Raw genomic sequence first — 239,310 nt, 5'->3', positions numbered from 1 at the left:
TTTTCTCTAGGCTGCCCCTGCCCCATAGTGGCTCCCAGTGCCCTGGCTCCCACTCACAAGGTTGTTGTAGATTATTTCCCCTCCCTCCTTGCATTCACAAGTGAGTTTAACCCTGGTGAATGGCATTACACCCGGCTCTCGCAGCTTCTGAGCTTTCCCAACAGTTACATGGGTTTGCCTTCTTGCTTTCAGCTTTTACTCCTTCCCAAAATTTTATAATTAGAAAATTCAGATAATTTATAAGGATATTTAACAATTTTGTGTGCACACACCCCCAAATCCTGTGGAAATTTGCTGGATTTTTCTCCCACTTGTTTATTAAATTCCATTAGTCCCATCGCATAACTGAGAGTGCAACCCTTAACCTATCTTCACGTCATAGAACAGGGGAACTTTATTTAAGGTCGAGGCTTTCCTAAGCAAGAAACTGAACAATGTCATTGCTCCTGACCATACGCTGCATTCCCTACAGTCTGATAAAATTGAGTTAGACTTGATCAAACATATCTGCCACTTATGCATGAGAGTCATCCTTAGATGACCTTAGATTAAGCAAAGGGTTAATCCCACAGTAAATAGAAATGAAACTTCTAGTGGAAAAGTGCAGTAGTTGGTGAGCGAAAAGGACACAGGCACTCCCGGAAAACTGGTAAGGGTGAGAATAAGAGGTCACAGTTCCTCCTCTTACGTCCTCGGACCATTCCCTCCTTTCTGGTTGGAGTTGAATGTTGGTGTGTGTAGGGAATGGAAACAAGAGTGGTACGGTGCTGCTCGGCCTCCCTTTTGGCTGAAGCTTCCCGTTTCATGTGAAGGGACTTCCACCTTTGTCCATAACTCTCCTGCTAAAATAAGCCTGGGAGACCCATTCAAGCCTTACCAAGATTCAGCAATCAGATTTAATGATGGCTGGATCAATCTCTTGAGGACCTTCCAAAGCAAGGACAGGCCTCAGGTCCCTGTGGATACCATCCCCTGTTGCAGCAGAGAGCTCCTGGTGCCTTCTGGAGGATGCTCCATCCAATTACCTCGGCTCGGCACTGGCAGCTCCTGAGCCAGGTCCTCCTCCTTCCCAGTGCCCACACACTGCCCGAGGACCATGATTTCCAGCTGCGAGGTAGGAATCCCACTGCTCCCAGCACCAGCCGTATCTCCAGCAGAGCCTGGAGGCCAGTGCTGGCTCCTTGCCAGACACCTGGGAGTCTGCACTGATGCTGGAGAGGAGGTGTAGCGCAGTCCCCAAATAAAATGTCATTAAGCAAGTGGGCAGCTGCATTTGATGTTTCTGAACAGTCTTGGGGCATAAACAGCAAGAGGAATGTATGAGAGCAATCCCGGCTGGGAGGGAGAAGGTCTCGGGTGAGGTCTGGTTCTCAGAGAAAAGCCTAAAAACTCTTCTGGGGGCTGAGGGGGCAGAAAGAAAAAGAGAAATGCCTTTGGCCACTTAATAAAAGAAAAAATAACCACAACTTTAAAAAATAAGAGTTAAAAATAAAATAGAAGAGAACTATAAGCGAAGGATTAAAGAACATTTCTCTCCTTCATGTTTCCCCTCCCCACCACAAAAAAAATTGTTGTGGTCGAGTTTTTTATATTTCAGAATTTCAAATAAAGTTGACTTTTAAATCTTCCCCCGACATCTGGTTTGTAATTAAAGGAGCAGTAAATAGGAGGGAGACAGAAGCTGCCTCAGAAGCCTGTCCTCGATACATGAATCGCCAGCAATATAGCTAGATGAGCGTTACCGCCCCCAGGCTCTAGCATTTACACAAACAAAATCCAGGCTGGTTTTGGTGGCAGCACAAGCCATTTTGTCTTCCCCCTAGAAGGAGGCTGCCAATTATCTTGCTGTGGTTGGGGATTTGATGCTGGTGACAGACATTGAAGGAAATATCTGCATTATGAGGATATGGATTGTCTAATATAACTGACCTTGGTGGTACCTTAATTGTGTTTTGTTTTACCTGAGGGCAATCTGCCTCAAGGGGAAAACAATGCTGACAGCTGCTGTGTTTTCTTCATTGCTCAAATATTAACAAAAAGCTTTCCGTAAGAGAAGGTAGGAAACACTGTTCTGTGAACGTACTCAGTCTAGAGGGATTTGAAGGAATTTTAAGACTCTACAAAAACATTCAGCCTTCCTCTTTTTTGTAAATGAAGTGATGCTGTTGGTGTTGCCATGCTGCCATCACAAAGCTGATATTGGGAGGACAGTGACGCCGTGGCTCCTGTCCCTACTCTGGAAGTGAGCAGCAGTGTAATGGCCAAATGAGCGTTCCTGCGTATTGGCTCTTCCCCACCTCTGTCTACCTTAGCCCGTCGTGGGGACACCAGGTCCTCTCCAGGGAGCAGCCCGACATTCCCAAACTCATACAAGTCATCCAGGACCTCAGTGGGACCATTATGACTTTCGTTATTTCATTACAGATTTCAGCTGGATTTCAGCTCAAACCCCACAGGCTGAAGCCATTTGCCATGACAAATTTGCCTGTAATGGAGTTATTTATTGATCTCACCATGTCATAAATAGGAAGCTTTGGCTTCCTTCAGCATGAGATACTCAGCAGTTTGTTTCCTACAAACATCATTATATGTTGTAATTCACTGAAAAAGATACTCCTTGTACAGAAAGGTCATGGTTATTAATTATATGAATAGCAATAGTGGCTTTCAGCGAGGCTGAGTCCCAGCTGCATTGCGTGCAGATGTACATGCAGATAGGTGGACAGCTCTGCATGAGAAGAGAGCAACAACTGAAGAGACAAGAGGAGGCAGCAGGAAGACGGGAGAAATGAAGCTTCTGTGTGGTGCCTATGCTGCACGCGGGGCTGGGAAGCTCCATGTCTGCCTCCAGTAAAGTCCAGGCATGACAGAGAAACCTGCGGTTTGCTTTATTTCCCAAAAGGGCTCAATCCAGGAGGCTTCTGGAGAGCAGAGAGCGGGACCAGATGAATCACAGCCACAAATACTTTGTTATGGCCACACTTCATCCTGCTCTTGTGCTGGTGCTGGAGCATGTCCAATCCTGCAGGGGTGTGGTGCAGGGAGCTGAGCCTTCAGGAAAATATTTACCTTTTTCTTCTCCCCCTGCCCCGTCCCAAATATTTTCATACCCCTGTGCCAAGGCCAGCTTCCTCCATAAAATACCTCTGGCTCAAAGGGGCAACAGGTGATTCCTCAGGGCTGTTGCCCAAGACCTTTTTCACATCCCCACTCTGTGGTGCGCTGTCTACTTCTCCCTCCATTTTCTTCAGGTCACACAGAATTCCCAGTTCCCTCTCCTGCCCGAGCTGCAAGTAGCTCCTGCCAGAAGGATGTATGTCACTGCAGCTTCGCTTGCCTATGCAAAGGAATGACAGGAATTATTAAGGAATGAGGTGTAGGTACATCCTGGCCACTGCAAAGCAGATGGCAGCATAGGAGCCATCATTGCCAGGAACAGCTGCAAAGGGGCAGATGGAGCACAAGGGACAGTGATAAGGAAAAACAGTGGCAGGGAATGGGAGAAATAGAGCAAACCAACACAGAAAGGTGGCTACAAACAGCTAGGCAGAGCAGCGCCCTAAAGAAGCAAGCAGGAAAACTGCATTACAAGGAGACAAAACACATCTGAGCTGGGTGCCTGCATCGCACAAAAACACCAAGGAAGGTGACAGCTCCCGAAAGAAAATGGTGATTCATCTCTGTGCAGGGAATATGGAGGAGAAGGGCAAAGGGAAGGCAGCCCTGAGCCAGAGACCTGCTGCTCTTTTCCAAAAGTGCACCTCCAGCTTCTGAGGTCAGTCATCCTGCTCATCCCCAAATGAGACCTGGTGAACACCTATCGTACACCAAGCTTTGGAGGGGCGAGGCTGCAACACTGGCTCTTGGCAAGGGCATCAGCCTGGAGACTCTGCCCATATTTGGTGGGTCAACACCCATGGGCAGCCTGGAGGAGTAACAACAAACTGCTCTGCTGGCTGACGAGGCTGGAAAAGGGAAAATGTGGCAACCAAAGCTCCTCTTCAGCTGCACTCTCCTCCCTGGGAACCAGCACCCGCCGCAGAGGTCAAGGGCAGTGGCGGCTGGAGGGTCTTCAGCAGAGCCCGAGGGGAAGAGCAACAGCAAGCCAAAACTATTACCTGTTGCAGACCAAAAAATCAAGCATGAATCCCATTGTTTTGAAAATATTTTTTCCAGTTAGGACTTAGCTCTGTTTACTCCAAAGTCAGACAAAACACAGGGGACTCAAAGCTAGCATCAAGCTCTGAGTACTGCAAACACAAGTGATCCCTAGGAGTTGCTGTACAGGATTCTCCAGATACATCTGTTTTGCTTCTTTCATGACATTTGATTAAAGTCTCCCTATCCTGACTATTAATTTAAGTGCTTGGAGGCGAGGCCCAAAGTTCACTTCCCCTCCCAAGTTCACCAGCTCTATCCTCCTCCTCCTCCTCCTCCAAATATGTTTTGCTATAAATTACTGGCACTGTTTCTGTTGATAGTCAACATAATCAAACATTTGTAAGCATGCTGTCTCTTCAATCTGTTCAGTTGATGCACTTTACCTGATCTTTCATTAAAGTAATCAAAACACTTGCTGTGCCGCGTCTAATGAATGTTGCATGTATGATTAAGTACTTTCATTCATATTGCAAGTTTGATTTAATGTAATCTGCCTTTCAGACAGCCATTAGCCTAGCTCCTGCGTGAATTCGATTAATTGGCTGAATTCTTCCAGATGTCCATTAAGTATTACAGGAATTTCTATGTAAAAACAGCAGGGACTGTCTAGCGGAGAAGCAAACAATGATATGTTATATTGCTGCCATGACTTACAAAAAGCTGGATTCATTTTCATTAATAAAACATCTGTACTCCTGCACAGCTATGCATCAAGATGCATTTATTTTATATGGTTATTTCTCTTATGACTATAAATAGACAGTTAAACAGAAGCACGGTATGTTCAGTTGGAAGATACACAAGCAGAACTGTATCAGAAATGAAAACAGCAATAAAGAATAGCAGAGTTAGGACTTAAAATAAGCATTGGGCATTGTAGCAAACAAGGCAGTGACTCCTATGGCTGTGTGGTATTTCTTAGCATAAAGGCATTTTTCTTTAGACTGTTACAAATCTGTAAAATGGTTGGCTCCTGGGTTGAAATGTCCTGTGCTTGGTTTATGTTTACAAGGCTCATGGCACCTTTAAGTAGGAGCAAAAATGCAGTTCAGCATTTTTAAATGGTACAGGTTAAAGAGAAAAATTACTATTACAGTGAACAAGTCTGATAAAGTTTCTCTTAATTCTCAAAATGGGGATTTTCTTTTTTCTTTTTTTTTAATACAATTGCACTTCAGAAAGAAGTCACTTTTTCCAAAAAAAAAGCAAAGCCCCCAGAAGCCAGTTTGGGTTTCAGTGCTGTGCCATGCAGGGGATGATAATAGTTCAGGGGACAGGGAGGAGGACTCCACACGCAGATGTAGCTCCCTTAACTTTCCCTGACCTTTCTAGATCCGAAAGCACCTTTCAAAGGACCATGTGAGATCTCAGGGCCCCCTTGCCCCTTTCATCCCTTCTTGCCCCACCTCAAATACCCTTCTCATCCCTGGGGAATGAGCACAGGGCCAGGAACCCCAGTGGGCAGACTGGAGAAGCCTGGCAGGAGTTTGACGCTGACCCTGCAGCCCTGAACTCAGCACAACTTCATTTTCCCAAACATGTTGCACATCTCCTCAAAGCCAGCAAGCTGTAGGGCTGTACCTGACACGAGGTCTACAGCACTGGGCTCTGCTGAGTCAGAGGCTGAGGAAGGCAGCAGAGCCGCTGTACTTTAGCAGCATTGCAGCTCTTCCCAGCGATGCTCGGGCAGGGAGCTCCAGCTCCCCGGGGCACTGCTCACCCAGGGGAACAGCCAAATCAGGATCTTCCCTCCCTTCCCCGGCTCAGTCTTTCCCTACTGCTGCTCAGCCTTAAAAATGTGTTTGGTCCTTGAAGTACCACTCCCATGCTGGGGAAGTTATTGCTGCTTTCCACCACATCAGGATTTTAGTGACCCCTGACCAAATTAGCAGGAGCTGGTACAAGCCAGTTCATTTTCAAAGGCTGTTTTGATAGATGCTCGACTTACAGGAGACATCTAAAAGAGTATTGTTCAGCAAAACTGGGGCTGTACAACAAAAGGAATTGGGATTTGCTAAACTGTAACTCCTGTTTTCTTCCAACAGCTCACATGGTCACAACACTAGCTAACACTTTGCTTGTTTATTTACATGTTCTCTTTTGGTTTCACTTCTTTCTCTATTTCTTGCTTTTGTTGCTGTGTTCTCTATTATCCCTCTGTAGCAAACATACCCATAAAAATCCAGTATTATTATATTATATTATCAATATTATCTGTATTCTGCTATGAAAAACACTTTAAAACAAATTTTGTACCATAGTTGTGCCGCAAGACCTTGCTCCAGTACCCATGTAACCTCACCAGCACCAGCCCTCCAGTACCATGTTTCCTCAGCACACCGCAGCTGCCTCAGCAGCGGCATCAGGAGAAACACTTCACCCCTATGAAACGTATCAGAAATCTGACTCTCAACACAACAAAAACAGTTCCTAGATTTTTGCACAGAAGAAAATGGTATAAATAACATATATAGGTGACCAATCTATGAATGAAATGCAGCAAAGCAAACCAAGCCTTTGTTAGTTACCCGTGCTGTATGTTTTTCACTGGAAAAGTCACATCTTCTTTTGAAGCCCGAGAGACTGAAAAATTAAATCAGGGGGCTTTGTTATTGATGTTTTTCTAATACAAATGTTTTGAAATCCCTGCCTTTCATGTGTCTCTTACAAATAAGCAGAAATGTGTGATGAATCATCTTCGCTTTTAATTCCTTTAATAGATTCTTATCTCACCCACTAACGTCTAAACAATTTTTGTTTCTGTAACAATCCCTTCCTCAGTGGTAAATATTGCTCTCAGACAACATCTTTTTTGGAGGTTCATTATGTTCATTCTGTGGCTGAGACTCATTATACTCAGTTATTTATTTAAAAGAACAAAATGACAGCAAATGCCTGCATTTATCATGTCTCTCTTTACACATTTATAAAATATATTTCAGCGAGAAGGCCCAGCCGCTCTCACAGTTTTGAGAAAACCAGCTGGCCTTCCTTCCTAGCCATCACTCCCCGAGAAAGGAATACTTAAAGGCGATGGTAGAGTATAACCTCACTTGCTAAATGAGACTCCGCTGACACTAATGGGAGATTTGGCAAAGACAGGAAAATAATGTATTAACTATTTGAATTTTTTCAATTATAAAATAAAAAACTTTGGGAATGATTATGAAGAAAGAAGCAAATGAAAATGCCACTATAAGGCATGGTGAAACGATATATGTGGAACCAGCCCCAGAAATACTTTGGATACCTAAGGACAGGTTTCAATCTTCCTGACTACCAAAGTGTCACCCTGAAGAGCTTGCCAAAAAAGGTTCACAATTTTTCCGCAGGAAAAAATCCTCGGCCCTTTATACTGATATTTCACTAATCCAGCATTCATGGAGTGGCTTCTGTTCATGTTATTCCCAACTCCTAAACCAAACCCCAAGTCCTACAGTAGCACCCACTTCTGTTATCACCCAACTACATCAGGCCCTCAGAAGAGAGGTGCTAGCTGGCCCACAGTCATAGCAAAAGGCTATTGAGATAGATACCTATATAGATTATAGTCAGCATAATTATAAAAACAGAGAGAGGCTCGGCCTCAGGGAGCTGTAAAATACATTTTTAACTAGACCATCGGTATAATAGAGACAAGATGAAAAACAAGAGAGGAGGGCAAAGGTTCGGCTGTGTGGCCGTTCTGGGAACTGACTGAAAAACAAGAACAAAGCTATTCAGAGCAGGTCATTAAAGAAAAAAAAAATCTAAACCAAGTCTAAAAGATAGGAAATAGAAATATGACACGGTAGTTTACAAAGCAGAGGTCAAAAAGACATCGGTAATTAATGATGAAAAGATAAAGAACCAAGCACTTAATTTCAAAAAAATAGTCGGGGAAGGCATAATGGTACTGTGAGTAGGAAAAAAGATTTTGCAGAAGTAAATGAAAATGAATAAGATCTCAATAGGGGGAAAATGGATAATTGAAAAAGTAGAAGAACTGTAAATTGCTGTAGAAATTCACCTGGAACATAAATCAGTTATTTAGGACTGAGGGTGAAATACAGTTTTGAATAGATCCATTTTTTCAAAGGGACCTCCAGGTGCACACCACCAATTTTGCTGTGATATTGTTCCACATCCAGTTTTTGTGCATGGAAAATACAGGTGAAAATGTCTACTCTGTTTGGAAGTTTAAAGACTACTTTCTGAAATGCAGACCAATGCATTTTACTTCTGTTTCATCAAGAGCTGCCTACTGGAAGGAAAGGAGTAGGAAGCACAAGCCCATAAAAAAAGAGAATAGCAGATGCTTTGAAACAGCAGATCCAACCCCATTAGTATCTTCCCACGTTTTCTATTTTGTTTTCTGAGCTTCAGCTTCAGATAAACAAAACTAGATAATGCAGACTGCAAAACAGCAGTGGACAGCCAAGACCCGTATAGCCTGTTATTCTCTGGAGTTGTAATGAAAGGAGTATACCTCAAGGGGAAAAAAAAAAAAAAAAAAAAGATGGGGTGAAGGTATGGTTTTCCCACAGTTGCTGGTGCAGGAGATTGTCCCACCACCTCCACTAGAAAAAGATGAGGAAGAGTGAATAATTTATATTACAGAATTGTTTCAGTTTATTTCCTTTTACTTTTCTCCAAGAACTGTATGACAAGACTCCTTTACAAAAACCCACAGTTGTGTTAAGTGTCATCTTAAGCAGGTCATATTTTTCAGAACAATCAAACCTAACCTGCCCCTCTCTTGGTTGAGTGTCCTGATGCTGGTATGCAGATCCCCGGTATGCAGGATGGCAGAGCCCTGCACAGAGGCACACAGGGCAGTGGAAAATTTATCTGCTCTTCAGAAGAAGCTGCCACACCGGAGGTTTGATGTATTATGTAGTAATGCACAAGCCCTTCCATCAGACAGTGACTGCTCCAGCCCTATCAGAAGGATTAATAACCACATCACCCCGGTACTGCAGAGCCAGCTCAGACACTGTAATTCCCAGGGGCTGGACCGCAACACTGAACTTTTACATGAAGAAGTAATCTGAGGTGCTGTGGACTGTAAAATATAGCAAGGCTCTTCTGGGAGAAGACTGGTGACAGATCCACCTGGTACAACTGTGGGTCTTGGCCAGTGAAGGAGGACATGCATGGTAACTGCTCTGTGTAAAGGTGACCTGGTTTAGCAGAAAAGACATAGTGCCGTCTCTCAAATACTGTTTTTCAGTAGCACATCTGTGTGTGGATCCAGGAAAAGAAGGAGAGCCCATGATATTCTGTGCTTCAACCTGGCAAAACTAAGAGTATATGTCCTGCCATCTCCAGAAACCAAGCAAAAGAAATCCTAACAGCTGTAGGTGTTGAGTGAATGCATAAAGCCCTTAAACACCTTAAGTCACCCCGGGTGCATCCCCCTCTGGACGCTGAGCCATAATCCCCAAGCAACCAGCACTCACAAGAGGCTTAATCCCTTTCAAAAATGGGATGAGCTGGGAGCTGTATCCTTTCAGGATTTACATAAAGCCCAGTGCACATGTCTTTCAGGAGGATGAGAGCTGCTTAGTATGTCCTGAATTCACATTTTTACAGCCATTTGGTTTATATCCATGTCTCTCTCCCCAGTGGGAAAACCTGAGTTATCAACACTGCCCTCAGCCCACCAGCACGCTGGGTTATGGGCTTCACAGCCGGCTCAGCTCAGCAGAAAGCACTTCTGGACCCCATGTCCTGAGTGCGACCCCTTCCCTGACACACACCACATCTCCTCATGGCCACCTCCCTGTGACCCCACCAAACACACATGGATTTTGTGTCCTCTAAAGGTACCGCAGCAGGAACGTGTAAGAGGATGCTCGAGTTGGAGGCAGTTGTGTGGGGAAGGACAACGGCTAACTGGTATCTCTTGTGAAAAGCAAGCCAAAGGATACTGGTGTGAGCCAGGGACACAATCTTATTTAACCTTGCCTTGTCCATTATTGGTCTTTTAATGTGCAATTCTTCTGTCGCACCCTTACCTTAAGGGTAATCTCCACTGCAGAACTCCACAGCTGTGTTCCACTGCTACAGAGCTACAATAAGCCATATTTCAATGGTGTCAGTATGGAAACTGCATCCACTGGAATGAAGTTTGCTTTCAAACAAAACTGTTTTCTGGTGAAGTTCTTCGTTCCTTTGAAAGGGAGAAGCAAGCCTGACATCAGCTTTCCTCACTTTAATTACTGTAAGTGTTTTCTTCATGCCAGCAATCTCCCATGGATGCAACAATCAATTCTCTGGACAAGGAGAGGCGAACAACTAACACATCTGAACTGAAAAGAGAAGAGAGGTATCAAATAGAGAAAAAACCCTACAATGAAAATTAGCCCAACATTTGCTTGTCAGTTGATATCCTTGCATCTTCCTTCTCCCATCAACTGTGTTTCCTTGTTCTTTTCTTACAAGCCCAACAGCTGCTTCATCTGCAAACTGGCAGATTCACAGAGCTCCCTTGGCTCTTCTTCAGCAGCACAAGGCACTTGCCTCTAGCTGCAAAGACTTTCTTTTATTTTGCCAGGGACACATTCCAGCATTATTAACTGGGGGTTTTCAATAAAAGTTTTAACCTTGCAACACTTTTCCAAATCTACACATCAACATGTACATTATAATCCTATTCCTTACATCACAGCACACAAAAACCCATAAGAATTGCAGATGTTAAAGAGCAGCTTGTTCTCTTTCCCTTCCTGCTCCAGTTACCGTTAAAGCAATTAGCTCTACTTCTGTGAAGGATGCTGAAAATACAAATTTGGCACTTGCATGTTATATACCTGATGCTACAATGATCAAAGTTCCCTAGGTCTGTCACCAGAGGCATTGCATAAAACCGATTCAATCAGCAGAGGAAGAGTGCAGGTGCACCCTTAGCAGCTAGACCTTACTGATTTTATGCAAACCTGGTAAATGGGGTAGAGTCAAAATCAACATTATTGTAATCTTAGAGAAAAACACAAAATGTCCTCATCTCACTTAACTGCTGCCTTGGTTGAACCACTGTCTGTGCTTGAGGATGTGCCTATGCTAGAAAAGCGGTATTTATTTTTCATCCCTTGTCCAGTTACACGCTACACCATGGAGTCCTGCAAATGCCTGGAATACTGAAACCATGCACAGGCCAAGTACCTGCTGCTGGACAACACTTCAGAATAGGCAAGACCTGAGAAAGTCAAAAGGCCCAGCATCTCCAAGCCCTTCTCCTAATCAGAGGGGGTAGAGATTCAGCCAGTCAGAGAACAAATACCTTCCAACCCCATTCCACCTTCAGCCTCACCACTGGGAGTCAATGGGCCCAAGGGGGTGTCCTCCAAGTGCTTTACCTCAGCAGCTCAAATACATGCCTAGTTCTTTGCTCAGGGACTTTGGTGCACGTAGAATTGAGGGAAAATCCTCCACGGATGTTTTTGTGGAGGAAAACGGGGCAAAGCATTAGCTTGATCAAGGTAATCAGAGTGAGAGCCAGAGACAGACCAGAGGTTTTATTCAGCACCAGACCTGCACAGCACCCTTGGTGTCACAGGCTGCAGCCTGTGCATGGTGCCCAAGGGGCATTGCTGGCCTCCATCCCAACCCCCTGGCTCTTAAGGACGAGTCACCCATGGAGCAGAGAAGGAGATAAAAAGGGAAAAATTGAGTGCTCATGTCTCAGCTTCAGGAGAGTTGGGGGTGTGTTTAGACTCCTCAGAAATACTGTGGCTAAAACACGCTTAGAGTGGACACAAGCTAGGGCACAGCCAGCAGGACACATACAGAGATATACAGAGCTCAGGACAGAAACACAGCCAGTAAATGAAAACAAAAGATGAGTGTACAATGAGTCTGTTTATCATTTCAAAATACTGTCATAGAAAAAGAAACACAAAAGAAGACAGATACTGTTTGTCTCCATCATCCCCCCCCTCCCCCTTAAAAAAAAAAAAAAAAGGGGGGGGGGGGGAAATTCTGTCTGGTCAATCAGTATCTTTCAGATTTATATGTTTTTGGAGGGGGGGGTCAGCAAACCAAAACACAAACATATACAAATTTTCATTTGGTTTGCAATACAGTTTTATGTCCCATAATACTTTCTATCAACCTTAAAGTCAAAATATTGCCAATAACAGAAGAGCTGGTGGGATCACTAGGAAGAATTTTGCGACAAGTGACTTCCTGCTAATAGCCCCTTACACACAATGTTGTGGAAGAGAAAGAGGTGAAAAACCACTGCTATAAGCACTATGGCCATTTAATCCTTAACATGGGAATGTATTTCTGCTCTTTTTCCCTCCCTAGATTCATTTTATGTTCCCATCAGAAGGTTAATTGTGTTAACAGGAGTTACGGCCACAGGGGAAAGATGTGATTGAATGCTGAGTGCAGTTTCAGCTGATAACCTCCGAGTGAGTGAAAGGGCACAAAAAGGGGTTGATCTCCTCTAAAGGGGTTGTCAGTCATTCAGGAAAAAATGCAGCTGTGGGAGAAACACCCTTATCTCCCAGGACACAAAGAAGAGAAGCTATCAAAATAATCTTGAAGCTACACTCATCCCGGACTCCTTCTCCTGTGTCTGTGGCTCTGACAGCAGAGTTAAATGCAAATGACTGGCTTGCTTTGTGCGCATGAACAAACAGACCCTGACTTGATGCACATTCTTGAAGACCAATTAGGTTGCATGAAAATGTGTAATTAACAACAATAGACCCCAAATAATTATACCTCTAAAAAGCTGGCATGAAATCTTGACATCTTTTAGCTTGACAGCACAAATCCTGTTTGCTGAATTGGGGACACGGTTGCATGCCAAGGTTTTAGGCAAGACCGGTCGTGAAATCTTTCCCATATATTTCAACTTAATCAAAAATGCCTATAGAGGCTCTGCATGAAAAACAAGGACTTCCCTCTCCATTGATCATTTTGGCCCATGTCTGAACTCGTCCTGCAAAATTACATAGGATTTATGGTAAGTAGCTTGAAGAAGAAGGGTTGGGCTTTTTTAAGATTAAATATTTCCATAAACTGCAGTTGATGAGAGTGGGTATTTGTGGAAAGGTCTGCACCCACAGAGACAGGACAAAGGGCTAAGGTATATTTCAGTGCTAGAATACGAGCAATGAAGTTTGTATCTGGTTTGTCCAAAGATGTACTGCAAACTCCAGAAACAGAAAGCCTTCTCCCTTGCAGTCCAGGACTACCTCAGAAATGTCTTGGGAGCACTCCAGAAATGGTGTTGTTACCCGTTGCATCACAGTTATCCTTCTCTACCTTGTCAGTGGAAGGGATGCTACAAGTCTAGAAACTGGCAGACCCTTCATGTTCAGACTCTGGTTCTGCTGCCTTTACAATGAAGATCCTTTTCTTACATGCAGAGCTAAAAATACATATGCTCATCCAGTTACAGCCATAATATAACAATGCAGTCTTGCAAGAGAAAAACAAGTAGATGGAAAAACGAATGTTCAGACTTCTGATTTAAAACTCACAAATATAAACCTGGCTATCTTTTTCCCCAAAGTTTCTAAGTGCAAAAAAGTTCTGTAATATTAACATCAACAGTACAACTTGAACAAAACAACTAAAATGCTTATTGACTTGGTAGCAGGGAAAGCCAGTTTGAAATATTTGATCCTAACACCAGCTAAGCAAGTGTGTGTAAAGTGTAAAGCCTGCACTTGTTGATTTCTGAGATAAAAATCAATAAAACTGTCCATAACCTATAACTCTTTGGTTTACCTCTCCATAGAGATCAAAAGAGAGTAATTAGATTTCTGCCTGACTAGCAGGGGTAGAAAACTGTTTCATTTTGGATCAAAACCTTCCCAGTGGATTACACCTTCTATCCACTGCCTATCAACACTTAACAATTGCTTCTGTATTTGACTTTGACAGAACTACCAGAATGTTACTATCTAATTTTCAGTGTAGTTGATAGAGGGTTTTGAAGCTTTATTCTAGTGTCAGATTTTAAAATTAATTCTTCCCACTTCGTATTTTACATTTTTACTCTGCCTGGTGTTTTGTAACAGCCATCCTTGCTAATACAATAAATAATTAAAAAACAAAACGACAATACCCATCCGACCTCTAATTTACAACAAGCAAAAAAACCTTAATCTATTATTGATGATCCAGCCTTGGATTCAGATATCACTCTAAACAAGCAGTTGGATTGTCTTTGTATTTCATATTCAAATGAGGTTGATGCTGTTGCATATATTTTCATCTGATGACATTTTAATATCACCAGATGCTATTGCCTGCCTAGGAGATAACTGCTTCAAATACAGCCTCCTTCCCCCTCTAAACACAGTGATATTAAGGGACATGCAGAAAGCAGGTCATGTTTTAAAATAACAGTTTTATAACACTCACTACTATCGCTGTATTCTCACATTTTAACAGCCCCAGAGTCTTTCTGTAATAATGGCTTTTTAAAGAGAAATGTCACTCTGCATTTTGATCTTCCTTAACTCAGCGGCTTTTTGAACAGGCTGAGAGCATGAAATATCAAATAACAAATAGCTCTCGCAACAACTTCACATGCTAGATAAAGATTAATCTATTGGAAAACATGTGACAGCTTAAGTTCAAGTTCCATGTAATGAGCTGTGTTGATGGACAGATGCAATAAATTCACGTCCTGATGCAGAGGACTTTGTCAGATGAAGTCCAGATCACAGACAGCCACCCGCAGCCTCCCAGCACCTCCTGGTCTACTCAGAGCGAGCATTTGGGGGCATTTTGCTTATTTACTTGCTTACAGGATTAAAAAACCTTCCCATACTCACAGCTCTGAGCATTTTAAAAATAAAAACTAACCTCATTTTAAAAAAAGAACTAGAACTTGCAGTATTTGAACCTGGCCACAATGTATATTTGTGCAAAAGTATTACGTAAGATTTGAGCTTACCCTAAGTGTATGCATTTAGACTGAAACTCCCTGTGAAGTGGAACATATTTTCACTGCATCTTGGACAGGACAGAACACCCCAACCCCTAAAAAGGAAGGTATGACTATTGGTTATTGTTTTGGCTACCTGTGGCTCCCCTGTCCTCAAACAAAACATCTGCATACAGACAGATGTGTGCTGTCTTGGAGGGCTTTATCTCTGTGGCACTATGTCCCGACACCAAGAAAACCTTCAAATGGTGGCAGAAGGCTGGAGTTAGGAGTGTATGTTCTGCCCCTCTTCTCCCAGTGACCACTACAGAGAAATCTATGAAAATGTCTATGTAAACAGGCTGTTTATGTACAGTCCACACAGGCTACAGAACTCCTCTCTCCTCTACAAAGGGAACTGAGGAGGGTGGTGGGAGGCAAGCAGATAGTCCAGGGTACCCTGCAATTTTCCAAGGCTTATGACCCTGGTCCTGGGCATGCCCCAAGACTTTCCAGTTTTGGATGATGAAATATTCCCTTGCTTGATCACAGGAGTCCAGAAGAGCAAGTGTCCAATTAGAGTTCATCAAATGAGACCACAAGGCAGAGAGCCCTAAGGTTCAGACCAGGAATTTACATTGCATGACAGCCTGGCATTATGCTGCAGGAGCTCATGTTCAGAAGCAAGATGGACATTTTCCTCTCTCTGAAAGACACACAAGCTAGAGCACAGAGACATGCCAACGTGGATGTACTACTACACTTCAGCTCATTCACATGGCCCCAGCTCAGGCAGGGGTTTTGGCACTGCACTCCCATGTGGGATTAATAGAGCCAGGACAGCTCCAGCATCTCTACTTAGGGAGCTTTTTCCACGGGGACAGTTTGGATGCATCCACTCTGCCATGCCTGAAATGGGGACAAATGTCAGTGCTCACCCCCAAAGGCAGAAAAAGGGCTATGCTCTGTGCTTGGTGATAACTGTGCTCAGCGTGCCCATAAGTAACATTGCCAAGCAGCAGGGAAATGCTCTATGTTTGTAAATTCATATACAAGATGGTACTATTTGCCCCACTTCCCCACTTGCTTTGTCCCTGCCCAGACTCACATCTGCTCTCCAAATCCCGACAGCATTTTCACTGCAGAGCCCAGTCACCGCAATGGGTGCTGTACATGCTGAAGCGTTGGTTCATACCCCTGAGCAGTGGATTCTGGTGGCTTTGAACAGGGATGTGATTGTTTGCAAAATGTGCAGTAAATACTGTAAACTTAAACACACACTATTGTGAGCCGTTGTTTTAACCTCAGGACTATCAACTCCTTTCCCTACACTCTTATCTGTTTTAAATCAGATTCAATTCTGTCTGTGGTTTTATTCTTCCTCTAGTGAAACATCTCTTTATCCAAAGTTTATCCTTCATCAGTGTCCATTAAATCCTGCTCACATGCATTAGAACTGAAGAGTTACATAGGTAGAAACAACTTTATGCTCAGGTCCACAGCACAATTTCCAAGTGGCAAAGCTGCTTTAAGATAGTCTGACCCTTCTTCGATGCAATTTACTGGTTCCACCCATTGGATCGATAAAACTACATGCAGAAATGCACCCTAAATTTCACCAGTAAAAAACTGACATAGGTCCTCAAAAAAAAAAAAAAATTTTGGAGAGTTACTGCATTGCCTTAAATAGATGTATTGTCAGAACAGCTTAGGTGGTTAAGCAGAATGAGGAACCCTTCAGCTACATTCACCACTCAAGAAATCATTACACAAAACAAACCTGCATTTTGCTGAGATGTAAATGTGCCAGAGAGATCCATTCCTTAACTGCACCCAAAAAACAAGCCTTCTGACCTTTTGGAGGACATCAAATAGACATTTGGGGGATAGGGGAAAAGGCAAAGCACTTGTCCTCATGCCTAGTTTTAAGCAGCAGATTACATGCTTTGCTGAACTGGGACTGGTGACTTAATTGTGAAATTATTTGTATTTTGTCCTATGGGAGGGATGATCATTTTATTAGGTAAGCTTAGCACCTAAGGAGGACAGTTAAATTATAAGTGGCACCGTCTTAACACAAAGCCATTGTTCACCTGACATCTCGGGAAAGGCGTTTGGGCACTTCATGTTCCCTCCATTGATTCCGATTTTCCCAGTGAGAGGACTATTCTGGTCTCCACTGCTGCTCCCCGTTCCTCCCCTGCCTCGTTCTTCTTTCTGCTCTGGGAATAAGGAAGCTTTCTGTCTTCATTAAAGTCACACCAGTCAAGAAGTACTCCCTTGACATGTAACAGGCTGAAACATAGCAGACTTTGAGGAGTTAGCAATGGCACCTTGTTCAATGGCGCACCTTGCTCTCTGGTCTCCCTTTGGACAGTGGGTGATTGCGTGATAGATACATACAGTTCCTATTCTGTGGGCACCAGGGATTGTACGGCTGTCTGCCTCAGCCTCACAGGCATAGGAATTGCACACAAGCTCTTTCCGGGCAGGCAGTGTTCTTAGACCTTTCTCTATAGATGTGAATTAGAAGATTAGCATCTTTTCTCTCCCCTTCTTTGCTATTAAATAGTCACACAAAAACTGAGCTGACAAATTGCTCTCTCTATGGTGTGGGACAAAGACAGACAATAGATCAACATCATTTACTATACTCAAATCCTATTAATCACAGATTAATGAGAGCATGTCTAGGGGGGGAGAAATTACCAGAATGTGGGCATATTGGCTTGTTACTCATGTAACATCTGCTGTTGCTTTACCTTTAGTGTCATGTCATCTTTTATCACATTGAAATAATGTTTGCTCCAGAAACATAATTAAGATAATGGGTCTTTCCTTTAACAATTACGGAGGTACAGTAGGATTATATTTCTTAGCCATTTGGTTTTTAAAAAATCTCTCTTAACTGCTTTCTGAATGTTTCTATTAGTCATTATGTGATTAACCAGGATGTATTTATAGGCATTAATAGAAACTTGTTGTTATCTTTATTATTATTAATTATCATTTTGTTCATTACTTCTCTGACAAATTACATGTTCAGAAGTAAAACTAGAGTTTAGCTTTAAGTTTTTAAATTTAAAGAATTCTTTCTCTTTTGGGAGTAATTATTACTAATTTTTCATCAATTCACATTACAAGAGTATCAGAGCATGATGTTTGTTTTGATAAACATGCAATTTTCTAACTGTCTCCTTAAAATTATTCTATAGCTCAACTGTTTATCAATTTGTTCCCCCATTTTCTTTTCTGACATTGCCATTGGTAAGGAATATTGTTCAGGTCAGCAGCCTAACATGTATATTCTTGGTACATTTAACTGTCTACCCTGGCTCAAAGCTCTTTTATAATTAATTCTTCTGTTTGCCTTTAAGACCTGAAATTTAAAGTTCTGGGCTTAAGTAATAAGTATTCTTCACGAGGCCTCCTAATGCCGTTATCCTCAATATGGGGGAAGCTGCTCCACGGATAAATAGCAAAGCAATTACAGCTGTGATAAACTGACAGATAAAGAGGGACTGCAGTCTACACGGGGGACGATGTGTTTTAAAAAATTACCCGGCCCTTGTTCTTCACGTCCCGAGTACTCACTGGTCGCTGCTGGAAGCGGCAGTGATCAGGGCGGGGCCCGGGTCGGGATTACGCGGTCATTACGCGGCGTTTCAGCACCGCGGGGCGGGACAGCTCCACCGGGCGCGGCCCGGGATTAGCCCCGGACCCGGACCCGCCCCCCGCGCTCGCCCCGCGCTCGCCCCGCGGTGCTGCCGCCTCCCCGCGCAGCCCGGTGGCGGGCAGCACAGCCCTCGCCTGAGCACCCAGCGTCTCCTGGAGAGGCGAGGACAGGTCGCAGCTCGGCACACAGAAGGTGGCCAACGGGCAATGTTAAGGCCCTTAATTTCCAGCCTTCCTTAGGACTTGGGCGCTCCGGCTCAGCATTGCCATAAATGCCTCTGCTCACTCGGGATCTGGAGACCTGCACCCTCTGCTTAAAGTAGGCATGGTAGTGACGTGTTTGGAAAACCAGAGAAAGAATTGTATGTTTCTGTAATGTATTACACCATGTTTTACACCCTCATACAACAGTTCAGCACATTCACCCAAGACACAGGAAAACAGACTCAATGCTTTTATCTGTCTGAGGAGAGCCCACCCTTCCCCTTTCTAAGAAAGTGTCACTCACCATCCGATGACAAAGTTAGCTGTATTGGGGCACTCTCCACTCCTTCTGTAGAAATTGGGTCACTGTTCTTGAATTATTTAAATACTTATGGATAAGGAGGGGAGAGGGAGATCAACTTTGTTGCTTGGTGGCTAAGACAACCAGAGGAAAATCTAGCCATCTGTTCCAGTCCCTGCTTCAAGAATGGCTCATACTTCTTCATCCCACAGTTGTCCTATATAGTACCTTATAGCAGGGCTGCCTACAGGAATATTTTGCCCAGACCATGAGGAATCTAGCACAAAATCCTCTATTTCTTACCCATCTCTGAGGGAGCAAGTTCAGCACAGCAGCCTGGTTCCACCTGAGACGATGGCACACAGAGACAGAGATGATTCAGTGCATCTTCTTCATCGAGATTAGTGGATCTCAGTAAATTGGGAAGTCCTACTTTTTAGCCCTTGGCTTGGGTAGTTAACTGGAAGCATGTACAGACAGATCTGAATCCTCCCAAACAGAGGATCCGCTGCTATCTCTCTCACCTACATCCCGCATGACTGACCTACCAGACATAAGACCAGTGATAAGGCTGCCAGCGCTCTTTGTATCTGGGAAAAGGGAAGAAAAAAAAAAAAAGAAAGTGAGTCCACTTGTGTTAAATGTGAAATCTGGCTTGAGGATTTCAGTACCCTCTGAGTACCTGGGGGCAGAGTCACCCTCCAGTGGGGAGAGTCCTGCTGAGGCCACAGGCTCTGATAGGGGAAAGCTTAGACATACAGCTGTTCTGCCCTGACAAGACCAAGGTCCTTCAAGGTATGGCCAGAAAGAAATCTTCAGGTATGTGGGACTTCAATGTCCACAACAGAGCCACCTTCAAAGCAGGGAGACTTCGGCTAGCAGCTGAGCAAAGTGGTCTAGAGGATTAGATTTGGATTTAGGCACCTCCTTTCTGCATAAATTCTGCATCCTTTTGTGGCTTTGGTCAGTAAAATGGGGATATATAGCCTTTCCAAGTGACTGTGAGGATAAAAGTATTCATGGTTTTGAGGTAATGGTGCTAAAATTCTGGTAATGGGGAGCTGGAGAGAGCTGAGGGCTGCTTACTCACACTGTGCTTCCTTTCTCAATAACTAATAGCATGTCTAGGCTTTGATGTTGATGGGTAGGCAGAAGAGTGGTCTTGATTAAAAGCATTAATTTACCTCTCTCAGATAACAGATTCATATACACAGGTCTAAATCAGGAGTAACTCCATCAAAATAAACATCCCTTGGGTAAAACAGGTGTAAAAGAGAAGAGAACCAGACTCTGCATCTAGCAGATATATGACAAGGTAAATGGGCGAACACAGGAAAGTGAATTATTGTTATTATATGTGCACGTTACATTCAGTACCATTAAAATCTAATGCTACAAAGAAAATACCTTTCAAGCTTGCAAAGTATAAGCAATAGGTGTTGTCAAGAACTCCTCAGAACCTGTGACTCTTTCCTCTGCATATGTTGCCTTCATTGCAGCATTGATGTAAGTCAGGAGTACCTTCATGGGCGGAAAACTGGCAGGATAAAAAAAATCCGGTCTGTTCACTCTAAAGAAATTAACTGAGACCCATTGACTCAAGAAAACCTTTAGAAAATTTGAATTACATCTTAAATGAACATTTAATTTCATAATTTGTCACCTTAGATAATAATGTTAAGAGATCTACGCTGGTACAAACCGTTGCGTTAATTACAGTAAAACCCATCAAATTAAATTCAGTTTCTGGAATCAATAGCATTTCTCCAAGTACCATCCCTAATGACGGCCATACCTTTCATTTGGAGTTTTATTAATGCATATGTTATATCTGTCACCTTCTTCAGTTGTGAGCAAACTCACTATATGTTAATTCACACCTGATAACAATCATTTTTCTTGTACTTACCTTCTAAACCTGATGATAGGATGTGTCAACACCTATAAGGTTTTTTGTTTTGTTTGGGGACTTTGTGCAAGTTTTGTTCTTTTTATTTTAAATTTGCTGCTAAATGACAGTTTCCAGTGATTTTAATTATAAGAACGGACAATAAAAATGAAGAGTAAAAAACTTCACTCTCTTTGCTGCAGTCTCCACTGTAACTTCTACACACGTTGGGAAGTAACAGAATCTGAGCAGATAATCTTTTAGAAGTTTTTATTTTAGAAATTTCTCTTCTCACTTCAAGGGAAAGCTCTCTCATGCTTCCTACACAGATAAACAATGCCAATAGTTATTTACACACACTTCCCCCCTCCTAATAACCTGCTTACTTTTTTAGACCCAATATTTCAGAAAATTCCCCATCGCACCAGCCTTCCTGTTTATCACATGTTTTCATGCTGCATCTCACCGTCAAAGCATCACCTCCTCCTACAGACACTCTCATGACAAACTGCCAGGACATGCAAAAGATTGCTGTGAGTGCATAACACCTCATGCTAATTTTCAGCATGTTTGATCTCTGCAGTCTTGCCTCCTTCTACCCACCACATCATCAATGAACTTTTCCAAAGCAACATAATCTTAATTACATTTTAACTTCATCACAGAGGGAAGCAATATCTTCATTAACTGTTGGGAGGCAATTTTCAGGTCGAGTTGCAGGTGTGATTTTTCATGGTGACTGTTTTTTTCAGGCAAGGCACAACTAAGGCAACATATTAGAAAAATACACTCTTTTCCTTAGCTCTCAGTTGTCCTTTAACAGATTATGAAACTGGTTAGGTATTTGTTGTTTGGGGTTTTTTTTATAAAAAAGCACCTTTCATGTGACAGTAACCAACTCTAGGAAGATAAGGTCAAGATGTCCCTCCTCATGTCACCAAATCTTAGCCACTTAAAAAATAGGTGTGTAATCTAAATCAGTTGGTTAAACACCTTCCATGCTCAGTGGAGAGACAGACACCTTCAGGGGCAACTCACCATAGCCTAAACCAGACCTTCTAGACAGTGTTTTTGGTCTCTCTGTGGCCCAGCAGGGACCACATGCAACTCAGTCTAGGCATGACAAGCCCACCTTTAATCTCCGTATTTTGTTCCATTTCATGGGTGTCCCAAAGGAAACTCCACTTAGTTTTACTGCAGACCAAAAAGCCTGTACAGGCATGAGTGACATTTGGTGTTCGTAACCCACCCCTGAACCCTAACCTCACCCCAAAGACCAGCAGTGCCACCGGTGAAGGACGACTGACTGCCTAAGAAGAGAGGGAGATGGGGAACGCTGACAAACATGACCCTGAAAGATAACCAAAAAATGTTACATTGGAGGTGGGAAGGCAGCTATTAAGGTAAGCGGAAGTGTTACCAGACTCAATCAAGGAACTGAAAATATTATGAGAGATGACAGGAACAAAGAACCTTTGTTGGCTTGTGAAAATTTGGAGGTTAAGGGACCAGAATCCAATCTACTACCATCGCTACCCATTGCTGCTTAACTTTGCAGCATTAGACACCACAAATAGTGCTCATCTGCCAGAAGACAGACTGTCTTTGTATCAGTTGCTGTCTGCTCAGATTTATCAGGCTGGCAACATGACAAGCTACCTGTATATGCATATCTGATCACAATGGAAGAATGATTATAGCAAAACATCCAATTTTGCAAGAATGTCCTTTACATGTACTTGCATGTAAAGCATTAGACAACATTCTGGCTACCAGTACTGTTGTCATCAAAACGCTTACTCTCATGTTATTTTTATATTGAAGTACCTAAATGACTGCATGGACACTGCTATAAACAAGATACATCCTTCAAAATATGTACCTATATATACTGTGATATAATCCTGTTTCCTGTGAAAAAGAAATTTAGAATTGTGCCCTGAAGTAGAAATTTTGCTAGATAATAAGTGGACCTGTCAGCCACACACAGCTTTATCTGACCTGAGGTGTGGTGAGGACAAACACTTCTACAACTAAGCACCAGGTGCCCTCAGTTAGCACCCAGAAACGAGGAGCCGTCTATGCCCTTCTGTTGAAAAATGTGGTTTCACCCAAGACATCCAGCATCGCACTGACAGGCTCTCAGGGACAGGGTCTCAAGCACTCAGCAGCCATCCACTGGTGTTCACCAGCTGCTCCTCTCTCTGCCCACGAGCTACTGCAGGCAGGAGGAAGAGGCAAGACTCTGCAGGCTGCCCTCTCCTTCACCCTCTGCTCCTCATTCGACTCTAGTCACCTTCCACTCTGTGATCTGAACAAGGGAGGGATCCTATGTTAAAAATAATTACTGTGTAGAGCAAGTATACCTCCCAGTACAGACAGGGGGGCAGCAGAATGCAAAATTTCAACAAGTTACAATCCTAAGATTACAAGGTTCCTTATTTTGACATTTTCTTCCCTCTAAGTACTTAACCTTGCAACCTTAATGCTGTTATTCTCATTTTCATTACTTTATTATCTGGTTCATTTTTTGCTTTCTGATACAACTAGAAGCATTGCCAAAGACTCATTCACAAAAAACTGGGGATTTTGTAACACTCTACCAAGAAGGCAGCCCAGAAAGGCCTGTGTAGCTTTATAGATATAAATATATTTTGTATTTTTAAAAAAAATATCCTGTTTGCTTGCTGAAAGCCCATCTAGCCTAGTATTTTGTCTCCTACAATGGCCAAAAGCAGATGCTTGGGGAAAAGTATAGGAACGGGAAGGCATAAAGTGATATTTCCTCTGAATATCCTCTCAACAGCCAGCAATCTTTGGCTCAGGCAATTCCTGAGTGGTGTCTTTGTATTTAATATATTTAATAGATTGGCTTTTCCATCCATTCACTTTTGACCTCTTGGAAACATTCAGCATCCTCAGGAGACTGTGAAAGATGGTGAAGGAATGGGAGTGCTTACCTGGGGAGAGGTGTGTCCAGGGCTTCTGGCCATGCTCCAGCAAGAGCTTGTCTTTCCCATGAAATAGCCACTGGATAGCCATGAGCAGGGACTGGAGCTGATACCACCTCTTCTGCATGAATGTTTTCCCAGTTGCTCTTTTTTCCACAACAAAAGGCATTTTGAAGAGTCTACATGAAGCAGCACCATGCCAAAGGCAAGGCATGTGAGACCCACTGTCCTGGGTGCTCCCAAGACACAGCAGGAGGAAGGGATGCCACACAGGTCCCCAGTGTGTCAACCACAGACCTGGTGAAAAAATGAGAGCAGAGGTTGTTTCCAGAGAAAGCACCAGCTGCCCCTGGTGTACCAAGCCCACTCCAGCAAGGCCCTGCAGGGTAATGGGTTCAGGATCCTGGAGAACCTTGGCACTGCATGGGGGCTGAAGCATTGGACTCTTGGCAGCTGAAGTCCTTTGCCACATGAAAGCGTGGCATTCATAGACCTCAGGCTGGGGTCAGACAGCCGCTGAGAGGCAGTTCTCATTGTCACAGCTTTGAACTGAAGCATCTGAGTTCTGCCCAAGTCCTGTGATTGCATCCCTCCTAGAGCTGGATGCACGTCATTGCTCTGCTGTTCCTGATGCTGGTGCTTTGCCTAAGTAAAAGCTAATGAAGAACCTTTAAAGCTGTTCCTACGAGACTTAATATAATAACAATATTTTAAAGATATAACATTAATGAACACAAATTAATCAATATAATTTAACTATTAACAGTACTACTTCAACTCACCAACAACATTTTATAGTACCCACAATAGCTTTTTAAGTGCAATAATCAGAATCACCTGCTTCCCCTGCCAGATATCAAGGAACAATACAATGTTTCCTTTTCTCCTCAGGAGACCCACATAATCTTTTCACATCTGCCCAAATCAATGAAGTATGCCACATGCTCTCCCCAAGTCTGAGGTGTTTCTGAAGGGGAAGAAGAAAACCAGATATGAAGAAGGATGCTCTACGCTTAGGGAGCTTTACTAGGGAGAGCTTTTGGCAATCCTTGCAAAATGACTTTTTCATGATGGCACATAGGCATGAAAATCAAAAAGAGGATTTGCACCCACAGTGGAGCTTGTGGGTTTGAGAGCTGGAGCTGCACTAAGACACTGATGAGCAGAGTGCAGCCACTCAATGTTTTCTAGCAGCTACTGCTGAAGGGACTGAGAGAGAGGGAGATGGCAGGAAAGTACGTGGAGGAAGTGAGGACAAGGGCAGTACTGGAGAATCTAAGTGACATTGCCAGCATGAGGGTCCCAAGATGGTCAAATGTGGATCAGCAATAGGTGGCATTCCCTCAACCTCTGCTCTGCCCACAGTCTTGCTTGTCTCAGAAGAGACTGTGAAGTCAGACTGAGTAAGGGCAGGGAGGTTTACTCTGAGACACGGTGACACAATGGCACAAGGCAATGATTTAATGCAAACAGACCTACAGGCTGGGGTCTGCAGGTCCAGCAGTCTTTGAGCGCAGTCCTCCCGAGTCTTTGAGCTGGTTAATGGTGTACAGTACGGGTTACAAACACCTGCATCGGGCTTTTTACCATTCACAGTCAATAGGCAGAGAGGAGCAGGCATGTAATGATGCTTGCCCAGAGTAACTCCAAATTTCTCAGGAAGGTGGGGCATAGGGCACCCCGTCCTTGGGCAGGGGACCCTGCAAGCAAGGCTCTCCCACCTCTGGGCTCAAGCCAGCGTGCTCTGTACTGCACTGAGCTCTTGCCATTAAGGATCTCTGCAATCCACTCGTTAATGGCATTTACATCGGATCTAAGAGGAGCTGGAGGATTTAGCTACTCGCTTCCAAGGGCCTTGAGATGTGGGATGTTTTTCAAAGGGTGTGAAAATCCCATGACCCTGAATACCTCTGGAAAGCTTGAAGGCCCTGCAAGTAGCTGTGGAGGAGCTTATTAGAAGGTTTATGTAGTGGCTAGAGAACATCTTTGGTTGTTATTTGTGAAGAGTTTCTTGCCCGAACAAGGTATTTTACCTCAGTTCTGATATGTTTAATGCTTTTTTCCCTAGAGATTTAAAGTATGATTATTTCACCAACTCTCCCCAGTTTCTGCCTGTTGCCTGTAACACTAGATAACAGCAAATCAGTGAAAGAGTCACACAGCCTGGCATGGACTTCCTCAAAGATGCATCAGGTGACTGGGAACAACCATGATGCTTCAGCATCCTAACTCACCCAAATACAGATTCCTGGAAACAGGCTTTTCAGCTGTGCCATGAATGCAGTGCCAAATGCCGGCAGACTTGGGCTGTGCCAAGCAGTGCCGTTATCGAACCAGAACACAGTGACGAACGATGACTTCACGTGTCCGAGGAGAGATCAAGCGTACTTCATAAAGACATACCTTGGGAGCCTAACGAAGGAAACACGACTGTATTTTTGCTGTAAAGTCACTGCTGTTTGCCCGGAGGCACGCTGCCATCTCCGCGGAATGGCCACGGAAGGCAGGACGAGTTTTGCGAGCTCGGTAACGGAGCCATCAGGCCCGGGCGCCACTAGAGGGAAACCCAGCACCACCCTCGGCCGCTCGCCCCGGGCTGCCGGGAGCGGGAAGGGCCGAGCGGCGGGAGCCGCCGGCGGGCACCGGCGGGCAGCCGCGCTCCGAGCGCCGGGGCTGCGGCCGCGGGGCCACCCGCACCCTGCCCCGCACCCTGCCCCTGCCCCCCGGCACTGCGCGGGCAGCGGGACCGGGGGTGCCGCACCGAACGTGCGATAGGAGCAAACAGGAAAGGGCGAGGGGGAAGTCATGTTAAAGTAGAAGGAGAAGAAAAATAAGTGTTATTTAAAATTAAAATTAGGCCTAATAAACTGAGGAGCGACTGCGGGGGGGGGGGGGGGGGGATGCTAAAGCTTCTGAGGGTACACGGGAGCTCCTCTCAGACCAGTGGGCACAGCTATTAATTTTAACTTAATTGTTAGCCAGAAACAGCTTCCTCCGGGTTCTCTTCATTTTACCAGTACGGAAATCTCCTCTGCCGGCACGAAAACCTTCACCCATTTAGCTCCCAGAAAGACACTCCTGTTCCAAACAGCTACTGAACTGTTTGCTACCAACAAGATAGCTATCAAAGGACAGAGCAATGACCCAAAAGTTCACGAGAATTATCATTATCATCATCATCATTGTAACATACTACACTTAGCTTCCAAAATAAACGTATTTCCTCCCCTGGATTTTGTCTTTAAAGAAAACAATGCCTGGTTCTTTACAATATCCATAAATGATCTAGTAAAGGGAGTGAAGAGCAAAGCAGCAAAGGCTGCAGCTGATGCAGAATCATTCACAAAACATTGAACTACAGCTGAGAAGGGCAGAAATATTTCATAATGTGATGTAGCAGAGCAATGAGAAGTCAGATTTTGCATTAAATTCCACATCAACAAATGCAGTACACAGCACCTGAGAGAAAAGATCTGTTTATACATGTTGCAGTCTTACTAGGTTTTTACTAGGAAACAAATTTCACTGCCACAGTGGATACCTGAGATCAGGGCTCCATGGTGGGCAAAACAGCAGAAATAATTATCAGACTTAATAGGAATAAATAGGGGGGGAAAGCAGAAAACATCATTTTACCTTTCTATAAATCCTTCTTAAATACAGTTTGCACCCTGTATCAAAGAGATATATAGGTTCTGTAAGAGGTGACTAGGTATGAAAAGGCTCCCATATGAGGAAAAACTAATCAGGTTAAAAGCAGGACTAGCTGAAGCTTGGAAACGAGAGGGTGGTAACAGCTCAGTAACATCACAGGTGGCTGAAAAAGGTGAAGAACAAGTCTCAGTCCCTGTTTCACATAACAGAAGTATTCCTTTTTCTCAATTAAAATACCACCTAGTAGTTTTAAAACAAACACCAGATAGTTTTGGTAGAGCTTTCTTTTCAGTGCATGTATAATTAAATCTCATTGTCACAGGATATTGTGGAGACCAAAGATGCAGAGAAGACCACCAAGGGATTAGATAAATTCACTGCAGCTAAATCCACAAGTAGCTGCTAAACACAGGTGCATGGGAAGCTCCTAAAGCTCTGAAAGCTGGATGCACAGCTTTCAGATATTTATCTGCTTATATTTTTTCATCCCTAGGTGTCTTCAGTTGGCCAGGTTCAGAGAGCAAGTGCTAGACTACATGACCTGGCACGGCGTAGCCAAGTGGGAAAGCTGGATAACAGCAAGGCTGTGATTTTCTGAAGTTCACATGAAACTTAAGTTGGAGCTCAGAACTGACTTCACACCTACAAAGCATCATATCAGGGATACAGCAACAAGTAATGGCAGGGGCAGTTTTCCTGCACGACTGTGTGCCAGAGTTTCACTTGCTGATCTGGAAATGAATCAGGCAGTAAAAGCGATTAGCAGTGGAAAGACACTAGACAGCCGTAATTATCTAAATGCCTTCCTATTAACCATGTGAGAAACTAAATCCTCACAATCACATTCGTTAGTAAATGCTAACGACAAACTAACTACATGAAGTTTCATTTGATTAGGTAGAAGAATTCTACTCCAATATGATTATGTTACACAGAATGACCTAAAAAAAATAAACCCAGCCTGCCTCAGAGAGCAAATGAATGCTAATACTAGCAGACAGGCAGAGAAGCCCTGTCCTTGTGGTACAAGGGCTGCTCCTGCTGCCCCCATGTGCTACCAACAGCATGACCAGGCTCTCTCAGCTGATGGCAAATGTTCCCAGCTCTCTGGGGCATCTCCTGCCCCCGATGCCGGACCTGCTGCTGATGCTGAGTGCAAGCAGGACCGAGCTGGTCCCGCTGCAGCACATCATGGTGATTCACTGCATATTAGCCCCATTTAGAAACCCCTGCAATGTCATAGCGAGAACAGATAGCGGGCAGCAGGAGAAATTCACCGTGTCTGTGTTGTTTTTCACCTGAGGGGAACAATGTGGTTCAATGGATGGGGCATCAACATGAGAGGCATGAGCCAGCCTGACTGCCCCTGACCTCACAGGCGCCGGGTTTTCGCCATCCCTGGCACCCCGTGTTGTGAAAGTGCGTCACTGGTCCCTACGCCGGACGCACTCACTCCTTCCTGCGTTTGCAGAGCACGAGGGGAGCTAACATAACGATTTCTACAGAGATGTGAAAATATCATGGCAGACGTCAGTTTTCAGGGCAGGCTGCCTTCTTAGTACCTTTGCTGATTCCTTTCTTGAAATACTGATAAAAAACAAGCTTTCCTGAATTCATCTCTTCTGAGCACCCACAGACACTAACTAAGAAGAGCAGGTCTGTTGGCAGCAAGGATGGAGGAGCTCACGGAGCCTTTGCAGGAAGACTGAGGGTAATTCCAGCACCAAGTTGAATCCCACTGGATCTATAATGTCCATCATTTCTAAATAACCAGGTACTGCAGTGGCAAGCATGATGCCAATGTCCAGACACAACAAAACAATGTCCATACATAATAAAATGGACCATGTATCACAGTCCATCCAGAGCACTTCAGAGAAGACCTGTGTGCCTCCAGAGACTAGGTACCACAGTGATGAGGACATGAGGAGAGAGTAAAAGCCTGCATCAGAGGGTCCGTTTCCAACATGAGTCACAGAGTGTGATTTGTTCTTGGCTGAGACCATAATTGTCATTTTTAAGCATGAGTTCCCTCCATACCCCTTTATTCTCAGGCAGATGACATGGATTTCCAGTGCTTGAGTGATTTTGCCCAGTCATCCAGTTTAGGAGATTCAGACCCCCATGAGACCCTTCAGGCAAGGAGATAGAAAGGAGAAGGCAGCCTCTCCTGAGAGGCCATACCACATTTCTGTGCAGGCACAAGTTCCTTCAAAGCCCATGAAAGCTGCTGCCTGCCCAGTCAAAAGACCCGTAGACATCATCTCACCGCTCTTCTTCTGCTCCTCAGCCTGACTGATGGACACTGCTTGTGCTGTTGGCAGCCCAGGGACAACACATGCACAGAGGCCACAGGGCAAGCAGGTGCCCAAGCACCCAGCTGCTCCACAGCCCCATCCTGTCACAACACTGCAGGTGAATTCTTTATACATAATCAAATAAAACAGAAGGTTATTAGATTTGAATTAGCATTCACTAACACAATTGATTGTGTGGATTTAGTCATCTAAATGGTCAATGCTAGGACATTTGGATAATTATTACTGTTTAGTGATATTTCTTCAGCTAATTGTTTTCATTGAATGACTCACTTTTTGATGATACAGCTGAAACTAGTGTGCAGCTGGGCTCACAAGGACAGGCTTTTATCTGCCCAATCAACCTCCCAGAAGCTCCATCCTTCCTGTAAGACAAGCACATTCAGGTCCCTATGGATGGTCCTTAGGAAGGGAACCTTTTGGGAACTGTTCCTGCCTCTGCCAGTGCATGCTTGATCATATGTGGGATGATTTCTTACAGCAGCTCACTCCAACAGGGTTAAAAAAACCTGAGCTAAAATAAGCTGAAGTGGGGTTTTACCAAACTCTGCTTGAGTGGGTGCCACCTGTGAGGGCAGCAGTGCAACAGCCCACGTAAATGAGATATTTCCTCCTCCACCCTCTTAAGCACACCCCACCCTTGGCTGCTCATTATGCTGCCCTCCTGCCCCCTCCTCCACAGAGGGGCTCAGCCCCACTCCCTCAAACCCAGGCTGAGCCCCAGCCCTGCAACAGTGCCCACCTACATGGGAGGGCTCGTGTAGTGGTCAAGCTTTGGGCATCTCCCCACCAGTGTCCCTCACCACATTGAGAGGGACACAGGTAAGGTTCTGCCTGCACAGCACCGTGCCAATGTAGAGAGCTCAGAACTGATGTTCAAGTTTTCCCACCTGGAGCTGTCTGGAAAAGCCCAAATGAGCAGACTGCTGCTCCGGCAACAAGAGTGTACCCACTCCTGCTTCCTTGTGATCCACAGCTTTCTCCTGGTACGAGGTCTCCCCAGATCTCAGTTGTGCTCCCAAAATCAGTAGCATCAAAGCAATGTTTATCAGAGACCTCTAGATGAGGCAGCTGAGGGAAGGTACTAAAGGATCCCAGGTCTGCAGGGGCAAAGAACTGCCAGCTGGTGAGGATACAGGAGGTAGCTGTTATGGCCATAGTGGGATGCTGGGCTTTGGGAGGCAGGGGATGCAGCCAAGAAAAGGGCTCATGTCTGTGGATGCAGGCAGAAGAAGAATTAAATAGTGTGACTGTCTAACGCTTGTTTTGAAGAGGGACTGATATGGCTTCTCTGCAGTGCCCTGGAGGAAATCATCCCACCCTGGCGAAAACATCCCCTCTCATCCCACTTCCCTCGTTGGCTTTCCCACAAATGTGTTTCAGAGCCTCCATGAATCTTCCTGTCTCAAGCATAAAACCAAACCCGTGGCCCTAAGTCTGTGTTGCCAGAGGTCAGGGTTTTCCCAAGCAAGTTCTATTTCTCCCTGCTCCGAAATGTGGTCTGGGAACAACTCGAGGATTACCTTTTCCCCATTTGTCCAGGGTTCCCGGACATCTAGGGAGGACCAGCACCGTGTGCCCTCGGGGCTATGCCGTGTGCAGGCCCTCCAGACGTCATCATGGCGCACGCACAGGACAGGGAGTTCACAGAAGAACTGAATTTACTGCCTGTGCACTAACCATCTGTCCAAGAAAGGCAGGAGCTTATCCCAGAGAGATATTTCTGTCTGGGAAACACCACAGCCATAAGTTAGTAAACAACGCCCACGAAATCTGAAGACATCAGAGCCCTAAAAGGCATACGCTAAATGGGAAATCATCCCAGGAACGGATGCAGCCTTGGAAAGAGATAAATTTAAACTCTGTCCAGGCTGGAAAATCTGCGTGCCGTCTCCATCTGCTCCTTCTTCCTCTCAATGCAGCTCCAGTAATGAATCACTGGCTCCGTCACCCTTTGAAAGATGCATTGTTGCTTCCAGTTCCCCTCTACTACTTGCAGCCTGGGTACCGCAGGACGGGCCACCCTCCCTCTGACTGCTGGCCCACGCCACAGGGCGGCACGGCTCCTCCCCTGGCTCCCACAAGTGGTGGTGGCCCCAAACTTGCTGCCAGCCATCACCTGCCCCAGGAGAGGTCATGCTCGGAGTAAGCAGTTGGCTGAAAAAAAATAAATGGGAATATGAGAGAATGAGAGCTGTGTGAGGCAATGAGGATTTTATTAATAATCTGGTCTGGAGAATCTGCATCTAGGCAATACCCGGAGCATGCAGAACATGGGATATTTGGAGTTCAGAAGAATATGCATTTAACACCCCTGAGCCTGCCTTTAGCCTCTCTCAGTCTGTAAATCAGAGCTCACCTAACACCCCTATAAATGCAGCCTAACTCTTTGCTGTCCCTTGGAGCTCTTCTCCTAGCTTGCTCTCCTGCAGAGAATAACTGAGCTACCCCAGGCACTGCAGCGCCACTCTCATCAACAGTCACTTGAATAGGTCGAGGAAGGATGGGCTGGACCAGAACATGGCACCAGAAGCACATCCAGCCCTGGGCACAGCCAATGTTCCAGCTCTGAGCACAGCTCATAGCCACTCCAGAAAAAAATGAGGTTAAAACATTGGGAACTTCCCAAGCAGAACCCCAGAGCACCATGATAGGCATTCTGCACTGAGATACTTAAAGCCAAGCCCCCCTTAGCACTACCTCAGCAGCAGCTGCTGCTGGCACCCGTTGCCAGCCTCAAGCAATCTGTGGGTGGCAGGCTGGGGTTACCCCTCCCAGAGCCATTCAGTCTGCTGGGCTTCGGGGCTCCGGAGGACTTTCACCAGGAGAAGGAGCAGAGAGCCTGCCCTCCTCCAAAGAGGGTGTGCACAGGAAGAACAAACGGGCCCTCGGGTGGCAGTCCCAGGGCTTTTTGAGGAAGCACCCAGCCCAAAGTTCACCTTCTGTTGGTTGGGGTTTTTTTCTCTCAGGGTTACGCTCTTAGTATTGTCTAGTATTTCCTGCTTCCTCCCCTGGCAGCTCCCCTGGTAGCTGAGACACGCAGCCACAGCACTCAGTGCATTAGCCCCTGTGTTTGCCACATCCGTCCCCAGGGAAATCCCTGGGCACACACGCAGTTCAGCTTCTAATTAAGGCTTGCCGTGTGCCTGTCTGCTGCGGCCGGCGACTGCTGCTCACAGAGAAGCAATGCGCTGGCTTTTTATGTTTATCCAGAGTGATTTGCGCCCACCAGCTTTAGGCACAGGGGTTGCATGGGAGCACGAGGAGGCTCAGAGCAAACTATTTGCGGAAACAAACAGCTCTCACTGCCCACGCGCAGCCTCCCGCTTGGACAGCACAGTGTAACTCAGATCAGGGCTTTAGTTTTCTCAAAATGTCATCTAGTTCCACAGGGGAATTTGTATCCAGGTCCAGTTTTGACCTTCTAGATCAGTAATCCAAGCAGAAAGGAGAGCAACTCCCTCCTTGGCAGGCCCCATTGGCTGCCCACACTCACCCTCTGCCAGGCAGAGCTCCCTCTCCCGAATGCTCACCGGATCGCCTTTCTGCACAGTCCCACCGTGCTGCTCTCTCCCCCTTTGCAAGATTCCTACTTACTGGGAAGAACTAGAGCCTGTAACATTACCAAATGTCACAGCAGCCTGCAGGGGGAAAGTCCCTTTTTAATTATTAGCAAGCTCCTGGTTCATATTTTTCCTGTCAGGTGCTTCCACTCTTATCTGCAATCACAGAGGGGGCTGTACTGGTGGGGAGCAGTGTTATTCATATTGCTGAAGGGAAAGTTGTACAAGCTCAAGCAACCTGCTTCTCTTCTCTTCCCCCAGCCCAAGTCTCTTCTTTCCTACATGAAACACATGTGGAAGCAAGCTTTGCTGCATCAGGCAGCGAGCATCAGCTTAAAGTTTTGCAAGCAACATGCTCTAACAAAACTTCCATGTGAAAAATGAGAATGACACCAGAGAAAACTTGTCTTCCCAGTGGTAGCTGATTTCTAGTGACTTGACCTATATTTACCCTTAAGGCATAACAATAAAAGCACTTTAAGTTGATATAGTACATCTCATCCCTAAGGATCCCCAGAAATGCAACCAACTGATATATAAACAGCCCACAGTTAATACAGAGAAATGCAGATCTTCCCAAGGATGCAATACATCAGTTTAAGAGATGCCAAAAATAAGCTGCAGTCTAAAAATAAAAACAGAGACTAGTGTAGCCAGCCAGTAATCTAGATCCATTAGACTCTGGCCAGGACACCCTAGTTAACTCCATTTCTGTATATGTGGAACACGGGTAGGATTTTAAATGCCCTAATTTGGACCTTGGCTTTACGTGCCAAAAATTAACCCCCTCACTGAATAGTGTATCAGCTCAAATAAGGTGGAGAAATGCTTCCTAGTGCATCCACCACACTGCTTTTTGGAGAATCTGACTGTCCCATAATAGCCTCCAGTGAAAAAGTTTGAGGAGGTACAGATACAGACTACATTGCACATGTAACACCATCATCCCTCATCCCGGCTACCAAAAATGGACTTTGCTTAACTTTCCTTCTTCTCATTTGGCCATTTAAAAAAAATATATCTTTCAAATTAGTAACAGTCATATTATTATTAGAAAGCAGGAGGGAAATATGTTTTTCTTGTTTACCACTGGACTAATAGTTTGGAGCTGCCTGGTTCTTATCTCTACAGCAGCTGTAAATGGGAGCCTGAGATATGCAGATTTTAATTGCAACTTGTTATGAGAATGACAATGTTAAATGTTCCCTGGTTTCCATCGCACTAGCAAAGTCTGTAGACTTTTGGAGCAATAAACCGGAGTCCTGTTCCAAAGGGGTATCTGCACATGACTGTACACATGCAGACAGCAGGTTTACTTCGCTGATCTGCTTTGCTTTTGGTTTTAACAGCCTGGGCCAAGATCCTGCTGGATGCTGTGAACTACATTTCCTGGTACGTTTACTGCGAGCCACGCATAGTCCTCGAGATTAAGTGGGAGGAAACAGTTAATAGGTATCTGCAGCAGCAATCACAAAAGGATGAAGTTGAGGGACCAACTCTGGTAAATCAACAGCACCACAGCGACAGCACTAGACGGTTCTCATGATTAGTGTGGCAATCAGGAAATTACAGTTTAATGTGTTTGCTGGAGGCAGCAGCACGAGAATCTTCCATATACTTTAAAAACTGATTAAAACCCTACTGCCCCTTTTCAGTATTCAGGCACGCAAAGCTGCTTCTCGGAGCCCTGCCAGCTGCTTTCTGCAAGGTAGTATGAAAACAAACATCTCATCCCTGCAGCCCCACAGCTCTGCCAATTGAGTACTTGGTGCACCCGGAGTGGAGGAGGCTTTTGCAAAATCTAGCCCTTAGGTATCAGGTGTAAAATCACCTCTTGTGGTTACAGATTTTTACACTGTTAAACTGACTTTTAGTTAGTCCCTTGGTCTTGAAGTGCCCACTGGACCAGGCAGCAGAGACTGCTAACATAATCCCAAATAAAAAAATGCAGAGAGCATTAATCTCCTCTCAAGCTGATGAGCATAAAACCCACTCCTGTGAAATTAATGCAGACATAGCAGAGGTATTAAACCAGAATACACAAGAAGACAAAGAGGGTTCAGTTTGGCACAGATGACTGAAGCGTTCATAAAGTTTTTCTCCTGTTTCAGCAGGGCTAACTCCTGTCCCTGGATAGGTCCAGCTGCTCCATCCCCTGGGGGCACGCCTGACCCTCCCAAAACTGCAACACCTGGGTGAGAGGCCTGGTAAGAAATCAAAGTTGTGATAAGCTCCACCCAATAGCCAAAAATCATATATCCAAAAGCTGAGTTTGTTTCTTTCTATTCTTCTCTTGTGGACCATGTAGAAAATCATATAGAAGAACTGCTAGAATGTGTTAATTTTCAAAAAAAAAGGACAGTACCTCAGTAGCACAAAAGCAGCATCAATGACCTCCACCCCCACCACTTTAAAACCTTTGCTTTGTACTATCTTCTACACGCCATCCCTTTAAGCAAATACTGTACAATGACCTTGCTGGCTCCGAGGAGCTACAGAGAAGACAGCAGCTTTATTAGTTTTAATGTTAATGAGGCTTCTGCTTGCCCCTGAATCTGCAGCTGGGTGCTACTTTACATGTGGATCAGGGTTTAGGGTTGAATCCCTTCTCAATCCGTGCTTTTGGCTGCTTAATACCCAGGGGTGCTGCCCCATGTCTGGGGCCCCCTGCGAGGCCCGGGGCCAGCTGCAGAGCAGCTGTAGGGCAGCAGCATCTCCCTGGGGCAGGAAGTGGGCTGGCCTCGGCGTGACTTTCCATCCAGAAAACATTTTCCATCTCCTTTCCACCACCTACAACTGGCTGCAGTACCGCCAAGTTAAAATGCACAGAAAAAAAAAAGCATTTCGTGTGCCTCCGAAAAGAGGTTTCTGCTGGCAAATGCTTGCTAAAAATAGCCCCACGTTTGCCAGTGAGAACAGCTGGAGGGCACTTGCAGAAGGAAGCAAAGAACTCGCTTTGCTGAACTCAGTTTCCAGCCATCACAGCAAAGACGGGAAGTTTTAAAGTTTAATTTCTGCGTGGTTCTAGCAAAACCCCAACCGGAGGCAGCGTGGTCCTGGCTGGGCTTGATTCCCCTGCTAGTCAGAGCAGGCTCTTGCTTTCCAACTCCCCTCCTCCCTTCTTTGCAAGGAAGCAGATAGGAGGAGATTCATTTGTTAAATAAATTTCCCCTGCCAATTTACATTAAAAAGGGGAAACTGTTTCAAGAATCTTGCAAAACTTATAACCCTTAACCTATGGAAAGAGTTGTATGGCTTTTTTCTAAACCTGCCCAAAAGCACCACTGGGTTGTCCCAGGCCAAGTGACAAATAACAGAAAAAAAGTCCAGGAATGGCACAGCTGGGCTGAAAATCAGGAACATCTGCTCACAGAGAGTCAGGCATTCACCCTCTTCTCTGGCTCCCCCTTTCATCACTGGATTTTCTCATAAGTTCTTGTTCAAAGGGATGTCATCCCATGGGAAAACAACAAAAGGAAAAATGCACAGACACTGTTACTCAGCAAGGCCAGCAATAGTTGCAAGAGCAGAAAAATTCTTCATGGGAATCCCCCACATCTGAGAAGTAGAAGCAAAAATTCACCAGGGAAAAATTCAGCGCTGTCAGCCCTGCAGATCATGCCTTTTATCCATGTGGGAGCCTGCATTTATCCAGTTCTCATTACCCGTGGATGGCATGACAGCAGTAAAAAGGAGCAGAGAAGAATCATTAGGCATGGCCAGAGAAAGTAAGAATAATGGCAGAAGATGTAATTTCTTCTTTAAAAGGTTTGTTCCGTTACAGATATGTAACTTTTGAAAGAGGCCTGTTTAGTCCTGGACCAGAACTGGATGTACAGGAGTGGCGCAGAATTCTTCTGTTCATTCCTGATCCTGCTGCACTGAAACAGAGTGAAAACTTCCACAGCAGAGATGCAAAATCCTCTAAATGCTGAGGCAGCACCTGCACACCTGCAGGTTCTGGGACACTGTAACACCAGTCATGTGCACAACTACCTGAATCTCTCCAAAAAGTGATACCCCTCCCTGCCAAGCAACAGCAGGGCAGACCTGCAGTTGCCACCTCAGCATTGCTCTGGGTGATGTCTGGTTCCCTGAACTTTTCGTGTGACCTCGCTACCCTAGGCTGGCTACAAAGCCTGGGAGTCCCTCTCACCAGCCCTCAAAGGGGTCCTCACAGGGTCAGGGGTCTGCCGCTCTGCCGCTGTCTTGCCACACTGCACCTCGTGGGTGATGGAGCTTCTCTGTGTATGATCACCACCGCTTCGTACACCTACAGACTGGCCTTCTGGCCCAGACATCCCACAGCCCCTCTTACCAAACAGCGAGCTGGTGAAAAGTCGGGGGGGGGGGGGGGGGGGGGGGGGGGGGCTGCAGGGTGCCACCAAGACCAGCAGCGCCCTTTAGGTGCGGGTGGTCCCCACCACGCAAGGGAAGCCCAGCACAAAGAACCCCGTGGTGTGTAAGGGGACGCTGCAGCCTGCAAGGGGACCCCCACGGCTGTGGGCACACCCGCTGCCCCGTCGGGGAAGGGGCACCGGGAGCCCCACGACCGTGCAGAGCAGGGAAAGCCCCCCGGGAAAGCCGGCAAGGGGCAGCCGCCCGGGGCGCAGCAGGGAAGTACCGACGGGGACGCCGGGGAGGCGAGTACTTCCCCCCCTCGACGTGGAAAAACGCCAAGTCCCCTCCTGGGCCGGCCCCTTCCCACCCCTCGGAGGGGCGTTGGAGGGGAGGGAAGGGGCCGGCCCGAGCCGATCCGCCCTCCCTGCCAGCGCCGCCGGCGCCGAGCAGGACCAGACCCGTCTGTCGGGCTTTGAGTGGCTGGAAATTCCCGTCCTCGGCGGCTCCTCCCCCGCAGAAATCCCCTCGCCGGGGTGTATATGCGAAGCGCCGCCGCCGCCGCCGCTCACTCGCAGCGAGCCGAAGCTCCGCCGCCATGATCAGCGCCCGCTGCCCCGTCGAGCCGCCGGTAATGGAGGGCTACGAGCAACCGAAGAAAGAGCGTCAAGGCGGGTTCCCGCTCGACGATCGGCACGACAGCGGCCTGGACTCCATGAAGGAGGAGGAGTACCGGCAGCTGGTGAAGGAGCTGGAGGACATACGCCTGCAGCCCCGCGAGCCGCCCGCCTGGGCGCAGCAGCTGACGGAGGACGGGGACACGTAAGTGGGGGTCGAAAAAGGGAGCGTTGGGGGGGGAGGACGGGACGGACAGACGGACACGGCGGGACCGTGGCGCGGTGAGGACGGGACAGGATGTGCTGCCGGCGGGGAGGCGCCGGGCTGGGCCGCGCCGCGGCGGGGAGGGAGGGCGGGAAGCGCGGGGGGGAGGACGGAAAGTCCCTGGAGGGGCGCCAGGGAGAGGCGGCTCCGCGGCCGGCGGAAAGCCCCGGCCGCCGAAAGCCCCGGCTTGCGACACCGCCCGTGACCCTGCCCCGAGCCCGCCTGGCCCCGCTGCCCCGCGGGGTCGGGGGTGGGGTGGCTGACGTGGGATTTGGGGGTTTGAACGCGGGTCGGTTAAAAGATTTATTTGTCTTGAGTCTTTATGTAATTATTTATTCGTTTTCCTGCAGTTTTCTCCACTTGGCGATTATTCACGAGGAAAAAGCCCTGAGCCTGGAGGTGATCCGGCAGGCGGCCGGGGACCGCGCTTTCCTGAACTTCCAGAACAACCTCAGCCAGGTACTTTCACCTCTGCAGCCCCCAATCCGGATCAGCCTTTGCCACCCCCACAAAAGCCCTCAGGGGAATTCCTCCCCAAAAAGTCCTTTTTTAATCTTTTTTCCTTTTTAATTGATGGAATTAACTAAATCAAAGCCTACATTCAGGAAAGTCCCCAGCTGGCTCCAGCCAGTGTTAGTACGCTTCCTCTCCCCGGAGAGTGACATTTAATGCCTGCATTTTTCAAATATGATGCAATGGGTTGCATCCCTCTTTATTGGGATGTTAATGATACCCTTCATATGGATTGACTGTTTGGTATCCAGAGAGCCCTAAGTTCATCACTTCCAGACGAAAGGGCAACTATACAATATGTTGGGAAGCATAAAGAACTGAGTTAATGGGGTGTGTTTTTAATTGGGGTCACAAATCACCGAGCAGTCAAGGGGTCTGTTTGTCCAGATGTTGCTGCCAAGTTTGCGGTGTAGCTTACAGGTCTGCATTTTCTGTTTTGCCTGCAGACTCCTCTTCACTTGGCAGCGATCACTGATCAGCCTGAAATTGCCGAGCACCTTCTGAAGGCTGGATGCGACCTGGAAATCAGGGACTTCCGAGGAAACACCCCCCTGCACATTGCCTGCCATCAGGGCTCGCTCAGGACCGTCAGCGTCCTTACGCAGTACTGCCAGCAGCACCACCTCCTCGCTGTCCTGCAAGCCACCAACTACAATGGTACGAGCACGCTACTGTACATCGATGTCTGTGTGATGTACAGAGAGTAGGGTTGATGTCCTTTAGAGCTCAGAGATCTCTGGAGAGGTGGAGAAGGAGCGTTATACCCATTTGAGAGTTGAGCCCAAAGCACACAGCAGTGTCTGACTTCTTTAAAATGTCACTGTCTTGTAGGCCTCCTCACTGTTGATTATTGGCTCTCGTGGCTTTGAATTTTGCATTTTTAATGAGTAATTTTGTAGTGCTCCTTTTTTTTTTTTTTGTTACAATAAGTTGCACTGGAGTAAAGCCTCCAAGAAATCTTTCCAAAATCCAACCCTGTTATTTGTACTTACTGGAAGCTGGAAAGCTCTTCTGGAAAACACTCTTTTGCTGTGGATGAATTGCAAACTTAGACATCATCCTGTCCTATCATCTTGACTTTAACTGAATGATAGGGCATTAGGTTAGACTTACTCAAATTTTGCCTTAATTTTTGTTTTGCAGGACATACATGTCTCCATTTGGCATCTATTCAAGGATACCTGGCTATTGTCGAATACTTGCTGTCCTTGGGAGCAGATGTAAATGCTCAGGTATGTAGTGTATACCATGAATTTAACTGATCAGGGCTGTGTAGTCATAAGAATCAACAGGTCTGGCACCAGCTCTGGCTCTCCTAACATGCCAAACATTGTGTTACTTTCACACAGGAGCCGTGCAACGGCAGAACGGCACTACATTTGGCTGTCGACCTGCAGAATTCAGACCTGGTGTCGCTTCTGGTGAAACATGGGGCGGATGTGAACAAAGTGACCTACCAGGGCTATTCCCCTTATCAGCTCACATGGGGAAGAGACAACTCCAGCATACAGGAACAGCTGAAGCTGCTGACCACAGCCGACCTGCAGATGTTGCCAGAAAGTGAGGACGAGGAGAGCAGTGAATCGGAGGCTGAATTCACGGAGGATGAAGTAAGTAGCTATTTTCACCTTTTCAGGAGAAGGGGAAAGTTCCGCCCTTCGTAGGGGTTTTTTTGTTGGTACTGCTCTGATGACATATTCCAGTGACCTCTCACCTATATAACTGACAGGTATACATAGCCCATAAAGTAAGGTTATGCGATCAACCATCAGCAAGACGGCAGTTGGGGCAAGCATATCTATAGAATAAGAATAAAACGTAAGAAATAACATGAGGGAACAGAGGTTAACTTCATGCAACGTGGTTGTTCCTGACACGTACAGAACCTCCTGAGATAAATTTCAAGTTAATGGGTGGTTTTCTCCTCCCCAGCATTTGTTTTTGTAACATTCTCAGTGCTTTTAAATGGCAAATGTAACCATTTTAGTGTAGAAATTTTATACGCTACCAAAGTCAGGGCATGCAGAATTTGGCAGTTATCCCAGAGTGGATATGATACTCTCAGTAAGAGTTTTGTATTAACAGCCTTTTGTTTTTTCTTGCAGCTTATGTATGATGACTGCCTTATTGGAGGACGACAGCTGGCATTTTAAAGCAGAGCTTTCTGTGAAAAGTGACTGTGTACATATGTTTAAAAAAAGGACTGACTTTCTTCATTTAAAAAGAAAGTCGCAATTTGGAGGGAAAAAAACAGGAGGGAAATACTACACTGCCCATCAAGGAGCATGTAATTGTAACAGGACGGTTCCAGGTTCTGGCCTGTTTAAATGCAGGAGAGGGATGTGTAACACCAGTAGAGATCTGTGATCATGCACATTACCTGATAAAGAGCCACATAGCCACTCTTCTCAACTCTACAGAGGTAACAGACTGCACATCCAACCTGCTGGTTACAGAGAGCTATCTTGTGGCATTAAGTACCATGAGGAACACGTGTCCTTTCGTGGCAAGCCAGGCTCATATCAACACCCCATCTTCTCGGAGACTGTGTGTTAATTTGTGTTGCGCTGGTGGTGTTCCCTGGCCTTACTGACCAACCTCAGCTGCTCTTGGTGCGGCATCCCAGGCAGAGGAGTCAAACCAAGGGACTGGTGACCTCCTGGCTGCCAGGAGAAAGTAGCAATAATGTTGACTGTGGGCATTGGAAACAGTGTGTTTCACACCGTGTGTGTCATAATTGCTACACTTTTTAGCAATTGTATATTGTGTAAATACTGTACATTTTTTGTTTATAATTATTTTGGTACATGTGAGATATGTATTTATTAAAAAAGTCAGATTACTGTATCTGGTCTGTGAAATGGTTCATTGCCCACCTCGTCGTCTGGAGATAAGTGGGAATCCACCTGGTTTGCTTTTTAAGAAACATTTAACACCTAGTAGACGAATGGGGTCACAGGCTCAGGGGTTTTAGGTGGTTCACCTCGGCAGCAGTAGGACATCTAAGCAGCTCACAGCTCTCAGCCCTTCTGCTGCAGCTAATTTTGGAAGCAGACGTAGGTGTAATTTCCTGCGCCCGTTGCGGCAGGCAGGCCAGGGGGGCTGGGATTCCCCCTCTGTCACCCAAGCACCAGGCTGCCCGGCTGCTAGAGAGGGGGTTTTGAGATCGTCTAGCAGCACCCACCCATCCGCCCTCATGGCACCTTTTGTTCCAGCTCTGATACCCAGCAGCTCTTGCCGGGACTTGCCAGGGGAGGCTGGAGGTTTGCAGAGCAGCCCCGTGCCTGCTCACCCTCTCATTTATCACTCAGCCCAGATCCGGTTTGAACTTGGACACCTTCGGATTTTCCAAAGGGGATTTCCGCGGGAAGAAGGAGCACATGCCCGGGAACACAGGCTGCTGCCTTCTACCCCTGAAATTCAGGCGTGGGGCCTCCCCTGCTCCCCTCTGCAGGAGCTACAGCTCTCATTGTCTAATTCACAGTGGTGGAGGATGTGGCTTTAACTTGCTTCAGTTACTCCTGTGTGTTTCTCTCCAGCATTCAGGCAGAATCACTTTGCTCAAATTCTCACCTGCACCTGATTATCTGTTGGCAGTGTGTCGCAGTGCAGGACTAATTTTAGCCCATTGTGTGACCACATAAAGGATGGGTTGAGTGAAGGGTGACCATGTCCTGTTCCAGCTGTGCCATAACCCCGTGGATGGGGACGGAGTGCAGCAGAGCTTCTGATGCAGGACCAAGCTCTGCCAAGAGTGTTGGCCAGGGGACTTCTGTGCTTGCTGGTGCCCAGCCGGGCCCAGGCCACCGCAGAAGGCCATGGTTCCAGATTGCACAGGGACACCCATTCCCTTTTCAGCCCTGCTCTTCCCCAGGGGTTCCTGATACATGACCTGCTCTAAGGAGGGCTCTCTGGTATGAGGAAGAGCACCACAGCTGGCTGGGTGCTTCCTAATTTGCATGGGAGCCAAAGGCCGTTGTGGAAAGGATTATTATAAAATTGTCATCCTGAGTCATTTTTATATCCCTTCCACTCTCATTGCATGAGCACAGCTCAGGTGTATGCACTGAAACTTCCTTCTGGCAGAGAGGGCTGTGCCTGCATTGCAAACCTGCAAAGTTTTCCAGGTATGGGGCTGGGTGAGAATCTGCCAAACCCTTCTTCTTCTTGGGGACTCACCCTGCACTCTTGAACAACTGCTAAATCTGAGCTGGGGATGGGGACTGGGGGGGTTTGTCCACCTGCTGTTACACGTTTTTTGCCAGCAAAGAATCCCAAGTGACTTTCAGCCTTTCTTGACTAAACACGATGTCGCCACGGTTGAAAATAGAAAAGGCAGTGTTCCTCTCATTAGCCACGCTCAGGTTCCTCCTTGCAAAATAGGAGCTGGAAATGCTGTCAAGGCCCTGCAGAGTCATTCACCAGCTATAGATATCAGTGTTCTGGAAGTGCTCTGGTACACGGCTGGACCTGGTATGCAAATATTTAAATAGATACCATCTGAATGCAAATACTTTTTATTCGAAGGCCAGAGGGAGGGAGGAAAGTGCAGTTATCAGCAATACCAGATTGGTCAAGTAGTTTCAGAGGCAGTGGTACATTCTCTGCTGTCCATTGTAACATTCAAACAGTACCTTGGGAAGGTGCTGCTATAATCTTGCAAGAATTCTATAATGACTTAATAAATTAAGCAAATGCTTTACTGTACAAGGAAGTTTTGCAGCTAAACAAATCATTGCCCAGGTACCGCAGGCTGGTTATGCTACTGTTTGCCTCTGCCAGCCATGTGAAAGTAACCAAGTATCGTATGCAGAGGAACCACAGGTAAAGCAAGTAGGACGGAGATTAATGTGAGAATATGTGTTTGCTAGCAAAATAGGTTGGGGCATGTTGTGTATTTGTGCATTGCTAACGTGGGGCTATTCAGTGCAGAACTTTGCCTGTTCACTTGATGATATAACAAGATTGTCCACAGTAGGTCACCCCCCGCACCCCAGTTTCAAACACGTGCCCTTAACTGCTGCATGTCCAACCTGTCTCTGGCTTCTTCACGCCTATGCCTTTAGAAAGATCTTCTGAGAGTGGTTTTAGTGATAACCTGCCTTCATGCTACCTTCCTGACACTCTGGCAGATATGTTACATGCTTCCATTTGTAGGACTTGGAGCAAGAACTCCCTACACAACTGTTTTGCCAGCATCACTTTTTCCTTATTCAGTCACCACAGCTGCTATTAGCAGAGCATGCTAGCTTGCTGTTGCTTGTCCTCCTGCCAGTGCTTCCCTGTGCTGGCCCAGGGTTCAAAATTCTCTCCCAGCACCTTCGCCACCTGCCCTGGCTGGCTCAGCGAGCTTCAAGGGCAGCCATGCTGCTGCAGATCAAGGTCCTGTGAAGTTCAGTTTCAGTTTCCTGACTCTGACCCTCTCTCCATTAGCCTTCTTCCTCTCCTCAGCTCCTGCCACGTCTCTGTCCTCTGCTCTTACTGCTCTCAGCACCCATATCCACCTCTGCCTGCTGTTTTCACCCTTCCAGGGTGAGCACCTTTCTGCAGGTTTTCCCTCTCCCTTCTCCTGCAACACCAGCTCACCATGAACTTAATCATCCATCATGCTATTGCACAGCATGAGGCTGCATTTTTGTTTCCAGCCGTTCCCTGCTGCTCATTCTTGTAAATGTCATTGATAATCCCACAGGGATATTCCCCATACTTCCTTATATTGCACACAAAGAGTTGAACTCCCCATTTCCTTCCACACCTGCCTCTTCCTCCTCACACTCCAGCACCCTGCAGATCCCCCTTGCCCCACCCACCACCCAGGGGCCACCTTCAGTCCCTGCTCTCCTGCCTTTCAGCTCACTCAGCATCAGCCCTGGATTTCTCAAGAACCTTATGGTGGTGACAGATAAAATGCAGGCTGCCAGGGCGGCAATGGCACAGAACAGACCCCCACGGCCTGATTTTTACCCAGTAAATTTGGAACCCTTCTCTTCCATTCACTGCAGCTTTGGGAAGTGTTAAAAGCAAGGGCAAAAGGCAACCCTGCACCTAGGGACATGCACAGGGAGGCTGCGCCCTCCCACTGGCTCCAGTGCCAGCCTGACCTTTACAGTCGTGAGCAAAAACCTTTCACCATGCTCTGCTGCTCTCAGGTGATGGTGCAGCGTGCTCCTCTCACGCAGCTTGGGCTGTGTGGGCTGTTTGATGCATAGGTGTGGGTGTCTCAGCTCCATCAGCAGGGAAAGGTGACATGAGCAGCCCCAGGAGCTGCCTGCCCACCTGCCTGCTAATGGGCTTGGACATCATGAGGGGCCACAGTCCTAACTTGGAGGCCTTAATTCTTGCTGTCCTCATCATTCTTCAGTCTTTTAATGTGTGAAGGGGCTCCCTATTGACTGCTTAGCATTTTACACACCAAGAAGGACTATAGGGCCACACAGGGGCCAATGGACAGTGTTTACCAAGCATGTACCCTGCATCCAGCTTGTGGACACATCTAACCTGCCTGCCCCAGCAGGACTTGATGCACCAGAAGGCAGTGAGGCCACCAGGTCCCTTAATCTATCCTCAAAAGTGGCAGCCCCACTGCTGCTGGTTTTGCTACACAGCTTCAGTTCAGATTTGTATGAGCATGGTGGTTGAGTGAGGAAAGGAAAAGGTGGAACCAGCAACAAAACCTGAGGAAAGACACCATGGAGGAGGACAAGTATAATTTGTGACCTATTTTAATGGAAAATCTTCAATGGTGGTGAACTCTGGGCCAGGGAGGGGCCCAGCACAGATAATTTTTCTGCAGAAACTGAGATGTGGAAATAATTAAGCATCTGGTTGTTCCTAAAAGAAAGAATTGCAGAATGGAGTGCAGGGATGGCAGGGACAAAAGCCCTGGACAAAAGCCCACTCCCACTTCAGGGGGGTGGAGAATGGGATTTTCCAGCATTGCCATGCTTCCAGCAGCAGCATTTTGCTGGAGAGCGAGAGCTACACAGGACCCTGGGGGACGAGGGAGCAGGAAAGTCCTGTCCCCTCACACCAGCCAGGACAGCACCAGCAAGCACATGTCACAGGTCTGGCACCTCTCACCTCCCCATCAGACAGCTCTCTGAAGGGTTAAAATCAGGGCCAAAAGGCTCCCTTTAACCACTGACACATTTATCAGGCCATAATGTAAGAAGACAAGTCCAGAGGGGTTGAAACAGAAACTCCCCCCAACACCTAGGAGGTTTGACTGCCCTCCCTCCCCTTGCTCCAATGCTCAGATTTTCCCAGGACCATCTCCTTGTCCAGTTTTCCAAACAGGACTTTCCAGTCCCTGTCAGAAGAGAGCTGGGGTTTTCCCCACTCACTCTTTTCTGCAGTTTTACCTCTTCACAGCAGCCATGAGCCATGGCACCAGGCTCCATTGCCTCTCCAGCAGCGGGGGTACAGCCTCCTGCCTGCCCACCGCCAGCCCTGGGGGCTTCCCTCCTCCAAAGGAACAAGCCTGCACCCCTTAAATTTAAATCCTTTTCTCATTCCCAGTTTTAGCTAATTCAGATTCATTTTCCTGCACATCTTTCAAGGGAAACTCTTCATCCCTCCAGCTGAAAGAAAAAAAGAGCAAATGTGTGCAAAGTGCTGCAAGAAAGAGCCTTAAAACACAAATATTTTTAACACACTTGCACTCCATGAAGGGCGCACAGCTGCAATTACAGTGCAACACTTAGCTCAGTTAATTATTACCCCTGGATTTCAGTAGCTCGGAGGAGGGAGTTTCCCAAGGCTCTACAGAAGATCTCTGTGAGCGCTGCTGCTCCGCTTCAGCAACTCTCCTTGTTTGCTCCAGGGAGTGCCCAGGCGTTGAGTGAGACGCAGCCCCCGGGGAGGAGCACTGGCCGGTGTTAAAGGAGAGCCCATGGTGTTCACTCATGCAGAGTGGAAGGACGCACATGGTATTTTGCCGCTCTGTCTGGGAAAAGGACGTGCCATGTCTCAGTCAAAGCTCTGTGTGCATGCTGAGCCGAGAAGGACTGAGAGTCGGTAAGGATGGCTGCCTGGCCTGTGCAGCACGCAGAATGAAACCACCCTCTTCTTTTGTTTTTTTCTAATAGGATGGGTTTACATTCTGGCATGTGTCAAGGCTGATGCTTCTGGTTTTCATCTAAAAACTTAGACCTGACTTCTAGCAGCAGCTTCTCTGAGACGTTTTGTCCCAGCAAAGAAAACAAACAAGCCGTCCTCCAAGCTGCATGGAGGCTCCTTATCCTGGGCTGTGCGGAGGGCGGCTTGGGGAAAACCCTCTGGAGGAGGGGGATTCACACCACCCACTCACCCCTAAGCACACCTGACCTCCACCTCCTCTCAAACATCCCATGAAATTTCCTGAGATGTACTAAAACATCCAACATCGTCTGTCCATCCATCTGCCCCAGACCTCTCCATGCTCCCATCCTTGCAACCCTGACCCCCAGCAGCAGCCAGCAGAAATGCATGGTGCCAAGATGCTGGACTACCCCACGGCAGCGAGGGAAAGCTCGCAAACTGCCATGTCTCCTGCCTTGACAATCACTGTCACAAGACAGAGCTCAAACATGTGGAAACTGAAATAACTAGGCAGCAGTGTGGGAGGCTGGCAGGCTTTGCCTGCGGTCAGCTGGGTTTAAACAGGCAATCAAACAGCACGAAGGCATGTTCAGCAACTGTGAAATGGCAAGAAGGCAGAGGGGAAATTGTCAGCAGTGCCACTGGGGTGACTAGGTGAGACACCACCGGCAGCAGACACAGGTCCAGCAGGTCCCCCAGGTCCACTGCCGAGGTGGTCTCATCCCCTTCACAGCCCAGGTAGGACTTTTCACACAAAAATGCTTAGGCTTTCCCCATGATATCCTCCCCTCTGGCTCTGTCCCAGGGGAAGGGAGGTGAGCAGGTCCAGGAAAGGCTGGGACTTTTGGCTGGGATTGCCTTCTGCCCCTGGGTGATGGCATGCAAATCCAGTTTCCCTTCCCCATGCAGCTGACTCCTAAGGTGATCTGATCACCCACTTCCCTCTGTGAGCCGCTCTCTATCTGAGGGACTTGCAGAGTAAGGAAATGATAACTCTTCGTTTCCTTTTTCAGAGAAGTCCGGGCAAAGTGGGAAAAGGAAACGGCGCAGGTTACTTGGAAGTTGGCGTTCCTTCCATGAACAGTTTCAGGCGCATGGTGGCATGACCAAACCTTCCCAGGCATGGTGCTCTGGGAAGCCTCTTCCTTAAAACAGCTGTGCTGAGAGGCAGAAGACAAGAGAAATGAGCTGCATCCATGCACTGCACAAAATTAGAGAAGAGCGTCTCAGTAGAGCACATTGCAGCTCCGTGCCACAAGAATGACCACAGACATTTCTCACAAAAGACTGTGCAGAAGTGCGTGCAGAAGGTGTGAGCCTAGCATTCTGGGAATGAGTGCTAATATCTCTAAATTTTCTGATTTGAGTTTAAGAACAAGTGGAATAATTCAAAATGTTCTGGTTTTCAAAGGAAATGTATTGCTCTGCTTTGTTTCAGCTAGAAACAATGTATCATTTAAAAAAATTGGTATGATTAAAATTGTATTGAGAACTTTCTAACTGAAACAGATTACTTCTGTAGACTCAGGAAACAAGAATTTATTTCATTTTTTCTTACTCATTGGAAACTTCAGGTGTTTGCTTTCTCACTCACCTGAAAAATTTTTCTCCTAAGCTTTTGCAGTTGCAACATAGCAGAATTTCCTCTCCCACTCTTTTCCTTAGTCATGTGAACTGGGTATACCTCCGATCTGGGGCTTACTGTGTTGTCTCTGAAAAGCCAACCCCCAAATTTGCATCCAATTGCCATCAATATAATAGCTATTAAACTCCTCGTGCTTGCACAGGGGCAAGTCTTCAGTTAGCCTTACAGCTAGCAGCCTTCTATCAGGTCTGCTTGGCTGCCTCTCACTGTCACAGCACTCACCCCCCTCACACGTGTACCTCCTATTCCCTCTACCCATTGACTCCATCTTTTGGCTGCTCTAAATATACCAAGAAGAAAACTCAGTTCATGGGAGGTGATATTTTCAAAATTGATTCTGAGGGCACTCTTGTGCTGAAAGTTTTGGGGCTGTAAATCCATCTGTGGCAAGTGTACAGCTTCTGGTAGGTAAACTGATGCTGATTCTGACACCAACCAGTGTTGTGCTGTTGGACATTCTGCCCATGAGTTAGACCGTGTCTGGAGACTGATTCAGCCCAAGGTGTGAAGCCAACGCATATGACCCAGGGAGTGTTAGGTATTTCCCACGCAGATGCTTTCATTCAGCAATAACACAAACGCAGCTCAGTGTGTCCTCTTCCTGGAGGCAAGTCCCTTGCATTGTAAGCATATTCGTCATTAAATGCCACCTCACATGGCTTCTCAACATCACCATAAGGAAAATGTTATCTCTGCAGCCTTTCCGCTTCACTGAGTTTACAGCTGGGCCCTTGAACGGTGTCGATAGAAACTGCGTATTTCTTGTAAGCACAGGATAAAGACAGCTCCATGTAGCCCTATCAATCATTTTACTTAATGGCACATGAAATATCATCTTCATCTCCAATCCTCAGAGCATCTGAGTCCTGTCTCTGAGGATAGCAAAGAAATCACTTGGGAGTTGCCTCCCTTCAGGCAGTGGCAAGCCTCCTGCCTGAGCTGGGGTGCTCAGGCGAATGCTGCATTGGTGCAAATCCTGCTGCTGTGCAGGGTGCTGACACAGCACAAGTGATCCTGTCCCTCGGTGTCCCTTCCCCCACGTCTACCCGCTGGCACTGCAAGGAGACCAAGAGCTTTTGCCCCAGGCTGGCCCAGCGCAGAGGTGAATGATACAGCACTGCCAGGCCCCATCGCAAAGGGGGCTTTTAAGGGTGAACTAAAAGGCAAGTGTACCCTAATGATAGGGCAGAATTTTTTATCATGTTTCATCATCACTTAGCCCAAAGAGCAGTGCTGTGACACATGCAAAGTGGATGCTGTTTGCTCTTGGTGGCAGCTCGGTCCCCATCTGGGGCTGGCCATCGGGCACAAGTGCTCCTGACATCAGAGCCCGTGGTTGGAGCAGGAGGTGTCCCTGTCCCTGCCGCACTCCCGCGCCTGGCACCTCAAGCCCTATCCTTCTAGCTGTCAGGGACCTGTTAGCAAACCACAGGAGGAAGTCAAAGATAAGATGTGTGAGATCAGTGAAGCATGCAGAGCCCGGTCCTGCTTAACCTCAGTGTGTGGAAATCCAGAGTTCAGGGCATAACTCACCAGCAGTGGATGTAAACAGTCATGATAATCAGAAGAAAGCAAGCTTCAAAATGGAGAGCAAGTACTGCAAATGTCACCCTTTAAAGGGTTAAAGCAGAGAGGCGCCATGTGCTTTCAACCTCCACTGAAGCAACAGGAGCCCACCACCTCTGAACTGAGCCTCCAGGAGCTTGTCAGAAAGGAAAGTGCAAGCTGGCGCAGAGTGACTGAGCTGCTTTGCATGGGATTTCATTTTACCTTTTTTTATGAAGCAGTGGTGAGAAAAAGCAGCAGTGATGGTAAATGCAAATATCTGCAAGACATTAAGGCCTCGGCAGGGAACCTGCTCAGCTCTTTGGTCCCTGAGCACAGGGATAAGGGAGCTGCGTGATTGTGACTTATGATTGACATGGATCTTGCTGCAATGACTGACTTCTCTCCTGGCTGGGAAGTAAGTCCCTTTATCCCATCAACATCAGTTGGGGGTTTTTTTGGCTCCTACTCAGACATGATTGAACTATGTACTGAAGATCTGCTCTTAAAAGTGAGAGCTCGACACGCACAGCTGCCTTTGGCATTACAAGAAATGTAGAAGAAAGAGGAAATGATTTGAACTGTATGCATGTGGCATGAGCTGCAACAAACTGCAGATAGGATGATTCTTCTCATGTATTGTGGCAGCTACATCAGTGTCTCTCTCCCTCTCACTGCTGGCAGCTAAATTATTTCTTGCACAGCTGTAGTCATACACCTAATGAACTTGCTCCTGCATAAACGCAGAGCATCTCCCTTTTGCGGACTGGGAACCTGTTGGGCCCTGTCCCTGCACAGCACCTCACAGATCTCATGTGCAATGTCAGCTACACTGCTGGCACGGTTTCAAGAGTCCCCAGGAGGGTCCTTCATGAGAGCTGTGTGCTTCCAACATCTGCCAACTGGGGCTGCAGATGTCCCAGGAGAAAACCTCCCTGCGAGAAGCCAGAACAGAACAGGCTGATCAATACCAAAGGAATGAGGGAGAGGGAAGGAGATGTTTTTGCTAGCAAACAGCCAGCAATTTAAATTAGGAATTGCGATAACAGCAGTGAGTCTGACTGAATGTGGTATTAGCCTCTCAAAATATTTGTAGTATAAATGCTGCAAGTCCCCAGTGGGGAAAACTGAGGTACAGAATGTTGGTGTCTTATGCTGCAGCTCAGCCTGTTCCTTAAAAGCACCTAGGACAGTGAGAAAGTAAAACATCACCTCTCCTTAAAAGCACCTTCTGGTAACAGCAGTGGCACAGGCTGACAAAGGCTGGGACTGGCTCCATCTCTGGTGCTCACTGTGTGTGTCACGGTCAAAGCCACTGCCACCCTGTGCAGCTCTGCTGCTCCTCGCCTGGGCAGGCTACACGCGCACCTTAGGGCACTGCAAACCAGCAGACGCAAAATGCTGCTGTAGGACATGGAGTCACAGCCCGAACCGGGCTTGTGGCCCAGAGCATCTCTGACAGGGCTTTGGGCTGTAAGCTCCCCAGGGCAGGGACTGATTTTAAATAGGTGTTTGAGGAGCTCCCTGGAGAGTATATGCTACCAGTCCCCTCCTCTGTGCAACCACAAGGAATATGAACTGGTAAAACCAGCACCTACAGTGTTAAAGCAGTTGGTGCTTCCAGCTGCAAACGTACCCACTTTGATGTCTGCTGGGACAGCCAAGATTTGGGCTGTCGCCTGTGCACCAGGCCTCCCTCGGGTGCTTTAGGCTCTACTAAATTAGCAGATTTCCGTCAGCAGTGTGCAGTAAGGTATGGTAAAAGCTGGGGTGCTCGCCAAGCTGCTTTCCATCATTTACCAGCAGTCCTGGCTGACCAGGGAGGTCCCGTCAGATTGAAAATGTGACACCCATATATAAGAAGGGTTGGAAGGATGATCCGGGAAATTACAGGCCTGTCAGCTTGACTTCGGTGCCCGGGAAGCTGATGGAGCAGCTCATCCTGAGTACCATCTTACAACACGTGCGGGACAGCCAGATGATCAGGCCCAGTCAGCATGGGTTTATGAAAGGCAGGTCCTGCTTGACAAACCTGATCTTCTACGACAGGGCGACCCGCTTATTGGATGGGGGAAAGGCTGTGGATGTTGTCTACCTTGACTTCAGTAAGGCCTTTGACATTGTTTCCCACAGCATTCTCCTGGTGAAACTGGATGCTCGTGGCTTGGATGGGCACACGCTTTGCTGGGTAAAAAAATGGCTGGATGGCCGGGCCCAAAGAGTTGTGGTGAACGGAATTAAATCCAGTTGGCGGCCGGTCATGAGTGGTGTCCCCCAGGGCTCGGTTTTGGGGCCACTTCAGTTTAACATCTTTATTGACGATCTAGACAAGGGGATCGAGTGCACCCTCAGTAAGTTTGCGGATGACACCAAGTTGGGTGGGAGCGTTGATCGGCTCAAGGGTAGGGAGGCTCTGCAGAGAGATCTGGACAGGCTGGAGCGATGGGCCAAGGCCACCTGTAGGAGTTTCAATAAGGCCAAATGCCGGGTGCTGCACTTTGGCCACAACAACCCCCAGCAGCGCTACAGGCTGGGGGAGGAGTGGCTGGAGAGCTGCCAGTCAGAGAGGGACCTGGGGGTGTTGATTGACAGCCGGCTGAACATGAGCCAGCAGTGTGCCCAGGTGGCCAAGAAGGCCAATGGCATCCTGGCTTGTATCAGAAATAGCGTGGCCAGCAGGGACAGGGAAGTGATCTTACCCCTGTACTCGGCACTGGTGAGGCCGCACCTCAATTACTGTGTTCAGTTTTGGGCCCCTCACTACAAAAAGGACACTGAATTACTCGAGCGTGTCCAAAGAAGGGCAACGAAGCTGGTGAAGGGTCTGGAGCACATGTCGTACGAGGAGTGGCTGAGGGAACTGGGGTTGTTTAGTCTGGAGAAGAGGAGGCTGAGGGGAGACCTCATCGCCCTCTACAACTACCTGAAAGGAGGTTGCAGAGAGCTGGGGATGAGTCTCTTTAACCAAGTAACAAGCGATAGGACAAGAGGGAATGGCCTCAAATTGCGCCAGGGAAGGTTTAGACTGGATATTAGGAAGCATTTCTTTACAGAACGGGTTGTTAGGTGTTGGAATGGGCTGCCCAGGGCAGTGGTGGAGTCCCCATCCCTGGAGGTGTTGAAGAGTCGGGTCGACATAGCGCTGAGGGAAATGGTGTAGTTGGGATCTGTTAATGGTGGGTTGATGGTTGGACTAGATGATCTTCAAGGTCTTTTCCAACCTAGACCATTCTGTGATTCTGTGATTCTGTAAAAGGCTGTGGACTCCAGTAACCAGAGCTACGTGGAAATTCAGGAGGATTTCTTGCTGGGTGGGGGCTCTGCAGTGCCAGAGGGTTTCACCTTTGCTCAACCCTGCTGGCAGAGGCACTCTATGCAAATGCCATTCTCTAAGCTTTCACACACGGGACTTTCAAAAGGTTTGTGCTCTTCAGAAAAAAATTTATAGGATCAGATTTTCCTATGGCCCCTCAAGTCATTTTATTAATCACCGGGACCATTCTCAAACATCTTTCAACACTGAGAAATTCCACTTAATCACAGCCTGCACTGCTACCACCTTCTCAGCATCAGATGGAGAAAGAAATGATGCAGCAGGGACCTTAGTCACACTAACACTGCTTCAAGGCTGAGCTGGGGAATGGGACATGAATCATCTTTGCCTTTTCTTTATTTTAAGGGAAATAGAGAAGACAACTGCTGCTCTGAGAGTAAAATGCATAAAGCAGTGACAGGTCTTCCTGTTTCCTTCCCATCTCGGGTCCCTGCTGCGTGCTCCTTCCCTGCACTTAGCTGTATCTACTGAAAAAGCCCATCTCTCTTTCAGGCTACTCCTTGGAGATTTGTTTAACACATCTCAGCAAATGCAGAGCCACACAGAGCTGTTTTCTAGGACTGGCTGGCAGAATGAATTGCAGGATGTTTTCCAAACAAGCCGGTTCCTGCTTACAGAGGATTCTTCTGTGTGTACAGATGCATCAGGGCAGTGGGATGTGGTGCTGGGAGATAAAAGACCAGTTCCTTGGAAAGGCGTAAGTGTGGCAATGATAGGCATTGCATTGCCTCTCTTTTACAAGCCTGCCTGCTTGCTGGAGTCCACTGAGCATGTCCAGTGCCCAGGACACGGAGCAAGGAGATCCCTATGCCAGCAAAGGGGAATGCCAGGGCCAGAGGTGCACCTCCAGCCTCAGGCTGGCTAGCATGGCAAGGAGGAGGAGGTGAATCAGGATCAGAGGTCATGGCAGAGCTGTGCTGTGAAAAGTGCTCTCTGTGGCCTCTGCAGCCTCTCCTTTCATCCCCCTTATCCGAGGCAGACAGAAAGAAGCGCACCTTGGATAGCATGGGGCTCTGCAGACTGTCCCTTTCCTGTAGCGGGGTAAGTGAGAGAGGCTTGCTCACTCACCTGTAATACCGGGTAGCAGAAACCCTCTCTGCATAGAAGGAGAGAGCAGAGGGAAACAGCTGGAATATTTTACCTCTCTCTTCTTCTGGAAAATGCATAACCACAACTCCCCATGGGTGCAGCCTCTCAGGAGAGGAATAGATATCTTGCTAGAAGAATCCAGCATTTTTTATCTAGACATGCTTTGAGAAAGGCTTAGGCAACACTCGGCTAAAGAGCCTGGAGCTGAACTCCACGCTATCACTCCCTCCACAGCTTCAGCCTGTTCCTGCCCAACTAAACGCTAAGATCTTCTGGGGCAGGCAGCCCAGCGTTTCAGCCGTGGCTCCCTGCCAAAGCAACCAGGAGCTGAAGCCCTTGCCTCTGCAGCCAGGCACGCTGCAGGGCCTGCCTCTGCAAGCTGGCCAAAAGGGCTGGGTCCGACCGGGAGGCTTGGGCTCTGTGGCAAGGAAAAGCATGCAACTCAGTGCAAGCAAGCTGGGTCATGATTTGCTGCAAAAAACCCTCAGTGCATTGCTAGGGAGAAATCCCAGCAAGCTGCTTGGGTAGGCAGGGGTTGCCCTATTTCTGTTTGGGGTTTCCTGGCCTGAAATAAAGGTGCCTGTACTGAGAGAAGCTGCGTGCGTGCGGTAAGCTCAGCAGGTTGCGCGTGTGGGATCTCTGGCACACGAGCGACAGTCTACGCAGTACAGCCAGGGCACTTCAGCTGCACTTGTGCAATCGAGACTCCAGGATTTCCAAATACTCAGATGACTGGTCACAGCTGCTGTTTTGCTGGGGTTGCTTGATGTCAGCCAGCCAAAGTCCTCAGCTTCAGCACAGACAAAATTTCCAAGCGTGAAAAGTGAGCATGTCCAGGGAGGCTGCAGATAATCGCTTGCCAAGGATGGAGCTGTGCACTGCCCCATTGGCCCCTTCCACTTGCCCACGCACACGTGCCGGCAGACTGTTAGCATTCCTGGCTGCTCTGAGCCCTGGTCTGAACAGAAACTTGCCACTAATTCAGCAGCCAGGCCTGTGCATGGAGTAGTTTGTAATTAATTTTGGTACAGCTTGCTTTTCTGTTGCCACGAGTCTGCAGCCATCCAAACTCAAATGACATGTAAAGCAGGGAATCCCCCCGCCCCCAAACCTTTCTATCACCCTAATAAAGTCACCTCCCTGAACTGCGGGCCATCAAGCTAGTTCCAGCTCTTGGCAGGATGCCTGCAGAGACACATTTCAGCCACGTAGTAATGCCAGTGCTTGAAGACAGGCACCTACCCAGGCTCCTGAGCTACCTACAAGGAGACACAGATTCCAGGGTTTGCTTTGCTGTTTCGATCCCAATGCTCTCCCTCTTTCTCCCAGTACACTACCACCCTGGAGCTGCCAGCCGTGGTCAGTCCTGGCTTCTGACAGCCGGCGCTCTGGTCACACAAGCTCCTGTTGCAAAGTAGGTTTCTCAGCTCACTGAACTCTTGTGTTTTGTTTGATTAGATTTAGAAGTTTGAAGGGGATAAACAAGTCTGTTCCTAGAAGCCTTGACGCAGGAGCTGGCAACCTCTATGGGCCACCGGAGACAACTCTGCAGGAAGGTGGTGTCAGAAGTTACATGAGCAGGGAAGCCCCCAGCAGGCAATTTTGCAATAACATCCTCAGCATCCAGAACGTCATGACAGCTTCCAAGGTCGCTCCTCTTTGTTGGCCCCAGCACATCTCTCTGGCAGGCACACTGCAGTAGCTGCACGCGCTTGCTGAGTACTTGCGCAACGTGAGAATCAAAGCTGTGCTTGGGGCAATCTGAGCTCATGTTTTCTTATACTTATACTGCAAAACAGAGGCCTCATCCCCAGAGTTGAGCAAACCCATAATTTATGCTGGGGATGATCAGCCTTGGGCGCACACAGAGCCACTGAGGGTGCTGCTCATGTTGCTTGCCGCACTGCAATTTATTTGCTAGCCAGGCTATTTCAAGCTGTGTCAGAGACACTGGGTTACATGAAGAAAACAGCTCGTTGAGCAACAGGCTGAGTTTGACACTTAATAAGGCCACCACAGTCACCAACCCAGAGGTCTTTCCAGTCTGGTGTGTTGTCTTCAGCCATGACCAATGCTGGAAACACTGGGGTATAACCTCACCATCACTTGGGCTCCTAGGCAACTAGTAGTGCAGACCTGTGCAGGAGGATGTTTCTGCCCATGTCGGTGACTATCCTAACCACCTAGCAGCAGAAGAATTAAGAGCAGTATAAATCCAATCCCAGCTGGAGCTGGTGCTGCAAGGCCCATGGAAGTGTAATCTGAAGGGCCACAGAAATACAGCAGCTATTACATCCCAGCTTCAGGAAAAACTACTTGTTCTCCAGCAGCATAGAGGAACTTAGCACTTGGGCATGGATCCCAGAATAGATTTAAGACCCTAAATCAGGATGCTGGTAGGCTGTGAAGGCCTGTATACAAACCCACCATCTGGAAAGCCTGTGCTCAGCAGCTGCCTACGTCCTGCAATGTGTACGACTCACTAGTGGCTTCTCTTTGCTTGCCTTGGAAGTTCCTGATTAGCCAGGGGTCTGCATGGGTGCATGCCTCACCTGAGGACCCTTCAATGGGCATCGCAGGCACCTTCCTGGGAGGAAGGACTGCTAGATCTTCCTCCTGGCTGAGCAATCTCACACTCTTGCACATTCTGCTCCTGACACTACATCACTGCCCTGAATCCTTGGCGTTAGGGAATGAGATGAGACAGTGTGTCCCCTCTTCTTGCACTCTCTCCTGCCCATGGGCTGGGGCTTATCTTCTATGGAGATATGTCTGGCTGCACTTAAGCTGAGGGGAAAGAAACCCATTTCTCCAGTGGGTGCCCTAGATGGAAGTTTATTATGCTCACCTGGGAGACTGTTATGCATATTTCAGGAGGAAAAGAGAAAGGCTGTGAAAGGGCAGCAGTGTTCACACCAGACCCTAGGAAACAGCCAGCCCCAGCTGAGTCAAGAGTCTGGGTGTTAAGAGAGGCAGATCTTCAGGTAGAACTCAGTGTTTCCAGCTGACTAGCAGCTCTGTTTAACACAGGGATGGTTTGTTGGTTTTGGCCCCTCATGGAGTAGTGCAACACTAGGACAGGGTTCAGCCCCAATTTTGCTGGTGGAAGAGCTGATGACCCTGGTCTGCCTGGCCACCACAGCGCCTGCATCATGGCTGACAGAGAGGATTGCATGAGCTTTCCCTTAGTTCAGTTCAGACAGAACCAGCCAGGGTGCCTTAGATGAGTTTGAATTAACCTATTTAGTTTTGCCCAAAGCAAACACAGGGAACTGCACTTTAATTACTCCACCAGCCATCTGAGGGGGAGCAACCTCCAGTGGGAAGGGTAGGTGAGAGCAGGGAGACTGAAAATCTCTTCCAGAGCTGGGTCCAGAGCAAGAAAAGTCTTTGTGGCCCAATGCATGCTGGAAACTCCTCCTAGAAATCCACCAAATTACCAGGGGGGGCAGCAGCAGCATCCCTTCCTAGCAGCAGACAAAAAGGCTTTCACTGAGCCCAGAGGAATGGAGAGGTGAAGCTTGTGCACTTTCTGTATAAAAAGGCAGAGAAGGCCCTGAAGGCTTATCGTGGGAATGAGCAGGAGAAGCTGGTAGGACTGCCTGCAAACACGTGGGAGCACAGAACAGGTTGGAGGTAGGAAAGGGTCCCCCTCAAGGGAGCAGCCAAGGCCGGGAGGACACCAGGGAAATGAATGTTGGACATGCTGGGAGATGGGGCTGCCATGAGAAACTGCCAGGCAAAATGGCAACTTGCATGACTAAGTGTCTGCCCTATTGAAATAGAGAAAATAGAGAAAATTAGGAGAAGAGTCTGCTGGCTCTTAGTTCTTCACCATGGTGCCTGGCAGCATCAACCTCCAGCCCCCACAGCCCCCCAGGCCACTGTGCATCAGGCAGGAGAGGAGATGAGCAGCACAGCTGTCCTGGTACACACATGTTGCATCTGCGCACGTATGAGGGCTCACCTTGAAAACAGGCCTGGCACCAGGAAGATGGGTGCCAAGCTCCAAGGCTGGCTGTCAGCCAGGGGAGCTGGAGCCCTTCTCAGCTGGCAAGGAGGCTGGGGAGAATGAGGTGGGGCACTGGAAATTATGCCAGGTGCTCCATGGAAACACAGTTAAACCCGCTGCTCTCACCTTGGGAAATTCCAGGTTCCTTACACAAATGAAATGTTCCTTTTGCAAACTTGTTTTGGTGGGGTTCCTGCCTACACCCAGGCTATATAAACAAAACCAGTGCTGAAAGTAAAAGTATCCGTACTGTGCTACATGCAGGACTCCCTTCGCTTCTTGCATTAATCATGGTGTGACAGCCACCCTCCACCACCTCAGTAACATGCTCCGTTAAATCTGAACGCTTTGAACATCTGCGATGTGAGCAGCACGTGCCATCACATGCGCAGGTCCTCTGAGAGATGGCTGACATTTCCCAAATCACCTGCTGACAGATAGATGTCTTGGTGACTCAGCTCTCATGATCTGCTGACACTCATCAAGGATAGTTTCGCCACTTCCATTCTAATTAGCTAAGCCAGCAAGGCATGTGTTTGAGCTGATCTTCCTTCTCTGCTTCATGGATGCTTTATGTCATAGCTGAGCTGTCAGTGCCCTTCTTTCTTCCATTTCCTTAGAAGGTAGAGAGCTACAGGGTGGATTTGCCTTGAAGTCACTGTAGCCAGTAATGTGGTACACTGAGCACAGGCACTGCAGAAGAGCTGTGAAAGGAAAGATCCAAACCCCTAAGTGGGAGAGGATCCCACTTTGGAGGAGCAAAAAGTAGATACTAGTGTGGAATTGCCTTGAGGCAGCCAGACTAAACCCTGGTTTGGATGGTAACTATATGACGTTACCCCACATCTGTAAGAACCAAGGAAAACTCAGTGAGGGCCAGGGTTGGGGGCAGAAACACAGAAACTTGCAGAAACTTTGAGCAATGGGGGAAGGCGATTGTCAAGCAACTGAAGCAGATTAGGGCAGAGAGATACAGATGAAGACATTGCCTGAAATCGCTATCCTCAAAGTAAAATTACCCTCGGATCAAGCTAATGCAATTTCTAGCTGGATGTACTGGATTTCAGTGCAAAGGGGCGTGCCACTCAGATGCCTTTTTTTTAGTGTTTTTTTCTCAGAAAGCAGAGTGTTTCCTGTGGTAACTTGCAAAGACGAACTCCTGTTCTTGGGTTTGGAAGGAAGACACTTTTCCGTGCACCCCAGGGAGAGTCCCTGACGAGACATGCTGGGGAGAAGGCAGGGCTCTCTGGTGGGCTCAGGAGCAGCCAGGAGGATTGTCTTTCTGTCCTCACACTCTTCTTCCTTTAGGGGTGCCTGGCTGCTGCAGGAGCTGGGGGAGAGGCTGCTGTTGTGGCTCCTGTGGAAGGTTGCGGCAGTGGAGCTGTGCCAGCGCTGGTGCCGAGCCACCCATTTGGCCTCACTGTGGTTTTCCGGGGAATCACCCAGACCAAAGCAAACACGGCGCACACCTGATGGGTCTTACTAAAGCATTTCTCACTTCTCTAACATAGGCAGGCAGTGTCCTCCGCCACTCTCAGGTCCAAGTCAGGATCAAGCCACCCCCCGGCCGGGGTGGCGATGCTGCCGTGGCTCACCATGCCAAGGTGTCCCCAGGCAGGTGGCGGGAAAATCCTGGACAGCACAATAGGGCACATAATGTGTCTTATGCCATTTTCTGGTTAATACCAATTTCCCTAGGGTTCTTCTCACCTACTTTCATAGTGATTCAAGTGGAAAACACTGTCAGGGCCTGACTTCCACTGAGTGTACAGACTCAGAGAGCCACACACTGATCAGAAGGTCAGTGACAATCAGTTGTATTTCCTGTCCTAGTCCTATTTAACCCCCCTGTAGCACTCTGCTGCTCTGAAGCACTGCAGGAGTGTAACTTTTGGTCCACCAGCATGGGTCCCCTAATCCAAGCATCACCTGGGGTCTCTCCCACTCCTGCTGATCATTTGCCCAGAGGAGGAAATGCTTGGGGATGTTTCCAGCAAGCCTGCAGGACTGGGGTGGAAAACACACACATCTAAAAGTCAGATTGGTTAATTAGGAAAAAAGGATGAAAACCATGCCCCCAGGAACTGCGGGACGGACATGCTGCGGCCCTTATGTAAAAAAAAAAGGCACATTCCTCCCATATTTTCGGCCAGTTTTGCCTTGCAGCTGAACACAGCAAGAGACCTACATGGTGACAGCACATCTCCCTGGGCACATTTTCCCTCCCTTTTTTCCACGTTTTTTCGTTTGTCTTTTTTTTCTTTTTTTTTCTTCTGCTTGGTTGTATGTGGCAACAGCTGCTTTAGGAGGAAAGCATTGCTCTGGCCTCAGCATCCACTGGTTCAGCTTACTCAGCTTCTCCTCAGGGGGATTTCTAGAGGAAGGTAATCGGCACTGTGGCTAAACCAGCTTCCCTTCAGCTGCCAGTAAATAACCCCCGACCTCCAGAAGAGGAGCAAATGAACTTCACCCGGGTGAATTATTTCACAGAGTCCATGGTAATGCCTGGTCCCTATCCCACTGATAGCAGGGGCAGGAGAATCAAGGTTTGCAGTCCAATGTGTTCATAGCCCCTAATTCTCCAGACGCTGGAGCTCATCAGGCTTGAGGGATTTGAAGGGATTTTCCTCTTTGTGAAAAACATATTTCTACTAAAGTTAAAAACTCTGTTAGTGCTGGTTGTACGGAACCTCTTCTCCATTTGAATATGGAGCCTGTTTTCCCTTGCTCCTTAACTGTTTAAGATCAGGAACATTTTGGCCAAAAAAAGTTAGAAAGTGGCTTTTAAAAGCTGCCTCTGCCTGGAGGCATTGTCTATTCTGACAAAACAGTTGCAGATAAAAGGAGGATCCCTCCCTCATTCTCATTCCAGAAGGGTCTCCCGGGGAGGTGAGTCTGCAGAGACTGTCATGAATGGAGCAGCACCCAGTCCTCACTCTGGCTCTCTCCTTTCCTTGCTCAGAGGACACCGTGTCGTTGTGTAATGACAAAGCCACTGTGTTTTGGGAAGAAGAAAAGAGGAAGGAAACTGTGCAAGACAGGGGTTTCCCAGACAGCAACACTGTCTTATACAGGGTACTTTGGAATGGAGGGGAAGTCTGGGAACAGGGAAACCAGGAGGGGGTAGTGGCACCTTTACTTCTCCTTGCTGAGCCAGTAATTCAGATCCCAGTTGAAGCTGTGGCAGTTTCCCCATCTCAGGCAGCCCACAGCAATCACCTGGCAGGCCCACGCAAACCAGGTGGGTAAGCTGCAAGATGCACACGAAGCACACAAACGACCTCCTGCCTCATTTACTTGTGGACCTGCTGACACTACAAAAGACTGCTGGCAGGGCTAGGACAGTTGCATGACCCCAGGGAAGGCAGGGCTGACCCACAAGCTCCATCCAGGCCCTGCCAGCCTGCAGCTGCTCCCCAGTAGCAAACATCGTGCCCACCAGTCCTTCCCAGCATCTCCTGCCCCACCATGCTGCAGGGCAGCTGGGATCGTGGAGTCCCCTCCCATCCCAGGTCCCTGCGGGGGGGGTGAAAGCGTGTCATGCTCCATGGCACGGAGGGAAGTGCAGGGTGGGGTGCGTACGTGCACGGGCACAGATAAGCTGCACTGTCCCCACACAGCCTGCAACACCTTGCCGCTCACACCCTCTGACTCTTAATTTGTCTTTTAGTTTGGTCCTAGCAGGCCTTTTTACAAAGCTTGTTGAAGAGGCCAACCCCCAAATTTAAACACTCATCTGAGATGCAGGAACTAACCCAGCAGGGAATTTTGCTGTGAAGCCATTATCTGCATTGTAGTATTTCAAGCACAATTAGGCTTGACCTACAGCCCATGGGTGGAAAGATGTTACTGCCCATCTGACCACAAGAGATAAAGGCATAGACCAGACTGCTCTAGTCTTAGCAGATGAAAACCCATTATTCACTGTTTGTAAAAAAAAAAAAAAAAAAAAAAAAGAAAAGAAAAGAAAAAAAAGAAAAAAGAAAAACCACACTGCCCCAGCTGCAAAGGCCATGATACCTCTCTGCACTGAGCAGATACCATTTGGCTCAGCTGCAGGAAATTCAAAGGCACTAGCAAAGAAAATCTTCAGAGGGGGGAAGGACTCTGAAGAGGCTGTGCACATTCACATAGATTTCTACTTTATTTACAGGACCTGCAATCAAGTTTGGTCCTGGGCTTGCAGAATATTTGGACGTGCTGCGGTGCAATTACTGAGCGTGGGAATTCCCTCCAGGGTGGAGCCCTGTGCTGTAGGTGTGGTACCAACAAAAACAAGCACAGGTTTTCACTGCTTCTTTCAGGGTGGGCCTCAGAGCGGCTGGGTGTGGGGAAAATTGCATTGAAATTTTTCTGCTGTTTACAGTTTAGTAGAAGAGTAATTAACTGCTAAGTGTATGGAAGTTGGAGGGGACAGGACTAGGACAAGCACCAGTTTGACAAATTTCAAACTTTCCTTATCCTGGTATTGTATAACTTACTTCCTGCAGAAATTGTTGGTTTTGTCTCCAAAAAAAACCCACTGATCTCTCAGATAAAAAAGTATGTCTGGGACCTGGGCATAAGGGTTTTAAAGACACCTGAAAACAAGAGCAGTTCATAGAAGTTGGTTGGTTTGCATGAGACTTCTCTCTAAACATGTTAAAAATGGTTGAAATAATCATAACTTATCATGAAGAAGAGGAAAGAAAGAAGGGTGGCAATATTTCCCACTGTTAGCAGTGGCAGAGGGCTCCTCCAAAGCCACCCGAGGTGTAACGCTGTGGCTGTATGGGAGCTAGCTAACCACCCGGCCCTGCAGAACTGCCTGCAGCAGGGTTAGCAGGCAGCTCAAAGCCTGGTGGGGACGCATCCACCCTGTTGCTATCATTGGCGAGACTGCACCACACGAGGATATTTTTAATCAAAATTTTAAAGCACAGATCCAGCTGAAACAAGCCAAGCAAGTTCTGCCGCAACTATGTTTAATCGCTGTTCTGAATCCTCTCCCAGAGCCTGTGGCACAAGGCTCACAGGAGCACGGTGGTGCTTGGGCTGGCTTCCTCTCTAGTTCAGCTATCCTCACATGACCCTGCTTACTGAGGACAACACTGTTTTCTTTCCCAGCTCTAAAAATCAACAGCTGTGCAAAACCAAGTGCCCAGATTTTGTTCACATTTATTGCAAATACTCAAGTTGTGTTAAATATGTATCTTTCACCATAGCCATACTTTAAGATTTTTGCTTTATTTTATTTATTTATTTTCAACAGACCTTCCAAAGGCAAATCAGAGCAGAACATTATGGGAGAGCAGGCAACAACTTATTAGCCAGCACAGCTAACCTGTCTCAGCAGCTCCACAGTATTTGGCCAGACTAGAGGGAGGGAGCACCAGCCCTTCCTTCCTTCACCAGCAGGAAAGGTTCCAGGCAGTAACCACAGGTCTTAAATCCAGCCCTTTCAACCATCCGTTTCGCACAAACTGAAAGATGCACATGCATAAAGAGTTTCACGCTCTTTGTATGGCTATGAATAAGTAGGTACATGCAGAGTGGACTGAAGTACCATCTGGAGGACTGTACTTCTACCGCTGGAGAGTGCCATGAGCTAGCAAAGTGCCTGAAGTTGGCAAAGAGCAATTGTTTATTCTCCTAGGTAACTATCCATCTCAAAATGGTTTAAAATACCAACACTATATAACCATGGCAACCCACAGTATGTGGCACAACCAAGTCAAGGGGTGTGCTTTTTGCACTCTGGCAGGTGATAAAACATCCTGTGCTAAACTGGGTCCTACCCTCCCTTTCCACATGATCTTGTCCTCTCCCTTTTACAAACACTGGAGTTCATGCAACCGTGTGGTGAGCCAGTGAGCTGAGCCCGATAAAAGTTAATCCTGCAGTGAAGAAGGAACAAGTACTGGCCCAGGTGGACTCCCTGAACTGGGTCAGCTTGCACTCACATGAATGCCATTGCTGGCACAAGGGATGGTGTGGGACCACACTGTGGGAGTGTCAGCTCTGTGCAGCTGTGGGGGATTTAATATGTTAAGGGTCAAATCATGTGTTACTGGTAAATGATTAAGAGGCAAGTCAGCATTGGCCTGTCAGCCCTGCACAGCTGTGGGAGATTCAATATTTAAGAGGCAAATGGACATTGGCTGGTGGAGCTTTTGTGCATGTTTGGAGAAGTGTTAGTCAGTCCTGCACTGGCTTGGAGAAGCGTCAGCTCTGCTCTGCACAGGCCCGGAGAAGCAGCAAGGTTTTGAGGAGAAACAGGCCTTGGAAGAGAGATAAGAAACTGCCAGGCAGTGCTAAGGTGGATGGAACTGTTTGTGGGAGAGAGGGTTGATGACTGTCTAGTTGGTGATTTGCTTATCGTGAAGTAGGAGCTAAGGTAGCGAGAGCATAAGTATGTACCATTGTAATAATAAAGGATCTTTCCTTCTGCACTTCAATGGAGAGTCCGTGCCTCGGGTGCCACACCACACAGCGACTGAAGGCAGCTGTTTCCGACTTGGGTCTGGTAAAGACACTGTGGACCCACGCCCTTGCCTGTTCACCCCAAGAGCCAAATGTCATGAACCTGAGCCTGGCAGCTGAAACAAGCCCCTTTGCCACTCTGCTCTTGCAGCACACCTTGGCCTTGCCAGCCCTTCTGAAACCACACTCCTGGCAGAGCTGGATTGCAGTAGGTGTCTATCCACGCAAAGCACAAGTGTTCAGGTATTGTGATGGTATGTGTTCTGATTTGCTATCACAGTGGGAAAGCATCACATACTTGTTATTATCTGCATTTGAAATAAGAGTTGTAACATCATTTTGCAAATATGTGCTTCATCAACAGAAGTTTCTCGGTCATCCTCCTGCTGAATGCATTGCACGTGCTTTCATATGTCGATAGGTCTAGAGAGCAGAAAAATCTATTTCATCTTCTTTTTCTCTATTAATAATTAAATCCTCCTCTTAAAATTGAAGGGGAAGGACCTTTGCTATTTCATTCCTGTAATATAGACCACTTGTAATGCTACTTATCACTAATTCTTTTTGTTATCTTCCTTTTCTGGACAACCTTAGGCCCTTTTTCAGACCATCAAAACCCTCACCTGGATGCCAGAACATTTACAACATCTGGGTTTGTTTTTTTTTTTTCTCATCGCAGACTTATTTTGCAGCCCATCTCTGTAACTCTTGCCCTTGAATTTATGGATCATTATTGCACTTTAGGCAGCTGTCCCCCATTGAACTACCTACACAAGAGCTCAGGTCTGTTTCCTGCGTTGGAGTGAGAAAGATGTAGGTGTCAGTGCAAAGTACTCAAAGTAGGAAAAAAAAAGTTAAAAAAATTACTTCCTGGTGGGTACTGTTGTCACCCAAGGGATATAACTATTTTTGTACTTACAAAGCTGATTTTATACACTATTTTATACTTTATTTACTTGGTTTGTTACTAGGTAAGAGAGGTTAGTAATGGAAACTTCTTCTGGAGTTAAGAACAGGGAATAATATCATCACCTAATCTTCTAATAAGTATTCAACAAACATATCATGTGCACAGACACCCACGAGGCAGAGCATCTGGGAGCTACAGGCTGAGAAATCCACTGGAGACTGAGGGTTCAGGCAATTTGCCACTACCTAGCAGCAAGTCAGGCAGCCTTCCCGGTCACCACTGAAAATCCTACTTCCTCTCCCATCCCTTGTGCTAACAGCCTCAACAGCAACCCTCCAACCTCCTTACAGGCACATCCTGTTACCTTCAGGGGCAGTGAGTAACTACGCTAACCTGGTAGCCTATTTTCAAGGTTCACCACATCCTTAGGTGAGAAATGTTTTTTTCTGTCAGCCAGGCATTTCCAAATACTGTTAACTGAAACTAGGCTAACATTTAATGCAAATAAATTTCTTCACAACACCCTAAAGGTATGCACAACTACAAGTGGTTTAAGGGACAGTGATGGAAACGAGAACAAAAGAAATGCTCCCCATCCCACTTGTGCTAAAACCCAATCCAAGGCAGCTGTCCCCTTTGTCAGCCAACTTGCTGCAGGTTTTCTTGACACCCTGTTGGAAGTTCTACCTTCCTAAGCGCCCTAAAGCTGCACTGCCCAGAGAGATCCCCTTGCCTGGCCAGCCATGCCAGCCTCCAGTTAGCCTTCTTTCTGGAATCTTCGACAGATTCAAAGCACTGATATCCCCCTCTTCCTGAGGAAAATATTTGCTTTCAAGGGAGGATTTTGATGGCCACTCCTACCAGATGCACCACTAGTTTAACCAGACCCTGCTTATGGGTCCTGTCCTGCACTGCCCCCTGTGCTGGTACTACTATTGCAGGACCAGGATCAAGGTTAAACCAGTGTCCAAAGTGAGTTAATACTACTACTTTGGATTGATTTTTGAAATTTTTTATTTTTTAAAATATAGATTTGTTTCCAAATCAGGTTCTCCGGGTAGCCCTGGAAATTGCTGTGCTACAGAATGGGTATAGGTGCCAAGGAACCGAGGAGGAGCTGCTGTAACAGCACTGTCCCCAAAGAAACCTTCTGCTGCTCAAATGAAGGCTTGTGTCACCTGCTGACAGAGGCAAATACCACTTGGGTGGACCAGGTGTCATCATATAGGTTTAAGACAAAGAGTAGTCAAGGGGATAATGAGCTAGGGATGCTCATGTTCCTTTGGCGATACAGGCTGTGGTTTCCACAGTGGCTTAAACCAGAGGCAGTGCAATGCCATTTCCCTCATCCCTCCTTTATGCCAGCACTACAGCCAATTTGATCCTACAGTTTAATCCTATTTTTGAGCCAATTCAAGTCACTAATCCAACAAAGAACTGAACCAAACAAAATAATGTTTTCCAGCAGTTTAATAAACAGAACAGCTCATCACAAATGTAAAGGGCTGAAGGAAGACGGTGGACATAGCTGGGATCAAAAGAGGGAGGAGAGCGAATGTACCTGCAAACATCACAGCAATATCAGATGTCACTGAAAGGCATCCCTATTCCTGATCATGCAATCCCAGTCCATGCACATTCATGCCATGTTTCTCCATCCACATCTGTCTCTCTAACCCGAGAGAGGGTTACTTTCTAGTTTAAGGAATCGCATAAAGGATGAAATACTTTATATTCACAACTTTCTATGCCCGCGGGTGTCAGAAGAGGCAGTTTTCTGGGAGAGAAACAGATATAGTCTGCTGGCAAAAAATTACAGCTTGGCTTGTGCATTCTAATGAGCATTGCATACTATGCTGCTAAAGCCTTAGCTAGGAAACTTTATTCCAGAGGTTTGTGGTTCAATGTATATATCGGCTAAGCCACAATGACTTGCCCAGCAAGGCCATGTAGTGCATCTGCAGCGCCAGGAAGCTCAGCTACAGCTGACAGGTTCCAAAAAGGACCAGGAGAAAAATATTAACCCAAAAAGCAGAAGCACACACTTCTTCCTAGATGACTCAATTCTGCCAAATGCAGTTAGCTGGATTTTGACTTAATGATACACTGAGTCTATTCATTCAGCAGGTTTAGTCAAGTACATTACAGTTCCCATATTTAACACTGCAGCACAGAATTTTCATAGATGGTGGTGACATACTAAGACTACTACTACAGAAAAGATTACTATGCTAAGAAAACATTGGTGAATAGCAACAAATACTGCTAATAACTGAGGTTTTTGACAGTCATTTAAGAAATGCAAGTTTATGTCTACAGACATAGCACAAAGGACAGGAGAAAGTGTTTCCTTTGGTTTTTTAAAATGTGAGAATCATGCTAAACAAAATCCAGACACTATTTTAAGCAGCTTTGAATAAGCACGTGATGATCCTTGTTTGAGTTTGGGCACGAGAGGTTTAAGTTCACTGTTCCAATGGATCCTGAATGACAGGATGTCTTGCATTGTTTCCAAATAGTTTGGGTTACAGCAAAACAAGAGAACAGAACAAATTGTTACTAGCAAGAACTGGCTGGAACAAGCTATGACAATTTAAGAACTTCCCCTCTGCAAAAAAAAAAAAAAAAAAAAAATCAACCATTACAAAATGAAAAGCAATGCCCCTACCGTTATTACCCTGGTAGTATAGGGTTTTTTCTAGAAGAAAACATGAATATTGTCATGGATACACTTCACAAAACTTGATCTCGTGAGCCAAAAAGACTGCTGTTTTGCAGAACTCAAAATAGCAGGCTTTCCTTCTGTGTCAGGAAAAAAAAAAAGGAAAGTTAATTTACTTTTTTTTTTCCTTCAGATGCCAGCAAGCTACAGATCAAGTTCTTTCATGTTACTTCCAACAATGTGTGCTGAATCAACCTATTTCTTATTTGGTACACCTGGACATTGGCTTAGTGAGAAACAGGACAGAGAAGGTAGAGTGCAGCATATTACTTCCTGTCATTAAAATGACTGTAATGTATCTACCTGTACTCACTCCACCTGAACTCACCATCTACCTCTCTGTGCTTAGACTGCCATCATTAGAGGCTTTACAGTGAAAAGGTGTGGTCTAACATTGTGCATTACAGGTTGATTCAGTACTACATGTTGCACTTAAGAAGTATCTGAAATCCTAGAGAGGTTCATTACTGCCTGCCTTAACGTCTTTTCTTTCCAGGATGAATACACAGACAGCTCCTGCTGACCCACAGACGATATATGTTAAGATTCCCTATTAAGTGATTTGTGTCTATAATACATGCCGTTACTGCTTCTGGGGTCCCCTTAGATGGGGGGCCCTGCTCATAAGAAATCCAGATGCTTTTCACAGTCCAGTAAATACTGGTTTACCTAAGCTGACTGCATGTAATTGGATTTGCATCCTTACACTCTACACCACAAATAAAGAGCACTAGGAATGTCACATGGACACAGTTACAAGGCTGTGCAGAGCCAGTCTGAGTTTAGTACAGGTAATATTGGTCTCTGTCTAGTATGCAAGTAAGACTTCATCCTATTCCTGCTTAATTACCCACGCATTCACGCTGTAACTGCATCTACCAGTCTTCAGCACTGGCACAACAAACCACAAATATATGGAGCCCATCTGGTATCACTCTTGATAAGCTCTACCCAAACCAGAAGTGTTAGGATCATATCATGCATACTCTAGTTTCTCGGCAAGGGCCAGGTTTGGAACAGCAGGTGATACCAGGTACAGCTCAACACCAGATATGGCTGGTACAGTTTGGTTGCAGGTGCTGTCTGCTCCAGGGTGGGAGGAATGTGATCACGTGTAATACATGGGATTTTCCCATTAGCTCAGGTATCTCCATCTGCATAGCTGCCTTAAACAAAAAGCTTTGACTGAAAAATTCCCATTGTTAGTATGAAAAGAGAACCATGAATTTTCACTACAGGACAAAATACTAGCAAAAATGGCATTTCAGTTGCCGCAATTTTGACTTTGCTTATAAAAGATACAACGTTCCCAGTTAATATATCGTAGACAATTTATTTCACCATCTCTGAACACAAGATGGGATGTTCTGCATTGCAAAAGTGTAAGGTATGAACACACACCCACTGCGCTCAGAACCACCACCTCAGTTATACAATCACATACAAGCTCGAAAATTTAGAATTAAAGGTGTTGAAGGGAGTTTTAATACTAAATACTATGCAAATGTGCTCTACTCATATGGCTCCCGGATTGTCATCTTTGTTTTTTTCAAGAAGTCATTAGTCAAGTTTTATATACATAATTAAAGCTGTTCAAGAACAAAATATCACTGGATTATATTTTATAACAGAGTAAATGATGACTTAAGACTACCCAAATTCCAGGTTGTTCTACAACTGGAGTATTAGGAAAAAAGGTCTTAGGACGTTTCAGAAACTCAGCTGTCACTTGGAACTTCACAGACCTTTCCAAATGCACCATTAGTATTTGTTCTGTCAATTGCTGCACAAAACCACACAGAATTCTCAGATAACCAACCCAAAACCAGTAGCAAGGGTTGCTTCATTTTATCATCCATACATTACGTGACATGAGGGAAGCTGAAATTTGCAGGCACTAATGGAAATTCAGGAAGCCTTGTAAAGTCAACAATGCACAGTACATTTGAATCTCCCCAACTCAGTTATCACATAAGGTTAGCATTATCTTTTATTAAAACCATCAAACACAGAATTGCATCTCCTTTACTACAATGAACTTGAAAAATGCACATTGAAGGGGCTTTAACTGTAAAGCAAAAAAAAAAAAATTAAGCAATCCCAGTTTCTGATGACTTATGAGGCCTTCTCCAAAGGTCTCAAAAAAAAAAATCAAAGATAATTTTGGAGTAATTAAAGCCAATATAGGAATAGCACAACAGAGGAATGAAGGTAAGGAGCTAAGTTGTATTAGCTTGGCATTCTTCCAAGACAATTCTCATGTCTATCCCACAGCTAAAATGCCTGGTAATCTTCCCTTTCTCCTCAGTGTCTCTGCCCTCACAACATCATCTCCCTTTTGGCTGCTGAGGCTGAAACCCCTTTAATTGCAGCAAAACAAGAATGCATTTTCCTTTACCTTGACTCAAGTTTTTGCAGTCTTCCTTCTCCTAACTCAGAACCTTTGAAGGAACAAGAGGAATTGCTTCCCAGAGACACTCTTATTGATGGACTTTGTCTGTGGGCCCCATCCAGCCCCAACATTGTTTCTGGCACTGCCCAAAGCCTCAAAACCAGGTAGGTGACAAAGAGCCAAAATCCCAAAGTACACTGCATATAGAATCTGTTCTCCTAAATAAATGTTAGCTTCAAAGCGGTTTAATTATAGCAGAAGTCTGTTAAATTCACTACGTGCACCCCAAATAAATCAGTCTAAAGGAATGCACTGGGAATGGCAGCTCAAGTTTTTTCCTTCAACTTTTGTCCTATATCCTCATACAAACCTGAGCTAATATTAAGATCTTATTTTCTTCTTAACTTCCCCACAGTAACAGTACAGTTAAGCCAGTAACGTTATAAGCCTTTCAACATCAGGGCAAGAGAATGCATGTAAACGTACAAGTTATCTCAAGATACACACACCACAATCTGATATAAAACTCTACACTAGGAGCCAAATAGCTTAGATGAAAAATACAATGCAGAGTATAAAATTTCTCTTAAAATACAACTAAAAGGCAAGCAATCATGACAAACATTCAAAGTCATCAAGCATTTCAGTGAAAATTTTATAGAACTGAGAGTTTAAAAAATTACATTAAAAGGAGACACCGAATATTTCAAAAACCTCTGTTTTATTTGTACAGAGTAAAATACATCATATAGTGAACATTGTTTTCCATCCATAATCGAAAGCCATTAAAGTGTTTTCTTTTCACCAAATATCCTAGGCAGAAGCACAGACAATGGAAACGGGAATGCTAATTAGTCTCTCTCTGCCAGAGCTACAAGGTGCACATCAATCTCTGCTTCTGTAAGGATCCTGAAAGAACAAAAAGAAATCTTAAATAGCTTAAATGATTCTTCCCCTTAAGCTCCAATATTACAACCTAATATCTACACAAGTAAGTTTTATACAATGCATCTTTCAGCCCTTTAAAGTGCTGCGGCCTGGGCCATAGGCTGACATTCCAATTCTTTTTAAAAAACAAAGGAAGAATCAAAGGCACTAGAGAGCAAAGTAGTAACAAATGGTAGAAAAAGAACAGGTAATTCCTCATGAGTAACGTATTTGCAAGCTGGGACCTGGTGAGAAGAATGGGTACGGTAATTAGTATGATTACTCCAAGGGGGACACAGGTTTTCATAGCCTTCTCCCTTTGCTTGTTATCCATCCTTTCTGAAAAGGACGTAAGATTGGTAAATGAAGTTTGGCAGAAAGCTAGCACTTGACCCTTAAGCAGCAGTAAAAAGGGGTAACACAGCTCCTGCGTGCTTTCTAAAAATGCTGTGTCGTTCTGTTGTCCTAAACACACACCACCAAACACAAAACCACCCATCATCACCATCTCAACTTTAAACACATCAGAAAGCACTCAAAAGACTGTACCTATAGGACCTAAAGGTTTGAAGCCTCTCTCCAATCGCCACCTACCAAGTAGCTAAAGCAGCAGAGGACTTTTCTTCCCCACTTAGCTGTTCCTCTCTTTTTTTTTTTTTTAAATTAAAAGAAAGCAATGAAAGACTAAGAAATAACTGAACTCCTCCGCAGCAAGCCAGACTTACCTCAATTTTAGGTAAAACACACCTAAAGAGTCCTTTTGCATTAAGAAAAAAGCCCCAAAACTTATTCTCCCACATTCCACGCATACTTCTGCAGCTATACATTGTGTTGTGAGGCAGCTGTCAAGTACACTGTATTTGATGGGAGGTACAGAACCAGGAAGATTTCCAAGTGCTGTCTCGATTGACCAAGTAACCTTGCTGCACACAGTGCGGCTGTGCTTGGAGTCAGGCAGTAATGGGGGAGGGAGGAAATTGCAGGTGTCTTGCTTTTGTGCTAGGCGGGAATGCAATGTACTCAGAAAGTAAAAGTTCAGCCAGTTCCCAAATCACTGCAGTGATTTTAAAATCCAGGATATTTTATTCTTGTAAAATTTAAATAGAATATTTTAAACCATACAAATTCATAATCTATTATCTATATACCAGAGATGTTAAAAAATGCTACAATTACAAGATGAGCGACAGTCATTTAAAGATCCCATTTAGAAAAAAAATAAAACAAAGGGACTTGCAGAATTTTCCCTAATATAAAACAGACTGTACTGCATTAGTTGTCATGACTATGATTTGGAAATGGACTCCAGATACTAGTACAAAGAAAAATTTTTATTCTTTTAAGCATGAAAAATCATCTAGACCAGATGTAACTACATTTTAATCATCACATAAAGCAGTACCCTTTTAAGAAACAAAAGACAACACTTTTCTCTACTGGATCCCTTAACCATGTCAAATCTTTTAAAACTGTGTTATTATTTATTTAAACAATGTCTTTTACTCCTACACATTTTGAATAGTTACAAGAAAGAAAACAACAACTCCAAAACTTTAGCTTCTGACATATATGTATTTTTCTCAATTTACTGTTACAGAAAAAGTTAAAACTAATTGCACATAACCAGAAAACCACATATCAACACCAATCACTTACCTGAATTTAGGATTTTCCACTGTAACTACACCAACTTCTATTTCTGAAGGTTTGAAATCAATGGATAGTACAGTAGACAGGCATGTTATTGCTGTCTGAAAGCAATAAAAAAAAGAAAAAAACCTATCATTAAACAGAAAGCACTAAGGCTTTTTTTAAAATAGACATAGCATTAATGACTACTCTTCCTTCTAGTTTTAAGTTATTTCCTTCCACCTTAAAACCTCAGCCGAAAAGTTTTAAATAGTTTTTCCTTGTTACAGAGTACAGTTCCTCTCTGGTGTTCTCCCTAAAAAGCCCTATCTACAAAAAAACAAGGGACATGTCATTTTCGTAGCAAAAATAAAAGCCACAACAAAACCAAAACCTTTTATCATGCAAAGATTAAAACCCCAGGTCCCAAGGACAGAAGATGTTTCATTAGCGGCAAACAAGACAGACATCATTATAGTCCAAGATTACTCAAAGCACATGTCACTTGCTTCCCATTTTGGCTTTTCTTTTGGTAATTAAAATTATGTTGGCTGTTTTTAAAAGCTGCATTTCATCATGGCTTTATTTTTTTTCCACCCTGATCATCACCTGTTTTAAAAGGTGTTCTTTCCAATCTCACTCATACTTAACCCTGCAGTATGGTCACAATAATGCTAAAGATGTATTCCTAAAATGATGACTAGCATAAAAAGAAGTTCCATACAACAGCTATGTAGTTAAATGCTTATCAAATCAGCTATTCTGACATGCTGGTATTTAATTCTGATCAGTAATGTGTTAGGAAGCGTAGAACACCAGACAAGGCTTTTTCTAAAGTTTATTTTCAATATGTTGATAATACATTAATTCTGCAACAATTCCATAAAACTATATAGATATCTTATCAGAAGACTAACAAGTTGAAAAAAAACCCCAAACTACAAAATTCTTATCCTTGGAGCATTACCTCTAATGCACCGCATACTGTGTGTCCCTGTGCAAAGAACATTACAAAAATGTGATTCTTGGTTTTGCTTGACAGACTTGCTTCTCCCCGTCACTGTTGACTTTTAGAGTATCTGATCTACATTCAGAATCTCAGCATTTTTACAAAGACAACAAAAAGGTCTAGAAACACATCCAGGATTTGACTGGCAGATTAATTACCGTAGAAGTTTTATGAATTAAAAACAGGAATATGAAGACTGTTTCATCTACCTCCAACTGCTCAAGTAATAGACATGCACAGTATAATCAAGCAGAAAAATATTTAGCCAGAATAAAAAAGGATCTCGGAGGTAATTTCAAATACATTCAATTTCAGTATGCTTATGTTTATTTAACCCTCTCAGGACCATCTCTTTAAAGAAATCACATATTAAGGAAATCAGCATTTATTAAGGTATACATATAGAACTTACCAGCTTATGCTTAAGAACTTTCTGTTTAAATGGTACTTTTCACAGTAATGTGAACTTCAGAAGTAATTTAGCTGAAGGTCTTAATCTGCATAGCACTCACAGGGATCTTAATACTATACTCTGTTTAATCTTACAGGGGAGTCAGTTGCTTAGTTTATTATTCCTCATTTCAACTGCTGATCTTGTGATGCAGGAAACATTAATGTTATGAGAGAAGAACAAGGCCTGGGAGGAGAAACAGGTGGGCCATGGAAGAGGACTGTTAAACAGATCTCTACTGTGTAAGTGAAAAAGTAAGGATGATTTATAAAATAAGTTCATTGACCTATTTTATAAGTAGGATATGTTTTTATAATGGGCCTTGAACAACAGTTTTCACAACAGGCATAACAACCGGTGTTATATTTACTAAATTGACAGACAAGCACCACCCTGTCCTGTTTGAAATGCTTTCTAACATGAGGATTGTTTTAAGTGCCACTAAAAGAAAATAGTACTGGTACCCCCAGAATCAAGCACTGTAGTAACCAACCACCAGCTACAGTGGGAGTGCTACAATTACAGATTCTGCTTCAGTTAACGTAAAGGAGAAAAAGCAGATCAGATGACTATTTAAGCATTTGCAAAATACTTTCAAAAGATTTTTCTGGTTGGAATAGCTATACTTGCTCTAGCAGCAATACAGAACTATAAGAAAACAGGAAATACTTAACTCCGTTCCTCTGTACCACAAGCCTACATACAGTACATTCATTAAAAATACTTTAACAAATCTTTATTTCCTTCTGCTGGCCTACCTCTACTGTTTGTTCGTATGTCCAATCGAATTTCTTCTTTACTTTCTTTTCAAGAAAACTGGTTGACTCTGTCTGTTTAACTCCTGCAGCTGTGGCCTTGAATCCACAATAGTAACCTGCTGGATCACACTTGTATACCTGAGGGCCATGTTCTTCATCAATACCAATCAAAATCATACCTTGAAGAGAAAATTTGTTAATTTCTTTCTCTCCCCAACTTTAGCAATTTCATTCAACTGAAGAACAGATACTCCTCTCCTGTGAAAAACATGCATGCACAGCAGTACATTTTTGGGAACCAGTCCAATACCTAGAGCTGTGATTTCCTCTTTCTCTTTAGTTTGCCATTTCTCACCAGCACCTCGTTACCAGGTGTGCAACACGGTTTATGGCAAGCTATATTTTGGTCATTCCCAAAGAAGGCTACTCATTAAACATAGAAATATTTTTGCCATGCTTAGTGTGCAGAGAACCACAAAATCAGGAAATACAAAAGTTTAATCCCAATATAAAGTTAACCCCGCCACAGTACACATCTTGTGTATTATATGACATTTTAAAACAATAGTTCTATTAACACATGCTTTTTACCAGAAAGCAACTTTACAAATATGTTGAAACTAATGGAAATATTAGAAGATCAACTTTAGATTTCTCAACTGTAATCCTGAAAAGCACTGCATTACATCTCTTTTCTCTAAAGGAAAAAAAAAATATTAAAAAAAAAATCTGAAACGAAACGTGGAGATATCAGAACCACTTGACTAAGTGCTTTCAAGTTGGATAGACTTCATGTAACACAAACTGCTCACATCACTGAAATGCATCTGTGTTCACCTTCGCTCCCAGATTTACAGTCATATAGTCTCAATATGCATATTAAAACTTGAAAGTAATACTTGAAAAACACCAAAACCACCAAAACAGAACAAGGTCAGGGTTTTAAATTATTTTTCCTTTACACTTGTGTAACTTTTGACTAGTAGTTACAGCTGATAAGCTTCTGAGCAGCTATTACTACAACAGAAAAAAAAATTTCCCATCACCTTTTCAAGAAAGGTTAAGGCAAGTTAAGAAAAAAAAATTTTATTCATGTATTTAAAAACCCCTCACTTTCCAGTAGCATCAAGGCATGAGAAATGCCAAGGGAAGAAAGAAACAATCATTCCTGAACATTACAAGCACAGGGAAATTGCCCCATTATGGAAACTGTGGTGCAACCCTGAATGTTACTTCTTTAGTGAGAAGTGCCAGTGCCTACTATGATTACGAGAAGTGATTCACCAATTCTGAAACTATTCTTCTTAAAAGAAAAAAAAAACCCAACAAACTAAACAACAAGCAAACAAAAAGAAACCCAGACAGAATGCTTAATGAAAAAGTAATTGAGAAAACATTGTCTTTTATCTCAGTTCCCAGACAGCCTAACAGTACGGTTATAATTTACTCACAGACAAACATAAGAGAAAAAACAAGTCAGAACCAACCTCAGAACACAGAAAACCAGGAATATCTACAAAAAAAAACTTTACAAACATCTTTTTTTATTTAAGCTGCATTTGCTATTATAAAACAAGACTGGTGCAGAAATGTTTGCAAGTGAAATATTTTGAAGCACCTCTCTATATTATATGTATCTCACGGTTAAGAGCAAAAATTACACAGATTTTTGTCCTATACATACTACTTCGATAAAAAAGCCACCAAATCTGCACAAGCATAACTGCACTCTCCAGATGTCTGTTTTAACAGTGATATTTACCCAGACATTGGTAAAAAGAGCATCTCCCATTCACAGACATCACTGTGCAGTACAAACAGACTAGGACCCAAAAACTAAAGTGAAATCACACATTTTAAAGAGGCTAGATCATTTACTCCAATTCACATGCTGAGTCAGTGGAAAAATTGTGTCTCCAATTCAAGACTTCCAACACTGCTCTCTCATTTGGCTGTTCATCCCTCTCACTCCTTCGGTTACATCCATATCTCAAACAATTTGAAAATGGGTCAGAATTTCTTATACTTGAAGTTGCAAGCAACAAGACACAGAAAAGATTAATTTCATACACTATACTTACAGCAACCAAGAGGTCTCATTTCAGCATTTTGTGTATAGACCTGAGAAATATCTGCAATCCTTTTACACAGCATATCCACAGGGATGTCATAGCCATACTTGTACTTCCAGTTAGCAGCCTCATAGCGGGCTCTCTGCACCTGGGATCTGCTGTCAGCTAGACAGAAAGAAAACAGCTTGAACTGAACATGTACCTTGTTTATTCCTAGCATTGCTTGAGAATGCATATTCCAAGCTCAACTTTAAGTTGCCTTTAAATATACACACCAGAACTAGACAAGTTCTCCAAAACCAGACTGAGTGGAACAAATCTCCTAGTGCACTTATTTGTTTTATGTGATGCAAAGGTGGCAAACTACATAAAAAAAATCTGTCACACTTCAGATACTTAAAAAAAGATGGTGAATTACATACCTGTCATTCCTGTCATCACACAGCCAATATTTTCAGTAATTCTAAATAAATGAGTCACTGTGTTGGAATCCAGTAACTTGTCCTAAAGAGGAAATAGAAATAATCTAATAGAAAACACTGTGCTTCAAGTACAAAAAAAGACAGACTCTGGATGCTCTGGTATCTACAGAAGAGCCCCAAAGTATCAGCTAACAGCTAAAAATTGTCTTTCCACTTTCTCTCCACTATTTACTGCTATAGGCATGCAAAGGAAGAAATAGGAATAGGGAAGGTAAAAACCACAGTATCTGCGAAAGGATGACAGCTAGAGCATGACCAACATCAAAGTCCTTTTCCCCCGAAGAAACTTTTAGAACACACATACAAAAACTTGCACTCTTATTGCATGCTGCCCTTCAAATGCAAGGGGCTTCCCCCTTTGTCGACAATACATCACCACTGTGCCAAAACACTCATGAAAATCTGTTCTGCATGCTATTGGTATAACATTTTCTGAGTAGGAATTGAAGAAATCAAGAAACCGATTACAGACAACTCAGCCAAGCCAGAGTACTGTATGTATGATAAACTACAGCAGCACCAACTTCATATTTTAGCTTTATCCCTTCAATAACTTCCAAGAAAACCAATATTACAGTACTTGGTGAGGAAGTGTACCACTGAGCACTAAACAGAGCTAGAACTTCTAATAAGCAAAATGGTAATAAAACATTCAGTTCACACAGCAATAATGTCAATGCTAATAAATACAATATCAGTGTCGCAGAGTCTCAGCCCCAACTTTTTCTAATGTACTTCTAGTCTTCCCCCTCAAAAACAGACTTACAGGTACTTTCTTCTGTGTTACAATTACTGCAGAATCTTTCCCACGAACAGCTACAGATGTAAGTCCACCTTGGTTTATGGCCTTAAAAGCATATTCTAGAAAAAAATATGTAAATGATAATAAAAAACAGTGTTAGAGATATTAGAACAATTAACTCTGACACACCTCCCTCCCAACACAGAAACCTCACAAAGTTCTGACCTTTATAATACTTTAACACTTTGTGTCTTTACGGTCTTTAGTACAATGCACACAAGAACTTTCTGATGGGAATTAAAGTCATTGACTCCCTTCACAAAACCACTACCATTGCTTCCTTCAAATATTTCTAATACTTTGCCTTTTTGTTCAGTTAGAATGCTTAGCAGCAACAGAATTTGTTTTAAAACAAAAAGGCTGTTTCCACTTGACCAAAACGGTCCAACCTTCACCTACAGTAACTGTAAATTCTTACAGAAGATTTTGTAACATGCAGCAGATGAGTATTTCAAGCATTATTACCATTGCAAGGATGAATTTTCTTTTGAAGATTTTAACTGATACAGATGAAAACTGAAATAATGGACCAGGCACAGAAGATTGGTTTTAACCTTACTATCACATTTTCTGACTTTACATTCAAATACTGCAATGATTTTGTTCACTTTTTAAAAGGAAACCTATGCACATGCCAACTAAGCAGCATTATTCAGATAAATAGAATGGATTAAGATTTACTTGATATGATCCATGAAATAAATATCCCTTGATTGATGGTTTCAAAAGCCTCAGGAACAACAACTTTAAAAATTGTTTATCTGGCAATATACGATAAACATTCAGAGCATCCTAATATCTGGTTAGGAGAGGCAAGTTTCAGGCAGTAGCTAAATGTAGATGAATTTTTTGTTAGCTGTGTGAATGAAACTGGAATTTAGGACATGTCTAACAGCACAGCAAATTGCTAAAACTACCTTCTAAAATAACAGCAGCAAGAAACTCAGCTGTTTCAAAAGCTGCGTTCAGATCTATGGAAGACTGCACAACAGGAGAGGAATACTCTGAAATTAAAAATAACAGGATCTTGACGTTCAATCTGCTGCGTCAGTGTTGGGGAAGGGCCGATTGCCATGTATTTATGGCACTGCATTTATTACTCTCAGGCATCAGAGCATTTACTGGTTACCCAAACCATAAAGAATGTTCCCCCTTTCTCTCCACTAGATGCACAACTCCACTCACCTCTTCACTTGCCTTCCCAGAGATGGTAAGTGCTAGCCTGCAGCAAAGCACAGAACCCAGCGAGACATGAGTTAGCACCACCAGCAAACTGGTTACGTTTGAAGCCCCAGGCCAGAGCTCTGCAACACTTGTTTATTTATGTGTACAAATATCTGAAGGGAGGGTGCAAAGGGGACAGAGCCCAGCTCTTTTCAGTGGTGCCCAGTGACAGGACCAGATGCAATGGGCACAAACTGAAACCCAAGGGGGTCCGTCTGAACATCAGGAAACACTTTTTTACTGTGAGGGTGACTGAGTGCTGGCACAGGTTGCCCAGAGAGGTTGTAAAGGCTCCCTCATTGGAGATATTCAAGAGCTGTCTGGATGTGGTCCTGGGCAACTGGCTGTTGGTGACCCTGCTTGAGCAGGGGGATGGACCTTCAGAGGTCCCTGCCAACATCAACCCTTCTGTGGTTGTGTGACACTTAGGTGGGATCAGGAATAGGTGCCCTCAAACTGGTTTTACTCACAAGTACTAACAACCAGGCTTGCTGAACTGCAGTCCCTTCTCACGCTGTTCCTATTACCATCTGCATTGCTTAGTTTTCAGAGACAAGCCAAAAAGTGAAGTGGCTCTTACAGTGTAACAAATCCAAATTGCTAGTGGTGTTTTACATCTGTTTTCTGCTATGTAAGTATTCAGTAGCAGTGCACATGTTCTTTCTGAAAACAGCAGTCCCCTGAATACATCACAAGTCAGAAATTTGACCATAATAATTTTCTTCATCTCCCAAAATTCCACTTAGGAAAAACATCATCTTTCAAGACGAACTAACAGGTGGCAAGACAACACTAATGCTCTGAGGGTTTTTAACCACAGCAATGAGAAATATATATGAAATAACTGTTGCTTTTCTAATATGAGATCACTTCAAAGGCTCATGAGCTTTCTGAGCTTTGGAAGCAGAAGAAAGATCTAAGGCAAAGTACAGGCATTTCAGTCCAATATTTCTACGCTGGAAATCTCTGTTCAGGTACTGCCAAATTCCAGAAAAACCTCATTTTAAGGCAGCCTTAAAGCAACACGTGTTCATGCCCATCCTTGACAACACCTTGTCAATCTGAATACAACAAAGGGACAAGGATGTACAGGATTCAAGAGAATGAAAGACAGAAAAAAGCTACATTTGGATATTTGACTGCAAGCAAACATGAGCTTTCTGCCCATGCTGTGACTAGATGCTGGCCAACAGAGACACTAGTGTGGCATCATGCCTGAGTTATCAGCCTGGCTACAGGTAGAGTGAGCTCATACTTGCTTGAAGTTAACAATGCACACCTACATATTTTTCTTCCCATAGCACATAAGTACTTAAAATATCTTTAAGACAGCTTCAGGCTGTGTGCAGAGGCTCTCAAATACACATGCAGATACTTGCTTCTAAGACACCGGTAAAAGATATGGAGGTACTGCACATTTTTCATATATTAATCTAATGGCTGAATATACCCAGGAGGTAGAAAACCAAGGCTCGGTTTCCTCTTTAGTATAGGACGCAGAAACCATTCCCAACAAGTAGTTCAGCAACAGAGAAACAGCCAGAAAGGCAATGCAGACCAACCAGCCTGTTTTAAAGGCAATGGAAGATCAGAGCCCATGAGTCTTCCATCACAGTGCCACTGACATCCTGTGTGAGGAAGTGCTGTCCCTACCATCCATATGCATACGGTTCACTATGCAAGTTGCATACAAGCCTTACACACTCCAGGTATGTAAGTATCTGGTACAGGTAACTTTATACCTGCGTATAGACACCCCCACACAGGCACTTTCCTAGCTGCTCCTTGGAGAAAGGACTGCTCGAGACTGGGTCACCTGCCCATGAAGCCTATTCCAAATAGCCTTCTTTCTGAAAAAAACTCAAGGACAGTCACAAAAGAAACTACTGGCTACCACAGACAACTCATGCAGTCTGGTCCCAGCAACCTCCTGTCCTGGAGGACAGCTGGATGTATGGATATGCTGTGCAATGCACATGCAGTGAAGCCACTGCAGCTGGGAAAGAGCCACTAATCTCCACAGGAAGATGGCATCAGGATGATGCTGCCAAAACAATTAATCTGACCGGTGTGAGGGCCCTCCAGGAGCACTCTCGCAGAGCTGTCCCGTCAGACTGTGAGTTGACTATGCTGTTACTGAGTATTCTGCAGAAGGAGCACCGTGATGCTCTTCTGCGGAATCTGGTGCACTGTGAAAATATGAATAAAAGATTCAGTGGCCTACAGAAGACAGTGAAGCTAGGTCACAGCTTAACTGCAGAATGTTCAAAGAAGCCTGCAAATAAAAGATGGTTGCTGCCATCTCACAGGCCATGATGTACAGAACACATGGCATTCAGGTGTAAAAGAGAGAGTGTGGGCTACCTCCAAAAACTGGCTTTGTTACTCTGGCATGCAGGGTTTGAGAGTTCAAGTCCCATTTCAAACAGCTATTGTAGTTCTGAGATTCAAAACCACAATGCTCATAAGTTTGGCAAGATAAACTGCGAGAAATACTTTAGAAGGAATAAACTGAATAGCTGTCAGTTTGATCTCCAAGCATCTGAAATCAAAAACCGTGAAATCACAAGAGGTCCCTCCCCATGGCAGGGAGCACTCGAGGGGGCCTACCCTGGCTCTAAGTTTTCCTTCTCTCATGCGCGGATCCCTTTCCCGGGTCCCCGCGCCGGCACGGCCGGGACCGCAGCTGCTCCAGGCTCCCACCAGGCTTCTCCCCGCACACGGCGGGACCAGGCAGGGCAGGAACCGAGACTCCCCAGCCACGAAAGGCACCACGTTTCCCCCCCTCCCCAAAGGCAGCCAGGCTCGGCGGAGCTTTTCCGAGCCGGCTACAGCTCCGCTCGGCGGGAAGCGGCGGCGGCATGGGCAGGCCGGGCCCGTGACGGGGCAATTCAGCGGCAGCATCCCCAGGGCCGGACACCCACCGACTTGGTAGAGGCGGCCCTCGGGCGAGAAGATGGTGATGTGGCGGTCGAAGCCGGCGCTGGAGCCTCGGGACATGGCGGGTACGGGGAGGAGCGGGCGGGCGGCCGAGGGGCTCGCAGCACGCAGGGGCCCACCGCCACCGCAGACAAGGCGCCCGCCGGAGCACTTCCGGGTTACGCGCTCCGCGCAGGCGCCGACACACACTGCGCTCGCGCACCGTCACGCTCCACCTCCGCCACTGCGCATGCCCGAGCACCGCCCCCCCCGCCCCCTCTGCCGAGCATGCGCACTGGGGCGGCTGAGGGCCCGCGGCCGCCGCGCAGCTGTCAGCCGTCATGTCGCGACATGTCCCCTGCATCGTGAGCAAAGTGCGGACCATTGCAAGCACGGCAGCTGTAACGCGTTTAACCTTCGGCTGCGCGGAGGAAAGGCGGGTGGAGGCCGAGGGGCCGCGCCCGCGGGGCGGGGGTTAGGAGGCTGCGAACTGTGGGGCCCATCAAGTGGTTTCTGATTCATGGAAAAACTCAGACATGTTCGGCAGGCATGCGAGAATAGGCACGGAAATACCAGAAAAGCGGAGAAAAGTATCCCCATGAGCTGTACAGACAGCCGAGAAAACGAACCCCCTCTTAATTTTCTAAACAAAATATTTCCACCTGTTCTCTTCAGTGAGTATAATTTTAAAGCAAAGAAATACACTAACCTCAAAAAAGATGTTTAAAATACTCATAATTGTTGCCACAGCTGCATTACAAGGTGATCTTTAAAAGACTTTTTATCAGTGTCCAGTACAAAGGGAAATTCCCCAAATTTAAACTCATGAACACATGCTCTTTTGCCTTTCAGCATCTTGGATTTCCCCTACTTTGTTACTTTGTGGGAAGGCTTTTTTTTTAAAGTCGGTCATTAAGAGTTGAAAAAGCTATGTTTTGGTATCCACAACTCTATTTTAAAAGATTATGCTTAGATGATCTTACTCTTTGTTGAAGTAGCAGATTACAGGTGCATTTTGTGTATGCCGTACATTAAAAGTCTGCTTTCTTGCATTTTTCAATAGTTTTCCTTGCTTATATTAACACTACGGGAGAATAAAATGCCTCGCTCTGTATTACAAGACACACAGTTTGTCCCTTCATTAGGGAAGCACTTTGTGGGCAGACACGACACGTTTAAAGCTGTGATGCAAGCACCGGCACACACAGAACAGGACAGCGTAAGAACATCTCTGCTGTGTCAGACATAGAGTCTGTCTAGCCTGATGCCCTGTCTCCAGCTGTGGCCACAAGTGGATGCCCAAGGAAAAATGCTAAGACTACAGAGAACCTTTAATGATACACTCCCTGAATCCTCTCCCAGTCTCCAACCATCTGGTGGGACTTCCCAAGGCAGAGATAGTGTCTGGTTATTTAATAACCCTTGCTGGATTTCTCTTTCATGAACTTGCCAGTCTCCCCTTGAACTCACGTGAACTTCTTGCATCCATGACATGCCATGACATATGCTCAGCATAACAACGCGTTGTGTGGTTTTATCTGAAACCTCACCTTTCATCTGAGCCTTCTGTCTGCCAGCGCTGTTTGATGCCACTTTTGTACTGGAAGACACCGCAAGCAATCGATTCCTGTGCATCCCCTCCACAATACTCAGACAGAACCGAGCCTCTGGAGACTGTGTACAGCTGTATGAACAGGTAGTATGCAAGTCTGTAGGTTGATCACTAATGTTTCCACTTTGGTTCCAGAGAGACAAGGTCATTAATTCCCTATAAGGATCTACAGTCAAGTGTATTAGCAACAAACATAGGGGAAAAAGAAGTCACAACAATTCTGACACTAATGTTGGGATATCTTCCTGTTGTAAATTCCAGATTCTGTTTCATCTTCCCCTGAATACACTAAGAATGTGTATTTAGAAAGTGTTACTATTTAGAAGGTATTACAGTATCTCTGTAAGAACAGTTTTGAGATGAAACGCAAGTGATTGATTAGGGACATGTCCTCAGTCAAAAGGAAGTAGAGGATGCATTTATTCCAGTTGGATGTTGATATTATGCATGTCTGTTAATGACCAGAGTGAGGTAAAATACAATCTTCAATGGATGAACATGTCTGGCAATGAAGTGGATAACCTGAAGGTGCAGTTTCTGGTCAGCTGAAGCGGACCTAAGGCAGAGCTGCAGGGACCCACCTTCTGCAGCCTGATGTTTCCTCCCCCTCCCATACAGGTACCAGTACTCGTGCGGTACTGCTAGTTCCACACAACGATGTCAATTTTGACCTAGCGAAAATGAATTTTTTAAGGGGTTTGCATTCAGCTGACCCAGCTCTGAATTGCTTAGGACTGCACGTCCCCCAGAGCTAGACCCAAACTAGGACTGTAACAGCACTGATTCACATAAGCTTATGCTGTTGCAGAACTTCATACAGAGGGTAAATAACCCTCATACAGAGCAACAGTTGCTAACTAAGCAGTCGTGCAAAGGAGAAGACACTTACTTTAACAAAGCAGTATTTGCACTTTCAAGGAGATGTGGCAGTTCTCTGACTTACAGAACTGTGAAAACAATCTTCTGACAAATTAGAAGTAAATCAGTTTGAGGAGTGAGAGACGTAGAGCCCATCTCTCTGCTTTCCCTGGTGGACTCCAGAAAGACAGGTGACGTATAGGAGCTGGCATGTTCTGTCAGAAAAGGGGTCTGTGATGAACGCTACCAACATGATGAATTTAAAACCAAGATTCTAGGTTACCTTAAGAGCTACCCAGCTCCTCTACACTTTCTGCACAGTACAGGACATGACTGTATGCAGATCACACCTGCTGGTTTACAAACTGATATCACCAGGAGTAGAACAAGTGTCAGGATTGCTCTCTGACATGAAAAAAATAGCAGGTAACATGCCTGAATGCTAAGAGTCCTGAGGGAGCTTGTCATGGGACACTGCAGCAGCTCAGAACTACAAGTACTATACAAAAAGATCTGCATGGTTCAGCTCAAACAGAGGACTTTTCAGTGAACAAGACAAATGTGACAAAACCATGATATTTCATCTGATATTAATGTGGCATTTCTATGTTTTTGGGGGAGAAAGGTTTGTATTAAAGTGGTAACTGCAATAAATGAACACGCTTACCATACACACACAAATAATAACTTAGAACACTTTTCCTGTAATATATACTATTTTACTTGCTTTATAACTTGAGATAGGTTTTATAGAAATCTCTGTACAAAATTCATTCTTTCCTATTATTGCCTGTAAGAATTTCTTGTTATCACCAATTTTTGTTTAAAAAAATCCATGCGTTTTCATACGCAAACTATTCCAATGACATGAAAACCTGTCAGAAGCAGCAAATTTAAGAGTGTGAAAGAGCCACACAATATCCCACTGTCTGTTTCCTTATTCTTCCAAACAAAATCTTAATGTATGTTGCTGTAACAAATATCTTACATTCTATGTGATCAAATGAATTCTAATTAGTGTGAAAACGTATTAGGGCTCTGAGTGTCTGGCAAACAGTAAACATACCATTTGGCCCCATTACCACCATTTATTGATGGTAGACATTGCAACACTGTTGCAAGGTCAGCCCCACAAATTTTGAAGGTACTTTGCAAGTCCTGCTTCATTTTTTTGAAGTACAGAGTTCATGAATTTCAGTGCAGATGAAATGCTTGACCAGAAAAAAAAGATAAAAAACCTCACAACCTGAAATTCCAAGAGCAAAACCAAGTTTTAATTCAAATCACATTGAGAGGCTACAGAAATCGCCTGTAAAGATGGAAATAATGGACCTAATTTGTCCCTGCTGGACCATCATTGATGTTAACAGATTTACTGCAGGAATGACTTTGACAAAATGTAGTCACTGAATTTTCTTTAGTTACAGGCCTCACACATTAATCTCATAATTGTACTGCTGAGTTCTTCTAGTCAGCAAAAGTGATTTAAAAGAAAGAAAAAAGCAGCTTCAGCTCGTGCAATTACATTCTTCATCGCTTCTGCTGAATGCAGAGCCATTTTCTTGGTACTCGATATGAATATTTTTCGTCCAAAGTGTCTTTATAAGGGATATGCCATGTATCACCTGTAGTCTGTACCACACAGTCATAACAGAGAGCAGGCTGTTGGATGAAGACAGATAAAAACATTTTTTTAGACTTTACACAATATATTACTAAAATACCAGTTATAAGTAGTTATAACTTCCAACATTTACCTTAGAAATCTCCATAGATTCATCTCTCTAACAACTCTCATTTATTTCTGTACACCAAACAAATTCTAAATTTTAGTACTGCTGGAAGAACTAAAACATCTTTTAGTATTTTGTGGTCTAGGAGTCATTATAAATGGTTAAAATTCTGCCTTCAAGCTCCACCAGATAATGATTCGAACATAATGCATCCAATTTCTAGAAATAGCAAAATCATTGTTTTTCTGTTCAATTAAATGAAATCACATGGGAATTAACTCAGGATGTGGAGTTTGTAGGCTTGAACTGATTGGATTTAATGACATTAATGACATCTCGTGTTTGTTCTCTCAGTGTACCTCTTTACAGAACTGACTTGCTCTGCACTGAGGAGGATGTTAGAAAAGGGTTTATCACTAACACTTTCAAGAGCATCTAGTTGAACAAATATAATAAACTATTTTTCTGGTCTATTATGTTACAGGTGTACTAACTCAACATATATAACACAAATACAAAAGAAACATTACTGGTTGGCAACTATGGTTCTCAGAACATACTATCACTCTGTATGTATAGTCCCCGAAGTCTACTTTCCCAAGACAGCTTCCAGAATAACCTAGAAGACAGCTATGACTGGGAATGTCAGTTATCCAAATCACTTGTATGGAAACTAAGATGTGAAAATTAGTAGCCCTTTTGTACAAAAGAAAGAAACAAGATGTAGCTAAAGCTGTGTTACTCAGATAACCCTACATTCAGTATTTGGTTCCATAAAAAGAAACTCCTATATGGCAACACTGAATGAAAGGCTGTCGTTCTTATAAGCCTGTATCTCTATGGTCTGTTTGTAACGATGAATATTATTTTACAATTTTAACCAGAGCAGCAAGAAAATTAATCTGCATAGGTGCAGTATTCCTTTCAGTAGGCAGTAACAATGCAGATAACAAAAAACTGCATGATATGGAATGTCATGTGATGAATTTTTGCCTATAAAAATCTTAAAACAGCTGCACTCCTGTTAATGTACTGTTCAAGGCTCACAAAAATACATGTCTCCTAGACAATAACAGCACAGTATTCTACTATAAGATGATACTATGCTTGGAAGACTGTAACTCCTGCAGCTGACTATAAACCTGACTGTTCTGGGCTTCCCTTCATGAAACTTTATACATGTGTTAGGCTAATATTACAGTGAATACTGAAATACCTGTATTTTCCTGCTTTTTAAAATAAAGATGAAAGAAATTCTCTTGTACAATTAGAAGCATGGTATTTTATAATAGTGCTACAGAGGAGAATAAGATATTTCAAAGTTTAAAATAAATGAAGAAATACTGGCACTTATGTTTTACATCAATGGAAAGGTTTGTATAAACAAGCATGCATACATTTACATTTTAAACATTTAGGCAGCATTCCTTGTCTTTTTGACAGTTTTCACATTTGTGGCATGCTTTGTGAATACAAGGAATTTTCAGTAAGCATGGGAGTTTTGAGCCCATTGGTACAAATCCATTTCTTAGACTCCAACAAGAATTTTTTGCTTCCACAGTTTGAAATTGCATATATTTAATGAATGTGCTCTGTGTGCTTTCTGACTGCAGCAGAAAACTTACCAAAAAACGTATATGCTTTCCTTCCACAGAAGAGGCAAACGCTATTTGGTGTCCACGCTGCCACTTACGGAACAGATGACGCGTCAGACTGTCAGAAAGACAAGCCTTGTGATCCCGGAGGAAGTCTCTAGTAACAAACTTGCAATGCTTGCCTGATTGAAGAGTGGCATATAATAAGAAGGCATCATCTTCAGATCTTAACAAAACAAATGGAAAAGACAGACGTCATTCACAAGGCAGTAAGGGGTTGCAGGAAATGAATCAAATGCTGATCTGAGATTTATTCATCAGCAATACTGAAAACTCCCATCACTACTCTAGTTCCCTGGTAAAATAAAGAACTTCTACTTACCCCTGGGCACCAAAAGTTCGAGTGCAATAAAAATTAACTGCATGCTACAAAGAGCATTTTTCCCTCCTGTCACAATCTGGCAATACAGTATAATCTTTTGCCACATAACTTAACAGCGCTATGTGGAACAGAACTGCTAAAACTCATAAGGGCACCTCCAAAACTTTGTAGGAATACGAACAATCATCACAACTGATAATAAAATGTAATGTAGGCAATAGCACAAATCTGTGAATCTTTGTCTTTACATGGGTAAATATACCTCCAAAAGTACTATGATTATTTGGAACATATATTCAACATTAGATCCTATTAAACTGAAGCAATTTTAGGGAAAAGTCTCTAAAAATACATTTACAGTGGGCACAAGATACGCTATACCTGGAGAAGCTGAGCAGAACTTTGCTTGAAACCACTTTTTGATTGCTGTGGATTACTGTAATAGTAAGTGACAGGACATGAGATTAGTGAGGATTTCCAGCCTGCAGTAACAGAGTGCCCTTTGTTGGTGCTCAGATAGCAGGAAAGAAAGCAATGAGATTCAACAGCAAAGAGAACAAGAGCTGGACTGGAAAGGGGATGAAGAACAGATCTGAAACAAGGAGCCAGACAGAAGAGACTTGGACTGGCTGTTGGGACAAGGAACTTGGTCAGAAGTTCTGGGAACTGGGATCACAGAAGAAACAGCAGACACAGGCGAAGGACCAACAGTGCCCAACTCAGATGGAGACTAGGTGGAGCTGGAATTGAAGGAAAACTGAGACTCACTATATGAGGAAAGTAGGGCAAGGAGAGGGGACACTGAGGTGGAGGCAAGTTCCTAGTTTAGAGACAAGGACAGGCTTGTCTGGGCCAGAGCAAGGGGGTTGTGCTTCTTAAATGAGAGAGGCAGAGGGTCTATTTCCACTCACAGAAATACTCTCCTCTGGGAGCAGCTGTACACCAACACTATCAGGTATTCTGTAAGTTCAGGCCACTGTGGTCTTGGCAGTGGTTTTAACAGTTATAAATCCTAATAAATCATACAGATGTCAACATGATTCTAAGTGATGAAATTCTTCAAATGCAACTTCTAATATGTATTGTTTTTTGAAGCAAGTATAGCAAGGGATATGTTTCTCTTTCACACACACAGAGCTGGAGATACTAGTAATGGTACTAGAAGCTACAGCTGTTTATACTGATTTAAAATGCATGTAAATCAGGTGTTGATCTCCATTACATGTACAATTTTCTTAAACTTACATATTTTCAGCAAAGAAGAAATCTGCCTTATTCTGTATCTCCTTCATAATCTCTCTTTTCCAATTTGAAGAGTCAGTCAGCATGTGTTTGCGGCCCAGCACAAGCAACCGGGCATTCTCTTTTGCCAGGCAGTTGACAGCATCAAATAGCTGCAGAAAACAAAGCAAAACCAAATATTTTCTTAGCTGTAAAAACAGACTGAGGAAAACACACATCTGTATCTCAACTAGTGGGACTTCTAGCATACCCTCATTTTCCACAGTTCTTAACCACAATATGAATTAAGTAGATAGCTAATTTAACTCCCTAATGACAAAGAAAAAAAACCGGAAACAATTAATTGTAGGAAGCTGATCTCAAACATAGAGAAAATACTATTGCTATTATAAACTTTTCCCAGCTCTTGCAGCTTGAATGACATGAATGAACTCAGGAGGAGTTGTATGGAGATCTCAGAAAGTCAGAGTCAGCTGAGAGAATTGAATCACATTGGGATTTAAGTAATATCTACTTTTGGAAATGATTCAGCACCGAAGCCTTTGTTGGTATTAGAGAAGGACCGAGCCCTGAACCATACAGCTTTTCCAGCTCCACCTATTGTCGAAATTAGAGAACTACAAGCGATCTGGGCTGCTCTGTGGGGAAGAAGAAAGCATCAGTAAAAGGAAATTGTGACCTCAGGATTAAGGGTTTATGAAAGCCACATCCAGACTAGCCTCCCACTTATGAACCAATATCCTGAAGTGGCAAATTCACTGCTGCGCCAGCTTCTCTTCAGAGGGACTTTTCACCAGCATCTTAGGGCTGTGCCTGTTCAGCAATAAATGCTTCTCCCCACTTCACCCGGACAGACAGAGCTCATGGAGGGCAAAGGTTCTGGCTTTCAGCATCCAGATTATTGCTGTGGACTGCTCACAAAACAATGCATTTCAATTCTGCCCAGAAAGAGAGAACTCCTTCTTGAGACTGAAGCATCATGTTTGAAGGCTGAGGACAGTATGCTCAACCACCAGGGAAAGGTGTTCCCTAATTTTTACCTGCATTTGCTGCCACTATTTGTCAATATACAATCTCCCGATTTTTCTCTAATCCTTCTTCCTGCTTTTCTAACTACCTCCCTCTTCCCTGTTCTCTCTTCTCCCTGCAATACCTCCAGCTGTCTTTCTCCTACTCCTGCTCTTTCCGCTTCTTTCTTCCTATTTTTTACCCTTATCATTAACTGATATGATTATCTTTTGTTTCAGGGGCTAGAAAGAATTGTTCTTCTAACTCTTGGGTACAATTTCACCATGCATTTAGTTTGATCTACCTGCAAATAGCAGTGGAAAGAGGTGGTCCTGCTCAATCCTCTCTTGAGCTGCACATTCCCACTACTTCTGTTGCGTCAGATCTAACAATGTCAGAACTACCCACGAGCTCACTGATCCAACAAAATGAATTTTTTTTGCAGGGTTCAGTTTGCAGCCACACAACTGATAGACCTGAGTCAAACGCGATGACTGATGGGAACACATCGCTGGAGGTGGTGAGGACAGGGAGTGTGGGACTGCCCCTCTCGGCAAAGGACCTGCAGGTGGATCAAACTAAGTATGCCATGAATCTGGATCTGAGGAACTGAGAGAGGAGGCCAGAAGATTTTCTACATTAATTTTAACTGTTGACCTATAAGCTGCTGTTACCAGCACTGACTCTGAGGGATTGAAGGCTCTGCCTTCATAGAGACATAGGGTCTTGGTGCTAACACAAAGCACAAGAGCCTAACAGTACCTATTGGAACTGACTTCCTGCTGCCAGGAGATCACACTGGACATCGGCTTTGCATGCATACAATCTACTTTTCCCTGGTTAAAACAAACAGGACATAATGCGAGGAGGAAAAGGCCAAATGCAGTAATTCCTGCCTATAAAATGGCAGATAAAAATAAAAACGGCATGCCCTGAATCTTTGGAGATACATTTCAGAATTCTTACTGGACACAGAATTGGAAGATACAAACAAAAGCCACCATTTTCATGTTACTGGAAGGCTTTCAAAGTAACCATGTTATGTAATAATGTATCTTCTCGTCTATGCCACATAATTTATTTGATTATTAAATTATGAGGTTCTTAAAATTTCTTTTTGGAATGTCTTATCTGGGCAGTAAAAACTGGCTCATCAATTTTACTTGTTTACAGTCACCTTTATCTTCTGGTTCTCATGCATTGGCCCAGTCCTGCAAATAGTTGGATACAAATACCAAAGGAGAATTAAGTTTGTTAAGCTGAGTTCATTAAACTTAATAAAAGTTAGGAATGTACCTACTGCATCCACACACATTTTCATGGAGAGAAGTCAACAGTGAAGAAGTATCAACCATGAGTAACTTAAGCAACTCCTTACAAATTCCAAATGAAAATACTTTCTCTTCTTGCCTAATGTTTTGCTACATTAAGGGAAGGTTAGCAGGAAGTCATGTGAAAAAAAGTTAAAACATTTTTCAAAGAACACTTCAGAAACTGATTCTACAAGGTCTAAAATAAAAAACTAGACAGCAACAGCATCCTGATGGTACGACAGAAGAAGCAAGTCCTAAAAGCAGGCTATGAGTCAAAAAGAGTGTCAGGAACATAGCTGCACTAGTGGTATTGCAAGTTAATGAAGAATTGCCAGTATTTGAACTGCTGGAGTTTACCCCAATAAAAGAAAGAAACACCTTTTAATTACATTTATGGTTCAACACAAAGGCAGCTGGATTTCCAGACACAGATTGGTCAACTGGGGCTATTCCCAAGTTTATAGAAAACTTGACTGGCTTGGATCCAGCTCCCTTAAGTCTTTCTTTCTGAAGGTTATAACTATTGGCACTTTGTACCTGTTAGTCATATGGACTTTCCTCTCCTACACGTTATTAGCATATGAGGTTCTCTAGTATGAAGTGCTTCTGGGAAAAAATTGAGAGGTGGTATAAATTAGCTACAGTTTTGCAATGGAAAAACTCAAAACAGGCTTAAATTGTAATAAAATTAATGGGAATCACCATTAAAAAATATAGAAACTCTTGCTTGCGTAACAGCACACTGTTCCTCCCTACTTACCACAGAGATTAACCTTTACTTACACAACTAAAATGCCGAAGATAGAAATTATTTTTGCTTTCACAAGATAAAGATAGTTTTGTTCTGCACACTCCTTTGCCTGATGCAACTTTACTAAAGGATTTCACCTCATTTTAGGCTTGGGTGCTTAACAGGGGTGGTCTACAGGGAGTCACAGAAGTTACATGGGGGGTTTCCTAAGTGTGTCTACTCCCACGCCTGGCTGCTTCTCAAGAAGGGAAGATGTGAGACACACGGTAACACTTGTTTTAGTCATAGAGGAAACTGAACATAACACTGTTAACAAAAAAACAGCAGTAGTGATCTCTCACTTAAAAAGACATGAGTGTTTTATTAATTTAGTACTTCCAAAAGTTATCTAAAAATTATCTGCCACCACACAATGCAAATATGCTATATGCAATAAGATCTATGTAGATGCACCCTTTGAATGTTCCCACATTATTTGGGCAGCAAACATCAGATGGTCAGTTGGATAATCTGTTCAAAAGGCAATCTGTATAAAACATTAAAAAATATACAACACACATTCCCTATGCTGTTCATTTTCTGAGGAGTACAAAATTAGTGAAAGAATGACCTTTTATGAGTATTAGTATCTTTCAAATTTGGACAGCAGAGTGTATAAAAACACATTTTCTCTGAAAACAAGAATTATAAGATGCCATTTTGTACAGAAGGGAAAATAAGCATGGTTACATGGACTGCTTCAATTCATATGTCAAGAAGTGGCTGAGGCAGAATAGCAACAAGGTGTGAATCGCTGCTGTTCAGCACAAATTACTGGCCACACAAGGCACTAGAAGTACTACTGGATTATATAGGTAACTACCATTACATTCAGTCTTATCTTCCTCTTGACAGGGCACATCAGGATCCATGTTTCTTTCTGAACTGCACAGACATTTTAATCAACTGTTTGTGAAGATCACTAGATCCTTCTCCAAGAAACTCATGCTCATTAGCACCTGCTGAGTATGTTCTGCTTGCAATCCTTTTCATCATTTATCAGTTACATTTAAATTATTCCTCTGCTGTCCTAGTCTTTTTTTAATTAGATCTTTCTCAAGCTTCTCCCAAACCTTAACATTTTACTTACAATGTAAACAATTCTGTGTTCACAGCACTTCAGCAAACGATTCTGATGGAGCCAGGATGCAGCCACAAAGAAGTATAAAACCATGCATAGATCAACAGAAGAGTCAAGGCCAGCTGTTCACAAATGTACCAAGTATCTCCCAGTGTGGTTCTTCTAAGCACACTGCTAATAATTTTTCTATTTTTAAACGATTAAAAATAATCCATAATTAAATATATGTATGTATCCAGTGTGCGTGTTCTAACTCTGATTTCTGCACCCTAATCTGTGAATCAGTGAAAAACTAGCACACTTTTACAATACTTTGGCTGAATGTATACATTTATCTTTCCTTGGGACAGTCCCTGAGATACGAGCTGCTTCCCCACACGTAAATGAGTTCTTTTTTGTTTCTGCAGCAATGCCATTTTATGGAATTTCCCCTCCACCACCAAGGTCCTGCCCTCATATCACAATGCACCTTTTTTCTTTTTTTTCTGTGGTGCTGATATAATCTACTTGTTGGGCCATGTTGTCAACCAGATCATGGCAAAATCACAACCGTGCTCACACACCAGGGCAGGAACTTCTGGATCAGAGGAGCTGGAGTGAAAAGAGGTGGGGAGGCAGAGCAGTAGGACAGAGAATGCATACTCCACATGATCATGTTGATGTTGAACTTCATATCATGTAAAAAGCCTGAGCTTTGCAAATAGTAAATAAAGAAACTGAAAATGCTGTAACTGGTAGTTTTACATTTTAAAAATCAGCAAGTTATACCTTAAAAGAACCACTTCTCAGGTAAGAATAAACATTAACAGTTTCCCATCAGAAGGCAACTTTTCTGTACAAATTCCTGGAAGTAGTTTTGCAGTGACCCACATGCACAATTCTGCATAATTCAATGGGGATCAAACATAGCAGTTAAGCTGGGAGAGCAGGGAATCCTTGTCACACTCCAAGATTAATCCTCATTCTTTAAATTTCAAAACAGCCTTACAAAGTGAATGCATAATTACGTCTCCGTTTTACACAAGTGCATGATGAAGCACAAGAAAGACAGATTAATTACTCTACCTCATACAAGGAACTATGAGCAGAGCAGGATACAGATTTCCTAAGGCTTCACTGCCAGTCACCTGTTCTGATCACTAGATCATGCTGTGCCACGTGTCCTAGTTCCAAAGGTTAGCTTGCTGTAGGACAGCCTTTCTCCTTGGACACTGCTGGTGGTTTCCCATTTGTCATATGGGAAAACCCAAAACACTGCTGCTGGGAGGCACACCATTCAGTGATTCAGCAAAAAGTGGCTCACCTGCATACAAATATAGCATGAAGAAGTAATCACCTCCAAAAAAGTTTAAATTGGATTTGTTATTAATAAATCATGTTTGCCATTTTATAAACATTTGGTCTCACTAACTGCCATTTAAAAGCCAAACACACCTACAATCAGATTATCTGGTAATAACAGCAACAAACTGCTCTATTATTATTTTCACCTTTTTGTTAGTGCTACCTATTGGTTAGTATTGCCTCCCACCCAACACTGTCGCTGCGAAACTGCAGCGGAAACCCCAAGGCTGACCACAGGCATACATATACCACAGTATACTGTCAGGTGGGGCTGAGCATGAGCATTCTCTCCAAAGGTTAGCAAGGAATCAACTCCCACCATCATCATGCTTATTTGACTTACAGTTTCATCGCTTTTAGTTCCCTTTTTATGTATTGTAGACGAAGCTCAAAAAACCTGTGTGCTTTAGTACCACACACAGGAGAGGGAGACTAATGAGACGATGGGAAGCTGGAGTTTTTTCCCATGGCACGGCCAGTTACCCAGGGAAGGCAAGGGTGCCGCTTACAAGAAAGGCTGAATTTTCTCACTGAGTGTGGTAATCTCACCAAAGCAGATTCAATTCCATTTTCACAGCACCAAACACAACGGAAGCTGCTTCTTACATTCTCTACATTATTACTGATGACAGTGTAAATTAGTCCAAAGTCCTCTTTACTCAAATGCAGGGACAGCATACACATTTCTTGATCCCCTACAGATTATCTGCCCCTGACTAGCAAGGGGGTAGTTATTTAGAAGGGAAAACAGTAAGGGATGAGTAAGTAATAGTCACTACGCTTAATCAGCCTAGTTTACTTTATGCTCTTGAGACGGCCAACAGCTAACTCTTGGGAATTATCCCTTAGGACATTGGGGATCTCTGCAATACTGCAGAAACAATATTGTTGGGAATATTTGTATCCCGTGTTACAGTAGGACTATTTTGATTGATGCAACACACACATCATCATGCAAAACTCTACTAGTGACAGCACTTCGCACATCAATGACAGCAATCACACAACGTTTAACAGGTTTTAACCTGTCTACATTGACTCCACACCTAGAATTGACTTACTCTCTCTTGACGCATTCACTAGAGATGGCTTAACTCCCTATAACAATTCATTAAAATTTGCAGTTCATTTTTAGATGCCAGCTTTTGCTCTTGACTTCACAGTCAGCTCTATTAATCAAAGGCAGATTATTGATTGTGCAGGAAAACTAAACCACAGAAGCAAAGACACCCAAGTTGATTTAATATAGATTGAGGATGGTATGGTAGCTTCAGTTTGCTCAGATGAGGTGATGCCTAAACATAGCTCTGCTGCTTGCAGACTAAGTTTGTATTCAGAGGCATCTTGAGGATGCTTTTGCAGCCAGGTCCAAACTGACCGCATACTAAGACACCTGGTGCCCCTGCACAGTCCAGTGTTCCCACTGACTGGAGGACTTGGCTCAAGTGCAGCCCTGGAAGATTGTAGACATACTACTTCCAGGTCAAAAATAACCACAAGGATACTCCATGGACTGTGTCCAAGCTAATGAGCCCTCTTGAATCCTGGGTAGTAAAGCAGAGTAACCATAAACAGATTCAGGTCAGGTACAGAAGCAATAGCATAATTCATATTTTCCTGTACTCATGGTACCCTGGCTATTACGCCAGTAATGGAAAAATCTTTAATTACAACTCTAGATTTCAACTGAAGGTGCAACCTGCTCAAGATAATTCCTGAAAACAGTTCTGAATGTAGAAGTAATATGTTTATAAATAGGCTCTGACATTATATTCTGTTATCTTATAAACTGTAGGTAAAATTTCCAATTTCAAACAAGCTTGAAGAGCCACCCCTGTTTTTAATGCTCCTGACCAGCTCAGAAAACAGTAGAATATAAACCAAACCTGTGTAAATTAACTGTAGGTTTGGAAAGACTGTTATGAATTTCTCCTATGCAGATAGGGATCCTACCCTTCCCAGTAGAGAGGCATGTAAGAAAAAAAGATTTTGAAATAGACATTTACTAAAATATAATCTAATTATAGCCATATCCTGCTCTGTCTTATTCCCAAAAGGCATGACAAGTAGTCATTTGATGGATAATGAAGCAGTATATTCCCAGGAGAATTAATAGAATCAAGGAGGGATGTGTGTGGAGACCGAAAAAATACATACACAACTTAAAACACAGAATTTAATATTGAGTCTATGATGTGAAGGACAGGGAGGCAGGAGCAGGATCATCAGGTGCAGGAGACACAACCTTTTGGAGTCTGGCTTTTCAGAATGGATAATCACTTTTAAAAGAGCTCAGTCACTTTGTCAGACCTTATACCTGACAACCTTTTAGTGTGACCATTCTTGCTCACACTTTCTGAATGTCATTCCTTTTGAATGGTAATATTTTCATCATCATGATCTTTAGATGAACAAAGGTCAACCGTGAATAAAAGAAAGAAAAATGGGCAGTGACAATAGTTAGCATAACATGTTATTAAATGAACTCTGAAAATGATGGCTACAGAAGAGATGGGTAGCTGGGGAATTGCTTAATTTTATAGTGTAGATTGCAAAAGAGAAAAACATTTTTTCTGACTCTTACAACAATTCAAGAAGTAAGTGTACAAACAAACATTCTTGAGTTGCATAACAGCATTTTTAGAAGTTGGATTTCGTTAGTCACTGCAGTGCCAGTCAAGTTTCTCTATCCAAAAGTTTTGTTGACCAGCTACAATACCATTTTCTTTCCCAATCACTTAGAAAAAATGCAATGTTGGTTTAAACATGCAAGTAGACCCTTTGATGTTGGCTCAGCAATTACAAAGTAGGCATAAAGATGCAAGAGAAAGGATGACTCTGAAATCCAAAGTAGCATTTTGATAAGGCAGCAACTGGGAAATGTTCAATTCCCAATAAACTATAGCCCAGTCCCAGCAGCTGTAAGCTTTGTGTTTTAATTGTGGACTGGCAGTAAAATGTTTCCTTTCATGAATTTGTATTTTCTGAATGTCCTCCTTTCCTGAGTCATGCAAAAGGGCAAAGATATTTCTCTTTTTCTGATCTTCTCTGAGATATTCTTTCTACATAGCTGATACCAGTGTATACTTTTACCTTTCCTCTTACTCATCTTGCTTTCTTGCAACAAAGAATAAATATCAAGATCTTGACAATACATATGGGGCATCTTACATGGAATTTTTTATAATTCAGACCTCTCCACAGCAGCTACTGTTTTGTACCAAAACCTGGAGATTTGCAAAGTATTAAAAAAGAGTTATCAGTATCAACCATCCACACCAGGGAGATAAGCTATGTGATTATGTCTATCTGTGATTATACAAGAGTAGGAAAATAAGCACGTAAAAGCTGAAAGGACGTGAAGTGTTACCTATGCTTTTCCACATATCAGTACTACCCTTTGTTCTCACATCCTTGAATTCTTTCTGCCTGCACTGCTGTTTCTTCAACAGTATTTTTACTGATCACTACACGTTACTTCACTGCACGAAGTACTACATACACATCATCTTTATTTTCCTGAGGAAGCAATTTACATACAAATGAAAAGAAATGAGGTTTTACTTATTTTTGTATAGGCTTCAGAAGTGAAACTTTACCTGTCAGAGTCACTGACTGTAAATGGAATAATTGCTCCAGCTCAAGTGACAGCTTCAGGGGTCTGCCATCTTTCACTGTAAATCCAGTCTTTGCCATTATGTTGGTACTCTTGCATTTCTACTATTATTATTCTACTACAGCTATGTAGCAGTTGTATACAACAACTTAAGGCCATAAGAGAGTTTCTCTTATAATTTATCATTTTAGAAAGAATATAAAAAGCTAGCTATTAGAAAGGAACATTTGTAAACTAAATGCAGCTGTACCAGTCTTAGATTTTCACAGTGTGGGTCAGAAGTCATATTTAAGTACTGAAAATCCAAAATGTGAGCAGGAACTCCGGGTAGTGGTGGCAGCGGTGTTGATGGGGTGTTATGAAAATGAAAGCACAAGCTTGACTGATCCTTTCCATAGATAGGAAATAACTTGGTGCAGGACTGAAATCGGCTTTGTAAGACTGAAACTGACAGTTTAAAAAATACCAATACTTTAGCTCTCACCACTGTCCTTTGCAGATGTCTGCACAGCGTCACTGACCTAGTATGATGTTAAGTGTTTTCCCCCTCTCCAATCTGTGGTTCAAAAAGTCCCAGACGGTACTTTTATTCTTTGAGGAAAGGTGCCGCAGCAGCTAGGGAGATCACTGTTATAGGAGGCACAGGCATGATGCTGTTCAAGGCACATTAAACCTATGCTTCTGCAGCGGCATCCTATGTTTTAATAAACTTGATAGTTCCACAAAAACTTTAAATACAGACTATTTCTATGCTCACATGTCAACAGGCTTATTGTTCAGGTAGAATGACACAATAACCAAGGAAACTCATCAGTAAATTGATTGCTTGCAGTCAAAAAAAAGAATTAGACTACAACATGCAGCAAACATTTATAACACAATTTTCACATTGCTTCTCTTCTTTTTCACATTAGTATTATTTTACAGTTGCCTGCTACAGATTACTATTCAGAGATGACGAGGTTGCCTTCAAAAACAATTGTTCCAATAAGAACAATTTTGCAGTTCTTAACACGAATAAATATATTAACAAACACTACTCGAGTGAGTGGTGATTTCTCTTTGAGGGTTAGAAATTAAAAATTTGTCTACTATGAAAGAGAACATATAAAATGTTCTTCAACAGGACAAAAGTCAGCAGAAGCAAACTAAAGCACAAAGGTCTGAGGTGGAGGAGCAGCTGTGTGGTCAGAGTCAGGCCTGCCTACCCTGCACAAAGGCTTTCACCAAGGAGGGACCAAGGAAGGAATCTGTTTAATACTTGTAAGAGCATAACTGGTATTTACCAGGCTGGAGAGAACTTAGGGAACTTTCATATAGAGCAGCACACCTTGCACTGCCAGTCCCATGAGGCAGCGATTCAACCATCTCATTTGAATCAAGGCTGCACACCCTGGAAAGTAACATACTGTTCCTGCAAAACCAGCAAAAATCTGATGCAGTATATCACAAGTGAATGTTAGTGATGGGTCAGCAGTATTTTTCCTAACACAGTCATTAACTTTGAATACACATCACTGCAGACTCATGCCATTTTACTACTAGTAACACTGCAAGCAATATCTATGCCTGGAGATCCTAGACAGTGAAGGTCTGAAAGCTCCCCACAATGGCTACAAGCCACAAGGTCTAATTTCCTTCAATGCTTTTAATATAAGTTTATTAATAACCGTCTGCAATACTCAATAGTTGGACATTGGGCAGGCCACTGTTTTATCTAAAGTATTTTTCTTTAACTCAGGAGATAAGATAGAGCAATTTGACAACAGATAATATTGTCAGCTCCCACAAATTAATTACGGATGATATTTGGCATTTGTCTAAAAGCTCCACCTCCTGGGAACAACTGGTTATATGAAAATCTTTGTGTACTCTTTTTTGCCCCTGTAGTCAAGAGAAACAAACTTGAGAAGATGAAAGTATGAGCACCAGAATGGCTTGGACAACAGAAGCCAGATAAGAACAACCTACTCCCTATTTCATAAAAGGATCTATCCTTTTTAAGCAAATTTTGGATTGGGGACTCAGCATTACAGTTTCCAGGTATCAGTATATGACTATACCAGCCAGCACATTTAAGGAATTCTGTTGCATCTTTCCTTCCTTTGTCCATTTCCATGGAAAAGATGCAGAAACCCACCTAACAATCCCTGGAGCACCCAGGACCAAACTGCAGTGCTCAGGTGCAAAAGTGCGCTACGGTTTCAGATGTATTTTGTTTACCAAATTTATCAGACAGCTAAGGGTTAAAACTCTGTGTCATATTACCGATTATGTTAGCTAGTCTGGCAGAGTGAATGGGCTTGTGGAAATGAGACTGAGTGGGATAAGAAAAAAGAAATCCCTAACCTATAGCATTTATATTTCTGAAAGCCCATTTGGGGATGCCCATTCAATGGAAAATTAGAGCTTTACACTCTGCAAGACATGAAAGTATGAAGATACATATCAACGAGAAGTGAAAACATGAGAAGCCTCTAATTCTTTTATTTAAACCACTTCCTTTAACTATTGAGACTTTACAGTACAGTGCAATGTTTTACAGGGGTATCATGTAAATTACTTCAGATGCTGAAAGCAGCATAGCAACATTAACTTTAGACAAGCCCGAGATAACTACTCCTAGTAAGGAGCAGGCTAAATCACCATCATTAAAAGTGACTGGTTCTGCTCTATGACTACCTGCTTGCAACCTTCTTACTGCTACTTCATTTTATTTACTCAAATGTGTGTCAACTTAGGGCTGTGGTAGAAGAGAATTCCGATCAATCAATCAATCAATCAATCAGGTAGTAGTATAGGTAGTATTCAAGGAATACCTGTCTTCCACTGTGCTTTCCTCAAACTTGCACTGAATGTAGAAGCTCAAATTCCAATGAACCACAACTCTAACAAGCACCCACATCATACTGCTACTTTTTTCTTTTTCAGTGTATAGTGTAAGCCAAGTTTACCCAAATATCACATGATTAGGAAATAAACAAGGAGAGAAGGCATCAGCAAGGTTCACCTTCCCACACTGGCAGTCAGGAAGAACTCCACAGAACAAGTGGAACTGAACTGGCTTTTAATTTCCCTTAGAGGGCTTATGGCACACAATGTACACAGCTTGCTCACAGCTTGCTCACGTAGCCATGTCACCACGACTCCTTAAAAGCTCAAGAAGATTCAAAATATCAGAGGCAGAAGAAATATTACTGCCAATTCGCTGTTTCCTTTTTGGCAATTATAGAAGTGAGCAGGTAAATGGATGAATGCTGGACAATGATGTCAGACATAAGCATCGCTAGTTATTTCCTTGTATATGTAAAAGGTAAGTTAGTATCGTCAATATGACAGAAGCACAGGTCCAGTTTCAAGAGTCACTACAGGAAACATTGCGCAAGAATAGGACAACGCAGCAGCTGGAAACGGTAGAAATTATTTGGAAAAATTAGACTGAAGTATGAGTTAACACTTCATAAAATTGGTTGAAAAATAGAGTATATTATGTTTACATAATTTTGACAACCTCTTTAGCTTCTGACTCACCAGACTCATTAGAACTTCAGCACATGTTTCCAGCTAGAACTGTGAAAAGAACTATTCGGATCTTTAAAGAACTGACTGGTGAATCAGGAAGAAACAGCATCATAACCTGATATCTCTGGGTATAAAGGAAAAACCAGGAGATACTTGTAAAGATTAGTATGAAATATGTAAATGATTTGAAATAGAGAATTTCCCAAGAAGAGGAAGGTTTCCTAACAATGAGACAGGACAGTAAATACAATGCCAGAGATTAAGCATTCAAAGTGATTTAAAATATAATTTTTGCGATCATATTTAGGAAATAATATGTAAATAATGGACAATATGAATGTTTACTTGATGGAGATGCACATAGAAAAAATAACTAACGCAAACGATGCTTTATAAGGTTATTTCTTTATCTAATATTTTTCAGTGACTAATTTTTCAGATCTTGAGGCAGGCATCTTTCTTGGAGGATGGGCAGTGAAGATTTCTATTGTATAACAGTTAGCACCATGGCTACTAATATGTAAATACATATAAACAGTTCTAAATTTTCAGTTCATTCTCTATCATTCAGAAAAATACAAGCCAGAACACCTAAAAAGTGGTAAAATCATGTAAGCAACAGGGGATATCAGGTTAAAAAGCAAATAAGTAAAAGTGTTTAGAGAGTTTCTGCAAGGACCAAGGAAAGTTCTCCTGCTTTACACATGGAGATAGGGGTGATCTTATACACAAGACTGACCTCTGCAGCAGTAAGCCACTGACATGATGCGCCTATGAGGTGACCCAGCAGGTACAAGGCTCATTTTCAGGAGATCCTGCAACTCAGGACCTCCTCTGCAGTTTATTTCAGCTTAGGTCTCATTGCTATGACTTTTCTCCTAGAAGCAGTTCCAAAAATCACCATATTTCCCGGAGTTCATTCTATACAATAGAGGAAGAGCCCATGTAGATTAGCATTGGCTATGCTAGAAATCAGCCTGTGGAGTTTTTTTTTCCTGAAAATTTGAAGAACAGCAGCAGCAAAGGTAGCCATAGCTTTCTTATTATGTTCTTGGTACTGGTATTCTTATTACATCACTGCTGTTCCTCACATGATACCAAGCAACAAAATCATTTACAAGTCCCAGCATGTATGAAAACAGCTTCATTATGTTTCGTATGGATAGTCAGGTCTGATTATAACCATTAATAGACATGCTTGCAAGGCTTCTGGACATTTCACATTTTGTACTATTCCAGACCATGTTTCGATCGCATTGGTGGTAAGGAGTTAGACAGATGATGCCAAATCACTGTTCCCTGCTCCTGCTATCTCTGTTGCTATGCTGTAATTTAACCATAGCAGAGGCACACCATACATCATCCATGGTTGACTTCAATGTGGCTTGCTGCAGTGGCACACACAAACTCCCAAGCCTTTCTGAGGTACAATTTTCAATTTTATTTAAAATCTTATATTCATCCCATCTCTTACACTTAAATAAAGGGAAAAAAGCTTATTAGGAATTTTCTTTCTATGACAAATAAGGATGTATTTTAAAAAATAGTGAAAAATCCACAGGAAAATTTGGCTTGTTATATTAACTACAGGTAACTTGCAAGATCAGGATACTTCAGACTGAGTTGCTCACAGTCAAACACGAGATCAACCATTTCACAATAAAATGCTGATCTCCTGAGTCCAATCTGAGGGGCTTACTCCAATTTGAGGCCCAATAGTAGCCCTGATTGTCATCATACACACCCAGATAGAACAAAGACCGTATCATGAAAGGAACATAGTTAAAAATTAAAAAGAAACAAAAATCTGCATGATACCTATCTTGCACAGTTACGTGCAAATTTTTATTCCAGATAATTTATAAAAAGAATATATGCTAGTTATTTGAGAAGGTCTGTAAAATGGCAAGTTACCTGGCAAGTGCAAATAGAGACTATTCACCATTTCTCAGCACAAGCAGAGGCCATCATACAAAATTAACAGACAGCAGGTTTAAAACAAACAAAAGCACATACGTTATCATATCCTATATAATTTTGGGACTCATTGCCACTGGATATTTTGAAAACCAAAGACAAAAATAAGCTGTGAAGATAATTAAATAAATGTATCAAAGAAAACTCCATCAATGGCAATTAAACTTGCTAGTCAGGATGCAACTTCTTCATGCAGAAGTTCCTAAATCAGTAACAAAATCTGGGAGATTACAGCAACTGGAATCATCCCTCCAAATTTGTCTTGTTCTTGTACTCCTCATCCACTTCTGACTACTGTGTTGATTAGACAGGTTAGATACTTTGGTTTGAAACAACACAAATGCTCTGATCTTTTTAATAGCAAAGAGGATAAAAAATTTTATAATTTCTAGAAATTGATTCCACTTATGGCATGGTCCTCCTAGCAGCCTACAGAGATGTGACACGTATTTGAATGAGATCTCCTCTTTATATTAGCATATGTAAACATATTAGTTTAATCTAATTTGATGTAATTTAGATTCACACCACAGATAAAGGCATAAGTCTGAATTGGTGTGGGGACTATTTTATTTTGACTTTTTTTTTGCCCTGCCTCCTTCCCCCTCCCTTGTTTGGAGGAAGTGAACAAACATACCCTTAAATAAAATAAGTAAAAGATAGAATAGGGATGGCCTCTTGCCTGTCACCTCTGCATCTGATGTACAAAATCAATACTGGAAAAAGGTGAGGTTTTCATAGTAAGTGTTTGATGCAAGAGGGCACCTGTAATGGGCAATGGTATTTTGGATAAGAATTAAGAGTCCTTACATTTTTTCAGAAGTTTAGTCTGAAATAGTTATTCTTGTGAATTGGTTTTAAACAAGCATGCTGCCACTGTGATCGTGTTCCCAGCATGGAATTTTAATTCTGGTGAAACTGGTCTCCTAGATTCAAATAGGAGTTCCTACTTACGTGTTCCAGACAACATGAAACAATCAGTTTATGAACAGATTTAGATTAAAAGCTGTGGACAACTGTACTTGACTTCCCACGAGTCTAAGATTTAAAAAAAAAATATTATAATTTTCATTTTAAATTTCTCTGTAGGTTATAATAATTTTATAACCTCAATTTACATATATTTAACTACCTATACATAAATGTCTCTTCCACTCTTGCTCTACAAGCAGACTGCAACTAGAGAAAAAACAACAAACACAGCTTAATGGATTGTTGGATCATTAATCAGCATGTCAATATACTGAAATCCCTGGGAATAACCTACTGTTGCAAAAATACAGGCTTTCATAACTTCATAAATAAATCCAAATGCAGTTTAAGCTTTTGTTTCATTGTATCTTTTCTCCTTAAGTTAACACAGCTTCCAAATATGTTTTCTTTCCTACTTCTACTAAAAATAGCATATCAGATGTGAAAGCCAAATGTGAAGCAAAAATTGATTGTTTTTCAAAATACATAAATAAATCCAGATGTACATGAATGAATGCAATTGTTCTGAGAATTTTATCTACATTACCTTTAAGATGACAATAAAACCCAGCATTTCTCAGGCTCAAATAAAATATTTATTCTTACACAGAATTGGCCTATAGTAACCCAACCTTCACATTTTCTGGCCTGCTTTCCATATCTTAATAGCAACATAGTCACTCACTATTGTGGAGAATTTCCATACAAGAATCACTTCTAAAGAAGCAGTTCAGTTCCCTAAAGACTGGGTTTGGAGGCCCAGTACACCTCTTATTGCCACACTGATAACTATTGCATGATTAGGTGAATCAGTCAGACTGCCCAAAGAAAACTCATCTTGTGGTTTCTAAGGGAGAAGTGAAAACAGCAGATTGAAATCCATCCAGTTCAGAAGGTACCGTCATTTGAATTTCACCTAGATTCTAGAAGGACTTCGCTACAACCTACAACAAACAACCTGTTGCTACAGTTACGAGTTCACTGGGAATTAATTATCAAGGCACATTCATTCTGCTCTGCTGAATTTCAAGTTTATATTCCTAGTGATTAAAAGAATTCTTGTTACAAAAGATATGATGCAATCCCCCTCATAAAAAAGGAGTGCATGTACTTACGTTAACTTTTGATTTGCTATCGCCAAATACAAAGGTAGAAATTATAAATATCAGACAGAAGCCAATAGAGATCATTAATTTAATCACATGGTTTTTATTCTGTTTTATAGCCAGCAACAGAGGTTGGAAATAGAAAAGGGAGGCAACACCTGGAAGTATCTGACTTTGGGAGAAACCAACAGGGAGAAGTTGTCAAAACGCCTGATAGCCAGATCTTTTTAACCTGCTCAGTGTCTGCTGCTCTAGTCTCCTCATCAGGAAACACAAAATCAGATTGGAAACCTCCGAAAGGAAAAACAGCTACTTAGAGTTGACTGTTGAGGCATTTAGTCAGGGAATCCTGCCAGCTTCTCCCCACCCCATTTCACAACATTGGGAAGTTAAAAATTTTGAGAAAGTTTCCCTGTATTCACAGGTAGCCAGTCTGTGTTTCCTTTCTTAAGAAGTCCTATCTACCTCCTACTCTCCCTGCACAGTGCTGCAGAAGCAGCAAAGGATTTTGGAGCATACCCCTATGGGAAGATGCAAACTTGGTGGCTCAAGGCATGTAGTCAACATCTGCCTTTCCTCCGTAGAAGCATACATGCTGACCACTTGCAGGAGTACTTCTGGAACCTCTGACACACTCATGTCTAATACACCTTCACTTACTGTGTATTGGTATACAAAGTTGAATACATTAAATGCCCTTTTATTTCTCTTTTAACCACAAATGGAAACTGTCAGGTTTCAGAAGAACTGCGAGGAGAGAGGAAGACTTGCAGGCCAGGCCCTTCCCCTAGGTTTCACAGGCAAACAAGTCTAGTCTCCTTCACCTCTCCTGAGAAGCTTAACAGCCTTGCACTTCTGGATCTGGTAACCAAAATTTTTGAGCTCAATCTATTTTAGGATGGCTCCAATGTAGGAGGGGAGGGGAAAGATTTCAGCATATCAGTATCAATCTCGTATGTGGCTTCAGAGTAGAACTTAACTCAGTCCATCTGCTGAGATATTCAAGAAACCCCAGATATTAACTGATGAGAGATGAATGCTGAATGTTCCAGTCACACATCTCTAACACTAAAAACAGGTGAAGTTTCAAGGGTACCCCTCAGTGCTTGAGCTCCTTTCTCTTCTAAGATCATGTTACACAGAGGCTGAAGGTGATTTTCAGTGAAAACACCAAAAATCTTCATCTTTATGATTTGTGCAATATTTAAAGGAAATGGAAGTACAGGTCTAAAGAATGAAACGCATGTTGCAAAGACAGAAATCTCTCCAATCTTGAGCAACAGGGCATTATTTCATTATCAAGAAAATGCAAACTTGGGCTGCCATTAGAAGACAGAAAAAAAAAAAGATGGAAAAGGCTGGGAGCAAATGAACAAACACATGTCTGACTGCTTTGTTGAGTGGTAAGACAAGAGTTGGTGGGAGGAAGAATTGATGAACTGTCACAGTATGACAAATAAGACCTCTGTTGGATCTATTGATTCTGAACAGAGAATGACTCATGGATCTACTTAATTCTTGCTACATTTACAGACAGTAAAGTACTTGAACAAATCACAGATGCTGCCAAATGAGTCAAAGAAGAAAAAAAATTCTTTTCCATGCATGACTTTTATTGGGTCAAATTTATTAATAACTGCTTGTTTTGCAGGACAGCTCATATAGTAGAGCTCATATTTCGTATCAAATATCACTCTCACTAATTCTGCAGTTGATCTCTCATATGCATGTTGCACAGTTAAGACAGACTTGAAGACAGAAAAATTACATGAAAACCTGAGCATATTAGTACGTGTACTTGTCAACTATATATGCATGCACAGGTGTTAATTTCTTTGTGTGTTTCATGGCCTCAAGATAATTTTTGGTAAGCGGGACTCAGAAGAGAAAGTTTTACTTACTATTTTCCCCAAATACTATAAGCTCCAATATTTTTCCCCCCCTTTTTTCATAATAGAGGATTTATAGGCATAAGAGAAGAGATTTCAAAGCAACAAAATTATGCTTCAAAATTGATTTCAGTTTCTAACCCAAGAGAACGATGGGTGCCCTGTTTTGTTTTTTGGGTTTTTTTCCCCCCCTCTTTTTTAACTTTAACCTCATTTGAAGAGTTATTATTTTTGTCTTGATATTTGTCCCTATATTTGGAAAATGAGCCTTGAAAATGTGAATAAAGTGCGTAAGAGTGAAGTGAATAAAATTCTGAGCTGAATTTACAAAGCATAAGTCATCAAGGATCTTCAATTCTGTGGCCACAGTTGGGCTTTTTTCAAAAATTTAACAAGACCATTCACCATTTTCCTGTAGACTAGTATCCTACACCCTGGTTTTCTTTCCTATCCTGATGAAACTCCCAGTTTTCTCTTGAAGGCTGCAAGCTCTCTCTACTCACTGTTTGCCATACTGCTAAAGCAAGCATGGAGTCCAGGAATAACTACTACAGAACCACTAGAATAACTAAAATGATAATATTAGTTTTAAACTTTGAATTTCCTTGATAAATATTATTTTTAAAATATTTAACATATGGAAAACTAAAATGCAATAATCTGTTCACACATGATTACTATGCTACTTGCGACCACACAATTCATTTAGTCAAAGAGCCCTTCTCCAATTCAGAGCAGCCTCCACTGAGCAAGTCTGCTGCTTTTCCCCTGGAAGAAACAAGAAATAGCTGCAAGGCATGTCTTGTTCTCTCCACCTGTCACAGAGCACCCCCAACTACAGCAGTCACAGCCTGGCTTTTTGTGGCAGCCTGTGAGGTGCAGGAGGGCAGATCTGGTGGCTTTGCTGGCAGGAGCTGACTGCTGCTGCAGGCGGGAGGTGTGGTAGTGATGGCATGCCAGCCGTTGCCACCAGACTGGGATGGGAGGGGAACAGCAAGGATCTGGCTTCGTCAGCTGTTTTACAGGCCTACTGCAATTTACATGGGAATTATATGAACTTATGTAGTCCATTTATAGAAATGCTGATTAAGTTCAGGGCAACCACTTTGAACTATCCGCCAAGAACTAAAACTACTCCTTTGTGCATTGTCAGCCTGAAGGAACTCAATCTGGAACTATTTTACCAATCTTTTAGATGTCTAAGTTTAATACAGAGATTAGAGAGGGTAAAGTTAGGGCAGAGCTGACCCCAACTGCCAAACTGTTTGAAGAAGGGAATTGTGAGTTAGCTTTGATCCAACACACATTTGAAATACATATTCACTTATGTCTAACAACAGCTGGGTACAGCTGAAAAAGGAGCTGGCTGCATACCTCATTTACCATATACCAATCTCAATGTAAATTAGAAATAGCTAAGTACTCTTTGAATTGTGCTTTCTGACCGGGCTCCCTCACCCGCCTCTTGCCCCCAACCCCAGACCTTCACGGTCTAGGGGTAGCTGGAGCACAGCTCAGCATAGTCCCATAGCTCATCATAGTTCCTTCATTCCCCTCCCGCAAGCAAAGCAAGATGCTCCAGAGCCTAGATATCCTGCTTGCACTTGGATTCCCCCTCACTTCCAAGGAATATTTCTACAGAAATTTGTGATAAACAGGAAAAAATACATTTAAGATTTATGTAACAGTTTGTGTTTAATAAGAGAACTGGACAATTAGCATGTGGAAATTCCCTCTCTTGACCTTTACAAGGTGAAAGGTGGGGGCACTATGGAGTTACAGCAGCAGAGGACAGGGAGTACCAAATGTCATTGTGCTGGCTAAGGATTTATGTAATTAGATACATCTGGAGGAAAGGATTAACTCAACATCATGATACAGTCTTAATCAACTTTGCTTAGTTGAACTGCAAGGATATCTCTGTTTATAAACTACCATGCTTGCAGTACAAAGAGTGACTGACCCATCAAGGCAAATATGCATCAGGTACAGTCTTAAACAGCAGCAGAATGTAAAAAAACCTGGAAAAAGACAAGACTGAATGATTTTAGACTTTATGGGAGTTTGTTTCTGTTGTCTGGATTATATAGCAAAAGTAATCTCCATTCTACAACATCTTTTAATTAGGAGTCAACTTTAGTGTCTATTTTAAAATGTTGCAGTAAGGAGGCAAAGGGTTGAAAAGAGGTGCTGGCTAATTGTCCAGTGTTGCTGCTTTACAGTCACTGTGCGTGCAGTGCCTTCAAATCAGATGATATCACTATTCCCTAGCCCTCAAAAATCTTTGTTCCCACCCTCACGCTACCTCCTCTTTTTGTCAGTAATTGATGCAGCCACATGGTGATTTGTACCAGGAAACAGATCTAGTATAAAATCAACCTGGGAAAAAAGGGATTGTAATTACAAACCGACAGTGTCGTATACTAGAGAAACAGCCACAGAATATTCCTGTAAATCTGCCAAGTCAATAATATTCATGATGATCTGCTAAGTGCTGGCTGTGAGGACTGAATTTGCCTGGGGCTACTGGAAGTCACATATCTAGTTTTCCAGAATGTCAGAACACTTTGGGAATTAAACGAGTCAAAATCATTCCTTCAACTTCTGCTTTTTTTTCCTTCTTTTCTCATCCCTCAAGGTACTCGTGTCTTGTCCACACAACCTTTCCCAAGATGCCTAAGAAATGCCTAAATGGAATTACAAATGTTAGGATGTTTGAAAAAGAAAGGAATATTTTATTAATGTTTTCTTATTTTAATCATATGACTAAGAGTTAGTTAGAGCTGGTCTTCAGAAAAACAGTTACAGTTCTTAAAGCTAAATCACAAAGTGGAACAGTATTTTTTGCTAAATTTAAATAAAGACCAGAATGCATTTAAATTACCATATTATTGTCACATAAATCTTAGGCCTTCTGCTGTGTTTAACAATGCCCTTTATTTTTGCTATTCTCTCTAAATCACGTAAGGGACATGGTCCAAAAAACCTAACAATTTGCACACAGTAACGCTTACAGTGTTACAAATGGAGAGCAACAATCTCATTTTCTCTTCCAACGATGGCTGCATACTAACTATACATGGGAACAGAACAGTTTATAAAACAATATCCTGACTGGGTCTAACAGCTGCAGTAATGAACCCTTGAAAAGTTCTGACTCCCACCTGGAGACTTAAAATAATTTAGCTTTTTGACAAGTAAAACATGGGTTGGGTAGCTTTTAACACAGCTCCTTGGAAATACTGCTCCTTTATTATCTCTCAAGCCGAACAGAAGAGGTCACTAAAGAGTCACAGCATGCCCCTCTTCTTCAAAATGGGCCAGTCATGATGTCCTGGAGAGTCAGCTTGACCTCAGAGGCCTTCACTCTTAGCTTTTTCCATCCTTCGTGATCTGTCTCTAACTCCTCTTGCATTTATTTCTGCTCTCCATCCTCTCAGTTCTGCACTATGTTTCCCCATGTACACTGAGGAGTTTAACAAGACAGGCCATGAATGCCCCAGACCTGCCACTCCATATTTTCCATTCAGCTGCCTCTGGCATGAGGATAGCAGCCTCCAAAAGAGTATGTTTTGTGGCAGAGTCAGCCCCCAAAGGACAGACTACAGCGTTCAGAGAGGTCAGCATTTGCGGATGGGGGACTACTTGGCAGCAACACCAGTAACCAGGAAAGCAACGCATGCAGAGATTCCTGTGGCCTTCCTTTTCCTCATTTGGAAGAAAAGTTTGGAGACAGAAGAAAGGATTGCTCTGCTTCGCGGGTTTGGGTTTTTTTCTTTCTTTCTGTTTTTAGCAGTCTTGAAAAAGAGAGTGAGAAAACAAGAATACATGCTTCTTGTCATAAGTATCCAAAATAAGAACAAAGACACAGTCCTTTCCTGGCATGTTACAACACAGGAGTTCACAGTCACAAAGAAATAAAACAGGATTCGCTAGCATCTAGCACAATCTCACATTTAAACAATGTTTCCAGTTGGAAAAAACTGTAAGCTCAATAGTTAATACTGTAATGAAAACATCTATCATAAAAACATCTATGTGTATGAAAACATCTATCATAAAAAATAAAAGTATCTCAAAGAATAGAGAGGCTCAATACAGAAAAAAGTCTTTAGTAGTTCATGTGTCTAGAAGAGTATTTCTTTTGGGTAGTGAAGGAGCTATTTTGTTGTTTAGAGTGCAAATATACACTTCCCATGCCAAAAAAGGTACTACCCAGCCAGTGAATATCTACAGGTATAAGGCAGGAGTAATGGGCATGTCCATCCCATCTCATGTAATGACTCCATACTCTCAAAAACAGGATCCAGATAACAGGACCAGCAGAAGACTGGCTGGCAGAAGCTCCAATGATTAACATTTTTTTGTGTATGACAAAATGCAGTAATAATTAACAGCAACATAGCTCGTAGAACAAGTAAATTTTAGCTAAGAGAATTTTCTTCTGGAGGTAAGATGGGGTGAGCCCAAGTTACTGTTCTCTTGTGCAGAAGGAAAGGCAGATCTTCCTAAAAATCATCTTAATCTGTAAATACCTCGGATTCAAGAGAGATCTGACCTGTATATATATGGAACAATCTAAATGGAAAGTTGATGCCTCCATACAGTCCCTCTGGAGCTCCCTGGCATCATGGATCCTGAAGACCTTCCAATACAGCAGAAGCTAAAGAGAAACTCAAAGGCAGCTTATGCTGCTCAGCGTGCTAATACCTCCTAGTAAGATATCTGATCAAAAATCAGCAGTAATTACCCATCAAAAACAGGCTGGCTCTTTGCTCCATTGCCTCCAGCTTTTACAGACCATTCAGGATCCTGTTCAGAGTTCTCACAGTGGAACAGGCATGCACTGAGGAAGGACATTAGTTTCTCTTCCACCTCTTTGGCAGTACAGATCTGTCTTTCTAGATCTTGAAACATTGTGCCACTACATGGTGCCTGGGATTCTTCTCAGAAAATCAACACTTCCTCCCTGATCCCATCCAAACAACTTGTAAACTTCCTTTTCTATTTTCATAGTAAGGAAAGTACCCTCCTCGTGAGCCACTATCTCATGAAACTTCACTGCTGTTCTCAAACACCTTTCAGCAAGTTTATCTAACCTCCCTAGCTCAGCTGCTTTTATCTACAATATATGAAAGCATATCCTGCTTCTTAAGAATAGTTTTAAACTAGTTCTTAGAACAAAAATGTATTTCTTGTAATTACTAGAAGTAAAATACTTCCTTTATTATCAAGCACATTTATAACTTAGTTTTAATTTCAAGAGCATGAAAATTTAAATTCTGGCTTTGGAATACATGTGAGCAGCTACTTCGTTACTCCTAATTTAAAGTAAATATTTGATTGACAAAAAACAACCTTAAGCCATTTCTTAGTGAAATGCTAAAAGGGAGTACCAAGAATTCTCAAAAATAGGTATTGGTAAAAAAGCAGGATTACTCTTCTACAAACCACCAAGTGGACAGAACTGAAGCCAGTTTGAGCTGTCCCTGTAAGAACAGGACTCAACTGCTTAAAGCAATAGGAAGTGAAATAAAGGTTAAACTTGTACAGGGTGAGGTTTGAACTAAGTAAGAGGTTATTTTAAGAAGAACTCTTACCAGTGTAACTATATTAGACTAAATTTTCTATATGGTAGATTTACTCTGTTCCCCCAAACCCCTATTACTATGAAAACATACACACTCACACAGTGTATGTCCTAACAATGTTATTATCAATACCTTAGCTACAACTCTGAGCATTGCATACCTGAGGAAATCTAGGTATGATTTTTTAATGACTAATACACGCAAATATGTAAGAACCATCTTCCCACTGATCATTTTTAATTTGTGAAATCTAGATAACTCTTTTGAACTTCACTGTAGCATGTGCTACAAAAATGTTTGATCAGTTTCTCAAGAGGATAAGTAATAATGAGGCACTCATTGTTTTTACAATCAGCATACACAAAACTCTTAATGAATATTTAACCAGCACTTACATTTTCACAATGCATCCTTCTGGGTTTTATGTGGGAAACATTGAGTCCATCAATAACAATATCAAATGGAAGTCGGTTTTCCATAAATGTTTGAAAGGCTTGAAATTCCTGAAATAAACAAACAAACAAATACAGGGGAATAATCTGTTGAGTTTAACAGAAAGAGATTTCATTCACTTTTTATTAAAAAAAGAAACAAAGCCTAAATCTCTCACTTTTCCTTTGTTGGCTACACTTCACATTTCACTTGCATATTTGCCAAAACAACCACACCAAAAAAAAAAGAAAAACCCAAAAATCTTAACAAGACCAAAGTGTTACAGTGGATACTTCCAGTATAATTTTAAACTATATTAGAACTGAAAACCCAAACTTTACAGTCACCCAGATTTTCAAAATTATAATCCAAACTGTACACTTTTATAAAGATACATGCTACAGTCATTGTTATGCAACAGCTGCAAAACAAGCTGCAAAACAAGGCACTGTGACACTATTACCAACTCACAACATTTCCAAGTGTAAAATAAGCACCATACTTAGTTTCTCTGTAAGAATTCTGAAATCTCTGAATGCCAATCAATATTTAAGTAAACATTCATTTATGAACACAGCACTCCAATCGTGAGAAATACACAGCTTTAAGGCTAGTGAAACAATGAACTTTCCTACTATGTCAGAAACATAATGCAGTGATTGAGCAAACCAACAGCATCCATTCAGTTTTTCCAAAGGAAGGAAAACCGCAATTGCTTTAGGCTTGAGACCCCATAGGAAGAGAACAAAATACAAAGCTTTAATAAAATCTTCAGGAATTTCTCCCTTGATTTTTGAGGAAAGATCTAGTGTTTTTAGCAGACACTTGCATAAGATTTCTACTTCCTGATTCTGACTGGTTTTAACAAGCACAGGAACCCTAAGCCATCCTGGTGGGCAGTGACCTGGCTTCACAAATGACCTTTCTAGTAACAAGTAAGACTTATTTATCAGTAACAGAGGTTTCACAGCCCACATCTATAAATGAACTTTCACAGGAACTCAAAACAATTGCAAATTTCATGCCTTCTGTTCAAAATTCAAGAAGCACTTTTCTAATCTTGCCTTCTCCCATGTAGCCATATGACAACATACAAGTCTAAATAAAAACCATCCCCTCAGCATCCAAACAAAAACCTATACAGCATATACAATTCTTCCTTGAGGAAAGGAATGAAAGAAAGAATTTATTTATCCAGAAAATACATTGCTGTCAGGCAGTAACAAATGATCACAAACTTCAAATGTAGTCGGAATGCTTATGACAAATTATTCTAGGAAAAGGGTTACTTGTATTAAGAGTACAAACCAACCAAGTGAGATAAGGATGCCTGTTAAAATTTCAGGCATAATTTCCAAGTGAGCAGAGGTGTACTGATCAAAAGCACACTGATGAGAACACAGACAACACAGGGCTCAGTCTAGCACCACCAGAATCAATTGCCTTTTATGTGATCTTTCATTTCTCCATGGTTTAAATAAATGTTATTATTGAGAAAGTATAAAAAGCTGGGCAAGAAAACAATCACCTCAAACAAAAATTGTTGGCATTTGTGTCCCTCTGCCCCCCAGCTCCAATCTCAATGTATTTTACACAGATGAATAAATACTCTCATTGCCATCCGACATGGACACCAAGACACAGAAAGGAAGTCACTAGCAAAGGTGGTGGCAGGGAGGGGGAAGGGAAACAAATGCAACACCAAACAAGCTTATGCCATCCAGTAGACTTCCCCATGGTTCAAAATCAGATGAGTCATCACTGTAATACTGGATGGCTCTCTGAAATGTGGGAAAGATAAAAAGAAGGAAAACACATACAGACTGAATGAAGGTAAAATAGAAGAGCTTTGAGACAAAGACGAGTGAAAATGGAAAAGACAAAAGAAAGTGGAAGCAGATGAAAAAACACATGGTAAACACCCCAACAAAGTGTTATTTTCCTACTGCCAACAACTGCCAATATTATTTGCAGTAACATGGTTACAGTCAAGTAGACATTTTTATAAAGTATAGTGTACACGTAATCTTGTCTTTAAGGGCTCAGTTCAATACAAACCAAATGCTTTGTGGAAAATTTTAAAGTGGTAATTTATTTCAAGTGACAATAGTTATAGAGCAGATCCTGAAGGGGTGGGTTTTCCCTGATGGGCAGAGTGCTTTGTTAAGGGAACACTACATTATGAGTTGGGGGAGCAGCAGAGGAGTTTGGTGGGCCAGCACTCCCCTCTGCCTGCTCTGTGCTTGTCTCTGTCTCCTCTCCCAGCAGGGCTGATGGAGCAGGTGCTGCCAGGAAGGTCCTGCTGAGAGGCACCGGGATAGGCTCAGCACCTCTCAGAAGCAGCTCCTGGCTCTCTGGGAGCTGGGGAGATGCTGCAGCCTTTTCAGTGTCATTCCCTTAGTCACCCCACCCTTCCCTGCCATCTCCTCCTGTCCACGTCTTCTACTGCGTTCTCAACAGATGCCTGACTGTGCCCCTGTAGCCTCCCAGATCTGCTCAATTGTTTTGCCTTACTACCAGTAAACTGCAATATAGGGAAAGTTTGCTGGCTCAGGAGACTCTTATCCACACAGGGAGATGAGGAGTTAATGCCAGAATAAGCGCAGAAGACAAATGGCCAAGTTTAATTTATGTCACCAAATACAGAAGACCAGTGAAAAGGCTTAGACAGACTAAAAATCCCTAAGGATCGGTTCATTTTCTCCTCACCATCCATATTTCCCCAGCAACATACAAGAGTGGTCCTTTCCTTTTCCAGAAAAAAAATACATAAAGAAAAACAGAAAAATTCCAGGTTTCCCTGAGACAGTTTTTGAGTTGCCGTATTTCCCATTCTCTCCAGATAAGGGAAGGAAAAGGGCAAAGCCTGTGAATAAGCAGCAGGCTAAGTCATCCAGATGCAGCATGAAGCGTTATTCAAACATACACAGACTTACACCGTAAGAGTATATTGGGTCTGGCTGAGATGGAGTTAATTTTCCCCATAGCAGCCCATAGTGCTGTGCTGTGTATTGGTAGCTAGAAAGGTGTCGATAAAAAAAAAAACAGTGTTTTGGCTACTGTTGAGCAGCGCTTGCACAGCATCAAGGCTGTGTCTCCAACATCCCCCTTCACTGGTAGGCTGGGGGTGGGCGAGATCTTGGAAGTGGACATAGCCAGGCCAGCTGACACAAACTGACCAAAGGGATATTCCATACCATAAAACATCAGCTCAGCAATAAAAGCTAAGAGCGGGGGAGAGGGGGGGGGCATTTGTTATTATGACGTTTGTCTTCTGGAGCAACCGCTTTGCGTACTGAAGCCCTACTTCCTGGAAGCGGCTGCACATCGCCTGCTGATGGGAAGTAGAGAATAAATCTTTTGTTTTCCTTTGCTTTTGCACATGGCCTTTGCTTTTGCTTTATTAAACTGCCTTTATCTTGACCCATGAGGTTTTTCTGTCTTATTTTCTCCTTCCCCACCGGTTCTGCTGAGGGGGAGTGATAGAGCAGCTTGGTGGGCACCTGGCATCTGGCCAAGGCCAAGCCACCACGAAGAGAGAAAGCATACAATTTGAATGATGCTGATCTTTCAGAGATTGGGATTTGTCTGGATTTTACACAGATCTTACAGTCACAGTAATAAAGAGATGATTCACCCACAATTCTCTAAAGATATTTCCCTCACTAGCCAACTGTAAGAAGAAATTGAAGATCATCTTTATAAGCAATAAATGCACAGCTGCAGCTAGGGTACAGCTGATCAAGAGAAGCCAAACACAGTAATCATCAATGAAGTACAACAATGACATGAAGGTTGCTTTAGGCAAAAAGAAGCGAGCTATTCAGATAGGCTCCCCTTCCAAATGGAGAATGCAACGCGTAATCTACATACACTCCTGCACATGCTGCAGGAACGTCTACATGGAAATGTCCTGCTGAACATGACAAGGGGCACTTCTGACAAATCCCTTCAACATGTCAACTAGTAGCAAAACATATCTCTCTCTCTCTCTCCCCTGCCCACCTCCCCCCCCAGGTAAGAGCACCAAAACAAACACAGCAAACCTTATACTGATTTCTAACTTGTTCTGACCGGATTCATCTCACAAAGTTTCCAAGGGAAAGTCCATTCTCCCAGCCTTGGAAATGCTACTCAAACTAATTTCAACAGAGTAGGCAACTGAAGGGACAAAACTTCAAAAATACATTCAGCACTGCTTATTGACATGATCCTCTTAATGCTCGGGAGCCACAGAAAAGTGTTGCAATACAGCAAGGCTGTTACCTCACTGCAAGACTTCCCACAGCAGCCCGTTCATCACGTGAATGTATCTCCCTGCAGCAGGAACACGCGCAAGGCAGCAGGATGCTCATGGGAAGCTCCAGTGATATCCTGTTTCACACCACGTACAATAGAAGAGGGAATTTTAAAAAATCCACCTGATTTCACTCGTTTCCTAGCTGGGAAAATAGGGAAATGCCAACTCTGCAACTGTTTGAAATGATTCACTGCACCTTCTACTATGAAAACTTACCTTTGCAAATGGACACCAAGCTGACTAAATCAATTTGGAACATAGCAAACCAATGATGGAATTTATCTTGAGGGAAGAATGAAAGATATTTAAGATAATTTTTTGTTTAACCACTAGTATGTGGGTGGCTCAAATCCATTCATATCTCAGCAAAAGCACAAACTTGCATTTTTTTTGGTACTCCACACCAGCTGGATGACTCATGCACTATTTCACCATCATTTTATACTGGTATGAACTGGTGCTGCCACAGAAAGAGGTGTTTCTACCTTTTCCCTTCCCTCAGCCATTCACTCCTAGCCTTGCCCCCTCCTCTATGTGTATAAACACATTTCTTGGCACAAGGAGAAAGACTGAAAGACTGAAGTGGATGAAGAACTGAGCCACCATGAACTAAGCCAGTTAACAGTCTTTAGCCCGCACCAGTCCCCCTGTTCCGGTCAGAGCACAGAGGTTTGTCCTGACATGAAAATTCAGCTAGGATATGGAATAGGAATGAGACTGGTAGCAAGTGAGACTACTGAGATCACCTTTTCCCATAGGTAGCACTGACTATGCTAACTTACTGGATTGTGAAACTACAACATTTAATGAGATTTCTCTCTCACCTGGGGTGTTGCAGCAAAACAAGAGATAAAGGTTGGTTTTAAAAAACAGAAGTACAGCAATTACTGTTTGAAAAAGAAAGAAAGAAAGAAATTTGGCTTTGCTATCGTAAACATTAATTTAAAAAATAATTTTAAAAAAAGCATGACCTCAGACTTCAGAGGTCTGGCTTACACAGTCAATAGTATTTGAAATAGCAGTAGTAATAAATCTCAAAATAGGACTTTTTTGTAAGAGTATTAATACTATTTCAACTTCTGTAAATACATTTATAAACAGAAATATATGTTTTTCTTCCAATACCAGTGCACACACAGACTACAAGCCTCAAAAGCACAACAAAAATGAGGGGAGGAATTAATTATTAGTATTTACAGATTCACTATGTTAAATATGATAACATAGAAATAAACATCGTAACTGAAGACAAAACAAATAAAACATAGCTAAACAAGAATGCCCTTTGATAAGATCAATGAGAGTAATTCAATTCACTATTTTGAAATAATTTTAATGTCTATAACAGATCCAAGGGTATGACAGGTTTCAGATCACAGAAAGGTTAGATCACTGGAGCGTTTTTCTCCTCAAGTCTAAATATGAAATAAGTTGGTGACTAGAAATAAAATGGTATGCTCAAATTCTTCAACAATCCAAAATGTCTACTGATCTAAATGCCAAAATCCGAAGTAATATAACATACAAAGGAGACAGATGAGCAAATCCACAGAGGACTTTTGAATACAAGAAAGGTTATTATGTTCATGCCAACACATGGAATTTGAAATAAAAGAAAAAAAAAAGGAAAAAAACCTCCACTACTAAAATCACTGCAGGAAAGGCTGCAGTGCTGTCACTTCTTCTAAACAATAAATTTTATGCTCACTCATCAGGAATGACAGAGAGATACTAAAGTCAAATTAAAAAGTATAAACCTACAGTATTCAACATACACTGTTTCCAGAAGCATTCACAATAATTTAAGCTTTGTACAACAGAAAAAGCAGCGCTTCCTCTCTCCATATGAAATGGCAGCACACTCATGAGCAAGGAAAGGGCAAATTCTAATTAACAGAATATTATACTGCACTTAATTATTATGTAACTCTACCCTAAGCATCAAACAGGGTGTTTTTCAATACTGTAAGAGCAGCTTTTAGAGAAGTGAAAACATTCACTTTTTAACAGTTTCATAAAATACAAAGTGATGGGGGTTGCTTTGTTTTCAGCAATGTTTCTTGGTATCAGAAGAAAGACAAAGGAATGAGCATGAGAGTGTGAGAAATAAAATTCAGCTGTCAAACTGAAATCCAGCCAATTTTTTTAAAGGCGCCTTGTTGGAGCACCCTTACATCTGTTTGTTGCTATGCCTGAAGGGTTTAAACATTTCCCGCAGTTTCAAGGCTTGGAAATCCCCTTCAAACCCTTATGAGCAGGAAGGCTTTTCTCAGTATTGTGTATGGTATCACTACATACTCTGGATTGCACACAGTTTGTTTGCTCACTGTTATATGCTTCTACAGTTAACAAATAATCCAGGAGTCACGAACTCCTGTGGCTGTAGCCTTCAGAGATACCATCACAAACAGGAAGGTACTCACAGGCACACTGACAAGATGTACTCTGGGTTGCCTGTTTGTAGTCCAATGTCAACAGCAGGCAGCATTGTCGCGGGACTTGTTCCTGCCTGCCTATGTCAGACAGCAGAGGGTCAGTCACAAGGCTAATGCAAAACTTGGACCTCAACAATCCAGGCAGTCTGAAACGTCCTTCCTGAGCACACTTAACATGGAGGGAGGAACAGCAAGTTTGTGTTCCTGTCCTCAGTGGAAAAACGCCCTCATTTTTACAAGGCTGCCATCATAAGTACAAGAGTATGGAAATGAACCATACCAAGCTTTCCTTTAAAACAAACAAAACCTTGCAAAGGCAGAAATATTTTGAATTACAGTGCTTTCAAAATTAAAAACACTATATTGGAACCTTTTCATCTCATGGCAAAGCACCTCACAGAATGCTAAACCAGGAAAAGATTGACTTCAACACTTAAATACAATGTAATGAGCATTATAGAAAGACAGAGAAATAACATAAAAGCAATGCATCATGAACTTCATAGAAAAGACAGCATCCCAAGTAAGTGAGGCAGGCCAGCACTTAATTACAGTCAGTCCATAATATCCATGTGGAAAAATGCCACATGAATATCAGCCAGCCAGATGTACCTGCATGCTGCTTTCTCTGCTATGCTGGTACAAATGTCTGAAGCAAATCTGAACAAGGAACTGATCTAGCTGAAAAAACACCCAGAAAAAACCAAAACATTATTTTGTCATCTAGGTCTGTGCCCTGCTTACCATGGGGCACTGCTCATTTGTTTCCTGCCACGCTTGCAGGGGCCAAAGGAGGCAGGAACGAACAGCTGGCAGGGTAGTAAGGCTAGTTAAAAAAAATCACACTGCCACCAAATGCTTATGCTAACTAATATTTGCTACCTCAAGAGAAAAGGCAAATGTTCTGGGGAACTGAACGGCACCACATGTTCTACCCTTATTTTAATATTTCTAGATACAATGCAGAGAATTATAAACCTATGCACCCAGCATCTGTACACTGTAATATGGTTGAACCAAACACTAAAAATTGTGCAAACCCTCTGCAATAATATGATCTGGTAGAGTTCAATTTGCAAGAGTGTCTCTAAAAATTCCTTCCTGGTGTCAATGAAAAAGTAGGTAAAATAGAACCAGGTGGCATTAATAAGATTTTCAAAAAACTTGACACAAGACTGCGTAACAAGCTACTAAAACAATGAACTAGTTATATCATTTAAAAAAAGGCAGAAAAGAAAAAACAAAGGATCATGCTAAAAAATTAGCAGCAGAACTTAGCAATATTCAGAAACAGCAAACACTTTAAAAAAGGATGGTAGTATATGCAGTCTGCATTATGTAAATATGTCTCAAGATCCTTCTTAGTGGAATGTATGAGCTGCAAGTAAAGGACTGTGTGTCCAAGAGGTTCCTGATAAAATAATCTCCTTAAAAATCAGCTACTCAGGTAATTCAGATTAGTTTAAATCTTTAGTTAAAAGTTGTTCTGACTTCATGTTTATGGTCCTGTCTGCTTCTGTGATTCGCTAACAAACAGGAAAAAAATTACTTTATCAAGGTATGCCATTCCTAAACCTTGGTGAAATTCTTCAATTTCTTCTAATTCTCTCTATTTCTTCTTAAACATTCTAGCTAATGTAAGGAAGATACAGATCTGAGAAAAATCACTGCATCAGCAAACCATGTTTGTATTTTGCTTAACAAGATCTTCAGATGATATACAGTGGAAATAAGTTAAGGTTAGCAACTGTATTTTAACCAAGCAACTGGGGCTCAAAAAACCAAAAGATTAGAACCAGATTTTTCATACTTGATTGCGCTAACTAAAATATAAACAATGTATCATGTTAGGAGAATTTCCAAATACAGAGGTGACAAATTAGTTAAAAAAGACTGTGGAGAACAATGAAACAGGTTTAGACAGTGGACTGGAAGAAAAGAACATTCTTGTGTTGCAGGGTGGCCTAATTTTGCTGCATAACCATTTGACGGCAAAGGAGGCCAAGTGACCTGAACAAAATCCCAACTCATTCCTTGCTATATGAATTGAGAAAGGAGGACTGTGGACCACCCCAGAAGATATGACCCACCCCCAAGAAAGATTCTCTAGCACTGAAGTAATTGAGGGAAAGAAGTATGTGTTGAATTTATAATGTTTTCATCTAGATCTATTTCTTGCTGCTAAGGAAGCAGCTAAGTCTTTTATCCTCCTGCCAAATGACTCTCTGTGCTTCTGTTTGCTTCCATTATCAGGAGCCTCTGGGGTAAGGGAAGATGCAATAGAAACCTTAGAAAAATTCGAACTGCCTTTGTCTCTTACCACCCATTTCCCAATCAGTCTCCCCTCTTCCCCTCCTTTCCTTCCTCCCAGAAGTTCCCTCCCCTCCAGCAGATCATACCACAAGAGTGTAACATTTCACTCAGCCCCACTCAGAAAAGCTCTCCTCTATCCTTGTGGATATTATAAGATTTAGCAGCAAACCTGGCTCTCAAGGCAATGCAGGATTCTACCCTACTGAATACTAACCCTATCCTGACTGAGTCCAGCAGCCCATATTTAGCAGAGATCTGGGAAAAAAAAAAAAAAAAAAAGAAGCAGTTTAACCCCTTCTGCAAATGTTGTCTCATCTTTGTAGGTTTCCCTAGACCTATGACTGCACATCTTCATGATCCAGGATTCTTCAGGCTTGATATCAGTCTATTTAATTGCAATGCTAACCCTAGCCTTATCTACAAGCTAATGACCATATCCTTCCCATAACTAAAAATCAGCCACAAGGCAACAATGGACTTAGTCATCAGTCTGCTATTCTGCAAAACCTGTAGACTTAAACTGTCAGCACTGGCCATCCTATAACCAAACAACAGCTATAAGCAAGTTTTTTGATCAGTGCTGTTGCAGACTAGATAACACATTTGTCCTTACTGATGCCACCTCTAATTCAATGCTCTGGCCTAACCACAGCCATATTAAGCAAGTGCTTCAAGTATTTTAATGGTTCAAGTATTTTAACTCCCAAATATCAACTCTTACCCTATCCATAGCCCAACACCAACACGTACCCAAAAGGCTACCATTAAGCCCTTCATCTCCACCAGCGTTAGCTCTCACTCAATCCTAATGAACTTGTAAGACTCCAACCATAACTCAAGTTCTCCAGCACCTGCTGTCCAAAACACTAATCCCCAAACACCACCTTTCAGGACTTTCTAGATTCAGCAATAACAGGTTCTTCCATTCTTGCCATCCTGAAACCCCAGCCTACTTACAAAATTAGTCATAACTTGGTCATCTAAGCCAGCCTCAGCATTCATCCTACTCTTGGGCCTCCTAGAGGAGAGGAAGGAAGAAAGGAAGGAAGGAAGGAAGGGGGGGAGGAGGAAGCAAAGCAAAAAAGAAGAAAAAAAAACCAAGCTCAGAAATCTTTAACATCTTGAAGCCTAGGGTTAGCCCTAATCCTAACCCTAATTACAGCTCAGCACCCCTACATCCCTCTCCAGAACTAACAGATAGCTTTCAAACCATGCTGGCAGCAGCATGGTTCTTGCAGAAACTAGCTCTGAATCCAAGTGCTGTCATTTTAAATTGAAACCTAGAAAAGTAACCCACCCTGCCACAGAACTGACAAGAGGACTTCCAGTGATTCCCACCTGAGAAGAGACTACAGGAACTGTTCCTGCCCAAAACAGCCCCCATCCTAGTGCAAGGGGCTTTGCAGCATTCGGCAACACACCAAATTTTTGCGCTCCTACTGTAGGGCACAAACTTATCTGGGAATCTGATCCCTTTGCTGCAACATGGCACATATCTGGGAGGGAAGGGGGCACATGAACCCACAGGAAAAATTCCACCCAGCCTTCTCCTTCCTTCCACATTCCCTCCCCTCAGAAATGTCTTTGCTCCCTGGCAGTGACAGGGAGGAGCTAACATATATGGGAATAGAGGTAGAGGAGGTAAACAGCACACACAGCCTGGGCCGTGGCACACACTGTGCACACAGTATCAGCTGTTTGCTGGGAAGGGGTTTTCTCTTCTTCAGCCCCTCATCTTCTCAGGAGACGCAACAGGGCTAACTGAATTAACTAACCTTCCCTTGCTCCCTGAGCTCAGGCAAAGAAGCCATAACATCCAGGTGCAAGATGGACAGCCATAATCACCTAGGCATCTCAGGGCAGCTAAGGGTATCTCACCTTGGAAAGAGCTCAAGTGCTGGCAATTTAGCTGACTTTGACCACAAGTTGAGAATCAATAAAGCAGGTAGAAGATGAGATCACACTGGAAGTTGGGAGTGAAGGCTCTGCCAGACAGGCTTAGAACAGGACTGACATATACCATACAGGGCTTTGGGGTAAATCATGGAGTTGGGAAACATGCACATGTGGAAGGAGAGCCAAAGCATTATAGAAAAGAAAAGGCATCAATCTAAAAGTTGAAGCTTTATTTTCAAGGCACTTTGCAAACAGGGCAACCTCATTCAGTTGCAGAAATAACACTGAGATGAATGGGTCACTTCCTCTTTCCCCTCCAGTCTCTTATATTCTAGAAGAATATGTAAACCTCCTTTACACACTTAGCCCAGATCTAGCATGGGGACTTTACATACCCACAAACCCATCTCTTTTTGCCTTCTTGACAGCACATACATCTCCCATGTGCTTCCTTCCCCCTTTCAGGTTTTCCAGGGGTATGAAGTAGCCATGAAGGGAATGAAATTACTGCATTTGCGTATTTGAGAGAAACACCTGGGAGCAGCTGCAACATGAAAGTCATCACAGTGAAAGCTGATTCTGCCTCTCAGTATACCAATTATATCATCTCAGGCTCAGTGGCATAGGTTCCAATTAAATGCAGCCAGAGTAAACAGGCATCCGGCTGAAAACATCATATAGACATTGGTACAAAAGGTGACAGTCTTGTTACAATTCTTTTCTTTCTAAGGCAGCCTGCAAGGTTGCAGCTCGCTATATTAGATCATCATATGACATCCTAATAGACCTTTCAGTAGTTGTGCATAAAGATCTGGATCAATGTATATTTTTGATGTGTAACAGGTATTTCCTTATCACGGACAGTTTTATAGTTCATGCAAGCCATCTTCTCAACATATTTCTAAATAGCGTTCACTACCAATCTGATGTACAAACTTGTTTGATTTTCTTTCCTAAAACTAATTACAAAAAAGATTTTTTTTTTTAAATCACAGTGCAACAGACTACTTTTGTGGGATCCTCAACAAACCAAGTATTTGCTCCTAATTTTCTACTCTGATCGTTGCAAAAGTAAGACAAAAGACTGTTCCTCAGGGGAAAAAAAAAAGATTCCAAATGCATTACACATTTGATTTGAAACATTGTTGGAAAAAAAATGTTCAGAACTCAAAACAACTTCAATTGCAAGAAACACAGATGCACTAAAGAAAACTAGTTAGGAGAAAAGAAGGAATAGAAAGCTAAAATGTTTTCTATTTGAATTGCGGCTACTACAAAAAAGTGACTGACTGGAAAATGGAAACCACCCTCTCAGATGTACTTGCTTACATCCTATTCTCAGCCTCTTCACCTAGTTTCCCCTCTGGAAAACCCTGGCTGCAGGAGAAGTCACACAGTCTGGCATACCTAAAATAAGCAGCATATTTTCATCACCACACGTCTGCTTTCACAGCACAAAGGCAACTAAAAAGTCCCAAGTGTATTTCTGGAAACCTCTGACACATCACAACACTGTTTTGCCTCTACCCCCACATCCATGCTCAAAATTCACGGAGGGAGCAGACTTTAAGCTGTACAGCCAACACACCGAGTTGATCTCCATTCAGCCCCCCGGGGACCGCCTGCCAAAAGGGAACTGGAACAAGGTCAACTTGAAACTAGCAAGTGGGTGGCCCCAGAGTGGTAAATGACGGAATTTCAGCTATCACATGAGCTAACAAAACCTACTGACATCAAAACTTAAAACAGTGTATTCATTCTTTGTTTCATTAGATTGCATTCATTTGATCAATCAGGTTCTCAAACTGAGAAACAACATTTCCACTACTGCTCAGCTTGGGCATGAATGTCTTGTTACCCAGAACTCCCTTCCTAAATTTCCCTGCCTTCAACTGGTACTGCTAATCTAGCCCTGTGTACTTGACAAATTTGAAATTTTCAAGCCGTCACTCACCACAGGGAACAGAAATGAAACTTCACAGACTAGACAGTTTTAAGGAATTAAAAGTTTTGTTCTTGTTGCTTTCTTTAATAAATGAAACTTAACCATAATTTTCACAAAGGCTTTTAGAGAGCAGATAAAGTTAGTTGTACAGTGTGCAATAAAACACATCCTTTTGTTAATCTTACAATATTATAGAACACCACTACCCAATAAATACTTAAAATTATTGCTACGTTTTTAAGAATAATTTTACTCCCCTGTACAATTCACAGCTAGATCAGCTAAAAGTCCTGAATTGAGGAGAAAATCTGTGCGGAAATTAGATGTCTGAACGATAGGCTCCATGTACTACAAGCACTCCAACACTAACTGTCTCAAGTTTCTGTAACTATTACACATGCGCAAGGTCTGTGTCTGCAGAAAGCCTGAAGAATTAAACCTGGTGTCCTCTTCCATAACTTCAGAACTGGTGCAGAACTGAGGTGCCAGCTGCAGCAAAATAACATGATACTCATAAAGGTAAAGCAAACCAACCCAGAGATGTGGTGTGGGCTCCATCTAGTGACGCGCAGCTCCGGTCCCTATGGCTGTTGCTCAACCACTGATCTCCACAAAATGGGTAAGAAACAGAACTGCAATATATTACAGTGTCTGGCAATTATACCCTCTCATATGTTTACAATGACTTTTGAAAAAGCTTGATACTCCTGATGTATACTATAATTATAAACATGAAAGTGTATCTTTAAAATTGAGACGTAGTTGGTTGGTAGGTGGGTTGTGAAAGCTGACTCGGTTCTTTATTGTTTCTGGCAAACAGCTGCTTGACCGAAAAATCAAATACTCAGCACATAAATGTAAGCTTCAGATATGATACTGAACTTAAGAAACACTAGGATGTCTACTTTGCAAGCACAAAATACTAGATGTCTTATTTTGTTCTAGTTACTGAGTTTTATTCCATATTTAAAATTTATCTTTTAAAGGATTAAAAAATTTCCATACTCTTACATTTTTTAATGAAAAAAAAATTACATTTTAATTATTTCAATATCCACTAACAGCTGACTGAAAATATTTAGATCCATTTTATAAACACAACTGGAAAAGATACATAGGATACTTCAGTATCTAATGGCCTATTAATGTTTAAAGCAAAGAAAAAAAGATTTGTGGTATTCTCAAAGTACCTGAACATTTATTGTATTATTACCCTCCTAGACAATGAACCTGACAGCATGCAAGACCTACCTGTGGGCTTGTCTTTCTAAAAGGGTCAGTTCCATGTATCACGTCCCTTATTATTTTTTCTCTGAGATTATTATACTCCTCTTCGGTGAGGTCACTATCCTCCAACTGATGGTTGCAAACTGGGCACTGTCCACTGTAATAATAGCAAAACAAGAAAACAAAAGGATAAAGTCTTTTAAGTAAGAAATATCTAAAATTTTAGTATCTTATTGAGTGTTTGTGTATAAGCACAATTCTTTACAAGAACTCCAACGCAGTACAATCATCAGAAAATTAGTTGTACTCTTTCCGGGATGCATCCAAAACCTACTAAAGTCACTAGAAATATTTTTATGTGATTTAGTGGGATCAGGATCAAAGCTTTAACTCTAGAGACATTTGAGGATTTAGGACTATAACTCTGCCTGAGAGCAGGGGAAAAAAAAAAGAGTAGTATTTAAATATTCAGCAGCATTTACTTAGGCCCTGAGAGATCAGAGTTCAGTTCTCAACATTTCCACAAATTTCCCCATCTCTGATACTACACAGGAAGGTCACCATGGATACATACAGCCCAGATCTCAATGTGGGAAGGTGATGCAGTTGCAGCGGCCTGGCCAGAACATACCAAGTTGAAGCTAGCAGGCAGGCCACAGGGCCTTGGTCTAGCTATAAATCCATTCCAAAGTGTTACAAGAAAATGCACCAGTGAAATGCTCCACTACTGTGCTACTGACCGCTCCTACAAAAAAGCTAAGCGATCTGTGCCTGGTTTATCAAGGTTTAGAATAACCAAACCTGCCACAGGTATAGGAATAACTCTGCCTAAAAGATAAAAAAAAAAAAAAGGAAGAAAGAAAAGGTAACACAAATCTACTGTATGGTTGGAAAACTAAATAATGAGCAAGACTGCCTTCTTTGTGCCACTTGTCTTTTGCTATCAGACTTCCCCTTATTTCTAGGCTAAGACTGTTTGGTCGGATCTCTCCAAGGTGGTCAAAGTGAACACACTGAGAGCAATGTGACTAAAACAGAAAGACTGTTTGCTTTGAAAGCCCTCAGCAATATTAAGTCACACTGCCACTGCATGTCTGTATGATGCCCAGTTCCACCAGAAATTTTCCAATATCAGCCTGACTGCACCCAAACAGAAAGCAGCTTTACATTCCTATGTCCTGGCAACTAATCACTACTTGTTTCTTTATTGCTAAGAAACTTTTGTTCCTGCTCTGTAGCACAGTTTAAATATCATCTCATGGATCTAGGAGTGTGGACTGTTGCAAATGAAAGAGCTCTGCAGCTACAGTCAACCAATGCCATCATTTAGTGTTCATTTCCCAGAGCCAGAAACACCACTCCATCATGCACAGCTGTGTCAGTGATTGCATGACTGCACAGAATCACAGACAACATCCTTGTCTCTAAATTGGAAAGACATGGGTTTGATGGATGGGCCACTTGGTGAATAAGGAATTGGCTGGATGGTCACACTCAAAGAGTTGCAGTCAACGGCTCAATGTCCGACTGGAGAGCAGTGACAAGTGGCGTTCCTCAGGGGCCGGTGTTGGGACCGGCACTGTTTAACATCTTTGTTGGAGACACAGACAGTGGGACTGAGTGCACCCTCTGCAAGTTTGCCGATGACACCAAGCTGTGTGGTGTGGTCGACACGCTGGAGGAAGGGATGTGACATCCAGAGGGACCTGGACAGGCTGGACGGGTGGGCCCGTGCAAACCTCGTGAAGTTCAACAAGGCCAAGTGCAAGGTCCTGCACATGGGTCGGGGCAATCCCAAGCACAAATACAGGCTGAGTGATGAGTGGACTGAGATCAGCCCAGCGGAGAAGGACTTGCAGGTATTAGTGGATGGAAAACTGACTATGAGCCAGTAGTGTGCGCTCACAGCCCAGAAAGCCAACCGTGTCCTGGGCTGCATCAAGAGAAGTGTGGCCAGCAGGTCGAGGGAGGGGATTCTCCCCCTCTACTCCACTCTCGTGAGACTCCACCTGGAGTACTGTGTCCAACTCTGGGGTCTCCAACATAAGAAGGACATGGACCTCCTTGAACAGGTCCAGAGGAGCCCACGAAGATGATCAGGGGGCTGGAGCACCTCCCCTATGGGGACAGGTTGAGAGTTGGGATTGTTCAGCCTGGAGAAGCGAAGGCTCCGGGGAGACCTTATAGCAGCCTTCCAGTACTTAAAGGGGGCCTACAGGAAAGATGGGGAGGGACTCTTCATTAGGGAGTGTAGGGATAGGATGAGGGGTAATGGTTTTAAACTGAAAGAGGGTAGATTTAGATTAGATAGAGGAAGAAATTCTCTACTGTGACAGGTTGCCCAGAGAAGCTGTGGCTGCCCCCTCCCTGGAAGTGTTCAAGGCCAGGTTGGACGGGGCTTTGAGCACCCTGGTCTAGTGGAAGGTGTCCCTGGCCAAGGCAGGGGGGTTGGAACTAGATGATCTTTAAGGTCCCTTCCAACCCAAACCATTCTATCATTCTATGATTCTATGCAGCCCTGGGACAGTTTCCCTTATCATTCACATCATCCACTTCTCAATACTCTTAAGTTTCCCTGTTGCAGGGCTAGCAGCTGTGATAACTATTCCATTTCTCCAAATCCCAAATCATACATTGGTTTGTCTCCAACACACACAAGAACTCTCCACTGATCTGTCCATGTGTGTTCTTAATACCATAAGACCAAAGAGATTGAAAATCCATCGTAAAAGAAAAGATTACAGAATAGAACCGTAGGTGATGTGAAAAAACGGATCTCATACTCTTTAGTTTCCTTAATAAGAATGCTAGCATGTCATAGCAGATCCTGAAAAATTTTCCAGAACAGCACAATGAGGCAGTGCTACAGAGAACACGCAGATCCATGCCAGCCAAAAGGCACAACTTTTTGTCTAACCAACCTAGTGCTGCAAAAACTCCCCAGCACTGGGAAAGGCCATCAAAACAAACCACAACCATGAGAACCATGTTAACTGCTACGAGTTGGTTTTTGTTCCTACAGCCTGCTAGCACAGCACACACATAATTCCAAGATGCAAAACAAGACAGGCCTAACTTCCATGGCCACCTCTGGATTGTTGTATGATTCCCCAGAACTCTCTCTTGAGAGAAAGAACAAACATATTTTTTAATATCTAGCCTCTTCTGCTGTTTCATGTCCCACAGCCAAAACCTCTGGCCTAACACATAGTCTGAAGGAAAACAAACTCGAACTGTCATCACTTCCATGTCCCATTTGTTCATTATTTTCTTTCCTAGTTGTCTCTCCTGTTAGCCCCTATAAACTAAACACATAATCAACACAATGCACAACTCTGTACACAGGTCAAAACTATATGTCATGCTTCGCTACCATGAACCTCTGGGTCCACCAAAAAACCAGCATGTAAGGTGGGGTAACAGTGGAAGACTGAGACAAAACAACCTGCATCTCTGTGCTTGAACTGTGAACTACATTAACCTTTTTAAGTTTTGCAGATAAACTTTTTAAAGACAAACCAATGAGCTACAAATATACATAGACTTCATGGGTACACTTCTTGACTTGCATCTCTGATTGTGGGTTAAACCCAGAAATTTTTCTGAGATTAACTCTTAAATAACTACGTGAAAAATGAAAAAGAAACAGTCAGATAGGACCTTAACATACACTAAGGAAATTCACAGTCAGTCACATCTGTTCTCAAGCACTTCTGCCAAGAATATTAGACATGAGATCCAGCTTGCATCTTTGTCACCAGACTGGACACTCCAGCCATGGTACCAAGAAAATAAGCAGAATTTAGTAGCTTCTCTAACAGGCAATAAAATGACAATCTGAATGGGTCTTTAGTTCCTTCTGGCTGATGAACAATGACTTTTTTTGCCGCTTGCTCCCACTTAAGCTTCTCTTATATGCAGGATATGTTGTTGATGTTTCCCATTTTTCCTTTCTATCATGCTCTGTTCAGAAGCCTATGTTCACACAGCTGGGCATAGTTTGAACTTAAGGAGTAACCATTCTTCTCTAAATCCATCCAAATATCTTATTTTCACAAGCATAATCTCAGAACTGAACCGTAGGATTTGAGCTTTAAGTGTTAAAATGGAATGAGTTATTCTCCCCTGGCTGTCTCCACAGAGATATCCTCAAGATGTCAAAGCTAAATCCTTGTAATTTCATAAAACCACGGCAATCAGAAATGTTAAATTCTCCCAACAACTGATGTCTAATATACATTAATGCACATACCATAAATCAAGACTGCATTAACTGCAATGCTGACAGTGCATTTACTTCATCAAAAAAAGTTACGCATGGAATTCCAACAATGGACATTCATGGCTGCATTGCAAACAATATGCTCTGGTTGCTCAACCCACTGTGGCCACTGCAGGCTTAGCCTACATATTAATATAAGCAACAAGACTGGCTGCTTGCATAGCTAAAAAGTTACCATTAAATACATCTAATTGCATTAAGGAACTCCATGGTTTGGCCACAGAGAAGAAAGGCATAATGAACTGTTCCGAGGCTATTTCAAAATCATTAAGCCTAAAGTTTAAGGACCTGTCCCGTAGTTAACTTGGATCCTTCTGCAACTACCGCTTTCAGGTTACTTGAAAAAAACAAACCTCCCCATACCCCAACAAAGCAATCCACCCCTGCCATCTATCAACAACCAAAGCTCCTGAAGCCAGTTTCTTCTTCTGAATTCTCAATGTGGATTCCCAAGGGGAGTAGAGGCAAAACAGGCACAAGAAACATTCAGCATCTTGCAAGACTGGACCCTTAGTCTAACTGCTGCTTTTTCGCAACCATACCTTTAAAATCACCTTGCAATTTTTGTAACTTCTCATCAATAATTTTACGATTTCATGCCAAGAAATTCCCAAACCTTTCACCTCTGTAGGATATATAGATGTTCTTACAGCTAACTGACCATTTAACTACTTTTTTAACATAGATTTGGAGTATCATGGCACCTATGTATCAAGCATGAAGTCAGACACGAGACCATAATTTGAAAGCAGGCTCAAAAGACTTGAGCTGCAGCTTTCTATAGCTGACCTTGGAAATCCAAAGCTTTTGTAATTTTCAAAGAAAGATGGTCAGCAAACTTCCAAGGTTTGTTTGCAGGGGGTTCAAACTTCTGACTATCACAGTTCAAAGAAACTAGGAGCTTAGTGCTAGAGGAAAAGAAAATATCCTCGGTATGACCATCTTAGATATAACTGCCAGCATTTAATCAAAATCAGAATAACCTATGAATAAGCCTATTAAATTGTCAAATGCAGTTTAGGAAAAGATAGTTCTTCTGGATTTTTTTAACTCAAGACTCATGTTTTAAGACATAAGTTAGGCTGTCTGCAGAGATGAGTCGAGTAACAATCACCATATGAGGTTCAGAGATACCTTAACGGCTTTGTCCTTTATGATTATGACCAAAAAAAAAAAACCCACAAAAAACCCCCAACAAAAGTGTTTTTTCTTTCTTAAATCCTAAGGACCTTTTCTGTCAGCAGCCACTTAATTTAAACACAACTCTTATATTCTTTTTATTTTCTTGAAACCATTTTAATTTTATTCAAATACTTATCTAAGTAGGCTGCCTCAAACTTGTTTATTTCAAAATAAAGTGTTCACACAGTTATCACAAAATAACTGCCATTCAGCACCTTGTCACCACTTTGTTCAGATTCTTAATCTGTGATAAAATGTGAGGTGATCTAAGTTAGTTTAGCTCTCAAAAGTCTGTAACAGAGTTTACAGACAGTAAGATAACAAGATACCTCTTAAGCAAGACAATCAACTTTAGAATTTTAAAACTAAAGGCTGAAAAAGGTTGTCTAGAATTTGGTGAATTACCATAATACAGTATAGTAAGTAACACACACACACTCATACATAATAATAATAATCCATTTTACAGTGAACAATCCCTACTCTTAGGACAGTGAGTTACACTGTTCTTTCATGGGCTTCAGAAGCAGCAGACTCTACACATGCTTTTACTTCGGAGTATACAACACCGTGTATTTTTATAAACCTCCAAAAAAACCCATAATCCATTGGAGACATTCTTACAATTAATACATTTATAGTTGCCAAATTGCTACAAAACCACATAACTAGGTTTCAAATAGAGTAACATTTAAAATAGGAATTTACAGACATTAAGAAAACCGTGCTGTAACAGAAACACATATCCAAATTATCCCCGTGAAAACCTAACATAAGAATCATTTTGTCTTCACTGAAAATTAGGTCAGGAGGCAGAACCCTTCCATCTGTACAAATTAACTGCAGTGTGTGAACAGTATGTTTTCAAGAAGGTATCCATTTACACACCAAAGCTGCTCTGTTAAATATCATATTAAACAATGGTATTATAAAGCCAACCAAAAATGTAAGTCTTTAATCCCTAAACAGTAAACAAATAAGCCAGCCAGTAAAATGGCAGCTTTTATTTTTCTCTGCTTTTTTCCGTCATGGCTCTGCTTAGCGTAACTCCTTTCCAAATGTGTATGTTGGGTCTTGTTTAATGCAAAAGAATGAGTTGGAAACTGGAGTTTGGGAAATCATAGGTATGCAACAAAGGTTCATACTCTCAAGGATTCTTACATAAGCAAAGTGATTTTTTTATATTTATGAAAGAAGAGTTCAGATAGAATAATCAAGACAACACCTCACTTTTAAATAAAATATTGCATTTACCTGTCTTTAATGTTGGTCAGGTGTCCTCTCCAGTTCCCTCCTGGTATACTAATATGTAGAGGGAAGGATAAATAAAAACATTAGATTCTTATTTAACAATACCTGAATTGTAGATAATCAATAATTCTATTTTGGTCAACATTTAGAAATAAAAGACCAATCAATCACCTACGCTGCAAAGAAATCATACAAAGATTAATATATAATTTAGCAATGCCTGAAAATATTATATAAAGAACCATCATTTAACAACATGCAGAGAACTAACACCATCAACCTCCCCAGTTAATGTTGTCCCCGAACATTAAGAACCATACAAATAACCAGGCTGCACTGGCAATTTTTAAGTTGTTGTCCTACACGTTCATAAAGCACCTCAGAAACCAGATGGGAAAGCTGGAATCAAGATGCAGATGTCATCCTGAGAGATTAAGAAAGACATGTTCATACCACAATGCTGCACTGAGACTTTCTGACTCCACATCATTATCATCACCACTACTATGACAGCCACAATCATGCTGGTGTAAATATTTCTTTTTGCCCACAAGATCCAAAACAGAATAGGTTACAGAATAGGAGTACAGACTAGGAATACCCATGCCGACATGCAATTGAAGACACCTCTCCTTTTGTCCCTGTGTTTATTATCATAGGCTACACAATCACACGTGCCACAGGCTTTGGAACAATCATCCTGCTCCTGCCCTCCTTTCCCATTTCTCATGATGATACATAGCAGTTCCTTAGTTTTCTTACAAAGACAACAGGCAACAGAAAATACTGTGATTCTTTGTTGCACACTCATATCTCTGTACTGGCTCCGGCTTTACTCACATTACTCTAAGTTAGTGCTGGTCTGCTCTTCAGAAAAATCATTTTTTAAAACTAACACCTATTCAGTTACACTCACAGAGCTCGCTTCCGTGCTTAGTGTACCATGGGTTTAATTTGTCAGCAAAAGTTACCTCCTAATCTGCACCATTTTTGCAAGACTAACAGTGCTAGAAGTTATCAGATTCTATTTCTTTCTGGGAACTGCACGTAAACTGCTTATTTATTTTCAACCACCAGCACATACAAGTTCAGCACTAGCAATAAGGACAGGTAAAACTGAGCATTTTGTACAGGTTCACAAAGTCAGATGGGATAACTGATCACCTAGTTTCATCCCTCTACTATGGACTTTGTTTCTTCATGTTTGAAACACTACCTTCTTTAGCGAAACGCCCAGCATTGAACTTAAAACAGGAGTCTACCACAACCTTTCATAAATTGTTCTAACAGTCAAACACAGTATTAAAGATACAAACAGGAGTTTGTCTAGCTTCAGCTTGCAGCACAGGTTTGCCACTATACACAGGCACTATATAGCTCTTCAACGTACTCACTACCCTGCAGTCTCCTTGCCAAGGACTTTTCATTACACTGAGTTTTCTGCACGTGCTGCACACACCTACAGGTAAATCCTTCTCTACTCACTGGGAAAATAGCACTCCCTCACAGATTTTCACCCACTAAACCAGTTCATCTCGACTGAACCCTACTCTATCTGCTCCCCAGCTGTTCCCAGGAAAGAAAATAGCTAGGGGACAGCAGTATAAACTGTTCTAATAATGGTAGTGCATTCCTACAGCCGTATTTTCCATCCAGGAAGACTAATTTGTAAAATGGCTTTTTTAAACCAAAGCAAACAGTTTAAAAAAAGTCATAGATGGATTCACATACAACAGCATCACAAATAGGCAGTGGGCTCAGATGAACTACACTGTGCATGCGCAGCATACCTAGTTGTAATTTGTGGACTCTGACCATCACTACTCATGAAAACAAACTGTGTGGCCTGCAAAATACAGTGCTAAAGCAAAGAGCCTCCTATTAAGACTATTCCTTTCCTATTATTCCATACAAAGTCAACACTTAATCTTCATTTAAACTATGTTAAATTTGCTCCCTCTTTCCTTTAAAGAGAGAAACTATCTAATTTTCAAATAACTTACTACTTCTACACTCTGATAGATTACAGGAAAAACCCTCCTACCTGTCAATATTCCTTATGTACCAACCCCAGAAAGAGATGAAGTTGGATATTTTGGACAGCTGTGACCCATCACAACTTCCCACTTTCTGTAGCAAGGAATATTTAACTGGTAAAATCTTTCAAGAAAAGATTTTTTTTCTTACTGAAATCAGTAAGAATTTTACACTTTTACACTATTTTGGAGAAAAAATACAATGTATCTCTTCACAACACCGTATCTCTCATGGAGAAGCAACAACCAGAATGAGATGTTGAGGGATCTTATTAGACTTGATCTATGGAATAATCTGAATCCCATCCTCATGAACTGGAGCTTGCTATTGAAACATTATTTACCTTTCAAACCATAGCTTTATACTCCACATAAATGTTTTGTGAGGGTATATTTGGTTCTCTCTCAAATGTAAGAGCATACCAAACAGCTCTTTTTGTAATTCAGCACCTTTCATACCCCTGCTGAAGTCAAAAAAGGCCTGCAGGACATCCAAGGTTGGGACCAAATCCTTAGCCAACATTTCATGGTAAAGTTCAAATGCAAGGTTCATTTCTTGGTGACGGCTGGCTGCTTTGATACAGGATTCATAGTTTGTCCGTGAGGGAATCATAATCTTTTTTACTTCTTCCAAAAGAGTCAAGGCCATTCTCCATTGATCTGAATTACTCAGTCCCCTGATAAGAAGGTTGTAAGCCCCACTTTCTATAAGCTTAAATCTTCTTTTCATTATATCATACACATCACGAATTTCTGAAGTCTGCCCCTGCTGGACACACAATGCCAGGTATTTGACCAACAAAGTATATGCAACGTCACCATCACTCTTTGCCACGTAGGTCAGCAAGGACTTAGCCACATCAATGGGGCTGTTGCACCTGACCATACTGTTAAACATCACTGTTTCGAATATTTTAGGTGATTGAAAGCTCTCCTTCAGCCTGTTCCATTCCTCAGCCTGCAGAGGCTTTTCTGGAGGCTGTACTTTAGTAAAATTCTGCCTTGACATAACTTGACTCATTAACCGTTTCTTTGGAGCTCCAACAGAGGATGAAAAGTGGAGTTTTCCTTCAGATATTTCTTTAGACTCCTCATCCCAACCTTTTTCTTCTTCATAATCAATTTCAGACCTTTTCTTGCTAGGAAAGACATCAGTTCCTTTCGGATCCACTGGTAATGCAGTGCTGGAAGACGTCACAAAGCTGAAATAGCTAACCTTTTCTCTACTAGGGATGCTGAAAGAGACAGCAAACAGTTGTTGGCATCTGGAAACAGGCCAGAACATACGACATTTCCACAGCAAAGCCTGAAAACCCTGTTGACTAGTTTGAGAAAAGAGTGCCATCATAAGAAGAAATTATCTCACTATTAGCTCACTGTATCTAACAAAACTATAAAATGGAAAATGCAGTTTGCATGGGGACATTTATTATAAAATCCCAAGGGCTGTCAAGCTGTGTAGGCTGTCAAGCTGTGTAAGCTATTTCAAAATGCTTGTTCTGTGAGTCCTTTCCACCTCTTATGAAAAGAAAAAAACGTAAAATCTTTTTTCACAAAAATCAGTCTCTTAAGACCGTGAGGACATCCATACAAAATGAGGGGTATCCTTCTTTCTAGAGAAGATGCTTTGCAGGTTTGCAGCTTGGCATTTCTGTTTGTCGGTTACAGTAAAGATGAGTACTGAATATGTTGTACACAGACAGGCAACTCTGAGGCAGCTAGGCAAAAAGCGCAGTTTTTTTTTCTTCCTGCCTTCATCCCAGTTGAGTCAAGTTTCCTAAAAATAAAAATAACACCACAACATCACGACCTGCTCCATGCTTTCTTGTCATATCTACATTCGCATGCTAGCAAACACAAAGTTCAAGGCACCTCGACAATTTCAGGTCAGGCATCCCAACCCTGATCCCTCAGGCAGTCCCAGCACGGGATTCCAGCGCTGGTTCCCTCGTACCTTTCAACCTGCGACAAACTTCCGTTTAACTTATTTCCCCAACCGTAAACCGTGGTAACGCTGCTGCCAAAGAGGCGGAGCAACACCACTGGCAGTTAATCACGGTGAAATCCCACGTAAATGCTAAGTTATATACGTAAATACCGGGAGGATCGCGGGCAGGCAGCCGGCGCGGCTCACCAGGCCGCCACAGGGCCTCACGTCCCTCCCTCGCTTGGTGCGCTGTGGGCCCGGCTCGGCCGCGTCCCCGGGCACTACAACTCCCAGCGTGCACAGCGGCCGGCCCGCAGCAGCGCGCTGCCTGCCGGGAAAGCCCCCTCTCCCCTCTCTCGCCTGCCAGCGCGTAACGAAACGCGGTCCCGGCGCGGGTTGTGCCCCCATCCTCCCGGGGTGGGCCTACCTCGCTCGGTGCGCGGCGGCCACGGGCACCTCCGAGGAGCGAGGCGCCGGCAGGGAGGCGCGTACAGCAGAGGGGAGCACGCGGCGGCCGGGGCGCTCGCCTCCCGCTGACCCGGAAGCACCGTCGGGCCCGCGCCTGGGCTCGGAGCCAATCGCGTCTCACTGGGCGCGCCCTGTTAGGGCGGATGGGGCCGCTCCGCCATATTGGTTGCGGGCACGGCGCCCCCGGTGTCGAACTCGTCGGACAGGGTATCGCGCATGCGCCTGGGGCCGGCCGGCCGGAGCGCGGCGGCGGTCACGTGGCGCCGGGTGGCTGCCGCGGGGGCCATGGACTGGAAGCGGAGCCTGCGGGGCCGCCTGGCCGCCCGCCGCGCCCGTGAGTGCCCCGGGGACGGGCGGCAGCACTTCTCGCCGCGGGGTGACGGCCGCCGTGGAGCGCTGGAGCCGCTCCCGGCGGGCCTGGCCCGGCCGGGGGGCGGGCGGGCGGGCGGGGAAGGTGCCCCTGTGGGTGAGCGCGGCCGCCGGTGCCCGCAGTGACACGGGGTGCGGGGTCAGGCCTGGCGGCGTGGTGGGGCCACCGTTGGCGTGTCCCCTGTTACTTTAGTTCCCCGCGTGCAGGCTGCCGCGGGAGCCAGGCGGGTCTCGGGCTCGTTTTGCGGAGAAACAAACGCCTTTATTTTAGGAGTTAGTGACGGCAGGGGCGGGGCTGAGGAGCAGTGAGGGGCCGCCTGGGCAGTGGTGGTGGAAAGGCTGGTTTTCTGTGGTACGTACCCCTGTGACAGCTTGGCTGGTAACTGTTCATAAGTGACCCTACAGAGAACTTGTGCATACGTAAAATGATATCCCTAATGGTACAGAGTGAAAGGTGATTTTATGTTGCTACTTGCAGTAAGTAGTATCTTAAACAGTACTACCACTGTAAAACAAAAATGTTGCTGCTTTGCCAGTCACCTGTTACAGTCGAGAATCAGGTGTGTCCAGTTACTGAAAGAGGTGCTTTGTAGATACTCAAGTAGAATATATATGTGACAAGTTCCATATATCTCTTTTTAAAGCTTGTGCTCCATTCATTTCCACCTAATGTTTGTGTTACTAAACAGCGTAGCTGTATAAGCCTTAGCATTAACTCCTTTTTCTCAAGCTCTTTGTTTCGTTAAAACTGTTTGGAGTACAACATGAAAATTCTTTTCTGTGTTAATCAGCCAAAAAGAGCGAACAAGAGCTAAAAGATGAAGAAATGGAATTGTTCACAAAATATTACATGGAATGGAAAGGAGGAAGAAAAAGTGGCAATACATCGTATACAAACATACCACGATTTTATTACAGGGTAAGTGAGGTATCCAGATAAACTTCACCAAGAGGCTATTCTGTTTTATAAAGAAAGTTGCGGTTATTCAAAGGGACACTTCAGTTTCAGAAGCTTAAGTAGATTGAAATCAGAATGATATGGATTGCTAAGCATAATTTTTTGTTCTGTACAGTTGTGGATTTCAGCAGTTTCAAATAATTACTAAGCATCTCATCAGAGGCCGTGAAATGGTTTGCTAATCAGGCAGTAGGCTTGGCTGTTTACTAAAGACAGGAAGTCCTCTTGTCATTCAGAGAAACTTCCTGTTTTAACTAAATTCTGATATACCAGCATTATAAGTCCGTATCTTCCTGTTTCTGTTTAGACATGATGGGATGCTGCTTCATGAAATGGTGGGTTATTGGTCTTGCAGACTAAAGATAAGTCTGTTGCTTGCAACATCCAGCAGAAATGCTTGGTCTGGCAATTTATGTGTGAGATTAATCAGATTGGGATGGGGGAAATACGGAATATTGCTGGCACTTGTTAACTTGACCGCTCAGCTGCTGTCTAACCTCACATGGTCCCATATTGCTTAGGATCATGAATTTCTTCCAATTAAGTTCTTAAGTACCTATGTTTCATCCAATGAATACATACGCAACCATCCAAGTTCGGATAGTGCTGTACAGTTTTGCATGTAAACATGGGCAAAACTTCCATGGTGAGTGTTCTTCCATCTGTTTTGTTGCCCAAAACAAGTCTAGCAGACATCCACACTTTTGAGAGTCAGGCCTACCACAAAATGGAAAATGGTGCTCTCTCCTGCATAAAAACACAGTAGTAAATGTCTTTTATGTGTGAGCTCTCTGATCTTGCAGCTGTGAGAAAGTGCTTACTGGATGGGTTATCAGGTACAAGGTAGGTCTCTGTTTCTCATGTTAAAGATGTCCTGCTTTAAATAAATATTTCAATATTAAAATAGTTTGAGACAGTATGCAAGTGATATTCCTGTAGAAGAAGCAGGTACCATACAGCATTCTGGTAGGTAGGTTGTTATTTTCTGTCAAATAGTTTCATCAGAGTGTGTGAGTCAGGGCTACCTAAGAGTACCTGCTAGATGTGTAGTTTTTGAATGGTGCCACTGTACAGAAAATTAAAACACCTCAATGTCCCTAGCTGCCAGCTGAAGATGAAATCTTGCTTCAGAAATTAAGAGAAGAATCTAGAGCAGTTTTTCTGCAAAGAAAAAGTAGAGAGCTGTTGGATAATGAAGAACTGCAGGTAAGAAAATGTTTTCTGTATGTCTCATAATGACTTCTGACAAGACTTCCTCTTTCTGCAAAGTTTGATTATCTCTTATTTGTCCACAGAATCCTGTGGTAAGGTGCTTTGTATCTGGGCACATTGGCTGGTTGTGAAGTACTAGCTAAAGCTGAAGTGCTGCGTAATCTTGGGCTGGTAATGTCAGCGTAAAGCTTCCTCTTTATGATATATATGAGGACTAAATCAATGGCTTCTGGTTTTCCAGCACATTCCAACAATTTCTCTAGTGGGCCCAGAAGAAGAAATAAGTTCTGTTTACATATCACTGAGAGAGACTCCAAAGATGGTTGAGTTTACTGCAGTCATAGACTAAAGGGATGTGACCCTAAAAATCCTAGTGAGCGAGAGAGAGTGTGTGTGTGTGTGTGTGTGTGTGTGTTTGCTTGTTTAACACCAGTTCAGAGCAGTGGAAATACCCGTTGCTTGCTTTTCTGGCTGAACTGACGATATGTGCTGATTAACTGAGATAACTTTGCAACAAAACCACATTTTAGCTGCATTTCTTAGATGCTCTGTCTTAAGCACATTGCCATCTCCAGAGAGATACCTTCTTAACCAAATGTAAATGCCTTTTAAGAATCTGTGGTTTCTACTGGACAAACATCAGACATCACCAATGGTTGGGGAAGAAGCAATGATCAACTATGAGAACTTCTTGAAAGTTGGTGAAAAAGCTGGATCTAAATGCAAGTAAGGCTTTCTTATCTTGTATATGCTTACTTTGGCTAAACCAAAGTGCTGCTGTAACTTTCAGTTGCTAAAATAGATGGAAACAGTTTAATGGTGAGATAAAAATCATGTCCATGTCGTTATTGATGAACTAGTTGCTTTGCATCCTTGCAAAGGTGTATTGCCCTACATCTCTGAGGGAACTTTTGATAGAGATGTCTGCAAGAGGGATACTGCATCCTTTTGAAGAAGAAGTTCTTACCAGCATGAGCATTTTTATGATGTTAGTGTCTAGTTAAACAGCCCATTTTGTATTTGAAGAGGAAATCGTGTCTCCAATGATATTGCCCAACCCTCCCTAATATGTTCTGATGGAAAATTTCCTACCAGATGTTCTGTGTACAGCATACGGTGAATATTCCTTCTTTATGCTCCTGTTGGAGACTGCTGTTGTGCACATAGCTTTGTGGTTGAGTTTTGGGCAGAAGCAGATTAGTTGTCAGTACTGGCAGTTTGTTTTATGTGCATATTGTTATAGAACATTGGAATATATTGTACTAAATATACTACCAAATATATTGACCTAAATAGAAATTAAACTGAATGAAAGCTCTCAAAACTCCCACATCACTGAAGATTGTCTCATGAGCAGCAAAGGCAGCTGGAGTTTGCCATTGCTACTTGGTAGGATCCCACCTGATGGGTGTAGTGTAGCAAATTAATGTCTCTGAATACACAGAACACATTCTGTATTGTTAAAACAGTATTTTAAAGTGTAAGTTTGGGATACTGTAACTGGATCTGTGAATGCAGTGTAATCAGATGCATGGAAGTAGCTTTGTGTTTATGTTTTACAGGCAGTTCTTCACAGCCAAGATCTTTGCTAAATTGCTCCATAATGATCCTTATGGGAGGATATCTATCATGCAGTTTTTCAATTATGTCATGCGAAAAGGTTAGTTGATGCTTCTTCTGTGTTAATGACAAGTTGTTTTATTTTCAAGGCTACTTTAAGCTTTATTAATTACTTGCTGTTCTCTTCAACAGCAGTAGAGATCTAGCCCTTGATCGATAATGCTGTTTTCCTGGAGGCTTGGGATTTTTTTCCAGTTACTAGGAGATGGGAGTTCACCCTGCCTCTGAAATCCACCTCTCTGCTCAGCCAGAGATATCCTTCATCTGTTTGTTATGTATTTTGTTGTTCTGATATCCTTTACTGAGGCAGTACTATGAAGAGCAAAACAGTAAAGATACGTGGCGAGTGTTGATTCTAATCACTGATCAGACTGTCCGGCACATAGCTTTGTTTGCTGTTTTTCCTTCTACAGAGCGGTGTTATTTAAGTGTGATTGTCAAATATGTCAGTATGTTCTTGTGCTTGTCACTATAGCCTTTACCATATTTTCAGCTATTTTTTACTATAAATAACGACTTGGGCTGAAAAATGCAATTTTATTTTTTTAAAAAACTGTATTAGACCTTGTTTAAAAAGATGAGGCTGGCTAGCAGGAAGGAGGGTGTCCTGGTTTAACCAGGATAGGGTTAAGTTTCCCCAGCAGTGGGGGGGAGCTCTAGCCGGGTTATTCAGATACCATGCGGATGTCACATCCTGGCAGGTCACATTTTTTCCTGGCGCAGGAGCGCGGTGCACTCGTGGTTTTGTACATCGTGCTTCAAACTGCTGTATTTGGTAGCTATTTTGCTCTGTTCATTGCTATCACTATTACTGTTATTGTTATTGCTGTTGTTTGTTGTGTTGCTATTGCACTGTTGTATTAAACCTTTCCTTATTTCAGTCTTGGGGCTTTGTATTTCACTCCCTTTGTGGGGGAGGGGCAGCGGCCGCGTGGTCTCAGACCCCAGCAGAGGCTAAACCACAACAACTTTGGCGCCCAACGTGGGGCTGGAGAAGACTGAAATAAGGACAAAAGGAGAAGTGTGTTAGAGCAATCTGTTAGGTGTAATTTTTCTGTTTTACTTGTATTGTTTGATAAGAAATGTTTGCAATGCTGGGCAATTTGCTTGCGTGGTGGGGCTGGATTAATCCTCATGTCCACTCTGTGCTCCTAGTACTGGCATTTATTGTCGGTGGAAGATGTGTCAAGGGCTTTATTTTGCTATACTGGTTACTGTCTGCTTATAATGGGCTCGTTTCGCTGCTTGTGGGGGTGCACCGCTACCTGTTTGCTGCCTGGTCTTTTGTTTGGGGTCTCACCCCCTCTATGGGTGAGCCAGGGGAAGAGATTCTCTCGGTTTTTGAGAGTTTTAGCTATCCCTGGAGCCTCCTGGCCACTGTGTTCGTGGCACAATGCTTTCTAAATGTCTGCCAGATCTTGTTTTGGGCCATGCGGTACTTCTCCAACAATAGCACCACCCGGAAACCTGCCCCGGGGGCAGATAGTTATAAATGGCTAGGTATGTGGGAGAAGATGGGCAAGTACCTGAGTGAGTGGTCACCCCCAACGTTCTGGGATTTTACTCCCGAACAAGTGCAGAGTCCTGATAAACTGGTGGAGTGTTTGAAAAAGGTGTGCTGCCAATCTGACAAACCCCGGGAGATGCAGCTCGCTGCGATGTGCTGGGGGCTTGCCCATGCTTACCGCATCGCCCTTAACACTGATCACTGCCCTCAAGGGGGCGAAAGAGCTGCAGGGTCTGAAAGTGAGCCTGCTGGTACAGCAGCTGGGCCAGGGGGACAGGCAGCGCCAGTACCGGTCGCCTCCACCAGCACAGCAGCTGAGCCGGAGGGACAAGCAGTGCCAGTATCAGTTGCCCCGATACGGAAAACCAAATATACCAAAAAATCCCCTCGCAGTGCACAGGGTGATAATGAACCAGGCCCATCACGAGAGCAGGAGGAAGAGCCGGAGGTAATCATCCGATCTCTATCCCTCAGTGAGTTGCGAGATATGCGGAAGGATTACAGCCGCAGTCCAGGCGAGCAAATTTGCACCTGGTTGCTCCAGTGCTGGGATACTGGAGCTGCTGGTTTGGAATTGGAGGGGAGAGAGGCCAAGCAGGTTGGACATTTAGCCAAGCAGGCTGGTATTGACAAGGCAATAGGGAAACAGGCTCAAACCCTCAGCCTTTGGAGGCGACTCCTGCTCGCTGTGAGGGAGAGGTACCCCTACAAGGATGATTCTCTATGTCGGTTAGGCAAGTGGACCGACATGGAGAAAGGCATCCAAAACCTCAGGGAAATGGCTGTGTTTGATATGATCTATGGTGATCTGAATGATGAGCAGTCACCAATGGATCCAGATCTGGTCCCTTGCACACAGCTGATGTGGCGGAAGTTCCTGCAAAGTGGACCAGAGGGACATTCCAAAGCATTAGCAGCAGCATCCTGGTGGCGAGACAATCAGACAGTGGATGAAGTGACTATGCAGCTCCGGCACTATGAGGGAAGTCTCCCTTCCTCCCAACATGCCTGGGTTTCAGCCGTAGAGGAACTGTCTCAGAGGCTCCAAAAAATGGAACAGGACATGTCCTATGTTTCACCTGCACGGGCCGATGTCTCAGCCATTAGAAGCAGGCGTTTCCCCACCCAAGAGAAGGGCGGTAGAAGGTACACACCACGGGGCACCCTGTGGTTCTTCCTCCGCAACAATGGGGAGAACATGAGAAGGTGGCATGGGCAGCCCACTTCCGCCCTAGCTGCACGAGTACAGCAACTGAAAGGGAAGACCACCATGAAAGGGGAGTCTTCCAAGAGAGATGCAGCTCCAGTGTCTAGTCAGAAACCCCCCAGACAGAATAGAATGGCCAACAGTATGCTTGACCCTCTTGAGGGGACCAGGAAGTCATTCCTGCAGGAGTCACTCTTAGATCAAGTGAGTGATGGTGAGCAGGATTAGAGGGGCCCTGCCTCCAGCCAGGTGGAGGAAAGGGATAATCGGATTTACTGGAAGGTGTGGATCCGATGGCCTGGCACATCAGAACCACAAGAATATAAGGCCTTGGTAGACACTGGCGCACAGTGCACTCTGATGTCATCAAGCCACAGTGGGGTTGAATCCATCTGCATCTCCGGAGTGACAGGGGGGTCCCAACAGCTGACCCTATTAGAAGCTGAAGTAAGCTTAACTGGGAAGGACTGGCATAAGCACCCCATTGTGACTGGCCCAGATGCCCCGTGCATCCTAGGTATAGATTACCTCAGGAGAGGGTACTTTAAAGACCCAAAAGGGTACCGGTGGGCCTTTGGTATAGCTGCCCTGGAGGAGGTTGAGCAATTGTCCACTTTACCCGGCCTCTCAGAGGACCCCTCGGTGGTGGGGTCGCTTAAGGTCGAAGAGCAGCGAGTGCCAATTGCTACCAAGACGGTGCACCGGCGGCAGTACCGTACTAACCGAGATTCTCTAGTCACCATCCATCAGCTGATCCGTCGACTAGAAAGCCAGGAGGTGATCAGCAAGACTCACTCACCTTTCAACAGCCCTATATGGCCAGTGAGAAAACCTAATGGCGAATGGAGACTGACCGTGGACTACCGTGGCCTGAATGAAGTTACGCCAGCAATGAGTGCTGCAGTGCCAGACATGCTAGAGCTCCAGTATGAGCTGGAGTCGAAGGCAGCCAAGTGGTACGCCACGATTGACATCGCTAACGCGTTTTTCTCCATTCCAATAGCACCAGAGTGCAGGCCACAGTTTGCGTTCACTTGGAGGGGTATCCAGTACACCTGGAATCGATTGCCCCAGGGGTGGAAACACAGCTCCACCATTTGCCATAGACTGGTCCATACTGCACTGGAGAAAGGTGGGGCTCCAGAACACCTGCAGTTCATTGATGATATCATTGTATGGGGGGACACAGCTGAGGAAGTCTTTGAGAAAGGAAAGAAGGTAATTGAAATCCTTCTGAAGGCTGGTTTTGCCATCAAGCGACAGAAGGTTAAGGGGCCTGGAAGGGAGATTCAGTTCCTAGGAATAAAATGGCAAGATGGGCGTCGCCACATCCCAATGGAGGTGATAAACAAGATAACAGCCATGGCCCCACCAACCACCAAAAAAGAGACTCAGTCTTTCCTGGGCGCTGTGGGGTTCTGGAGGATGCACATACCAAACTACAGCCTGATTGTGAGCCCTCTCTACCACGTAACCCGCAAGAAGAACGATTTTAAATGGGGCCCAGAGCAACAACAAGCCTTTGAACAAATTAAGCAGGAGATTACCCAGGCAGTGGCTCTCGGGCCAGTCCGGACAGGGCAGGAGATTAAGAACGTGCTCTACACCGCAGCCGGGGAGAATGGCCCTTCCTGGAGCCTTTGGCAGAGAGCAGATGGGGAATCCCGAGGCCGACCTCTAGGCTTTTGGAGCCGGGGATACAAAGGCTCTGAAGCTAACTATACCCTGACTGAGAAGGAGATACTGGCAGCGTATGAAGGAATTCGAGCTGCCTCAGAAGTGGTCGGCACTGAGACACAGCTCCTCCTGGCACCTCGACTGCCGGTGCTGGGATGGATGTTCAAAGGAAAGGCTCCCTCCACACATCATGCAACAGATGCCACGTGGAGTAAATGGGTTGAGTTGATAACACAACGGGCTCGAATAGGGAACCGCGACCCCCCAGGATTAGTGGAAATGATCATGAACTGGCCAGAGAGCAAAGATGCTGGGATGTCACCAGAACAAGAGGTGAAACGTGCTGAGGAGGCCCCACCATATAACGAGCTGCCAGAGGAAGAAAAGCAATATGCCCTGTTCACTGATGGGTCTTGTCACATTGTGGGAAAACATCGACGATGGAAGGCTGCAGTGTGGCATCCCACACGAGAAACCAATGAAGCTGTTGAGGGACAAGGTGAATCGAGCCAGTTCGCAGAGGTGAAAGCCATCCAATTGGCTTTGGAGATTGCTGAGCGAGAAAAGTGGCCGAGGCTCTATATCTACACTGACTCGTGGGTGATGGCAAGTGCCCTGTGGATGTGGTTGCAGCAATGGAAACAGAACAACTGGCAACGCAAGGGCAGACCTATCTGGGCCGCTGAAGTATGGCAGGACATTGCAGCCCGGGTGGAGAACCTCGTTGTGAAGGTGCGCCATGTGGACGTCCATATACCCAAGAGTCGAGCCACTGATGAACATCAGCATAACCAGCAGGCAGACCAAGCTGCTAAGATCGAGGTGGCTCAGGTGGACTTGGACTGGCAGCGTAAAGGTGAACTGTTCATAGCCCGGTGAGCCCATGAGACCTCGGGCCACCAAGGCAGAGATGCAACATATAGGTGGGCTCGAGATCGAGGGGTGGACCTCACCATTGACACCATCGCAGAGATCATCCATGGATGTGAGATATGTGCTGCAATCAAACAAGCCAAACGGGTGAAGCCCCAGCAGAATGAAGATCGATGGATGAAATATAAATATGGAGAGGCCTGGCAGATCGACTACATCACACTGCCACAGACCCGCCGAGGCAAGCGCCACGTGCTCACAATGGTGGAAGCAACCACTGGGTGGCTCGAAACTTATCCAGTGTCCCACGCCACCGCCCGAAATACCATCCTGGGCCTTGAAGAGCGAGTCCTGTGGCGACACGGCACCCCAGAGAGGATTGAGTCGGACAACGGGACTCACTTCCGAAATAACCTCATAGATGCCTGGGCAGAAGAACACGGCATCGAGTGGGTCTACCACATCCCCTACCACGCACCAGCCTCTGGGAAGATCGAGCGCTACAATGGGCTGTTAAAAACTACATTGAGAGCAATGGGGGGTGGAACCTTCAAACACTGGGACACACATCTGACAAAGGCCACTTGGTTAGTCAACACAAGAGGATCTGCCAATCGAGCTGGCCCGGCTCAGTCAAAACTTCCACGTGTTGTGGACGGGGATGGAGTCCCTGTGGTGCGCATGAGGGACCTGCTGGGAAAAATGGTCTGGGTTAGTCCTGCGCCGGGCAAAGGCAAACCCATCCACGGGATTGTTTTTGCTCAAGGACCTGGGTGCACCTGGTGGGTGATGCAGAAGGATGGAGAGGTCCGATGCGTGCCACAAGGGGACTTGATTGTGGGTGAAAACACACCGTGAGTTATACTGTGCTTTTGTTAATTTTTCTTTGTCAATGCTAATTGCTAAGTGGCAGCTGGATGTGACGCACATGGTATAGGATAAAGGGGTGGATTATGTCCTGGTTTAACCAGGATAGGGTTAAGTTTCCCCAGCAGTGGGGGGGAGCTCTAGCCGGGTTATTCAGATACCATGCGGACGTCACATCCTGGCAGGTCACATTTTCCTGGCGCGGAGCGCGGTGCACTCGTGGTTTTGAAGCACTCGTGCTTCAAACTGCTGTATTTGGTAGCTATTTTGCTCTGTTCACTGCTATCACTATTACTGTTATTGTTATTGTTGTTGTTTGTTGTGTTGCTATTGCATTGTTGTATTAAACCTTTCCTTATTTCAGTCTTGGGGTTTTGTATTTCACTCCCTTTGTGGGGGAGGGGCAGCAGCCGCGTGGTCTCAGACCCCGGCAGAGGCTAAACCACAACAGAGGGTTACCTCATTGTCTTGTCCCCTGGCAACTATGTTCTTAGGTCTGGTAGAACCTTCAGGTGGGGAGAATGGCACCTTTCCCCAGAGCGACTCAACTTGTTTAACATAAAATCTTGTGGTACAAGGGACGAGAGATGTGTTGAGCAGGAAACCTGGTGAGGAGGCATGCAGAGTATGCAAGGAAGGAGTAGTAGGCCCATTTGCAACAAACAGCAAACCCAAAAGCTGCAGGATAGGACACTTGTGAAGAAGTCTGTGAAAATTGGATGCATCTCAAAAAGGCCTACTCAGATGGACACAACAGAGATTCTTTCAGAGCTCTTTTATTTATTCCATCCAGAAGTTTTAAGTCTTGTATATTTAATGTGATACCTTTCTTCTAAAACAAAGAAACAAAAACTCAAACAAATAAACAAAAACAACCCCGGCACCACCAAATTTAGAGAGAGGAAGCCTTTTGGCATGTCCCGTCTCAATCACATTTCATTTTCAGACTCTGGCCAACATAAGGTCCCATCACAGCATTTGTTTGAAAGTTCCTCTTGGGTCAGTTGAGTAAGGATCCTTGTTTTTGCTAGCTTACAGCATTGGAATTGCCTAATAAAGTTAGCTCAGTAGCACGTCTGTGCAGTAGCTGAGATCATTTCTGTTGTCTGTTGTACAGCGTTCTGTATGAGGGCTAAAGTCCAGGCCAGGTATTAAAGGAAGAAAAAACTTAAATTCCTGTAGGAACTCTCAGTTAATACTTTAGATTGGAGTTAGTGATTTCTATCTGTATTTACTGCTAAATGTCCTTCAGCGTGGCCATGAAAGGAGAGGAAGGTAACAGATGATGAAGGGAGTTACTCTGCAGCTGCCTGAGCTGATCCAAGTTGGGGCAGTGCAATCCCACATTTCACCTTGTTTTGATGAAGCTCATGCAGCAGAGTGGTCAGCTTCCAGAGCAGTGGTGCAGCAGGGAAGAGGCCATATCACCCTGAGCTTAAAACATCTTAAACTGCTGTGTCTCAGGTGTGTGATGGTATTCTCTAACCAGCTGAACTCATTAATGAGCTTTTGTGGTTTTTCTGTTATATGCTTGTTAAAGTTTTAGGAATAGCTGCATGTACTCACATACATGTGCTGAACATGTAGCAATCTGTCTTTCTCCTTCCTCCCTCCAGCTGGAGGCTTTCCTACAGCCCATGGATTACAGCCTTTCTTCCTTTTCTTAATGATCTACACAGCCCTTCTGAGAGGGGATGAGAGCATGGTGAAGTTAATAACAGAGTAATGGTAGAGCATTTCGCAAAGCTCCATCTGTCTCCAGTAATGCTTCCTCTTCAGGAGGAAAGGTGGTCGAGTCTGTTGGCTTTGTCCAAACAAGTCAAGCCTGGTAAAAGTGTTTTGAATTGCTTCAGGGTGTATGATGCACTTACTTTAAACTTCAGCCAACAAAGAAACAGCCTCACCGTATAACCTCAGTCGTCTCTGAGTGATACTTAGTCCCCTTGATACACACTTACCTTGGAGATGAATGTTGGTATGAACCACAGTTCATATTTCCTGAGAGGAACTTTTAAATTGTTTCTTTATGAAACGTAAGTTAAATTTAACATTAAGTATGTGAATAATAGTTTTTATGCCTAATCTGTACTCCATCTCTGTTACTGTGCTTTAACAATGGGCTCAAGCACATTGTCCTGTAGATTATCTGATTAATTTGCCTTCTCACTGCAAAAATAGATGCTTGTGCTATTCTAACTCTCCTGTTGTAACTCAGAAGTGAGGGCAGGAACTTTGGCGGTAGCTGCGGTGTCTTGTGCTGCACAAGGGGCTGTAGCAATCTGACAAGCAATCTGTATACGACATTATACAGCTGTTTTTAATGCAGTGAAAATGCACTGCTATACATATCTCTAGGTCAGTGAGAGAGAAGGAATCCATATGATTCCATGTACCAGATAAAATGTGGTGTCTGCTCAGCTGTTTCTCACACTAGTTCTTATAAGGCAGTCTTGGCCACAGCATACTGTATATTGCCAGTGACTCTACCAACTTAGAGACTGAAATGGTGTTTCTAAGTAGGGCTGGTACATATCATGGCTTTGCTTAAATCTCAGAAAAATGGGAAATAGAGAGGTACTTAACATCCAGCAGTGCCTTGTGGCCTTAAGAATAACTTCAAATTTTGGTGAGGCCTCGAAAACCCCCAAGGTTTCTCGTGCTGTAATTCTGTTTTCTGTTTTACAGTATGGCTTCATCAGACGAGAATAGGTCTCAGTTTATATGATGTGGCAGGACAAGGCTACCTCAGAGAATCAGTAAGTAAATTCTTGATTAACTTATTGTCTGTCTTTACTCAAACAACAGAACAGCAGAAAGGCTCCAATTTTCTTCCAGTCTTATCTCATAAAAGCTTATATAATAATCTAGATTTGGGGTGGGCACATTTGTTTGGATAAATAGCGATCTCTATATTCTGGAGATGTAGTGGTGAGAATGCTGCTAGCCTTTTTAACACATGGGTAATTCTCAGAAAAAGCGATCGTAGATATCAAGGTTTCATGTCATTAGCACTTTACTAGTTTTAGTAGGACATAGTAGAAATCACAAAAAAGGATGGGTAGAGTGTGCCTCAATGAATTATTCTCCTGTTCTAACAGGAGTTAATATAAAATAAATAAGAAGGTTCTAGTTACCACTCTACTTAAAAAAGATTTATTAAAGAATATTCAGCAATAGAATAATCCAATTAGGAGTTATGCATTGGTATTTGAAAAAGGTACAGTTGAATGCATTTATATTTACATGTAAATACCATCTACTCTGTTAACATTCTGCTTTATTTGTAGACTGTTTCAGTCATGGCATCACATGTATGTGTATGACCTAGGATTTCTTGCAGGGAGACAGAAACTTTTTTGCCTGTTTTCATGCTCTTTCCTGCTTTGTTGCAGGATTGTATTTTTAACAAAATACACTTGAAAGCAGAGGTGGAATATAGCAAACATGCAGCAGTAGTAGTGTTTAAAGCTTGTTTTCCTTTCTTTCTTAATTCTGCAGGATTTAGAAAACTATATTTTGGAACTTATCCCTACTTTGCCACAACTGGATGGTTTAGAAAAATCTTTTTACTCCTTCTATGTCTGCACAGCAGTTAGAAAGTTCTTCTTCTTTCTGGATCCTCTCAGAACAGGTAGGTCCATGTTTTCAAAATTCTAAATACGTGGGAGCATTTTCACTTTTAGAATGTTTCCACCAAAGGTACTTGTTTTTTCAAAGTAATATGTAGTTGTCTTTGTAGGCTTTGGTTCAGCAGTCTCTTGTATTTGAAGATTTATCTCCACGGAAGACCCTGAGTCTTTACATGGGTCTAATAATCTACTTCTACAGCTAATGAATTTCTATGAGATACCCATCTGTTGTTTTACTATAGAGTTATCTCATAGAAACTGACAAATAAGATACTGTTTCATCATAGTTGCATCATTAGCAGTAGCTAATCTAATAAGCATTTAGGGTGAATAGAAGACGCAGCAACTAACAACAGAACTGCTTGGCAGAACATCCACAGAGCTGTGGAAATGCACAAGAATGCTTATTGTGACGTGCTTCTCCTGTGATTAAATTTGTGTGCACCATGTAAACTCCTTAGAAAAGGTTTGCAGTTATGGCTGCTAATCCTTGTTACAGGTGTAGCTCCCTCAGTTTGCTTATTTGTATGCCCTTGATTTAAGTCAAAAACTGCATGTGTTTTCAAGATCTAGCTGTGCCACTTGAAGACATCAGTGTTGTGTGGGCAGTAGCCTCTGGCAGAGGTAATTGCAAACATGTAGAGAGTGTGTGTGTGAAGTTATAGTGCCATTATTTTGCACAGCTGTTTGTGCAATGTCTGTGCCCAGTCAAAGCTACACCAGCAGAACAGCATTCTGCCGCCTTAGCTTTGTGTCACATCTTTAGTTTCTGAAAATGTAACATCACTTAAGAGACTATTATTCCAACAAATGTTTTAAGCATCCTTTCTTTACATTTTTCATTTTACATTTTGAATTGATGTTGAACACTCATTTTTTTAAAATCTAGTTTTCTAGCTCTTGAGGCTTCAGCATAACTCCTGCCAATATCAGGCTAGTTTTATTCAGTCATTTTTTAAAGCTATTTTTATTCTATCTCTTAAATTACAGCCTTATCCTTGATGTTAGAAGTTGGTTTTGTTTGGTTTTGGTATTTTAAAAAAGGTGGGGTTTTTTGCTCATAATATTTTCTTAAGTAGAACCACCTAAATGAGAACAGTCAAATGAATATGTTGTCTGGGTGACTTAAAATGTGTTTTCCTTTTCTTGCTGCAGGAAAGATAAAGATACAGGATATTTTAGCTTGCAGCTTCCTGGATGACTTACTGGAGGTAAAGATCTCTTAGCATATGCTATTGTATTTTAATTTACTCTTTCTGAATTCTAACTTTATGTTTCACTTAGTTAAGGGATGAAGAACTTTCTAAAGAAAGTCAGGAAACAAATTGGTTTTCTGCTCCTTCTGCATTAAGAGTTTATGGTAGGTTCCTTTATATGTGAAAGCTTTTTTTTTTTTCCTTTTTTTTTTTTTCCCCTCTCCTCTCTGTCTGACTTAGTCACATTCTTAGTGTTATTTTTCCTCTGGTTTTGTCTCTTTAAATCCTCCTGGTAACTTGTCTTTTCAACTCCTGTAGCCATCCTTTCAGCATATCTTCCTGACTTTCTTTACAATTTTGGTTCTCCATTGTTGCTCTTTACCACGGTTTTGTGCTTGTTGCACAAGGTACAGGGTTCCTCTGTAACCTTCTCTTCTGACTGTTCCGTTCATGCTTTTGCATCACCTTTAGCTCTTTTTTCATGCTTACAATATTATGTTTTGCCTTCTGTATCTCCTCCCTAGGCCAGTACTTAAACCTTGATAAAGATCACAATGGGATGCTCAGCAAAGAAGAACTGTCCCGGTATGGAACAGGGACTCTGACCAACATATTTTTGGATCGTGTCTTTCAGGAATGCTTAACTTATGATGGTGAAATGGTAATCACATCTTTTCACTCTGTTCACGGTATAAAAACTTTGGCTATTGAGATGGAAAATGTCTCATAATCAGTATCTTTAAAATAAAAAGTAGCTTGAGGTAAAGTAACTTTTGTTTATCATTGTGCACACAAAATGATCGTGCAGCATCTTAGAAATTTAATTTTCTAACAGCAAGGTGATCGCAGCATGGCTTAAAGACAAGTTGCTTGTTTTGAAAAGCAGAAGTGATACAAAATCCAGACAGCCTAGGATAAAGCTTGTAGATTCAAAACACAAAGCGCATGTTGAAAAAAATGTATAGATGTATCAGTGCTTTGTAGTTACATGTAATTCTTTAAAGAGAACCAAAGACAAGTGGCACACTTGAGACTACTGCAAGCTAGCTAGCCTGTCCACTTCTTCATGAAGACAACAGTGTTTTTTATTGTAAGCTTTCCATAGCTGTGAAAAATGGGAAGTCTAACTAAATTAAAGTAAAAGCTTGTATCTATATTTATTTTGAAAGCTTTACGTAATGTATTGCTACTCTTCTTGTCTGCATTCAGATGACTCAACTCTAAAAATGATAAATTACAAATTCACTATACAGTCCTGCTGCTGCCTTCACAGTTTTTTGTGGAATTACAGAATCATTGAGGTCAGGAGGGATCCTCTTAGTTGTCCTTTGCTGGATTTGCTGTAGTAGATCCATCTCTTTCTTGTATGAGGGAGACCAGCGCAGGATGCAGTGCTCAGATATGGTCTAAGCGGTGCTGAGTAGAGGAGTAGGATCACCTTCCCCGACTTGCCAGCAAAGCTCTTCCTAATGGAGCTCAGGATGCTGTCAGCTGCCTTTGCTGCAAGAGCACGTTGCTGGCGTGTGTTCAACTTCGTTGCCCATCAGGTCCATCTGTGCAAAGCTGCTTCCTGACTAGTCAGCCCCCTGCATATAGTGGTGTATGGGGTTATTTCTCCCCAGATGCAGAATTTTGCATTCCTTCTCTTGAACTTGATGAAACTCCTGTCAAAGCTCCTTCTGAATGACAGCAAAACTCTGGTGTTTAAGGTAGACAGAGTTATTATATGCATAGGACTGAAGGATTGCTGTCCTTGTCACAACTGTATCTTGATCAGGAAATCAAGAATTGGTACTAGTGAAAAAGAAAAGTATGATACATATTAGTTGTGTCTCCTAATGCTTCTAACACATGATTTGCCAGACTACCTACTCTGGTCTAAGGGTTATATACTTTAATTGGCCATATAGTTCACTGTTTGGTAATGGTAGGCTTACTGCCCCTGAACGTTTAATTTGTTGTGATGAAGATATTTTATATGGCTTTTCTTCACTAGTTGGGCATGTTCAGCAGACTAAAGATGTATTAAACAGTGTTTTAAAGTATATATTTGGATTTCTGCTTGGAGTACTGTTTTACCTCTAAAATGGCAGGATTTCCTATCATCATCAGTCATTGAAAACTAACTTTTCTGTTTGTGTTGTTGGTAGCAGCCATTTTCTATTTCATGTTGTCTTTTTCGGAAGGTAGACTGATCCCCTACAACGAAATAGCTGTCAGTTATAAAGTTCCTGCTTGCAAAATCAATTTAGAAAGAAGACCGTAATAAAAATGATTGTATCTACTTTTAGGACTATAAAACCTACTTGGACTTTGTGCTTGCATTAGAAAACAGAAAGGAGCCTGCAGCTCTGCAATATATTTTCAAACTGCTTGATATAGAGAACAAAGGATACCTGAATGTCTTTTCCCTTAATTATTTCTTTAGGGTAAGTCTCTTTATACAGGTAGGCCATTTTCTGTGTTTATAGTGTTATAGCCTGTGAGCTTCTGCATGCAGATCTGCAGGGAATCGCTTTAAATTACCAGTACCCACTGGGACGCTAGTAACTACTTCTAAGAGGATTTAAAATATTAAAAAAAATAATTCCAAAACTTGGAAAGAATTCAAAAGGTATTTTCAACATTTTATCTGCAGCTGAAATTAACCGTTTTGATTTTGTTTAGGAAAAATATATTCTACCAATCCTTTTTTTAATTGAAATTGTCTTTAAATTGCCTAATGATTACCTGTTAATATCTCTTGTGATGGTTCTACTTGTTACTGCCCATGGTTTTAATTTCCACTGTAATTCTAAAATTCAGGAGAAGAAATTAAAATACTGAAGTGCAGTAATGGGCCTGTCCAGCTGTGGGATTTCTTCATTCAGTGTATTGATTGCAAAAAGCTTCTTGCATTTTTCATATTCTGTACTTTTATCTGTTGCTTCCAGAATAGATTTAAAATAAGGTTAATTTTTTTTAGTTGCTGTTAAAATTAACCTAAAGCTTGTAAATTCTTCCTCTAAATTGTGCTTTATGTGAGTGGTTTTCTTTGGTTTTATTCTGGCTTGTGGTGGTTTTGGGTTGGGGGAGAATGGGTAGGTGTTTTGTTGTTTTGTCTTGTTCTTTTAATAGATACCTGAGGTATCTTGGAAGGGAAATGTTGTGCAGTAAAATAGTATTTTTGCTGTAGATGGTTTAGGCTGAGTTATGAGTGTGGTACTTTTTTCATGTACAAGATCCCTTCAGTGATATCTATTTAGACACAGGGAAAAGCACTTCAATTTTCTTTATGTGGATCTTTGTATTATAAGTGTAAAAATAAACAATGTTGTCTTATTTAGCTGTATGCTCAAAGTATGATGAAAAAGGTACATACTTCATTCAGCTCATTAAGTAAAGCATTTAGGCCTGCTCAAGGCATAATCTTATATCCATTTTATTTCTATACTGTAGTAAGTCTCCAGCTGAACATGAACTTTGATAGTGATGACAACAGTATCATTTTGTAAACATAAGACTTCTTTCCTGGAAGACCTTTTCTAAAAAGGAAAGGCTTTTTTTAAAAAAAAAAAAAAAACAACAAACAAACAAGAACCAAACCCCAAAACCACAAAGAAAAACAAAAACCCCACAACTTTTTTTATTCTAGTGCTTTGGAGCCATCAAATAATTTAGGGTGGAATGGACCTTTGGAGGTCACCTGCTTCTACCGTCTGCTCAGAGGAGGGCCAGCTTCATGGTTAGGTCAAGCTGCTCAGGGCCTTGTCCAGGCGAGTTTTGGGTATCTTCAAGAAGGGAGACTCTACAGCCTCTTTGAACAATGTGTTCTGGTGTCTGACTGCCCTGACTTGACTGAGAAGACTTTTCTCCCCTCACCCTTTCTCGCGTCTTTGTCTAATGGGAATACCTCTTGCCCTTTCACTGTATTGTCTCCAAGAAGAGTCTCACTGTTTTCTCTAACCACCTGCTAGGTAGTTGAAGATAGTAATTAGATTTTCCCCACCACCCCAGCCTTCTGTTCTCCAGGTGAATTAATCCCCATCTCAGGCTTCTCCTCTCAGCTGTGCTGTGCTTTAGGCCCCCAAACATCCTGATAGCCCTCTAGTGGGTTCCCACTGGTTTGTCAGTGCCTCATAAAGGGGACCCCAAACATGTGAGGCTGCATCTGGAGTACTGTGTCTAAATGTTGAGTCAGGAGGAATATTCACCTCCCTGAACCTGCTAGCTGTGCTTGTTCTAATGCAGCCCAGTATTTATCTGCCTTCATCACTACAAGGGCACCCTGCACACTCTTGTTCAACTTCTTGTGCACCAAGAGCTCAAGCACCTTTCCTGCCAAGCTGCTTCTAGCCAGCAAGCTGCTTCTAGCTGTCCTAGAGCATACTGCTGCATGGGGTTATTCTGCTGCAGGTGCAGGCAGGATTCTTGCATGTGCCTTTTGAACTTCATCATGAATTTTGTTTAGTAGTTGTAGCTGTGTTGTATGCTTCATGGGCAACTGTCAGGCCAGGACGTGGCAATAGTAAGGACCCTAGAGAAATTAAGCAGTGACTCGTCTTCTCTCCCTGCTTTTACAGCTCACCATTCCCACCACTTTCTGCTTCTGTTCACATGGTGGTAGGATTCAGGGAGGCCAGGGGCTGTATCAGCTGTCTCTGACTCGTGATTTTAATGAAGGGTGTTTTACAGTTTTATGTTTTACAAAAACATGAATTTTAGTGTTGTCATAGTACATAAGTGATTCTAATATGAAAGCAATTTAACAAGGTAATTCAGTGCAAGCTACTGTGACATAGCTATTTTTGTGCATGTCTCTAGTCTGCATTAGTTTTTGAAAACTTAATTACTGAAAGCTTAATTCCTCGACTACAGCAGATGCTTGATCATATTCCAAAATGTGTCCCTCCTTTAAAATTTTGGAAATTGAATGTTCTAAGTTCTCCTTGACATCAGAACAGTTCCTTTTGACTGTGAATAATTGTTTTTCTGCTAGTGTAAGTGTGGGTAGGTCTGCACCTACAGAGGCTGTGCTGATACAGCTGTGCTGGCAAGGCTATGCAGCTTGTGCTAGTGAAACAAACAGGTTTGTTCAGACTTGTTATTCACAGGCAGAGGTTTGGTGATGCAGCTGTTTAAATAGTTCCACATTAAAAGAACTAATAGTAGGGAATGCAATTTCATTCAAAATGAGAAATGGCCACTTCTGGCATGAAGTGGGAGAACTGTTCCATGCATGAACAGTTGCTCAAATAGACAAATACATTATCTTCCTCACATCATTATTTGATCAACCAGAATTCAGGTGCCATTTTCAAAGTAATTGAAAATGTGAGTAGCCACACTGCTTTGTCTGTCTGCTGGTTGGTCTTTACCCTTCTTTCTTTCCCTAGCCTGTGTTTCACACTTTGCCAGAGAACTGAACCTTCTGGTTTGAGTGTATTACTGTCTTAAGCTTTGAGTGTTGAGTGATAATTGTCAAGTGTCTGCATAGCCCATTTTCAGAGCGCTCAAACACTGGTCATAATGAAAGTTGGATTCTTGCTGTACTGGCTAAGAACTGTGAACCTGGAGATGCTGTCATTGATTATGCCTTAACTCACCCCTGCCTCACTTGTGAAAGAGAATTGAAGGCAGGCTGTACTGTGAATGCTTTGTTACAGAGCAATACTGCTTAAGATGCAGAAGCATTAAAAAAGTTTCATACAATGTCAGTATAATATTGCACTACCTATTCTTTTCTCTTTTTTTCTAGGCTATTCAGGAACAAATGAAAATCCATGGACAAGAACCAGTTTCTTTTCAGGATGTCAAGGTTAGTTTTACTGAATAGAGTACTACATGAAATATTTGAATAAGCATTTCATAGTTTACTTATATTGTAGTTTCTAGGTTGTTGTATATTTACTTGCAGAGTAGTAGAGATGATCTGACTTGTACTACTCGTAGGTTTGAAAATGTTTTTCTATTCAGCAAGTGCTCTGTAAGAAATCTGGGATGCAACTGTTCTAGTAGTTTCCTTACTAATAGACAGAGTACCCGTTAAATACATGTTGCTGTGTCTTAGGTTGAAGATACTTGGTGTGCCTATTTTATGATTCAGGATCATCCCTTGGAGGGGGGAAGGGGGCAGAGTAGTGACTAAAAAAAACCTGTCTATAAAACTCTTTATTATTGCCTACTATACGTTTAGTAGTTCTAGTACTTAAAAAAAAAATCAAAATACAAGAGCTTCTATAAAATTTAGCTCATACAAGCAAATTGAGTTTCAATTTTCCACTTTGAGGCCAAAGCCTTTCCAGAAAAGCAAATTCTTATTTGAGATGTGGGAGCTGAGCACACTGCTCCTGTCTGTAGCCAGTTATTGTGCTTTGTATCCTAAATGGTTTGGGACTTAACAGCTTTTTTTTTGTAAATCAGTGCAGGTGGCACTAGTTACCCAAAGATCATTCTGTATATGGTATAAAGTAGCCATTATTCTGCTTATTAATGGGGGGGGGGGGTTTCCCCAATTTTGACTTTTCTTTCATAGGATGAAATCTTTGATATGGTGAAGCCTAAGGATCCTTACAAAATCTCCCTTCAAGACTTAATCAATAGCAGTCAAGGAGACACTGTTACCAGCATTCTAATTGATCTGAATGGGTTCTGGACATACGAGAACAGAGAGGTCCTTGTGGCAAGTGATAATGACAACACTGCTGATGTTGATGATACGTGACTGACCAGGAGCAGAGTGTATCCATAGAGATCTCTCAGTCTGATGCACCAACTGTTGGAAGCTGGAAACATGAATTATCTGAATCAATGCCTCTTCCATTTTAATTCCCTCCCCTTCTCCCTGTGCCCCCCCCCCCCCCCCCATAATATAAAATGTGGTACATACAGGGATCACAGAACTAATTTCTGAAATGAAAAAAGCAAGTGTTTAAGAGGTAAAAAATAGCTTTTTTTTTTTAAATAAATATTTTTGGACTTCTCCCCTGTGTACCAAGCCCTGTTGTTATTTGAATACCCTATTGTAAATGTGAATTTACCCTGAAAGTAAGGATGTGGTTCTTGGTCTCTTTGGCACTGGCCTGTATCCACTTGGCCATTCCAAGCCTCCCACTGCATTCTGTATGGCTTCCTCTAATGATAGCACTGTTGAGCATTTTGTTGTAAAGGCAGAAGTCTTCAGTAAGAGGTTAAGAGTTTAAGCCTTTTTCTTCTATGTGTGTCTAGCTTTAAGTGCCTAACAGAAAGGAGAAGTAACTAACACTTGAACTGAGTGAATAGTTACCTCATTCTTAAGCAGTTCATTAACAAAAATAAAACTGTACTAGCTTTATGTCTACTTAAAACTAATCCAAACACCTGTATAAAGGCTTTCATCAATTTAACCTCCTGTGCAACTGTTTTATTTAAGTGTACAGCTGAGCTACAGCAGTAGTTAAAAGCAGTGAAACTTTAACAAAGCTGTAGAAATGTTTCAACTTTCAGACAAAACTTCACTAGCTCCAGGCCAGAGGTGTTGCAATCCTGCATTATTTATTAGTTTGAGGTAGTGCTGAATGCATTGAGTATGTTAAGAAGCACTACATGAGACTGTAAGGAAGGGGGTTGGGGTAGTATGATACTTGGAATTTCAGTGCTTGAATATTCCACCAGGATGTGTGACACAAAAGATAAAAACAGTGAACAGGCATGTGCTCCTGTGTGCAGGTGTAAAGTTTCAAAGACCAGAGTTTTAAAGGAAAAGCCATAGCCAACTTCCAGTTCAAAAATTATATTAAATATAACAAATTAATGCATTTACAGAAAAATTAAACCATTATGAAAGTAACCACTTTCATACAGTTTGCAAAAAACTGAAGGAAGGATTAAGTTAAGGCACAGTGAGTAATACAGTATTTTATACAAAGAAGTTAAAACTCAAGGCAGTGAGAGCATTTCTGATGCAACAGATTGTAGGGAGAAGGGGGAGAAAACCCATCGCAACTGACATTAATTTCTTGGCAGAAAAGCAAAGCATCTTTCAGCTGTAAAGGTTTTTTTACTCTTGAGCTATGTGAGGCTTTCTATCTTTGACAGTATAAGAATTCCCAACAAGCTGTTTTTCTGTGTATTCGAACCAAGCTCTCCTTTGCAGGTGTTCAGGGCTAAGGAATGATTTTACACAGTTGTCAGCACCCTCTGTCTTACTCTGTTCTTTGCCTCTTTTTGAACTGTATCATAAACAGATGGAATAGAGGTGATGATTGAATCCTCCTCAGAAGACTTTCTGTAGTGCTGGAATGCTAAGGGCAGATGAGAGGAGAGGAATTTGTGCTCTACAGGACACCAGTTCAGGCAGAGGGCTGTCTGAAATACAAACTGAACTCTGGAAACTAATAGCCAAGTTACCTGGCCTCTGATGTTGCATCTGGCTCCTTAGTTGGTAGTGGGACCAAGGCCAGGGACATATGATGATACCCAACACAAAATTTCACTGAAGACTTTTCTTTTAATTCTTTTTTTTTTATAAATCTCAAGGACAGAAGTAATGTTTCACATGGTAATTAGTGCAGGTTCTCTGCTCCTTTATCTACAACAATTCTCTATAGAAATTGACAGGGGCACTGACATCTGATTGTCACCAAGTAAACAATTCACCTTTTACAAGCTCCAAGTAAGAATGACAGCCATTGCAGTAAAATAGCCTTAACTGGTATTTGGGGCTACTTAAAAGCTGCATTTCACTTAGACAAAAATAAAAAGTACTGTTTGTTGCAATATTGCAATAAGTGTTTTGTTTAAGAAAAAGGAAGAATCATAAGTTTGGTTTGGTTGATTTCTAGTTACTTATGTATTCTGTGCTAGAGGGGGGAAAAACATCTGCAACTGCACATTCCTTACTGGTAATTTAACATTAAACAAATAGTTTGTTTAGGTTAATCAAGTACACTGACTCAAATAATCTATGTCCAAAAAAGTTTCCGTAGTTCTAGATCAGTACCATACGCAGTGGCCAGTGCATTGGGTATAATTTAGCAAGACTTTAGTTTATTTCCCAGGACCATTCAGAGCATGTAAAGTATTCAAGCAGGTGGGTCTCTTAATTCTTGGACTTGGAGTGAGAACATCTTACACTGATACTAGTTCTGTACTTTGCTACAGCACTGAATGGAGCAGCTGAGCACTATTAGCCTCCAAGAGTGCTGGTAGTTGTTAATAAGTTCTTAAGGGTGTTTACAGCCTCCTCTAAAGGTTTTTTTTTTTTTAATAAAAAAGTCAGTGGACCCTTAAATCTAATTAACATTAAATCTAACATTATCTCTTGTGTTAAACAACCACAGAAAAAAATACATGCATACAACAGTGACAATAAATAGGGGAAATCAGATGCTATCATAATGACTTTTGAGTTACAGGATATTGATTCCTATTAATCTATTCATAGAGAGCCAAGTTGCAAAAAATGTGCAAATCAGAAATAGGTGTTTAGAAGTAGGAAACAGCACTGCATCTGCAGTCCACAGGTGTTAGAGACACAGCAATTCAAAGAAAAGACATTTTTACTTGCTTTACACAGAAATTAGCTCACACATTCATTTTTAAATCGAATGTTTGTAGTGCAATTTTCATTTTAACTGAAGTGCCAATTTGGCAGAATGCCTCAGCCTTTATTAGGCAGACAGACTGAACAGATATCGCCTAGCTCTCTCCTGATCAATAAGAATGCTGTAAGTTGTATTTCAGCGAACAAGTATAATCCTATTTTTCCTGCTTCTTATAGCCAGCTTGTGACACCTGACACTTCCTATTTCCTACATTATACAGAGCTTTACACTTAAGAAGGGACAGGAACTACATCTTGTTTATTTTCCCCAACGGACTGGCAATCATCTCCCTCATTTTCAAAGTTTACATTCACAAATGAAGTGCATGCTGTCGCTTCAGGCTGGTCTGTCTGGACAGGAGCTTCAGCTTGTGGCTTGTTCTGCTGTTCCTGATGCTGTCTTTCTGCTTCTTCTGACATCTTGTTTTCCTGTTCCTCCTCTTCCTCCTAAAAATAGATAACCAGATTCATAAGCTACTATTTACTATTTACCACTTATTGACATTCACTTTATGTCTTTCCAAAAGAAAGCTCCTCTTACAAGGCAAGGACATCTGTTCCATTAGAAAATGGTCACTAGTTGATCATAAGATGAGATGAATTCCCATTATGGAAAAAATCCAATCACCAAAAGTGAAGGATTAAACTGTGTTAAATAAACACAGAAAAAATGTCACATGTCTAGATAAGCAGTTTTTAGTCAATACCAATAGTGATAGGTCTACCTTCTCTTAACACTTTTTCAGCTCTTAATAATAAAGAGCTATAAAAAATAAATTAGTAGTAAATCTTTAAATACATTTCCCATCTCTTTCAAATGAAGATCATTAAGGGGTTGTTTTGCATAAAGCACTGGCTACTATCAGTCATTTCCAATTATGATTTAGAACAAATGGTAGCATCACGTTCAATTTACCCTTGACATTTCATTGAACAAGTTTTAGCGTTGGAAAGTGTATTCCTAGCAGCCACCCCTTTACAGTGTCCAGTAAGTGCTCCATCCAGCTTTCTCACACTGTTGACTTTAAAATGCATTGTACAAGAGAAACAAACAGAGCAGTGGTCAGGACCCAGCCAGTTCCAAGACTGACGAGCTGGAGAGAAAAGGCTGATGGATAAGCAAGCGTTAATCACACGTCAAATGAAAACTGAAGGCAAGCTGAAATAGAGGTTCTAAAACTTCATTTTAATGCTGGAATATAAATTTCATTTTTAAAAATACCAGGGAAGGCAAGTTGGGAGCAAAGGAGTGCAAGAACCCTATCTATCATTTCACACACATACCTCTCTCTTCATTCTGTAATACTCATCAATGGCATATTGGTATTTTGGTGTGCTTATCCCCAGAACAGATGCAATCTTTTCCCCAAGGAAATCACACACTAAAAAAAATAAAGAGAGGTGTACATACAATTAGTATCTAGAAGAAAATTCTTAAGCACAGTTTTATTTTAAAAGGTATCATCATCTTTCCTGAATGGTTTTCCACAGTCCTACTTCACTCAAAAGACAAAACCAAAATCTGCTAGGCTAATCTACTCAAATGTAATTATTAGTTCAATATACTAACAATTACTCTTTAAGATAAAGAATGAACAAAAGGAGAACATGGAAATCAATTAAAAACTAGATGGTGGTAGTGTTTGTTAGAATTCTACTAGTTTCAGCTTTGGATCTAGGTTTGTTTAGCTAGGAGATCAATTAAACGATAAGCCTTTAACTGAACTTTAACTGAAAATTAAGGTTAGACAAAAATATATGGTAACCAACTGTATTGGCACTTCAGTCTAATGGTACCAGCAAACTAGAAAGTTAGTTATTGATATATGCATACTTCGAGTCAGTAGCAGTTTTAACAATGCTCTGTGTTGCATACTAATGGAGTAATAAAATATTTAGGTTTCAGCTGTCTCAATTTTCAAGCTGGAGGCTACATGCAGCTAAACAAGTAGTGCACAGCCACAGGTATGGAATGGGGAGGGCCTGTGTCAGTCAGTCTCTTTACTATGATGGCTACAGCACTGGTTCCTGAGTAAAGGCAAGCAAGAAGTCAAATATATTGCACTTCAAATTGCAGATCTGCCCCAAGGATTCAAAGGAGTTAGGTCATCTTCAGGGAAAACCAGTTAGAAGTTACCAATTGACTGCTTCAATGAATATACACAATAATTAATTGTATAGACATCCTGGCATCCAGGTCTGTGCAAAAGACCAATTCAAATTACAAATGTAAGAGGCAAAGCTGGAGTGGGAAGAAGGAAGTACTCATCTTCAAGTTCATAAAAGACTTCTGAAAAAATGAAAGCAGTATCTACCTTTGTATACAAAGAACAGATATGACAAGGAATAGAACTACACTGTACATTAGAGAAAAAGGGTTTCTAAAAGTAAGGATAGGTTGATTAATAGAACAGACTGCCAATAGTTTTAACAAATATTCAAAATCAGGTGTACAATGGCAGAAAGTCTGCAATATTTGTCAAAAAACCCAGTAAAGATACTTTACACCTCGGGAAGAACACAGAGTAGGATAAGCATTTTTAAAACTTTGCAAAATTTTATGAGGTCCACGGGTCAAATAAACTTCTATGCAGTGAGTTTAAGACTCTTAACAATAGTCTTATTTTAGGTTTTTTGTAACCTCAGAAGTCTGCTGTAAAGCACGAGACTAGATGTGTTCTTGGGATAATTTCTAGTTGTCTTCTTCATAAAAACTATCCATTTAGTTACTCCAAACAGCATTCTTTTCAGATAACATCACACAAAATGGTTCCATACAAAACATAATAGAAAGCTGATATACTCCCTTGCCAACACCATCCTATCTCCATATGGAGAAAAAGGGGAAAAAAAGTTTCCAGCAAAAGGGTATTTTCTGTTCATTCTTCCATTCAAGAGTTGTTGATTGAAAGTTTAAAAAAATAAGTGCCTAAGGCAAGAGAGTATGTCTCCACAGATTAAAATACAGGTTCATTCATACTTTTGAAAAAATGGCCAGTCACTCACAAAGATGATTTACAGTCTGTCAAAGCGACTTTCAATACTCCGCTACTGGTTTTCCCAAATAGAGCAATACCTGATAAGGTTGATGTGGCGACTCGCAGCATGTGAAACCACAAGTAGGGTCCCCATGTGAGCGTTGTCTGTAAGAACAAGAGTAGTATGAATATGTATAGCTCAATGTTCATGGCACATAATAATACATGCAAAAGGTCAGACAGATTGAGAAGAAAGAAGTGCAATGTTTCCTGTTTGTCGGCTACCACAATATTTTTGCTTTAAAATAAGTCTAGGCCAGACATACATGAAGCAAGGTATCACCAAAAGATATAATGACAGTTTACATCCGGGAAAATTTGTTTCACTGGTTTTTGTTTCGCACTCCTCAGACTTGGGAAATGACAAGCATCCAACTCAATCCCAAGGTAACTCCTATAACTAGAAAGACCTTTCCATAATGTTTTGAATTCCATCAGGCCAAGAGGAGAAGTGGGTTAACCAAGTAGTTCCTCATTACAATAATGAGAGAACTACAAAGGACTGTTTAAAACCAAACCAGACCTTCAGAGTGGTCCATGAGCAAGAGGCTGCTTCCAAGTATTTGCAGCCAGATACAAATTATCATTTGGAATTGCACCTGAAGAACAAAACCAGGAACTATGAAGGAGAAAAAGAGTTACTGCAGCTCTGAGTGAGCAATGGACAGGGCTGGCAAGTAAAGGGCCTGGAACACAAAATGAACAAAACAGGGCTTAAGTGGCATCACCTCAAGCATTTGCATGTAAGCAAGGAAGTCTCTCCAAGCACCTGCACACTAAGGCATGCAGCATGGGAAGTCAACAGGAGGAATTAGAGATCTGTGTGCAACTGCAGGGCTGGGATCTTGCTGGGATTCCAGAGATGCGGTGGATGGCTCACGTGACTGGAGTGCTGCAGTGGAGGGATACAGACTCTTTAGGAAGGACAGGCCAGAAACAGGAGGAGGAGGAGTTGCCTTTTGCATGACTATGATGTATTCACCACCACAGAGGAAGTACTGCAGCCTCCAGACAAACTGAGATACTCACAGGAACTTAAAGAAATTTAGAAATTAATGAGCGTACATTGGCTATCCTCTTCACTAAGGAAAGAGGCTGTATCTCTTTTTCAAAAAAATGAAACAAACAACAAGCTATGTAATAAAAAGAAGGGGGAAAGCAGATTCCAGTCTAACGGGGAAAAAGCTGTAGGCTTTCACTTTTGTGAAAAGGCAAACTCAAATTTCATAGTGAACTAAAATGTGTTTATAGTTAACAGTCTGTTGTATTCAGACAAGCTCTTTGTTATTTATTCCTCTGCAGTAAAGATCTCTGTGGAGGTACTTTCCTTGTAGAAAGTAGTAATTAAAAGTATCAGCTTTTATTAAATGAAACCCATTAGCTCCACTCAGTTACATATGTATTTATAACATGTTGCTAAAAACTGCTTAATAGTAACCATTTTCTGTGATTTTATGTAACAGGTATCTGTACAGGATAACCAGTATTACTGTAAATAATACAGCTACAGAGACTAGTTGGTATAGCCTCAGTATGCACATACACAAGCTACTAGACTTCAGTGCTTTCCAAGCATAGCCTCTACAAATCAGTGGAGCAAGAAATTGTCTGTGAAGCCAGAAACTCAAGTTGGGCAGGCTGAAAAAAGCCAGATACTATATATTTTTGGCAGTGGGTATGGAAAATGTCATGCCAAGGTAAAAGTGTAAGCAAAACCAGCTGCTATCCTGCTTGCACAAAAGCACCTCCAGCTTGTTGATTATGTGCTCAGTTGGCAGACAGGCTAACAACAATCATTTCAGAGTTTTTTCAGTCGAAGAAGTCAAGAAAAGTGCTGGAAAAGCTTGTTGCCACAGGTGCAAATAATGGTGTTGATGAGGCTCTGTACAATCCTTCATGATGAGGTGACAAGCTTAAAAAGCATTCACACAGTGCGCAGGACAAACAAAGGCCTGCTGTGCGGTTGTAGACAAGAAGCTGCAAGAGTCCCCTTAATATTTAAGAACGAAAAGCCAAGCTGAACTTCAACGTGACAGAAGTAACTCACAGACAGAATATTCTAACGTGTTTGTGGTAACACAAACAGGGAACATCCGAGGCTCAGCAGACACAGAGGTTCTGACTAGTTCTACTGTTCCCCCACCACAATTAAAAGCCAGTTTGGTAGGTTAGGAACACTTCTAAGTTCACCTTCATGGAAACATCTGCTTTCTGACAAAGCTCAACTGGACACTTCTTCACCCCTGCCAAGCAAGGCTTTGCCAGTTTCCTCAATTTAGAAAAGGAGCATTCTTCCAAGTGTCTCTCGAAAGGCAATATAAAACCATGAGAGAAGCTACTTCACACAAATTCAACAGGAGAAAGGAGATGGCTTGAAGAGTAAACCACCAAGAACAACCAGGAACAAGGGAACACATCCAAGGAATTATCCTCCTTTTTTTCTTCCCCTTTACTTCCTCAGGGTAAGTTTGAGCGGTTTCCCAGAGCACCTTGGAGATCAAAGCAGGAATGGTGAACGTGAGGTGAGAGGAGGTACTGGAGAAAACCAGAACTGTTCGGGTGCTATGTACAGGGCTGTTAGGCAACGGCTTGGTACAAACTGATCCTACTCCATGAAGTAGCTTTAATGCATTGATCAATACTGGAAAACAGGACCCAAGTCAGGACCTACTAATATTCAGTAAGAACCACATACCCAGATACTGTATGTCAACCTCATTTGGCCAGAGAAGCCTTAATGTTCAGTCTGTAATCAACACAAGGACACAGTAATACTGTATTTCTTGACTGGAAACAAGGGGCAGCAGTATAAAACACAGGACACTGGTTTATTATAAGGGGACAGTATTTCTCCTGCCATCAGTCTCTTTAGTATACATTTCTACAACGCTTAATTATACTATTCAGCTATCCTGACTTTATTTTGTTATTTAAAATGGAAAACACAATGGTTATGACAACTGTTTTCTAAATTACAAAAAGTCTTAATGTACAGTTTTAATCCAAACACTGTATTTTAAGTAGGAATGAACATAATGGATTCAACCATTGATAAAACCAAGAGGGCTCTGATTCAACAACAGAACATGATTTTGTTTCCTCGTATGGGGCTGGCAAAGGGAGCGCACACGTGGTCCCTTGAACTTCTGAGTGCACCGTGTTCCTAAACAATCCACATCTGTATTTATTTTTGCCAGATTTCAGTCTTTAGTAATACCTGGACTTTTCAAAGAACGTATGGTTTCTTTTCGCCTGAGAAAATGGCAAAATGAGGAACAGAATCATTTCCTGATTTAAGAAAACGGAGTGCTGACCTATAGAAGAATCAGAGTAATTATTTCAAAGCAAAATTTAAGACCCACTTCTTTTTGAGAATTTGTTTTGTTTTGAGTGGCAGCAGTTCATCACACTGAGTGCTTTGGTTATCATATTACCAGGATATATACATGTTACTTTGCTTAGTGAGAAAGACATTGTCATAGTCTGCTTAGCTCTAAAACACAATTAAACCAAGGTACTTACCGAAGATGTTTCTTTACAACACTGCAAAATATTTGTTTCCCTTTTAAACACATTCAGAAGTTGCCAGGATGCCAATACCAGCTGAGCTTTGAAATTTCATGATGCAAAGTTTCTATTCAAAATATTAAATGTGCTTTTTCTAAAAATAAATTGGACCAGAAACAGCTATTACGTGCAGCATACTTTTTTGTATCCCAACTGAGATAACAAGTTTTAGACATGCTGGTCTCAGCAAACTGACTATTTAATTGCTTTTATAGAAATCCTACAATAAAAACATTTTTAAGGCAGCTGTTGGCTATAACATCAAAGCTCAGCTTGGACTAACATTTCTTCAATTGACTGGCTCAGCTGGGATACACGAAGCATGCAGCAGATCAGGTAAACTTCATTTAATGGCAACCCTTGGTCTAATCAGGTTTATTCTGTCAAGGTAAAAGGCAATACATAAGGCGGCATACTGTGCTCCACAATAAACTATTCTGGTTTGGGGGGTCCTTTTATTAAAAAGTGTAATAAAAATTAAGGATTTCATAAACTATAAAAGGAGAATAAAGAAATCTTAACTGTGCCATACAATATAATTTTTGGTATTCAGAAAAAAAATCCATATTAGGAAAGCAGAACAATCATGCAGCACTCCTGGCTGTTGTGCATGTTTGAGGGCTCTTTACTTAAGTGTCCATTTGTACAGCAGTGTGCACGTCTCTGGCCCCACAACATGTACATCAAGGCTCATGAGCCTTCCACCACTGCACTGCAGTGGAACTCTTCTACTGAGAGGAAGTGGCACAAAAAATTATACAGATCTGGTCCCCTGCTAATTATAGTTGGGAAAAAAATCTCTTACACATCCATGGATATCTGACAGTAGGGAACAGATCTGACTCTGAAGATACCTGAACATTACTATAATATTCAGTAAGTTTCACAGTTCTTCCATTTCTTCAAGTAAAACCTTAGGGAGGAAAAAAACCAAACAATACCCAGCAAGGCAGCTTAACATCTACTCATTGTTTGGGAGTATAATACATTTAGTTTCAATCTATAAACTTCAGGTGTATTTTATACTGATGATATCCACCTGCTCTGAGGCTAATGTTACTTTTTGTTGTATACATGAACTGCCTAGCAAGAAAAAGATAGCAGTACCATCAACCCATCCAAGACAAAATGCAACAGCTTCACCTGCGAATCGCTAGGAACCCCAGTCCCAGTTGAATTCCCATAGTCTCACTGCAGCTCAGTCCTCAAGCCACTCTTTTTTTCTTCAAGATAAATTAATTTTACAGAGGAGAAAAAAAGAACTGATTGACAGTCCTTCCCAAAGCAAACCCCTTCCACCACTTCTTCAGAAGAGAATGAGCAGAAAATCAAACTCTTCACTGCAGTCCCTCCAACAAAGCCAAGCTCTCCCAGGATGGATATGCATATAAATAAATACAGGGCCTACTACTGTACAGTACATAGAGAGCTTCAACCACAACATTTCTTAATTATGGATTCCCAAACGATGGTGCAGAAGTAATTTCAACAGCAATGTCAAGCAGGAAACAAGGCACCAGTGTCTCTGCATGCGAAGAGTCTTATCTGAAGCGTGGGAACAAGCAGCTCTACACCAGCATCTGCCTCCAGCTTGCACCCAGGCAGGACTAGCTGCTACACAAAGCAACAATTCCCGGCTGCCTGACCACACACCAGCACCCAGAAGGACCCAGCCAATTTCAGAGTCTCCACCTCTAGCTCAGTACAGGCAACCAAGCCCAACCAGGGCCAGGAAGGGAGCCCTGCCAGCAGGCAGGGAACAGGACTGCAGCAGACCCACTTTACTGGAGTAAGAATCGTCGCAGGAGGGTAGAGAAAAGTGGTGGTTGGGACACCAGTTCGTCAGGGTGCCATAAAAGAAACATGAGACTGGGGATGTGGAGAGATGAAGAGGTGGGATGCAGATCTTGTTTGAGACTGACTGCCATAGGGTGGGAGCTGCTGCCACCACTGCTGGCATGCACAGCTACGAGCTTTGCAAATACACTATCAGTACAAAATAGATTGTCAGACATGCCAACAGTATAAAAAAGATTATATATTTCATTTTACCTCTAAGTATAGATCCAGAATCATTGACAAAAAGGAAAATGTATTTTAGCAGCTGCAGTACACACTATGGGAGAGAGCTTTCATTGTCAAAACTCCACTTGAATTTGGGCCAATAAATGGAGACTCCATTCACACGTCACAGAATGATAGAATGGTTTGGGTTGGAAGGGACCTTAAAGATCATCTAGTTCCAAGCCCCCTGCCATGGCCAGGGACACCTTCCACTAGACCAGGGTGCTCAAAGCCCCGTCCAACCTGGCCTTGAACACTTCCAGGGAGGGGGCAGCCACAGCTTCTCTGGGCAACCTGTCACAGTAGAGAATTTCTTCCTCTATCTAATCTAAATCTACCCTCTTTCAGTTTAAAACCATTACCCCTCATCCTATCCCTACACTCCCTAATGAAGAGTCCCTCCCCATCTTTCCTGTAGGCCCCCTTTAAGTACTGGAAGGCTGCTATAAGGTCTCCCCGGAGCCTTCGCTTCTCCAGGCTGAACAATCCCAACTCTCAACCTGTCCCCATAGGGGAGGTGCTCCAGCCCCCTGATCATCTTCGTGGGCTCCTCTGGACCTGTTCAAGCAGGTCCATGTCCTTCTTATGTTGGAGACCCCAGAGTTGGACACAGTACTCCAGGTGGAGTCTCACAAGAGTGGAGTAGAGAGGGAGAATCCCCTCCCTCGACCTGCTGGCCACACTTCTCTTGATGCAGCCCAGGACACGGTTGGCTTTCTGGGCTGTGAGCGCACACTACTGGCTCATAGTCAGTTTTCCATCCACTAATACCTGCAAGTCCTTCTCCGCTGGGCTGATCTCAGTCCACTCATCACTCAGCCTGTATCTGTGCTTGGGATTGCCCCAACCCATGTGCAGGACCTTGCACTTGGCCTTGTTGAATTTCATGAGGTTCACATGGGCCCACATCTCCAGCCTGTCCAGGTCCCTCTGGATGGCACATCCCTTCCTCCAGCGTGTCGACTGCACCACACAGCTTGGTGTCGTTGGCAAACTTGCAGAGGGTGCACTCAGTCCCACTGTCCGTGTCTCCAACAAAGATGTTAAACAGTGCCGGTCCCAACACCGACCCCTGAGGAATGTCACTTGTCACTGCTCTCCAGTCGAACATTGAGCCATTGACTGCAACTCTGAGTGTGACCATCCAACCAATTCCTTATCCACCAAGTGGTCCATCCATCAAATCCACATCTCTCCAATTTAGAGACAAGGATGTCGTACCAGGACAGTGTCAAAAGATTTGCACAAGTCCAGGTAGATGACATCAGTTGCTCTACCCTTGTTCTTCAATGCTGTAACCACATTGTAGAGGGACACCAACTTTGTCAGGCACAATTTTCCCTTAGTGAAGCCATGTTGGCTGTCACCAATCACCTCCTTATTTTCCATGTGCCTTAGCACAGTTTCCAAGAGGATCCACTCCATGATCTTGCTAGGCATAGAGGGGAGACTGACTGGCCTGTAGTTCCCCAGGTCTTCCTTTTTTACCTTTTTAAAAATGGGGGTTATGTTTCCCCTTTTCCAGTTGGTGGGAACTTCACCAGACTGCCACAACTTCTCAAATATGATGGATAGTGGCTTGGCCACTTCATCTGCCAGTTCCTCAGGACCCATGGATGCATCTCATCAGGTCCCATGGACTTGTGCACCTTCATGTTCCTTGGATGGTCTCAAACCTGATCTTCTCCTACAGTGGGTGGTTCTTCATTCTCCCAGTCCCCGCTTTTGCCTTCTGTATCTTGGACAGTGTGGCTGGAGAACTTGCTGGTGAAGACTGAGGCAAAAAAGTCATTGAGTACCTCAGCCTTCTCCATATCCCAGGTAACCAGGTCTCCCATTTCCTTCTGGAGAGAGCTCACACTTTCCCTAGTCTTCTTTTTATCATCGACGTACCTATAGAAGCTTTTCTTGTTTGCCCTTGACATCCCTGGCCAGCTTTAATTCTATCAGGGCTTTAGCTTTCCTAACCTGATCCCTGGTCAAGCAACATTGTAACAGCTTACCACACAGATGAACTTTACATACATGGACTAGGCAGGTCCTTTAAAACCTGTTTTTTTCATGTATCATGAATTACACCAGTTTTCCTTTATTTCTGCAAGTCATCTGTTTCTTTCCCTCCTATACTTTTATATTTAAATACTCCTCCTATACTTTTATAATTATATAAAATTGCTGGTATGGTAACACTAAATTACAGGTTCAACTCTCCACTGTCACCAAACATAAGGAAACAAATGCCTTCCCTGCACATTTTTTTAAACAGTATGAATCAAAGGAGACACTAAGCAAATATTATTAGAGGGGGAAATGCTGGAGAGGACAGACTAGAACTGTGAAAAAATGAAACCTATTTCTAATTAACAGGGCTACTTTAGTGGAGAAGGACTCCAGGACAAAACTTCTCAGGAATACTTCTCACAGATTTCTCAGTTCCTAGAGCCAATCAAATTAATGGAATCTTTAATACTAAATACTAAATCAGATTTGTGACACAAAAATTGAAGTGTAAAATGTGGGTAGTTACCCAGTGAACCAGAAGTAGCAATTTATCAAGTAAAATACCTACAGGATCTACAGGCGGCAACAGGTCTTTTTTCTCTTGTTCATCTTCCTCTTCATCTGTGCTATATTCTTCCATTGTTTCTCCACTTGCAAAATGAATAACCCTCCTTGGAATTTTCTTCTTCTTTCCTATGACACCCAGCTCGACATTCTCAAAGCCTCTATCTCCATTTGCAAGTTGCTATGAAGAAGAAAAAAAAAATCATTATCTCAAGTACATGCTTCTGGAAAAGTTCCTCCTTAAATACTTCATGAGATATTTAAAATATTTTAGATTGATTAGCATATGCTATGAACATTTGCAAGAGCTTGGTTGTAGATAAAAAATAAGACTGAAACAGTATTGTTTGCAGATACATAAAAAGTGATCTCTTCACTAAAAATAACAAAAAGGTAAGGTCCTTCAATTCAGCAAGGACAGGTGGTATTAAAAACATCTATTCCAAAAGAGCACTGTGTTTATCAGTGGGATGTTTTTCTTTAAATAATTTGATGAGCACATAAGTGTTAATATTTAAAAGTATTGTTGGTTTTGGAATGAATACCTAGTGAAATTAATCAAGTAGTTCACAGGCTGTAGCCACCTCTTTGCAAGCTTAGACAGACACCTCTAGCACAAAAGAGAACTGAATGAAGGATAACTAAGCAGCCAGGCTCAAGCTTTAAAAAGATGCACCAAGAAATCTGCCTCTGTGGGCTTTCATCAGCAATTACAATTAGTACAAGGGACCACGCTAAAAGAACACTTAGTTTTGTGGCTAAGGACCTATAAAAAGAGAAGAACAAGGTCTGGTTTTGTTCTTTCAGCTGCTGAATACTACAATGCAGTCTTTGGGTCACAGCATTAAAAAAATACACTTCCAGTTCAAAGGCCAATCAATAATTCTTTAGGTTAGTAACCTGTGGCCAGAGAATTTTAGTAAGGTTTTGTATTTTATCTACAAAACAAACGCCTTCACCTTGGTAGAGCTTTTAGATACTACTGCACCAAATGCATAAAACTGTTTTGAAAACACTTCTGTCATACAGAGGACACAGAAGTTAGGAAATTCCAGACACATGTTTTTAATGGACCACAAAGGTTTTTAAAAATGCACAAGCTCATGTAACTTAAAACTGTGACATAAGGAATGAGATATGTGTATGTGTACACAGAATTCAGGTTGCACAAAATGAGCACATTCCAATTTTCCACTTCTTGTCTATGCATTCTTGTTTCCACAGAGACAATTCAAAATTATTTTAAAAAATACGTATTTTATCACATAGTTGTAAGACATCCCATAACCACTGCAAGCACAGCATCATCATTCCTGTCTCTTATGCTAGATCACATAAATTAGCTTTACAATGCAAACAGGCTTGGTTAGCTGGGAAAGCCAGTGGGCATGGTAGAAAGGAGCAGGAGGGGGCCCGTGGGGAGCAGAATGGCTTCCTTCATTCCAGGCACGGATTTTTCTCGTGCCCACAGAGAAGACGGAGGGAAGGTAAAGTTCACGTGCCAAGCTCTACAGTGTGGAGAGGGAGCACACACATTCATTGTCTCTCCCAGCCCTCATACCACCGCCTCTCAAAACTGCAAGTCATTTCAGCTTCCCCATGTCTTTCTTTAGCTACCATGGCACATTTCAGATGTTTTCCTGGAGGTGCAGAGCAGAATCAAGTGGCAAGTTTTCAATGGGGTAATTCAGCTGAAACAGCATTACATTTTCACACAGGATTACATTTTCATGTAAAAAGACAAAACTGACTATCCGGGGCCCAGCGCACTCTCTCCGCTGCATTTCAGCCTTGGGAACAGAGCAGGAGCAGAACAGCAAAGCTACAAAAATACAAATGCTGAAAACAGTGAAGCAACCTAAAACCTAAACACAGGGAGCATTCCTTGTTGCTGTTATAAAAGCGGGTGCCACTTACTGCGACTCAGTTCTGTATTCTTTGGAGCAAAGAGCAGCACAGAATCAGCCTTTCATGAACATTTCACACTCCTTTATTGGCATCGTACAATGATGCCATTTTTCATGTTTAGTCACAGTGCTGAAGAGCACTATTTCTTGCAACACAACATCACAAATATTACTGTGATTAATAACAGCAAGCAACACGTGCCTTTCCTTAGAGCTCCTCTAAAGGCACAGTCTCTTCATCTGATTTTGGCTCATTTAACTCAAATGCTTCAAATATTTTAACTTAGAAGAAATTGTAGTTAATGTTTAAAGTTTAAAAAGCAGGCTTTAATTCCCTGCACAGCCATCCCACACTCCACTTACACTACCCACAGTAAGCAGCTCCACGTAGCTGGTACTGGTACAAAGTTTCAGATAAATGCAGTAGGTTCAAGACAGTAAGGATTCATCAAGAAACGATGAATTCAGTTTCCCTTAGTAATCTGGTTCAGAGTCCTAAATTATTAAATAAAATAAAAATAATTAATACATATCAGCTGTTGCTTTGGTTATTACCTAGTCAACAAACCTGGATGCAGGTTTTAGTCACCACTCTAGCATTTGCCCTTTCAATTTTTACATGCACAACATCAATAAAAGCCAACTCTCTCAGCTGCAAACAGAAAGTTCAGCATCAATAAATTTTATTTATCTTTCCAAAACTGTGGCAATGCAGATCCATTCTAGAATTGACAGCTAGACTCATTTTATGGCTCAAATGTTACAGTATCTCCTGTTTGAGGCTTTACACTTTTGATCTTCCTTTACAAATTTATTTTTCTTTTCCAATTCAAGAAGTTGTTACAAAGATCATTCTTCTAATCCACAGCTTTGATCAGGTTGCCACCTCATTTCTTCCACAGGCTTGTCCCTTTTCAACACATTATATGGGTCTTGAAAGACTCAGCATTTATCTTAACCTCATGCCATAGAAGTATTTACTTTGGCTTCTATTCCAGCAACTATTAGACACGAAGGCCAGTCCCCCTTGTGCTTTCACTACACTACCTAACACTCTGAAGGTATTCAGTTAACCACTGTAAAGCAACTTCCTTTTTCTTTTAGATGCCCTCTTGGATTTTTCTTGGCTTTATGGCACCCATACAAACCTCACCTGTCAGGAAGTCAGCATCTGAAACTGCTGATCCTTGTTTACTCTCTTTACACCCACTCTCTTATCTCACTCTTTGGCCAGAAACAGAGAGAGCAGGGCACATTTGGACAGTGTGGGTACAATACCCAGCACAATGGCATTTCAGTCAACAACCAAAATGCCAAAATAAATAAATGACAATTAAGGATGAGGTGTGCCAGGACACCTGCAGGTAAGCTAGGAGAGCTCACACAACCAGTATTAGGTGATGCAATTAACACAAAGTATTATCAAGAAGAGGAAGAAGAAAAGCAGAAAGTACTAGAGCGAGGAGATTATTCACTTTGGCACTTTTTAATGTCAGACTCAGATACCCTTCTGAGAGCTTATGACCCGAAATGCCAAAGTCTGTGATGTCCACTTTCCTTCAGAAGGATGAGTAATTCAATCTACACAAATCTACTGACCTGGCAGTGCTAGTTACTTAGCTAATGAGAAATATTTTTACCCATGCTATCCTGCCTGCCTTACAGATTTCATTTGTGTTACTATTTTTGACTAGCGTTTTTTGGGGGGTTTCATTGGGGTTTTTTTTTGCACATTGACTTTCCACCTTTGTGTTTCAACTGAAACTAAACAGCATGGGTCTTTCTGAAACAGAAGACAACAAAACAACAGAGTCAGAAGATGACTGTAAGAAAAGACTCCCTCGGAATAACACGCTTTGGAAAAGCACCATAATCAGGGAAGGTGCAGTGCATTAAACCTTCAGCGTGAAGCCGAGGCCGCCGCGAGAGACGGCTATGGAAGGGGTAGGAGAGCTCCCCAGGTCACAGCTAACTACGAGCTGCTGTCCCTGACCATCTCCATCGCCTCCGCAAACTTGGCAGCGCGGAGGGAAGCGGAAACCTGTCTCCATTTAACATTCATCAGGCTCGTTTGTAAGAGGCATTATCTGCTGGTGAACAGGAGACACCGGAGACACGCGTGCTCGCCGTGCTGACTGTAATTACAGAGCGCTGGAAGGACAGACTGACTGACTGACTGACCTCCTCTCCCCGCGGCCAGGCCCCACGCCCCACCACCCACGGCGAAGGACCGGCCCGCGGCGGAGGCTCCCCCCCTCCCGCACACCCCCGAGGGGGGGGGAGGCCAGGCCCCGGCCGCCCCCCACGCCCCGGCCGGACCCCAGCGCCGCCACCCCTCGCTCCGCCGCGGCCCGAAGGGCCTCGCCCTCCTCCGGAGGCGGCCTCCGCCCGGGCTCTGCGGCGGGGCGGCCCGACCCCACCGGCAGCTCGGGGGAGAGGCCGCCCCGCCGGCCCCGGCCCCGCTCACCTGCTCAGGCTCCATGGCGCAGGCGGCAGCCGCGGGGCCGGCGGCGGGCGCGCAGTAGAGGGTGATGGCGGACAGCCCCTGCTCCATCCTCCCGCCCGCCGCGGCGCCGGGGGAGGGCGGCAGCGGGCCCGCCGCGGCCCAGGGAGGCGAGCAGCCGGGCGGCGCCGCCCGTCACACCGCCCGCCCGCCGGGGCGGCGCCTGGAGCCCGCCGCGGCCTGCTGGGCCGCCGCCCGGCCCGAGGGGTGGGGTGCCCCGCCGGGGCTGGCGGCGATCGTAAGCCGCCACCCGCCCGGGAGAGGCGCTGGGGCGGGTCCCCCGGGAGCGGGACCGAGCCCCTCCCGGCCCCCGTCATTCCTCCTCTCTGCGCAGCAAGCGGAGGCGGGAGGGAGAGGGGAAGAGACCGGAGGCAGCCGGGCTGAGAAGCACGGCCATACCTACACACCGAGGGTGGAGGGAAAACTCCGCGTGCTGCAGGGGAAATACACACGTCATCTTCCTGGCATATTGTAAAAATAGGCAAAATAATAGAATAATATTTTGAGAAGCGCATGAAGTTACTTGAGAGTAGTTGGGAGTCCTCTCTGGAGAAGGGCCAAGCTTGCGAAGCCTTTCAGTGCCTCGCATCGGCTCAATGCATCTTAAAGAATAAACCACAGAACAAGAAGGAAATGCAAACCGAGGGTGCCTGGGCCCCTGGGATGTGTCTGGGTGAGAAAATAACGTTTATTCCCAGCAGGCAACGAGAAGTGTTTGTCAGGTAACTGGTTTGCTCAACTGCTGCAGCAGAGAGCTGGGAGCCCTTGTCCCCAGAGCCTGGGCTGGGCAAGCCTTGCTGCAGGCAAGGGCCAGCGCTGACCCGGGCACCGTTAGCCAATGCCCGTTACTAGCGAGAGGAGCTAGAGGTGGAAGCATTTGAAACATCCTGTTTACGGGACTGAGGAGCCATTTTATTTTTTTTATTTTGAAGGTCTCTCACTTTTACAGAACAACCACCATCTTCAAAAAAAAGTAAATGTAACAGAGACCTATTTTTATATTAGTTTGCTGGATGTCAAAGCTTATTAACATCCTGTAATCAAAGAAAAGGGTGACTGGAGGATGTCACTGATTTTGACATAAGGGTGCACTGGTAAAACAGAAAGAGTTGAGTTTATGGATTACTCTCGTCCATTGGCTCCTCCTAGTGGACTTCCCCGGGCACTACAATTACCTAATTAAACCCTTCCTTACCTACGTCTAGTTCTCAGCGAACTGCATTTAGCCATGTGTCCAGACAGCAAAACAGCAAACTTGCCTGAGCAGCAGCAACAGCTTTCAGTAAGATCAACACAGAAAGATAGACCTCAGTCTTCTAAGTATTTCCAGTGAAGTTTGTTTGCCTCTAACTTTTCAGGCTTCTTGTATGCCAGAGAAAACTCTTCACAGAACAGGGTGAGATCCTGTAGAAGATAAGTAGAAGCAGCCTAATGAAAGAAAAGGCTGCTGGGAGAGTTGTTACTCATGGCACTTGCTGGTAGTGTTTTGCATAGCCTCTCCTAGGCTTGATGCAATTAAGTCTGCAGTTCAGAATACCAAATTGAGAGACTACATAGAACACTATTGCTTCTGTTCTCCTGCAACAACTTTAAGATTTTCTTCCACACCTTGTACTCTGCAGGATCCACAAACATTAAAAAAACTATTACCCACATTCCCTAAAATTGTTTTTCTTTAAAGCTATGACAGGATTTTATAGCTGGTCCTATACAGCTGAACTCTCCTTTTAAGTGCCTCCAACATAATTTTTTTTTTTTTTTTTTTTTTTTAAATCCCTTGAGATCTTTAGACAAGTCTTTTCTACCTGGCATGTTAAGATGAAAGCAATATACTGCTATTTGTTTATTCCAGCATATACCTTAGAAATAACAATTGACACATCTTACTCCTTCAAAGGAAATGCTTTCTGAACTTGCCCTTGCCTCTGCCAACACACAGCTAGTGTCAGCTCTCTTCCTGTCTGGTAGCAGTTTGGAAATGGTGGACTAAAGACTAAAGCTAGATGTATGCAATGAATTGAAAAGAGTTAATTGTTGGTAACTTGACAGTCTGACTGAGCTTGTCCAGAAGCACAGTGCTCCACTGTTCATCCTCAGTATGTCTATTCATGTTTGATTTCCATCAAAAACATTCAACTTATCTATTCTCCCCTACCAACTGCATTCCAAACCAGGATTTATTTGCTCCTCTTTGCTGCATGATTTTGTATATTGCATTGGTTTGTACTGCTCAAGAACTGAAAATACTATTAAAAAAGAGTTTAGTAAACACACACCACTTAAATAGCCGAGGACAGCTCCCTCCCAGACTGGTGATATGCAAGGACTCATTCTTTTGTTACATTTAAAACAGTAAGACCCAACTTAACTGATCCTTTTACATGCATAAAATGCGGCGCTGTAGGTGAATGGCATACCTGAGGATTTTTCAGCAGCCTCCATACATTGAATACATGTACCACTGGTCACGCAAAAGGTACTTCCACACTGTAAACTAAGTTACAGCATACCTTATGTTTGAATAGCTTATATACGTAATTATGCTATTGTGCTAATAACTGCCTGCTGTGTTAGCTGCCACCTTCTCAAGAACTGGCTGACAGAGGGACACCCTTGTTTTAATGACTGCATTTAATTTTTATCTTATCTAAGCAGAAATGGGTGTCCATTTACAACCCAAGCATTCTGCAGTATATTAAAATAAATTCATAATACACCCTCTTGCCTTAAGGGCGAAAAATCTTACCATATTCACCAAGATGTACATTGGATTTCAAGGTTCATCTGGTCTACCTAGTTTCTGAAGCATACCTGTAGATTCCACCTTTGAGACCAACACAGTAAACTGACATATTAAAAGAAGAAATGCTATAGGAAATATAAGATCAGACTGTAGCTGAATTGGGGCATTATGCTCTCTCAGATACAGCTATCTGTGTCTGTTTTAAGTTCAGTACCAGCGCAAAATTCCATCTAGTATGTGTTAGAAATTATCTCCATAACAGAACTGCTTAATTGGCAACCCGGTATGAAGATTATCTTCAGTATATGAGACAGCTTGATATCTGCATACCTGTGTGGTTTTAGTCACTTTATTCTCTATGTATAGGGAAAGAATGATAAAATTCTGGAGAACAAAGTTTTGTACAAACCTGAGCACAGCACATCTACCTTCTAAAAATGGTCCAAGGAGAACACCTGAGCAGCAACAGCACAGTTCAGATACAGAATTATTCTTACAGTATCTATGCCAAACATGAGTTACAGTTATTAGAGACAAACCAAACTAAGGAAATCTCATTGCATACTGATAAAGGGCAGTTATGAAAGAACTGAAGAAACAGGCCATTTCCTTGTTTATAACCACTGAAATTTTATTTTACAGTATATTTGTGACATTTTATGTTACTATAACCAAAGATCAGGGTTGTTTACAAATATAATGGCTGCCATTTGATGTAAACAATTAAAAAGTGTCTCTAAATATTAAAATTTTACATTATGATTTTGTTTTATTAAATTGAATTACTCTTGTGCCATCAGGTATTAGTGGAGAGGAACTAATTTAAGCAAAAATAGTTTTCAGAAATTAGATGTAGAAACTGAGAAGCCTGAATAAGATTTCAAAAGACCACTCCCCCATCACTGTAAAAAGGAAGAAAGCAAATTCATTGCAACTTCAATGAAAGAAGAGTCAACCAAGTCCATTTTTATTAAGGCTTCTTTACATATTATTGAATCCCATCATGCCTTTCATATTCCCAGCAGCACCTTGTTGAAATTGTCTCATCATTGACTGCAATCCTGCCATGCCACCTGTAGAAAATAAGAAAATGGATGTGTTAACTCTGAAGCACAACTATCTTGCTTCTAAGGCCTCATTACAGCACAGACATTATTTCAGTAATATACAAATGCAAAAGCCCAAGATTGTCAAGCCAGGTTTAAATGGCTACTGAAAATGGGCAACTGAGTAATTACAGAAAAGTCTGCAAAACATCAGGCTTAAAGTAGGTTTTAGGATGACCTGTGCATTAAGATTTAGACAAAAGAAAAAATCCTTGAAGGAATGACCATTATCAATTAGTAAGGTTCCAATATGGGAGTCCTGTCTTAAAGCTGCTCTTGTCAAACTTAATTATCTGAGGCAAAGCTCAGAAGGGAAGGGAAGTTTAGGAATAGATTTGCTTTACCACAGTCATGCTTCAAGTCATGACTTTACTATTTCATCAGACACCACTACAATTGCTCATTTTGAGAGCTGAATCCAAACAGACTAGATTAAACACTGGTAAGTGCAAAGCAGTCATAACAGACTAAACTTTCTGATTCTTGTTAGAAAACCTAGAAATACTTAATACTGATATAATGTACATCCTCACATCACCTTCCTCACTTCTATATTTCAAATGCTCCAACATAATTGGTACTCCTCTCAAAGCTGTAAAAAGCCAACACATACCCATATGGTGAAGAACTCTTGGATCCATCATCTTTGCCATCTGTTGGTTCAGTTTGGCCAGCTGTGATGGGTTTACATTCTTTGACATATCACCGCCTGAAAAAAAAAAAAGAAAAAAGCAATCGTGATAAAGTGGATTAATATATGAGGCTAAAAATAAATCAAGATTTTACCTCCTAAATCTAGATTCAAATCCATTAGTCCATGATCAAAAGTTACATCAGCCACTTAAAAGTATTTGAGGATCACAGTCCCTGTGCCCCACATAACAGACTAAAGTGTGAGTATTGTAGTAGTAATGAACTCTACACTGATAAAGCCAAAAATACAGTAGTTCTTACTGCTAATTTACACATTACTGTCATGAAAAACAGTGCAGCTCTTAGTAGTTACATAAGAGCTTTTAAACATAATGAAAATGAGTGAACTGTAACTCGCTTCTCGCAACACCTAGTTGATATTTTTATATTTCCTTGTGTTCTCACATCAAGTGACCTCCCCACCGAGTTAATACTTTACTTTTTTTTACCTTTGAAAAGCCCTTTGATGCCTCCCATCTTTTTCACCATCTGTGCAAACTTAGTGTACTGGGTCAAAAGTTCCTGAACGTCTCTGGTAGAAACACCTGAACCTCTTGCTACTCTTTGGATTCTTCCTGGCTGCTTACTGAAAACTTTGGCACCATCTGTACTGTCAAGTTCTGCAATTACAGTGTGGGAAAGAAAAATCCGTTCAGTTACTGACATTAAAATCTGTTACAGCTGGTAGAAAACTTGTTCTCATTATTGTTGAGAATTTAGTTTTGAGTCAGAGAACAAAAACTAGTTTTAGAAGTGACAATGCAGAATTTTACATAAAATTGATATTATATGTTCTAGCGAATAGTACTAAAAAGCTGTTACGCTCATACGTCAATCACAGTGATAGAAAAACTTGCCTGAATAATGCTCTCAGCATACTTGGTCTTAAGTCGTATTAATGGGTTTAGCACAAGGGTAAAAGCATGTGGATTAGAAACAACACACCTTGAATCCCAGAGACCAGGCTATGTCACCAAGTAAATTTGAGGGTGGGTAGAAAGACAGACAGCAGTGACAGATTAATGATGAATGTAACTTTTAAATTTGCAATTATAGTGTTAATAACTTAAGAAGCATAGTTACAGTATAAAAAAACCCCATTAATTTCCAACAGAATGCTTCAAAAATTCGACCTATTCTACACAAGACAGAGCACCAGGCAATTGTCAAGGTATCTCTAAATATTTAGACTTATTGAGAAAGTTCGAAACACATATGTATTCTCTGCCATTTCTCAGAGTGATAAATACTCCTCATCATTTTGTTCCTGTAAACGCATGCTGCTTTATGTCCAAGTTGTTTCCAAAGAGATCTCTGTAAATAAGCTTGTTCAACAATGGAGAAAAGAAATAGTGGGTGAAGTTTGTTTTACCTTGGTCATTCATACTGTCCATTATAGTCATCAGTTTCTTTAACCTTGCCATTGATTCCTGTTCATTGCCTTTACTCATGAAGTCAGTTCCAAAACCAGGGATCATACCCTTGTTTTTAAAATGGAAAACAAAAGCTGTGTCAGAATAGGCAAAGCTAACTTTAATTAAGCAGCCAGAAACATAGACAGCACATTTATTTCAGTAGTTATGTATCACAGTAAGCAAATCATTTCGCCTTTTTGAAGAACATAAAGCACAGAGTCTAGCACCAGTTTCAATGAAGGGTTCTAAGTTTACAGCAGAAGTTTGTCAATAAATGAAAATCTGATTAAATTATTTTGGGGATAACTAACCAAGATCTGACTGAATGGTCCCATTTTCATGATGTTTTGGAATTGTTCATACATATCTCTTAACGTAAATTGACCTGAAGTACAACAAAAAAAAAGAAGATTAGAAAAGTCTCACTAGCATTTTGGTCTTACTGTCCCTTTCTCAATTATTATTCTTTATATTTACAAGTTAAATACTATACTGCATGCATAAGTAGATGAACCTCTTCTCCACTATTAACATGGCTAAACCATTTTAGATGTCACACACTTAAGAGTTAAGCTAGTTATTCTGCAGCTAGACAGTTATAGTCTGACAGACTTATCACTCAAAAAACATAACTCAATTTACTTGCCTGCCACATTTATTAGAGAAAGAATAACCATTTTCACTATGCACATGAAACAAGTTACCTGTCTCTACATATAACTAATTCAGTGGTCTACATCCCTGAGAGAACCTGCCATGATTAGGTCACGGTAATACACCTGCATTCAGGCTTTGGGAATAACTTACCATGTTTGAGCTTTTCTATGAGTGCTTCATTATCATCCAACTTTAACTCATTTACTTTATCTATCAATCCTTCAATATCACCCATACCTGGGGGGGGGGAGGAAAAAAAGCTCTTAAGTTAGTATAAAAAAAATTACACTTTGACTTTCTATTATCCAATTCAAAGTGTCTTTTAAGTACAGTTGTATGCAGTACATACCAAGAAGTTTGCTGATGAAAGGCTGTGTTTTAAAGGGTTCGAAGTCATCTATGTGTTCGCCAGTTCCAATAAAAATAATAGGACTCTTTGTGGCAGCAACTCTGCAGTAAAATATATTTTATGAAACGGCCTCTCAAAAACCACCCATCTTTTGTACCACCTAACAATCAGCTAGGCATCATCAACACAATGCATCCTCTCTGAAATATCTTTCTTACTCCTCAAACTATTAATGCAAAAACATCCAGCATTTAGGATGGGTAGCTGGGAGTAGATGACAAGATGTTGCTCAAATTAGTACTTTGTAAAATACAAACTCTGCTTTGAAAAAAATCAGCAGAAATAGAAGTTGCTTATTTTCATTGCTGAGTTTAAGAAACTTGAGAGGAAAGGAAGAAAAATAAATTATCTCCATTTTATCCTAATATTGGAAGGCCAGATGAGACAGGCATTGATTACTTTTTCTTCAAGGTACCTCCCACAAGATAGTAATCTCATTTTCAACACAGAAGAAAAAAATGCTTAGACATAAGAAAAATCAGAACCCTTTCATCAATCAATCACTCGCACTAGTTTTTAGATGAACTCAGCTACCAGTCTGCAAAAAGTATAGAACACAGCAGACTTAACGCATACAAGCGCATGACAACTGCAACAAGCTTTCAGTATGTTCATTTTTCTCTTTAGTTTTCTACCACTATGCTATAAATAACAGCAAAATACATATGGCAGTTTAAGAACTCTAACACTTCAGATCAAAGTCAGTGATTTAGTATGTTGGTGTCAGTTAACTGACTGTTTTGACAAATCATCTCAGCTCCAGACAAGCTCTATCATTGAAATGCAGCTGGAGATTAGTCTGACATGCCATCATATAAGGCTGAAGATAAAATGTAACATTTTCTAGAGAACAGAGTCTGTCAAGATACAGCACATGGGAAGTCCAACAAGAATGGAATTCGAAAAAGTATGACTGCAGACTGATTTTTTTACCAAGTTGTTGGACACTGGCAATCCAGAAGTTTGATTTGCATCACAGTTTTAAGGCCCTCAGATACGACTAGCTAGAGTTTTTCCCCTTTTGGAAAAAATCTTGGGTGTTAAACAAGAAGCAAAACATTTCAGGTCAGCCATATCTATTAAGTACAAATTTATATTTTTGATAAAAACTCCTGATATGCAAGACGCAATAAATATAATTGCTTGATGCTGTTCTCAGAAGACAGAAGTCTGACATGTGACAATACACACTACTATATAAGAAGTACATCATAGTATCTGATTCTGACTGATGTTAAATATCAACAGGTGATCCCATCCACCAGAAGTAGGGCAAGAACATAACTGTTAAATCTCAGATTCTGTACAGTGTGACAGTGATACTTTAGCAGGACAGGTTTCTGCGAGACACTAACGCATTTCATGGTCGTCCATGCACGGCCAGATGTTGGACACTTATGTCACAATACTTACGCACTAAGAGCTCCACCTCCTTTTGCATGTCCATCAAGCTTAGTAACAATAACAGAAGCTACATCTACTTTATCTTTGAAAGCTTTAGCTTGAGCTTCACAAGCTTGGCCAATGGAAGCATCCATCACATAAACAATGTTATCTGGTTGCTAGAGAAATGAGAGATACACAAAATAATAATTTCCTGCTTTCTTAAACAGTGTTTGTACATTGTGTTCAGTAGCAGAACTTACTGCAGTAACAGTATGTAAGGGCTGTGCAGTTTAAAACAAAAGAACAACTGTTTTATGAACAGTTTTGTCTAAGGACCATTTGAAAACTCTGATGCTGTATTACTATGTGAAAGACTTATCTACAACACAAAATATTAAAATTTAATAGGTTTACAGTTATTACTTATGTTTTGAGTGATTTTAGCCAGTATCTAAGCCAATAAGCTAATTAGTACCTACAATCAGTTAATGGCTAGCAACATCTTGCATTTGGTTTTACATTAAGAGCTTTAAGCCATCCATTCCTCTGAAAATAAGTTAGCCATTAGCAGTTGTGTGGGAAGTGTCATACTGTCATGCAAGACCACAGAATCAAACAAATAGCTAGACTTTTTAAACCCATACAAAAACCACCAGCTTCATTTACATATCAAAACTGTTGAAAGTTATCCGGTCTTCTCTGTTTCAAGGCAATTATGACAATCACAGAAAATGTAGTACACACAGCTACAGGAAACCAGATCAGACTGGTTCTCTTATCTAGTTTCTCAATGCAGAGGTCCTGAAAAGAAAAAGTTAAAGCAGGAGCAGTAGCCTAGTTAGATGTGAGCATCCCTGAATTACAGATACAAGAATGAGAACTAACACAGAACTATCAAGCACTAATCATCCAGCCCTTTTTTATTCATATCCATTTGTAATTTCTAATATATTCTAGGAGTTAAAGAGTTGACACATTCCATAGGCATGAAATCCACAGAGAACATTAAGAAATAAACATAAATGAATTGTAGACAAACTACTATAACAAGTTACTGTATTTCTTGAAACTACTCACTATGGCATTAGCAACTTGTAACATCTCTTCAAACAAGGAGTCTTCCTGTTTGTGACGTCCACTTGTATCAACAATGATTATTTCAAAGTTTTCATTCTTAAATTTCTCAACACCTTCTGAGGCAATAATTACTGGATCCATTTCCGTATAACTGATCACAAAGAGAAACATATATATATGTACAATTCTTAGGTCCCAAAGAAACTAATTCAAATTTTCATCACTTGACTGCAAACTTGTTAATAGTAAATCTATCTGGATTTCAAGAAGGACTTCCTCTTATGTCAAGCAAAAATTGATTAAAAATATGCCTTCCTAAACCATTTAACCTTACTATTCAGTGAACTGAAACACAAAGGACTGTCTCACCTGCTGAAGACTGCACTAAGTTCTACTAGCCCATCTCTGAAATAAGATTTAACTGAGCATCTAGACATCTCCAGTGAAGCTTAGGGGAAGTTATTTACTGCTTTATAAAAGCTATTTTAGGTCCACTGCTGCCCCTACTTGACAATAAAAATTAAGGGTCCAGAAATCATGTCCTTTGGTCTGTAAAGATACTTCCTGAAAATCTGAATGTGTCTGGTAAAGGCCTATAAATAGCTATACACTGAGAGAACATTCTAGGGAATTCTCCCTGGATGCCTGATCTCGTCTTACACTATCCTTACCTGATACTACTGGCAGACAGTATACTGAACTAGGCAGATTTTTTATTTGATCAGAGCAAATATAATTAAATCTAAGTAATTAGGCAACACTGAATGAGGCTTAGTGTGAGGTGTTAAATAAGGAACAATACATCATTGGTGTTGAATCTTCTCCAAACTGATTCTGAAAGATGCTTACCTCCCATAAAAGGGAATTCTTGCTTTTGTGGCATTCTGCTTTAACTGGTCAAAAGCACCTGTAAGACAGGTATAGTCAAGGGACTATTTAAAAAAAAATAAATCTGTAAGTATTAAAGAACCATGCCATTAAAGACTGTATTACCTGCTCTGTACGTGTCTGCACATATTAAACATGTCTTCCAACCCTTCCTCTGATAGAAGTATGCTAACTGTGAAAAAAAATCCAAAACAAGTAGTTACAACAAAAACCCACTAGCAAGCACGACACTGTATAACAGCTTGTAAGTCACTGAAGTACATACAGAGGACACAGAGTCAATCCAGCCTTCCTATAACTGAGACCACTTAGTAACACTGTGCAAGTATCAAATGTTAGCATCCCTGTCATTTAGAAAAATGTTATACAAATAATTATTAATGGCAAGATGAAAACAGCTGCTTGACTCTGCTTCCAATTTCAGTCTCCTGAGCTAGGAATGACTACAAATAATCCCAGTTCACATTTTACTAACTCCTGGAATCCGCTTACTGTTAACACTGCAAATTAGACTAGCTTTTAGAAACTACCCAAAGCAGTAAGTACTTAATACGGAAGTACTGTAATGGCTACAACTTGTACAGCTCTGTTTCTGTATTTCCAGAGGAACAAAGGTATTTCCATTGCAAGGACACATTTTAAAGAGATGGATGGAATCCTTACTTTCTTGTAACACTCAGCTTCACTGGTACAATGTAAACTCACTGACCAAAGACAAACTTCCAAAATATAGTTCGCCTACGGAAGCCCTAGGAAAGTCTTATGAAACCAGATAAGTGATATATTCAGTATAGCCTATGTGGAAATCTCAGGAGCAGATGACTGAAGAAAGCTACAAAGATGCATCAGTCTCTTTCCACAGGATAATTTTTCCTCCCAACAACCACCATAAATAGGTTAAGCACTGATTCAGAGCATTCTTTTTTTAGCCTTAAAAATACAAATCCAAATTTTCTTGATGAATTTGGGGCTGGAAGAGTTTCACACCACCCACTCATACTTAACTGAGATATGTAACAGAGGCCAACTGCCACTGGTTCCCCTAAATAGGTAATGGAATGAGATAGGTTCGATTCATAGTACTATTCTTAAACCCAGAAGGTGACAAATAGAAAGAATCTTCCTATATTTCAATATACAGTATTGTTTCATCAAGAGTTTAGTTTAAAGAAGTCTTGAAGTCAGTCCTACAAGCCATAAATTGCCCCCCAAAAATATTACTTTGGACGTTCATGTCATCTCAGAAACCTCTCTGCAAAAATACCCCTACATTGTAATCAGTTAGCACTTTTCTACTAATAGAAACAGCACAGATCACAAGCAAATCCTACCAAAGGAATCCAATGACCACCACCTTCCCAAAGAAAAAAACCCAAACGTGCAAACAGATTCAGTGCAAGTTACCTTTGAACAGGTCGTTGTCTTACCACTTCCTTGCAAACCAACAAACATTATAATATTCTGTTTTCCTTTGGTAGGTGTCCATGCTTTGACTCCAGGATCCACAAGCTAAAGAACAAAGTATAACACACGTTGTAGAATTGAATTTCAGAAGCACAGAACAGTCAGTGTCACAGTCATGCTAGGTGCCTGGTTTTATACTCAATGGAGCAAACCAGTTTTTCCAAATTCTAGTCTTAATTTAGCTTAGATGCTTGCTGATTTACAGTGAATACCAACAGCCTGTACAAGATATCTATAGTATGTAGTGTTCTGCATGATAATTCTATAAGAGTAACAGCATTAATATCTTTCTAACACCAAGCACCAAAGTCAGGGTGGCCTATAAATATGGCACAACAACCAACACAGAAACATGACCTCCACCCCACCATCACTGCTCAAGATGGACCTCTTCTGGTGAGAATCCTACACTACAGAAGACTTTTCAGGGTTGCTGCCTCACTTCCGGAAAGAGTAGAAGGTGCATACAATCCAGAAAGCCATCATATGGGTGGGCACAGACTACATAAAACAAAAGACTATACTGTTAACTGGAAAGAGGATAGAATACTGATACCCAGGTGCTGATTTGACCAAGCAGGCAGATTAAAGAGAAATGTTGCTACAAATTGCTGGGTTGTTAGTTAACACTTTTTCAAAGCCTTGTAAATAGTTTGAACAAATCTTCATTAGAGTAGCAAAAGCATGTTTCTGGGACAACCAAAGACAGTCCAGAAGCTAACAGTACTTCATCCTTGTTTTGTCTTTAAATTTCAATTGAAGAGTAAGAACAGCTGAACTTGAAGCTTAAATTGAAGTTAGTCTGAGAGATGCCCAGGAAGTAGTTTCAATCAGAAGAATACTACTGTTTGCAATAGTAAGAAGGTTTACAGCAGAAAACATAACTGCAGGTATCACACAATAACCTTAACGCTTGGCTTGCTACTGTACTGCTTCCACAGACCAGGCTGTACAAGAAAAGTGACATAATACAGAATTTTTAAGTCCTACCTTAACAAGTTCCTTAAAGACAGCATGCTGAATCATTTTTCTTTTGTTAAGGCCAGATGCCATTTCTTCAAGATCAATTGCAGACCTGAATTTAGGAAAACCATGAAACTGCAGCGTAATGTAAAGCATCACTTTAACCTAGTAATAAATTAAGTCTTTGCAGCTGGAACAGCACTCTGATTTGCCTCGAGCTTTCAGATAGGATGTATTTAACAAGAGACATGCATTGGAGATATTACTTCTGTATGCAGGACAATAACAGGTTTCTAAAATGCTTGCATCTTTCAGACTTGCATCTACTTGAATTACACATCTGAAAATAGCCAAGGTAACAGTACTGGTCATATACACAGATCTATTTATATCCAGTACAGAACATGTGAAGATGAGGTGTCTAGGAATAACAAAGAACTTGTTTATTATACCACTCAACTGATGGCAGCAACAGTTTTTTCGAAACAAAACCGTAACAGCAATAACTGGCTAAACCTAAAAGACTCTTTTGATGGAACTGGCTAGACATTTAGTTCAAACTGTATTTTCCTGGTAAAGGTAAACTGGGAGGGACTAAGAAAACCATATAAAGTTAGTTGTTCTTCTGTAACCTCAAATTACAACTTTTACAAACATCAGAAGTCAAATGCATTTTGATTATGTCACTTACTTGACATTTTCTCTGAGTTGCTTCACAAGTTTAATATTAACATCAGCTTCCAGTAATGCTGTACATACTTCTTTTAACATAGCATTTAAAACCTTTGGAGTATAAAAGAAAAAGTGGTTTTACAATACACAGTATTGACTAGGCCAGTATTAATTCAAAACAAGAATGCAAAAACCTATACATAAACAAGGCTTTTACGAATTAAACGCATGCAGTCCTACCATTACTTTGACTGCCACAAAAAAGTCTATACATTTGTTCCTACGTAAATGCAATTTAAATTGGGAAGAGTAATACTGGAAAAGAAGGGTCCTCAATTTGGAATATGGACACTTTAACAAAGTAACACAGAACACTTCCTATTGCATTAAGGATAACAGCAGCTCCTATAGTAGCAAGACTTCCTAAACTTCCCTATGGGTACCCCTTAGAGACAGTTGTAACAGAAACACACAAAAGAAATCTCTTAACATAACACAATCTCTGCAAATAAAAGTATTCCTTAAATGCAAGATGGACACGCTGCTATCTGCATTCTCAGAAACTGGACTGCTGCTCTGGGGTATGCCTTTTTAGGCAAACCAGTGCCTCAGTTAGGAACCCACTTTAGTAGTTTAAGACTTTTCAAAGTGGAAAGTCTTAAACAAAGATTTTTTTTTTAAAGTAACACCTGCATAAATGGCCTTATTTGCACAGCTTGAGCTCTTGCAGGAAAAAGATTTCCACTGCTGAAAAAAATTAATTGGGCTATATTTGATTCAGTTAAGGATTTGTTGTCTCCCAGCTGAAGATTTGTTAAAACCTTTCCTCTGTGCACAAATTCCAACCCTACAACCCTCAATAAGCCTACTTTTTAGTTACTTTAAGCCACCTGTCTGCCTACCTGAAAAGAGTTTCTAGAAATTTGTTTACTCATAGGCACTTCTAAACCATCACATCAGCTACATGAACTGAAAAGCAAGATGGAAAACTAACAGAAAACACTTATTTATCATTTCAAACTCTTAATTAAAAAAAACACAGACTACACCAAGTCAAACAGCTTCCAGAACCACACACTGTACTGGCTTGAATATAAAGGCAGTGAACATAACATTATCCTCACATTTCAGACGTGAAGTTTACACTGAAGTGAAGTTTACACTGAAAGCTCTTTGTTCTTCCACACTTCAGCTTCTAACAGCCTAGTACACATCTCCATAGTCTATCTGTGCATGCACACACATAAATCAGAGCACTCTACACAGTCTCACAGCTTACCTTCCACCTGAACTTAGGCACATATTGCCTCCTCCAGCATCACCACCTCAGAATACTGATCTCCCTAAGCACAGTCACCAGGCTCAAGGACGCTTTGACCATGGGACCCACTATGCCTGAGGTGATTGCACATGTCTAAATCTGGTTCTAAGTTTTGGCAGTACTATCAGGGGGTTAAAACCTCTAGCTAGAAATTTTACTTGAAGTAAGAAAAGAGCCTCAAGATAACATCAACCTACTTCAAGCTTCTCATCAGCCTTTGAAAACTTTTTCTCAGGACCACAAACGCATACCACATACCTCTTCATTGATAATCGTAGCATTGCTCAGTGAGCGTAATGCTGAAGTTATTTTTCTTCCAAGATCTGCTAGAACCATTTTGGCGGCTTCAAGTACAACTCAGAAGAATCTGAAAAACAATTAAAAATTAAATTTAGAACTAGCTGAAGCTGTGTCTTTGCAAATTAATTATTCCAGTATCTTTTGGGTTAAGAAACCCGCTTTGCATTCCAGAAAGTGCACAAGTTTTACTTCTTTAGAGTTATTTTTAGGAAATATTGGCCTGAAGTTAATTTTAGGTTATCCTGATGGCCTACTTAAAAACAGAGATATCACATTGCAATTAGGAAGCATTTCACTCTCTGGAATATTTGTGCATTGAATTGACCATGAAAAAACAGTCCAGACAGACTTCCAGAAAGAATGCTGGTTTTAATCTTATCAGCAATATGCTACATGACAGAATAAAACCAAGCAGAATAGCCTAGAAGGTCTGCCTCCTGCAAAGATGTTATGATCAGAAGCAAAATACTTTGCTAGCAAAATTGAACATTATTTATTGGTTCTGTTTTATCCACCTTACACTAAATCAAACTGAACTTCCCATTTCAGTAACCCTGCAAACATACCTGCATTTTAGTAAGCAAAATTCATGTTGTATTTTTTAATAGCTTTATTAGAAAACCAGACGATTTTTGTTCACTACACAAATCTTACATATAAGCCTAAAGCATAGTGTAACTTATAGTTAGGAAACCATAAAAAGTTCATTTCTGAAGGGTATGCACAGTCTAGTCAACATGCTAAACCACTCCACCTCCTACACAAGGTGGCAACCTATTCAGAACACATGGCAGGAACAGTGATCTAAAATTCTAAAAAAGGGCAAACCAAAATTTGTCTAAAGAGCAAAGAAGTTCTAACACCATAATTACTGATGAAATGGAGCACTTCAAATACTCCATTGCTGATAGCTGAATTCAGAGTCTCACATTTGAGTTCCTCCTTTCAGAACTGAAAGCAAACTTCCCAATAACAAACAAGAGCCTCTGTAATCAAAATAGCTGAGAGTTTTCAAAATTTTCAGGACTTCCCCACTCCCCCCTCAAATGAGCAGAGAAGAAAACACTTAATATTTAAAATTAGTTTTTGGAGTTTCTCTGGATCTCCAAATATAAGAAGTAGTTAATTATGTCCTAATAAACAAGTGTTTTCACTGCAGAACTCCAAAAGTTTCTTCCAACAACCTTAAAATAAGAATAGTGCAAATACTATGCTAAGGGGATGAGTTTAAGCATTTTAATATCAACTGCTTTCTCCAGCACATTAAGGATTTATAAGCCACCAGAATTACTAAGGGATGCCAAGTACAGAAATTAATAACACTTTTCACATACAGTCCATCCAAGTTGTGAGCCACACTACAGACAAAAAGACACATAAGCTGCCTTAGGAGGTAGCCAACTTGTGCTGGCTGGTAGCCAGAAGGGCATTGGTGGTGACTGCACTGCAGAACACATATATGCTGCATTTAGAGCACCAGTAGTTCTGGAAGAGCTTTTCAGCTTTGATGCAGCACTCCACAAATGCACCAAACAGGTTTAAATCTGGCAGGGCCCCACAGTAAAGAGGCCAGGCCGTATCAGGCAGGCCTTGTGCTGAGCAAGGCTGTGAGCTCTACACAGCCTGGGCTGCCTTCAGCAGAAGCAGCCTGGGCACCTCTGCACTGATCTTCCACATCATCATTCTACTGCAGAGTCCCAAGATCTCTTCACTTGCTGCTGAAAAGCAGACTTTTCAGAATAAAAGGGCAGAAGAGATAGCAGGGTTTTTATTAAGCCATAGCAAAATAGCAAAACAGCAGTGAAACAACTCCTGGAGAGACAGACTGCCTATCCATCTGGTATAAACCTCTAACCAAAATCTGTCTAGCTAAAGTAGCAGTACTCTTTAGTGCACAGAATTCTTAAAAGGTAAGTTTTAACAGATAGCAGCTGTTTAAACAGCTGTTTTAAAAGATAACTTAAAGATATTTACTTAAGCCTGTATAATAAAGTTATATTAAATATATACATGCATGGATTAAAATCCACTCAAAGTCTAATACTATAACCGAAAAAAGGCTGATTCACAGCTGGAAATAGCTTGAACTACCGCAGCAACTGTCAACCCCAACTTAGCTTCCACCTTCTAAAACTATGCGGCAGAGAGATGGGAAGGCACCCCCTGAGCCGCAGTAGGGACCGGCTATCTTGCTTATGGCCCGACGTCCTCGTTTTCACGGAAAAGGGAAAAACCGGTGAAGGCACAGCCTTAGATGCGTGCCCGGCCCCTGCCCTTCCCCCTGTGTATCCAGGGCCGGCCACGGCCAAGGGCTAGGCACCGGGCGGGGCGAGTCCCGTCCCGGTGACGCGGACAGCCGGGGCTCGCCCAGGAGCCCCCAAACTCCGCTCCCCGGGAGCCAGAGCGGCGCGGCCAAGCAGCCCCTCGGCAGACCGCAGGCCCGCGCTGCCGGAGGACGGTCCGTTCCCCGAGGTCGGTAGGGCCCGAGTGCCCGCCCTCCCCACCGCAGCACCGCCGTGGCCGGGCCGCGGGCCCCCGCCTCACTCCGAGAAGCCGCCGTCAGCCGCGGTCTCACTTCGCGGCAGCCGCCCGGGCACTCACCGTGAGCGCGGCGCGGGGCCTGCGGGCGGAGCCCAGCCCAGCCCGCCGCGGCGAGGCCGCCCAGCGCTCCGCAGCTGCCGTTGGCAACCGCGAGACAGCACCGGCCGCCACTACCCGCCGACCAAAGAAACGTCACCACTCGCCCTCACCCCGCAGGCCCCGGCCCGCTTCCGCTACCGGGGCGCGCTCGCTCGCTGCCTCGTTAAGGTGGCCGCGGGAAGACAGCCCGCCCGCGCCCGGCGGAGCCGCCCGGCACCGCCGCGAACTGCGCCGCGCCGGCTTAAGGGCAGGCGGCGGGGCCGCAGGCGGGGAAAAGGCAGGGCTTCCCCACGGACGTGCGCACCGACGCGGGAGGCGGGCCCGGGTGCGGTGCCAGCAGCCGGCCCAGCAGGCTGAGCATGCGCGGAGAGAGGGCTCGGGATGGCCTGGCCGCGCATGCGTAAAGCCCCCTCGGGGCCATGGCGCCCTCCCGCATGCGCACCAGCGGCGAGGTGTGCGCAGACGCGCGCGGGGGGCGGGGCTTTCCCCTGGCACCCCGCGCCCGGGGCACGTGCGGGTGGTGGCGGGCGGTCCGCGCAGGCGCGGCGTCAGGCCCCGCCCCGGCAGGCGGCGGCGCCCCCCGCGGCGGCGCGATGGAGCTGGAGGCGGCGCGGCGCGCGGTGCTGGCCGCCGTGCGGGGCACGTGCGCTGCCGACCTGCCCCGCCTGCTGCACTGGATGCGTAACACCAGTAAGCGCAGCCTGGCCCGGCCTGGCCCGGGCGCTGCGCTCCGGGTGGCGCCGCCGCTGCCCGGCAGCTGGCGGGGCCCCGCGGGCAGGTCCCGATCGCGGGGGGAGGCCCGGTGGGCGTAGCGGGCCTGAACCGTGCCCCGCCGGGGTGAAGCGCTGCCGGCGCTGCGGCCTGGCTACCCCGTTCCGTAACGGTGCTGGCACCGAGCGGGCGTGTCCCGTCCCCCCCGCACACCCCTCCCGGTGCCGGGCCGACGGGCGGTCTGCGGCCGAGGGGTGGTGGTGCGGCAGCCGCGGGAGGGGAAGGTGAGGGTGTCCCTCCACCGCGGGGCCGTGCGCCGAGCGCGTGCCCTCCGTAACGGCCGCCGGGCTGAGGGGAGCCGTGCCCGGGCCGGGGTGGTGGGGCCCGTCTAGGCGGGTACCGGCCGGTGGAACCCCCGCCCCAGGCCGTCCCGTTATGGAGCCGCCTGGCCGGGAGCGGGGCCGGCGGCACAGCCGGCGTGGGTGCGGGGCGCGGGGAGGCCCGAAGGCGCGGTGTAGGCAGCCCGTCGGGCGCCCCCGCCCTCTCCGGCCCCGAGCAGGGGTTGCTGTGCCTGAAGCTGTCGGCCGGCCCCGGCCCGCGTCCCGCGGTCACCGCAGTCAGCGGGCTGGCGCGGCGGTCGGAGCTGGGGTCGCGAGTGCCGAGGCAGGGCCACAGGCTCGGGGTGGTTCTGCCGGCTGTGCTGCAGGGACGGGCGCTCCCGGCAGAAGAGCGGGGCAGGCAGCGGGGGTGGGAATCTCTTAAACTACCGCGTGAAACGTCAGAGGTCATACGGAGGTACTCTGCTCCTGGCATAGCTACAGGTTTTTAGACATTAGATTTGTTCAGCTTCACACGTGTTCACAGCAGCCTTTCAAAAGATTGAAAATAGCGGTTTGAGCTAATTTGCAAATGCTGCTTTCCCCACTTAATGTCATAGGTTAACGTAGTTTTCTGTTTACTTTCTTGTTTGTGCCTCAGTATAATTTCACAGTGCACAAGCTGTTAATTTGCAACTGAACAAGAAGATGGCATGGAACACCTGAATATAGGCAGTGCGCTAAAGCCGTATGCACATAGCGCCGTGTTGAATAAACTGACTAAACGCTGCTTAGTCTGTGGGTATATTTGTATTTTGCCATTGCCCGTAAGAATCTCCAAGGCCTCCCGAACCCCATGATCCAGTCTGAAGCAGACAATAAGCATGCGTCCTGTTTATTAATCATTGCCTGTAGGGATGGTAAACCTACTTCCTGGTGATCATTCCTTGGGTGGGAAAAAAATTGTCATACAACAGATTACTCCTCTAAGGCGTGCCCTGCTGTGCTAGGAGTACTCTTCTTGTTCAGGCCCTTTGTTCTAGGATGGAACAAGGATGGAAACATCTTCCTAAGCAAACGCATGGGGACTGTTGTACAAAGGCTGGCTATGACACCTAGTTGTCCAGCTGTCCAGGTTCTTAGAACGCAAACTCAGTGTTGCCCTGTGGTTTGCAGCTCCCACGGCCACTTGGGTTGAGAGAGGCAGGAGAGATCCTTCCCTGGCATCGTGGGCTCTCCGCTGGCATCGCAGGAGAGGAACCAGCTGGGAGGGCAGGGTTCAACCTCCTCAGGCAGTATGCAGCCCTCCCGCCCCAGCAGGTTCTTTCCTAGATGTTTCAGAGCATCTGCGAGTCAGCCTTTGCCAGTAGCGCAGAGATGGGACACCTCAAGGCTTGAAGGCTGACGATCGATGGATGTAGTTAGTGTTAATTGTAACTAAACACTGTGTTCTGTCTGTGTGTGTATGTACGCGTATATATGTACACATGTATATGTCTACACATATGTATGTATAGGCATAATGGTAGAGCAATCTGCTATAAGCAATATTTCATCACTTTTTGAGTCCTTGTCTGGATGCAGTAGCATGCTCTGCTTGCTAAATGGTGACTGCGTTACTGTAAATAATCTTGTTAGAAGTGGTTTTCTTCCATCCAATATGCTCTAATTTAAAAATCTCATTGAATTTCATATGCAATCATTCATACTGCTTTTTCACTTAATGTAAATCATTACAGCTCCCTCTACACTATATGAGTTTGTGTGGTGTGCATATATGGCTTTCTCAGCTTACTGACTCCGTTATAAATACAGTAAAGCACAGGGGGAACTTGTGAAACTTGAAAATGCTGAACTGTTTCAGTTAGGAAACATACTTACTGTTTTCTCCACTTTGATTCTATGATTGTGCTTTACCTCTACCATAGGAATTTTTAGCCAATGGCATAGTTTTTGTAGACTTGCAAAAATCCTTAGCCAATGAATAACTTTTAAAATTTTGCCTTTTATGCTACAGCTTCCAAAAATTCTCACAAATAGATAGTTTCTGTGAGAAACGAGTATGCTATGGTTCCTAGCCTTTATTAGACTATGATCTCTCGAATGTTTTTTATGAATTTTACTGATGTAGAGCCGTGCCTAGGTCTTTTAGTGAAAGGAAATCTATGTTCTTGCTTCATATTTACTCTTTGTAATTAAGATACAAGCTAAAGTGTAGATCAGCTTCCAAATTCTGAACTACTTTGTGCTTGGTACATCTGAGCAATCTGTGTCCTTCTATTTTTATATTGTTTGCATCAATGCTGACTGCTGCTGCCTCACTATGTACATCATCTTAAAACTAACATAATTAGTTTTGTAGTTGCCATTCAATGGCTTTTTAGCTCATAAACTGCAAATGAAAGGACAGAGTAGACAGGATACATAAGGCAATCAGGATCAAGCAGTTGAAGTAAATAATATAATTTCATCTCTGTATTCTCCTTGACAGGCCATCTTCGGAATCTTTTTTGTTTTAGGATTCTTATAGTCACTATCCATGATACTTCATTGTCTCTGTTTACAGCCTTATGCTCTGATAATAATGTATACTAATTTTCTCTTTTTCAGAAGAAAAAATGATTATTAGTGTACTGGCTGGATGCAATTAATTTAATTTCTGAGAAATGAAGTTGTACTTTGGACATCTGCATCTTTGGCATTTCTTTACATTTTGTGATTGTATTTTGCCAAGTGCCAATGCAGTATAAAGTTATAGGTAACCCTGTTTGTTCCCAGATGTGTCATTTGGGAAATGTGTGACTTAGTCTAATTTTATTTCCCGGATTGCCACATTTGTGAGGAAATTTAGAGCCTACAGAATTTGATCTTGTGCTACTGCTTGTAGAAGTTACCAGTGTCTGAATCTGTTGATTATGATATTTTAAGTTAAAGTATTAATGTTTGCCCAATTTTTGTGCTATCTTGAGGCGCTGCAGACTCCCCCTCTAACATTTGTAGGTATATGGTAGGGGAGAGGGAATCAGAAAGCTTTGTGCCTATCTGTAAGAACAGATGGTTTCGTTGTTATCCAATTAAGATATGTTTCATTACCTCTTTGGGCCATTAACCTGTTCATGTTTTTCTACTCTGCTTTTTCTGAATGGCTGTGTCCTTCTGGTTTATCTACAGTTTTCCTTTTCTTCATCCTGAGTACAGGACTGGAGTAAAAGAGATACCTCTCTCTCTTATTGGTTTTATTTTCCTGCAGCATTGAACAGTAAGTAAGCAGAGGCATTCGTCCAGCACGTCACATTCCTTTATTGTTTTTGCAGTTTCCCCAGAGCTGCAAATATTTTGGGTGATGTCCCAAACACAGCACTCTTGATGATACTTCTCTTAGTATTGTTCCTCTGAGCTGCTTCTGTGGCTGCATCCTGACAGTAACTTTTACAGTGTTTTTTTTTTTTCCCCTCAGAATTATTGTGTTTGAGTAATTATACTGCCCATTGTAACACCTAGATAGTGCTGTAATAATTAATACTGGTTGGACAGAGGATAGTGAGGAACTAGTACTGAGGTTTCTGGTGCTGTACCCTGAATACAACTAGGGAATTTGGGTTGTCTCTGTGCAGAGAGAAAACAGTTTTATGGGAGATGCTAAAAATTTACCAGATCTCTCTACCACACCGAAATAAAAGCCTAGTCTTTGGCAGTACAGATGTAGGAAAGAAAAAACCTCTCATGAACAAAAGAAAAAAAGTTGTAGGGATGAGGGGGGATAATCTACATGAAAAAACTGTAAGCAAACAAGGATGGGACAAATGGAAACAAAAATGGCATTCTCGCAGACAAGTTGTTTTTCTGTGGTGTGTGGGTTTCCCCCCCACCTCCTACTGCCATCCTATTCCTGTTTCTGTCAAGATGTTGAGCTTATAGTTTTACTTCCAGCTGAGGAGGACTGGGCATGATTCCAGTGTTAGCTATAGTCAGGCTTTTTTCCTCCCTCATGCCTCTCTCTCAAGTGAAGTGTACATGCAGCCTTAGAGTAAAGCCCTGCATAAAGTGTTTGCCCTTTAGGATTAGTGTTGTCGCAAAGACAGCCTTATTTATTAATTTAACTTAGTTGGTGTTTTCTGACTCTCATGCTGTATGCATGGAATATTATTGAGAAACTTTTCCATTGAAGAGCCAAGTTACTTTATAGTAAAGCAAGTTATCTTAAAGACTCTTATGTATGTGGAACTGAGAGAACATTGAACAGGTTCTCACTCTAATGATCTCTGACTAATCTTCCTTAGTAATTACGGGAATTTAAGTGTACGCAGGACGCTATTCATTTTCATCTTTGTACAAATACAGAATAAAATAACCAGTCATATTTTTTTTTTGGTATTGCGAATGTTAGAAATTCCAAATCTTTACGTATGATGGAGAAAGACATTACTGTTTTAAAGCAGCTGCTTAGCAACACTGCTTTGCTGTTTAGCAAGCAGCCAGCTCTTCCCACACGCTGCAGTGAAATGTACGTCATTTCACGGTGACTTGCATTCCAGCTTTTCTTTTGACTTAGTGTTAGATCTCAAAGAAAATGAAATAATAAGAGTTGGAAAGAATAACAGGAATCTTTGGTGTCTTAACTGAACTTTTTTATAATAGGATGATTAATGCTTTAATATCCTTCTGCAATAACCACGTTCCAGAAGTTCTGGCTAAGAAAACTTGGGTGAAGCCCAAGAGCTAATTCAAACCACTTGGGGAAACCCCCCTGAATATCCCCCTCAGCTGGGTCTCAGCATTTGATGTGTAGCTTCTATATAAATGTGTGCATGGTCATATTACTTTTCACTCCTCCACTGCCCAAACTCTTAAGAATTTTCAGTAGCAGGAGAGGTTGCATTTGATAAGAATCGGTGCTGGAGAAGATAAGCAGAATTGGTTAAGCTATCTGTATACGTGAACAGAGATACAAGAATCAGAGCAAGTAAATACAAGAATCCTAATTTCAAGTTTGAGATTGAAGTCACTAAACCACTCTACTTACTGACAACTACTGAACACTTTTGTTGTACTTGGAGTTTTAATGCAGATTACAAAAGCCTATCTTTCAGTTCATGTCAGTGAAGCACAGATAAGGTAATAAAAAGACCCTTTATGGTTTTTCATGTACTGTACATGTGGAGCCTAAAATAGATTAAAAGGTATTTTTTTTAGCAGGGTTAAAACTGGCTGTTCTAATACTAGCTTTTAAATTTTTTTCTGTCATGTAACAGTAAAATAAAACAATCTTACAAACTTTTTCAATTCTATGCATTTAATTAGAAACATTTAAATATAAAGCTAAGATTTCAAGGTGATGTACTGGTCTGAATTGCCGATTGTTCATACAGTGATGTATTACTCAAAACAATCATTGAATAATAAACCATTGCAAATCCTCTAAGTTAAGGATAAACAACATATAATTGAGTATTTATTATTTTTTTTCTCGTGGATTCACTTGTACTGGGAGCAAACCAGCTTTTTAAGAGGCTGACGTAGGATTAAGTCTTGTGACTTTAAAGTTGAGGGCAGTCAGAGCTGTTCAGGCTTTTACCAGGCAGTAAGGGACGAGTATCTGACAAAATTAACTTAACCAGACCATAGTGGACGTGCTGCTGTAGTACAGTTTTCTGCATATGAGAAGAAACTTCTCATCATACTCTATTGAACAGACCAAGTTTGTCCAGCTTTTTCTGTTACGTACTTTATGATCTAGCCATTATTGTGTTCCCAGACCTGCTAGGTAAAATTATCAGATTATGATTTTCACAAGACAAGAATAGGAAGTTGCGTAAGAAAAAACTTGACTCTTTACAGGAAATGGTCTTCAGTGTTTCCTTTCAGTACTGTTGTCCTTGCAGGTGGAACAGTGGAAGGAGTCTGTTTAATAAGAATGAAAGCATGGGTTTCTGCAGTTTAACAAGTATAGCATGTAATTTTTGTGTGTGTGTGAAAAAGCAATTTGCTACAAATCTTCATATCCAAATTGGTAGGAGTGATTTATGCAAGTAAAATATCCTTTCAGAAAGATCAGAGTAGTGTTGCAGAGCCACATTAGCTGGAATGTATTTCTTTGTTAAAATTATGCCATACCAAAAATCTTTTCTACTACTCTGTTGTTTGGTAAACTAAACCGGGATGTTACCTGTAATTTGATGAATTGCCAACTTTGGGAATTGACATTAATTTTCTTTGTTGTGACAAATGGCACTGCTGCGAGAGAGGTCTGAAGAATACTAAGTACTTCTAAGTTGTTAGTCACTGAAACTTAATAATGGTATGGAAAACTAGTGACTGTAAAATAGGTATGTGACTTACCTTGTTTAAAATTTAACTTTGAAGCTTCTTTCAATCTATGAATGTAAAAGACCTAAAGAACTAATAAAATAAGCTCTGGTTATATTCCTATTGGAAAAAGCTGATTACTTTCTACCAATAGCTAAGTATGCTTAGGGATAGAAATAGTATTTAGAGTTTCTGAAAAAGTTGGTACACTGAAGTCAAAGATCTCTTCTCACATTATTTAGCCAAAAAAGGAGATGGTAAGGTTTTAGAGATGTGAGACATCCTCCTTGACCTGTTCAGTGTCATTAAAACACAGTGAATGATTATATTAACCTTGTATTAAGTAACATGGATGTTAATACTTGCTTTTTACTTCTGTGAGTCTGAATATGAATCTAGAAGACCATAAGGTGCTTGCTCTTATGGTTGCCTTTGCTAAATCCTCTTCTTTCCACGTGACATGTAATCTTCTGTTGTCATTTGGAAGTCATACATTGCTTGTCTTCAATCATGTATTTCACAGTGCCAGGATGTTTAGATGTTGGTATAGCGGTGCTGTCTCTCTGGTGTGAGGCTTTGTGATGTTTTCTTAGCTTGTGTTATATTTGCTGTAGAAAGGCTGAGCAGTACCAAGGTGTTAATTAGTCTTTTTGCAATGTGTTAGTTAAATTTTATAAATGCATGTTGAGTAGATCCAGTGGAACCGGTTTTTGAAGTAAAATACAAACACTATGCACTCAGACTTCCTCCATAAACAAATGACTGTGATTCATCTTACAGTATTTCATGAACTGTACAGTTCTTTCCTGGTTAGTTGTCTGTTCAATGAACACAGGGGTTGGCTTGCACACTCTTCATTTCATATATATAACAGGCACTAAAATGATACCAAAAATAGTTTTCTATTTTTGTTTCTTCTTTGAAGATCCCTTGTAAGGTGATACTGAGATTCTCAAGAGCGAACAATTTGTTAAAACACAAGGGTGGAGCTGATAAAACTGTACTGGCAGAGGCAGAAATGCATATTTTCATATTTGGCACCTGTGTTCTGTACTTGATGGCAATCTATAAATATTTACATACTGCAAAAGAAAATGAGTTATTGTGGTAGCTGTTGCTGTTTCTTGCTTTGACAGGAATGAGGCAACTCTCCGCCTCTTGAGTTCAGTCACAGACTATGCATGCAAGCACAGAGCGTTGCATGCGCAGCTTCTCCTGAAGCTGCCATTTTGTCATCTCGGAAGGAGTGTCTTCAAACCTCCTCTGTTTTTTGTTCCTGCATGCTTATGCTTTACAGTACTAACTGTTAGTTGGGAAGGAGCATTTCCATTCATCATTTATTTTTCAGTATAGTTTTTCAGCAGTTTTTAGTTTGAGCTGCATATGTGTTGTAAGATTTTCCTTTAGGACCTGTTTCATACAGAGCATTCACAAGAACTCTTGTGTGTCATACTTTGTTTCATAAGATGAGCCCCATGTAAGAGGGCATCATGTAAGATGGTCAGTGTTGTGACAAGTATTGTTCAAATGGAACTGAAGGCAGGGAAGGAGTTCTGGATTTGAGGAAGATGGGTGTGCTACCTGTCTCCCACTGAAAGTCTCTCTTTCTCTACTGTAGAGCTGAGACACTGAATAGCCTAGAGAGCGGTCCACTGCTAGTGTTGGCCAGAAAAGGTCACCCAGGCCATGAGGGAGCAGATCCTATTGATGCACCAGCTCTGGGAGAAAGGGAGCTGAAGTTCTGCATTTGCAGCATGATGGGGCTGGCCTGGTGGTCTATGAACACTTCCTGCATTTCATTAAACGCTATATATGAATTTGATACTCTTAACAGGCAGTATAACAGCTGGATGAGCTCTCTTGCATAGTAATAGTATTGTTTTAAAGCATGTGCCAGATGTAGGGGCTTATTGCCCACAGGCACTGGTCTGTACAGCTGCGAATATCAGCTTTCTACTCTCTATCATTCTGTCTGTAGCACGATTTTTCTCCGTCTTGCTTTCTGAGATGTTATCCACCTCAGCAAACTCTGGCTCCTTTGCACTCTGAGGGCCTGTTGTGGTGCTGATGGTCCCAGTTAAGCAACAGTTAAATCTCTCCACCTTCCTTTCCTATAATCTCTTCTGTGCTGTGTCACATCCATAGAAATCTTCCCTGAGCTGATGAGAAAAATCAGTCACTGCTTCTGGGATGTTCATAACAAATCTGCAAGTTGTTGGATGGACCGTGAGGTTAGCAGGAAATGGGTGCTCATTAGAGGTTTCAAATTGAAATGCTGACAAGCTGGAGCTGCTGCATTGCACCTGTTGTGTTGTTCGTGCTGCTGCTGTTGCAGCTGCTGGCTCTGTCCATCCTGTGTTCCTCAATGCAAAGTCTGCATCTTATTAGGAGCTGAGATTCTGGAAAACTTGACTGTGAGCTCTTTGGAATGGCAAATTGTCTTCCTGTTGTATAACAACTACCAGTGGTATTGTGCCTATCAGGGCCTTGGAGCATTACTGCTATACATTTAATAAATAATAAACCAAATACACGTTAAGGGAATCCAGATGATTTAAAGTTTCTGCTGCTTACTATGGGGGATTCAGGATTATCTGTTGGAGTCAGTTTTGGGATGTGTTGAAAGAACCATTTACGTTTACACTCTAAAAAGAGAGTGTCGCACTAATGAATGAGGGTTTCTTTGATCATACTGTTCTCACTACAGTGCTTAAACAAAAGGATTTCAGAAGCATTTCATAGTTAAAAGTTTAGCTGGTCTCTGTTTCTTATACTAGCCTTAAATTTTCCCACTGTTTCTAGCGTTGCCTGTGTTCCACAGGAAAGATTAAGTATATTAGCATGGAGAAACTTATAGCATGTTTTATAGGTTTATTTTGAACCTGCTTGCCATCAAGATTGTCTATACTAATGTTCCCACCTGGGACAGCAATGCTAACAAATATTAACTTTTTTTAAACACTTCTAAAAGCTGTCAGGTCTTCTTTTGGTGAGTGATACACAATATGTAAAAACCACACTCCCTGTCCAACATGGTGGCAGTCTAAATAGAACAAGAAACAAACCAGAAGTGGTGGGGAAGAGAGGACAAACGTGTGTTTTTAGACAAGAATCAGTAGATGCGTTGGGTATATTTTTCAGGATTGGGTTGGTGGTTGCTTTTTGATGTGTGGTTTTTGTTTCTTTTGTGGGTACGTAGTTTTGACCCGAGATGTGCCTTTGTTTAGAACCAGTTCAGTGTCCTCAGAGCAGTGAGATGTCCAGACAAAAAGGAATTTCATCTAGTCCTTATTTTGAGAAAAACGTAACGGAAAAGGAACCAGAGTACAGACATACAGCAGGATCCCATGCTGAACATCAGTTAGGAACATCAGACTCTAACATAAAACTAGGCTGTGTAAGCAGGATATTGACTGTCAGATGTGAAAAGTCTGGTTAGTGCAAATAAACCTTTAGCTGAAGTGATGTGTCTAGTTCTCAATACTGCAAGTTATAAAGGATGAGAGAGTCCAGAAGATCCAAAGGGGAGTGATGAGAATGATCAGATTCCTGGAAAAAAATGTAGGAAAGGGCTGGATAAGTGGATCTTGTTTCTTCTAGAAAAGATGACTGATGGGACATATGATACGTCTTCAAAGAAGTAAAAAGTAGCTATATACAGGAGAGGAACAAACTTTTCTGTTTCCATTGTGAGAGGGACAGAGGGTACTGAGTTTAAATTGTGGCAGAGGAAATCTAGATCGGTTAAGAAAAGTATTCCTTTCTAATAGTAGGTGTAGACAAGCACTGGAATAGAGTGCTAAGGGAGGTTGTAGACTCTCCAGCATTATCAATCTTTTTTAAAAGAATACATTGAAGAAGTAGTGACACTTATTATTGATTCCGCATTGGAAGAAGAAAGTACTGGTGACTTCCCAAGGTTCCCTCTTGATCTTTTTTCTAGGTGTCTTAAAAAAAACATTAAAGTAATGCAGGGGTATCCTGGGAAAATAGCAAGAATTTACAGAGTGACTTTGCAAAAATGTACTGTTTCACATCCATTCCTATTTTCTTTCACATTTGAAATATTTTGATAGTTTAAGTCATGTAAAATGTATTGTAAGTTGAACTGTTGAACCATGCATTATCCCTGATTTTTTTGTAACCACTTTATTAGAAAGACGGTATGTATAAAAAGAAACTTGTATAAAAAAAAAAAAAGCCTGCATTCAGGCAAGTATGAGTTTTGTAATTTCTCCAATAGTTCAAAAACATCTTTGATGTTTTTATATCTTAAGCTGAAACAGTATCACTTTGGTGGCAGCCCAGACCATCATATGTGAGTTATAAGTTTATAAATATGAAAATAATTTTAGATTTCAAAAAAGCGCTGTGTTTATTTTAAGTGGCAAAGTTGTTACAATCCAAATCTGTCATTGGCTGGAAAAGCTAACAAAGGCTGAAAAATGCATTTCAAATAAAAGCCTTATCCATCTGGTATTGTTTATGTCTTGCAACTGTATTGTACTGGTCATCACTTAGTCCACATGATCTACATATGATTGTTGAGGGGTTTTTGTTTGTCTTGATTTATAGATGACTTTGATGAGCTTGTGGTGAGTAACAATGATGTTGTGCTCAAAAATATCGCTGAAGATTTGCGGAATCGTTTACCCATCGAGGCAATGTTTAATTCAGAACATCAAGCTGTTCAGAAAGTAAGCTACTTCTTATGGTCTTCTTTTGCTGAACCTCATAATTTATTTGGGGACTGTGGTGATCTCAGTTTTAGCAGTAGTTTGTAATAGAGGATGAGCACTGGATTGAGGTATAGGAAATCTCGGTTTGGTTCCTAGGTGTGTTGCTGCATGATTGTGTGACTCCAGGAAAGTTGCTTCATAGGTCTTAATACTTTGATCATAAGTTACTTGGCATAGCTTTCATTCTGTGTGGTATGGCACCTGTCACAGTGATTCTTTAGTGCTAGCTCCATAATAGACTCTAACAGCCCCCTTAAAGAAAACAGAAATACAGGGCCAGTGTTTCGTTGTTGCCATAATGTGGGCAGCCCAGAAATGATTTCCAGCTCTTTTCAGATTCTGATGGCTTGGAAAGAGGTGGGCTGTGAGTCCTGTGGGAGGGGAGAGCACCTTTTCTACTTGAGCTGTCAGTATAGGTGGAAAGTTAACGCATTTCCCAGAAGAGTGGTGTGTGGCTCTTAAATGGGAAAAGTGGATTGGCCACATGCAGTGAGCCTGGGAGAGGGAGGAAAGAGGAGTAGGAGGATGAAGATTATACTCCTTGAAATGATGAGAATGCAAGCATCCCAACTGGTATGCTTTTGATTGAAAACGACACCTGTGTTAATAATCAGGGGTGTTTCTAGATTGAGGCATAAGGCATGAAGATGAAGATATTCAGATAGTTGAAGCTGAGAAGCAAAACTGCCCTTTTTCCTAAATTTAAGTTACATTCTCCTCATTAAAGTGGAAGGGAAAAAGCTTCCTTTACCTTGTACCTCTTCTGTAGCCAAGCAAGCACTAAGGAGACAAAATTTGCAGCAGGTCTCCTACTCAGCAATCAAAACCAGCTTGCTTTCCTTTGTCAACTTCCACTTACTGGTTATTTCAGTGGAATTTGATGATGCAGATTACATGCAGGATTTCTGTGGTTTACTTTTGATTTGTAACTTTTGAATAGGGAAGAACTTGGATCTCAGGGATTTTGGGAAAGGTAGGATGGTGGGACAATTAACTGTATAACAATGTAAGTGAAATTAGGAGACTTGGTTATGCCTTTCTTAGGTTTTGTTCCTCTTCTCAGATACACCAGCATCCACTGCCCATGATTCATGTTGATGCATTCCTTTATGATGATGATTTTGTTGATTCATTGTGTGAGGAGGGGAAAATGAGTAGGAGCTACTGCACAGAGTGTGGCTCATACAAGACTGCATCTTTAGGTAAGTGCTCTTTTGGGAACATGAGAAACAAATTCAGTTTAACTAAACTGGTTTGTGCAGTGACTCAGCTGGACAACACAACATCCAGCTGATGGAGGAATTAGTCCAGACTGGTGCGGTACACAGGCCAGAATTATTTCCCATAACCAGTGGAAGGAGACTCCTACACACGTAAGTCGAATTAATTTGCAGTGTATGAGTGACACTAGTTGCCCACAAAAACTGGGCACGGAAGAGGCAGGGCTATGTACCACTGAAAAGGAAGATGCAAGAGGAAGACAATACTGTAGGAGTCCATGCAGTAGCCTCAGTCTCCTCTTGCTTGCTGAAAAGCAGTAGAAAGCACCATCTAGCTTAAAGCTTATGTGTAGTGTGATACAGATCAGTGCTGTTGCCAGTATGGCGCAGGCATTGAAGGAGAAATGGTTTATATGGAGTACATTCTATGCCTTAAAACCTTGGAGTTGAAATTCAAGTTATTAATATGTCTGCCCATAAAAAGATTTGCATGAATTGTGTTAAGCCTTAGGTACCATGTTTCCTTTTTCACTTAAACAATTCCAAGTTACTTTGTTTTATATTCTTTAATATATGTCAGAAAAAGGTTATTCAGTTTCATGAAGGATTTCAAAATTCTCCATGTAAGGGAAGGAATCCCCAGACTCGGGACAGACTGCTTGGTAGGCTACCTTCAGTCTGCAAATCCTGGTTTTCCAGGGCCCCCAACACTAGTTCAGGCAGGAAGCCATATAGGTTTTCAGTGATGATAACTCTTCAGATTAATATTTCATTGGTTAATAACACAGTAGTTAGTACTGCCCACCCAACACCTTTGTTTTGTTCTTATTTCCCAGAGTTTATTTCGCATTCCTTTTCCCTCATGGAACTGAAGTTTCTTTATCAACATGTACTGCCTGACCTGACAGGAAAGGTAGTGGTTGACGTTGGCTCCAGGCTTGGTGCAGTGCTATTTGCGGTAACTTCCAGCACAGGAATTCATATTTTATTACTGTGACAAACATTTTCCCTTTTTCCTGACTGCCTACTCTCGTTACTCCATCTTGGACAGGTCATTCTGAGAGGCACCTCTGATCTGACTCTCTGAACAGTATAAGGTGCTGTTTACTAGAAATTTCAGTTCTTGTTCTGTTCCTCACAAGAGGGAATTCAAATGATCTTGCTTATGGAGAGGAAAAGTCTGTTGTCCAACAGAGTAGCATATTGCTGTCACACATGCTGCTCTTTTCCTAGTTCCTGCTCTGTCTCTCCTTCATAAGTTTGTCCTCTCTGTCTTGACCATGTCTATATATAGATTAGTTATGTTAAATTCTTTTATGAAGCTGACAAACTGTTAAATTATACAAAGGAAGACTTTGATATGAATTTGTCTCCAAAAACATATTGTCCTGCTCTGCGTTTTTAAATGCACATAAAATACTTCATCGAGAAACTTGAGTGCAATTTTGATTGCTTTTGGCATGACTGGTGCAACATATGGCCAACAGCAATGCAAAACACACATTACGACTTTCTTACAAAAGTCAATGGCTGTTTAGGGCTCAATCTTGGAAACACTTGAGCATGTAATTTTACTCATCTGAATAATCTAATTTTGGGACTACTCAAATGAGGAAAGTTACTCCCCTTTGTAACTATTTGCAGCATTGGGTCCTTAAATGGTAACACTTCTGCTAGCCTGAATTTGTTTTGAAGTACTTAAATGCTTGTATTGTTATAGTGGGAAGATGGTCTCAAATAAAGCAGGGGAAACATTTTTAAAAAAAGAGTTCTCCTTTTTAATCACATTCTTGGCTTGTATTGGAGGAGGGGTGACTTCACCTTCACAGGTTGCTTTTCTGCTCTCTGAGTTGAACGGTTTCAGAAAACATTAATAGTTAGATTGTAGTACATAGATATCTCAGATATTCTGTATCTTTAGCATTGTTTGCCTTTGCCATTGTTGGCAAAGTGTTATTATGGTGTTCAGTGGAGACAATGGCACTTAATGCAATAGCTTCATTAGGGCCCTGTAGACTCTAGTATTTGTATTTTTTTTTTCTATGACATCTCCAACAACTTTCCAAAATCTCAGTCCAAACTGAACCATTATTTTGGGCTTATTATTGGGGGATAATTTATCTTTTCTCATATGTACCTCTATGAAGCACCTGAAAATGGCAGTAATACAACACTTAAAGGTGCTGACAAAGACTCTGTACCAAAATATCCCATTGGTACATTGCTGTCCATTTTCACTCACTTTGACTATGTGTATGTCGTGGGTTTTTTTTATTTCACTTGCTATTTTCTTCTTCCATTCTCCCAAGAAACAAAAATGTGCAGAGTCTTTTCCTTTCACACTATTTTTGTAACTTGGTTTGTACTGCTTTTTTCCTTCTTAGACCATTTCCCATCTGTTTTGCAATTGAAGTGAAGTTGGAGCTTTCCTTTTTATTTTGACGTGTCATTTTGGATCTCTTATTAAAACTCGTGAGACGTAAGTGGGAATTGCCAAATCAGGGACTTAGCTCTGAAAAACATGTCACATCCACTAAAAGACATTTCTCAACTTGCTGCTTAAAAATGCTTTCTTAATCTTAACCTGTGTTCTACTTTTTCCATTTTAATTGAAATTTCTGAACTCGTTTTAAAGGCATCACAGTTACTAAATTTCCTTTTCCTAACATAGGGTTATCTTTATAGCTCAGCAGCCCAACTGTGTGGAGTAGAAATGAATGCAGACTTTTGCCAGTTGCAAGAAGCAATGATTACAAAATACCTGTTCATTGACAGAATAAAGGTAACTAAATATACGGTTTAGTGTATGTATTTTTAACCACTGTGTACTAAGTATCCTGTTTATGTGAGTGGCTGGTAAATGAGCATTCTGAGAGGAAGTTTTTCCTTTTGCTTGTTTTGGTCCTAAACAAAGGCTTTGCATTAGATAAAAAATCTCATAGCAGAGAGAAGGAGGGAAATTATCAAAATATGAGAACATGTTGAGTCGCTTAGCCTTTTTCCTGAATGGGCTTACCTACTGGCTCACACAAAACAGATACAACTTAGCTGTTTCTCCCAGTGAAATCAATGACATTACTGCCACAGTGTTTCTGTCATGAATAACAAAACTAAATGTCTGTGTTTCATTAGGTTAGCAGAAAGCTGTTAGTAGGATTTGCAGATTTGCATCTAAGAACACCTAAAGGACTTATGACTACTGGTATTTCCTTTCTTGGAATGTTAGTGCATGTGTACCTTGCACAAACAAAATTGGTTTCAAACAATATGATATCATTATGAGAACCATTTCCCTAGTACCATTATGGAAATAACTCCATTACGATTTTAATGAGAAAATCTTTTTTTTTTTTTCTCCTCTCTGGGGAATACCAGTTATTTTGTTACCAGCAAAAGTTCGTAAGTAGAATATTCTGGGTAGAATACTGGCTTTAATCCTGTGTTGTATGTATGTGCTCTTGAATGGAGTCACACAAATAGCTGGGTGTAGTAATTTCTTGGGAATTAAAGTAACCAATTTTAAACTGGAAAGAAATAATAAACATAAAATATTTAACACAGGGTAAGCAGTATCTTTGGATTGCCCAATTCAGTTCCAGTTGCTGCCAGTTTATCCATAACCTTTGGTTTTTGCATGTTTTGTGTTCATAATACCTTACTGTGATGAGACTGAAAGGGCAATTAGGAAATCTGTTAATTCAGTGGAGCTGGAGATCTATATGCATACTTTTCAGCCTTGTATATTCTATATTATAAGCCTTTTTGTTTTTCCTTCACACCTTGGAATTCTGCTGAAGTATTCATTTCAGAGCATAAAGATAAGAATACATTTTCAAAGCAGTGCCTGAGGACTTAGCTATTTGAGTCTCATTAGATGCTGATTTAGTCATGTGACTCCTATTATCACACTTTGAACATTTCAGTCTTAGATTTTTATTTCACCCCCAAATGAATCCTCTCTAGAGGTACACACCAGCTTGAAAAATAGTCAGAATCCAGTTGATTTATGACATAAATTTGAAAAATTTTTAAGAGACCCTTCTTAAATAACAATTGTTTTTTCAGGATATTCTGAATTTTTATTACAGCATGTTCCCAAAGGACAGCAGAGTAGAATGGTATCTTCAGTGGCTAAATCTCTGAGTGAACCTTGTGTTTCTTTGGTCAACATTTGGTTTATTAAAGTACATAGAAAGTTGCTCAGCATCTTTTGCCATTTGAGCAAACACTTAGATACTGGGAGGAAAGTAAACAGTTCAACAGATCTAAGGAAACTTGAGACCTCAATTCAGAAATTGCCTGTAATCATGAAAGTCTTGGTGTGTATTCCATTGGGCAACAAGGCAGTTCTAAAATCAGTTGCTACCTCCTCTGTTGCACCAGTACACAGCCAAGTGGGTCAGGGAACTGATCCTGAAAAAGAACCCAGAAAAAAAAGCAGTGTTTTGGTTGGAGCAATACCTGGGTCTGGCTCATGGTGCAGCCACACATGCTTATGTGGCCCCACAATCCCCAATAGGTATGAGGATGTGTTTGGGAAAAATGGGGTGCTTGGGTCACTTTAGTCAGCATGGTTGCCTACTCTGTAAATGCAGACTAATTTTAAGTTAAGGTGTAAGTATTATTCAAGTGAAGGAAACATCAACACATGTCCAGTTTCCCAAGTAGTTTTAGCGTCTTTCTGAATTGAGGCTTAAAATATTAGGACTGCCATCGGTAGGGCATTAAGAAAATTCAGTGCTGATCATGACTTCTTGTGCTGCAAGAAGTCCACTGGTGGAACAGTCCACCAGTCACTTGTGTTTGGATTAAAGGACTGCTGCTCAGGTTTTTTGTACAGAAATCCTGTGGTTTTGTTATTTTTGCCCCTTGAAAATAAGACAGTAAAGTAAAATGTCTCCTTAGCCTTAGAAATAGAGATCGAAATCCCACTTAAGTCTAGGTCGGTCTGGGTTCTGATACATGAGTTTTGGCAGGTCTAGCTTGAGGCATTTTTTGCCCCTAGCTGTTTATCCTGCCCCACTGCAGGAGGCTGTTGCCTGTGTAACAGGGCAGCAGTCAAGCCTGTATCCATAATATCTCTACCACCCCAGTTTATGGCCTTTCATTTTAATCTACAGTTAGCAGTGGCATTATGCAGAGAACATGAATGGACAGCCAGGACTGCTGATGGTGGTCTGTCTTCTTTCTGCTGCCTGAATGCTTAAACTACTTCTTAATCAGCTCTTGTACTGCTGTAGTTTGCAGTGCACTGTTTTAAGATAAACTGTCGCCAATCTTAATTGTCCTAAAAAGCTCTAACATTCACAATCTAGTGGATAAATAGTTCAGATGTCCACACACTAGAGGTGAAAGTAGACAGTTGACCAGTCATTCTGACAACTAAACTGTCCCTATTTCTCAATGAGATAGAACCTTCAAACACTAACCTGCCAGTTCTGGGTAAGGTACAAGAACACAGTTGCTTCCTTCCCACTCACTACAGGCAGTGGTGAACAGCTTGGCATGGTGATTTGTTTTAGGAGATATAGCTGTTTGTTTTACTGATAGCTCTCAAAGATGGAATGCTGTGATGCCTGATTTTTTATGAACAGTAGAGTCTTGTTTCATTAATTACTGATATTGAAGTATTTGGCTATAATTGCAATTGCTATAATCCATTCTGATAGCATGAACCAGTCATAAACTGTGGCAGTTCATCATCTTTTCTGCACTTGAACCCTTACAAGTTGCAGGGCTGGTTCCTCTCAATCAGAACAGCATGCTTTGCATGTTCGTTATGAGGAGGAATACATAATTTACCCTCCCATCAAGTATTGATACATTGCTAAGTGGGCAAAACATTTTTCAGCAGGTAAGTGTTTTTAATCTTCTATACTAACATTCAGCTTTCCTGTCAGAATTAAGAATTCCTTTTTACATGTGTCCAATATTGGAAGGATTTGACAAAATGTGAAATGTTGAACACATCAGGTTAGTATATTCCCAGCACAACCTAGTAATAGGTCACATAGGAAAGAAAAGTTGTCCAGATTTTCTGTCCATTTTTAACATATGGGGATGCACTTTCCAAAAAATTTGTGGAATGCAAGTAATACTCAGATTGATTTTCTCTTCCTTATTCCTTCGAAAGATATTCCAATTTATGTTTCTCCTCACATTTGGGATGTGATGCATTTCTCCATGTTTAAGAGAAAATCAAACACATCTTGTCAGAGTGTTAATGAACATCCATGTTCTCCTGTCACTATAATCTCACCTGTTTGAAAATGATGTGATGTGCTAATATCCTTTTTGGTAGGTGAAGGTAGATGAAATCAGACCAGCTCCTGTGCTGACTGGGGAGGTAGTTGTTTAGTAACATAAAGCACTTGCTGTCCTCTGGTGCCACTGAGCATCCTGCCTTTCCAGAATTCCCAGTTCCAATATATGTCCTGAGAATTCAGCTGTCAAAAGTGGGTTTGTAGTGTCTTTTCTAGCTGTAATCCTTTAGTAACTCACTGAGCCTGTGAGATGCATTTTAATATCCTCAAAAAAGCTTTAGCTAGCTTAGTTCCTTTCCTGAAAACAGTGAGCATTTGTGATAAAATAGGTAAGTGAAATGGAACAGCCATCTCTTTTGTAGTGCACAATGTGCTAGACCAAAAGTCAGATGTAGTTTATTTCACTTAATGTAATGCATCAAGTATTTTAATTAGAGGAGATAAATCTGATTTTTAATTTTTCATTTTTTAAAAGCTTATTCTGGTTATTTACTTCAGTTTTATCTACTATGAAGCCAGTGAAATACCATTTTTTGTGACTGGTTCAAAATGGTGGTAGCATGTGCTCTATTAGGTTGACAGACTTCATGGGTACTCAAAGGCTGTATTTGTCTCTTAATTTATGCCTCGTAAAATTTTTCAGGTGGTTCACGCAGACATCTGTACTCAGGCTTCACTTCTTCAGAAGGCTGATGTTGTTGTAATGAATAATGTCTTTGAATATTTTCTTGACAGACAGGAACAGGCCAGGTAAGCTATGTGTCCAAACAAGTTATCTATTTCTTTGGCAAGGTGTGTGTAACCTTGTGAGTTATGGTAAACCTTAAGGTTGTGCTTTTTGAAGTCACATACATAAATTACATAAGGAAATTGTTTTAAACTGCCTACACTTGATTGTTATACCTACCTTCTAAGGTGTTAAGACAGTTGTTTATTGCAAAACCCCCTAAACACTGCTGCCTTGTTTACCCAAACCTTGCACTGATCTGTTAAAATAGTATCTTACTGTTAAAGGATCTGAAATTACTCTATCAGCATAAAGCTTAATCTTCAGAAAGAAAACAGATCAGTGACTTGTGGATGTCAGAGCTTTAATACAGATGCACTGTAAAACATGGTTATTAATGGTGTTTCTAATATATCTTCGTAAGGATGTGGTAGCAAACAAATGCATGGCTAAGGTTCTTCTCTTTCAGGTACAAGACACTCACAAGATCAGCTTTTGCTAATCCAACAGTATCAGTTTAAAATGTAAATAACTTTACCGTCCAAAGATACTGTGCCTTTAGAATGGGCAGTCAAAAAGAAAGGATGCCTGTGTCTCTGCCATCCCAGCCAACAGTCTGGCATTCGCTAGCAGCTTCAGCTAAGGCTTGTCCTGCTGCCCTTGATACCAGTGGTGATGTTAACCAGAGAGGCACAGAGTGGATGAGTGAAAGGTAGTGGGTGTTTCAGATTGCCAGAAGATTTGTTTCCAGGCACATGACCGAGAATTCATTTGATTCTTCAAGAACTCAGGGATAGTGGTTTAATGTTGCATTAGTACCATGAAGACAAATGACGTTTGAAGAATGCTGGAAATTAGTTCTTTTTAGTCTGAATTGCCGTGCTGTGAGAAATGATCTGACTTGCAAAATCAGAAAAAAGGAATGCTGGGGGCTATATTTAAATACTCCAATTGCTAATGTCTTAAGAGAAGTTTTTTGTCACGACTGCAAACTATGTATGTAAAGAGCAGCTTGTTGTTAAGCTTAATAAAGCAGTGCGCTCAAGATACTGGATTTTCTTCAAAACCAAAAATTCAAAGGGACCAAATATCAGTGTTTAATTCTAGTCCACAGTGAAGGTGCTGACAGTACAAAATGACATGCATGTATGTATCAGAGTTAAAAAGTTACAAAATGTAACATTATAAGACCATGTATTCCCTCTGTTTTTTATACAAAACTTGATTTTGTTAATACAAAGATACTTGCTTAGGTAATAATAGTGGCTGATAAGCATGTATAGCAGGTCTTTAAGCTTATTCTACATCTGGCCACTAAACTGTAAAAGTGTTAGATTCATTTTATATCAAATATGGGTTTTTTACTAAAACTTGGTGAACTACTTTTCAATATGTTTCAGAGCTTGGGAATTTATTGCTTGTAATGTAAGGAAAAGAGGGTCCTTGTTAGTGACGGTTCCGAGCCTTAAAGAATCACTTTCGAAGCTCCAGGTAAGTTCCCTCAGCCAGTTTTAGCCAACACATTTTGTCACTTTCTATGAAAGTGGCAGTTCTGTAGTTGAGGTTAGCTGCTTGCCAGTATTGCTGTGAGGAAAGATATGTAATTCTCTGCATAGATTAAAAGATGTAGGACTATGGATTCTATTTCCGGGTTGACCACCAACACATCTTCCTGTACTTTGATTTATTTATTTCCACCTGTAAAATGGAAATCCCTGCCTATATCAATAGGTTGAGTGAATCATTGTATTATCATGTGTATTGTTAACAATACCTTAGCTGTGAGGTTAAACCCCGCCCCCAAAATGTTAGCAAAGCCATATTATGATGTAAGTTTTGTGATAATCATACCCACTTCCATCAAACTTCTTCCAAGTATAGGGGTAGAACCTCAAAGTACAGATGTATTTATAAACTTCTAGAGGCAAAACCTTTAAATGTTTTCTCCATTTAGCTCTACATTTGCACATTGCCTTGAAACATGACAAACTGTTTTAAGCCAGTGGGAGAAAGTGACATATTAAAGAAGGACCATCCCTGAGGGTAGTCTGTCTTCTAACCTGCTGTCAGCATAGAACGTGACTCAAAATATGCCAGTATGAGCTCTTAGAAGTACAGATTAGGAAGAGATATGGTCTCCCAGCTAGCCAAGTGATTACCATCAGGTGTCTTGGATCAGTGACGTAGCTTTAAATTGCAGTTGGAAACACACACGACAACAGTGCAACTTACGTTGAACGCCCTGCATGGCTGCTCCTGTTCCCTGAGTAGTAACCACTTCTGATGGACCAACCTCTGCTCTCTGTCCATTCTGCCATAGGTCATTGGTGGATTACAGTTGTTATGTGTATGATGCCTAGACAAATTATGTGGTCTGACTTTAGTAAGGAAACAAAATGCTGATCATACATGACAAGGTTATTTATAAAGTGTCTTGCTCACCACAGTAGTCTGCTTTAGAGAAATTGAATCACTTGTTGCCTGTATGCTGATGGGTGAAATAGATCCTCAGCTGCAGGAACAGCAATGGTGTCATTTGACCTTTTCTTGGAGCAGGCAGTAGTTACACAGCAGCTGAGAAGCCCTTTGTAGCCTTAATACAATACTCCCTGGGTGTAGAACAAGAAAGTACCTGTGATTCTTCCATGGTACAGTTAGCAAATGCATACAGAGAAACAGCTGTAACATGCTAGCAAAATGTCTAGACTGTTGACTGATATACTTTTAAAAAGTTATCTTTATTCTCTCCTATTTAAGTTAAATGGCATTTCCAGAAATGAATTTATCATTGCTGCATAATTTAGAATGACTAATCTCTCTTGTTATGTCTTGCCTTCTTAATGTTGTACTGACCTTGAAAATCCTGCTACATTTCTCAACATTGTGTTGATTTAAGGATCTGTTTTCATTGTTTCAGACAGATATACAGCTCAGCCAATGGGTCGAAGAGATGCAGCTAAACTATGATGTGTATATGGAAAAGGATGTTGACAGAGAAGCACTTGAACAAATACATTTATACAAGATTCTTTAGTACCTGGAAAAATGTACTAGTATCCTTGTAATATCATATATTTTGGATCTAAAATGAATTTGGATTGATTTGTGTGAATAAATCAGGTCAGAATTCTTATTGTGATTAATCTGAGTCATGTCTATGGTTTGTAATGAAAAAGAGTCTTTTGAAACACCATTTTCTTGTGGAGGCATTCTGTCTCAACAGAGTATACTGACTTTTAACTAGGAGATATCCTTATGGTTTAGTTTTAGCAGAAATGTTAGAAAGCATGGCTACATGCTGATGCTAAAAGAATTTTTGCTTACTAGCATTGTGCACTGCTAATGTTTGCTAAATATATCAAACTGAAGAACAGCGAATTATTATTAATGTGAATGATAAGAATGCATTTAGCATAAAGTTACTTAAAAGCTGCAGTACATCAGAGTTTGCTGTTTTGTTTTGGAATTAGACCATTTATTATTATCAGTAATAATATTTACTATCAAGAGTATTATCTTTAATGTTCCTTCTATGGAGTTTATAGGTTTTCTTTCCAGGCCCTGCTTGATAACCAGAGCATCTACTGGTATCAGTTATGAGAAGCAAGTCCTTCTGTTTAGTTAGTTGTCCTTAAGGTGGCTATTAATGTGAAATACTGAAAGACACAGAGGAGCCATTGAGAATTAATACAGCAGGCCTGGGACAACAGTACTCTGTTCCACTTCCTGCACTTCTGCTGGGGATGGTCGGAAGTGTAATAAGGGGTTAAGAAGCTGAAAATTCTGAACAGGTGTCACGGCTTAGCGGAGGCTTGGTGGTGGCGTAAAACATTGGAAATTCGTAACAGAGCCTCCTCAGAGAGAAAAGATCCACATACGCCCACCACATTTATATTTAGATTTTACGTTCTAAGGATGTGAAGCTTTTAGTCAGCTGAAGAATGTTTCGGTTTTTAGCAAACATTAACAATCCCAGTGCAAAAATATTAACTTCAGGAGTTTTGGACTAAGTGCGTTGTGAATTTAGAAGCACTGTTAGTATCTAAAAGTTTGCTATTAGATACATGTCTAGTGCAAATGGGAAGACTTGAAATTGGATTTCAGTCTTCAAATGATTTACAGGTCAGTGAGCTTGGTAATATATGCTCTAAGCAAAAAGGAGCAGTGGCCATTAGGCACTCAGTAGCACAGTAAGTAAATGGTACTGTAGAAAGGATAGTGAGTTTTAAGAAGTCTTGTTTTTCAGGGTCTGAGGTGGAGGAGGATGTTTTAACTTGAGTGATACTGAACCACTGTCCAAACACTGTGTTGAATCTATTCTTTATGTATTTAAAAATGAACAAAGATGGAAAGCTTTTCTTAAAATGTTTATTTTTTTAAAGTACACTAACTTAACTTTTGATTACTTAATTGTCAATGAGATAAATGCCCCTAGAAAGGGAACCTAGGAAGAGGCTAAGCAACGGGGTGGAGGTAATGCAAGGCTAATACATCTAACAAGGAGAGAATAGAAAATGAGAAAAGAAATGCATGTGCAATTCAGAATGAGGAAATGAGCACTATCGTAATCAGTACAGTACAGTGGAAGCTGTGACTGAATTTGGAGTATATAAATAGGCTGCTATAAAAGGAAAACTGGCTGGGTCTTAAAAAGCTGCTTCATAACCCTACTATCATGTGAGAAGAAAACACCGTGTCAGAATGTTGCTTACTACTTCCAGAGGTCCTGCAAGATCTTCCAAATCAATTGTCAGGACTTGTGGCTCATGATACTGGGTACGATCTGTGCCCTGCACCTTGCTTTGGTAATACAGGAACTATAGCTTTCATTGCAGTTGTTTCCCCTCTTCATGCTGAGTCTTCAAATACTTTTTTTGGGTGTTGATCTCAGATTAAAAAAATTTCAATAGACTGGAGCAGATCACCAGCAATATTAGTGACATCTGTATCCTCTGACTCTGGAAATAGCATGCACGCATCTGGAGCTCATATGCAACAGAGGGTGCAACAGAGAAGCTCCCCCTGTCTTTTTTAGACATTAGGAGAAACTCAAGAGGTGCGTTCAAGCTGCCGAAACTTGTCTTCCTCTCCTGCCCTTAACAGGTCCTTGATTTAAACCCACACCCCAACATGTGCACAGAGAGGAGGTGATGGTAATTCAGTTTGGTTTTGTTAAACTGATACTCATGAGATACTCCTCTCTCCCTTTAGACATCTCTTCCTAACATGGCTTCATAGGGCTGGAGATCATAGAGCCATTCGTACGGATGCTATGAGCTGCTTAAGATGTTTGTTGAAGGGCTAGAAACAACTTTCCAGCTTTAGCTTTTGTTATCTGTCCCCTCTTAGTCCTGTTACAGGTTCCCACACAGAAGGGTAGCAAAAGTAAGGTGTGAGGAGGTTTGCAAAACCCTGTATGAAAGTGGGCAAATGTCCTCCCTGTATACGCTCAGAAGGCCTCAGACATCACCTGAAATTCTCCTGAGAGTGCATGTATTGCCTCAACTCAGGCTGTACTTGTTTGGCTTGAGGAAGCTGCCAGGGGTATAGCCAGCGTGCCGAGTCCTTGTTCTCAGTTCTGCTACTGCTGTATTGCGGAGTATTTGGCAAATGATTGAACTTTTCTCTGCCTCGGTGTCTACAGTGACAATGGGAATAATAAATCCAAGATCAGAGCAAGGTTGTGAATAAATTGAATAGCAATTGCTTTGAGATTGTCATATAAAAACTGCTAAACAGCCAAGCTGTTCTTTGTAAACTGACCTACTTTAAAAGACCTGAAAGGCAAAGAAAATACCAATGTGTCTCTGAGATAAACTTTCTGGCCCTTTTCTTCACAAGGTAGATTGAGAAGGAAGCTTAAGTCAACCACACTACAGTGCTGAAAATACATAAATAATTATTTCCTAGTGCCCTCAGTTTTTACACTGTCCTTGTTGTTAAATGGCCACTGGTGTTGGGAGGAGGGGAGGGGGGAGAAACAAACCTTTATCGTACCAAATTTTGGGTTTGCGTGCAGGGCAGCTCCAAGACAGCTACCATAGATGGCACAGTGGCTGTTGCAAGCTGCCAGCCCCCGAGCCTTGCTGCCCTGAACAGCTCTTGGGCTGCATGGCTGGTGTGCTACATCTTCCCATGAAAGACAGTTTCATGTATGACCTGATGGAGGTCCCAACCCCAGCTATGACACTGAAACCCTGTGGTTGTGAACAACTCGTAAATCATGAAATTTCACGTTTGTAGGCCTGAATTAGAACAAATTCATCTGAGGGAGCTGTGCATCTGCAGTGCTTGCTGTAATCACCAGGAGTTTCTGGCACACACAGAAAACAGCTCCACTCTTCTCTAGCAGCATAACTTTCCCTGTACTCTGGCTTCTGCAGAACAAGCTATCAGAAATTTAAATCCATCAAGAACTACTTCTGTAAATCAAAGAAGGCTTTTCAGATCCACTGTAGTAGGGCAAAAACTGTCAGGCAGTAGGAATGATAGATTAACTTTGCATACAGAAAACGTTGCAAATATTTTCACTCGAGATTGTGTTTTTATAAAAAAACATCAGGTGCCTAGCGTGGACAGCCTGGCTCTCAAAGGTGAGTCATTTCCCCTGTGTGCTTTTTCCCAGTAAGCGGTGCTGGAAGGGTCTAATGACCTATGCTTGGGAAAACTTGACAGTAGGGCAAGCTTGAAAAAACCCAAGTCCGTCTCCATCATTCCTCACCATCTATGTCCTCGTCTCTTTCTCTTTCTTAGGCTTCTCCTATCTGTTGTCTCTTTTCAGCTGTCCTCTCTCTCCCTGCTCCCAGCACCAGGACCAGCCCGTGGTGCAGCAGGAGGCACACCAAAGCTCCACCTGAGTGTAGCTGCAGCCTGCGTGTTGCCTCCGTTAATAGCGAATGTAGCCAGTAACTTCAGCTGAATGACTGCTAAGGGTCAGTGCTGACTGGAGTAATGATGGAAGCGTTTTTAAAGGGCTGCTTCACACTCCCCAGGAATTCTTGGTAGGGATTCCAGAGAAATGGACAGAACCAGCTCCATCTCATCTCTGAGGCATCACAACAGACCCAGGCTCTGGCTCCCCCACCTCGGTAAAGTGAGAGCTTGACATGCACAATGCCACTGCTCGTTGCCAGCATTTAACAAATGGCCTCTTAAATTTCGCCCTTGGGCTGCCACAAGCCATCTGCAGTAGAGGGCCATGTATTTGTAGAAATAAGTGGAGAAGTAGGCCATGCTGCTTGGCCAACAATGCATGTTAAATGCTCTTTCTGGAAATCTCTGTACTTCCACTTATTATTTGAGAGCAGATTAACGTGGCACAGGGTTTTGAGGTAGGAAGAGAGATGGAATGTCATGCTGAAATATATATATAAAAATTCCTGCAACTCAATGCAACTTGCTACATTTAAAAAATGAAATGTTTGTGTGGCCCTGGGGATGAGTCTTTTCCAACAGGAACAAAGTAGCCATATGCCTGAAGGCTTGGAGCTGATCACCTCCAGAGTTCCTTGTAGCTTGTAACATAGGAGTCCCCTATGTGCACGTGTGCTGCAGTCCTTCCCTACTTCTCTTTCTCAGGAATGCCAACAAATAGATCTTAAAAACCCAAACCCGGAAGTTCCCTATTAGTTACAAGTCTTTTCTACTATGCATTTTTCACCCCTCCCTTTTTTTCTGCAGCATGACCTGCATGATGTCCCAGCCCCTCCTGCAGCTGTGGTACTTCTTCACCTGTAGACCTTCTCTCAGGGATTTCTGGATTTGTTCTTTTTGGGAGGTTCCTCTCCTTCCACTTGATGGGACAGAAAGAAGAGGAAAACAGTTTTCACTTGTCATCGCAGGGTGCAACAGAATCCTCTTGGGCTCTTCCTGATCTGCCCCTTTCTGTGTGAAAATGGCCAGGAGGGCTTGTTTTTCCATCACCTGCCCCACACCTCATGGAAGGCCCATGGGGCAAGTGTGGGAGAGGGGAGGCTCTGCCTCTTTCCTCCTGCCTCTACTCAGCCTTGCTTCCCCAGGTTTGCCAGAGCGTGGAAGGCAGCCAGCCAAAACTGTCAGCCTGGGCTGGAAATAGCAAGGATGGGGAAAGTCAGCAGGAGATTTCATGACAAAGTTTGGAGCAGAGTATTTTACCAGAGTTGCTAGTAGCCCCAACAGAGATCAGGCCCTGATTGTCTGCAGTATTGTGTGAGTGTGTGTATTGTGTATGTGTGTATATATATCCACCCATGGAATGAGACTGCCTATCCTCAAGAGTCTGCTACATACATGGACAAAGGTAGAAGAAAGGAAATATTATTTCCTATCTTCCAGATGGGGCATTGAATTTTGTGTCGTTATTGTGATTGTGTAAATGAGGTAATTGCACGCACATGGTCTGCTGTAGGATCGGTGAGTATACTTTTTGTGGTCAATATATTCAGGGACTTACTATTGTGATCATGAAAATATACACATAGCTGTTAAAATAAATAGTCTCTATTTTTAAAATGCCATTAAAAAGATAAATAGTACACAATTTACTGGGGGGGGAGGAGGGGAGGGGAGCATCACTGACAGCTTCCTGGCAAAGCGTTTAAGACAGTAGAATGCAGGCACCAAGCTGACGCACAGATAAACATTGCAAGGGCACTGGTGTAATGAAAAGAAGAATTTGGGTGGAGCTGCCTGCTTCCAACTATTTGAACAAAGAAACAAACAAAGGAAAAATCAACAATTTTAGTAGTAAGTTAAATGGAAAGCTAACAAAACATGAGGCTTAGTGTCTTAAAATGAAACTAAGCATGATGTTGCAAAAGCACTTGCCAACTAGCTAGGGCTGGATGCTGAGGAGCAGATTCTGTACTAGAGATAACAGATGCCTGCATTTCAGTCCTGCGTAAAGCGTGCAAGCTGAGGATGTGCGTAAACTGGTGTGTTTTCTTGGTAATTTTGAAAGCATTTTGAGTAGTAAGTACATTTCAGTTAGGAACTGTGAAAAATGATAGAACTACTATATATGTGTACTAAGGGTGTCTCAGAAGCCTGCACAGGAGCATCTCAGACATTCTCCCTGATCCCTTCCCACTTGGGCATGTTGGAAAGACTGGACCAATGACTGGTAGGTCATTGTCAGAGCTCCATTTCTGCTGGGGTAATAACCCAGAAGGTCATCAGCAAAAAAATCCAAAACAGAGCCAGGCAACGAGTGGGTCACAGTAAGCATTCAAGGATTTTATAATCAAAACTACCACACATGTAAGTACAACATGTGGTGTTGCAATACTGTGAGTCTGTAATTCTAATGCACTTACTGGAATTAGTAAGGACCTCCACTGCCTAGTTAAAATCTGCGCTTCACAGACTGACTCTCTATTTCAGTGTCATCAAGGTGTCAGCCAAAAATTCTGAAGCTGCACTAAGATTTTCTGTGGAAGAGAAGACTGCAAAATATCTACAGCTTTTGGCCCTCTTTCAGGAAGGGGTTGATTGTGGAGTACAGTACATGTTGTTGGGCTTTTTTTATTTTTTAATGACTCATATTTTGGACCTTATTCCTGTTTGTCTTTCAATGCCAAACAGAAATTGCTATTTAGGTCAGACTGCTGTTTTGGTACTAATAGAAGCAGACATCAGTTTTGTCTATGGGTTCACAGCTATGCATTTTTCAGAGTGAAGTTCCCTCTTTAGGCTACTGCTGACATTTAGCTGTGGCGATGTTGTACCAGCTTTTAGTGCTACCTCTGCTGCATTACTTGTGCATGCACAGTTGTGGGATATAGCTGGGGAGCTACCTTTAAGATTAGCTACTATTTTGTTCATGCAGGTTCTGAGTACAGTGACTTCTCCTCCCAGCTCCTGCTTTCGGGCCACCTCCTGCTGCTGCTGCTGCACTGTCCTGGCTCTTACCTCTTACCTCTTACCTCTTACCTCTTCTTACCCACTGGCTTAATCCTGCCTCTTTGCCCATCCCTGGCTGCTGCCATCTCCGATGTATCCCGCCTCTCTGCAGGGCTATTTCCTAACCCCAACTCCCCAGGCTCTTATTACTGCTTCCTGATGAGTGCCAGCTTTGGAGAGGAGCCTCAGCTCAGGCCTAGCAGAGGTTTTTAGCCTGTGTTCTGCTCTGTGCCTCGTCTCGGATGCTGGTGTGCCTCTACAGTGAGGCATGCTGCGCTGTTGCCTTGGAACCAATGCCTCAGAGGGACGTGCAGGAATGGCAGAGTTGCTAGCTCGGGTGCCAGAAGACATCTGGCACCAGCAGATGAGGTTGGTACAGGCCACTCATCCCTTTCCATCAGGTAACCGAATGAGTTGAAGCATCTCTGTGCAGCATGAAGTCTGCACAATTTAAATGTCTTCCCTTTACAAGAGCCGCTGTGACCTATCAGATGGTGCTGAGCATGGACATTGTTAGATAAAAGTAAAGGGGAGCATGCTGGTCTGGATGACTGCTGGTGTGACTCCATGTGTGCAAGACTTCAGTGAATTTCCTTTGGTTCTTTTCAGTTTAATATCTGGCTCTCCACTTTTAACTCAGGGCACCGAAAGTTCTGCAGAGGGATCTTTAAACCTATTTATGCACAGATACTCAAATCCTGAGCTACCGCCAAAGGTGTGGGCTGAGGGAGAAAGTACAAAAATTACTTTAAATTACCTTTGAAGTTCTTTCATATCTGTATTGTTTTGCTCCCTCTCATTAAAAAAAAATAAATATTTTAACTTGCAGAATAGCCAAGTATGAGCTGGTAAGCAGTTATCCCAGGGTCTCTACTACTAGCTAATGTCTAGAAGGCTAAAATCACCTCTTAAGGCTACTATTTTCTTCCTTCCCATCATACTCAGGCTTTCCTGCAGGTAAGGGGAACCTTGAAATGACTTCAGTTCTGAGAGGGCTTTGCTCACAGGAACAGCACAACTGAGCACAGCATGAGAATTAGATTTGTTTTTACTTACACAGATAACAAGATGGTTTCTGTGAAATTTTCTAATCCCTTTCAAATTGATCCTCTTTTACAGTACATGTATGACGTACAATCCAACACTGCATTCCTTTTTCTCTGAGCCACTGTGGTCTGCCCTTCTTGGTTTTGTCTTTTGGTTTTGTGTTCAGTTTTGTTTGGCGTTTTTTTTCTGGTCAACTATTTTGCCCAGACTTTGTATTCAGAACAGTTGATGCCACCCTGAAACTCTCTGGTAACAGAAGGATGTTCTTATGTGTTTTACTATTTTTTCCTCTTACCACTCATCAGTTTGAGTTGATATTCATGCTCTGAATTAACAGAAGTTAGTTGCAGCACCCACATTTCATCATAACTGTACATATGGTTTAGCTCTCAAATAACAGTTTTTATTTAATAGCTAGAAAGAGGTACTTTGCTGAGACTTAGAAGCAGAACATTCAACCCAGAGCTACTGGCCTTTCAGTAATACGGATTTATGTTTTCCTACTGTCTTGTAACTACAGTGTTATGGTATCCAGACTTGGGATTATTCCTTTGTCCTTCCTGCAAGTGGCTTCAAGGGCATGAAGGGAGTGAAGAAGACACACAGCTGGTCAGAAACTAATTCCCCCCCTCCCCATGCAGACCTTAATGGTGGTGAAGGACCCTGGCAGAGAGGAGAGCCGGCACGCATCCTTTATGTGTGGATGACATCCATGCTCACAGGCTAGATAACTGGCAGAGCTCTCTAGGCTCCAACACAAGTGTTTCCAGCCCATGGGAATGGGCTGACCTCACTGCTGTGATCACAGCATGGGAGAAACAAGGTGCAAACTTCTCAGCATCTCCAGAGCAGCCCAGTGGTTGTCTGGTGGGGAAAGTAACTACATACTGCTTGGTGCCCCAGCGAGAAGAGGTAAGGCCTACGACCCCAGTGATGATCTGAGCCTAGGGATGAGCCCTGTTTAGAGCTGCGCTGTAGCTGAGCCCTTTCCATCACTCACAGCCCTGAACTGTGCTGCAGCCGCTGGGTTTGCTAAGTCAGGACTTCTCCCCATAGCTTCCTACTTTGCTTCTTGCATTACCCAGACAGTTTTCTCTCCCTTGCCTTGCAGAACTGTCCCTCCTCTCCCAATCACATTCCCTCCTTTACTCTTCCTACAGTGTTTTCAGAAATGCACACAGGCTGTCCCATTACCCTGCACTTCAGTAAGGGGAGTTGGGAGTACAGAGGTCAACAAACTGGGATTGCTTTCTGCCCAAACTGGTTCACCTGGATGCTGCTTCCCAGCCAGCCTCCCTGTGAGGTGGGAGAGGGGCAAGTCGAGAAGGAAAAGCAGGAGAAAAATCGGGAGGAGCAGGACTTGTTCTGAAAGAATAAGGGAGAACTGCTCCAGGCAGGGAGGCTGGTGTGGGCTGTGGTTTCTGTGTCTGTCCCAGGGAGCTGGGGTGATGCACAACTGGCGGACAGCCTTCCCTGCCTCCTCTGGGTGCTTCCCGTTCCCAGGGCAGTTTTAAGGCACTGGGCATCCAACACAGGGGAAGAGGTGGATTAGGGGGAAGAGAGGCCAGGGAGCTGGGGTGTTGCACAACTGGCGGACAGCCTTCCCTGCCTCCTCTGGGTGCTTCCCGTTCCCAGGGCAGTTTTAAGGCACTGGGCATCCAACACAGGGGAAGAGGTGGATTAGGGGGAAGAGAGGCCAGGGAGCTGGGGTGTTGCACAACTGGCGGACAGCCTTCCCTGCCTCCTCTGGGTGCTTCCCGTTCCCAGGGCAGTTTTAAGGCACTGGGCATCCAACACAGGGGAAGAGGTGGATTAGGGGGAAGAGAGGCCAGGGAGCTGGTTGACAGGGAGGGCTCTGCCAGCAGAGGACTGGCAGCACCTAACGTGGACCTAGGGATAGCAGCTAGCACTCCTCCTTCCATGGGGAAAAGCCCTCTTTCATGTTCTGTCCTTCCACTGCTGTGCTCATTGCTCTTCACCTGTTACCTGTGTTTTCCACAAAATCTTGCTCTTTCCAGGCTGGCTAACAAGAACAATCCTTCCCATGTCCCCTGCACTCAGACCCTGGTACTTGAAGGAGCTCTCCCTGCAAAGTCGAGGCTCAGCCTAATACTTTTAACCACCCCTAAAGCCAGTGTTTTTACAGAAGCCATATTTATGACCACATATAAATTAGATACAGATTTCTTCATTTGCATAGGTGCCAGACACAGAGATGCACAAAACTTGGCAGGTATGCCCAGACGCAAGGGGGGGTGGGTGTTGCAAGAGGGAGGAGACAGGGCCCATGTTCATGTTCCTGTGGGGATTGCTGTTGGCACGGCAAAAGGGGTTTACTGGAACCCAAAAAGTTTCAGATCAAAGCTGTGAAAGAGCTTTTAAATTCATTCTGCTCTCTGCCAGCACTGCACCAGCACTCTCTTATGCTTTGCTTTAAGCAAAAACTTTCACTGTGGTCAGATTATTATGCGTGTGAAGATGTTGCCAGCATGAGGTGGCTACAGAAGGTTTTGGCAAATCAGCCAAGTGTGAGACATCATGGCTGGACTCTGTCAGGTTTACCAGTGATGGCTACACGTTGCTACCTCCCATCTCCTCCACGTCACTGACAGGGTTATTGCCTCTGCACCAGTGGTGGCCAAAGCAGGGGCTTGCAGGCCTCGGCCCGCACAGTCCCCAGGCCAGACTCACCTCGTCATCATCTGCTCTTGTTTCCCTGTTGCTGGGACAAGCAGCACTGGAAGAGGGTTACAGCAGACACGGGGGAGGTAAAGCGTTAAAGATTACTTCTGTTCAATCCAACAGCGCCCATCTGTCAGAGCTTTTAAAATGCATTCAGTCCCAAGATGGAGGTTTCCGTTACAAATCAAGTGGCTTTAGTTTGATGCTATTTAGTAGGGTCTGCTTATAATGAATCGAAAGTTTGAACAGGCAGCCTCTGCCAAATCTAGCTAGGCAGTTTAATACATTAACACCTTGCTACTCTTCCCCCCAGAGCAGAACAGGACAGGTACCACACCTCACCCCTTCCCATTCACAGCGCAGTGTTTTGGCCAAAACCAATAATAAGGATGGGCTTGTGCTAAGACATCAAGCTGCAAATGAAGATGTCTCTCACAAATGCCTGAATCCTGCTCTGCTACCTTGCAAAAGAGACAGTACTTTTCATGACTATGGTATCTTAAACTTCATTCGACAAAGGTGACATTCAGAAGGAGAGATTCATCAGAGCTCTGCAGACCCTTTGCTCCTGAAGGACAGCATCTACATAGGGTTTAAGATGTCTTAAATTGTTCATGTTTTCATGCCTTTAGCTGATTCATCTTGAGTTTTTAAAGTAGAGTCATGGCAGAAATTTGCTAAAAAGCCAATGGAAATTTTGCCTGTAGGCAAAAGGCCAGCTACAAGTAATTATTGTGAAGGCACCTGTTAACGAGTGAGGTTACTTACATCCTCTTTGTTTTCATCACTTCTCTTTGTTAAGCAGAAGACACATCGGAAATTCTGCTGTCTGAGGATGATAGCAGATTGGGGATGTGGTTATCTGCCTCCACTTACTACACTCTCAACACTCCCTCTCAGAGGCTGAGTGGGATGGCTAGAAAATAGGGAGGATGTGGTTTCTGAATTCTGAATCATGACAGTTTTCCCCCAATACTCTTATCTGTAGTAATTAAAAAATTCCAGCCTAGTAATTAGACTGTAGCTGGTCTCAGGCTCTGTGGGCCTTGACACTAGCTTCTTAAATTTCAGGACTAACTGGAGTAATCAAATTAAGTTTTTTTAATTAACAGTTCTACTAAAATGATACTCAACTGGAGGCCAAGCTGAGCAACAGCATTTTAGAAGTCATTCTGTTACTTCCACTCCTGTTTTCGTTTTTCCCCTGGAGAACTGGAAGTCCCACACCAATTCTTTTTGTGAAACCTTGTAGTGAATTCAGACACAGGTTGCACACACAAACAGATATCCTGAGTGAAGATATTCCAGCAATTTGATCTTTGCTGTTTCAACCTGTCTTAGAATGGAGGATGGGTTAGATGACCTTCAGAGATCCCTTACAGCCCTATTTATTCCAGTCTTCATAATATCTATGGGAACACGATGATCAAAAAGAGATGGGTGCCTCTTGCTTCCAAAGATTTAATTCCAACCGATAAATCAAATAACTACATGTGTAAACAAACTACACCAAACCAAAATTCCCAACAAAAACCAAAAACAGCCCACAAAAACCCTTAGGAGGCTTCCAGAACCTTAAATATGTACCTCAGAATAGCTGAGCTCTATTTTAGACAGTAGAGTTGTGATTAATATTTCTTCTCAGATCAGGCTAGAGCACTTGGAAGGGAACTTGTGGTAGTTTGTCAGTTTTTCCCCTAGTCCTGCCTGGCCTGGGGTTTCAGCTGGTCCTCGGGTCCCTTCCCTCCTGTGCCTGGGTAACAACGAGTGAATAAAGCAGCTGGTGATTAGCGCCAGTTGCTGCATGACCCTGAGAGGTGTCTTTCAGAGATCTCTCAACAGACTTCAGTTCTGTCTGGTGACAGATCAACTCCAAGGAGGGATGCACCACATCCCACAGGTATTGCCTATGAGAACTTGTGCTTACAGCCTGAAGTTCTGCTGGGCTAAGCACTAACTCCAGTAGTATGTGCAGGATCAGATATTGGTGTAGTAGCTGATTCTGTATGTAGTTTGACACCAAACTCAAATTTATTCATACATTCAAGCTTCACTTGGTTTAATGATGACCTCATCTGGTGTTTTCTCAAGATTAGCTGACACATATGAACTGGTAGTTACTGTAATATTAACCTTCTTCCTGACTACTGTTCAGTTTGTCCCTGAAATTCATCTTGAGGCTTTGGACCACCCTTAACCTGAAAGCTGAGCAATATTAAACACAATGATCTCAAATACTGTCACAGCACATCTTAAACTGCCTACACCTCATGGAAAAATCTGACAGATGCCTTACTTGGAAATGCTTTGGTTTAGGTATGTCATTCTATTTTGTTTCCTCAATACGTTTCTATGAAAACAGGGTTATGGTTTAGGATTTAATCTTCTGTGTATTCCTGACTTCAGTCATAATCTCTGTCCACATCAAAATTAGCTGGGGCATCACCTTCACAGCACACACCAGATTTGAAAACAATCTTTTCATCATTTTTTTTTCTGTGAAGATCTAAAACCTAAGCAGAAAAATAATGAAAAGAGCCTACCTTCCTTTCACTGATGTGTCATGCTCAAAGTTTTCTCATCCTTTTAAAATTATTCTTAGTGTGAATTGATTTTGCAGTATTGATTCTAGAAATACTGTCTGTAAGCAGTTGTGTTTTGTGCAATATATTAAATAGTAAGAAGGATCTGGGTGCCTGTATTTATAAAAAAATAGAATAATTCTTTTATACAATCCACATAACCATAGAAATTCAATCAATCAAGAAGTAATGCTGGTTACAATACTGGACTTGTTTTTCAATTCTATGTTCTCACTTGAAAAGGTGATAATGACCCTACAGTTGTCTTTTCCAGTGCAGAACAGCATATACATTTGAAACTCACTGGGAAAACTGTGAATTTCCATGAGTAGTTGAAAAGCTGAGTAACAAAACTGGTGAAAAGATGCATTGTAAGAAGATACAGAATAAAAAAACCTAGAAGCTTGTATCTTAAGTTACATATTGACTATGGGAAAGTGGATTTAAATTCAATGTTAGAAAGCTGTCACCTGCCCTAGTTGAAACTGTGCCTTAGCTTATGTTGGTTTTAAGGAGGTTGTATTTGAACTATGAAAAAATGAATCCCAAAATAAGCAAACCCACTCTTTCCTTGGAAAATTGCTCATTGTTCCTTGCCTCAAAAGGATCCAGGAAGTGGTGGACACACATATATATATATACTGCAAATCAAAGACAAGAGCGTGATTAATAGGCTACCTGACCTTTCTCAGGCAAAGACAGCAGGGAGGGCTGGAGAGGGCTGGTGCAGGGAAGAAGGGCTGCGCAGCTCCATGGGGCTCTCCAAAGTCAGGGCAGGAACTGCACTTATGCATCTTTCCAGAATAATTTCTGAACAGTATATTCTCCAGTCTTTTATGAGTTGTCTGCTAATGCTTACGGGTTCATCTACATGCCATTTTTGGGATTAATTTAACTGTAGATCAGTTCAGAAGGAGGTAGCCATATGGGCAAAAGCTACAGTGATAGAGGGACCGTTAGCCTAGTATAACTGCATCCACTCTAACAGGGCGTGAAGTAATTTTAATGATATTTGTAAGTTAAAAACATTACAAAAATATGTTTAAATCATCCCTGAGAGCAAAGATAGTAGATGAGTGAGCTATATTGCAAGATCTGGTTGGAATACTTTAGTGTTAATAGTGCTAGTGTTGGTACTCTAGAATAATCTGCATTACAACTTAAAAATAATTTGATAAATCTTTCATTTTATTTTAGTCATGAACTAGTTTGTCTTCAGCTCCCTTCTCAATGTGTGGCTGCTTAACAATAATTAAAGCTGAACCTTATGAAACACATTTATCCAAAATGATTTCTTAGAAATCTTAGCTTCCCATCAGTTGCTTTACCCCACTTGGTATCACAGGATCAGGACTCATCTGCCTTGCCAGGGTAAAGAGCACAATTTAGATTATTTCACTTGAGGTCTCAGTTAGCACATGAAATGCTCTAAGAATTAAAGGATGACAGAAAACCCCCTCAAATCACATTTTAAAAAGCTTTTTGCAAAAGTGACTATGTTCGTAGACTTTATTGTCACCAGAAAGCCTCTGTTAATCTTACAAAGCATCTGCAATGAATAATCTTCCCCTCCCCCGTTCTTATTTGCTGCCAGAAACAGCTTATAAATGCTCTGTTGAAAATGCTGCCAAATTTTGCTTTTAGGCACATTGTTGTAAATAGAGAATATTTCTACTGATTTTGGTAGAATTACTCCAGGTTTACACAGATGCAACTGAAAGCCAAATTTTGCCTGGGTCTTTCCTCGTCGGCTGCCACTTGGTGCACTGGTCAGCACCAGAACTGCCGCCTCTGGTGTCAGTGGAAGGCAAGTGCTTGAGCCGAGTCTGCCCAACGTTCGACAAATTATTATAAACAGATTTGCACAAATATTTCTTTACAAAACAAACTGGTCAGCAGGCTCCAGGCTCTATTCTCCTGATGCATTTTACAGGAAATAATATCAAGTTAGCCATTATGAAACTACCCCCTCCTCACACACACATAATTGCTTCCAGCTTGCTGATTATTACCCTTTCCTTAACTGATAGAGTGAGAAGAGAAATAAAAATATCTCCATACAGTGGGCCAAATCCTCATCTGGTATAAATCGACATAGCTCCATCAAAGTCAATAAAACTATGTTGATTTACACCAGTCGAGGAGTTGATGCACTATAATTTTTTTACTTGCTTTTAAAAATAAAACCTTATGTGATTGTGTAACCAACATTGCAACAGAAACCAGCATTTTCTTTTGTGAAGTCAAACATGTGCCCTTCCTTTGACTTTCAAACATTTTCACTTAGATAGTTTTTCTACGGCTTTTTTTTCCTCACCTTCTGGCAGAATGCTCCTACCACTATTTTTACTGGGCCGGTGAGGTACAAACTGGGCTGAATAATGATCAGACACAAAGTAGTAATTTCATGGAGTAATGAGGATAAAAAGTGAAATGCTACCACTAATCTTTCACACAGAAGAGGGAAAAGGGCTAAGCAACGCAAAAGATAAGAAAATTATTTCTCTACTGACATTCTCTCTGATCTCCACAACACTTTCCAGTCAGCTAACATGTATTAACAATACTGAACAATTAGTAATTTGTACCCAGGAATGACAGTATGATAAACTACTATTATAGATTAAGTTTCTTGAATAATCTTTAAAATAATACTATGAGACTTATTATTACAAGGTTTACTAAAGCTGATAGAAAGTGTGTGCTCTGCCTGGACAAACTCAGATTTCTAAAGGCTTTCTTCAGTCTTCGCTAAGGGCTGTCAAACACATGGTGAATTTTTTGGGAATACTCTTTGTCTCTTGTTCTGATCAAAAGCACAAAGAGATGTTCCATGGCAAATCTTTTACATCCATCACAGGGGTTCCATGCATTTCAGTGTGGTACATTGTCAAAGAAAGGTCTGGTCTTTCCCAAAACCCTCATTTTTTTGAATGGTTGTTTTGATAGATTTGCATATTCAGAAATTCATGATAATTTCAATAACTTACTGAAAAATCTGAACAATTTAATTGTTAATGCTGACGTAGTTTTGTATTGGTTCAGCAAAGACTTTTAAGAAAACTTTTCTTTATTAATTCTTGGTGTTTAGCAGCCCCTAATAGCATGCTGGCAGTTTTATTGGTTAATGGTGATATTTGCAGGATCATAGCCTGTAATTTCCAATAGCTTTTTCGAATACTGTAACAGATTAAGGTGTAATAAAAACTTGCAATAGCATGCATTTCCAAATGATTTTGTGCAAAATCTGGGCAAGATTAAGCTCACTTTAAAGTACATATTCCATTGCTTTGAATAACATCTTGAAAATCATTCTATGATGTCTGGAATTCAGTTGCAAAGACTGAATCAGAATTCAGTCACACATTCTGGTCTCTGTTTTAATATACATTTTTTAATTCATAGGCCAGTCTGAAATGCATTCAGAATTGACTGGAAAGCTTTTGTAGTAAGACCTGAAAATTTCCTTATCATATTTTGTAGGTACCACTGCACTACTTATTTTGATTTGGAAAAGGCCACTTATCTGTATTAAACTGTGAACCCTTTGGACTTTGGATCCTGCTTTTACTGTGACCATCATTTTGGATTGCAGCTTTTATTTTGTAATGAGGGTTTGCCACCTGGTTGAATGAATGACTGAGATGTTGATGCAGAGAAATCCAATTCA

At 42.5% G+C, this 239,310-nt stretch overlaps 6 protein-coding genes and 1 long non-coding RNA gene across 19 annotated transcripts; 4 read left to right on the top strand and 3 right to left on the bottom strand.

The window, feature by feature from the left end:
- The first annotated feature begins 38,413 nt into the window (after nucleotides 1–38,413).
- Nucleotides 38,414–42,171, top strand: NFKBIA (NFKB inhibitor alpha). Its single transcript, XM_074868300.1, has 6 exons — nucleotides 38,414–38,751; nucleotides 39,162–39,270; nucleotides 39,771–39,981; nucleotides 40,468–40,556; nucleotides 40,674–40,934; nucleotides 41,430–42,171. Exons 1-6 carry the CDS (start codon nucleotides 38,528–38,530, stop codon nucleotides 41,475–41,477), a joined length of 942 nt encoding a protein of 313 aa, XP_074724401.1. The 5' UTR covers nucleotides 38,414–38,527; the 3' UTR covers nucleotides 41,478–42,171.
- Nucleotides 42,172–47,135: 4,964 nt separating this feature from the next.
- LOC141942262 (uncharacterized) lies at nucleotides 47,136–48,909 on the top strand. The gene is made up of 2 exons (XR_012628586.1): nucleotides 47,136–47,340; nucleotides 48,417–48,909. It is a non-coding gene; the product is annotated as an uncharacterized LOC141942262 (long non-coding RNA).
- Nucleotides 48,910–72,216: 23,307 nt separating this feature from the next.
- PSMA6 (proteasome 20S subunit alpha 6) lies at nucleotides 72,217–84,514 on the bottom strand. Of its 2 annotated transcripts, none has more exons than XM_074868298.1 (7): nucleotides 84,497–84,514; nucleotides 79,609–79,703; nucleotides 78,783–78,864; nucleotides 78,370–78,525; nucleotides 76,289–76,467; nucleotides 74,098–74,192; nucleotides 72,217–72,423 (listed from the first exon to the last, which is right to left on the bottom strand). In XM_074868298.1, the coding sequence occupies exons 3-7, from the start codon at nucleotides 78,796–78,798 to the stop codon at nucleotides 72,366–72,368; spliced, it is 504 nt and encodes a 167-aa protein (XP_074724399.1). In that variant the 5' UTR covers nucleotides 78,799–78,864; nucleotides 79,609–79,703; nucleotides 84,497–84,514; the 3' UTR covers nucleotides 72,217–72,365. The 2 variants fall into 2 exon arrangements, with proteins under 2 accessions (XP_074724399.1, XP_074724398.1); XM_074868297.1 differs by lacking the exon at nucleotides 84,497–84,514 and adding an exon at nucleotides 83,793–83,998.
- Nucleotides 84,515–87,509: 2,995 nt separating this feature from the next.
- On the bottom strand, nucleotides 87,510–141,202 carry PRORP (protein only RNase P catalytic subunit). Of its 6 annotated transcripts, none has more exons than XM_074868285.1 (8): nucleotides 141,072–141,202; nucleotides 139,062–140,494; nucleotides 136,685–136,732; nucleotides 129,991–130,123; nucleotides 115,814–115,921; nucleotides 91,213–91,361; nucleotides 89,616–89,811; nucleotides 87,510–87,919 (listed from the first exon to the last, which is right to left on the bottom strand). In XM_074868285.1, the coding sequence occupies exons 2-8, from the start codon at nucleotides 140,063–140,065 to the stop codon at nucleotides 87,788–87,790; spliced, it is 1,770 nt and encodes a 589-aa protein (XP_074724386.1). In that variant the 5' UTR covers nucleotides 140,066–140,494; nucleotides 141,072–141,202; the 3' UTR covers nucleotides 87,510–87,787. The 6 variants fall into 6 exon arrangements, with proteins under 6 accessions (XP_074724386.1, XP_074724385.1, XP_074724383.1 ...); XM_074868284.1 differs by lacking the exon at nucleotides 141,072–141,202 and adding an exon at nucleotides 140,816–140,932; XM_074868282.1 differs by lacking the exon at nucleotides 141,072–141,202 and adding an exon at nucleotides 140,590–140,912.
- Nucleotides 141,203–141,248: 46 nt separating this feature from the next.
- Nucleotides 141,249–163,189, top strand: PPP2R3C (protein phosphatase 2 regulatory subunit B''gamma). Of its 4 annotated transcripts, none has more exons than XM_074868292.1 (13): nucleotides 141,249–141,446; nucleotides 142,273–142,400; nucleotides 143,541–143,645; nucleotides 144,265–144,377; nucleotides 145,214–145,311; nucleotides 154,088–154,158; nucleotides 154,901–155,033; nucleotides 156,187–156,242; nucleotides 156,316–156,391; nucleotides 156,752–156,888; nucleotides 158,519–158,656; nucleotides 161,965–162,024; nucleotides 162,742–163,189. In XM_074868292.1, exons 1-13 carry the CDS (start codon nucleotides 141,329–141,331, stop codon nucleotides 162,928–162,930), a joined length of 1,422 nt encoding a protein of 473 aa, XP_074724393.1. In that variant the 5' UTR covers nucleotides 141,249–141,328; the 3' UTR covers nucleotides 162,931–163,189. The 4 variants fall into 4 exon arrangements, with proteins under 4 accessions (XP_074724393.1, XP_074724394.1, XP_074724396.1 ...); XM_074868295.1 differs by lacking the exon at nucleotides 141,249–141,446 and adding an exon at nucleotides 141,595–141,833; XM_074868296.1 differs by lacking the exon at nucleotides 141,249–141,446 and adding an exon at nucleotides 143,735–143,822 and having other exon boundaries at nucleotides 142,381–142,400.
- A 772-nt stretch (nucleotides 163,190–163,961) lies between these two features.
- On the bottom strand, nucleotides 163,962–199,395 carry LOC141943288 (signal recognition particle subunit SRP54). 3 transcript variants are annotated; one of them, XM_074868291.1, is made up of 17 exons: nucleotides 199,129–199,395; nucleotides 196,486–196,594; nucleotides 194,926–195,017; nucleotides 194,262–194,346; nucleotides 193,212–193,316; nucleotides 191,913–191,979; nucleotides 191,769–191,826; nucleotides 190,920–191,070; nucleotides 189,870–190,018; nucleotides 188,397–188,497; nucleotides 188,198–188,284; nucleotides 187,702–187,775; nucleotides 187,348–187,456; nucleotides 186,425–186,595; nucleotides 185,896–185,991; nucleotides 167,074–167,171; nucleotides 163,962–166,236 (listed from the first exon to the last, which is right to left on the bottom strand). In XM_074868291.1, exons 2-17 carry the CDS (start codon nucleotides 196,561–196,563, stop codon nucleotides 166,021–166,023), a joined length of 1,737 nt encoding a protein of 578 aa, XP_074724392.1. In that variant the 5' UTR covers nucleotides 196,564–196,594; nucleotides 199,129–199,395; the 3' UTR covers nucleotides 163,962–166,020. The 3 variants fall into 3 exon arrangements, with proteins under 3 accessions (XP_074724392.1, XP_074724391.1, XP_074724389.1); XM_074868288.1 differs by lacking the exons at nucleotides 163,962–166,236; nucleotides 167,074–167,171 and adding an exon at nucleotides 184,782–185,249; XM_074868290.1 differs by lacking the exons at nucleotides 185,896–185,991; nucleotides 186,425–186,595; nucleotides 187,348–187,456; ... (10 more) ...; nucleotides 196,486–196,594; nucleotides 199,129–199,395 and adding exons at nucleotides 168,866–168,932; nucleotides 177,028–177,204; nucleotides 181,398–181,604.
- A 346-nt stretch (nucleotides 199,396–199,741) lies between these two features.
- Nucleotides 199,742–222,593, top strand: LOC141943286 (uncharacterized). Of its 2 annotated transcripts, none has more exons than XM_074868281.1 (8): nucleotides 199,742–199,857; nucleotides 211,077–211,198; nucleotides 212,304–212,442; nucleotides 213,297–213,373; nucleotides 215,132–215,242; nucleotides 219,367–219,473; nucleotides 220,851–220,941; nucleotides 222,368–222,593. In XM_074868281.1, exons 1-8 carry the CDS (start codon nucleotides 199,761–199,763, stop codon nucleotides 222,482–222,484), a joined length of 861 nt encoding a protein of 286 aa, XP_074724382.1. In that variant the 5' UTR covers nucleotides 199,742–199,760; the 3' UTR covers nucleotides 222,485–222,593. The 2 variants fall into 2 exon arrangements, with proteins under 2 accessions (XP_074724382.1, XP_074724381.1); XM_074868280.1 differs by having other exon boundaries at nucleotides 213,297–213,418.
- Nucleotides 222,594–239,310: the final 16,717 nt, after the last annotated feature.

This window comes from Strix uralensis, chromosome 4 (assembly GCF_047716275.1).
Source record: "Strix uralensis isolate ZFMK-TIS-50842 chromosome 4, bStrUra1, whole genome shotgun sequence".
In the NCBI taxonomy this organism is placed as follows: Eukaryota; Metazoa; Chordata; class Aves; order Strigiformes; family Strigidae; genus Strix; species Strix uralensis.
Note: the sequence above shows the minus strand (reverse complement) of the source record. Positions and strands in the feature narration are given on the sequence as shown.

Excerpts from the sequence above, each read along its gene's own strand:
- NFKBIA (XM_074868300.1), top strand. The coding sequence starts at position 38,528 with ATGATCAGCGCCCGCTGCCCCGTCGAGCCGCCGGTAATGGAGGGCTAC. Across the intron at positions 38,752-39,161 it reads CTGACGGAGGACGGGGACAC|TTTTCTCCACTTGGCGATTA; the intron begins GTAAGTGGGGGT and ends GTTTTCCTGCAG. Across the intron at positions 40,935-41,429 it reads CTGAATTCACGGAGGATGAA|CTTATGTATGATGACTGCCT; the intron begins GTAAGTAGCTAT and ends TTTTTCTTGCAG.
- PSMA6 (XM_074868297.1), bottom strand. The coding sequence starts at position 83,868 with ATGTCCCGAGGCTCCAGCGCCGGCTTCGACCGCCACATCACCATCTTC. Across the intron at positions 76,468-78,369 it reads AATGAGACCTCTTGGTTGCT|GTATGATTTTGATTGGTATT; the intron begins GTAAGTATAGTG and ends TTTCTCTTCAAG. Across the intron at positions 72,424-74,097 it reads GTGGAAAATCCTAAATTCAG|GATCCTTACAGAAGCAGAGA; the intron begins GTAAGTGATTGG and ends TTGTTCTTTCAG.
- PRORP (XM_074868285.1), bottom strand. The coding sequence starts at position 140,065 with ATGATGGCACTCTTTTCTCAAACTAGTCAACAGGGTTTTCAGGCTTTG. Across the intron at positions 130,124-136,684 it reads CTGACCAACATTAAAGACAG|TGGACAGTGCCCAGTTTGCA; the intron begins GTAAATGCAATA and ends CTATTATTACAG. Across the intron at positions 89,812-91,212 it reads TTCTTCTTTGCTGAAAATAT|ATCTGAAGATGATGCCTTCT; the intron begins GTAAGTTTAAGA and ends TGTTTTGTTAAG.
- PPP2R3C (XM_074868292.1), top strand. The coding sequence starts at position 141,329 with ATGCGCCTGGGGCCGGCCGGCCGGAGCGCGGCGGCGGTCACGTGGCGC. Across the intron at positions 141,447-142,272 it reads CCTGGCCGCCCGCCGCGCCC|CCAAAAAGAGCGAACAAGAG; the intron begins GTGAGTGCCCCG and ends TGTGTTAATCAG. Across the intron at positions 156,392-156,751 it reads TTCTGCATTAAGAGTTTATG|GCCAGTACTTAAACCTTGAT; the intron begins GTAGGTTCCTTT and ends TCTCCTCCCTAG.
- LOC141943288 (XM_074868291.1), bottom strand. The coding sequence starts at position 196,563 with ATGGTTCTAGCAGATCTTGGAAGAAAAATAACTTCAGCATTACGCTCA. Across the intron at positions 188,498-189,869 it reads GGAGGTGGAGCTCTTAGTGC|AGTTGCTGCCACAAAGAGTC; the intron begins GTAAGTATTGTG and ends ATTTTACTGCAG. Across the intron at positions 185,992-186,424 it reads CATCAAAGGGCTTTTCAAAG|GCGGTGATATGTCAAAGAAT; the intron begins GTAAAAAAAAGT and ends TTTTTTTTTCAG.
- LOC141943286 (XM_074868280.1), top strand. The coding sequence starts at position 199,761 with ATGGAGCTGGAGGCGGCGCGGCGCGCGGTGCTGGCCGCCGTGCGGGGC. Across the intron at positions 215,243-219,366 it reads TGTTCATTGACAGAATAAAG|GTGGTTCACGCAGACATCTG; the intron begins GTAACTAAATAT and ends AAAATTTTTCAG. Across the intron at positions 219,474-220,850 it reads GACAGACAGGAACAGGCCAG|AGCTTGGGAATTTATTGCTT; the intron begins GTAAGCTATGTG and ends AATATGTTTCAG.